Source organism: Curcuma longa, chromosome 3 (assembly GCF_044706935.1).
Source record: "Curcuma longa cultivar G26 ecotype Majalengka, Jawa Barat chromosome 3, ITB_CL_G26_1.1, whole genome shotgun sequence".
Classification (NCBI taxonomy): domain Eukaryota; kingdom Viridiplantae; phylum Streptophyta; class Magnoliopsida; order Zingiberales; family Zingiberaceae; genus Curcuma; species Curcuma longa.
The window spans coordinates 10,623,187-10,898,560 of NC_133863.1; the positions used below are offsets into that span (position 1 = coordinate 10,623,187).

The 275,374-nt window shown below is 37.3% G+C and overlaps 38 protein-coding genes, 2 long non-coding RNA genes, 2 other non-coding genes and 4 pseudogenes across 54 annotated transcripts in view; 19 read left to right on the forward strand and 27 right to left on the reverse strand.

The window, feature by feature from the left end:
• LOC141824276 (putative thiamine biosynthetic bifunctional enzyme, chloroplastic) overlaps positions 1-1,510 on the reverse strand; it is a 6,213-nt gene extending 4,703 nt beyond the window's left edge. Inside the window, exons 1-3 of the mRNA XM_074711535.1 lie at positions 1,451-1,510; positions 1,105-1,356; positions 1-24 (exon numbers count right to left, since the gene is read on the reverse strand). The exon at positions 1-24 is cut by the window's left edge and continues 51 nt beyond it. Coding sequence (XP_074567636.1) covers positions 1-24; positions 1,105-1,356; positions 1,451-1,489 — 315 coding nt within the window. The 5' untranslated portion in view covers positions 1,490-1,510. The remainder of the gene's footprint in view (positions 25-1,104; positions 1,357-1,450) is intronic.
• A 480-nt stretch (positions 1,511-1,990) lies between these two features.
• LOC141825515 (uncharacterized) lies at positions 1,991-9,681 on the forward strand. Of its 2 annotated transcripts, none has more exons than XM_074712896.1 (6): positions 1,991-2,221; positions 5,102-5,440; positions 5,904-6,425; positions 6,802-7,014; positions 9,135-9,314; positions 9,447-9,681. In XM_074712896.1, exons 2-6 carry the CDS (start codon positions 5,102-5,104, stop codon positions 9,546-9,548), a joined length of 1,356 nt encoding a protein of 451 aa, XP_074568997.1. In that variant the 5' UTR covers positions 1,991-2,221; the 3' UTR covers positions 9,549-9,681. The 2 variants fall into 2 exon arrangements, with proteins under 2 accessions (XP_074568997.1, XP_074568999.1); XM_074712898.1 differs by having other exon boundaries at positions 9,139-9,314; positions 9,447-9,532.
• Positions 9,682-11,777: 2,096 nt separating this feature from the next.
• Positions 11,778-16,003, reverse strand: LOC141824584 (protein FAR1-RELATED SEQUENCE 11). The gene is made up of 4 exons (XM_074711892.1): positions 15,538-16,003; positions 13,308-14,319; positions 12,802-13,245; positions 11,778-12,587 (listed from the first exon to the last, which is right to left on the reverse strand). Exons 2-4 carry the CDS (start codon positions 14,262-14,264, stop codon positions 11,967-11,969), a joined length of 2,022 nt encoding a protein of 673 aa, XP_074567993.1. The 5' UTR covers positions 14,265-14,319; positions 15,538-16,003; the 3' UTR covers positions 11,778-11,966.
• A 2,255-nt stretch (positions 16,004-18,258) lies between these two features.
• On the reverse strand, positions 18,259-19,065 carry LOC141825602 (ethylene-responsive transcription factor ERF022-like). The gene has a single exon (XM_074712986.1). It carries the CDS (start codon positions 19,063-19,065, stop codon positions 18,577-18,579), a length of 489 nt encoding a protein of 162 aa, XP_074569087.1. The 3' UTR covers positions 18,259-18,576.
• Positions 19,066-27,146: 8,081 nt separating this feature from the next.
• Positions 27,147-32,418, reverse strand: LOC141824656 (peptidyl-prolyl cis-trans isomerase FKBP42-like). Its single transcript, XM_074711981.1, has 7 exons — positions 32,230-32,418; positions 31,603-31,788; positions 30,380-30,469; positions 29,092-29,276; positions 28,800-28,922; positions 28,560-28,712; positions 27,147-27,579 (listed from the first exon to the last, which is right to left on the reverse strand). Exons 1-7 carry the CDS (start codon positions 32,306-32,308, stop codon positions 27,253-27,255), a joined length of 1,143 nt encoding a protein of 380 aa, XP_074568082.1. The 5' UTR covers positions 32,309-32,418; the 3' UTR covers positions 27,147-27,252.
• A 432-nt stretch (positions 32,419-32,850) lies between these two features.
• On the forward strand, positions 32,851-37,326 carry LOC141825014 (uncharacterized). Of its 2 annotated transcripts, XM_074712376.1 has the most exons (4): positions 32,851-32,957; positions 33,836-33,918; positions 33,988-34,117; positions 37,137-37,326. In XM_074712376.1, exons 1-3 carry the CDS (start codon positions 32,882-32,884, stop codon positions 34,075-34,077), a joined length of 249 nt encoding a protein of 82 aa, XP_074568477.1. In that variant the 5' UTR covers positions 32,851-32,881; the 3' UTR covers positions 34,078-34,117; positions 37,137-37,326. The 2 variants fall into 2 exon arrangements, with proteins under 2 accessions (XP_074568477.1, XP_074568476.1); XM_074712375.1 differs by having other exon boundaries at positions 33,836-34,117.
• A 1,667-nt stretch (positions 37,327-38,993) lies between these two features.
• LOC141822704 (uncharacterized) lies at positions 38,994-44,859 on the forward strand. The gene is made up of 6 exons (XM_074710039.1): positions 38,994-39,242; positions 39,946-39,999; positions 42,657-42,730; positions 43,312-43,429; positions 43,535-43,593; positions 44,435-44,859. The coding sequence occupies exons 1-6, from the start codon at positions 39,096-39,098 to the stop codon at positions 44,511-44,513; spliced, it is 531 nt and encodes a 176-aa protein (XP_074566140.1). The 5' UTR covers positions 38,994-39,095; the 3' UTR covers positions 44,514-44,859.
• Positions 44,860-45,706: 847 nt separating this feature from the next.
• LOC141824571 (protein STICHEL-like) lies at positions 45,707-54,513 on the reverse strand. Its single transcript, XM_074711879.1, has 8 exons — positions 54,410-54,513; positions 51,516-53,618; positions 50,691-50,910; positions 49,267-49,480; positions 48,970-49,157; positions 46,886-47,597; positions 46,100-46,169; positions 45,707-46,008 (listed from the first exon to the last, which is right to left on the reverse strand). Exons 2-8 carry the CDS (start codon positions 53,478-53,480, stop codon positions 45,913-45,915), a joined length of 3,465 nt encoding a protein of 1,154 aa, XP_074567980.1. The 5' UTR covers positions 53,481-53,618; positions 54,410-54,513; the 3' UTR covers positions 45,707-45,912.
• Positions 54,514-56,222: 1,709 nt separating this feature from the next.
• LOC141822726 (uncharacterized) lies at positions 56,223-57,320 on the reverse strand. The gene is made up of 4 exons (XM_074710060.1): positions 57,247-57,320; positions 56,903-57,155; positions 56,464-56,769; positions 56,223-56,342 (listed from the first exon to the last, which is right to left on the reverse strand). Exons 1-4 carry the CDS (start codon positions 57,318-57,320, stop codon positions 56,223-56,225), a joined length of 753 nt encoding a protein of 250 aa, XP_074566161.1.
• Positions 57,321-63,387: 6,067 nt separating this feature from the next.
• LOC141823950 (MLO-like protein 1) lies at positions 63,388-68,306 on the forward strand. The gene is made up of 14 exons (XM_074711159.1): positions 63,388-63,568; positions 63,645-63,702; positions 63,784-64,007; positions 64,722-64,838; positions 64,940-64,991; positions 65,115-65,206; positions 65,640-65,714; positions 65,798-65,886; positions 65,990-66,039; positions 66,653-66,693; positions 66,826-67,035; positions 67,703-67,770; positions 67,859-67,919; positions 68,001-68,306. The coding sequence occupies exons 1-14, from the start codon at positions 63,440-63,442 to the stop codon at positions 68,196-68,198; spliced, it is 1,464 nt and encodes a 487-aa protein (XP_074567260.1). The 5' UTR covers positions 63,388-63,439; the 3' UTR covers positions 68,199-68,306.
• Positions 68,307-71,481: 3,175 nt separating this feature from the next.
• LOC141825473 (momilactone A synthase-like) lies at positions 71,482-72,642 on the forward strand. Its single transcript, XM_074712857.1, has 2 exons — positions 71,482-71,623; positions 71,701-72,642. Exons 1-2 carry the CDS (start codon positions 71,565-71,567, stop codon positions 72,482-72,484), a joined length of 843 nt encoding a protein of 280 aa, XP_074568958.1. The 5' UTR covers positions 71,482-71,564; the 3' UTR covers positions 72,485-72,642.
• Positions 72,643-73,786: 1,144 nt separating this feature from the next.
• Positions 73,787-80,151, reverse strand: LOC141824892 (OVARIAN TUMOR DOMAIN-containing deubiquitinating enzyme 6-like). Of its 2 annotated transcripts, none has more exons than XM_074712227.1 (9): positions 80,000-80,151; positions 78,852-79,830; positions 76,997-77,158; positions 76,294-76,371; positions 75,647-75,725; positions 75,422-75,567; positions 75,074-75,139; positions 74,276-74,450; positions 73,787-74,192 (listed from the first exon to the last, which is right to left on the reverse strand). In XM_074712227.1, the coding sequence occupies exons 2-9, from the start codon at positions 79,491-79,493 to the stop codon at positions 73,948-73,950; spliced, it is 1,593 nt and encodes a 530-aa protein (XP_074568328.1). In that variant the 5' UTR covers positions 79,494-79,830; positions 80,000-80,151; the 3' UTR covers positions 73,787-73,947. The 2 variants fall into 2 exon arrangements, with proteins under 2 accessions (XP_074568328.1, XP_074568329.1); XM_074712228.1 differs by having other exon boundaries at positions 78,852-79,889.
• Positions 80,152-82,978: 2,827 nt separating this feature from the next.
• On the forward strand, positions 82,979-86,170 carry LOC141823946 (rho GTPase-activating protein 1-like). Its single transcript, XM_074711156.1, has 5 exons — positions 82,979-83,643; positions 84,700-84,820; positions 84,897-85,016; positions 85,269-85,499; positions 85,580-86,170. The coding sequence occupies exons 1-5, from the start codon at positions 83,165-83,167 to the stop codon at positions 86,117-86,119; spliced, it is 1,491 nt and encodes a 496-aa protein (XP_074567257.1). The 5' UTR covers positions 82,979-83,164; the 3' UTR covers positions 86,120-86,170.
• A 488-nt stretch (positions 86,171-86,658) lies between these two features.
• On the forward strand, positions 86,659-88,866 carry LOC141823949 (small ribosomal subunit protein eS25-like). The gene is made up of 4 exons (XM_074711158.1): positions 86,659-86,733; positions 86,839-86,913; positions 87,005-87,139; positions 88,565-88,866. The coding sequence occupies exons 1-4, from the start codon at positions 86,731-86,733 to the stop codon at positions 88,676-88,678; spliced, it is 327 nt and encodes a 108-aa protein (XP_074567259.1). The 5' UTR covers positions 86,659-86,730; the 3' UTR covers positions 88,679-88,866.
• Positions 88,867-88,937: 71 nt separating this feature from the next.
• On the reverse strand, positions 88,938-90,391 carry LOC141823947 (uncharacterized). The gene has a single exon (XM_074711157.1). The coding sequence runs from the start codon at positions 90,389-90,391 to the stop codon at positions 89,054-89,056; it is 1,338 nt and encodes a 445-aa protein (XP_074567258.1). The 3' UTR covers positions 88,938-89,053.
• Positions 90,392-94,772: 4,381 nt separating this feature from the next.
• On the forward strand, positions 94,773-95,424 carry LOC141825224 (uncharacterized). Its single transcript, XM_074712610.1, has one exon. It carries the CDS (start codon positions 94,807-94,809, stop codon positions 95,248-95,250), a length of 444 nt encoding a protein of 147 aa, XP_074568711.1. The 5' UTR covers positions 94,773-94,806; the 3' UTR covers positions 95,251-95,424.
• Positions 95,425-97,416: 1,992 nt separating this feature from the next.
• LOC141823219 (polyadenylate-binding protein-interacting protein 12-like) lies at positions 97,417-102,863 on the forward strand. Its single transcript, XM_074710484.1, has 10 exons — positions 97,417-98,095; positions 98,173-98,280; positions 100,397-100,441; positions 100,512-100,584; positions 100,668-100,780; positions 100,856-100,915; positions 101,007-101,054; positions 101,184-101,252; positions 102,475-102,536; positions 102,624-102,863. The coding sequence occupies exons 1-10, from the start codon at positions 97,670-97,672 to the stop codon at positions 102,706-102,708; spliced, it is 1,089 nt and encodes a 362-aa protein (XP_074566585.1). The 5' UTR covers positions 97,417-97,669; the 3' UTR covers positions 102,709-102,863.
• Positions 102,864-104,741: 1,878 nt separating this feature from the next.
• Positions 104,742-105,137, reverse strand: LOC141822860 (uncharacterized). The gene has a single exon (XM_074710168.1). It carries the CDS (start codon positions 105,111-105,113, stop codon positions 104,808-104,810), a length of 306 nt encoding a protein of 101 aa, XP_074566269.1. The 5' UTR covers positions 105,114-105,137; the 3' UTR covers positions 104,742-104,807.
• Positions 105,138-105,732: 595 nt separating this feature from the next.
• Positions 105,733-111,428, reverse strand: LOC141823369 (bZIP transcription factor 29-like). The gene is made up of 4 exons (XM_074710646.1): positions 110,253-111,428; positions 110,020-110,152; positions 109,855-109,939; positions 105,733-106,271 (listed from the first exon to the last, which is right to left on the reverse strand). Exons 1-4 carry the CDS (start codon positions 111,281-111,283, stop codon positions 106,027-106,029), a joined length of 1,494 nt encoding a protein of 497 aa, XP_074566747.1. The 5' UTR covers positions 111,284-111,428; the 3' UTR covers positions 105,733-106,026.
• Positions 111,429-112,411: 983 nt separating this feature from the next.
• LOC141823370 (UDP-galactose/UDP-glucose transporter 4-like) lies at positions 112,412-114,545 on the reverse strand. Its single transcript, XM_074710647.1, has 7 exons — positions 114,420-114,545; positions 114,187-114,215; positions 113,904-114,105; positions 113,343-113,585; positions 113,148-113,249; positions 112,709-112,816; positions 112,412-112,636 (listed from the first exon to the last, which is right to left on the reverse strand). The coding sequence occupies exons 1-7, from the start codon at positions 114,543-114,545 to the stop codon at positions 112,412-112,414; spliced, it is 1,035 nt and encodes a 344-aa protein (XP_074566748.1).
• A 1,236-nt stretch (positions 114,546-115,781) lies between these two features.
• Positions 115,782-118,571, reverse strand: LOC141823371 (large ribosomal subunit protein eL24-like). The gene is made up of 5 exons (XM_074710648.1): positions 118,539-118,571; positions 117,521-117,596; positions 117,147-117,248; positions 116,931-117,079; positions 115,782-116,066 (listed from the first exon to the last, which is right to left on the reverse strand). Exons 1-5 carry the CDS (start codon positions 118,547-118,549, stop codon positions 115,913-115,915), a joined length of 492 nt encoding a protein of 163 aa, XP_074566749.1. The 5' UTR covers positions 118,550-118,571; the 3' UTR covers positions 115,782-115,912.
• A 2,437-nt stretch (positions 118,572-121,008) lies between these two features.
• Positions 121,009-121,593, reverse strand: LOC141823671 (uncharacterized; annotated as a pseudogene).
• Positions 121,594-122,837: 1,244 nt separating this feature from the next.
• Positions 122,838-129,515, forward strand: LOC141823368 (rab GTPase-activating protein 22-like). The gene is made up of 5 exons (XM_074710645.1): positions 122,838-123,322; positions 124,660-124,795; positions 124,915-124,964; positions 127,745-127,798; positions 128,015-129,515. Exons 1-5 carry the CDS (start codon positions 123,198-123,200, stop codon positions 129,264-129,266), a joined length of 1,617 nt encoding a protein of 538 aa, XP_074566746.1. The 5' UTR covers positions 122,838-123,197; the 3' UTR covers positions 129,267-129,515.
• Positions 129,516-132,490: 2,975 nt separating this feature from the next.
• On the reverse strand, positions 132,491-134,411 carry LOC141823372 (cytochrome P450 78A9-like). The gene is made up of 2 exons (XM_074710649.1): positions 133,382-134,411; positions 132,491-133,304 (listed from the first exon to the last, which is right to left on the reverse strand). The coding sequence occupies exons 1-2, from the start codon at positions 134,378-134,380 to the stop codon at positions 132,678-132,680; spliced, it is 1,626 nt and encodes a 541-aa protein (XP_074566750.1). The 5' UTR covers positions 134,381-134,411; the 3' UTR covers positions 132,491-132,677.
• A 3,698-nt stretch (positions 134,412-138,109) lies between these two features.
• Positions 138,110-138,910, forward strand: LOC141823377 (auxin-responsive protein SAUR32-like). Its single transcript, XM_074710653.1, has one exon. The coding sequence runs from the start codon at positions 138,380-138,382 to the stop codon at positions 138,749-138,751; it is 372 nt and encodes a 123-aa protein (XP_074566754.1). The 5' UTR covers positions 138,110-138,379; the 3' UTR covers positions 138,752-138,910.
• A 3,386-nt stretch (positions 138,911-142,296) lies between these two features.
• LOC141823378 (kinesin-like protein KIN-7J) lies at positions 142,297-146,224 on the reverse strand. Its single transcript, XM_074710655.1, has 13 exons — positions 146,041-146,224; positions 145,839-145,928; positions 145,663-145,763; positions 145,459-145,572; positions 145,303-145,384; positions 145,138-145,205; positions 144,982-145,047; positions 144,776-144,903; positions 144,351-144,684; positions 144,155-144,256; positions 143,253-144,074; positions 142,847-143,175; positions 142,297-142,765 (listed from the first exon to the last, which is right to left on the reverse strand). The coding sequence occupies exons 1-13, from the start codon at positions 146,216-146,218 to the stop codon at positions 142,453-142,455; spliced, it is 2,727 nt and encodes a 908-aa protein (XP_074566756.1). The 5' UTR covers positions 146,219-146,224; the 3' UTR covers positions 142,297-142,452.
• Positions 146,225-146,957: 733 nt separating this feature from the next.
• TRNAK-CUU (transfer RNA lysine (anticodon CUU)) lies at positions 146,958-147,030 on the forward strand. The gene has a single exon. It is a non-coding gene; the product is annotated as a tRNA-Lys (tRNA).
• Positions 147,031-148,845: 1,815 nt separating this feature from the next.
• LOC141823373 (uncharacterized) lies at positions 148,846-150,071 on the reverse strand (annotated as a pseudogene).
• Positions 150,072-151,384: 1,313 nt separating this feature from the next.
• On the reverse strand, positions 151,385-156,276 carry LOC141823374 (peptidyl-prolyl cis-trans isomerase CYP40-like). 4 transcript variants are annotated; one of them, XM_074710651.1, is made up of 10 exons: positions 155,980-156,276; positions 153,860-154,360; positions 153,563-153,650; positions 153,419-153,471; positions 152,648-152,752; positions 152,176-152,251; positions 152,057-152,094; positions 151,893-151,976; positions 151,717-151,762; positions 151,385-151,628 (listed from the first exon to the last, which is right to left on the reverse strand). In XM_074710651.1, exons 1-8 carry the CDS (start codon positions 156,223-156,225, stop codon positions 151,893-151,895), a joined length of 1,191 nt encoding a protein of 396 aa, XP_074566752.1. In that variant the 5' UTR covers positions 156,226-156,276; the 3' UTR covers positions 151,385-151,628; positions 151,717-151,762. The 4 variants fall into 4 exon arrangements, 3 of the variants coding, with proteins under 3 accessions (XP_074566752.1, XP_074566753.1, XP_074566751.1); XR_012601404.1 differs by lacking the exon at positions 151,717-151,762 and having other exon boundaries at positions 152,053-152,094; XM_074710652.1 differs by lacking the exon at positions 151,717-151,762 and having other exon boundaries at positions 151,385-151,624.
• Positions 156,277-159,289: 3,013 nt separating this feature from the next.
• Positions 159,290-161,111, reverse strand: LOC141823379 (uncharacterized). The gene is made up of 3 exons (XR_012601405.1): positions 161,065-161,111; positions 159,425-159,482; positions 159,290-159,315 (listed from the first exon to the last, which is right to left on the reverse strand). It is a non-coding gene; the product is annotated as an uncharacterized LOC141823379 (long non-coding RNA).
• Positions 161,112-161,540: 429 nt separating this feature from the next.
• On the reverse strand, positions 161,541-162,777 carry LOC141823376 (AT-hook motif nuclear-localized protein 28-like; annotated as a pseudogene).
• Positions 162,778-165,742: 2,965 nt separating this feature from the next.
• Positions 165,743-167,098, reverse strand: LOC141822769 (uncharacterized). Its single transcript, XM_074710098.1, has 5 exons — positions 166,705-167,098; positions 166,546-166,603; positions 166,393-166,476; positions 166,169-166,310; positions 165,743-166,061 (listed from the first exon to the last, which is right to left on the reverse strand). The coding sequence occupies exons 1-5, from the start codon at positions 167,087-167,089 to the stop codon at positions 165,768-165,770; spliced, it is 963 nt and encodes a 320-aa protein (XP_074566199.1). The 5' UTR covers positions 167,090-167,098; the 3' UTR covers positions 165,743-165,767.
• Positions 167,099-168,404: 1,306 nt separating this feature from the next.
• LOC141824097 (enolase 1, chloroplastic) lies at positions 168,405-172,986 on the forward strand. The gene is made up of 7 exons (XM_074711332.1): positions 168,405-168,888; positions 169,054-169,361; positions 169,443-169,597; positions 169,677-169,994; positions 171,160-171,306; positions 171,412-171,462; positions 172,680-172,986. Exons 1-7 carry the CDS (start codon positions 168,452-168,454, stop codon positions 172,746-172,748), a joined length of 1,485 nt encoding a protein of 494 aa, XP_074567433.1. The 5' UTR covers positions 168,405-168,451; the 3' UTR covers positions 172,749-172,986.
• Positions 172,987-173,586: 600 nt separating this feature from the next.
• LOC141822676 (uncharacterized) lies at positions 173,587-182,091 on the reverse strand. 3 transcript variants are annotated; one of them, XR_012601347.1, is made up of 4 exons: positions 182,021-182,091; positions 180,904-181,004; positions 175,232-175,303; positions 173,587-173,627 (listed from the first exon to the last, which is right to left on the reverse strand). It is a non-coding gene; the product is annotated as an uncharacterized LOC141822676 (long non-coding RNA). The 3 variants fall into 3 exon arrangements; XR_012601346.1 differs by having other exon boundaries at positions 173,592-173,630; XR_012601345.1 differs by lacking the exon at positions 173,587-173,627 and adding an exon at positions 173,727-173,961.
• Positions 182,092-184,169: 2,078 nt separating this feature from the next.
• Positions 184,170-189,229, reverse strand: LOC141823317 (putative alpha,alpha-trehalose-phosphate synthase [UDP-forming] 7). Its single transcript, XM_074710586.1, has 3 exons — positions 187,099-189,229; positions 186,078-186,351; positions 184,170-185,824 (listed from the first exon to the last, which is right to left on the reverse strand). The coding sequence occupies exons 1-3, from the start codon at positions 189,111-189,113 to the stop codon at positions 185,483-185,485; spliced, it is 2,631 nt and encodes an 876-aa protein (XP_074566687.1). The 5' UTR covers positions 189,114-189,229; the 3' UTR covers positions 184,170-185,482.
• A 3,527-nt stretch (positions 189,230-192,756) lies between these two features.
• On the forward strand, positions 192,757-193,844 carry LOC141824974 (cyclic phosphodiesterase-like). The gene is made up of 3 exons (XM_074712326.1): positions 192,757-193,173; positions 193,266-193,320; positions 193,404-193,844. Exons 1-3 carry the CDS (start codon positions 192,874-192,876, stop codon positions 193,613-193,615), a joined length of 567 nt encoding a protein of 188 aa, XP_074568427.1. The 5' UTR covers positions 192,757-192,873; the 3' UTR covers positions 193,616-193,844.
• Positions 193,845-197,010: 3,166 nt separating this feature from the next.
• Positions 197,011-198,826, forward strand: LOC141824973 (VQ motif-containing protein 4-like). The gene is made up of 2 exons (XM_074712325.1): positions 197,011-197,968; positions 198,435-198,826. Exon 1 carries the CDS (start codon positions 197,021-197,023, stop codon positions 197,942-197,944), a length of 924 nt encoding a protein of 307 aa, XP_074568426.1. The 5' UTR covers positions 197,011-197,020; the 3' UTR covers positions 197,945-197,968; positions 198,435-198,826.
• A 3,703-nt stretch (positions 198,827-202,529) lies between these two features.
• Positions 202,530-214,086, forward strand: LOC141824643 (vesicle-fusing ATPase). The gene is made up of 21 exons (XM_074711966.1): positions 202,530-202,793; positions 202,981-203,076; positions 203,171-203,255; positions 203,344-203,394; positions 207,581-207,751; positions 207,880-208,034; positions 208,128-208,236; positions 208,356-208,455; positions 208,535-208,590; positions 209,503-209,568; positions 209,642-209,724; positions 209,849-209,982; positions 210,746-210,956; positions 211,930-212,061; positions 212,141-212,201; positions 212,283-212,342; positions 212,568-212,626; positions 212,809-212,896; positions 213,070-213,192; positions 213,489-213,554; positions 213,668-214,086. The coding sequence occupies exons 1-21, from the start codon at positions 202,606-202,608 to the stop codon at positions 213,815-213,817; spliced, it is 2,244 nt and encodes a 747-aa protein (XP_074568067.1). The 5' UTR covers positions 202,530-202,605; the 3' UTR covers positions 213,818-214,086.
• A 4,740-nt stretch (positions 214,087-218,826) lies between these two features.
• On the reverse strand, positions 218,827-220,041 carry LOC141824234 (putative serine acetyltransferase 1). Its single transcript, XM_074711482.1, has one exon. It carries the CDS (start codon positions 220,010-220,012, stop codon positions 219,068-219,070), a length of 945 nt encoding a protein of 314 aa, XP_074567583.1. The 5' UTR covers positions 220,013-220,041; the 3' UTR covers positions 218,827-219,067.
• A 263-nt stretch (positions 220,042-220,304) lies between these two features.
• Positions 220,305-227,216, reverse strand: LOC141823251 (UDP-glucose 4-epimerase GEPI48-like; annotated as a pseudogene).
• A 1,775-nt stretch (positions 227,217-228,991) lies between these two features.
• LOC141823995 (beta-1,4-xylosyltransferase IRX9-like) lies at positions 228,992-233,980 on the forward strand. Its single transcript, XM_074711210.1, has 3 exons — positions 228,992-229,734; positions 231,147-231,405; positions 233,695-233,980. Exons 1-3 carry the CDS (start codon positions 229,013-229,015, stop codon positions 233,842-233,844), a joined length of 1,131 nt encoding a protein of 376 aa, XP_074567311.1. The 5' UTR covers positions 228,992-229,012; the 3' UTR covers positions 233,845-233,980.
• An 840-nt stretch (positions 233,981-234,820) lies between these two features.
• On the forward strand, positions 234,821-243,559 carry LOC141824793 (uncharacterized). The gene is made up of 7 exons (XM_074712125.1): positions 234,821-235,029; positions 240,651-240,774; positions 240,884-241,537; positions 241,612-241,991; positions 242,722-242,820; positions 242,896-243,036; positions 243,142-243,559. Exons 2-7 carry the CDS (start codon positions 240,711-240,713, stop codon positions 243,277-243,279), a joined length of 1,476 nt encoding a protein of 491 aa, XP_074568226.1. The 5' UTR covers positions 234,821-235,029; positions 240,651-240,710; the 3' UTR covers positions 243,280-243,559.
• Positions 243,560-244,130: 571 nt separating this feature from the next.
• On the reverse strand, positions 244,131-250,938 carry LOC141824281 (DEAD-box ATP-dependent RNA helicase 18-like). The gene is made up of 11 exons (XM_074711539.1): positions 250,665-250,938; positions 249,850-250,086; positions 247,766-248,023; positions 247,189-247,268; positions 246,955-247,060; positions 246,766-246,879; positions 246,112-246,210; positions 245,906-245,995; positions 245,236-245,342; positions 245,024-245,167; positions 244,131-244,765 (listed from the first exon to the last, which is right to left on the reverse strand). The coding sequence occupies exons 1-11, from the start codon at positions 250,935-250,937 to the stop codon at positions 244,324-244,326; spliced, it is 1,950 nt and encodes a 649-aa protein (XP_074567640.1). The 5' UTR covers position 250,938; the 3' UTR covers positions 244,131-244,323.
• A 136-nt stretch (positions 250,939-251,074) lies between these two features.
• On the forward strand, positions 251,075-251,146 carry TRNAP-AGG (transfer RNA proline (anticodon AGG)). Its single transcript has one exon. It is a non-coding gene; the product is annotated as a tRNA-Pro (tRNA).
• A 144-nt stretch (positions 251,147-251,290) lies between these two features.
• Positions 251,291-259,418, reverse strand: LOC141824444 (putative potassium transporter 8). 4 transcript variants are annotated; one of them, XM_074711736.1, is made up of 12 exons: positions 259,324-259,418; positions 259,193-259,265; positions 258,862-258,965; positions 258,681-258,779; positions 258,263-258,497; positions 257,936-258,181; positions 257,380-257,433; positions 256,278-256,538; positions 254,424-254,476; positions 254,216-254,342; positions 253,843-254,097; positions 251,291-252,509 (listed from the first exon to the last, which is right to left on the reverse strand). In XM_074711736.1, exons 4-12 carry the CDS (start codon positions 258,717-258,719, stop codon positions 251,434-251,436), a joined length of 2,346 nt encoding a protein of 781 aa, XP_074567837.1. In that variant the 5' UTR covers positions 258,720-258,779; positions 258,862-258,965; positions 259,193-259,265; positions 259,324-259,418; the 3' UTR covers positions 251,291-251,433. The 4 variants fall into 4 exon arrangements, with proteins under 4 accessions (XP_074567837.1, XP_074567839.1, XP_074567836.1 ...); XM_074711738.1 differs by lacking the exon at positions 259,193-259,265 and having other exon boundaries at positions 259,320-259,411; XM_074711735.1 differs by lacking the exon at positions 259,324-259,418 and having other exon boundaries at positions 259,193-259,304.
• Positions 259,419-262,804: 3,386 nt separating this feature from the next.
• The window catches only part of LOC141824442 (B3 domain-containing protein Os07g0679700-like), a 15,065-nt gene continuing 2,495 nt past the window's right edge, over positions 262,805-275,374 (reverse strand). The window contains exons 5-13 of one of the 2 annotated variants that reach the window (XM_074711732.1): positions 272,937-273,646; positions 272,726-272,822; positions 272,284-272,458; positions 269,718-269,794; positions 269,146-269,547; positions 267,220-267,269; positions 266,610-266,723; positions 265,166-265,233; positions 262,805-263,933 (exon numbers count right to left, since the gene is read on the reverse strand). In XM_074711732.1, the coding sequence (XP_074567833.1) occupies positions 263,152-263,933; positions 265,166-265,233; positions 266,610-266,723; positions 267,220-267,269; positions 269,146-269,547; positions 269,718-269,794; positions 272,284-272,458; positions 272,726-272,822; positions 272,937-273,646 (2,475 nt within the window). In that variant the 3' untranslated portion in view covers positions 262,805-263,151. The other variant, XM_074711733.1, reaches the window with a different exon arrangement.

Here is a 275,374-nt window from a genome sequence, read left to right on the forward strand (position 1 = left end):
CTCCTCAGGTATGGGATGGACACCCTAGTTAATGACATAGCCAATAAGGTTCTTGAGCAGAGGTGAATAATTGATATGCAACTAATGAAGCACAAGAGTTATACAAAATCACAATCGTTGATAATAATATAAAACTTATAGGAACATGCAAAGTTTATAGGAGAAGAAAAAAGTTTCCAGAATTAACCCAACAAAATTCATGTCAATCTTATCAAGATTTGATATTTATCTAGCTCCATGCATAGAGACGTACATTTCTTTTAAAAAAAATGAAACTCGCAACTCATTGCAAGAATAGCAACAATGAACAAATCCCAACTATTTTGGGTGGAACCTATTTACTGTCATCAAGCCATGTTTGTAGCAACTATTTGGGGTTGGCTAGATGGATCTTAGCTTTATGTAAGGGTATATCACTAGAATAACAACCTAGTCTTACAAAAAATATGATCAAGATCCATTATATACGACCATGGGGTTTTAGACATTTTTTACCATTAATCGGATAGTCCTAGCATAAACTTCCTTTTTCATCGTAGCTTGGCTCTGGCTTTGGTAGTTTTGAGGTGGAATTGATTTAAATGTGCAAATATCGATACAAGATACAAAGCAATTGCTTCAAAGTTTGGCTAAAACCCTTAAAATTAGGATTTTATTTATTCATCATAAGGGATGATCAAAGAAGCAAATTAACAAGAGGAAATTGGTCCACTAGCGCTATGCCACACTATAGCAGAACTATCAGCCATTAATCAATTGCCAAAAATCTAATACCTAATGGGGACAAAATTGAAGGGGTGGAAATAAGAAAGCAAGTGGCTCAACTGAGGAAAAACAGGAGCTATAATATCTAATTTCCATTCATTTCTGTTGTTTACTTGGAGAAAATAGTAAATTTTCAACGTATTAGAAACACAAACTTCTTTTCCCACTAATTTCGCCTGATTTGAACAGGAAAAGAATTAGATTGAATTAAATTTCCTCCGCATCTCATCTTCGTTCCTTCCAACTAAACTAAATTGGAAAAATTGAGCAATTCGTTCCTATCCATTTCTTTTCCCTCCTATTTCCGTCCAAGTAAACACACTCACTAAAATCTCAGACCTGAACGCCGACGGTGTTCTGCGCTGTGACGGCGGTGACGACTGACGAACAGTAGGCGCCGAGCGCCCCGCAGGCCTTGATGTCTGCCTGGATCCCGGCTCCAGCACCAGAATCGGATCCGGCGACGGTGAGCACGTGGGGCATTCTCCGCCCGCCTCCGCTGCACAAGGCGGACATCGCCGCCGTGATCGGTCCGCTAGCACCCCCACGAGAAATTCGCGCGCCGATTCCTGGGGACGACCGCGTATAATTCTGGAGAATGGAGAACAGATTGGGTCAGTGGCGAAGGCTCGTTCGACTGCTATCTGAACAAGCGTAGAGCGAAAGAAAAATAGACGACGGCGACCGGTGAAGAGGGCCAGGCGATGAAAGCGGCGGAGGCCATGCGAGAGATTTGGGGGCTCCAAATTTGTTTTATGGCTGCACACTCTAATGTAGGCTTTAAATTAAATTTAATGTTTGGATGGACTCGCGTGGTTTATTTAGATTAGTAAACTTTCATGAGCTTATTTAAACATCTCCCCGTCCTCTGTCTGCCCACATACGTAACCGCCATCACCCACGAGCCTTCTCCCCTCTACTTCCCGATGCCGCCACCCTGACCTCCGCAAGCGGGCGACGCCCATCAGGGCCGCCGGTAACCGGAGACCCTCTCTCTCTCCGGTGCAGCCTTTGCCCTCTTTTTCTCTCTTCTGTGCCGTGCCGTTCCCCTCCGGAGCGGCATTGCACCGCGAGCTGCCCGAGCCAACGGAGGAACCGTTATTTCCCTCCGGGAACCCTAGTCTTTTGTTACTACTTTCTCTCTCTCTCTCGCGTCTGTTCCTCACTCCGAGCCACCTCCTCTCGAGCGGGTGGGATCCCGACTCCTAACAGCCGTGTGGCCGCGCTGTTCCGGTGAGAAGATTTTCTTCTATCTCGCAGCAGCGTCTTTCCCTCTGAGTCTAGTGCTGTTCCTCGTTCCAGCGGCAATCCTCTCCACTGGCGGGCACCTGACTCCTCCTTGCCAGCGCCGTAGGCGAAGCCCCTTTTCCTACTCCCATTTCCAGATTTGGAACTGATCCGTAGGCCTTTTGGATCGGAGAGCAACCGATCACAAGTTGCTTGGTGTAAGGATCCGGTGAGCATTTTCCTTCCTTGTATTGGTGATCTGATTGGTTCAATGTTTCTGCATCATCGTAATCTCATCTATTGCTTTCTTGTTACGAAAAGTATTAGGTTGGGTCCCTCACTTTTATTTCTATTTTAGGCTCGAAATGGTGAGATTATTGATGTTGGCTTTGTTAAATTGGGTATTTAGGGATTGGATGTTATTGTACATCTATGCCCTCCTTGGTTAAGGAAATTATGGGGTGAGAATGTATATCACTTTTATTTATATTTTAGCATTGAAATGGCGATATTATTGATGTTGGCTTTGTTTTAAATTGAAAATTCAGGCGTTGGCTGTTAATATAGTGTGTTGTCTCTTTAAATTGGTTGCATTATGGTTGATGGATCAAGATTGGATCTATGGGGCTAGAGTATTAGTTGATCTCTGACTTTAGTGGTGTTAATATGTTTAGTAGTATTTTAAGCCTTTCTAAGTTGCTCTTATATTTAATTTTTAAGAGATTCTGACGTTGTAGACTTTTGGTTCTTTTTTCAGAATTGAGGTGGGTAAAATTTGCTTAATATCTTATTAATAGATTTTTGTGCATGAATTAGAAGTGTGAAAGAGTGTGTGTGTGTGTGTGTGTATTGGGAAAAAATGCTGCTATGGATGGTTTTAGAAGGGATTAAAATGATGTTAATTTAATGAAATGAATCATAAATGAATCAAATTGTTGGGTTTATAACTATCGGATGAAATAAATATATCTTTCCATGCTTGATTAACGTGGATGCTTTCTTATGAGAATTAACTAGGGGAAAATTTTAAATTATTACAAGATGATCTAGGTCTCTGTGCTATTACTTATCTTTTTAAATTGCTTCATGCCAATGCTTATATACTTCCCTTATGCTATAAATCCCTATATGGTGGCCATCTAATAACATAGTTTTATATTAGCGCAATGCTAACAAGTGGTGACATAGTTTAGTCCTTCAAGAATCAAGCTAACCATTCCTTAAATGTGAAATTGCTATATGATGTGTAAATCCAAAAGTGGAATAACAGCTATTGTGAAATCCTAAAGTGAATCGAATGGATACAATAGATGACTATTATAAAGGGTGAAATAAATGCTAAAAAAATGAATATACCAAACCTAAAAGTAAAAAACTTCTTTTGAGGTTTAGGCAATGATCATTCTTTCATTAACTATATGGATGATATATATATATATATATATTGAAGACTAAAAAAACTATGGTAGTGAATAAAAACCAAAAAGTAGTTAAGAATAAAAAAAGGGAAGGATTAAAAAATAAACAGGGAAAAAGCGAGAAGCAGTTAGATTTATAAAACTGAGGGTAGTGAATCAAACAAAGGTGATTTGACAAATTTTTAAAAAAGAAGATAGAATTATGTAATTTAAAAAAGAGAGATGACAGAAAAGGATTAAATGTGATAGATCCAAAGTTTTTGTTTTTTATAATCTTCTTCTCTAATTTTTCTTCCTTTGTTTCACGTTGATGTATGTTTATATTATACCTTTTCATCTTTTATTGGTCTTGTCTGCATGATTATGATTATGATGAGATTTATTATTGTTTGTCTCTAATTATTCACAACTATGGTCTAACGTGATTTCCTGTATTGGGATATGTATTTCCTAGTACTTTAAATTTGGATTTATAAAAAAGTCCAAAGTCTCTAAAATTGCAATAAATAAAGGGCAGTCCGGTGCATAAAGCTCCCACCAATGCGGGGTTCCAGAGAAGGGTTTATTGTTGTACGCAGCCTTACTCTAAAATTGTAATAGTGAATAATAATTTCACTTGCTTTTCTCTGTGAGAATTTCTTTTGTGTGCGGTTCATTCCTGTGCTACATCAAATATTGGACTTTATACAACTTTCTTTGATATTAATTCCTCATCTCAATAATTGAGATAGATGCTGAATCCTAATGCATATCTTTCACTTCATAACCTTTGCAAATTGGTGATCTTTGCTAACTTCAGATCTTGTATTGTCTTCAAAATTAAGGGGATTTTAACTGAAGGGGTGCTTAGTAAAAAAATCAAGTCTTTTGAAGATTGTCACTGCCTCCATTTTTAAAGATATCTCTCTTTAGGATTGTCACATACCTTAGTCTAGAGTATCGTATTGTTGAAGTTTCTTTGTTTCTACTTTAATCATCGTCATGTTCCTCACATGTTTAGTTTTTTTTTTTTGTGAAATTTTTTATTTATGCAACATACTAGATATAGATAATATCTAGTTATTTGAGTTACCAAGAGTTAATAGTTATATATGTATGGATTTGGGCACACATGAGGTGTTGTTTTATAGCTGTTTGTATTTATCCTATACGTGTAACAGTCCACTTCTAGGAATAACAATATAATTTTCTCTCTGCCAACTAAATGAATAATGGAATCAAGTTAAGATTAAGTTGTGGGAACGTGTGCTTCCAGAGTTGATGCAGTTGGAGAAAACTTAAGTGTAAAATAATATTTTATATCAATGTTGAATAAGTAATCAAGGCGTGAGTTTACTAGCCCATTCAGCATTGCTGTTTATAGAGAAGATCATGTTCTCTTCTCTCAAGGAACGTTGGAGATTGGTGGATCCCTTGTAATGGCCTGCGAAATACTGCTCACCTATGGATGGTCCTGTGTGTATGGCATTGCCTCAAGGTTATTACACTCAGCAGCATTTGCATTAATTCAACAGTTATCTAGGATACCTTATGATGCACTGAGGCTGTTCAAAAGATTGACTTGGATGTAAATATTTCATTGTCAGTAAGTGAGGATTTGGAAGCAAGCATGCCTCACTTATGCTTAAAAATATGTTATATAATGATGAAGCCTTATTGTTTACCTGGTGACGAATCTCTTCCCTTTTCAGATGGATTGTAGTGATCATGCTGAATATATTCCTGGATACTATGTGAAGCCAGGGCAAGAAATCCCTTCAGGGTTAGACAGTCTTTCTCAGCCAAAGGTGGCTTTGTCATCCCATCTTCAGCTTACTGGGCCTGTAGAACAACTGAGCAGAACTGGATCTCCTGGCACAATAACAACCAGGATTGGGTCTTCAGTATCCTTATTGAGTTCTAAAGGTCCAAAAACTACAAAAGGAAATAGCAGAGGTGATTTAGCAGATTCTGTGAACATATTGAATCTGAAACCAAATTCTTCTTCCCGATGTAACTTTCCTGGTGAAGTTAACAGACATGTTCACAAGGTATAAATTGTGTTTCTACAGTTTTACAAGCTTAATTTTTGGTTCCTGTCACTCATCATTATGCTTCCGTATTTGCTTGTAGTGCTTCACATAACACCATGTTGAGTAGTATGCAAGGCAAACAGTTGATTTTTTGCCCGCAGAGCTAAACAATTGAATAAGTGGCTACATTAAAATTTAGAATATTGCATGTATCTTCTGTGTCTTTGATGTGACAACCAGTTTATCTAATAGTATTCTTGTTGACGTACATATTGGGCGCATTCATCTATTAGTACAGACGACTATTCAGCATATCCCAGTTTAATAAGTAAAGGTTGTACATTAGTTGACATTTGGTTTTTCAAATCAAGATTGTTTATACAGTTTGGCTTTCGTGTCTTATGCATTTTTGCCTTCTAATCAAAGCTCTTAGTAATTTCAATCTCTTCTTTGAAGCTAAAACACTACATACTTGTCTCAGGCTCAAAATCTGACTTCTCGTTCTCCGTCCATAGCCACTCGAGGTCATTATAACTCACAAACAACCACTTCAATTTCTCATGAGCGACAGGTTGGGCTTCTTGATAAACAAAATCATACTGAACCAAGAGGGACCAAAGAGACTGTCTTTGGCTATCAAAAGTTTGGAAGGAGTAGTAATTATAGATCATACAGAAACACTCGAGATTCAAGTGAGAATGTTTGGGGTCCACGGGCTAACAGAGACACATACAAGAGGTCTTTTGGCTCAACAGATGGAAAATTGTATTCAAATCAGCTTGTGTGCAGAAATAAATATAATAAGCCAGATTTTCAGTGTAAACATGAAGAGGCCAAATTCTTCATGATAAAGTCATTTAACGAAGATGATATTCACAAAAGCATCAAATATAATGTGTGGGCAAGTACTCCACTAGGTAATGAAAAGTTGGATGCTGCATTTTGGGATGCACAGGTATTAGTGGAGAATGGTTCGAAGTGCCCGATTTTCCTGTTCTTCTCAGTGAGTAACTAGACAAATATTTTTTTTTAACATTGAACATTTAGATTCTGTAATGTTTTTCAACTAAAAACAAATTCTCTTCATACATCTTCTTTTAAGCCTTAGGTTCTATTATTAATCCTGTCATAATTATTTTTCTATATTGTTTGAATAATTTTGCTTCTGCAACCACATTTCCATTACCTGATTTCTGTCTTGATTCTTTTTCTATATGAATTGCATATAACTTGTCCCAGAATTATCTTTTTCATTAATGAGACCCCATTTCTTCTTTTTAGTTTAAACAAAGCTTATAGGGTGCAGGTAAAGCTTATCCATATTGCTTTTATGATTCTCTGATTGAGTACTTATGGTTCATTCTTGTCATTGATTACAGGTTAATTCCAGTGGCCAGTTTGTTGGGTTGGCTGAGATGCTTGGACCTGTTGATTTTAACAAGAACATGGATTTCTGGCAGCAGGAAAAATGGAACGGATTTTTCCCACTCAAATGGCACATTGTAAAAGACATACCAAACCGAATGTTTCAGAATATTACACTTGAAAACAATGGAAACAATCCTGTAGTTTTTAGCAAGGACACTCAGGAGGTATTACTTTCCCCAAATTTTATAAACTTGAAAATAAGTGTCCTTGTTTTGAAAACCTTTCAGATATGAGAAGCATCTGATTAATTAAACAACTTAATGTAGAAGTGCAAGTAGAAACTTTTTAATACTTGTATAAACTGTACCATTGGAATTTACCATTTCTAATTTACAGTCCCCATTTGGAACAAGTTATTTAGGTTGAGAAGGTTAAAGAGAACGTTAATTGCAAAATGAATTATTATATGTATTTAAGATGCTAATGGTAATCTGCGCAAGTGGTTTTGGTTATTAGAGATTTCCTCAAGAGAACCCTTTTTAAGTTAGTGAGGGCAAAATAGAAATGTTATATTGTATTGTATTTATAAAGAGATAATTGTTGCACTATTTGTATAATATAAAAGATTGGTCATAACATTTGATTACTAAATACTCACGTGAAACTAAATTCATTACACATAACTGTTAGCTCTAATAATTCCAACACATTCCTTGGAGTTGGAGCATAATATTGAATGTCCAACTTGTCACATAAAATAAAAGCTATTGCAAAAGTAATAAATAACTGGTAAAAATGCTCGACTTAGATGAAAACTGAAATATTGTTGTAGTGGTTGAGAAACTCAAATGATCTTCAATGAGAAAATTGACAGTTGGACATTTTGAACATACAAGTTGATCAGCTCTTCAAATAAGTGAAACAATCTTCTCCCTTAGCTCATTGTAACTGAAGACTAAGATTTTGAAGTTTAAGAATGTAAAAGATCATGCATATGGAATAACAAAAAAGACAAACTAAAGATGCAAATTGATGGTGAAGTTTGAACATTCAACTTGAGGTGAAGAGGAAAAGATTTTCCTTGTTACTGCAACTTTCCTTTTTTATCCAGATGTGCCTCTGCCTTTTTGGATTTTGTACTTCTCTCAAAATTGCCCCTTCTTTTATTTCTTTAAGTAGGAATATGCTCCATTTGAGCTGGAGAATTTCTTCCTTTTCATTGCTAAATCTGATCCAACTGAAGGCAGTGAAGAACCATCTCTGAATTCAAATTTTTTAGATCAATCAAAGTTGGCAAACATTGTCTTTTGCTCATCCTTGCCTTCAATCAAAGAGTTGATCATGTTTGAGTGGGTGAAACCATAGAAGATGATGAAAATATATATTATAAGGATGGTGGAGACTAGAGTAATTACAGAACTGGTGACGGTGCAGAAGGTGGTTTGGATATTGCAAAAGAACAAACTTAAGTGAATCTGGATGATGTTTGACCACGGAGGATGATTAAGAGAGAGGTAGACCATGACAGATCCGATAATTGAAGTGGACATGTTGAGGCAGAGGATGCAGGCATTAGAGTAGGCATGGAATGCCTTGTCAACATCATTGCACAATTGAGATCAAAAGAACAATATGCATTGGTTTAGGTTCTTCATTCATGATGCAGGTTCTGAAGTAGCATATATTTTATGTTGGTGGCTGAGTTGACAACACGAATAGGAGCAGAAGTCGCTCTCAATGTTGAATGGGAGAGGATAGGTGAGGCTGAGGAAGAAGAAGAAATATGATCAACCTCACCTGTTGATATTCTACAGGAGTGGTGGATATCCAGTAGATTATTGAAGAATACCTTAGAGAACACTTGCTCTGATATCCAGTAGTCAGTAGATTGTATTTATTTATTTATTAATAGAAAAGCAATATTATATTGCACGGGAGTCAGGCATGACATCTGATTACTAGTCACTAACGTCAATTGTGAGACTAAACCTATATCATATGATAACCCCAAGAAACTTACATTGCAGCCTATGCTATAAACATACACTTATTGTGACATAAACCCATTACTGACCTGAACATTTGTTTGATTTGCCCCAGTATCAGTTTTAAATCTCCCTCGACATGCTCAAACTCATTCAAAGATAATCATAATCTCTTTCACGACAGGTTGTGTTCTGCCTCCTCATCAATCTATAAATTCTCAGTTTCAGATTTATATGCTAATGGTTTGGGGAACATTTTATGATTCTTGACATTCAAAATTTCTTTGCTACAGGCTTTCTTTATGTTAGAAATATCAAGATATTTCTACATGACCTTTTTTGCACATTGGTTCGTGTAGATAGGACTTCCACAAGGTCTCCAAATGCTGCAAATTTTCAAAGACTACAGTCCAAGAACCATGCTGCTTGATGATTTTGAGTTCTATGAACAGAGAGAGAAGTCACTGCAGGCTATTAGGAGACGACGATCTGCAAGGATGAATTCTGATAGAGAGTTTTATGACAATAGCAATCATGTGGTACCTTTTTCATCCTTTGCCCATCTCGCTGAATTTTTCACCAGTGTTTCTAATTTTCTGATTGAGAAATTTGGTTGATCTTCTTTATTAATTAATTTTCTTTGTGATTTTTTGGCCAATTTTTTCACGCAGAAGCACTTGGAAGAGGCAGTCAGTAATCTGAATGTGACTGGGAAGTCCAGAAACAGGTTTGATCTTCCCTCTCCGTCCAACAGCAGAAGATTTGGTTCATAATAACACGTCCATTTACTTCTGCGCTACTTGTTGCTTCAAGACAAACTGTAGCTCCTTCGTTATCTTATTTTATATCACAAACTGTAGTTTCTCGGTCGATCTTTTCTTATGTTTATCGACATTGATACTCATTGCTTCGATATCAAGGAGAAATATGAGAAATTGGAACTTCATGTCAAAGATATCTTTTCCTTTGGGGTTCTCTTTTAACCAGCCATCATTCTTTCACTTGATCAAAGTCCCCAAACTCCGACGAAAGGTTTATTTTTTTTAAGAATAAATTGGTCAATCTTTTGTCGTCTGTTGTAACGTTAATTCATTCCTGTTAAGTGGATTTTCTCACTTGCCAATTTGACCAGATGACTTCATATTCTATACTGTACTTTTTGAAGTTTGTTGAACTTGTATATTCATATTTTTCCCAAAAGGTAATGATTTTTCTTAAAACCTTAATGTTTTATTGAGTAGTTTTTGCATTCGAATTAACATAGTTAATTTTGTTTTCTAGTCCAATGTTGCAAATGATTATTGTTGGCTTCATTAGTAATCGTCCATGTGTGGTAAGTACTCAGGAATTGAATAATGAGAAATGCATTTTATGTTTTACCACCGCATCAAGACTCTGATGGGAGGCATATATGATGCATTTACATTAAAATTTTGTGGCAATTTGCTAACAAATGATGTCTTAGTTGGCCCCACATAACTTACAATAAATAATATACTAAACTTATATTTTATCATTCATAGTCCTAATTAAATTATTATGTCATATTATGTTTAATTATAACACAATCCTAACTAATTATTGTAACGTATTTCAGTATAAAAAAATTTCATGCCAATATCGTATCAATATTTCAGTATATTAAATTTTTGATATGACATAAATTTTATATCATTTATATCAAAATTTTGATATCTGTACGGTATATATGATATACTGATACTATCTCATACTAATATTAAAAAATTATACGATATAATACTGTATCAAAATGTTTGATATACCGATAATATCGATATATTTCGGGGGTAAGTATGATATATTGGATGAGATTGATAAACATATATAATTATTTTTAAGAAGATAATACGAATGAAAGCCATATAAATTCTCTTATATATTTTAAAAAATACTATATGAATTATAAATTTAAAATATTAAATATTTTTTTAAAAAATAAAATTTATTAAAAATAATTATTTTTGTTAACCATTAAACAGTGTATAAATGCAGTTAATTATATCTTCAAATCATATAATAATTTTAATCAAAACTTATTATGTTGAATCATGAAATAATAATTTTAACCAATATTATCATATGATTTTTTTTGAATCGTTTGACTAGTTTGAAATTATAATTTGATCATAATGATCTTTTATAGTGTATTTATATATTCAAATTCAAATTTTAAATAAAAATATGTATGTGAAAGTTTTGATCAAAATTGATATGGTTAGATAATCTTACTCTTTAAGAACGTTGTGGGAGATTAATGAGAAATTATTAAATTTAAAAATTACTAAAATTTAAAAAAATATAAACTTATCTAGTCTATCAAGATAGGTTTGATCTACTGAATTCAAGACTATCGAATTAGAAAAACTGAGCTAATAGAGAAAATTGAATTGTTGAGTGCCAAATGGCCAAATTGCTAAGTGACTGTATGTCAGAGCTATTAAGTGCCGAGTGCACTCCATAATCATTTAGTGCCAAGTGGCTGAATTACTAAGTGGTTGAGTGTCGAAGTTACTGAGTGCCGAGTGCACTCCATAATACATGCTTGTTTCTTGAAGTTCTAAAAACAAACCATCTCCCTTAGCAATGGTGAAAATCATCTTACTAATGGATGTATGATCTTTTAGACAGGTTATTCAAATTAAATCTAATTAATCTTCTAACATTATTAGAAATGAACTGGAAACAAAATAAAATAACATTATTAGAAATGTATTATTTAGTATTGCCTTGATGCATTTACTTTTAGGTGTTTGATTACACAATAGCATTCAAATGTATAATGCCTGGGTTACCAAGGATATCTACTAAGCTTACCTATTCCAAATTAAGCTCTAGTGCAATACAAGACATAATATACATGAAAGGACCAATCAATTTGGCACATTCTTCTTAAGATTCAACCATACCATTATTTGGTAACAGGTCCATTTATTCCTCCAATTTATCCACCCTTTCAACTTATCCATCTAGCTTACTCGAAGAAAATATTGAAACCAGATCAGTAAGAAGAATTGCAATCTTCGAAATGTACAAAATTTTGGAAAACACACAAGTTATGTTCCACTGTGTAGGAATATAGATTGCAGGTGCTTCTCGTGCACTCATCTCACTAGACAAAATGGAACCTCTACGAGTTAGCTATTTAGAAGTACTATGCACTAGCAAAATTATCAACCCCTATGGCTGCAGTTTCTTGAAGCACTAAATGAAACTGATAAGTCCTTTATGCGAGATAAGAGAACTGATATCTCTCTGGATGCGAAATCCATCCTCTCTTTGGACTTTGCTGCTTCAGATACCAGAGTTGAGACCATAGACTGCAGTGCTTGCACCTGTTCAGCCTGCTCATTTGAACTGGAACCAATTCCTTGCACCAGGTTTGAAGGCACAAAATTAACACGGTGCCAACGGATGAGTAAATAGCGCTCGGGGATCCGAAAGAAGTTTAGCGTTGACAGAACTCGGAGAGCATGTCTGCAGAGAATTCCTGAAAATTCAAATGAGTTGCAATTGCAAGAAAGAAGCTCTTCATGTGGGATCCACAGCACTTTCCGTCCACCGTCCATCTTTGTGTGGTGTCTAACAAGAAAAACACCTTCTCCCACGGGAAAGGAGGCATAATGTGCAGCCAAGACAAGCTCATCTTGAAGCTTACTGAAAGCAAATGGGGTGAGGACTGAGGCTGCATGAGCTTCCATTGGAGTACCTGTTTTGAGACAGATATTCTGCAAGTTCTGTTGCATGATCTGTTGCTCCCCCATTTGATCTCTGAAGTCAACAGCTACTGCAACCTGAATAGAAACAATATCATTTTTTTATAAAACATAATAAATAAATGATCCTACTGGGTTGGGCTCAGTGATTTTAATGGAACAAATATTCTTCTTCACACAAAATGTCATCAGAAATAACTAAGCTTGCCGCGTTCTTCATGCAAAATTCAAAACAAGCATTCTAAAAATGCAACATATCAAACAAGATAAAAGAGCATGTACAGAGTCATACTTGTTCAACAAAATGAGCAAGACGTGACTGTGCACTCAAAAACCTCTGAATGAATGCATTTACTGACTTTGATGTGGTTTTTAAAGTCAATCCTGCAAGGAAATGACTTCTGAGGTATGGCAATGCCCATTGTGTTCGGAGAGTAAACAAGTTTGCAATATGTCTATTGCTATGAAGCCCAAAGGAGTTAACCATCTCCCTCCATCCATGCTCAAAATCATCTTGTCTTTCCAAGTTATATAGTCGATAGAATTCAACCTTCCACTCATTATACCGCTCTCCAAGAACTGAATTGAACCATGATGGGAACTTTGCCATAATTAGCCACACACAAAGTGCATGTTTTGTTTCTGGCATCTCAACAGATATTGCTTCTCTAAGACACGTACTCTGGTCAGTCAAAATTGTTTGTGGAGCTTTACCATTCATGAAGTTTAGAAACACCTGTTCCAAACAATAGTGTTAACATCATGAAGAGCAACAAAATCAAGATTTTGAGCTAGTACCTTTAATGCCCAAGTGAAGGATTGAACATTCTCCTCCTGTAAAAGCACACAACCAAAGAAGCAGGGCATTCCATAGTTGTTCATGCCAACCCAAATTCCAAGTGGCAAATCAAAAGCAGCCAACCGATGAGTTGTGTCAAATACAACAGCATCACCGAAAATCTCATATGACTGAACTGACGAAGCATATGACCAAGCTATCCCAGTAAGCATGTTATTTTGATCAAGTGTGAAATCATACTTAAAATTGGGTTCTTTCTCCTTGATACTCTTGCACATTCTAAGGAGGTCAATTCCCTCCTCATCCTGACTTACCTTTCTGAAAGATTGAATGAGGTTCCTCACATCCTTTTCCGTAAATGGCAGATACCCTGGCTCAACATGCTTTTCCAGTTCCATAAGTCTCATCATTTGCTGCACGGATATGCCACTTTTTGCAAACATCTGGATGCGCAATTTATCAGCATCAGAAATAGTCCGATAGGCAGGGAGAAATCGGACTTGATTAGGTTCTAACAGCTCATGGTTGTGGTGATCTGCAAAGCCTGTGACTCTCCACTCAGAAACACCCATGTCTATGTTTCTGCTTATTCGCATATATGCTTGGCATCCACATCGAGAGGACTTACGGTTCCTTTGTGGTTTAGCATCACTAGTTACCTTAACAGGAGTATTGCCAGCACGGTGACATACAAAATAGCGCCTTGTAAGTCCCTTCCCAATGCCATCTTTCCCTTCTGTCCGATGACGACGAATAGAGAAACCACATCGCTTCGCAAACTTACTGTAAAATTCATATGCAGTATCATGATTCTCAAACTTTTGACCAATATAAGGAATGGCATCATTAGAAGGTTCCAATGAAAGTCTTGTGTCATCTTGAGACTCTCCAGTGCTGCTTGTGTCGTCCAGACACAAGGACCTTCGTTCTGATGGATCATTATAATCATTTAACATGGCTTTAGATTCTTCATTAATGTTTTAGCATCAGAAGAATTAATTAGACATTACCCTGCATGATAAAAAATAAAAACCACCATATAAAACCTGATAGATCAAGGAAATGCAAATGCATAAGGTTTGGCATGTCAGTTAAAATATCACAAGCTAACAAACCAGAAGACTGATTGAGGTAAGATATTCCATAATAACAGAAGAAATTAGCAGCAAATACTAGCAAAAAAGATGAAAATAATTCCCATGACATAATCATTACCGGGGTGTTTGAACTTTGATTTTTAAAAAAAAAACTATATCATCATATTTACATTAGGCACCACCAGGTGATTTATGATGCTGATCCACAAGGAATAAAATGTTCATAGATGAGAATTTTGTACGAAGATATATAAACTTAGGTTAAAGCTAAAAAAAGCTCTAGTGAGCATATTCTATCTAGAATCTAGATTTGTCACCACCAGGTTGCCGCTTTGATGTTGACTCACTTAAGAACTCTTGTTCATGCTTATTCCAAAAGAAATAAGCCACTGGTCTTCAACTGCAAGCTCCAAGTGGACAATACAGTTTGCCTAATATACTTCTCTAACAAAGACCAAGAACGCTTCTTGTCATTCACCAGCTTAGTGTGCTTATCTAATAGTTTTTTACTGTAGTACAATTAACCATTTCTTTTTCATTTGCTATTTTTCATCAAAGATATATATTAGCAAAGTAAAGACAAAAGAGAACCAGGGGAAAATTCACTGCGTAATATACAAGAGAAATGTGTGCTAGATTTCAAGGATTATTGTGCAATTATATAAAGATTCTTCCTCTCAATAAACCACTAACAAAGCAATCCTTTTTCTTAAAAATGTGTGTTATTGTGCAATAGCATGCCACAAATGTTATTGTTCTCTAATGGAAGCTGTAAAAGCTGTACACCTCACTTCTCATAGCAAATCATTCACAACTTTTACATCTGCAGATACCTCTTCCATCCACCACAATTGCCTCTTCCACTTTTTGTAACTCCTACCAGATTTCTAGCTCACTAACAGTTCGAAATATATTATGATTGTACCATCCCCCCGTTTATCATGCCTAGAGTTATTTGAAACCAATTTGTTAATCAACTAGCCAAATTATCTCGGGTATAGGCAACAAAGAGTTTGATTAATTCTTAAATTCCCACCAGATCAGCCATAACAAGGCCTGTCATCGAGGAGAATGCACACATCCTGGAACTTTTTACAACGGATACCACTCAAACAATGCTAAAGGATCCTACCTGCATCAGATTAGAGAAGAGGAGGAATTCGTCAGAACCGGGAGGAGATCGGTCGCCAAAACCCGAACTCACACTCATCGCCTCGCACCCATCTTCCCCCGTTCTCTGCGCCGGAATTATAAAGAACAGAGGACCAAATCTGGCCGAACGAACTGTAGCCGCTCGCCGCGAACATCGTCACGACGAGACGGTAAAGAGTAGGAAAGGAACGGAGCTTTGCAAAACAGTACCGTTCCCCAGAAATCTGTCAACGTAGGCAACCGTCGAGGAAGAGGAAAGGGATCTCCCCGCCCAGATCCAGCCGCGGGGAAGAGGGCTCCGTCACTACAGTATCTCCAGAGGCATTTTCACCGACAGCCGCCGCAATGACGCGAGGGAAAGGGAGGCGAGTCGTAGGGATCGAGGAGGAAGATGCCGTTGAAATGGAAGGAGAAGTGGAAATAGAAAACCGCGAGCGACGAGAGAGACGGAGACTGGCTGGAAGTGGAACTCCGGTAGGGGTTCTTTTTTCATTGAATCGGAGCTGAAGCTTATTGGATCCGAACCCAAGTACCAACCAGTCCGCGTCCAACTGGCCCATGGGCTGGTCTGGGTTAGTTGGGCCAGTTTAATCAAAGTGTATATGGTTCATTCCATGAGTCAAATGTCCAATCCAATGTGAGCATGTGACTCGACCGTTTCAATGTGATTTAGCATCAGAAATAGCAAATGCAATTTGACATGATACAAAACACAATTTGGCATAAAATTGTAGAGGCAAAAAATTAAAAGATTTTTTTTTTTGATTTATACAATGGGCGCTCCTCTATTAAACTTTATTAAAAAATAGTATTGATAATCTAATTTTTAAAATATTCTCTCAGTACAAAGTCCATTTTAAAATAGTTTTTAACTCAATTTTAGCTAAAAATAGGTGATGCATTATTTTAATAATTAAAAAATGTTTTAAGGATATGAATAGACAAATATGCCCTTTTAATTTTCTGTCCATTTTAAAAGATAAAATCTTTTATTTTATGATATTTTATTGAACCACAAGTTCAAGATTTCTCATTTCACGTACTTGTAACTTTGTCATGCCCAACTCAAGTAGTGTATTCTCCAAATTCTCCTTTTTCTTTTCTTGAAATACTCCTTCCAATCAAGAGAGTCTTAGAAATTCATTCATGGTGTTAGTTGGTGAGTATCATTGTCCCAAGGTAATAAGTTTGACAAATTTTATTAAGCCTTTGCAAATTAAAAAATTCATTACTCTCAATTTATATTATCGAATTATCTAAGGACATGGATATATTAAAAAGGTTTTAATTTGAAATGATTTGGAGTTCTTTAAATCCATCATAAATTTAAGATAAAACTAATTGATAGATCTATATCATTAAAAAATTTAAAATATTTGATATTTTTTGAATTAAGGGAGTTTTAGGAACTTATTGGATCTAGGGGTGTCAATTTGGATGGGTTAGATCAAGTCATGTCAGAATAAAAATATTATTAAAAAATCTCAATCCAAATTTAATTCGAAAATCCTAAACTCGAACTCAAACCCGAACCCATATAATCCGACCAACATGAATAATCCAAAAAAACTCCGTTTCTTACTATTTTCCTCAATAATTATTCACTTTTATTTTAACATGTTATAAAATATTCTTAATTTTTAAAATAAAATTTAATTTAATTAAAAAAATTTAAATCTTAAATTCAAATCAATTCGGATCAATCCAAATCCGAATCCGAACTCAATTCAACCTAAAACCTCCAACTCGAACCAAATCTGAAAACTCTTCACGAAATTCTAATTTTTAGATCGACTCAGGTTAGGTTGGTGGATCAGATTCATTTTGACACCCCTATATATTTTATGTCTTGATAAATTTTATCAAATTTTTATAAATTTAAAATTTTATTGTTTTAAGCATAAATTATAATTTAGATGCATGAGGCATAAATAAATTAAGGAGGCATATTAATTTTAATTTAAAATGATTTTTAAAATTTTAGATCTATTAATTAATTTGGAATGAAAATGATTGACGACGTCAAGGAGGGGGCATTTCATCAGTAACAAACTGTGTCATTTAAATATTATAATAGTTACGTAAGTGAGCACGATGTTGAGTAAAATATCGATTTTAATTATATTTTATATGTGAAAGTTAAATTGAATAATATAATTGTTGTTATTATTGTTAGTTATCATTTATTTGGCATTGATACGATGTAATTTGCTTGTCCCACGCGGCCACCCCCATGCTGCGTTTACCCCCCCCCCCCCCCCCCCCCCCCCCCTCCCCCCCCAAAACTCGACTCGCTCGATCGGTGACCGTTGCCAGCATCCTTCTCTGCTTCACCCGCAATAAGATCCAAAATTGAAGATGCCGAAATCTTTCACTTAAAAGCTTGCGGACCTACAATGACCGAGTGCAGCTGTGCCTGTTTGCTCCATACATCCTCCATTTCTTCTTTTCCCACCACTTGGGGACCTTCGAGCTAGTGTTGCGTCAACGTCACAGAAAGTTGAAACTTGATCCTACGATACAGTCACCGGATCCCCTCCCCTCCCCTTTTCTTCTTCTTCCTCTCCTTCTTCAACAATGGAAAGGAAAAAAAAAATTGCTTGTATGACACTGAAACCAGCAGCTGATTCTCAGTTCGACAAATTAATTTTCAATGAATGTTGTCAAATTAAAATTCCTTTTGCATTGGGAGTACACATTAATTCATTCTGTTACTGGACAATTAATACACACTTCACTTGTTAGCATACATCAAGAGATTAATTAAACAGATCGAACTTTTACATACTTGGATTAAGAGAGGAGATTAATGGAGGTGACTGAATTGATCAGATGACTGTGAGAACCGAAGTTGGAGTCCTCTCTCTCTCACTCATTTATGTCTCTCTGCAACGCAAAAACTGCAGATCCTGCAATGCCATCAAACCAATAGGAAGAACTCTGTGTGACTGTGTTCAGTTTGCCGGCCACCTGAAGCAATGGTGGCGAGCACGCACATTTGCGGGCACGTACCGCCTGCTTAAAGGAATATTGGATCCCACAGAGAGGCGTGGTGCTCCCAGTACTCCTCCGCCTCGCCGACGACCTCCCCGCCCCACGCCGGCGGGCTGAGCAGGAGCGCCTCCGCCAGCTCCGCCCACATCTTGGGCGAGTCCAGCCCGAGCTCGTCGTTGCCCAGGTGCTCCATCGCCGGCGGCGGGCAGGCCGTCTTGCACCGGAGCCGCGCGGCCGCCTCGAGCGCCGCCGAGCGGATGTCCTTGGGATCGGAGCTCCGGGGGAGCGGCAGCTGGTCGGCCGAATCGGGGAAGTTGAGCTGCGCCTCGCACCCCTTGAGGCGGAGCGCCGCCACGTCGTGCGCCACCGCCGCCATCTCCGCCGACTCGAAGCTCCCCAGCCAGATCCTCGTCTTCTTCCCGGGCTCCCGGATCTCCGACACCCACTTCCCCCACTTCCTCTTCCTCACCCCGCGGTAGTGCGCCACCGCCGCCTCCGCCCTCATCCCCTCCATCGACCAGCAGCAGCAGTAGCTGTTCGTCAAAATGCCTCAATGGTCGATGCGTTCTTGTTCCAACACTCTTCCTTAATTAACTATATATAGGCAAGGCAACCGAAAGAGGTCGATTGTGAGGTTGGTTCCGCGAACTGCATCTTCTCTTGCATGGATTCAAATACTTGTACTATAAAGTAAAATATAAAAACAAGATGTGAATAGTGTTGAATCTATGCGCACGTAAGGGGACAAGATCAGGCTAAATGATTGCATGAGATGATATGGAAATGTGTGGTTTTTAATGCATGCAATGCATCAGGACTCAGGAGAGGAGAAAACGATGTGTTTGCTACGGATAAGGTCTCTTGTCACATACTATTAATTAATCAAATAATTAAATAACTAATAAGAGAGGGGGCTATTAATTTTAGGAGGTACGTGGAGACAGCTGGAATTATTTTGTTTTATTTATTTCTGATGTGCTTCACTGGCTTCCAGTTCAGTTCGATGGAGAAAGGGAGAGAGAGACAGAGAGAGAGATAGGAAATACGTTTGTCGTATATATGCGAGAGTTTGTAGTAATACTCACGTAGCAGTTGACACGGCACAGGGAAGGGATGGCGCGTGGACCCCGCCGCCGCGGCAAAATGGGGCACGAGCGCGGTTGACCGTAGCACGGTGGTGGTGGGCTGAGTGTCCGTACGAGACGGTGTGGGGGGCGCGTCCGCATCTGAAAATATTGGACCCCGACTCACGTGACGTGACTCCGGCGATCCCAAACTGAAGGCTCTCGATCTGCATGGTACTTAAATTATATAAACATGTGATATATAAATATTATTATAATTATTTTACCAATTATATTATATCATGAAAATGTCAAAATAAATGGTATAACCCGCTATAATAATATATAACATCATCATCACATATATTGCTAGCTCGATCTCTCCCTTTGGTTTTGTCATCGACTGTTGTGCCTTCGATGCCAATCACCAGTAAGATTGATCTCTGCATGAAGGTCTTACAAATTAGATTAATCTTTTAGTTTATTATTTGTTCTTTGTAGTTTGAGCTAACATTGCAGGAAAAGCGCACACAAAAAATTTAGTAATTCTACTGTATCCGTGTTGAGTTCTGTTTTATCTTCTAGTAGGATATATGTTTTCTTATCCTACATTATGTAGTAAAAGGTGAAATAAAAATAAACTAAGTTTCAAGAATTAATTTTAAGTCCAACTTAACTCAATTATCTTGTTAAATAATCTTGAACAATGCAAAACTTGATTCACTTTGATATAGGACCGGTGAGGGAGAGTGAATAGTATTTATCGTTTTTGTTTGTTCATTCTTTCTATCACGTATATTTGTAACGGAATTAGTAAATAAGATAAGGACATATGGATTTACTTGGTTCATAACCCCCAGGATTAGTATGTTCAAGACCTATGCACGGGAAGGTGCTTCGTCCACTAATGGTCTCATTTCCAGACTTTTATCCGGAGACGAAGAAATCCGTCTTACAGTTCAATCAATAATAGAAATTAAAGTACAAACAAGTAAGACTAAAATAGCAAATCCTCGTGTAGCCGATCTGGAAGCCCTTGAGCGTTGCGCACTCCTTCTGGAACTTCTCTGATTACACGAGTCTGACTTCGTTCACGTTCAGTAGCATCACAGGATAAAGAATTAGGAGTATTAATCTCTTCCTTGGGTGCACCTTGAGTCTCTTATAAAGACCTTACTGGGCGCCTGGATTTTTATCTGGGTGTCTGCATCTTATCCGATCTCTTCGGTCTTTATCGGGGCCGATTCTTCTTGATCCGGACACTTGGACCATCTAAGGGCGCTTGGACCGTCCGAGCGCCGGACTAACATTCGGGCGTCTGGATTCAATCAACTTGGGTTTGACCTGAGTTAACCTCAGGTTTGATTCGGCTGCTTCTGTTTGTTCCTCTTATGCTTTTTCATCTTGCTTCCAGCTCCTGGTCCCTGCAAGATCAAAATACAAACAAAAGGCAACCTAAGCCTACCTATAGTTTGTCTGACCTACTAGGCTTACCTAAGCCTTACCCTGTATGTTTAACCTACTGGCTTACCCATGCCTAACTTTCCGTTAGGACTAGTCACTTTCATAGGTAGACTTCTCACCTGCCAAATATTTGATCACCCTTAACCTGTTTGGACTTTTTCTTACCCAATCTTCAGTTAAGACTTCCTTGTCTAATCTTTCAGATCATGACTTCTTTATCCAATCCTCTAAACCAGGTCTTCCTTGTCCAATTTTCCAGATCAGAAGTTCCTCTGTCTAACCTTCAGCTAAGACTTTCCCTGCCTAACCTCAACTAGGACTTTTCCTTATTCAATCTAACCAATTATAACTTCTGTCTAGTCTTCTAGTCAACCTTGATTTAACTAGACGTCATTGGCATTCAAATATTAAGTCCTATTTGAATCAATCCTTGGTCAAAACAGACTAGACCTAGATGTATTATCAAATATTAAAATTCTAAGAACAGACTAGTACTTCTTGTACCAATATTAGATTCACTTACAACTTTACTTCTCACCAATGTGCTACCACTCGTCTATAGTTTGGTTTTAGACCAATCCAAACTCGTTGACTTATATCAAATCTAATTAAGTAGAGATTTTCTTTGTCATTATCTTAGATGTTCATTTTTTTAAATATTTGGATGAATAAACGAAGAGGTATTTGTGGTAAACAATCCCCTTTATGAATGTTTATGCTTTGAGATAATGTTTAGGCGTGTAAAACTCAAGTATTCAAAGATTTTTTTAAAAAAAAAATCTAACAATATTTTCTAATTTTAAATCTCATCTTTGGTAGAAGGTCACCCTGTAAACTTTACAGCTGTTGAAGCTGTCATAGGAGACCTTCCTTTATATGTATTTTGGAACCACTTTTATCCATTGCAATCAACATTACATATATATAGTTCTGCCAAAAGTTAAGATAATTTTCTCTCCTTTTTTTGTAGCAAAGCAAACTTAAAAATCCACTTCTTGCAATGAAACACACTTTCACATCAAAATATTTCTGGATGGCACTTTGGGTTTCAGGTGTATTGTCACTCTCAAAATTTATTTGTATTGTATAGAGATAGAAAATTAATTATTGTGGGGAGTGGTTTTCCTTTACTTCAATTTTTTATATATAAAAAAATACTCAAAAGAAACAATTGATTATTTTCCACAAGTCAATACCTTAGATCACAAGCGCGTACAAAAATGAAGCTAACAAAGGTGGAGCTTGAAAGTGTTCATAGAAAATTCGATGACAAATTCATGGTCTTTGGTGAACAAGCTCATCCTCTGTGAACTTGGGCATGAGTATTTCTAATAAGAGTGATCAACGTTAAGGATCAAAGTCGGGGTGGTATCGTTTGATATGCAAACAATTGATTGCTTCAATTAGAGCATAAACTCTTTGATCAACTAAAAATTTTAGTCTAAGATTACGATGACTATGGATGTAGCAAGGGCTAATTGACATTGTTGGCATTGCTACCATTTTTTGACTCTCTATATAAAAAATATGCTAACTATATATTATAACAATGGAAAACAAGGCCACATCACGATCTAAATTCAAGTAGAGTTTGCTATTACATAAAGAGTTAAGAATATAAGTTAAGCACAAGAGTATTAGTCATTCATTAATCATTTCTGTTTTCCTTGTTGATTCTTTATCCTTTTTTGGTATTTAATTGATTTTGGTAGCCTTGTTGATTCTTTATCCTTTTTTGGTATTTAATTGACTTTAACCTATCAAGATTTCTTCTGTCCAACATCTAGTCATCTGTGACTTGTTGGGAGTTCCCGTTGTCTAACATCCTACTAACCATGACCTGTCAAGACTTCTATCATCACTAAGTGTCCGGTCCTCCATGAACCACTTGAATTTTCTATCTTGTGTCAAGTATCCGGTCTACCTTAATTCACTTGAACTTTTCTCTTACCAACTTCTCGTTGTACTTTCGATCAACAAATATCTGATCCACCTTGACCCACTGGGACTTTTCTCTTGCTAACTTTCGATCACCAAGTGTCTGGTCAATCTTGACTCACTTGGACTTGCCTTTTGCCAACTTTCTGTTGGATTTTTTATTACTAAGTGTCAAGTCAACCTTGATCCACTTGGATTTTTCTCTTGCTAATTAATTTTTTATTGGATTTTCTATCACCAAGTGTTAAATCAACATTGATCCACTAGGACTTTTCTCTTGTCAACTTCCTGTTGACCTTTAGATGACCAAGTGTCTGATCAACCTTAATTCACTTGGACTTTCCTCTTGCCATAAATATCGAATCACCCTTAATCTACTTGATATCAAACTAACATATTGATCAAATATCAAAATCTAATTCAAACTTGATCAACCTTAATCTAAGGTCGATTGCACAAACACTCAAGACTAAAATATCAGAATTATTTTTTTTAAGTCTAGAAATCCTTACTAATTTCAAATCCTCTACTTCTTGCCTAAGAATCATTGAACATTTCTACCATACCTATCACCATTTCCAATTGCTTACACTTGTATGCCGTTTTATCATCCGGTTACCACGAATCATAACCTCATATCTCAATGGAATACTCCTCTCAACTAACCAAAACTAACATCAACATTCTATGTTGGTTGAACCATCTACATACACTACCCAACTTTCTTTTCATTCAAATTTCTCCATCAATACTATTATTCTATATATAGAGTGTGTCGACAAGCCTTAGATGCATAAATATACAATCTAAAGTAATAGAAAATCTAACAAGTAAAACAAATTTACTCGAGAACAGATATTTATATTGTCATATGTAAGACCTAGCTATTATATTTTTAGCCCCCTTAAATTACTAATAATTAAGGTTGGCCAAGTGGATGGGACAAGCATTTCAATGTGAATTTGTTTGTGTGTGTGTGTGTGTGTGTGAGAGAAAAGGAATTGAGAGAGAGAGAGAGAGAGAGAAAAGGAATTGATGATGATGGTTTTTGGAAGATCCTCCACAACAAGGGCTCTATCACAAAGATTGATTGATTGATTTGAGAGAGAAAAAGTTGTGGAGTCCATTGTGAAGGAGGAAATTAATGTTGTCCGGATGAGATGTCTATTGTTAACAGTGAAGACATAGGAGCCGCACCAAGAACGGAAAGGACAGAGGCATCCCAATTATTTAGATGAATGAGTGAATGAATGAATCATTAGCAAAGCAAGCACTCCATGCAAACCAAAAGTACTACTACGTCTATTAATGCTTTCGTCCCCATTTGTTGAGTCGATGCATTCGATGTCGACGGGATGCTTGTGGAAAGTTGGGTATTGTAATCCGATCGATAGATATTCAACACTTGGATAACTGTTCAATAGTCAAAATCAAAAGGTTCATATTTATTATTGAAATACTAAATTAAAGTTTTTTGAACTTATTCTTAGGAGTGTAATTGTGTTTTTATTTTTTAAGGTTTATTATTAACATATTTTTAGAAAAAAAAAAATTACCCTTCTAATGGTCAAAATTAAGGCAACATGCATGAAAACATCATAACCATTCATTATGCTTTTTTTAGTTTTTTATGTGAACCGTTAAAAAGATTATTAAGATATTTTTGAAGAATTTGGAAGATCATATTTATAGTGAAGCGTGTGTCCTCGACCAAATCACAAACCATGATATTTCTATAAATAGATATTGAACTTAAAATGTGTAATCTGTTAATAAATTAATTGTTGAATTTAAATCGTATTCTATTAAAGAGACAGAATGCAAATTAACCGCCAATAAATAAAATACAAGGAATTAAGAAAAATAGTGTTGCTCTCGCTATAGTTGTCAGAGTCCACAAATGAATTCAGAAAAGAAAAACATTTTGATGGGGATTGGATGCCAAGTATCACGTAAGTCCAAGGAGATCCAACAAAATCATAATCATTTGGATAAACAATGTAATCATTGTCAAGATATGACATCTCGTTGTAACATAATATATTATTAAAGGCGTTCAATCTCAATGGTAGCGTCTCTAATTTGGTGTCTAGCTAGTTTTATAATTAATTAATCATCACACAATGTAATAACATAATTCAACATGTCGGCCAGCTCAGTACAAATGACACCAGCACTCCTAACTCATATCGGTCAGTCAAAGGTCAGCACCTTTTGTATGGGCCGGGTGACTCATTTGAAGAATGTGTATACTCACAAATATATTCATCGATAAATTGAACATTGAACTGGTTTTTATTTATTTATTTATTTATTATTGATTATTTATTGATAAATAAAAATGACTTTATCAATTATGTATTTCCAAATTTAACTAATGACTTCTAAACTCCAGCCGCATTTATATATTTCTGAAATTGCATAAACAAGTATATGCATAAATAAATAAATAAATAGCCATCAAATTCAATATAGGAAAAAAATAATTAATTCTTCTACATACTACTAATTTGAGATCTTCCAGATGGACAAGCGTCCTGAGAAAAAGAATACGCTATTGTACCCACCTGTCTCATCAAAATGACTGGTCACTAGCTGTCCGATCCAATTCTATATATATATATAATCAATTTTAATAATAACAAAAAAAAATTACATGTCCTTCGAGAGACAGCTGTTAGAAATTCCAACACCACAGGATCAAATTTGGCACGAGACATTCTCTTGACTCTCAAATAGTTATGGATGTTTATTTGAAACAACCGAAAATTAATCTAAAATATTTTCAAAAAGAAAAAGAAAAAAAAAGAATAGGGAAGGAATGAAGAAGCTTCCTGGCGGGCGATCGATACAAAACAAACCTCACGTCAATCTCGCCTTTTTTAAGCACGATGGCAACAGCTGCCCGTGTGACGTTTTAGTTCCCTTTGTTGACCCGTCGATAGACGCAGAACCACACATCAATATACACGCCGGTCCTTCTCGCCTCGACTGCACGATGCAATCAGACAGTAATGAGCCTGTGAGTCGATGGAGCTCGGGGATGGGGGAAATTAATGGGAGGATCTGTGAAACAGGGCAACGATTATGCATGAATAGGCCTGACTGACTGACTGACACGAGTACGGCCAAATTAATTTAAAAAAAGGTTACCCCGGGGTCCCCTGCCTTTCCTGCAGGCGTTCAGGGGGAGAGTATCAGGCCTTTTGAGGCGTGTCCTTGCAAGTACTGTTTGACACTTGAGGAAAATGCTAAGATGCGGCCAGTGATCTGTGGCACTGACAGGGCACTGTGGTCTGTGGCAGAGCAGCGGCAGCTCGCTTGACAGTGATAGCTTCTGCGTCGTTGCTTGCGCTGCCAGTGTTTGTGTTAATGTCCATCCTACTCCATTTATGTAAGGACGATAACTGATTAACGATAATTTAAGTTGTATTGCCGTAGTTTATTTATGCACGGTGTTCTGTGGAGAAACAAGCACGATGACATTCTAAACTGCTTCACCTTTGATACAGAGCAATTACAAGCTCAAAGAGCCTGTCAAATCTCAGATAGAACCCCACGGGATCAATTCAACGTTGAATAAATCAACTCGATCTCATGTTTAACCATTAGTTCTAAATGGACTCTAATCCATCAAAAACTCTTATAATGAAGCTTTCGACTAGAAATTTTTATTGTTTAAATCTGGACCTAAGCATTCTTAGATATCTAAGGCGACAGACAAAAACGAAAAGACAAATCTTATACAATTTCTAATAAAAAGATAACAATCTTCCAAATCTATTCCACTACACTAGCTGACAAGGGAAAGGTTGAATTGATGATGGATCACAATCCACTTGGCGCACTGAATGAGCAAGAACGATGAAATTCAATTTCAACTTATAACGAAGATTTAGAAATTGTTAAATTTGGACCGAATTTTTGGATTTGCATTGGTTCAGAGAGTCATCTTCTTTCTCATGTACGCCTTATCAAGGGATTTCCAAGCACAAATTTAGGTACAGCTTCAGATATAGGATTTGACATAGGATTCAGACACAAGATTTGGTGCGGGCTCAGATACTAACCCATTCTTGTGAAGCATGAAAGCTTTATAATGAGATGATATATAATTACTTGAAACAAATTGACTCCCCAAAACCATAAATATTTCGTTATTTTTTTTCCATTGTCTGCAGGAACAATTGTTCAGAAGTACAGTGGAACACAACATTAACGATATTGAACAGTTTTTAGTCTTCCTTGCGCCTTCGGAAGTTAAGTAAGTTACAAATAAGAGCAACAAGCCATTGCCAAAATAAGACCAGCCGATTTGAGCTCTTTGGTTTGGGTTCAGGTCTGGGGCCAAAGATCCCTTTGTAGATCTCTTTCTGCTTTTGATAAATAGCTTTGTCATGTTCATGTAGCAAATGAAGCTCTCGGATGATAGCCTTGTCCTGCGGGGCATGTTTCCTTGCCTTCTCGAGGTCCTCCTTTGCTGCATCAGTCTGACCAAGTTCTGCCCTGGCCTTTCCTCGTCTAAATAGAGCTTTCACGTTGTTCTCATCTTCTGACAACACCTGAAGAATATAAAGGTAGAAAATCACTATTTCCATTTCTAGAATGTCAGAAAATCACGAAAGTAACCAGCAGAAGTGGTTCAATGGAACGACCATGTAAGCTAGAGCATAATAGAGTGAGGTTGTATTGCTGAAGACATTTCCTTTTTTTTCCATCAAAAATGTATTTCTACAAACTTTTCTGTTTACTAATGGTTTAATGTAATATATCAACTGTCCTACAGGAAATTGTGTTGAACTAGCTAGCTTGAAGTCTGTTGCAAGGCAGGAAACCTGAACGGGCAGGATATTTTTTTCTTTTTTTATTTACCTGTAATATTTCATACTCTCACCAAAAATATCACTTTTTTCCTTGAAAATTAGAGTGCATTAAGTGCAAGCCTTAGCTGCTTGTGCTTTGCTCTTTATTTGCTCAGTAAATGCAATTGTAAAATTGTGACTTCTATGTGCTGATGTTTCTATGGATGCCTGGTGTATCTTCCTTTACACTAACCTATGAAAGTTTTTAAGCCCGCCAGATAATCATCTATCAGTTTAAACATTATATCACAGCAAAACAGTTTCGACTCTATGAGCATCATACAATGCTTACAATTAGCAAGCTTAATTCCATGTTAATGTAACTGCTATCCATATTTTGTTACAAACGACAACCTAATATGTCTCTGAGTTCAATAAAGTCATACAAAAAATTCATACCTCAAAAAAGAAAACTAAAAAAAGTGCTAGGCTCAGATCCATCAAGAATTATGGAGCCCAGTACTTTGATCAATAAGTGTATGGATCTTGATGATTTATTTCTTTTGTACATATAACTGTTTATATGATCTGGGAGATTATGGAATCAAGAAGAAAACTTCTCGATTAAATTTAGAAAGGAATGCTTAAGTAGATAATGCACACAAAAAATACAAAATTGAACAGCCAACATCTTAAGGGCAAAAGCAGAAAAATACTGGAAAAGTTATGAATGTACTCACAATGGTGCAGTGACCAATAGCTTCCTGGTAACGTTTAAGTTTGATTAGGCACACGGCCATGTTTAGATGGCATGGATTCTTTACAGCCAAGGCCATGTCCCTATACTTTCCAAACAGTTGGAACATAAAATCATCTCCCATGTAAGCTATTGCCTGACAAGCAGCGCAAGCTACATATAAGTCTAATGAAGAAACTAAATGCAATTAACAAGGATTGATTTTAAAAGTAACAGAACTGACCATTTCATATTGTTGCATGGCTTCCTCAAGCTTTTCTTCCTTGAAGTAATCATTCCCTTCCACCTTCCTTCTTTCAGCAGCTTCAATCCTCTCTTCCACTGTCATGTCACTTCGGGCTTTTCCCTGCAGAATAGAATTTATACACCAAAGCATTAAGATGAGGCGATTATATCAACTGAGTTATGAAGTTAATTAAGAATTTTGGAGATACTAACTATTCAATTTCAAATACTAATGTGAGGTGATTTAGTATGGCATACAAAAAAAAAAGAAAAAAAGAAAGCTAACTCACTTCTTTTGCCTCATCAAAGCCAATAAGTTCGACCTCATAGATAAGGTCTGCCATAGGAGGTACATTTGGGAATGAAAAACTTCCCTCTTTGCCGTAGCCCAGTTCCCAACCTACATGCAGTAGTGCCCGTTCTCCGCTCTTCATGCTAGCAATACCAATGGCCAAACCAGCCATTTCTTTCTTTTCTGTGTATCATAAGTCAAGAACGCTCAATGGACAAACAAACTACCATATTTCTGTAGGAAATAGGTTTACTGGTTAATAATAGAATATAATCAAAATTAGATTTCATAGATGTGTGCCTCATAATCATTATTTGTGTTGGAACAAAAGATCCATGGAACTAAATACAGCATAATAACCTTAAAAACCATAAAAACAACAGATGCCAATGATATTTTGTTTGTCCCACTCAATGCTTGATAGCAATGGGCACAATACTGTCTTGGAATTTATTTTGCTAAGATCCATACATGACAATAACACCTTGCTTTGTGGCTAGACAACAATTGTATGACAGAACACACTATATTCAAGCATTTACATTTTGGTCTTCGCCAAATGCAATTTCTTTTGCTGGTGACCCATTTTTTTATTTTTTAAAATAGTATCTGATTTTGGAGTTCAATTTCATTAAACAATGAAATAACATTCTTTTGCTGCATGTATGTGAATAGTTTTTCATTATTTGAGAGGAAATGAAGTGAAATCACATTCTCAAATGTATTGATAAAATATTAAAAACCATAAACCATTAAAAAATCAAATAATAATGGAAGCGTTAAATAGTATATTACATATATATATTAGGCACCTTATATAACAAATAGTAAAATAATAAGTATTTATATTGAAACATATAATATAATATAATAAAGACAATGATATTTATATTATATATAACACAAAGAAAAATAAAAATGGTAGAAAATATAAATACTTCTTAATAAAAAGCATAATAATAAATACAATAAAATTGTAAAATAACTTAAACAATAATATTAAGAAGTACATTTAATAACAAAATGGTATTAAGAACCAATATATGATGAAAATACTTGAAGAAATAAACTAATATAAAAAATATGATGAGTTTTTGGTTTGCATTTTTTATCCACACAGGCAAGCAAACACTAGACTATTTTTCATTTAGGAATAGTCACATACAGGAAAATGAACTACTTTCCTTGGATATGTTTTCCTTTAATATTCTACATGAAATAAAGAGCTTAAAGAATATCTTACTTTCAATGACTAGAATCCTATAAGGACTAAACATGAGGAGTACCTTTTCCCAATATGATTTCTGTAGGCCTCTGCTCTTGCCATGTATCTTCAAACTTGTGGGAAGTGCTTTTAGCCCATGCTTTATAATGAACTGCACAATGAGAAGTCATCAATGAACTAAATGTCTGGGCCATACGTCTTCAGAAGTCAAACCAGCCATAAAATAAAGAAGTGATTGCAATAAACAAGAAACACTAGCAAAGTACTTTGTGAGAGAATTTAAGGCATAATGGCATTTAGATATAGGTTGTGAAGCATAGGATAGATAACATGTACATGAACAATACTCTCTATGTGCCTGCTTGAATCGCATAAAGACTACAAAGTTACTAAGATTCTCACTTATTGTCTGCTGGAATCACATAAAAGCTACTAACTAAGATTTTAAAATATGTCTGATATTAGATTCCCTAAATGATTTCTAGGGTTGCCCATCCTCACAGCAAGCCAAAGACTAAAAAAGAATGAAGTATCACTAAATTCTGATGGTAATTCTAGTTTCGACTGTAAGTACTGATAACAAAACTTTTACACTTGAGCCAATGCACCATAACTTAATTTGTGCTTCATAATAGCACCTGAGCACCATAGGTAGTATTTCATGCTCAGAGAAATGATGTGGTTCAAACTTAGGGAGATTTTAAACTTTCAAATAGGAAGTTTAAGACTTTACAAGTTTCTAAGAAGTGTTTCACATAAAAGCTACTAACTAAGATTTTAAAATATGTCTGATATTAGATTCCCTAAATGATTTCTAGGGTTGTCCATCCTCACAGCAAGCCAAAGACCAAAAATGAATGAAGTATCACTAAATTCTGATGGTAATTCTAGTTTCGACTGTAAGTCCTGATAACAAAACTTTTACACTTGAGCCAATGCACCATAACTTAATTTGTGCTTCATAATAGCACCTGAGCACCATAGTAGTATGCTCAGAGAAATGATGTGGTTCAAACTTAGGGAGATTTTAAACTTTCAAATAGGAAGTTTAAGACTTTACAAGTTTCTAAGAAGTGTTAATTTTTATTTTTAAGTAAGACAAAAAATAATCATATGATATTGAATATTGAAAAATAATTTTTTGTTATTCTAAGGTAATTGAATATTGAAATTTGTATACATGCATATAATCATATGATATTGCTTTTGAAATTTTGATTATGATGAAAAAGTTTGCTTCATCGCAGACATAAACCTAGAGACAAAATCACAATTCACACATACAGAAGCAAGTCGAGAGCTTTGGTGGCTTTGCACCATGGCCTTCCTTAATTATTTGTTTCTTGACATTCTCTTGAAGGATATCCATCTCTGATTCAACTTTTGGAATATCAATATCATCTTGCAAAGGTTCGTTATGCACAAATGCTGCAGCTTCGGTGACAACGTCATTATCATCAACATCAGAGCCTACCAAATAATAAAACATCGCAAAAAATTAGTAGATGAAAAAGAGAATCCAAACGGGTTGAAAAAAAAAACTCTCTACGATTTCAGATAGACTGATAGGAATATCAAGTAACAATGCTATAGGTATGATCAGTCTACGACTCAATTGGCTTGCAGCTGATAATCGATAAAAGGATCGAGCTTTTCTAATGCGCAATCAAAATGATAGAAATAACACAAATAGTGTCTCGCCAGCTACCTATGACTTCTCGATCCACCTTACCCTCTCGCAGTGCTAATTTCCCCCCATTTATCTCGAAAAAGGTTTTCTCATTCAACACAAACTCCTCTCTTGATGTAAACCAATAGTAAGAACAAGTTCACAGAGCCGCGACCCACCCTAAATGCCTACAAGTAGCTCGAGAAACACAACATGTTCAAACCGAGAGAAAGAGGAATTACCCGGAGACGTCGGCGCTCCCCGGTCGACGACGGCAGGAGACTCTGGCGGCGGAGGAAAGGCGGGGGTGGAAGAAGCCATCTGGCTGGCGGAGGCCGGGGATCTGGAGGTGAAGGAGCGGCGAATGTGGAACAAGTGCGGAGACTCAGAGATCGAGGGGAAATTAAAGGAATGGAATATTCACTTCCAGAAGCTTCTTTTCACTTCAGATCGACTTAAATTGTGGTTGGACGAACGAAGGGAAGTCGAATTTTACGTTGATTTATATATATTTTTATGTTGATTTTTATATAATTTATGTTTTTTTATTATTTTATGTTGATTTTTTATATTTTAAAAATTTTAGGTCGAACATATGGATCGTGTATATCGTGAGATGCAATTTGAAGGGCTCGACGATATGATATTTTAAAATTCATACAGCGTATATACAAATAATTAGTAGATTTATTTGTTTGATGAGACGAGATATTTGATATTATATATTTTTTTAAAAAAAAAGCAATTTGAATTGGGCTGAAAGCCCACAATTCCTTGTTAGTAGCCGGCCCAACTCTTTTTACCATTGACCCATGTAATATTTGACTTGGGATAGCTCCATTTTATTCTAACAAAGAGCAGCACGCAGCGATTGTGTCAGGGAGGGGCAGAGAGATGGCTGGAGACGGAAGCGGGAGATCTACGCGACTACTGCTCTTCCTTCTCTCCGTCTCTCTGAATCTAATTGCGGGTACAATTCTTCGCAACACTCAAATATTTTCTTCTTTTGCTACTTGTAAACCCGTTATTTTAGTGCAAGATGTGATCCTTTTGTGCTATTCACCATTGTGCTGGTTTCCCTCGATTTCGTTCGCCCTAGATCTGACCGGTGATCGGTTTGTGGCATTCAGTTGATTTTGGTTCGGACGAAGCTCGATTTATGGTTCTTGATCTCGGTGTGTTTTGTGCCAGGTTGATGGAATAAAAACGAGATCTTTTAGGTAGAACTGGATCTGTTTCTCTAACTTAGAATTTTTTTGGAATTTCAAGTTTCCGTTCATGGTTCATAGGTTATCTTCGTTACTAAGGTTAGCAGTGAGGTTTTTCGTTTGATCCCTCGAGGGCTGAAAGATTACTTCGGTTAATTGTTCTTGGTTAGGCAAATCTATGACAATTATCTTTTTCTATAAGATCCGAGCGTATGGAGGTAGAAACTTCTTGACGGCTGCTTTGTATTCAGATTGGGAAAATTTCTCCTTTTTAATAATGAAAGAAAAATCTGGTGTAGGAGATTATTGTTGACTTTCTAATTCCTGAATGTCGAGAACTTCTCTTTGTTGGATTAAGTATTTTCATAATTTCATTTGGTGATGATATTTTAGCTTGTATGTCATGAACTTCGGTAAACAAAGTTTCAAAATTAGGTGAAAAATCTGGAAACTTTATTTTGTTATTTCATACCTAGAGACTTTATTGAGTTATTTGATATTTGGAAACTTTACTGAGTTATTTCATTTGTCACACTTGATTGTCTTCTTCATGACTTCTTTTTGATAAGTGAGTTTCAAGTATGTATAATTTATCTCATCGCAATGTTTTTCATTCTGAATAGTAGTTTGTTCTTCTTAGGTTTATCTGAGAATCCATCACCTTCTAAGGATTCAACAACAGCTAGCAATCACTCTAGTTCTGGTCACAAAACTGGGCTCAAGGTTCTCCTTGCATGCATTGGAGTGGCTATTCTTTTACTACTGTCCTTTTTCTTATTCAAGATGTGGCAGAAGAGAAAGAGAGAGGAGCAACATGCTCGCTTGTTGAAGCTGTTTGAAGAGGATAATGAGCTTGAAGTTGAACTTGGTCTTCGGGATTGAAATTTTGTTTCAGCATGACAGTGTCACTCTTCTTTCTGAGGTAATACTGGAAATTCATGTTTTCAAAAATCTTAACTTGTGAGGATAGTACCAGTCTTACTATCTTTATTTATTGATAACATCTCTGGTATTTAAGATGTTAAAAACAATTCTCATGAAGCATACAAACTGTGCTAGCTTATATGCAATTTTTTCTGACAACCCTTGTTGCAGAGGATATAAATTGAATAAGAAATTAGTCTCTAGTTTTGTACAATGTTGGTACTGCAGAGATTAATGAATTGGGTCTGTGATGATGCTCTCTGTCGAAGAATGCAAGATAAGGATGCTTCAGTTTGAAGAGAAATAAATAAGGCATACAGAGTGTCATCTCAACAGATGCCATAATCCATTTTTAGATTTTCTATGCAACATTGTAGAGGTCTTTGCATTTTGCTTTTTCTCTCTCTTAAGCCATAAGCATTAATATTTTGCATAAAGCGAACTTGAATTTCTACACTCATCCAACACGCTAATGGATATTTTTCAATTTTACATGTTAGAGGTGCAAGATCCTCAAGTATAGTATCAATAGAAGGAAAATGTACACAACTCTTAGAATCAAGTGGTAGAAGTTAAAAGATGAAAATAAAATATATTTAAGGAGATGATAGGAGTACAAGTATTAGAAGAAATACACAACGACTCAAATACAACATAGGATAAGATAACATTAAAGTTGAAAATAATAACCAAGAGTGTACTTGGTGAGTCAAAAGGGTATCCACCACCGAGTAAAGAATTTTAGCGGTGGAACGAAAAAGTATAAGAGAAAGTGAAGGGAAAACGAACGGTCTATAAATTATTATACACTTGTAAGAATGAGGAAAACTTTAAAAAGTATACAGTAATCAAAAAAGAGGCCAAAAAAGCGGTGAGTGAAGCCAAGAATGAAACTTTAGAATGCGTCTATCGACAATTAGATACAAAAGAAGGGAAAAGAGACATCTATAGAAAAGCTAAAGCGAGAGAGAGGAAAATGAGAAATCTTATCCAAATAAAATGCATTAAAGATGAATGTAATATGATACTAGTAAATGATGAGGAAATAAAAAGTATGAACAAGGTATTTTCATCAATTTTTTAATGAAAATTTAGGTGATCAACTTAACTTAAGTAATTTTAGGTCAAAGAAGTATAGAAATTTAAATTTTTATCATAAAATTCAAACTTCAAAAGTAGAAGAGGTTTTAAATTGGTGTAAAATAAAAAAGTAGTTGCTCCGGATGATATCTCGATAGAGGTATAGAAGTACCTAGGGAAGTAAGGTATTGAATGATTTACGAGGTTATTTAACCTGATATTGAAAATGAAAAAAATGTTTAATCAATGGAGGGTAAGTACTCTAGTCCCCTTATATAGAAACAAAGAAGACGTACAAAATTGTACGAATTATAAAGATATTAAATTAATGAGTCATAGCATAAAATTTTAGAAAAGAGTAATAGAAAAAAGACTAAGGAAGACGACCATGGTGATTGAAAATTAATTTCAATTCATGTTTAGAAGATCGATAATAAAAATTATATATCTTCTTAAGCAACTAATGAAAAGTATCGGGAACACAAGCAAGACTTATGATATTCATCGACTTAGAAAAAAATTTTGACAAAGTCCCAAGAAAAATTATGTAGAGAATTTAATAAAAGAAAGGTATTAACATATAGTATATTGAAATAATTAAGGATATGAGTAATCTCACTTTGTCACCCTGTGCTAATTTTATCAAGTACTATACTGTGCCATTATTTGGTACACTTTGGCAAGCGTAAGATAAATTCAAGTAACATCAGTTTTTTTTAATCTTATTCTTCAAAATTTTAATTCAAATTTTTTTGTTTCTCTTTTCTTATTTTTAAATTAAACAAATAGAAATTTAAAAAGTAGTAAAATGGATTCTTTTGTGAGTGAGAGGGCTGAGAACAACTTATCCGCTACAATAACTTAGAACAACTCTACACAACTTGCGAACATCCTAGTGAAGCAGCTTCTTCAAGCTCCACAATGACTGCAAGGGATCATGATGACTCATGAAACAATTTTGCAAAGATCACACAACTTGTGACACAGCTTTGCTTGCATTAACTGCTTGTGGACAACTCCATGAGGACCACACAAGCTCAACAAGTATTGTCTTCAAGTCACAAATAATTCTGCAAGGCTGAAGAACCAAACTTCTGTCAACTAAGGAAGAAACCATAAAATAGCTCCAAAACTGTAGTTGTCTCTTCTTATTATTCCTTTTTTCCTTTTTTTTCTTCATCCTCTTCCTCCACTTGTGATTTTCCACCAGCATAATGTGTTGGCACTCCAACGTGATGCCAAAACTAAACGCACTCCAACGTGATTCCAAAACCATTTAGTTTTGGCATCAAAACCCTGGTTTATAACGCTGAAGAACCTAAAAAACTTCTGTTAAGGAAGAAACCATAAAAAGCTCCAAAATGTATTTATTACTATCCTCTTCCTTCACTTGCTTCCACCTCAATCAAATATTACGTGTTCCAAAACCATTTAGTTTTGCTGCCCTGGTTTATAACGTGATTCAAAACCATGTATTTAACTATTTTATAGGCTCCTCAATCAATATTAGGTTACAATGCCGGTTGTTTTCGGAGATGAGGATGTTAAGATGGATGTGTGGACCGAAGATCCTTTCCTGGCCAGTTTGTGCTGGAGATATATGGCAGAATGGACAAAGTGTGCGTTCATTATGAGAAAAGGTGTCAATTGGATCATGTGCCAAGGAATGCATCAAAGTTTATCATTTTTTACTGCTTATCTTCTTGGTAACATGTTTTTGTGTTGACTAGTAGATGTATTAGTTATTACTGAGCATTGACATGCTTTCTCTGAGGACTGTAACAAAATGAAAATTTGTTTATTTCCTTTGTAATGAATGCAAGGCTTAGAGCACATGAGATTTTCAATTTTCATTGTATCTATCACGTTCCTTACATCATTTCTGGAATGGTAGTTAAATCTCAGAAGGTATATTCATGCTCTGTCTTGCATTGCAGGCTAGATGAGAGTCTGGGCACCCGAAGATTCTAAAAATGTAAGACAGCTGTACCTTGATCGAAGACTGTAATTAGTGTATTCTATCAAAAGGAGTTTGTGGTTAGTGTAACAGACTCATATTTCTGTTTCCTCGCTGAAGTAAAGGATTTGGGTAGTGTACAAATCATTTATCAATTATTTTTTCCTTCACATATTCTATCATCATTTGCCACTCTGCAGAAAATGTGAAACAGATTTCTTAGCATTTCCAGTAGAGTTTTTCTTTGTTAAAGCAACATTCAAGTAGAGCCACCTATTCATTTTCACTGGTAGCAGTTTTAAGACTTTTGGACAATGCATGCAGCTATTACAAGAACTTATCACGACTCTTTTGGACTACCAGAGAAACGTATCACTAGCAAAATCTATCCCAAGTGTGTCACGTCTACTGGACTTTCAATTGCAGTTTAGAAGCCAAGCACATCGAGTTCTATGAACATGTTAGGAAAGTCTGGTTGCATCTGTTCCACTTATCTAAGAATATCATTTTATGTCGTGTGGCCGTGGAATAGAATCGTTGAGAATTAGAATATCTAGTTTCCAAATTCATTTTGTTATTATTACGGCTGGAAAAGTTTTTTTTTTTCAGAATCGGCTTATGCAGAAATGGTTACTCTTTAAGTCTTAAACTAAGCATAACATGCAGCTTAGCAAGAAAATGGACTGCAACTTTCAATGAAAGTGGCCACTGCTCTGAGGATTCAGCTGGTGATTTAGAGATGCTGATGCAGGTACGTTCATTCTGGTTATGGTTTAGTTGATCGATAATACCAGATGGTGGTTTGTGATGGATTTGAAATCATATAGTCATAAAGGAACCCAGGTCACTTTCGAATCTCTGACAGCCAACCTGCTAAGCAAGCAAACCATGCAACAGTCAGTGGATTTTTTACACTAGAGGGTGGATACAATGAGAGAAAATAAGGATTGGCAATGGAGAAGAATCGACTGTAGAAAAGGAAAAAAAGAAAGAAAGAAGACGAGGAGGAATTTGTTGTGGCCTGGTTGTGAACTTCTAGCTAGATAGGCAGCGAGCGCGACTCTCAGCCATACTGCGAGCATAACCAGGGTGCGACAGTGAGCTCACCATGAGCAATTGGAGTTGTTGGTGGCTCTATGAGCTCGCTCGAGAGTTTGACTTACGAGAAGAGAAAAAAAATCATTCTGTTCAATTATTGGCGGACAAAAACTAGTTAAAAATTGACTTGTAAATGGAATTAGAATCTACCCTTTTAAAACTCCCCCACTCTTTCAGAGAGAAGTAGTTATCTCAAAAGTTACCTTTCAAAAACTATTAAAAATGAATTTATTTTAATTTATCAACTTGTTCGCATGCTTATATGCAAACCTAACTCAGTTCCACTAGATAAAACAATACTTGTTAACGTGCAATGTCTGTTTATTAAATCCATTGGGAAAATCCTTACAGACAGTGAAATCAATGTGCTAGTCTAATGACTAGAGAGAAAAGAAAGGGATAAATTAAAAAAAAAGAATTTAATCAGACAGTAAGAAAAGAAAGAAAAGATAAATGTCCACTTTATCTAGATTTAATTGTAAAGGTGAATTTTTACATTCATATATTTATAACTTACAATTATATATTTCACAAAATTTCAAACGAGATATTTTTTTCTTATAACAGGATTTTTTTATCTTATAAGACAAGATATTTTTTAACCAACCAAATTAAATTCTTAATTTATATTAAAAAATTAATTAAATTAAATTTATACATTTTAGAATTATTTGGCTCGATTACTTTATTATATAAATTGGAATAGTATAGCTCGGCTCGACCTGTGTAGTCACGTGCACAAGTGACGATCCCCACAAAGCATCGGTGGGCTTCAATTTTTACCTACTGAAGAAGAAGAGGAAGAAGAAGGGGAAAAGGATCCGAAGCGGAAGCAGCAGCCATGATGATGGAGACGATGAATAGAGCTCTCGAAAAAGCGAAGATGCTTGTTGGAGTGGAGCCCGACGAGGAATCCCTAGCCCAAGAAACACAGTCCTCTTCCTTCTTCGACGATTTCGATCGCAACTGCACCCTCTCAACCAAGCAGGTTCCTTCATAACGCCCCTTTATCGGTAGAGAAATTCTTCAGTATCTCCATGGAAGTTCACTTTTTGGTGAAGTTCTTAGGGTTTTATCATCACTGTTAATCTTTCATCAAAAGATTCGGTTTCTGTGATCATTTCTGGATCCCGTTCGGAATCGCACAGATCTAACTTCTATCAAGGTTGAAACTCTTTGGCTTCCTTTGTTATGATGCAATTGGGAGTTTTACAACTAAAAATTATTGTTTTCTATGGATGTAGATATTCACAGTTTTGGCGACTTAGAATTACCTAGTAGGTCACTAGGTCATTCTCATTGCTTTAGTTTATCGTAAAAGTGCATTGGGAAATGCTTCACAGATCATAAATGCATTTTTTTTACTTGCTGTTCTTTTAAGTCTATCTTTATACAGACAGATCGTGATAATCCTCTTTTTAAAATTTCCAATTTAAATTAGACCTTCAAATTTACTTACATTTTCTGGATATTCGTTGTATCTAGTTGTAGGGAGCTGCCAACAGCTTGTCAGAAAATATTTTAGGTGTTATTTTTCTGTCAGATCGCATCCTTTCTTAGTTGTTGAGATGTTTTTTCATTTGGATTTTAAAAACGTTGATAATGATAGTTGGATTACCTCACTTGAATTTGCATCTAAAGGTTTTATGATAGGCACAACGACTGATATTTGACTATTTCTCATTGCTCAGAGATTATATGGTTTTGCTATTTGCTTGGCCTCTGGTCTAGCATGTACAATCATGGTAAGCAACTAGTCTTTCTTCTTTTTTTTCATACTCATATTTGCCTCTCATTTGTTGTTTCGATCAATGTCTTTCTGAAAAGGTCTGGGATAATATGCTACTTGCTTGCTGCTTGAAAGGTTGAGATTATGTTAATTATATAATGCCTTGTGATTCTTAAAATATTTTTTGGATTATACTATTTGAGCTTTTCTGTCTTGCTCGTCATCAGCTAATCATATTTACTAGACTACTATGCATTTTCACTGTGTGCATCCTTATGCTATTTTTGGAGAGAGTGATAGACAGAAGCACGTCACATTTTCACTTAGAAAGTAGAAGGAAATGCTCAAGACTGACCATGAACAAATTTCACATTAATCTACATATCAACTAGGCAAAATCATGGAATAGAAAAGTCAATTAGATCTAGAAGTGAATGTAAAGTCTATTAGATAAAACCCAATAATCAATGGACAAGGGCTATTCAAATCTGGATGTAGTGCTGTTCCTTTCTGGTAGATGAAGATAGGAAGAAGGATAGACTAGCAAAATAAGGTCTCACATTTCTAATCTTTTGTCTCTCACAAAGTACACTCGAATTCAGGATAATCCATGTTATAACTCTTCGTGAATGGGAAACAAGGTTTTACATGCTTATATATGGACCAGGGGCATGGATGTAAGATTTTCGCACCTAACGCAATGCAAACCAACATAAGAAACTAAGGCTTTTGGATGTCTTGGAAGACTGAGCTGACTGTAGGTCCAGCTGATCAGATGGCTGGCCGACCAGTCGATCATGCTCTATATAAGGTTCTTTAGTTTGACTTTTGGTTTGTCATCACTCTCGTTGATTCCTTTCGACCATAATTACAATTTCTATATAATAAAATGATGATTTGCCATATGAAAACATGTATGACAAATTGATGGCATCAACAAACACCAATCTTAAATGCATATTGTAAGAAATACAGCTAAAACAATATCAAGCTGCATTCATGCAATTCCATGTGTGTGTTTGTGAGAGAGATAACTAATGTGTGTTTGTGAGAGAGATAACTAATCGACTCCATGTGCATTTCAATTCTAACTATCAAGTGGTTTACATTTCTACTTGTCTTACCAAACTAGGGTGTGCAGCCCTTTTTGATTGAGACTTCTGAATTTGACTTGGTCCTGGATCCCTACAAGGGAGCACTTTGATAATATTTTCTCTTATGGACTAGCAACTGTTAACTAAGTTTTGTGATCTCTTTTCTTCTTCAAACCATTCTTCTACCATGTTACATAATGATATATTATGATAGCTTCAATTATGAGAATAAATAATATTTGTCAAAAGCATAAAATCCTCTTTTCAATGGCGCATATTGTGGAAAAATAAACAAATTTTATTCGCAAACAGCAGTGAATCATTTAATCACTTTGAGAGAAAACTCCATGGAATAATTTGCATAGATAAGCTTCATGGGGCAATTTTTGTTTCTAAGTGATACCCTAGGTCAGCAGGTCATACCTTTGTGGCCCCACTTTGTACTACTGAATAGGGAGATGCCGAATACACCAGCATGTGTTCTAAGACCTCGGACTAGGTCGACACGTCGACACTTTTGGAATTCAGCAAGTGAATACCAACCGTGACAAGGATGCTTAGTTTCCTGAGCTCCCCATTTCGAGCTCGCCTATGTGAACTCCCCAAGCTCTCTGATCTCTCCCCTCTGAGCTTAAGCCACATCCGTGGCCTGTCTACAAGTCTTCTCAAGACAACTACTACAGCTCGCGTAGTTTTTGGCCACAAGTAGACATAGTCCACAATCGCCACATGGTCCCCACGATCATCAATGGCCAGTAATGGCCAAGCCATTGACATCAATGGAGGTGACTATAATTAATGGTCAGCTAACTGGGATTAATGGTTGAATGGTTTCCTAGAGATCGTGGTCATGATCTCTGCAAGTAACTCCCAATCTCATACATATAAATACCAAGGTTTGTTGGTATTTAGCTGGGTCTCTTCTAACTTTCCAATAGATATACTCTCGTCACTATACCTCTAGTGACTTAAACATAGAGGGGCTCTGCTAGACAACTCTAGTGTATTTTAACGTGTGTCTAGTGTTCACAGGTCAAGTCATGCCAAGTAGGTCGGGCAGGCCAAATCACACCTTCACCTTAGCATCCAGCTCATTGGCAAATTTTTGTAGCATCAATAATAATTACCAAGAATTTGAACATGCAAAAAATTCACTTAATGAAAAAATCACCATGAAATTATATTATTAATTCGTTAACATCAATTAATCAATTGTCTTTTGAGTGCATACTCAATTCTTATTTGAAAAAATCTTCTTTATTGGAAGAAGATATATAAACAAATTCAAAAGGTGCAAAATCAATGTAGGCAAAGCCGCCAAGGCTTGCAGAAGCCATGATTATGTTATCTCAATTGCAAGTGGTAACTTAGTGAATATCAATAACTCTGCATGCTATATGTGTACGTGCTATGTCTTATTGCATATTAATCTAGTAAAAATTTTAATTCTTCTGATATACTGATAACATCTCTCAACATGTTACAATTTTTTGTCTTTCTATACAGACTTTTTGATTTATATCTTTTTCATTTATGATTTTGTCTTGGCTCATTTTCAATTCTCTTAATATTTTGGCAGTCAATGCTTGTTTTTTTCAACCCAATCAAATTTGGCATAACATTCACCTTTGGGAATTGCCTTGCAATTGGAAGGTTTGCGCACATGCCCTGAAATTAAGATATGATTCTACTATTCTTATGTATAGTCATGTACATTGGTTTGTTGTCATATCAAAGAAATTTCTTATCTCATAGCCTTAGCCTTTGTCTGAATGAATGAGAACCATGACCTTTATGCACCAATACTGAATGATATTCCTTATAAATGGATTTCCATAGTACAGTAGAAGAAGCATTTTCTAGGATTAAAGCCTTATCAACACTAACAAGCCATTTTATCTACACTTCTTGATTTTTCTTGATGATTAGGAGAAGGCCTTATATTTTATTTGCCATTTGAACTCTTCTTCTACAATTTATATGAGTGTATCATATGGCTACATTATAGAATTTCATGAGTAAATTTCTCTAATAATGTGGAATTGGGCATTGCTTCTGATTGCTTTGTAAGATAAAATTACTACGTTCTACATTTGTTAAATTTTCTCTGGATCAATTTGCTTGAGTTTGTTTGACCATTTGCCTTTTTTATTAAGTATGACCGTGATTCTTTTTTATTTTTTTAAATAAATTTCTTAAGCTTTTCTGAAATCAAATCCACTTTCATATGGCAGCACAGCATTTCTTATAGGCCCCAAACGACAGATTGACATGATGCTTGATCCTGTCCGTATATATGCAACTTCCATATACATAGCAAGTATGATAATAGCATTGTTTTGTGCTTTTTATGTGAGTATACTTCAACTCGTTTGTGGATCAAACTACTACTATTTTGCCTGTTTTAACATGCAAATATTTGCCCTGCTTATATTCCATTGTTAATAACAAAAACAGGTCCACAATAAGCTGTTAACACTTCTCGCCATTATACTAGAGTTTGGTGCTCTCATCTGGTAAGTTAGCTGAATATAGTCTTAGTAATTGTCCAACTACTTTGTTATCTGCTTGTTCAAATCTGCAAACATATATTGGATACATACATTCTTTGGTGTCTCTTCTGACACGAAATCAGTCAAATCTTTGTTACTAACCTAACAACATTTTAAATGGAAATGCTCATCTGTGATTGTGCTAACGTAGGCATTGAATGATTTTGCTTATATGAACAAACTTTGACTGAAATTCTATGATCTATGAACCGACAAACTATACTCAAATTTTGGGGAAATTTCCCTTACTATAATAAAAATATCTAGGCATCTTTATTATCTTGTTATTAATCTCTAAAAGCCTATAAGCAAGCTAAACTTTAGCACAATAATATCTCTACTTTATACTTCACTCTTAATTTACTTTCTGGAACTAGATTAACCTAACTCTTAAATTGACCAAGCTACACTCGCAACAAAGGTTAGCTCATTTTGAGTATTTACTCAGTGGCAAATCTCATCAAACAAGTTTGGTTATGATGCTTGGGCTGGGAAGACATGTCATGCTAAAATGATAATATTGGATGATCATTTGGAGATCAGATGGACGCCTTTGCCAATTAACTCCTAATGTTTGCCTTCTTTGTATTATAAAATGTTTAGCTATTCTTTTTCTATAACTAGCTTCTTACATTTACATCATAGTTTTGTTGATTGCTCAAGTGTTACTATAGCACACAGTTTTAATGCATAAACAGTCATAAATGCAATGTTATGTGTTCAATCCCTGTTTATTGATTAGTCCCAATTATATGCAAATCTTGGGCTTTTCCCTCTTAGCTCCTGTATTTGTTCCATCTTCCAGGTACAGCCTTAGTTATATTCCTTTTGCAAGATCAGCTGTTTCAAAAGTTATGGTTGCCTGTTTCGATACTGAGTTCTGAGTGATGGATCTGTCTCCTTCAAAAGAAAGTTCATTGATTTTTTGGTGGTGAATGTCTTTCTCATGTGTTGCTGATTGCTGACCGGATGACTAACTGGTGAACATTTAACGTGGACAAAAAATTCGTGATGCTAGTTCTTTCTGCAGTCAGCTGTTGTATATTTTCCAGTTTATTCTTCTACTTTTAGTGATCCACATTAGCACAAGGCGTTGTCTTTGTGGTTTGATTCAAAACAGATGCGTATAAATCTATTTGTCAGATGCTGTGGCTGGAACTTGGATGCTGGTTATATGCTGTATATCACACTTGAATATCAGAGTTGTAGCTCCTATGTGAATTCTGACAACCCTAGTGCCATAATTTGCAAAAGTTCAAGAATTTGAACTAATATGAAATTCTAAAACCAACTTGGATCGAGCGTTCCGAACGCTTCTTTAGAATCTCTGTTCATCAAAGACTTGACAGAATGATTGGGACTTCTGCTTCTGAAGTCCAGCAGTTTTTTTTTTATTTTTTTAATAATCTAAGTCTCTCAGTTTCATCTAATTAATCTTGAAAACAGATGATCTTTCCGCCTAATTCATCTATCGAATTAATCCCCAATAAGCAACTCAAGTTATAGCCCACCAAGCAATGCTACAGAGAGAGATGAGTTACTGCATGTAAGTGAACAAAAATGAGGATGCAAATCTCATCTACTAGTAAAATAGCTATCCATATTCAATTAATTGATTTCAGTAATCAATTTTCAGCACAAGAAACCATCACTATGGAAACCAAAGCTACTCTTTACTAGCCATTCAATCGCAGAGTAAACATCTGCCTCAGGCTCGATCAAGTTGTGTATAGCAAAGCTTTCAAAGATGGACGCTTTTATAGCCCAAGCTAGTGGCAGGAAGTTTTGATCTACATCCATGTGAATCAGTGAAGTGTAATTTTCATCAGTAACAGAAAGTTCAGATTTGTTTAGTGCAGAAACGGCAGAACTTGCAAATCCTATCAACTTAGCTAAGTTTCAGTGCTCAGTTTCCCTCTGTAAAATAAACTTGACCTAAGGAGATAAGACAATGTATAGTAATTACGGTTCTCATAAAAGGTAATTAAGTCAATTCTATCAATCATAAGCATTTGCTTTGGCAAGTTTTCATCTAACATCAGAGATTGATAATGTTTTATTTAAATCCAGTGCTCAGTAATCACAGATCCTAGAAGACTGTCTTATGATTCTTGTGTTTGCTACTAAATATACCATCTGTCATGAATTGACTAGATGAAATCAAGTTGTGAATAGACAGAAATCTAGATTATGTTCTCTTCAGCAAAAACATGAACATATAGCTCATATAAGGCACAACAAAACCTAGGAGTTGTGTGACACAACCACGGATGTCTCGAGAAATTACTTGAGACAGAAGGAATTCAGTTTGGCACGCTGCCCTAACAATGAAAGTTGGCCACCAGTCTTTTTTGATCCAACTAGAACTCCTTGTTTTACCTGAGAAGCACAAGAAGTTGGCCAAGCTTGATATATGAATCTAAAATCAGAGAAGTATGAAAGAGTTGTAGCTGCTAGTCATAATTCATACCATTCGCCCATTGCTTTTTCTGGTTCTCCAACAGAGGAGCCCGTTGCATCCGGGTCCTGGTTCGTAACCCCTGAAACACAATTAAGGAATTTAAGAGCTGCCACTAAGGGGCATTGAAGCATTAATCTGATTGATTATGTGAACTAAATCAGAGTGAGAAAGTAAGGGATACAGTTGATCATAATACAAAGTTATTCCAGCATCAGACGAGTTTTAGAGTAATATAGCATATAACTTAAATGTTTTTTCAAATCTAACATGATGTTCACAATTTATATTCAAATCTAATATTCATCAGTTTCCGTCCATTCACCATTAGAACATGATGTGGCATTCACATTACAATTGCTGCGATCACCCTCTCTCTAGTGACGTGCAGTTGTGCCGCCATCTTTCTCACTGCCCTGACCATGCTATCCACATCAGCATTTTATTGAGTCAGTATAATACCATTGGATGTCATGTCAGCACTTCAATGATGGATAAGCAGAAAACAAGCAGGTGCTAAATTCTAACATGAATTGTAGACGATATGCAAGACTTGAAAAAAAAAAAAAAAGATTACTAGATGTTGTGTTATATTAATCTATTAACCCTAATAGAGAAAGGTGCTGAATGAATGTTTGAGATCGAATAGTTATATTCAACAGTAACAAACTATATTTTAGGAGCAAGGAACAGCAGAGAAGTGACAGTGTGCAAACTGTCTTTTAGAAAGGAACAGCAGATGAGTGACTTAATAAGATTGCAACAGCTTCCTCAGATCCACACAGGAGATTAACTTACTGGTTTTCTTTGTGCAATAGACTTGGAGAAACGGCATACTGATTGGCAGCTCCAGCTTGTTCCTTGTGGTTGTCCTCAGCGTCACAGATTTTTAAACAATTGATTTCATGATGTAGTTCATCTATCCTACTTTTTGATGCTGCATCCAGTGCTATAAGGGACTGGATATTATCCTGACAAATGGCACCATTTTGTGGGAGTATCTGGTTCTTCTCCGGCTTTGAGTGACATATGAATTCAGGTGAATAGTTCTCTGCAGCTTGAATCCAAACACTCTCTAACCTTTGCTCATCCGAGGTTGCTTTCTGACACTGATGTGTCGATTCACCTTTTACTTCTGCCAAAGGCATGGGAATACTAGGTACTTGGCCATCTGCTATTCCTTCAGGTTTTTCTGCTGCTTGCAGCTTGTCAGAGTGATTGACCCTGTTCATTGGAAGATTGGATGTTCTTTTAAGCTTGTCTTTCTCGGAAAGTCCAGCTACAGTAGGTAATTCTACTTTATTGCTGCCTTCTCTTTGCATCAAATTGCCTGCGGAAGATTCTGAAGAAGCTTTTGTTCCTTCAACATTATTTTTTGGTAGAAGACTCAACCTGACCTCCACATTTTGTTTCAAGACCATCTCAAATGAGTTTGTGATGCTGCTTAAAAACCTCTCTGCTCTGGTCTTTATCTTATCATCCTCAAATGTAATTAGAACAATCAAGGTTCCTGAAAATGGGGCAAATTTGAAAAGAAAAGACTGTCAAGAAGCTAACTTCGAGTTGGAATAATAGCAGCCACTTATCTTTTCTGCAATATGACAGATAGCTTATCATCCTATTAAGCAAAATTGGTTTAAGTGCACCAATACTATCCATGGTTTGAAATCTCAAATTGTGCCTAGTGACATAGTCAAATTACCAAAACTCAATATTAATTGGCACAAGTAATCTCTCGTGCCTCGGGATGTTGCGACACACATCAAAATGGATTTAAGTAATATTTGTTATTGTTTTGTAACTTGTATTTGCACAAATGGTGTGAAAACTATATCATTCCAAATGTGATGGAAAGTCCAACATGGAATGCTATTTTAAACTTGGTCTTAGTTATATAGTTATATTCTCTTCCAAATGCTGAGGTTTCAAGATGAAGGATGAGCTCACGACTTGGTTGTGAACAAAGAATAAGTTCGCTTATCAAAGGTTTCAGAATGAAGGATGAACTTACAGCTCTCCTATAAATGAAGAATGAGCTTGAATGAAAGATCCTCTCACATTTTGAAGGTTGCGGGGGTTTTTCACACGTTGGTTGGCAGGTGAAGTGAAAATTTTTACTCGTGCCAATCACCACAGAATGAGATTCAAATGTTGGTTAGTATTCACCATGAACTATTAGTATTCACCAAGGAAAGAAAGGTTTGCCCCACTAAAGGAAAAGTATTTTCATAATAGTTATTTGAATTTGAGACTACATAATCGCCACTAAAATCAAAATGACGTACAATGGCAAGGATAAAGAGAGGAGAACTTGAGGAAAAACAAATTAACTTTGTTAAAATTCTAAAAATGTCATAACAATGCCATCTAATAATGTAGATTTATGCTTTACTAACAAAAAAAATAAAGGAATTAAATATAGTTATGGGAATCATGGAGCCCCCTGAATGGACAAAAAATTCCACGTCCACAATGATTAAAAAAAACACTAGAGCTTGAGACTAGATATTGTTATAAATGTATATTTAAGAAACATTTTACCAAGGTAAAAACATGACAAAGTACATATTTTTGAGTTCAGAATAGACAAACTACTAGTTCCTTAGTTTTTTCCTAAATGAATGGGGAGAAACAAATATACATATACAATACCTATTATCTACATGTAATACAGTGCATGCTAAAAGTACTAATCATCCTGAGACCTGTATTTGGACCGCTGACATATGCAGCATATATCAACTAACCACAAATGATAACTTTATTGTAACACAATGCGGCAATATGCTATATCAAGAAAGAGTGCATAAGAAAATGAACTACAAGTTTAATCAGGTCAGCTAATTTACAAGCTAATCTTTGCATAGGATAAGATGGCTTACCTTCATTATCAGTAATTGATATCAGCCTTCCATTGCCATATAGCAATTGCTTCAAGGTATTTGAATGACATTGATCAATGCACCTTCTCCAGGTCACATCTAGCTCATCTAAGCTTGCATGTGCACATAACTTCACACATGTTGCCTCATTTGCTGGACGAGCATCAATTATTGCATCACCAAGAGATCTGTTTCCAGAGAAAGAAACACTTGTCACTGCCATTCCATATTCCCTAAAACTTAGAAGGCATACAAAACAAATAATATTTGATTCCTTCAAGATGTATAGATAAATACCTGCCCTGACAGAATCTGGTGTTATAAACCATGTCAGTGTTCTGTTTGTTGTTGTTGTTGCTAGATTGAGTGTTTTCTAAACACTGACTCTCACCAAGACGAAGCAGAGCTGCTGTGAACCATGTTGAGCGCTCACTAGAACAACGGAGTTGCCTTTCAGCATCAGAAAGAATTTTCAAAGCCTGTTTTAATCTGTCTAACTCAGCTTCAGTTACTGCAGATGAAAAGTTAAATAAAAAAACATCAGCATCAGACCTTGATGTCATCCATAAAAATTGGAGAGAAAATAAACATGGATAACAGAACTTCATTGGCATGGCATGTTAATTCATGAGGAAGAGTGTATCCCCATTCCCCTCCTTTTTCAACAAAAATAAAGAATTTCATCAACACAAATAACCAAACATCCAAGGGCATCTATTTGTTTCTGGACTATAATTTACCTCTTATGTAGAGTTCTTAAAAATAAATAAGCAAAATGTATTAAGAAGCAGAGATAATAATTCGTATTATGCATAAACAAAATTATAATTAACAATATCACAATAATCAGTAAAGTCAAACTTCAATTAATAAGTTATTTGGAGAAGCCTCCAATCAAAAATCTGACAAATTGAATTATTGCCACTATGAGAAGCACAAGACACAAAGCCATCAAGTTCTCTGAATTTTATGGACTGCCTTGGTACACCAATTCAACTGTTACACCTCAGAAAAGTGATTCGAAATAAACAATTACAAGTAAACAACATATTTTCTTGAAAATTGAGTGTCCAAAGAAAGTTCTTTGATTTGCATCATAAATTATAGTTGATTAAGGTTACTATGTCTGGATTGGTTAGATAATTCAATGTTATTGGACTAATTTCATTTCTTTACTATTGTTTGAATTAATAGTTAACTGAGTGTCAAAGCTAATTGATTAGTTTTACATGGGATGTTCTATTATTTGTTCTTTATATGTCAAGTGTCAATAATTCTCCTTCTATTAGAACACTTTTCTCTCTCGCATCTTGGTGTCATAGCAAGCAAGAAATTCGCTCTTGGCTTAAGTATGATAATCTATTAGAACTTTCCATTATTAGATTCTACACTAAATAGTTAATGAATATCAAAAATGAAAGCCTGTTACGTGCCTGTATTCACAGATCAGGGAGAAGGATAATATTTTAACCTTCCTTTCTATACATTCAATTATCTGTCATCAGGTTCAATAGTATGAATTACCTGCCTCAGGTACACCTGAACCTCTGCATTACAATAGTTTGACAATGAAAAAAAGACCGATGCTTTTGACACTTAACAATTAATAGATAAAAATTCTCTGTTGTACTTATGCAGCAACCAAAATAGAAATTATTAGTTAACAATTTTATGAAAAAGATCAACCTGAGCAAAACAATGGAAAGATGGACAATACTCACAACTATGCTTCCCAAGAGCTGTGTCATGAATCTGCAAATTCTTTAATTCATAGGTACCAGCAATTATGTCCATTATAAGACCAGCCAGTTGAGACATCAAAGCAATCGGATCAATACCAGAATCCAGCAATTCTCTAGACCTTTTAACAGTTTCAGCATTGTCGGATGACATAGCTATCTCCAGGAGATCAAGCAACTTATCATCAGAAACAACTCCAACCTGGAAATTCCCAAATAAGAAAAAGCTAGTGAATAAAAGAAACCTGTCCTTATACAAGTAAATATTGCTTGGACTATCTGGTTTCTTTCTAATATCAAACATGATATCAATCTAATTCTTAAAAGAAATGGAGAAAAGTGTTAGGAAAACAACTTGAGCAAAAAAAGTATTTGATTGCACGAGAATTTACACTTCCTTCTTTAAATGTTTCATGCAAAGTTATGATCAATATATAATCAGATTATTAAATATTGTCAGACTATGATTATGACTACTCTTGAAACTTTGATCATCTATGGAAATTTCAGATGCTTATACACGGCTTTAGGTTTGTTTACATCTCAAAAAATGTTAGTATCAAACTCAAAGTTTTCAGGATGGAAAAATAATAAAGCTGCATCTAGATCATTGATAATCTTATCTACATAAATTTTGTCATCGCCCATCACCTAACTTCATTAGAAAATAGCGATAACATGTCAATTTTGAAAGAGCAAGTCAAATATTTAACTGTCAAACAAGTACACGACCAGCAAGCTGTTATTTACATCCTGCATATCTAGCATTGGTTCTAGAGAATATAGAGAAACTAGAAGCAAACTCACAAAATCATTTACAAGAGTAGTTGTTATTGTTTTGCCCAGCAAGCTCAGTTGATCTAGCATTGATTCTGCATCTCTTGGTGAACCGTCTGAATTCAAAGCAATTAAATTTATAGCCTCTAGTTCAACATCAAGATGCTCTTGTTCAGAAATGTATCTTAATCTGCAAGTAATGTCAACATCTTTGACCTTAGAGAAGCTGTATTTTTGACAACGCGTTATAATTGAGTGAGGCAAATTCATCATATCGATTGTGCAAAATATGAAGACAACACGAGGCAAAGGTTCTTCAAGATACTTCGTAAACGATGACCAAATCTTTTGAGATATCATGTGGCAATCATCAATAACAAAGATCTTATATCGAGAAGTTGGTTTAGACAATGAGAGATGTTTCAACAAATATCTAAGTCTATCCAACTTTTTCTTACTCGTGGCATTCACTTCATGCATGGTTGTTCTGCTTCTGCTGGAAAAAGCAGTGCATTCCCAACATAACCAACATGGTTTCTTGTCCTCATTAGACAAACAATTCAAGGCTGCTGAAAATATTCTTGCAACAGAAGTTTTTCCTGTTCCACGAGGACCCTGAAACAGATAGGCAGGAGCTATTCTCCCCCACAAGATGGCATTGCTAAGAGAGTGAACAACAATGTTTTGGCCTATAATTTCGTCAAAGGATCTTGGCTGGTACTTATGGATTATACCTCTTTTGTCCTCAAGCTCCAAGTCAGATTCTCCAAGTCTGGCTACTTCCAATGTATCTTGGCTTTTACAACTAGACCATCTCGTTCCATTTAATCGGCTTACTGCCTCTAAATCAAGTTCTCCAAGGTTAGTTGACAACTCATCACTGGCTGTATCTAAGCAGGAACTTCCGCCATTACAGCTATTAGTCAACAAAGGCAAACCTTGAGAAAATTTAGAGGTATGCTTTGGCTTAGAATGACCAGAGGTTCTCTTCCTTCCGCAAAGAATGTTACTGCCTTTCCTTTTTATCGTGTCTGACAGTGAAGGAGAATTAAGGCCTCCAATTCCTCTATATTTAGTTCTTTTTGACCAGTAGCAACTCATTCCACAACCTTGATCATTAGGTAAATTTGTATGGTCCAATTCGTCCCCCTCACTAGAAGCTGCTGTACCATCACATGAATCAACAACACTGGGGTTATGAGCCCCAAATTTGTAGTAAGAGTTAGTTGATGCAGAAGTACAAGATGGTGATTCTTGTTTTTGCATCATTCTGAAGATTTTGGAGGAATATGACAAATTGCTAAATCCAGAATCACTTAGTAAAGGTGAAGCTGAGAGGGAACACTGAACTTTCCATTGGGATTGTTGATGCTTCGACTGTGGTAAATCTTCAGCATTGCAGTTTTCAGTATCATCGGATTGTTCAGCAGAGTTAACAAATGCCAAAGGGTTAGATTTCATATCAAGTAACACTGAGATTGGTCCTTGATTATCCATGCCTTTTCTTGCTTTGGAACTTTTTCTTGAAATTCTATCAGTTTTCCTGTATAAAGTATCTAAATTTGTGCCAGTGACTTTATGCATACTTCCAGGACATTCAGGATATGCATTGCTATTAGAATCCAGAAAATGATGATTTCTTAGATTGTCTTCAGAAGATTCCCTGACTGATAGCTGTTTATCTTCAACTGATTTTGTCCCATTATCAATAGATCTGGTAGATCGGTGCTTCCAATTATAAAGATATATCTTATTGCTCTTTGCTTCACCTTTGTTAAGTATTTCATGTGATACACCGTCACTGGTTTTTCCTGCTAAATCACCTATTATTTGATTTTTGGAGTGTATATTGGAGATAGCAATTAGGGCTTTAGAACTGCCTGGGGACCTCCAAGAAGAACATGTTTCAGGGTCACGTAAAAACCGAGCCTTTTGAAGAACAGTAAGCTCCTTCTTCAAATGAAGTTCACTTGGGCCAACACAGGTTTCCACCATTTTTGCACTACAATTAGTTTTCCTACCAAAAAGTACCCACTCTTGTAATCTAGGGAAGAAAGCTAATGCAAAGGGTAGTCATGAAGTCAAACAATTTTCTCCACCATGTATCAGCAAAGGTAGAGAATGTGGAACCATCTGCATTCAACCAAAAAGGATAATTGAAGTGAGATACATTTTTGAATATCATCATATTAGCCATCATCATCACAAATCATGTTAGTCCCAACTATTTGAGAAGGGGCACATGGATTTATCCATCCATTGGACACATATAATTCATTAGATGTGACTAAGTGTATGAAACAAACTGCCAAATAACCTCTTTCAGAAAAGAAATCAAACTGATCAGTAGAAAATAATCAACTTAATGTACCAAACTAACAGATCTTAAGATTGTTATTCCCAAGTCAAATAAAGATCAAGAGGGAGTCATATCCAACAGAATTGTACTATTCTCATTTACATGGCGTTTCTGAACTCATAAGTGCACTTCTAGAAAATATTATTAAAAGGGGAGGCCCATTGCATGAGGCACCCAACAATTTAGCCCTGGATGAAGAGAAATCATTTGTCAAGTAAAATCTAGTTGTAAAGGAACAACATTTCCATGAAACCTAAGCAAGGATTAAGGAGACGCCCATTGGTAGAACATACAGGAGCGATTAAAATAAAAAAAAAGTTTAATTTTATAGATCAAACTAAATTTATAAAACCGTTACCAAACGGAAGAACAAATCAAGATATGAAAACGACACCAGGAACCAAAAATCGCCAAGAAAACAAGTTGTCAATAAATAGTTACAGTAACTATCTCAAACGCCTTCTACAACACCAACGACGAAGATCCCTTGACTATAAATCCAAAAAAAAACACATTTTTGTTTTACTGAAAAAACAAGAACTTTACAAGTCAGAAGGACACATACCTCGAAGTCCCAAATCAATGGCAGAATAGAAGAGAATAGGGGATCTCAGCAATGCGATGAAGTGCCGGGGAGCTTTGAATCCAACCCAGTTCTAGCAAGAGAGTGGTCAATCCCGAATGTGGCGTCGCATTTGCTCCATTTTTTTAGGGTTTGAGCTGGCGGACGTCACGGCCTTCCGACAGACCGAAATTATAAAAAAAAACATTTCCCCCCAAATTCGCCGAGATTCCAAATTTCGGCGATGATGGCGGCAGTGGCCATGTGTCGGCCGAACTGGTGGCGCCAACTGCCAAACTGGCCATCTCTCCGTCCCCTTTCTCTTTATTACTTCCTTGTGCATCATTAACTACATTTTCTTATTATTTCTAACTGTACACTGGGTCATAGCCTTGTAATTATTTCTTTTTTTGGAAAAAAAACTAATAGAGTTAACAAGATTGGCCCACGTTGCTGTCATGTGGCAAGTTGTTGTATGGTGTCAAATAATAATAATAAAATTTTCTTCTTGTTAAAATTATGACTGTATATTTAACATTTATGGTGGCAATAATATATATATATATATATGATATTTAGTTTTTTAGTTTATTTAGAAATATTTTATTTAAATATTTTCTACAAGGTTATATTTCTTGTGCACGAATATAATCAACATCTATATGATTTTAAATTTTTATATAAACAAATTTAACTAAAATTTTTAAGAATAAAATCATCTAACCTGATGAATTTTATAATAATTGATTAACTAATATATGCAGCAAAAAATTAAACAATGAAAAAATATTATAAATATCAACATCCTTAAAAATAAAATAATGATTTACATTATTATAAATATAAACTAAATATATTATCAAATCCTATATCAACATCACATTGTAATGCAAAATATAACCTTATAATAAGTGGGCATTATAATACATAAATGGAGTTACAATTAATGTAAAGAGGTGTTATAACACTCATGCACATGTCAACATTCAATTCTTTGAATGTAGTCGATGAGCGTAAATGTTATGAAATTACAAGAATGTAATTAAAAATATATCTATTTGTTTTTAATATACAATAAGAATAAAGATAAAATAAATAGATAGTGAGATCCACAAATAACGAATGTTAATATTAGTGTTTGTTGATAAAAAAAATGTGTTAATATAATGAGTATATATGTAGCATGTTGATCCTATACTTTTTGAAGGCGTGATATATATTTAATGTTCAAATTAATACGAATGGCCAATTATTATATCATAATTAATTTATTAATGAAATAAATTATTTAAATTAAGAGTGATTTTTTTGTTGTAATTAATTTATTTTCGAAAAGGCAAACAACGTCAGATATGAGCTGGCAAATTAAAGTAAAATTAATGTAGAATTGTGTTATGCCAACCTAAATTAATAAAGCATAAAACCTTACTTTTGGTAAACAAAAAAAGAAAGAAACTTAAAGAGTCTCACACACCAAATTTGAATTTTACAAGGTAAACGACCAATTAATAGAAGGGAACTAGAATTTTAAAATAAAATAGTACGTGTTAATTAAAATAATCCATTTGATTTTTTATTTAGTTGCATTAATGAATGATAAGGTCAAGTGAAATCGCTTATTTTAGATATGGAATAGAATGACTCAATATTGTATTCTTTTATTTGATGAATACGATAAATGAAATGATCTATTTAATATTTAATTGATACGTATAAAAGGAGAAAAGTCGAAGAAACACGAAGGTAGAGTTTGATCTGAAGATCCATGAATAGGAATAGCTTTGTTTATTGTTTATAGTATTATTGTAATGTACATTCACATCCCTTTGGCCGTTGGGCAAGACTGTGCCAACTTCTTCAGGTTCTCTATGATCATAACCAGTTTGGTGTTCAGCCTGTTCACGAAGCACTTGGGCAACCAACCCGCAGGATCCAACTGGAAAAACAAATGGGAAGAAAATTAAATACAAAATAAAAACGATATGCATGCAATTAAAAAGGGAATGAGATGCATGCTCTCGACTCAAGAAATTTGTAAGATGGATGGATGCATGAACCTGAACAACGTAGGTGACCATGCAAGAGTCATCTTCAAGCTTCTCGACCACCCACCCAGACTGAAGCAGCAGCCCTCGAATGGAGTTACTGTTCTTGGGCTGCAGTCCTGCGGCGATCTCCTTGGGCAGAGAAGCCACGGCGACCACCAAAGTTCCGTCGTCCAGAGTCTCTCGACGCTCGTAGACAATGAATTCTCTCTTCTTGAACAGCGGCTTCGATGCGTCGCCGAACCGCAATCCGATGATGCTGAGGTTGTCGGCGAGATCCCTGATGTGTTTTGCTTCCACCAGATCTGGATCCCATTGCTGCTTCGCAATTAATTTTATTTTTATTTTAAGCTGTTAATTTTATCAGAACTAGATCTGTAATCTATACCAGGATTTGCCAACTGAAAACTGGCTGCAAAAAGGAAGAAAAATTACCGACCGACCGACCGACCTTAGCGGCGTCGATGGCGTTGGCGACGACGATGAACTGCTCCGGCGAGACCGACTGGAGGAGCCACCGGCTCCGGAAGACGTGAAGCGAGCTGGACCGACGCTTGGATATCTCCACCCCGTTCTCGAACGTCAAAACCTTCCACCCGTCGCCGCATGCGGCGCGGCTCGTCTCGGAAGCCGACAGCAGCTCCTGGATGCACCGCTCGCTCGCGTACGTCACGTATCTCCGCAGCGAGTCCTCGCTCACGGACCTGAATATCATATCGACCGCTGCCAAATGATGAAAAATCCAAATAACTTTTTTACGATGAATATATATATTGATAAGCTAGCTAGCGTTACCAGGATCGAGAGCAAGAAGAAGAAGAATAAGAAGAAGAAGAAGTGGAAGTGATTTGGGAGGCAGCGTTGGTCATCATATATCGTGTTAATTTAGATACTGGAAAGAGAGGGCAAGGAGGAGGGAGGTTTTAAAGAGGAGGAGACGGAGTGGCCGGAGAACATGTGGAGTGGCAGAGGAAGAAGGTATGGATGATTGAACGTGCACGTGAACGCAGGCATTGGAGATGGATTCTTTTCTTTTCTTTGCTTTTCTTTTCTTTTGTTTAAAGCAGGGGAAGACGGAGCACATGGACTAGTGTTGGTGGTGGTGGCCGGAGATCATCATGGGAAGAGCAGGGGAAAAGCATGCACTTGCCGTTCTGTGGATTGCTACCACTGTGCCATTGCTTCAAAGGGAACCAAATAAAGGGGTATGTGTGGCTTGTGGAACGAAACATGCATGGAGGAAGAAGATAATAAGGTGGATGGAGCGTACTGGAGAAGGCAAACAAAAGTATGAATGGACCACCATACACACTAATACTCGTATATATTGTCATTTTAATCATTGAAATATCATCAATATTTTTTTATATAGGAAGTTATTAAGGTGCACATTGATGACCTTTTAGTGATTAAAATGATAATATATTTGAGATTAATCACTATTGCATTCATAACACTCCTAAAATTCATATCAAGTCTTTACTTTTTAATTTTAACCATTAGAAAACTATATATCTAGATATATAGTCTTTGATCAAAAAGGCTGTTATGGGCGTAAGGGAGCGGATCATGGTTAGTCGAGTCTAAGAGCAACCTATCAGTCTGGCCTTGAGTCTCACAAAGCCAAGCCGGATCACCGAGACGAGCTCAGAGCAACGCATGGGGAGACGGGCTCAGAGCAACGCAGGGAGCGGGCCGGATCGAATCCTCGACCCTACGGTCCCGAGTCGAGTCTTGTAAGTCAAGTCAGGGAAATCGGATTCGGACTTGATGGAATGCCTCTACCGCGACTTCAAGCTCTATCCCCAAGGCTCTCCTCTCTCAAAATCCACCGAATCAACCCCCCATCCTCATTCGAAGTCATATCAAGTCTCCCCCTTCTCAAACACCCGCCGAATCCCTCGGGTCGGCACGGGAACCTGGCCGACTCATAAGGAAGTAGGCTCCTTCAGGACGGCGCAGCTTTATACGGGCATCTCCTCCCAAGACGCCCCGGATATTCTAGCACTTCTATTCCGAGCTGAGTCTTGCGGACCGAATTGAAAGAATCGGATGAGATCCAATGAACGACAGTACTTCGCTAAGGGCATCGTGGCCGGATCAAGGCTCGTCCTCTCGAATGCTCGGTATCAAATCCCCGCGCCGTATCCGGCAAACCGATAGTAAAACCGAGCCGAATCGTCAAGTCGGTCTCAAAACGTCACGGCTGCCGGATCTAGCTGGACCCTCGGCTACCCCTGTTCTGAACCGAGACGACCCATTCGGGTGTAAAGCGCGTCGGTTTTACCCCGCGGCCCCAACCTTAGGGCAGACTTTTCTCTTTTTCCCCAAAGACCACTCCCCCATCATGCGGTTGTGAATATCTCCCTGCCCCCTCTGCACCTCATCATGACTGCTTCGGTAGACGTGCGTGACATGACCTCCCTTAAATACAAGATCACGATGGGACATATGCGCTGAATATACCATGCCTCCTGACACATTCATAACGGTGATGGGACTTCCGTCACGTCTGCGATACGACGTAACACTCTCAATGTATATAAAAGGTTAGCTCTACGCGCGGGGAGAGGTATGTCATCACACAAACTCTCTCTTTTCGCTCTCAATCTCCTATTTTCTCCACCAGCTAACTTAAGCATCGGAGTGGTCGCGCCGGGGAAACCCCTGGCCTTCCTACTCACGTTTCTTGTGCTCACAGGATCTAGAAGCTCCCTACCTTCTCCCTCGCCCAAGCTCGCCCAAGTGAGGTGCTGAAGCAGCTGCGCACCCAGAAGCGGATCTAAACAGGAACAAAGGCAATATAAATTAATTTTGGCTAGAATGCCATGATAAATTCATAGAGGTTGAAATGACATTAATATAAAATCATATTGTATTTAGGTCTCCTAAATGATTAATGGTCAAAATGATAAAATAAGATGACCATTAAATTAAATTAGTGATTCTCTTCCTTCTTCCTTGATAATTCTGACTATTGAAAAAGTATTAATTTTTTTTTTTAATTTATAGAGTCATGGTATATATGCCCTTTGAAAATTTTGATAATAATAGTTAAGTCTATTTGTTAAAGTAAAATACTAAATTATATTATAGGTTCTATTAAATTTAAAAAATAATAATTTAGATATGTGCATAAATTCACTTTAAAATTTATAAGCAAATAAAGAGATTCTTTGGCACCATCAATCAAATATTCACACACATACTAAGAATACTCAAATAATTTAGATTTGTGATGTTCAGTTGTCTATCAAGATCTCTTTGCACTTTCAATTTATTTTGATGGTAGATAAAAATTTTATATATCTTTTTATTTTCTAACTAGGATGGTTTGATCTAGAGAAGTGAGTCAAATCATTTTCACCCCCACCATTCGACTAGTCCACCGGAAACTCAATTGGTCGAGGGTTGAAACAGAACATGCAGTGTCCTCTCTCCACAAGTGGGTGACCTAGCATGCCACCTCAGAGAGACCACACATGTTGGGGCCCACGCCCTTTCAATGGCACCATGTTGTGTGTTTGGCCCATCCCCAGTACTAATCTTCTAGTGCATTGTCATATCTGACTGCTACAGCTTTGTTGGGTTCATGTCTCCCTTTCTAGGCTGTCGACTCGAAGCCTAACGAGCTCATTGGGCACGCAATGGCTGAATCAGGATCAGCAAAAGCTTAACCGCGACAGAGAAAGCTCAACTTGGAAACAAGCACATGCATTTCTTCTTCATCAGTAAATGGACAAGGGAACAAAGGAAACAATACACCTAAAAGCTTCGATAAAGGTAGCAGTGGTTATGATAACAAAAGCTTTAAACATGTGGTCGACCCAATGTTACAGAAGAGCAAGTATATACATCCAGACTGCCTGCAGTGTTTAGTATGAAGTTCATGCAGGATAACATTAAAAAAAAAAGGAAGAGAGGCTTGTAGTGGATGAGATTATATATCCATTGTTTGGATGGATGAAGCCCCATAAGTGAGAAGAACTAACAGCTTCAATAATCTTTTGTATTTTGAGTGAGTTTTATATTGGAGACAGAGGCACAGAGCATCCCGTCAGTATTTATAATTTGCCCAAGCTGTCCGTGTCAGGATAGCAAGAACGATCCATCGACGTTGTAATTCAATAAGATGCAAGTTGAGATTTGTGGTCAAACATGACCTTTCTTTGCTTGGAAGTTGGAAGTGCAAGTAGTAGGCAAAGTTTGGGCTGAGGAAGAAGAAGAATAAGAAGTTGTTGTTCCCTTGCAATCATGGACACAGGCAGGCATGGACAGTCTTCAAGTCTGGACTCTGAAATGGATGACAGAGGGGATGAGCATGATTGCAGCTAGTAGCCAATGCAGGGTCCAAGGCTGGGATTTGAACATTGTGAATTTATTATATATATATATATATATATAAGAATATATTCCTTATCAAGCATATTCTGATATAGTGAGATAGACCTAATGTTATGATTATCTCTTATGTCATATTAGCTTCTTCTAAATCTCTCATATCAGAATTATTAGACAAGATGGATTAAGTTTTGTTAATTTTTTGTTTCTCCAAGACTGAAAGCCTTTGTGCTGGAAAATCTTTACTTTCTGGAGTTAATGAATTAGGGTTACAGAAATTGTAGTCTTGCAACGCTTTAATGTTTCAAGATTGAACAATTGAAATCAGAAACAGAAACAGATAAAGATGAACAGCTGATGGTTTGAGCATTCGGAATCATCCATACACACCTTGACAAAGAAGAGAGAATGAAAAATAAAAAAATAAATGAATTGAATAAAATGATAAAGGAAAAATTAAACTGATTCCTAAAGAATGGCATTTCTTGAAATGTTCTTGGGTTGTGGATTATGTTGGGCCATAACAGGCCTTGCAACCATGCATTTGTTCCAAATCTGCAAAAATTCATCTATATATTGTTTTCTACCGTATACATATTTTTTGAATTATAGATAATGCGATGATCATCATCCTCTAAAATTACTCCATTATAAAAGGTAAATTCGCTACCTCAACGGCTCTTTTAAACCAACTTCATGGATAGGAAGGGAGGTTAATTCAGGTACACGAAGGAGCGTCGTTAAGTAGTCAAAAAAAAAATTGATAGGACCTCTCTAAGCCTAAGCCCATTGAGAAAAAATGTAGTGCCGTCATACACATGCCTCTTGAGAATCATTGATGCTTTTGACCTCCCAAGGTATTCAGACGTTAAGAGTAGCGGCATTAGAGAAATTAATGATCATTTGAGGCAATGTCATCATCTCTTGATTTATAGAAAACTAACCTTTCGCTTGCTATGGCACTTGTTTCTTTCCTAGCATTTCACTTTCATTCTTGTCCTTTCGCTTATCCATATCATGTATGAATAAAAACAGTGACAAGACTAGACAAGTATTTTGCTCGAAAAGTCAAAAGTTGTTTTCGCATGATGATGGTGTAGCTCACCAACTGGTCAAATTTGAGGGTTTCAAATGGCAAGAGGCTCTTCTTTATCATAGAAACTAGTTCATCTATTTTGTTTCTTATCTAAAAAACTATATACATAGCTATATATAATAATTATTATTTTTTGTTTCCTTGTCAAAGATGTCTACCAAATCCCTTTAATTAATAATCTTGATTATGATGCATTTGGTTTGGAATAACATATATAATACAATGGAGAATGACAATATATAATCCATTCACTTAGAATGGCCTAGCTAGTGTATAGGTTGGGCAGATAATTTAATATAATCCAATCAAGAAACGATAATTGCAAATTTTAATTATTGAGTCATCATTTAATATTTAAATAAAAAATAAAACAAGAGCATAGCGGATTAATTTAATTAATTAAACGAGTTCATCGAATTAGATAGTTAAGTCAATTAATTGAGTTGGATCCAATTTAGTTGATCAAAACTAATGGATGACAGTCAAATTCATATATAAAATTAAATAGATCAGATGAATTAATCAATTATTGAATGGATCAATCAAATTAAATTGACTAAACGAATTAAATGAATTGAAATGTCAAACAGTCAAAGTAAAACTAAGTATTAAATGAACTAACAGGTGCAAATATAAAATAAATTGCTTTATTGGTTACACTATTCTATTCTTAATTATTATCTCTTCCATTTCATTCCACTATTTTTAGATAGTTCTAGAAATAAGCATAAATATTAATATTAAGATGAACATGATAAAAAAAACATAATTTAATGATATATTTACTATAATATAAAATGAGTTCAAATTCAACGTTTAAATAAATATTTGATTAACACAATAAATCATGCAATTACCATTTGAGAGTTTAAATAATATTTAATATTTGTTTAATATTTGAAATGTATTTAAATAATCAAGAAACACAAATTAAATATATTAAAAATATTATTCTATTAACTTAATTAATACTATTATAATAAAAGTGTTTATTTAATTATATCAGATACTTGGATCATAAAATTATTCTAAATTTTATATACAAACGATGTGGAACATCCTTCCCACGACCTGTTGGATCATCATTTTGTTAAATTTTATATTAAACTGCTGCACAGAAGTTTCGGAAGCAACTCTGCTATATCCTCTGCTCGATGGACTAATAGATATAGCACTATCCTCGAAGAAACTGATCAGGAAAGACACACCATGCACCTTGCAAGATCCGGAATTGACACTGGGCCATGCATTCACACGCCAACGTAGACCAAATCCGTCGTGCAGAAACAAACAATGCCATTCAAAGGAGTCCACAGGAGTTTTTCATCCTCGTCAAATGTCAATGTTCCTACGCTACTGTTCTGTTTTTGGTTTCTCTTTACTAACTCCGTCAAGGACAACGCTCCTCCCCATTGGAGCTCCTCTGTTTTCAGCTTCCGCGCTTGACCAGGGTCTTTACAGTGCTCCATCGCGTTCCGATTCATCCCCCCTTGCATATATGTTCAACATGAGATAGAGAGAGAGAGAGAGAGGGAGGGAGGAGGGGCAGCAATGGCAGAAGATGGTGGCGAGTCGGAGATAACGTTGGAGCACACTCCCACATGGATTGTCACTCTCGTCTGCACCGTTATTGTCTTCATCTCCTTCGTCTTCGAGCGCCTCCTCCATCGCCTCGGCAAGGTGCAACTTTGAGCCCCTTCTTTGCTCATCCTACGCGCCGGAAGGCGAGCACGCTGATAAAAATCTGATCTTGCAGGTCCTCAAGAGGAAGAACCAGAAACCCTTGTTCGACGCCCTCCAGAAAATCAAAGAAGGTCGGTTATGTTCCTTCCCTTCCGCCAGATTTTATACTGTGCTTCGACGCAATTCCGATAGGGAAGGGTTTTTTTTTGCAGAGTTGATGCTGTTGGGGTTCATCTCGCTGCTGCTGGTGGTGCTCCAGGGGTCAATCCAGCGGATATGCATCTCTGAGAAACTCACACGCCATTTTCGTCCCTGCAAGGGGGAGGCTACTGCAACTTCGACTGCCCACTACGTTGTTAGTTCCTCGGGCGGGATTGTCGGGGGTGCTCGTCGGCTGTTGTCCGGCGGAGGAGATTCGACTTACTGTCGGAATAAGGTGAAGGTCTCTCTTCCAAAGTTTCTTTAAATTTGTAGAAATACTTAGATAAAAGTGAACTAATTCAGATGCAAAAAATTATTGACTAATCAGCAAATCATCTCTGGATGAGGAGATTCTTAACAGTAGTTGTTCATCATTTAGAAGTTGGTCATATGGGGAAAAATGTAATGTTGAATTAACAAGAGAAATGTTGACAGTGAGTAATTAGAATAAAAAAAATGGTTCCTCTCCTCTGGTCTTAGTTGTTGAGATCATTTATGTTGCATGTGGAAGATATTCTAATTGCATTTATCCTATAATTTATTACTTTACTTGCATGTTTATTCTTCTTTTCAGAAATCCAAACCCCTCTTGAACCAATTATGGATTTCCTTTGATGTATTGCGAGGTGATGATGATTAATATCTCTACCTTTCATCTTTATATTATCTTTGTTCACCTCTGTCAACTGATCATATTAGAAGTAATAGAGCACAAGTTCCTCTAGTATTTCTATAGGGCTTTCCTGTAGTTTGCCAGTGTATCCTGCTTGGTGTAATACTCTACTTCGATCTTAATGCACCACGGTAAACCGCACTTAGTTGTGTGAGGTTTTTTTTAAAGAAGTTGTTTTTCCTGTGTGCAAAAAGGGAAGAAAACAAACACTTCTTTAGGATTATTCTTTGAATGCATTACTGAAACATTATTTCTTTCACATTGTTCTCTGTTCAGGGAAAAGTTCCATTACTATCAATCGAGGCAATCCATCAGCTGCATATTTTTATCTTTGTTTTGGCTGTCAGTCATGTAGTACTCAGCCTTATCACTGTTGTTCTAGGAATTGCACAGGTAAAGGCTGATATCGGTTTTAAATTTGTCTCTTGTTTCTTACTTTTCTTCTCAAATACTTATTTTATCCTTAAGAACTCAGATCCGTTTTGATATTTTAGATGCGCACATGGAGAAACTGGGAGGATGCAGCACAGAATTCTGAAGGGAATGGTATGAATAGTGCTCGGGAAGGATTGTTTTTTTTCCTTTTACATTCAATGAACTTTTTTTTTCTGCACATGCAAAATGAAAAAAAAAATTGCTTATCAACATCGATTATTTGGTTATGTGCAGTTCCCCTAAAGATCAGTCATGTGCAACAATTTGAATTCATTAGAAAGCGTTTCAAGGGCTTTGGAAAGGATTCATTCATATCAAGTTGGTTGGTAAGTATGATCTTACTGGCCAGTAAGGAAAACATATTAGGTCTCGTAAGCATTGATTATCATCAAATTAGATTTCTGCTGAGAAGTAAATTTCCCGGGTTTTAACATCATGAATGCTTGGCAATTAGAAATGTTTGATCCTTTAAAAAAGAATACAACAATAACTAGCACATGTACCATAAACTCTAAGAATACTGATAAAAACCAAGAACAAGATTGAAAAATTTTCAATTTTATTATTCATATTATTGGGTAAGATCCTTTATCATTTTACTTATTTTGGCAAAAGCCAAACATACAAGTTTCTATTGAACTGGGAAAATATTGGAGTATGCATTATCTGCTTCTACGAAGAAGGTTTATACTGTTATATATGTTTGAGACAGAATCCAAACACTTCCCTAACTTCTAATTAAAAATGTGCTTATTTCAGCATTCTTTTTTTAAGCAATTCTATGGATCTGTCACCAAAACCGACTATACCACAATGCGATTAGGATTTATCATGGTAAGAAAAGTATCTTTACAGGTCAAAACACATTTCTTTTCTGTGCCTATGTCTTTCTTAAATCTAAATCTCACTTATTGCAGACTCACTGTAAGGGAAATCCTAAATTCAACTTCTACAATTATATGATACGAGTCCTTGAATCTGATTTTAAAAAGGTGGTTGGTATAAGGTATTTACCAATGGAACAAGTGTGCTTGCTTGTTTGGACATTGAAGTCTTAAAGATCACTTCACTTTATTGGACTAAATCATCATTCTCTCTTTGTTATGCAGTTGGTACTTATGGATTTTTGTCATGATATTCTTATTATTGGATATTGCCGGTAAGTTGGACTTAATCTAGATATTTCAAAAACTTTTTCATAGAAAATAAGATGAACCTCTGCGCCTAAATCTGTGATCTTACAGAGGAGATGACAAACAGAAAAGCAGACTGAAAGAGAATTTTATTAATGTAGAACTTGTTAAAACAATAACCCTAAACTCCTTTCAGAGGGTGTACATCCCAAACCTAACTAGAAACACAAACAAAGTGGGTCAAGTCTAAATTAGAAAGTAAAATTGGAATCATATTAAGAACCATTATATTTGCATTCATCATCTCTAAAGTTTAATAAATTTAGGAACGATACAAAATAAATTTTACAATCTTATTGGATTTTCGTTCCAAGTATGAAATGGCATTTGACAACTTGTTATTTTTGTGAAGTTTCAACAAGCAATTGAATCAATAATATTATTCATCTGACTTCTGTTTTAGGATCCATTTGAAATGGAACAAAAGATTATAGCCTTCTTAAAGCTTCCCTTAGAAAAAATGTAAATCCATTAAACCTTTATCAATTCAGATAGAATAATAAACTGTTCTTCAGCATGTACAGCACTTCTCTAGTTGCATGTTAATATTCAGTCTTATATTGCTCATTTTGTTTTCAGGTTGGAACGCATATTTTTGGATATCATTTATACCTCTAATTGTAAGTATACAGTCAGAGCACACCCTCAATGCTTTTGTATCTTATCATTCATCTACAATTTAGATTGATTGTCTAACTGACATTTTGGGAAGAAATCACTAAAATATTGGCTATGTCTTGGTCTTGTTACAGCTTCTACTTGCTGTTGGTACCAAATTAGAACATATTATTACTCAGTTGGCTCATGAAGTTGCTGAGAAACATTCTGCGATAGAAGGTGACTTGGTAGTTACTCCTTCGGACCATCTCTTCTGGTTTCACAGACCAAGAATTGTCATATTCTTGATTCACTTTATCCTATTTCAAAATGCCTTTGAGGTTTCATTTTTCTTCTGGATTTTGGTAAGCAACACAAGTCAATAATTATACATTACGAGTTCAGGTTCAATTTGCTCAGGCTTATGATTCAATATTGTTGATGCAATTTTATTTTCATTCTTATGCACAGAATAAGAAACAGTTGTTCTCTTAGTATGTAATTTGATTTCCCCCCTTCCCTAAACCCTGTCTAAAAGCAAATCGTTGCATCATGGCTTCAGATTTCAATCCGGCTGGTATGATCAATATTGTAGTAGAATCAACTCATTCCTACACGCATTAGGGGTAGGTGGTTAGCCGACCTTGCTAATCTACATTTAGGTCTGAGCCCACCCCTCTGGTTATGACATCTTTACAACAAAATCAGTAGATGAATCATTTTCATTCTTAATTTAAATCAAATGTCAATGAGCTATGAGTCTCCAAATAGTTTGATCGATAAGTTAAGAGGTGTCTAAGATAGGTTAAGTTAGAAAAGCTTTTTTTGACGAAGTAGGAGCCTTTACTTTATACCCGAAAGTTGTCATGCAACCTATCTCTTCTTGGCACAAGTGACTAAGTGAGGAAGCTCAATTCACTATGTTTGCACACATCAACATCACAAATTTCTCACTAGGCATTAGATATTGCTATGCTAGTTAGCCATATTGTTTGACTGATAAAGTTACTAACAATTCTTTTGGTTATTCAGACAACATATGGTTTCGATTCATGCATCATGGGGAAAATAGGCTTTATAATTCCCCGAATCGTGATCAGGTAGATCTATAGTTCATAGAAACAATGACATCTTATCACACTCTTTATCTTATTGATTACTTCTAATTGATTTCCTGCTACTCTCCAGTGTGTTGATCCAGCTTCTCTGCGGCTATAGCACCCTTCCGCTCTACGCCATTGTTACTCAGGTGCGCTTTAACCTCATCTCCTTCATGCTCCTCTATTGCGAAACCCAGTCACTCAACATCAAACTTTCTTTCAAAATTCAGATGGGAAACTCATTCAACAAAGCCATATTCAACGAGAATGTGCAAGTAGGTATTCTCGGTTGGGCTCGAGGAGCAAAGAAGAACAAGAAAGGTACGGTAGTCGACGGAAACAATAAATCTGAAAACTCTGAAGCTATTCTGTTACAGAATGTAGTCGTCCATGATAGTGCTACAGGAAATGAGATTTCTGAAGTATAGATAGGTTTTTGCTTAGTCTACTAAGAGACATACTGGTCGAAATTAATTCTTATTGTTCAATAGATGAGTTCATAGGAAACATAATAAAAATTGCCATCCTGATCCAAAGCAATTTGGGAAGAACAGATATTGCATGCTAAAGTGTAATATTTTGCCACAAAACTATGGTTATGTAGCACATACTATAGCACAGTGGCCAAATGCAAGGTAAAAACAAAGGAAGAAAAACAAAGTAAAAGTGCAACATGATTAATTAAGCAAATTATAGAATTCAGTGTTTAGGCCAGTTGGTGAAAGGCACTTTTCAAGTCGAGTGTCGCGCAAAAGTAGAAACAGCCAAAGAACTACAGCAGAAGTGAGCCCGGAGTCGATTAAAGTCCTCACTGTCAGTACTGTCCTCATTAGTGATATCCACTGATCTCATAAGACTGCCTTGTATCTTTGGGATCGATGAAGTTAATTAAGAGGGCGATGGACCAGAGACGACGTAAGTTAATTAGTGTTAATTATAAGGCAAGGAAGCTGCTAATTAAACGTGTTTCATGCTTACATTGAGCTGCTGTAGCTAGCAGGGTTTCTGCAAATCGTTGATCTCTCATATATTGTTTAACTCATTGAGAACAAATCCTTAATCTCTAGAACGAGCTTTTCTATTAGAATTCCACCGTTAGAATCTAATTCAAGCATTAAAGGGGCATTACTGGATCCCTCCCGTGTCTTCTAATTTGTGTTAATCCATATGGATTCGAGGAGTCATATGCGCTTTCGAATTTACTTAGTAGATGGTTTATATATGGAGTCAAACCGTTCACCTTCAAAATTAATTCAAGATTAATCAGATAGCTGAACATATGCATAAAAATAAATAAATATTAGACATATGTAAAGAATTCAAGCAAGATGACCAGATTAAAAAGGAAAATAAAAAAAAGAAGAACAATAAAACCACACGATTTTATAGTGCATTAGAAAAGCCATCAGGTCACAATAAATTTGAAGCAGTAAAACCATTATATAAATTCAATGTTCAATTCTTATACTAATTTAATTATCAGCTAGCTCTAGAGCTGATATGTATACACAAATTGATACTCTTTCGCTGTCATTTGCCATCCTTAACATCTACACAAATTTTCTAAATATTTTTGCTCCAATAAGAAGATGGTACCGTGATAAACGTGTGTGTTAAGCCATTTAAAATTTTTCTTCTAGAGTTTAGCTAGGGATTGGACTATAAAATTTTTCTTCTAGAGTTTAGCTAGGGATTGGACTATAGTATTAAGCATATAAAAATTTTCAAATTGAAAAAAAATTTAGTTGTTCACGGGGTGTGCCGGATTATTATCCTGCACTTCTTATCCAACACATCCCGTGAACAACTAATTTTTTTTATTTAATACTATAAATTAACCCCTAGCTAAAAGTTAAAAAAATAAATCTTAAACGACTTAATCATAAATTTAAAAAATAAATAAATAATAAAAAAAGTCACTATTTATATTTTGAGCATCCGGAATTCTTTTAAGTACCTTGAATATTCTATTACAGATGAATCATATATATATATATATATATATATATATATATATATATATACCTCATATTATCTTCCACCTTTTATCCTACACAGCTCATGAGCTTTTAATACTATAATTTAATCTCTAAATTCTAAATGACTTAATCGTAAATTTAAAAAATTAATAAAAATAATTTAAAAAATGAGCAACTCACATGCGTGCAGTATATTTTATTATATATATATATATATATACATATATATATAACAAATATTAATGTCTTTAATTTCTTACTTTTAACTCCGGTCTCGTTCGTGTTTTTAATTTCCTGAGAAGTTACGCATAGATCGTTCCGCCATTAATCACCGACCTTTCGGCGCCCGTAATTAATCTCAAGGTCCAAGCATTTTAAATTACGCCATTGACAAATGTATATATCTTGTTAAGACAATCTAATCTGCCTTGTAAGATTGGGCATTGACGACCAAGCTAATTAATTAAGAGGGCGATGGAATTGAACAGATGTGACGTTAGTAATTATATATTAATCACGTGCCGACAAAGCTGTTAAACGTGTGTCATATGCTGTCTGCCACTACATTGAGCCGGTGGTTGACGCATAGATTGTTTAACTTATTGATCGCATGCATGCATGCATGTTTTTCCATTATAAATGTGTCATAAACGTGCTTGTACGAACTGTTTCAGGTCTGTTGCCAAGGTAAATTTCTTTTCCCCCCCTGACACCCCACCCCCTCCCTTCTTCTCTCTCTCTCCCATGTAAATGACAGCATTACCCTTTCTTCTTTGTTTTTAATATATATATATATATGTATTTAATTTATATATATATATATATAACTAAATAAAAATTAAATTATATATATATATAATTTAATTTTTATTTAGTTTTATTTTTAAATTAATTTTATTTATTATTTTTTCATTAATACTTATATATATTTTTATTTTATTTAATTTTTATTTAGTTTTATTTTTAAATTAATTTTATTTATTATTTTTTAAATTTTATTTAATTTTTTTTAGTTTTATTTTTAAATTAATTTTGTTTATTTTTTTTAATTTTATTTAATTTTTTAAATTAACACTCATTTCCGTTTAAATTACCACCTTCAACCCCTTAACACATGTCAAAACCTTCCCTCCTCTTAAATTACCCACCCTTCAACTCTTGACACATGTCAAAACCTCTCCTCCCCTTAAATTACCCACCCTTCAAATCTTGACACATGTCAGAACCTCCCCTCACCTTAAATTACTCACCCTTCAACTCTTGACACATGTTAAAACCTCCCCTCCTCTTAAATTACCCATCATTCAACTCTTGACACATGTCAGAATCCCCTTAAATTACCCACCCTTAAATTACCCACCCTTAAATTACCCAAACTCTTGACACATGTCAGAACCTCCCACCTAAAAATAAAGTATTGATAACAAATAATTAATAAAATTGATTAAAAATAAAACTAAATAAAAATTAAAAAAAATATTGTATCGATGAAAAAAACAATAAATTAAATTAATTAAAAAAATAAAATTAAATAAAATAAAAAATATATAAGTATGAAAGTTATTTTTAAATAAAATTAATTTAAAAAACAAAACTAAATGAAAATTTAAAAAATTAAAAAAATAAAAAAGAAAAGGGGTAGAAGTGTCATTTGATAAGGAAAGAGAAGGAGGTGGGAGGGGGGCTGTCAAATCGGGGAGGGGGGAAAAGCAGCTCTCGTTGCCAAGTTATAAACCACAAGTAGTACTGATCGATCGTCGTTGTGTTTGAGAGAGGAGGAAGGTAGATAGCGAATTATCGATCGTCTTCACTCAAATGGCGACTGACGGCCGCAACGGTACTAATGCAGTCCCAGCTGCTTCTCCTTCTCGGAGGTAATTTTCCAACAAAAAATTATATTTTAAAATTTGATGAAAAAAAAAGGGTCTAAAATCGCATAGAGTACGTGTAGATTGGAAGGCAAGGTAGCTTTCATTACCGGCGGCGCAGCCGGTTCCGGCGAGGCGACCGCACGGCTCTTCGTTCTCCACGGCGCGAAGGTGGTGATCGGCGACGTGCGCGACGAGCTCGGCCGAGCAGTGGCGTCCAGCATTGGCGGCGAGGACGTGATCACGTACGTGCACTGCGACGTGTCCAAGGAGGCAGACGTGGAGCGCGCCGTCGACCTGGCGGTGAGCAGGTACGGCCGCCTCGACGTCGTTTTCAACAACGCCGCCGTGCTCGACGTCTGCCGCGGCTTCGCCGTCGCGGAGGCCGACGACTTCGACCGCGTGATGGCGGTCAACGCTGGGGGCGTCTTCCTGGGCACCAAGCACGGCGCGCGCGCCATGATGGCGGCGGGCGTGCGGGGGAGCATCATCAACAACGGGAGCGTGGCGACGGTGGTGGCCGGCGTGGCGTCGCACGCCTACGTGGCGTCGAAGCACGCGGTGCTGGGGCTGACGCGGAGCGCGGCGGCGGAGCTCGGCCAGCACGGCATCCGCGTCAACTGCGTGTCGCCCTTCGCGTACGCCACGTCGTTGGCCTGCGACTTCATTCAAATGGGCCAGAAACAGATCGAGGAGTTCATCGGCGGAGTCGGCAACCTCAAGGGAGCGGTGCTGAGGGCGGATGACGTGGCGCGCACCGCCGTCTACCTGGCCAGCGACGAGTCTTGCTACGTCAGCGGACAGAACATCATCATCGACGGCGGCTTTACCGCCGTCAGCCACGCCTTTGGCCTCTTCAAGAACTGAGCGATCACTTGGATCCAGCTGGATTTACCTTAAATTAGTAAAAATAATGTCGGTCTGCGCGGATCGGATTTTATAGGTTCGGATATTTATAATCGGTACCTGAAAAAAATATTCGATCACTACCTTTTATAATCAGGTACTGATAAATCTGGCACTGAGTAATATCGGATATCCAATGTCTCTTCTATAAATTCTATAAAATGTGAAATTTGATATCTCAATGGCTTTAAAATTTTGCTATATGTGTGTGTATATATATATATATATATATATTATAAAAATCTATTTACATATACTTTTAATCTGCACGCAGTCGTTTAGTTTTCATATGATTACGAGTTGTCTATTTGAATTTCTTTAAAAGAAGCAGAATTTATATAGTTCTGATTGAGTTAGTTTATTTCATTGCTTTATCAGTAGCTTAGTAGAGTCCTACTGGACCACCACCTCAGTCAGGTTGTATTCTTCGTTCTAGAGAATGAATATGAATTGTGTTGAGAAGAAAGCTACGGCTCAAGATGTTGTGCAAAAGTCGAGGTTGAGAATGTCGTTGCTATTGTTGCTTTAGAGGAAAAGAATGCACCTTCCATAATCTAGTAGATGGATTCAACTTGTTCAATGCATGTTTGCTTCAGGGAAGAAGTATTTATCACATTTGATGTAGTTAGTCTATAAGTTTGAGAGATGATTCAAAGGTTAAGGTATTATGTGTTGACTCAGTGAATCGATATCTACAAGAGGAGCACAACTAGGGACGGAGCCGGAGGATGGCAACGGCCGTCCCCTCCCAAAATTTTAATATAAGAGAGGTAGAAGTATAGAAATGAGGGATGAAGGAGAGAGCGGAGAGCGACGATAAAATCACCTCCCCTTCAACATAAATACATATCTTTCATCCTTTAATATGAAATTTCTAGTGGCATGCCTAAAGACATAAATGCCCTATGTCCGAAATAGATAGATCAACATACCAGGATGACCACTAAAACATGACATGGTGGATAGTGTACCATTAGATGGTAAAAGAGCGAATCTACTAATTATCCATGAGCTGAAAAATCTAAAGGATCTTCCTCTGGTCGATGAGCTTCAATGAAACGAAGAGTTAGGGACGTGAACTGAGGGATTTAGCTTGTGTAGTGTTGGAGGAGATCGAGAGGAACGTGACCAATTTATCTTAGAATACTTGAATGGTATAACTTTATCTTCGACTTACGTGGGAATTTACCCTAGAAAATCCATAAACTCATGCTGCTAAATTACATTAAAAGGAATAATTACCTTAAGCAAAGTTCATGCATGCATCTAAAGTCTCCTTAAGCAAATTATTGGATTGATTCTGGCTGCCACTAAAACACTTGAAACGTAGAGGCGTATCTCGTCCATATTTCTGTTTTGTAGTATATAAAAATACTTACCATGTCCATTTGACTCCCAACTAGAAAATCCCAGTTTCAACTTGCTCACTCTGCTGCTTTCCCTTTGTGCCCGTTCCTCCTCTCCCCAACGGAAGCACCACTATTTCCCATCTCCAGCAGGTAGCAGATCATCGAATCCACATCGTCGCCAAAGATGCTATATGCTTCCATCGCCTGCATATATCCGAAGCCCATTGACAGGACCATCTGCATGCTGCTGGTGAGGATAATCTCTGGCAGCAGTGCCTTCTCATCCTCTCCCTCTAATATAGATTGCGATGACCCTGTTTCTGCAAAACGATCATAGTCTTTCCTTCATCTATAGACGAAAAAAGGACTGCGAGGAATGGTTGCTAGAAATCAAGGGGCATACTTGCCACAGAAGATGATGGTTCTGCACTGGATGTGGAAGACTCTATAGAGAAAGGATACTGTTTCAACTTCTCCTTAGCCAAATACTCGGCCCGTGAAGCCTCCATCACCATCCTCTCAATTTCCTTCTCTGTTAGTTCCAGATCAGAGTAGAAACGCCCCTCAGCTAAAAGTGCCTGAAAGAATATGAGCCTGAGTCTAACAAAGTGCAAAAAATGACTTAAATGGATTTAGTTAACAGATTGTTACCAAGATTTGAGGCGTTTAGTTAGGTGATTCAGCAGCTATAGTTATGCATTAAATATCAAGATTTATGACATTAAATTGACTAGTCAAAGGAATTAAATTACATCTAGTGTGAAAAGGCTTCCTACCAAATGTATCTAGCTTGTCATTAAAACAACTTAGCATTTTCAAATACTAAATTTCCACACTAACAAGTATACGGAGAGAACAGTTTGATATGCATGAATTAAGTGTCTGGGATGCTTTCTCAGCACTTAACGTTGTATTCATTACAATAACTAAAAGGTGTTTACACAAACTTTATTTAAGCCCAAAAAAAGGATTCTGCCCTTGACCCACTAACACCAACTAGACAACAAGTGGGAATTCATGTCATCAAAACATTCAAGTATTATTATGGCTCTTATGATTCACAATACTTGACCTAATTTGTGATTTACAAGACAGAACAGCTAATGAAAAATAACCATAATTAAGTTCAATAGATGATAATCAAAGAATCTAGAACATTACACAATGGAAATCTCTGCCCCAGAAATTAAACTGTACTTACATTATCAAGTTGCTGGTCTTGCTGTGCTTTAATGGCAATCTTCACCTGGTCCTTATCTATGTTTCTCTACAAAGAAAGGAGATCAATTAGGGGAAGAATGTAATAGAAACAAATCCAGTTAGTTGGTCACTATTAGACATGATGCCACTGACATATTATCTAGATGCAAGTACAGTGAGAAACTAGCAGCAATAGTCCAAAATAATTTAAAAGGACATTACAGCTGAACATGGAGTAAAGTATAACCTTTTACTCCTCACTTATCATAATGAATGCAAAACTGTGAGGCTTACAGACTTCAGAGAATAAATTGTTATGAAACTGCAGACGATCGCAAAAAGAACTTACCCCTCGAAGAGTACTGAATCCAAGACCTGCACCCACTGTCATCCTACGTGGATCAACCAGTGAGTTATAATGGTTTCCATGATGGTAACTTAACCGAATTGGAGGGACATCAGTGACATAGCTCCCTTGAAAGATGTTAATAGGTTCTGCACATAAAACATAGGAATTACAAAAAATTTACTGTCAATCGGAACATTGTAAAACTATCAACAAATGAGGACATACCAGTGCTATAGGAGTATATATGTATAGGACGGTTGTACATTTCTGCAAATGCCTGAATCTCAATGTTGTTTCCATAGACCTAAAGCAAGCAAGGAATAATATACATTTATACCATTAGAAAATAATTTGTATGGCCCAAAGACTCATTAAAGTTGAATCAAATTACTAGTGATATATCATATAAAAAGAGAAGATGAGTAAAGAAGCTAATCTAAATTTCTTCATAACCAGAGCCCATTTGAACATGACTTTCGTGATCATTGGGTACTATTATAGGGTATAATTGGATAACCAACAAAATATTAACTAAAAAACCTCATAATATGTGAAATAACTTCTGCATCATTTTACTGGTGTAACTTGTGAAGCACTGAAGTTTAGCTCTAAATATAGATGCATAGATAAAGCCTGCAGACAGCTAAAGCCCAAAAGGCATAAAATCATGTATATCACAGGATACATGGTTGATTTGTTTTACAGAAAACATGACAAATTGCATTGCAGCATTTACACCAAATGCTAAAACATAATATGGGCTACAAGCTTGCAACAAATAGCAAGGGATTGACATTGCTATAATGGTAAGAGTAAAAATAAAGAAAATCATGCAAGCAATGATCAAAATGGTGAGAGGGTGCACAAAATACCTTGTCTCTCCTTTTCCTCTTGCAGTATGAAGTGAAACCTTCAATTACAAACTGAGAAAAATGATCCCGTTCCTTTTCCTGACAAAAAAATGGAGGCATTATAAGGAGTCTAGGCTAGCACCACTAAAAGAACCCATTTTTTGACAATATAGTTTATGTTTCAGATGCTATTTGTGTGAATAAAATACTCCTCCGTTATATGCTTCAGTTTCAAAGTGTTAAACTTGTAATTGTTTAAGAAATGGATTGCTTCCTACAAAGTCCAACACCTCGATTCATAAAGTATCGAGAGCCATAATTCAGTAATATAAATTTTTCCTTTCGGCCTAAAGGGCACACGATGATCACAAAAGATACTTCAAGAACCACTCATTCAGTCATTCATTTTTTAATCCTAATAACTATGTCTTTATCAATATCCCATAATTATTGAATAATAGATATCATATATTTAAACTCTGACTTATAGAAAATTTATTTTTCATCAATCCTGACTATTTATGTGATTATTTATTTTTTTTCTCATATCAATTGTAGTAAATTATTTGTTCCTTCATTCTGCATCATATTGTATAACTAGATATCGTGTACAAGTTATGCATATAGCAATCAGTTGTATAGCATCAGTGATCAAAAAATGCAGCAATGCTACTATTCAAAAAAATGATCTTTTGGTTTTTTTGGCTAGAATCATGATGCATACCATGTAATCAACACACATTTGCCTTGCCATATCATACGCTTCAGCATCACCATAAACTTGGTCTGCAACTGCCCGGAAAAGGCAATTCCCATCCTCCAACATTTTTTTCACTTCAAAACCTTTTGTCCGTCGCATCTCAAGATAAAACAGTCTTTCTCTCTCCTGAAGAGAAAAATGATTCAGCACTTAACGTCAAACATGGGAGGGTCTAAAAAGAAAAACATCATAGTTGATACAATGAAGAAATCACTAATATTAATATTCACTGAATGAAACAAGAGAAGATATCAGTTTGTATAAATAAAAAAAATACAATCCTTAGTTATTGGGCTGGCAAAGAGCCTAATTCTCTAAAGAAGTATTTATAAACTATCAAATTGATGCAATATATACAGTGAACATATCTACATTCCATAGTGCAACATGTAAATAGAAAATTATACCAGAAATGGCTATCTATTATGGTGTTCTTAAGTTATTGAATTCAAGAACTTTTGCACACAAGTGAAGATACAAATTCAAATATGGATTCTAATTAGATTTACATGCGATGAAGGTTCACATAACAGTTTTTGAGAATGAATTGAAAATTCATTATAACTCACTGTTAGATAAGTTGTTGCTTAATAACTTTCAAGGAAAAAACATCACTACTAATTAAGGGGAATCCCCAACAGAAAAACAGGTACTATACAATCGTTATGAGCAGCAGAAAGAACAAGAGCAATTAAGCCATCAAGCTTAACAAATCTCAGAGTAAGCAATAGTAAAATTTATCTTCTTTATATAGGCAAACAACTATCTCAGGTAATTTGCTACATACAGAAATATTATACCCAGTCGCAGTTTGCCATCTTACCATTCAAGTTCAACAGGATTATGACAGAAACAATAGAGAAAGAAAGTAATGATGACAGGACACAATTTACCATTTGAGTTAAATAAAATTGCCAAGACAACGAAGAAAAGAATATTTTTACTTCTTATATTAATTTAAACACTTCATGTTTTTCTTCTCACATAATATCTATAATTGCCTAAAGAAAAAAATAGTAAATTTAATAATCATATTTGGAGATAGACGGCAAGGTCCACATAGCCAACCTAAAATAGTATTTTAGCATAAAGATTATTCTAATAGAATAATATATCCTTGCCTTTCCCAGTCATTTTTTTTATGTCGTATTTCATTTTTTTAATAAGATAAGGATGCTTGAAGCTAGAAAAAGGTCAAACTCACAGCTTAAAATCAAGTAGTTAAGAAAATAAAAATGATTGAAGGCATATAATCTCATAGAAATATAAGATGAGATGAAATTTAGTATCTCTTGCTCAATCTTTAAAGTAAACTAAATGACCAACACTTATTTAAGATGCATTTGTAGGAAATTTGCAAGCATGGTCATTATTTTCCTCTTCACCTAGACAGAGGTAACAGAAAAATATCTCTCTTATTGGCAAATAAATTCCAATTGAGATGAATTCTACCAATTTTCAACAATTGATATATGTCACAAGTTAGATTTCATAAACATAAGCATAAGCCATATGTCTAGAACATTGTTCTAGCTACCTGAATTGTTCCAAACAATATATGAATGCACAATGAACTCAACGAAAAACACTTTATACTTGGTAATTTAACATGAACCTAATCTATGTTGAAGGTATAAAAATATTAGTGAAGAAAGATTTATATTAACATGGACAAAAACTATCATTATCAAGGAATGGATATGGATGAAGCAGCATAGAAAGATAAACTTTTAATTGCCAAAACAGTATTGCAATAAGGTTTCTTGAGAAGAAATAAAAAAGATGTGTCAAGACATTTTTGTTTCAGAATGGATCATACCACATCACCATATGAGGTTGCATAGCCAGGGCCTTGCTCATCTGCACTGTTGTAACCATCCCCTTCACCATATGACATAGGGGAAGAAGGCCGAGAGTTTGATGGTGAGCGTGCTCCAACAACTGGCCAAGGTGTTTGCCTTCTTGAAGAACCAATCCTCACAGAGTTTGACGATCCTAATCCCATTCTCCTGGCGCTCTGATTAGTCAAAAAAGGCTTCAATGGTGGGGCTGGAGGTGGCGGAGGGTAGGAAGCACCTGTAGCAATCTGTGGTGAACCAATTACCAATGAAACTATGCCTGATCGAAGAGCATCTTCTTGACCCAGATGATGCTCACTAGCTTCTCCCCTTGGAGAAGAAGAATCCAGAACATCATTAGTTGAAGACTTGTTTTCTTCAACATATACATTAGCCCCACCCTCAACATTAATTACTTGAGAAGATTCATCTTGCTTCGAGATTTTATCCTCAACGCTCTCCAAATGATCTCCAGAATCTTCTATTGCATTTTGGTCTTCAATAATCTGTTTTTCTGGGTCATCCCTAGACGTGGAGGAAACCTGAGAAGACGGTGGTGTTGAATTTGATGGAGGCCGATTAGAATTTGAGGAAGAACCACGCTGAACGAAGATTCTAGTCATTTTATCTATACAAAGTATCTCGTCAGCTGCTCCTAACTTCCGTCAAACCCTTTCGTACTTGCTCAAAGATCCACTGTCCAAATGATCCCTTTATCGCGTGTTCTGACCTTAGCAGAACCGATCGCGAAACCCCACCCAATTGATTCGTCTTGTCCCAGCACGGTTTCCCCCACGCTGTTAACCAATCTCTGAGTTCCTCTGACAATTCTCATGAGACCAGATTCCTCCGTCTTCTTGCCACAAAGTTCGCCTAGAAAAACGCCCTTACCGGAAGCCTAACCCGCTCGATCAAAGAACCCTCCCTCCCCCCAACAAATCCAGCGGCCCCTCAAGTTCCCTGCCAAAACCCATCTACCATAATCAATTGCTCGAGATGCCAAATTTCCACAGAAAACACTGCAAGCATCAAAATCCTAAGCAAGCAAGATGCATGGAAAGAACATGCACGGAAAACCCTAAAAAAGCTCTGAGAATCCGCCAAAAAAAAGCGACGAAAAGCAACGAACCTGAACAACGATAACGCTTGCCTTGGCCACTTCCGCGAGAATCCCTGATCTCTACGATCGGCCAAGGGAAAAGGATCCGTGGAGGCGCGGTGACTGCTATGGCAGCGAACGAGCCTTCGGAAAAAAGATTCCAATCGCGCGATGGATGGGAAGGGAAATGGGGGAGGGCTCGCGGCTGCCTGTGTTCACCATCTTATATGGCGATGGAGCGACACCGGACCGCAATCGAACTTAAGTTACCCTTTTACCCCCTCATTTTCCTATCAATAATACTTGGTATTTTTGGTAAATACCTAAAATGTTAGGAACAAAATCGTCATTGTGCATTATATTTTTGTTTACCCAAAGTGCCCACGCCAATAGCGGTGAGAAAATGGTGGTGGTGACGTGGATCCGAGTCGGTTTACACTTTGGGCCGAGACGAATTCGGTTCCAGATAAGCGCGTGGCGCTCCGTGATTCGCCGAGCTTGTATCGGCTGTTTTAACTCGGCCAGCAAAACCAATATTGGATAGTTTCGAATTCCGAGATAATATTTTTATTTTACCGAAATATTTTTTTTTAATTATCTTTTCCATTTGACTCTCTATAATTCCGAGTCTGGACTTCACACGTATAACCTTCATTCCTGAGGCAGCGGAGATAATGCAGTCAAACGGATTAATTCGACAGGATAGATTAATCGATTAAAAGTTTTTATCGGAGTATAAAAAAATTTCAATCCAATTTAACTCAAAAAAATTTCGAATTAATCCCTACAATACTAAAAAATCTCACTTCTCTTTTCATTAGAAATAAAAAATATCCCAATAAATTTTTTATGAGTCTTATTCATTTTTTTTAAAAATCATCATCAAATTATAAAATAATTTTATTTTTGTTAATGAGATAAAATTTAATTGTTGTTGCTTGATTAATAGTTAAATGATACACTTTTTAATTAACTAAATCATTTTTATTCTATCGATATCATTTTAGTCGATCAAAATTATTCTACATCTTCTACGAATTTATTTATAGTCAATTAAAAAATTCATTTGATCTAGAGTTTTTTTAAAAAAATAAAATCTTTAGCATAGGTCGTACGACTGGTTTGCTAGGCTAAAAAGTTGCATGGGTCGCTCAGCCCAATTGAATCTCCCAACCATCTTTGATTGATTATTGATAGAAAAAAATAATGGTCATTACTTTTTTTAAAAAATATATTTATTCTGTTTAAAAATTATTCAGATTTCTTTATTGAATAAACAAATAATCACTACTCACAATTTTCCATTGTATCAAATATTAAAAAAATTTTAAAAAATATTTTCCTGAAAAAGTGAGTTTTGATATTCTGCGTGACTCGTGCTGTGCGACACAGTGGATCCATCGTCGTTGCCCGCCGCGCCGTCTGGCCACCGCCGACCCAAGCACGATCGACGCGCCACTCATTGGCACGTCGTTCGGTGTCGGATTCCGACCGGATTGTAATCGAAATCCGGTACAATTTGGCCGGAACGTGATCTGCAGTGGCACGCGTGCATTTCCTGCCAAATCGCGATCGGATTCCAGCCAAATCGCGATCGGATTCCGGTCAAATCGCGGTCGAATTTCGGTCAAATCACGGTCAAAGATCGGTCGAGGAAGGATCGACGTCGCATAGCGGTCCTTCCTCGGTCGGTATCCGATCGCAATTTGATCGGAATCCGACTGTGATTTGGTTGAAACGCAGCGGGCAGTAGCGCACGCGGTCTTCGGTCGCAATTTGATCGGAATCCGACTGTGATTTAGTTGGAAACGCAGCGGGTGCGTGCCATTTCCGACCACATCGCGATTGGATTCCGGCGACAATCCGATCGAAATCCGATGTCGGGCGACGCGCCGATGAGTAGCACGTCGATCATGGTCGGGTCAGCGGTCGGCGTTGGTCGGACGACACGGCGAGGGCGGCCGGTAGCAACGGGGGTCGGGGCAGAACATTGTACATTCCCATATTTGAATGGTTAGATTTGCCACGTGATCGCATGATAGACGGTGGATCGGGTGGCGCTCACAGGCGCACACACGAAATATCAAAATCCCTGAAAAAGTATCCTTTCCCGCCTTGTAACATTTGAATTTGAATGTTGCAGCGTGACCATGATGCCTTTTCTTCTCTGTGTTTAGGTTGCAACGGCTCTTTCTTTCTCTTATTCTGGTCAGCAGAGGAGAGGGCCAAGGACTGGAGGATCCCAACTCCTGCCTTATGTCTTGTCCTCCCTCTTCTTTTACTTTGTTGGATCACGAAGCTACTTTGGTAGAGCAAATAACATTTGCATTTCTCCACTTTATTCATTTGTTTTGCTTTTATACCCACCTCCTCCACCTCGATCAAGAACTACTATTCAATGACTAAATTGTCATAAATCAGTTTCTTAGATGAATAAAATATCAATATTCGCTAAAGGGTTTATTGTCCATCATGCAATGCATTGTGAGGAGCAACACTGCACCGTGAGGAACCTTAATGAGCCAGGAGAGGAAACAACACTGTGAACTGGCTTCTGCTGGTGCCTTAATTCTTCGTTCCACTCGCAGCAAATCCTCTTTGAAACAGAATTAGTGTGGCAAACAAAAATGGCACCTGTATCTCCCTAGTTCACAATCACAAACGGTAGGCCTAAGTAGGATAGAGATGGCTGCTAGTCAAATCGACATAATTAAATGCTTCATTCAATTTCAAAGTCAAAAGACGTAGGACATCAACTCCTTTGCCTTTATGGTCCCTTTATCCAACTCACTCCGTATACTTCTAATTCTTCTTCTTCTTCTTCTTCTTCTTCATCATCATCATCATCTTCTTCTTCAGAATCCTCAAGGACGAAATCGAGAGAGACAGCCAAGAAAGGAAGGAGGAGTCTTCGAGGAACTGTTTGGATTTCCTCGCCGCACCACTTCCCTTCCTTCAATCCAACTGCAACTCCATCCCTCTCTGCAAGCTGGAACAGTGGAGTAGAAATCGCCATGTCCTAAAAATCTGATCTTTTTCGTCCCTGCTTTGAAAAATTTAATCTTTGTGGCACCCGTATTGTCAAAAAACAATCTTTAGTTCTGCTCCTTTTTTTCTGGCTGTTATCCGTCAATTATTACTTGGCCCGCACCAACGCTTCTCAATTTTGCTTGCCGCTTCCGGTAATACTAAGCCATGGCGGAAGTACTCCTGTCCCCTTCCCACTTCCCTTCTTCTCCAAGGCGTCCCCTTTCTTGTGATCCGAATGATGGCTCCAGCGGCCTTTTAAGGCCTTGCAGTGGGATCGAAGAGTGCGAGGAAGAGGAGGAACGACGCAGCAGTGGCGGCGGCTGCGTGATAGAGAGGAAAAGGGGGAGGAGGAAGAGTTGTGGAGGAGGAGGAGGGACAGAGGGAGAGGGGGATGGGGAGGAGGAGGACGAGCAGCAGCAGCAGCAACAGTTGTCGGTGTTGGCGTTGTTCTTGACGGTGTTCCGGAAGTCGCTGCTTGGTTGCAAAACGGAGGGCGCCGGCGGCGAGGACTTCAACTCCATGCAGATTGGGTGGCCCACCGAAGTGCGCCACATTGCCCACGTCACTTTCGACCGCTTCCATGGATTCCTCGGCCTCCCCGTCGAGTTCGAGCCTGAGGTTCCTCGCAGAGCCCCAAGCGCAAGGTCTGAATTTTTTTCTCCATTTTTTACTGAGATTCTTCCTGTCGCTTGTTCCAAAAATTCAACTTTTAGGCAATTTTTTTTTGGGGTTCTCTTCTGAAGAAACGACCAACTAATTCATATAACGATCAACAATGTCACAACAATCAGCACTTGAAACAAAGAAACTGAGTGGGGGAAGGATTTAGGAATTATTGAAAATTCTAATAACTTGAAACAATGCAACTGAAATGAAATATCTGTTTTTTCTTGGGGAAGCATGTTCTTCAAAGATCAGATTTCAGCAGAAGCTTTTCATATCTACTGCCAAGTTGCTGCACAAGATTTAAATACATAACCATCAGTTTCACTTCCCCCTTTGATAGGTCCATACTGGGTTATGGTATTTCTTTTTGTAAACTTTCTTTTTTCAAGATTCTGATCTGTTTGACAGATCAAATCTTTAAATGCAAAGCTTTTTAAGTAAACTTTTGGCGTCGCTTGTTATGAGTACTTTCTATTGGTACTTAAGGTGTTAGTTCATCACCTGATGTTCATCAGAAATTTCTGGTCTTTATCAAATGCCCATTAAAAAACTTGTCTTTCACAGTATGAACTGCATATGATTGACTTCCAACCATTTAGGAAATAGAGAGATCTACATGATTATACGCTTCAATTTAATGCGAGCATAGGTCATCAAGATCTTATATACCACAAATGATTGGCAAATTATCTGATTCTATCAAAACTTAACCAAAGTATTACCACAAAAGGAAAAGAAAGACTTAACCAAAGCAGTCAGCATTAATCAGTTCTTGCCTTCATAGTCAGAATTTGGCAAAACAATCAGACCAGTTTTCTTTGAATTATAACCAATTGCATATGTCCATGTTTGTTCTTACCCTAATGACTGCTTTACAAAACTTGCAACGTTCAAAAGCTTAGTGTAAGGTCCAGAATGGATTAGGGTGTTGATGCAACTACGAGTTTTGCAGTAACATTGGATATTTCAATCAATTACTTTTCTGTTCTACATCCCATTCTACATGGTAATTCATTATTGGAATTCTACTGCAGTGCGACTGTCTTTGGTGTTTCCACAGAATCTATGCAATGCTCATATGATGCTAGAGGCAATAGTGTTCCAACCATCCTTTTACTGATGCAAAGGCGTCTTTATGAGCAAGGCGGCCTTCGGGTATATCTACTGAATTGAAATGCAATTTTTTGTAACAATTTAAGATTCAGATGTGATTTTAATAGAAATGAAACAGGCTGAAGGAATCTTCAGAATTAATGCTGAGAACAGTCAAGAGGAATATGTCAGGGACCAGCTAAATAATGGAGTAGTTCCAGAGAGTGTTGATGTTCACTGTTTGGCAGGTTTAATAAAGGTGTCACCTAAACCTCATCCCTATTGAATCCCTTCCATGTTTCTATACGTTTCATCTTCATCGTTCTCCGATCTATCTTTTCTACTTACTGACATTGATGCTTGCTTATCCATTTTCGAGCTTTGATCTGAAAGGTTGTCCATATATATATATATATATATATATAACATTCAATTTCGAAGAACATGTTGGTCCCTGAGAATTTGGTGGTCTCATCTGATACCAGGTTTTCTTTCTTCAACCCTTCTGCAGGCCTGGTTTAGAGAGCTTCCTACTGGGTTGCTGGACTCACTATCATCTGAGCAGGTGATGCAATGCCAAACTGAGGAAGACTGTGCCCGACTTGTGAGTTTGCTGCCACAGACAGAGGCTGCTCTATTGGATTGGGCTATCAATTTGATGGTCGACGTGGTTCAGGAAGAACAAATAAACAAGATGAATGCACGCAACATTGCCACAGTTTTTGCTCCAAACATGACTCAGGTAATCGATGGCGGTTCTTCTCTGCTTATATTAGAATCATCGATGTTTCTGTAGTATCAAACTTATGTTCTCGATTCCAGATGGCCGATCCTTTGACTGCACTGATGCATGCAGTACAAGTGATGAACTTCCTGAGGATGCTAATCTTGAAGACACTGAAAGAGAGACAAGATCCAACTTTGGATGATGCTTCTCTTTCAAATGCAGATCCATCTGATGAGAATGGTCATACAGGCCCTAAGCTCCATCTCGAGTCTTACAGTAAAGAAGCAACTGAACATACGATCGATGATGCAGCATTCGACACTCCTCGAGTGTCTGAAGATAAAATAACAGAAGATGAGGCAACTGAGGGGATGGCATCGAATGCATCATCTATGTTCAGTCTGAATACGACAACCCTTGATGGTTCATGCTGTGAACAAGAATCATCTGCCAATGGATCTGGCACTGTTCATGCAAATTCGCATGGAAAGAAGGCCAACCGAATCCACAGCCACAGTCACAGGAAAGGAAGAAAGGCAAGAGCTTCCTGGCCGACCGAGAAGTCGAAGGGGACAAGTGCCATTGTCGTGAGTCGCATGAATTCCAAGGTGGAGCGTATAGAGGCATGGAGGTGAAACAGTGGCCGTTTTGCTCGTCTAATATGCATGTAATTTGTGTGTGGATTTGCTATGTGTGCATTATTGGTTAATGTATTTTCTGAATTCACAACCATGATGTCTGATTTTATATCATTATGATGTTATAAGAAATAGTCCATAAAAAATATAATAAAAATATTTAGAATAAATAAATTTTATGTAATTCTTTCAAACATATTAAACTCACACTTATTTGAGAAGAGATCATGACACAAAATAAATTTAAAAGAAAAACGGTTGAATAAATATGTATAAAATATATTGAATAATTTAACAAAGAAATATAAGATAAAATTATAATTTTGCCCTTTCAGTTGAGGAGAAAAGAATATTGTGCTTTCTGTTTCATAAATTATAGGAGTAAAATGTAAAGCTTAAATTATGGGAGATAAAATAAAAAATAGATTAAAGGAGGGGCCAAGTGAAACTTTCTCATCAATTGCTGGGTCTGGGCTTGGGCCTTGCAGCCCAAATAGGTTCTGAAACCCTAATACTCACCTTTTTAATCCCACTCGCCGAGCAACACGCTCGCGGCCTCCTCCTCTACCTCTGCACGCTGATCAACCTCTTCGTCTGGATCGAGAGCAATGGTAAGCGTAAATCGATCTTATCTTCTCGAGTTTAATGCTTCTTATTCTTCCTCGATGCTTCTGGTATTTCGACTTGCTTACGTACCATTTTCATGCACTAAACAGGCGCCGAAGAAGGAAAAAGCCCCGCCTCCGTCTTCGAAGCCGGCCAAATCTGGTGGAGGCAAACAAAAGAAGAAGGTGTGAATCCCTTTTTTATTGCACAAGTTTGAACTTTTCCAATTTTTTTCATCTTTAGTGGTGTATAAGTGGGTTGGGACTTGGATTGCAGAAGTGGAGCAAGGGAAAGCAGAAGGAGAAGGTGAACAATGCGGTTCTCTTTGACCAAGCGAGCTACGATAAGATGCTCTCCGAAGTTCCCAAATACAAGCAGATCACCCCTTCGGTGCTGTCTGAGAGATTGCGGGTAAGAAAGCCTGACTTATTCATTTGTTATTGTCCATACTATTCAGGGATATAATTCGGATCAGAATTCTGTAACACTTTTGCTCAAACTGATTTATTGTTGCTGGGTCTGTTACTGAAAGCTTATCCTTTTGATATGCGATTGTGGCCATACCTTGACCAATCTGTTATTTACAAAAGGGACAAGAGTTTATTCATTATATTTTGTTTGTTTGATTATAGTCTTTCAAACTGATTAGGAGAGAGCAAAAGAGTTACCTAGTTGAGTTGTTATTTAGTTTTTCGTTATGCATCATTTCAATCCAGAGTCTTCCTCCTGCTGGCTCGAAACCTATAGTTTGTGTAGTACCTCCTAATGAGTTTCTTTATTTGTTTTGGGTAATATTGGTGCTTTGGTAAAATCGATTTGTTTGGCAAAAAGCAAGCGATTCCTGTCATACTTTATTACTCTATTCCATATCATTTCATGTTGCTATAACTAATTCATGTAAAAATATATAAGATTAGTTAACTTGGAGCAAGGTTAGTCAATTCAAGATCTAACATGTATGATATAAAAAGTTGGTATAGATTTGTTTTAAAAGAACTATTCTTTTTCTAAGTGGGTTTCAATTGTATTCACTGTTATGTGAGATGTGTGGTCTTCATATTTGCATCACGCTGTGCCACTTGCAAGTTATGCCACTTAATTTTATTGTGATGGGGTCTTTTTGAATATCATCAGCCCTGAAAACATGGAACTATTCATCGGTAACATGATATTGTGCTGCAACCGTTGGTCGATCTTTCCTTTGTCAAAGCAATTGTACTTTTTATGATTGTCAGTCCAGTGCTTTCTTTTGCTTATGTGTTTCAGTTATTTGATTCCCTAAATTTCAAATTAATATTATACTGATGCCTGCATATTGATAATTATTGATATACATTCTTAAAATATTTGACCAATTGTTCTAAATTAGAGTTTGGTAGTTTATTCAAGTTCTTACCTGCCATTCTACTAGTTTGTGATAATCTGTGAGATTTCTTGTTGCAGCTGCTGTATGATCATCTTTGCCTACTTATTGTCTTAGATTAATATTGGTAAATTTTTGTTTTTGCCTGTACAGATTTTCTTCGTCATAGTTGGTTACTGTTATTTGCTCTCCATACACTTCCAATGTCTAAAATAACTGATTGTTTGTAAGTCAAACGAAATTTGTATGGATTGTTATTGATTTTGCAGGCATTCATATGATAGTCAGGTATATCTTCTAGATTGAGGGCTTTATAGGCTTGTAGCTCATGTTAACTCCTTGGAAGGCAAGGCTACAGAGTTGATTTTCTGTTAATGACTACTTGAAAGTTTACTCACAGCGATATAGTGCTTGCGTTTAGTTTCTTTTTTCAAAAGAAGATTTGAACTGAGATAGTTCTTATTTGTCTTCAGATTAATGGTTCGCTTGCAAGGAGGGCAATAAAGGATCTGATGGCAAGGGGAGCTATCAGGATGGTATCTGCTCACTCAAGCCAACAAATCTACACTAGAGCCACCAACACTTGACAACTCTCTCGTTTTAGTTCACTAGGAACTGAAACATGTTTTCGGTTATCGTCAGATTATTTTTTCATCATCGCATGTTGCTGCTGTTCTGGAGTGAAACTCTTATTTGATGCATTGTCTTCCAAATCAGGCTGCTGCTTACTGAACAGGTTGAAGCCAAATTTCCTTGATCTTTTGTTTTGCTGGCATTATTCTGTCTGAAGTATTTTAATACTTCCAAAACAATTTAGTTAATCGTCTGATACAATACATACTGCTCAAGGGTGGATGGTAATCAACCCCTTGAAAATTACAATTTCCATCTTCAAACAAGGATAAACAAAAATCATACAAACTAATTACACAATAAAAAAGTTGCTGAGTGTTGGATGATACTCAGCAACAAATGGGGCAGTGGATGAGACCATTTTCGTTGCACACTTGACATTTCACCGTCTTCTTCTGCTCTTCATCCAGCACCTTGCAGCTGCCGCTGCAGTCCCTGCACATGACGAACCTCACCCCTGAGCAGGCCTCGCACACCGTTGTCACCCTCGGAAGTTCCTCCAGCAACAGCCCCAGCTTCCCCTCCTCCTCCAACTTCAGCACCTCCTCCGCGCCGCCGACGAGCCTTCCCTTCACGAAAACCATCGGAATGCTTACTTCTTTCGCTCCCATCAGCGATCGCACCTCCTCTCTGTACCCCGAGTCCATCGAAATGTCCCGCTCCATGAACTGGACGCGGTGAGATTCGAGCGCGGACCTGACGGCGTTGCAGTGCTCGAACGTCTTCCTGATACCCCGCAGCGTCGTCGAGTAGAAGACCACCGTGTTCTTGCCTCCCGGCGGACACATTTCGTCGAAAGATTGAAGCAAGAGAGCGGAATTGCGGGCGTTTTGGGTTCTAGGAATTAAAGTTACCTTCTTTTTTATCCTTTCTCCTTCCTGCAGATGCTCCCTCTCCAGAGAAGCGAGGAATTCGGGGTCGAAGACAGGACTAAGGCTTCTCCTCGAAGCAGAACCGATGGAATCTCTCGCCGATGCCGGCGGTGTGAGGTTTCTCTTCTTCCCTGGACTTGGCGCCGGAATCCACTTTGTGTTGTCCAGAGAAGCGAGGAACTCGGGGTCGAAGACGGGACTAAGGCTCCTCCTCGGAGCAGAACCGACGGAATCTCTCGCCGATGCCGGCGGCGTCAGATTTCTCTTCTTCCCCGGAGTCGGCGCCGGAATCCGCTTTGTGTTGTACGAAGGACTGAAGGGCCTCAGGATCCGATTCAAGTCAAAATCCCACCTTTTTGACTCCTGCAACCGCGCCGCCGCCGACGCGTTCTCCTTCCCCGTCAATCTCCTCTTTTGCTTCGCCACTGAAGCCTGCGGAGTCGAAAGGTGAGATTTTTCTTGCCTCTTAAGCGGGGTCCAAAATGGCGTCTCGTCGGCGAGGTCCTCCATGAGTTCCCGTGCGTCGATAATCTCCATCGGCTCTTCCTTTGCGACGACTTTGTTAAGGAAGGAAACGTCAAGAGGAGGAGGTCGCAGGCATTCCCTCTTGATGACCTCCCATTCCTCTGCTTCCTGGCCGGCTTCATCTCGTTCGAGATTTAACGCGCCGTAAGTGGTGGAGGTGAGCGAGACGACGTGGTTGGAGAAGTCGGAATTGGAATTGAAGCCTTCGGGGAAGAAGATTCCGCCGTCGAGATCGTCGGCAGAGAGCGGCTTGGAAGCAATGCAACCCATGATCAGTAACTTCCTTCTCGTTGAGTGGAGTTTTTGTACCTCCCAAAAGTAACGGCTACTCGCCATTAGTTTTTCCCTTTTTATTTTAATCAAAATCCTTCCAACGGTCGAAAAGAAATAATACACACACATATTTTTACTCATCTAATATTAGAATAAATAACTTGGATGAATAACTATTATTACCTCAAATCTATGGAAAGACATTGTTATCCATTTAATATTAGATTAGAAGCAATATTTTAGAGATTTTTGGAAGCAACAAAACCATTTGATTAAGTTAATATAATTGGAAAATCAAGTCGAGGCAAAATCCAAGTCTAGTTTTTCGACTAGTTTTCGTAACTATGATCTCGATCATTAGAATAGACCTCAATTTGGAAGCCTATAGAAACTATGGGGTTATTGAAGGTGAAAAAGAATAACCAAGGAGAACTCATTGCTTCTCAAAGACTAGGACAAAGAAGAGAAGTCCTAATCTTAGAGCTAAAGCTAATTTGGCTATTTTCGTTTTTGATAATGACAATAAGATAGTGGAACTTTGTCTAGTTTCCTTTCCTCGCAATGATTCAGTAAGTTAATTGTACAAAACAACTCATTTCCAACAAGTTTCAGCTGCCTTTGATGCATGAAGTGTTAAGGTTGGCTAAACATCTAAGATAATCAAAGATCTATGTAAAGAAATCACAAAGTTATTTAGGTGTAGAGGTTTGATTTGATCTTCTTATTTGCACGGGGATTACTTTAAGCAATCTTAAAATAATAAGGTGACGTAGTTGATTCATCCAAGTATCGATTAATTTAATGTGATGCATTATGACTTGTACGGATACAAATTCCTTGAGACTTACCTCTTGGAATTTGATAATGTCACTAAGAAAAAAGTTAAGTATAAGGTATAATAAAATCTAATGACGTTGTTTAAATTAGGTTTTATACTAAAAAATCTAAACTGGAAATCTCAAGTAATTAAGATATTCTTCAACTTAAAAAAAACATCCGATGAGTTTTGATTTATTAATTCTATGTGTGAGTTATCCTCATAGCATTATAGTACTTGAACTCTTGTATTGTGTTTGATACTTCACCTTCCCAAGTTAACATTAATATTCATATGATAACCCCCATCATCTTTCCCTAGATCTCGTAGATGACTTGAACTACAGCAAGCTCCATTATATTAATTATGTGATTGCCTAGGGTGGGTTAGGTGATCTATAGGGAGGTTCATAAACTTCTTTTCCTTAAACACCACTGTGGATCTCCTTAATTTAAGGGGGTGTTTGGTTGGGGGTAATCTATGATTACCTTGGTTATCTGTCCAAGGTTATCGTTGATAACCTTGTTTGGTTCAAGTTATGATCGATTCCCAAATAATATAATATTACCGCCACATCAGCAAATGGTTTATAAACCGGTTATGTAATTACCTTGGCAGCCTAAGATTTTCTACGATTCCGGAGGTTAACGAAATTTTTTCCATGATTACCCTCCGATTTTAAAATTGAATTAATTAAAATGTACTACGAAATCTAATTAAAATCGAATTAATTAATTCAATAAATTTTAATTTAAATATTTATAAATTAAAAAATAATTTATTTTAAAATTTAAAAAATAAAATTAATGAATTATATTTATTAATTTAATAAATTATTTTATTAAAATAATTATTTTAATGAATTATTTTATTAAAAATATATATATATTTTTTAAAAATTTAAAATATAAAATTAACAAATTATATTTATTAATTTAATAAATTATTTTATTAAAATAATTTTTTAATAAATTATTTTATTAAAATAAAATTATCATATTATATTTATTAATTTAACAAATTATTTTATTAAAATAATTATATTTTTAATAAATTTTTTTATTAATAAATTATTTTATTAAAATAAATATAAATTTATTTTAAATTTAAAAATATAAAATTAAGGAATTATATTTATTAATTTAATGGATTATTTTATTAAAATAATTATTTTAATAAATTATTTTATTAAAATATATAAATTTATTTTAAATTTTAAAAATAAAATTAACAAATTATATTTATTATTTTAATGTTTTTTATTAAAATAATTATTTTTAATGAATTATTTTATTAAAATAAAATTATCAAATTATATTTATTAATTTAATGAATTATATTAAAATATAATTGAATGAAGGGTAATATAGTAAATATAAAATTGGTTATGTTTTATTCCCTCCAAATAAATAAAGTAAACCAAACAACATTAGGTTATGTTTTATGCCCCATAACCTTGGTTATGTGATTACCATCTAGTAATCACATAACCAAGGTTATACATCATAACTTGAACCAAACGCACCCTAAATGTTTTAAAGTGAGCAGTTCATCACTCCTATGCTTTTCTATTTAAAAAAAAAAGGGGAACTCTCTGCTAAAGTCAAAATTCTCATGCTGATGAACATTAGCACTAAGCCTAGAGGCTTGCAAATGAGCCGCGTCTACGCAACACTCCAAAGAAATCTATATGAATCAGCCATAAAGTTGGAAGTTAATGGTTTGTTCAGTGCGTGAAGCAGCTAGCAGGCCGAAAAGAAAAAAGGTGCATGCCACAGCACTGTTCATAGTTTATTCAACGTGTAATAACTTACATGCTTGCCGTTGATGCTCCATAATAATATCGTTCTTCGACTGCGACCTCCGAGTTTGCCCAGTCCTGTAGGCGGTGCCGCCCCACTTCAATCCCACATCATGATAATAAATCTAAACGCTACGTTAGGAGTTGGGAGATGAAAAGTAATTTACTGTTTATATAGAGCTAGGTGATTAAAGCTAAGAGATCGAAGTTGAATATTGCGTCCAACAGACGTCAGTATGTAATCATCAGAATATATTTATGTATAATGAATAGATATCTCACTTGTGATCGACAGGGAAAGACTTCAATTTGTAGCTAGGGTGACAAAGGTTGGTGGAGCTGTAGTGATCACCACGGTGATATATACAGATGATGAGGATCGGATATATGATGAACTTTGCAGTACTGCATGCCTCAAGGAAACTCGTAAGGAGATCAAAACAAACTGATCAGAATGTAAAAGTTGATGGCAGCCAAACTGTACATACAGATGATTGATGTGTCTTTGTACGTTTGTTTTGAGATATTTTGCTGCTGCTTGCGTGATTGCTAATGCACGCATTAATGTCGATGAGTTCCCTTCAAAATAATTGGAAGACGGATCGGATCGGATCTCCGTCTGTTGTATGCATTTGGTTCTATGCACAGTTTTCCACAAGGAGAGATCATGCGATAATGATCATGGCGTGGCTGCTGGTGACTGATGGTGCTTTAAAATATTGTAAGTCCTTTTCTGGCTCCACTAGCGTGAGCTTCTCTGCCATGCGTGTTGAATTGTGTGCTGACAACACAACCCCACCACCCACTGAGACTCAGACTGAAACTACTGAGAGCCCTACAATTGCAAATTCACCATGCGGATATACATGTCATGAGGTGAATGAAACTCCTTGTCATTTTCTAGCTAGGAAGAATTGAGCTCCCTCTCGATCCTGGAAATTGAGATTTTCCCTTTCCGAAAGGAAACTGAAGGAATGATGAACTAGCTCCTGCAAATTAATGCATGGTGGCAAAAACCAAATTGCTCAGAGTCAGAAGGCAACACGAGAAAGATTGGAATTAAAGTGCATGCGCATCTTGATTGCGTATCAGAAATCCTTTGCGTGCGTGGAAAGACTTTTCCATATCATCGGGCAATAATTTAAATGCAATTCTATATATACAGGTGCAGCATAGCCTAATCAAATACATTGCCAAGTTACAAACAGCTAGCTGTTTGATCTGATCACGAGTTACTTACTTAGATTTGAAGAAGCTAAGTTTTGTTTAAGGTACAAAGGTTTAGATACATTAATAATGATTATAGTACTAGCTAGAGAGGAATAGTATTGGAGATAAATGGCACAAGATGTTTATTTTGGTATGCAAAACATGTTCATGAAATGCTTACTTCAGAAATGGAATGAACAAGTCTGAAAGTTAAACTTTGTGATTGACTAGTAACCCCTAGTGCCTTTGGTCAATCCACTAGCCAGCCATGCATTTCAGTGGCCCCTCCCACTCCAACAATCCAAACCACTAAACTAATGGTGGCAATATTTTGATCTCATTTTTCACCTTTCTCATTGGTCTGGCTTTTTAAGTGGAAGAAAGCTTGGCCTACAAATTCTCTTTTGACTGTAGAATCTCAGGTCACAAGAAACAAAAGTTTAAGGGTGGGGTCGAGCGAAGCACTTTGTCCAGGGCATGCATGTAAATTCTGGCCAAGAGAAGGTCATTTGGCTTAACTCCCCTTTTTAAATACTGAGATCTCCCTCCTCCTTCCTACCTTAGCAATTAGGCCTCCCATTCAATATGGGGAATTGCATAGTTGTTGAGAAGGAGGAGGTGATCAAGATAATGAGGATGGATGGGCAGATCATTCAGTACCAATCACCATTGAAGGTCCAGCAGGTGCTGAATGAGTTCCCCGGACACGCAGTCTCCGACGCACTTCCGGCGATCACATACTTGGATCCGGCCGCATCCATGAGGCATGGACAGCTCTACTATCTCCTACCACCTGAGAAACAAATCACAGAGGCCGATGGTGCAGTCGGGGTGGTCAGAATCAAGTTGGTTATTACCAAACAACAGCTCAAGGACATGCTAAGCAAGGGAGGAATCGCCTCCCATGACATGCTATCTCTTCTCCGAAGAGAACAAAGCAGCAAACATGGTGCTTCGTGTGACAAGGAGAGATCTATAGAGTGGAGGCCTACTTTACAAAGCATACCAGAAGGCAGTGATTTCTGCTAGCTAGGCATAGAGAATAGAGATGTATCTATATATCTGAATGATCATATGTACGTTTGCTAAGTTACAGTGACACATATACACATCCATGTAATCATAGGGGCTCTCTTTCTCTTCTCTTAAGAAGAGAAGAGCAAGATAGCCCATGGACACATGACCTACAATGAATTCTGTTAATCTCCAAGGTGTCCAGATGAAGTGAAATGTAGCGCTTTACTTCGATTTTCTGCAAGTTAGGAACGTGATCAAACAACCTAGATAGTTAACCACTCAACAGTTGATGAAGTAGTGGATAATCATTCACTTCCACCAGTTAAGTTGGCATGATGATGATCAAGTTGGCTAGTGAATTGACATCTACATCAGACCTAACTTAAGCCAGAAATATTTAAAGAATCTAACATCATTAGTCGTTACGCTAGTGCTTCAGATATGATCCAGTATTCTGGTAAGACTTGTTGTGCAGTGACTGGGATTCCAAGTTTTGTTCAGTGGAGCACTATAAGACGCATGAAAGATACGGCATGCCTGTTTCTACTGGTTGTTGTGCAAGATAATTAACCATACAAAAGAAGTTCCTAACAGTGGCAAGGCTAAAGGCCAAACTCTAACATATTTTGCAACTTATATTGACAAATTTACTAGGTTTATTCTTCTTCACTTTGCCAAAATACATTAAAGATTAGCCCTCTATATCGAGTATTTGTGCTTATTTACTTCCCTCAAAAATCAAAATCATCTGTTTGATAGGTATTCCTTTCAGCTTCTGTTCCTGTTTCATCAGCAAGTGTAAATGGTGGATTGATAAGGAGTTTTGGAGAAAAAGACTAAAAATTCCGTTTCACAATTTTGGGACCTCCCTTCTCGCCTATAAGTAGATCTCCACTTCTTTGGCTCGAATCGATCATCTTCAGCTCTTCTCCTCTTCTATCTAAAGAATTCTAAGGCTTTGAAAATTTGCCATGGCTCATAATTTGGTGTGCTCCTTTATTGTATCGTGAACAATTAGTACAAGGAATATACAGTACTCTACTATAATTAAGATTAAACACAATACACAGGTAACAAGTTGCTTAATTTTTCTTTTCACAGAGTTATCGGCATGCATAAATAGCCGTATCTAGTGCATAACATAACTATGATGCTTTCTAACCGCTAGGACATTAATTTTGTGACTGTGATGAGCTAGCCATTGAACTCAAAGCCATTCATGAAGCTAAGCACATGCATCCAAGAAATTAAGTGGGGTTTTATGCTCGAGTGATGCTACTTGTCACAACATATTCCCGTCACAAATTTGTGATGAGAATCTGGACCGTTCAATCACAATCACCTATTCAATCACAATCATCCATTCAATCTACGATCAGGATTTAATCTTAATTTTAAAATCCAACGGTGCAAATTTCCGTCACAACATTTGTGACGGGATTTCTATTGTGACAAGTAGTTTTTTTCTTTCTGCTCAGCTTTTCGAACATACATAAAATCCACATTCAATCTAATTGGGAGTAAAATTTGTCTGTTAGGACTTTGCGTAGAAATAATTATTGAGAGGGATAGATAGACCATAAACAAGACTTAGTCGATTGGAGGAGGTTTAAGCTTAATTAGTTGATTGGGAAGTAGAAGAAAGGTGCTTTTTTATTTTTTTTTAATTCTTAGCTTTACATTTCATTTTTTTTTTGTTTTTATATCAAAAAAATCTCCTCAACTCAGTTTTAAACGCATCAAAAGTGGTCCCCACCTTTCCCTCCGTCTGCATGCATGGGCCCCGCTTTCCCGCCTCTATGGGTCCCGCTCGCCATCCGTCCGTCAGTGGGCAGCAGGATGCATGCCAGCATCATTAATTCATCTGAGAAAAAGTGAAGCTCTACGCTGACCAGTAACGTAAACTACCCGACTTTCACCCCCTCGGAAGTGCCGGGTCCCATCGGCAGCCTTGGTCATCCCCACCCACCGTCCGATCGACGGACCTACCCCGATTCGAATTGGAGCCGAAGCCCAAGCGTCGCGTCGCAGGTAGACGTGACAAAGTCGGTTCTCGTCCGTCCGATCAAGAGGTTTACGAAATACGAGGTAAATCCTACCGTTCGTCGGCATGCTAAAATCGCAAAAAAAAAAAAAAAAAAAAAAGGGGTACGAGACTGGTAGTGGTGGCAGCGGACAGCGAAGAGGCGAGAAGGAAAAGGGTAAGGAGGAGGCGGTGAGACGGTGACCATCCCGCTCCTCCTCTGCTGCCACTAACCAAAACGGTTTCCCCTTCTCCCGCATCGCCACTCCGCATTCCGGTGAGCTTACCCTTCATGTCACCAGCTTCTTCCTCTCCTCTCTATATATAGAGCTGGCCGTACCTGCAGCGTAAGCGGCGAAGTAGTTGGGCAAAAAGAGGCTTCTCTCGTAGGCCTCGTGAGTCGGGATCATGGACATCGTTGATAGATTGAACGGCGTCGATCTGACGATGGCAGGAAGATCGCCGGACTTCCGCAGGCCCATGGATCTGGCGGCTTCCTCCTCCGCTGGTTTCTCCAACCTCCGTCCCATCTACGACCACCCCTCCCCGGGCTCCTTCCTTGCGAAGTCGCCGCCTCTCGCGCAGCCACCTGCCAAAGACGGGCTTTCCGATTCCGCGCCTGCAGGGTCGGAGAGTGAAGGGTTTAAGCAGGAGATGCGGGATTTGGCGGAGCTGCTCTCGAAGCTGAACCCGATGGCGGAGGAGTTCGTACCACCGTCCCTTGGTGGGATGGCAAGCGGGTCCGTTGCTGCTGGGGGAGGGTTTTTTGGGAATCAGTTTGTGGTTAGTGATGGGGTGGCCAATGGCGTCTCTGTTGGGAATAGTGGGAGACGGGTAAGGGTTTCTTCTTTTGTTTGGATTCCTTTCTTTGATTGCCTTACCTACGCGTTTGGGTGGTTTATGCCAAGAAGAAGAACGGATATGACCAGGAGAAACGTCGAATGAATAGCCGGACGAGTTTGGCGCAGCGAGAGGAAGTGATCAGGAGGACCGTGTATGTATCCGAAATTGATCATCAGGTATCAAAGATTTTCCACAACCTGAAAATAATTTGTTTGTGTTTTTGTTTTTTGCTTGCTCAGAAACTTTTTCTACCATCTGAGTATGTTATTGGAGTTTAATTCCTCTGAGCTGTAACTGTCGCTGTATATTATTGCATTGTCCTTTTATGTTTCCCCTGCCCCCTATAGGGGTTGTTGAAACTGTGACATTTTTTTTGTGGGATAGTGGCATGTTGAAATTATATCTAGGAAATTCCAAGAATGCTAAAATCCAGAAGTGTGTGTGCATATATGTTATCTATAACCATACTTTTTGATTGAGAGCTGAGAATGTTGTTACGTTGGTTGAGTAGTAGACTTTAGGCAATCATCAAAATTTAATCTTTCAGGAAAGCAAGATAAGCTTGAACCATGTTTAACGTCTGAATTCAACAATTCTTGAGCACTGGTCTGGAACCTCTCCCAACTTCAAAGAGAGAAGGGGTTTTCTAGGTAGTTTTGCCTTTTTATGGTAGTGATGAATATCGAGATGCTAAAGTATATAATATTATTTTTGTTGGAAATTTATTTGATTTACAATGCTTTTTTGTTCGACAAACTTTTGGTTTTTTCCCCATGGATTATGTATGCAGTTGCCTGATCTGTCTAATTATTTTTTCGGCATAAAATAAGTGATATTTAAATTTTTTCAAGTTAAACAATTTGCCGTTAACTGTGGAAATTTACAAATAACTGTCTCATGTGTCTTCATGAACACTTGAATGCCAAATTTTTAATAGTCAGAAGCAAGATATTTTTTTCTTTTCCTTTTTTATTATGTTGTTTCAATTACTCAAGTACGTTAGTTGTTCTTACTATGTTGTGATCTGGGAGTTGGGACTTGGGGGAGAGGAAGTGTAATGATTGGTGCTAGGTGGCAAACACAAGTGGCAGAGGCAATTGTAGGTACTGGAGTATGATTGTGCATAGCGATTCTTGGAAATGATATGGGAGTATGGAAATTTAAGTGTTATTGATAACCTCTCTTCCACCTTCAAGGGTCTTGAAAAGAAATCTTTTTCTGCACTGGTGCAATGATATGGGAGGAACACAATGTACCAGGTAGTGTTGTTTTTGTTTTTTTACCTGGGGCTTGTTTTGTTCAAATAATTGAACATGTAGAGAGTTGTACCATTTACTATTTTATTGGAAGTCTACTTTGGTATCTGATCTGGATGGCATCCTACCTCATTGGAAATTGCTGGCCCTTGGTTGTCATGTTAAAGGAGTGCACTTTCAAGAAAATATAAAATTGGATAGCATAATCTTTGTTGTTTCTACTTCACTGTGTATTTTGCTGGAATTACATGCTGCTTTAATATTGGAAATAGCTATTTTCTCTCAAGCCTATCTTGCAAGATGGAAATACATATCACATTTCAAAATTTAAATAACCTTACATGCCTTCAACTCTTGTATGCCATGATTCATTTCATACCTCTATTTAAGATGTATCAAGAAGAGTGCAGTAACTAACAGTGAGCCAAATATTAATGATTCTCCAAATATCCATGTACCTTTGTCAATAATTATATTTTTATAAGCTCCAGCAGATGCCGATGATGAAGTCCATGAACTTTATCATACAAAACTTTGTATGTCAGATACATCTAGTATTATTGCATGCTTGAACCTGGTTAGTGGGTAGTTGGGTACTAGAAAAATCTTGTGCTTTTCTCTCCCACAAAATAATCCTGATACTGTATCACTTGTATGATCACTCTTTGTAAATAGTAATTGTCTTTTGTACTAATGAAATTATCTGTGGAAATGCCATGAGCATTTACATGAAATTGCCAGCAGTTATGTTGTAAGGCTTATCTGAAATGTACTTTGCTTGTTTATTTATATTATAGCTTATGGTATTCTTTTATTGGTAGGTAAATAACAATTTAGTAGACAGAGTCTAATTTTAAAACATGAAGGCGCAATGTAAAAATAATTGGAAAGCGAGTATTATTTTGTAGTAATAGTAGTGACAACTATTTTGAGTTTGATGCACTTAAGAGAATAATTGATCAATTGCAAGATGAGGGGAGTCTAATCTTTCTCAATTCTCATAATCTAGCTGCATTAACTTTTTCCTGTTTTCTAGGTCACAGAAGAACAGCTTGCAATACTTTTTATCCATTGTGGGCAGGTGCATTGCTTTTGTTTCTTGTCTCTCAGTGCTTATTGCTTTTTGATTAGTAATCCATGAGCTGCTGCAGGTTGTTGACTGTCGCATGTGTGGGGATCCAAATTCTGTCCTTCGTTTTGCTTTTATAGAGTTCACTGATGAGGGTATACTGTTTCTATTGTTCTTTCTTGAATATAGTGTCTTTCTGAGCATAATGGATCAATGCTTTGGGTTAATTTCAAAACAGAGGGTGCCCGAGCTGCTTTAGATCTGTCAGGAACAATGTTAGGTTATTATCCAGTACGGGTGCTGCCTTCGAAAACTGCAATTGCACCAGTTAATCCAACATTTTTGCCGAGGGTAGGATAATTTTTAAATCGGAAGATTTATCATTCAGCCGAATATTTTTTCTTTACTTCGATTGTTTTTGTTCAGTCAAATGATGAACGTGAGATGTGCTCAAGGACTGTCTACTGCACAAATATTGACAAAAAGGTGGAATATAATTAATTATGTAACTCTTAGTTTTCAGTATTTTGATTTCTACCTTTGACTGCATTGTTTGCTTATGACATCTTTTCTTTAGATTTCTCAAGCAGATCTTAAACTCTTCTTTGAATCTATCTGTGGAGAGGTTGGTTGGCTACTCTTTGCGTCGTCTTTCAACTCTATCATTTCCTTTTTCTATGTACTATCGGATGCCATGCTGATTTTTCAGAAATAAATGATATCACTTTTTAAGCAATTTAATAATATGGTACAGGTGTACCGGCTCAGATTACTTGGCGATTATCATCATTCAACGAGGATTGCTTTTGTTGAATTTGTGATGGTTTGACTCTTCCTGTACTAATATAGAATAAATTGTCATGTTATTTTAACTCTTTTCCTGCTATTTCTATAATGAATATTCTGAATGATGATACTGCTCCCAGAATGAATTTTCATGGTAAAATATGCATGTGCATATCCAATAATCATGTAATGTTTAGCTTAGCCACCTAAATTCCTGCATTCTTAGTTGTTACTCGTATACTTATGTATATCTGATACACAAGCCTTACATGATGTCATATAATAACAAAGTTAACTCGATTATCTCTATTTCTCCCCTCTTAAATTCAAGAATATATATCAACAAAACCCAGCTCGTCACTCACAGACATAAATGGGGTTCCACTGAGGGACCTGATAAAATAATATTAACAATCTCTTCTTTGGAAGAAGTGAACAATATGTCTATTTTTTTCTGGATATGGCGTCTGTTGAAGTCGCTGTGAACTTCAATATGTTTAGTGTTCTTCATGAATGCTTTGTTTGGACACTGAACTTCATGCCATATAAACAATTGCTTGAGTTTTTCACAATGCATTCCTTTAGTATTAAGGGTATAAATATATAGTTAGTCCTTTATGTAATGGCTTGAGTTTTGAGCCAAGTAGTTAGCTAAACAACTTGAATACAACAGTTGAGTAGGATATCTAGTGTTCAAATCTTGGACATGTCAAAAAATATGATCTCATCAACTCACATGTTCCATTTGGACAAATTAAGTGAAGGATGTATGCCCCCACTTGAAGGGGGAGTATCACTACTTTATATTCTGCTTCAACAACTTTGTGTATATTATTGTAAGACAAAACTTTCATTAGATGCCCTTTAATGCAGTGTAAAATCATCATTTTCCCAATGTCCTTTCTTAAACTTCTACATGAATCAAGGAGATACCGCACGTAGTAATTGCGTGGTAGATAAGTATTCAAACTTTTGTAATATTTGCAAACTACTGCCTATTTAAAAAAATATTGCCAAAATATAATACTAAAATTATTATTTAGATGGCATTGGATTGCATGAGCATCACATGATTTGTTTTGGTGCACTTGAGGCCAATATTGGTGGTGGTTTTGATAAATTCTTCAAATGTATAACAACTTCATTTGAGGTCGCATACTGCTTTAAATTTGCACATGTTTGATATTTGTAGCTTTTTACAATTTGAATTCCATAACTTTCAAATGAAACCCTCTTAACTTGGAATCCTCTCATCTCAGGCTGAGAGTGCAACTTCAGCACTGAACTGTAGTGGTGTGGTTCTGGGATCCTTGCCCATAAGGTATGATCTTATGAGTGTCTCTTACACCTTAATTTCTCTCAATGTTCGCACAATGCAACCTGAAACTAAACTCATCCGTTTTCGCAGGGTAAGCCCCTCGAAGACACCTGTGCGTCCCCGTGCGCCTCGCACATCCATGCGGTTGAATCTTGGAGTTCTGGGAGATGCATAACTGCAGTCAGTTAGTATATATACACATGCCATATTTATCTTTTGGTTAATTTGAGAACAATTAGTATTAGGAATTATAATGCACAGAGGTGGGTACTAGGCTTTGACCTTTATATATGATCACTAACAGAAACTAACTATGATCTATTACTTCCATTTAAATTGGATGCTCATCATTTAGATCTATCTATCTTTTGCATTTTTTAGTGCAAATTCCTTCTCTTTCTGAGGAAAGGAACATGAAGGATCTTGTAGGAAAATGACATAGTATAGTGTCGGGTGAGACATTGCCCTTCTTCGGGTTTGTGACAGGAGTAACTTGAGTTAGCGTCGATCGGATTGGATGAGTTAGCCAGACCAGATGGTCTAGTTGATTCGATCGAACTAGATGTGTTAGTTGAGCTGGATGAGCTTGTTGGCTATGTGAACCAATTGGTCCCATTGAACTAGATGATCTAGTATGTCCTGGAATCAGTATAGGCTAGCTAGGTGGTCAATCATTGGGCGATTGATTTGATCAGCTTGTTTAACGTATTTTTTATTCATCAAGTAAAAACAGTAGATTTTGATGGTGTATTTTATAGATAAAAAAATAGTGATTGATTTTAGACTACATTCATTATAAAAACTCAAACTTTGTTAATTCATAACTCTACCGCTAATAACTCAACAACTCATCTTAATTTTATATTTTCTTGAAACAAACTCCTTGAATGAAGTTAAAAACTCATATCTCTTGTCCACAAGGAATCTGCCCCCCACAAATCTACTTGATATCTACCAAAAATCTCTTTGATGGGTTAATTGATAATTTTTAAAAGTAAATATTAAGTGTTAACTTCATCAAATTATGTCCCTAATACTTCATTTATTCTTTCTCTTGTTTCCTACATCTTTTTTGTTAAAAAAAACCATTTTATTGTTTATGTTCAAGAGATTTAATTGTCTTTAAAAATATGATATTTGTTTGAATGACAATTTCATAATACCAATTGTTTGGGCAAAGGATGTCTTTCGATGTGGCACATATGATTACTCGAGGCAAGAGTCATACGAATTGTCAACCCTAACCTGTTGATGCGAAGACTTTTACATTATTGAGGACGGATTGCAAGATCAATTTCGCATCTAATCACGTGAAGACTCCTCTTACAACTACATAATTAATCACATGATTCGAGAAATTCACCTTGACCTTGACCTAACCAATATTGATTAAGCTTCTAATTCAAATCACCATTGCTCTTCCAATTTTAATTTAATTAACTATTAGTTCTCACAGTTATATCTACAAGCGATGACACATGGAAGTAATTAACTACATCCATCAATCCCTTTCACAGGTAGCTATTTACTTGATTGAACAATAAAAATGATTAAACTAAACCCAATATCTTTACATGATCATAATCATATTATTTATTTATTTGCTATTTAATTATTTTTAAAGATCCAAAAGTAAGTAACTATCTATCCAAACCTTCCTTGGATAATCCAAATAGATGATACACATTCTACTGGCCAGCTCTATCTTGGGAATGTCACAAGTGAGGAAAAGATTTTACTTTGCTTCTTCATTAATTTATCATATATTATCATGAAATTATTCCATTTGTTTCTCAAATTGGCCCTACGAGTTTAAAATATTTGGAGAGGATCTCTGATTTTATTAATTAGGATGGATAGGCCGACCGTCCATTAAATAAATTTAAAAATGAGATGACTTTTGACATAACGTTTTACAAATGTTGCGTGAATAAATAGTCTTCGGGACATGATTGAATTGGTGACCACGGAATAGATTTATTGAAGTGGACAGTGATCGAATTTTGATAATATCCTATGGATTATGGGACCCTCGTATGAGGTTGCTCGAGGGTGAATTTCATTTTTGTTGAAGTTAATAATGTGAGAAGTAAAATATCATATGTATCTCATTCTTTTTTTAAAAAACTCTGAAATTTTGTAAAACTTTTCCAATTATCCCTTATGCAAATTTCAAGTTCTACCACAATTATCAAAGAAATCAAAAGAAACATTTCAAAAGAAGATTTAGAAGATGAAGATTATATTGCAGCAACAGCTTAATTAATTTTCTGATCATTTTTCCAAGCCGTCGGGGTCAGGGAGGACGGAGTCCAGTCGGCCGGCGTCGGAGAAGAGGAGGCTGAACCGCCGGCGGCAGGAGGAGGCGGAGAGGGAGAGGCACACGAAGAGCGGCGTTCCGGCCATGATTAGGCCGACCGGCACCATCCACAGCTGCGAGTTGCCGGGGTGGAACACCACGCCCCACCACGCCAAGAGACCAACGCCGGCGAGGCCAGTCAGCGCCAAGCACGCATTGGACACCGCCGGCAACGCCCGATCCTCCTCCGCGGCAGAATCATTCGGGGGATCTCCGGGCATATTCCGGTGGCCGGAGGGATTGGTCGTGGCCTGAGTTTGAGAGGAGGGTGCGCAGATGAATTATTTATAGCGGTGATTTGGGAAAATAATTTTTTAGGTTTATTACTTTTAAATTGGAAATTAAAATATTCGGAAGTAATTTAAGATTTCACATCGATTTAAGATTTAGCGGAAAAGATATGAATGCATATTATAGTTTTTGTGATATAAATTATAATTAATTCAATATGAAAATTCTATTGGAAGAAGTTGCAACTCCATATGGAAAATATATTTTAAATAATATCAATCAATCAAAAAGCAAGTTGTTAGAGAAAAATAAAACGATCGATATCTTAACAAATTTTAATACAAACATGACTAATCTTTCATGGAAGAATAATTGTGTTCATTCATGAAGAAAGTTAAAACTTGAATACCATTTGAGGGGACATTTTAAAGTAGCTAGAATGGCAATAGTGAACTCCAAACAATTACCCAACTCAATCCTGCTCAATCCAAAATTTAATTAACATAAAGAAAACATTAAAAATAATAAATAAATAAATAAAAAATATAGATATTTAAAAGATTATAGAAACGTTTTACTTTATTTATATAAAATTCATGCAGTGTCAATTATATACAGTACAGTTGCTTTGCTAGGGAAAACAATACCATGTTAATAATGTTATAGAATAACAAACCTACAGCATAACATATCATGTGCCAAGCCAAGCACATTTTTATAGAAACCATCCAAAAGAATAGAGAAGAATCATAGTCAAACTGTTGTAAAGTTTATTTATTGATCCATACTTGAGTGTGATCATGTATTATTTCGCTTCGAATATCATAGATATTGGAACCCCCCGAGTAGACGAAACAACCGGTACCTTTTCCTCGATCGAGCCATCAAAGCCTTGATTGACGGCTAGCATTTGCTGGATTCTAGCTTGGCTGCAAAGTTGGTTTGATTTTGTTGTGCCACTGGCAATTGATATGCAGAAACCTGTGGAGTTTGTGGCTTTTGTTGCTGTTGTTGCTGTGACTGCAAATGAAACATTTGAGGACTCAATTGCATTTGTCGGTTCATGTTTTTCGCGGGCAGAGTTTCGCTGATCTCTCCGGTGGCAAGTTTTAGACGCTGGACTTCAGCACTCAGTGCCTCGTTCAGGACTGGATGATACATGGCGATCACGAGGAAGGGATTAGTTGGATAGCAAGATAATAAGAAAGCATAGATAGTAAGAGAGATCAAAACACCAATATTAGATTGAGAATTGTGTTAGGTCTAGACAACAAACCTTAAAATTTATCCAAAACTTCTCTGATAAGTTGGATCCGAAAAAACAACAATTAGCAATTAGAACTAATCAGCGATCAGCAAACAAAATCAAAGTTGTTTATTCGCATATACCAAATCAAATTTTCTGGGCTAGTGTTCATATTGAATTCATCAAATAGAGAACATGTAGAAGGAACTCACACCATGATACATCAATTTTTGGTTCCATGATGTTCATCTGACAATTTAGTTCAGTATTTTACTTGAATATTTAAACAAAACACAGTCTAAGAAGAAGCTTTAGAAATCAAATGATAGACTAAAATAATATCGAAATTCAAGTTTGATATTACTACAAAAAGGCAGGAATAGAGTAGTACAAATCCTCCTACAAATAACTCCCTAATCATTCAACTTTTAGATAAATTTGCCAGACAAATAAAATGGAAGATCCTGAACTGATGTTATAACTTGGACTTGTAATTGCAGACTCGCTAGTAATTTTCAGTCAAAGAACAGCCGAACTTAAGTAGAGGACAGAATACAATTACTAAAGTACATATAAGTCTCCAAATTAAAGGTGAATTGCCTAAAACAGATTACTTTTTGACCAAAGCCTAAGACATTGATTTGTCAGTTAGCTTATAGAGAAACTACTGTCTGAGAAGGATAAAACAAATTTAAAGGAAAAGAATAATAAAAAGGGCAGGAAAGATACATTGAAACTTGATCATGCCATGAATCTCAAGAGTGGGAAAAGGAAAACAAAATGGCAATAATTTTTTTCAGAAAAAAATTAAAGAATTTTAGAAAATCATGAAGTCTATGAAGTAAATCATGTATTTCAACCAAAGCAACCATCTATCTATTCTCACGTCCCCAAGTTTGGACAGTCATTCAATCTTAACATCTGTTAAGCTTCTTTGAAGCTCCTAGGATGATCTATGTAAATATAGGTCATGACCCTTTCTTCGACCTTGAGAAATTTGTGTTGACACAGCTAAATCAGCAGGAAAAGAACCAGCCCAACATTCTAATCTAATGGCATACCATTAAATGACCAAGAGCAAACAAATAAATAATATAAAATAAAATGGGAAATCGTATATCACATGTGCACACTTAGTTAATCTGAACCTACTGAGGTGAAAAGAAAAGCTTAAAACTTTAAGTTGGATATATATCCTCAACAATAAAGTTGTTCCACCCTACTGTAAAAATATATAGATTTTGCTATTGAAAAGAATAAAAACTCAAATAACTCAACAAAGTATAAATCAGGAACCATTCTGCATTAACCAACTCAAGCCAAACTCGAGAAATCCAAAGAAACCAATGAGGCCAAACTTGGTAAGACTTGTGTCCCAAAAAAATTAACTGGAAAGTGGACACAAGCAAATCCAATCTACTAAATCATGCATCCAACAAAGATAAATTGACTGAATAATGAAAAAAGTAGTAATGATATAAGAGGCAAGGTATTTGTTTTCTAAGTAGCATAGCAAATTGGCAATGCACATTTATTTTCTCAACGAATTCTATAGCATGAAGGAAACAAAAAAGAGCAGCCCCATATCGCGATGCAAAAATTATCACAAAGTATATCTACCACAATGGCATAGATGAATCTATTACAGAGAACTTGTTGGCAACCACACAGAAACATGGGTTTGAACTACTAGAAAAATGAATACTACTTATAAGCAACTTCATAGGAAGAAATAGCAATTAAATTGTTAAATATTTCATTTCAAAACTAAAATTGGAGCAAATTTTGAGTCAGCAGTCAGCAAAGGATAATAGAAAAAAGAAAAAATAGAAGAAAAAAAATGTGAATATACAAGCACACTGAACAGATTGTTCTCATCAGAGAAAAGCGCATAAGCTATAATCCATACTGCAATAGTCCACTATAATCTATACCATGACAGCTAAAACAAGAAACCAATGTAGGTTGTTTCAAGATATCTAGAAACTAATTTGTTCAGAACCAAGTCATTAGTGCTCAAAATCAAAACATTCACCTATTTTGTTCTCAAATATCAACCTTACTGCAAATGAGTTTCCAAATTATTGCTTATGGCTACAGCAGCATGTGAGCATCAATAGTCTGGAGGGATAATTCTTGCGACTATGATTAAGAAGATAGGTAACTTATTTCGTAGAATTTTGAGAATCTTTACCCATAAAATGGAACGAATATGTTTAGAAATGTGACGAACAGACTGCAATACCCAAAAAAGACGACTAAATTGTATAGTTATTACTCCATCATCTAACTTCTAGTTCTTATTCATGTCAAAACATGGACGAGATATCCAAATGATAAGCAGATAAAACTCAAGAGAAGACCATCATTGAGCATTTCCTCTCCAAGTGAAATCAAGGGGACTAGATTGCATAGTTATTTCTCCATCTAACTTCTAGGTTCTTACTCATGTAAAACATGGATCAGATATCCAATAATAAGCAGATAAAACTCAAGACAAGACCATCATTGAGCATTTCTCTCCAAGTGAACTCACTCATGAAGAGGGAAAAAAATGATAATGAACATGGTGGGAGTTGATGTTGATATGGCAACAGAAGAACCATACTCACGTACTGAAGCAATTAAAAAAAATACACAGGTCTCAGCACCTAAAATGCATGTTAATCATATTTTGTTGTATAGTAAGCAGCAGTTTAGATAATGACTCACCCCACATGACGCAGAGAATAAGTACCTAATCACTCTCGAGGAATACATGATGGGAAAACTATTGGTAAATTTCTGTGTCCGTACTTGATGATGGTATTAAAATACTTAATGGGTTCAAGCCAATAAAAACTGAAATGTGAATTACCGCCAAATGCAGAAACCATTTTGTAGCAGCTAAAATATCAGACTTACATTATTGGGTGACATAGATAATGACACATTCTATTGTACAGAGTACAGACCACAGAAACTTGCATTACTAGACAGTACCCATCAGTCCATCTCATCCCAACCAGAAACAAATATATTCCAGAGAGCGGATGTGTCTTGTGAGTACTATGCAGATGGCATATGCCAGCTTTGGACTTTGTGTCAATGAAATCACCATCAGCACATGCAAATTTGAGATTTTTTTTTTTTGCAGATTTTATTGAAAAGATTCTCTTAGAATGCTTAGAATTTTAAGATTATAGGTTAATTGAGTGTCATAAGTGTTCCGGAAGCAAAAAAATCTCAATTTATAATTATAGAATGACTGTATAATTTGCCATTAAGGAGGAAAACAACAAGAGAAAAACAAACTTTAATGTGCCGATAATGCACATGATTTCATTCAATAGGAAACATAGATGAAAGTGATATCTCAACCACTACATGAGCCTCTAATTCTACGTTGATGGAAAGGTTTTTTTCCTGATAATTTTGTCTTTCCTCATGATTTACTTTTTCATGGAATGAAATGTTGAAGTAAAATAGTTTGACATAAAAGTTACCATTTTTCAGATGTGCTTGTTGCTCCATGGCTTGAAGACGTAATTTCAACTCATTGTTTTGACTTGCAAGTCCAGCCGAGTCCCTCTGCAAGCAGATGGTACTACTACCCATCAAGCATTTTAAAACATATACAGATGTTTATCAAGAAGTACTAGAAACCAAACCTGTAGTATGATCGATTGTGCTGATAACTTAGTAGCCTCGTTTTGCAAGATGTGCACCTTATGCTCCAATTCTGAAATATAATGCATTTTCCGCTCCTTCGAGCGAGCAGCTGAAAGGCGATTGGCCAAAATTCTGAAATCCAAAGCATAGAAGTTGGTAAAAATTCTGAAAACCAGCAAATGAGTTTAGATAGTTAACCTCAAAACTTGAACTTTGAACTCTACAAAAGCACCTCTTCACTTTTTTAGGATCTGCTAACGCAATCTCTGCAAGCTTCTCATCTGCCATAATCTTCTTCATCTCAATGCTGCTAAACTCGCCATTACCGAACTCCAAATTGAACGGGTTGATTGTCTTGTCCATCGAGCCGCCGCGTGAGAGTTCTCCCATCTGATTTCCAGACGAGGGTGGAAACTTGGGCGACTCATCCCCAAAATGTAGCTTCCCCATGCAACTGTCCATGGAGAAACTCCTTCGATGCCGCAAACTAATTGGCGTCAGATCCCCTGCGGCGCTTCTCTTGTTCCCTTCCTTCCTCTCCCTGCTGCAACCTCCATCACCGCAGCTCTCGTTGACGCTGCTCTCCGCCTCATTCTCACTGCTGTCAGCCCCGCTCGTCCTCGTTCCGCTCATCCTGCTGCACTCCACCAGATCCTCGTGCTTCTCCTCCGTTGCGGAAGAGTTCAACGTGTTCAAACTGTCCATGTAAGCAATGATCAAATCGTCCACAGCTACTATTTCGGGCTTGCAGCGATCGACTGCGCGGACTACATCGGCGACGCCGTTGTCTACTAGCTTCGGGGAGGGCATGGGCCGCGGCGCCGGAGGCGAAGGTAGCGGGAGGGCGAAGGCTATATCACTGTGAGAGCGGCGGTGCGCGCTGCGAGGGGGCAGGCCATCACGCAGTGCCGGGGAACGAGAAGCAGGCGTACGGTCGTCGATCAGCATGGTGTCCACCATCAAGGACCGAGGCGGAGGAGTACGGGTAGCGAGGTGGGGCAATGAATCAAAGCCAAGGGGTTGGGAAAGAGACCGTGAGTGGAATGGGAGAGCCACCGTTGAGGAGGAGGTCGGAGAAGGAGGGATCGGCGGAATGCCTGGCCTTTTGGAGGAGTCGACGGCTTCGAGGCTGAAGCTGGGAGCCAAGTGGCGGAACTGCTGAGTGAAATTGGGTCGATCCAATGGACTGGGAGGAAGAGATGACGATGTAACGGCGGAGGAATGGTGGAGGAGTTGCGTCAATTCGGTGCGGTTCTCCTCCATGTCTCCTTCTTTTAACCGTTCTCGCGGTTTCTTTTGCCGTCGGAGGAGGAAGAGAAGGAGGAAGGAATATATACAATGGTGGTAGAAGGAGAATCCGACAAGAGGACGGCCAGCGGGCGGCGGAGCAGAAGCCGAGTCCACGACGGAAGAGCCAAAGTGAGAGAGGGAAGAAGACAAAGGAAAGAGGCGAGGGCGCAGTTCAACTTTTATCGCCGTCGCTATGATCGCTGCGTGACTCGTGTCACACTCTCGCTTTCTCCCGTGCGCGAAGCCGAGCGCAATCTTCAACGACACGGTCCGGGTAAATCAAGTGGGACCCACCAAGAAACCGCAATGACCAGCGCCGCCCGCTGCTTCCCGCTGGTGAAAAACCCAGTATCCTGATCTCAACTAAGCAGCGAATCCGTGGCCACGATCCCCTCCTCTGCGCGCGCCTTTTGTTCCGTGCGGAGAAGCTCAGCGGGGCAACGCCTGCGTGTGCCGCTTCTTAAAGAAACATTAAAACATACCCCACTCGACTCACCCACCCCGCGTACACTCACGGGTCCCACATTTATAACACAGGTACAAACGGGAGTAAGAGTTAATCCAGTTGTTACCGCAGGCGCCACTTACGGCCCGTGCAAAATAAACCCGGTCCGACCGGTGAAAAGTATTTCCTTTCATTTATTTATTGTGATTACTACTATCTATTAACTAATAAATGCAATATTAGGAATGGTTTTGATCATAACGATTCATTCCTTTTAATTTTCATTGAGATTTTCTATTTATTATGTATTTTCCCCCCCACAAATATAGCAAATATGTGGATTTCCAATTTCAGCATTTGAATTTTCTGTGTGTGTCTATTTCAGATCTTTACTATATATATATGTGTGTGTAAAAGAATAATAATAATTCAAATCTTTGTATTTGCATTGCTGAATTGCCATTAGTGCAAATCTTAATATTCCAAATTATTTCATCGTCTACAATAATTGCAATGTTAATCTCAACTATTTTGAGTTAGTTGACGAAGGTGTTGAATTGAAAGAAACATCTTATGCAATGCTTCAAACTAATGAAATCTTCATATTGGTCGACACTAAGTACATATAAGCAACATTTTGTGCCTACCTTCACAGTTCACACTAGCGAACTCACTTCATCATCTTTCACAGCATCCTCCAGCGGGTACTGCTGCTGCTTCTGTTTCTGTTTCGATGAAACCGGCTCTTTGTATTCAGGAATCAGCTTCAAAAGGATTCCCATGGAGATCAACAGAAGTCCGGTAGAATGCTGCTCTGTCAAAGGTTTTGTGAACATTATGTAAGACAGCAGAAGTGTGACAGCCTTTCTTGCTGTGGTCACCTAAGAAACACATCACGCGATTAAGTTTTTGCCAGTATCGAATAGGAGTAGCTGCTGAGTGATCAGACATACCAAGGCAGTTGTTGCTGCACCAAATATCGCGACAAGTGACAACACCGATACTTGACCAATGAAGGTTGCCATGGCTTCAAAGACTAACACCGCATAAACATACAGATGCTGCACTCAGAGATGGGGATACAAAACAATTGCAATTCAAATGACAGATTCTTTTCAAGTAATTTGAAGTAGAAAAGAAGAGAACACATTGAAGGAAGCTTAATCCAGCTTGACTGCAGACATTATGTTTTTTTCGTGTTCAGCTGAATGATCCTTTCAACTTTGGATTCCTGTTTTTTAGAGCTTACTAATTTGGATAATTTGGAAAATACAGAACTCCATCAAAGAACCAACTAGATGAACTAAGCTTTCACATTCACAATGCAACTGCACATGATTTAATCGAACTAATAGAAAAAAGGATTCAAATTGTGGATGCTGAACACCTCACCTTATTGCAAGAGTTCCAGGCCTTGAAGAGTTCCCCAGTTAAAAGCATCGGCAGAATCAGTAATGGTAGTCCAACCACAGTTGAGCAGAAGAGCATCTCCATCTATCACATATTTGACAGAAACCAATTCAGGTCAGAAAGGCGAAATTATACCTCATTAATGCGGGATACAAGAGCATAGAACATGCGAGTCACCTGAGTGGTTTCTGGATTCATGGTAAATATAGCCTCCTGCAAGTTGCCCACAAATGAGTCCATCACAAGGGCAGTGCTGACCATCACCACTCCTATCACACTAAAGTTGGGAGAGGTCTGGGCATCAGCCAAGGTGAAGAGGATGAGGCCCGCAACAAGAAGCACTGCTGAGATGTATTCGTGCGCTGGATATTTGCGTCTAAGACCTGGAATGAAGGCGCCCATTACCATAACCGGCAACACCTGAGACACACCACAAGACTTGCTCATAGAACAACCGATCATACCTTCAGTTTCACAATGAATACATCTTCTACTCCAACAAGTTATCTTATGTTAATGAACAAGAAAAGCAATGTTGTTTTCAAACTAATTTAAATATGGACTTCAATGCAAACCATATGTTTTCAAACTCTAATAGTATCGGATACAGGTAGTTGACATAAATCAAATTTCAATGGCATCAACAAATCAAACATTCAGACCACTAAACAGACAAACACTACAATTGCATCAAATCAGAAGGATAATCAAACAGCCGAAAGAAGTATGAAGACAGACCTTGGTAGATTTAAACATCAGCTGTGCTGGGTAATTCAAGAAGGCCAGGGACCCTTTGGTTAATCCATGCGAGCCCATAAGAACAGTGGACAGCTTAACATAAGTCTTCCATGGATTCACCATCTGAGTGGTGGTGAAGCCCTGCAGGTGTATTAGGGCAAGATACACAAATCCTTGCACAAACGTGAAGTACCAACCGTAGCTGCAAGTAAATAGTAGGAAATAAATTTAAGAAATTTAATCAAGATCGGGAGGAAACTGAAATGACAACTGAGAACGATACCTGAATTGCAATCGATTGTAAACATATTCCTGGAACAAAAAAGAAGGAAGAAATGGATGCAAAATTTAGTACAAATTTGGTCGGATGAGGTAAGCAATTTCAATAAGACCAGATTAGATTGACGAAAAAAGAATCGAAGTAGCTGAATAAGAATCGCATTAGACAGAGAAGAGATAACATGTAGTACAAAAAACCTTGGACAACGCCCGATTCATGAAAAGGAATCAAAGTACCTCACAAACGCCATTAACAAGGTACCCGAAGAAGAAACCAGAAGAACACATAAGTAACTGCTGCCACTTCGGCCTCCCGGTCAATGAGATCCCAAACAAAGACATAGCTTGTTCTTCTCCCTTCATCTCTCTCCCGAAGACTTGGAGAATAGAGCAGCAAATGGCAGTACCAGCACTTCCTGCCTTCAAGAACACCAAAAAGATATCAAAAACATGAAGGAAGAGAAGATTCGCACCGCTTTTCCACCGTAAAGAACCGGCGATCCAATCCGAACGGCGTTCTTCTTCCCTCCTCGCCTCTCCTCTGTTCTGTTCTATGCTTTTAAGGAAAGAGAGAAAGCTTTCGGTTCATGGAAAATAACCAAAAAAGGAAAATAGCAAAAGCAAAAAATGAGCACAATATTTGTTATTCACGAACGGCTTCGATCGGATCAGTCATGGGATCGACGGCTGCATGAAAACACCGATTCGTCGTTTCTCGCTGGAATCTGGACCGTCCACGTCGCGGTCGACGGACGGCCTTTACTGCGACATATCGTAACGCTTCCCCCGTAACGGAGGCATGTCTCGCACGGGAGATTAGACACGTGTGTAGAGGCTCAGCATTTGTCACGTGAAGAAATAAACCCTCTTTACCACCCCTGGTATTGTTTCCTTGGGTCCCGTGTTTTGGTCCAGTAATGCAGAGGTATGAATGGCGGCGATTTCGTAAATTTGCCGCGGTAATGCTGCAGATTCGCCGGTATCGGAAATTGAAATTTGTTTAATTAATGTACAATTAATTTGGGTTCATTAAATGGATATTGGAGATGTCATTAAGGCCAAGCGATGTGATTTGTGCACTAACCGAGATCAAGACATTAATTACCGAGATTTGGGTGATTGTAAAAAAAAAAGAAGTATAGGATTTTATTTCATTTTTATTAACTAGCTAAATTCTCTAATTTTTAACGGCGGCAATGAGCTTATAGCATGCTTACAAGCAAGTTGTGAGCTAAGCAGTCAACGGGCAAATTCACGTGCTCGCGGCCAAACCAACGGGCAAGTCCACGTGCTCGCGGCCCAAGAGTCAACGGCATTATAAGTACAGTCAACGTGATTGGCAAGTCCACGTGCTCGCGGTCAGGTCATGAGGTCAACACAAGACAATAAGCGAGCATGCCAGGCGGCGCACGAGAGGTCGTTGGGAGGAGGGTGCGATCAGTGCTCAAAAGAAGGGTGCTTGAGTAGAAGAAAGAGATACACCCACCTTCGTAAAAGCATGTCGAGGGCTCTCTTTGAATCAAAGGGGGCACTATAACTTGCAAACCAGAAGTCATGCAAACAAAGATTGAACTTTGAAACTTCAAGCCTTGAATACGACAATCCAAAAATCAAACTTTAAGCTCAATCAGCGTGCTTAATAGTGAAAAAATTATGCAATAATGTTGCAATAGCGCAATCTATTAAACTAAATTGGAAAAATGATGGACAATTCGATAATCTAGTAGGAATCAACGTTTTCCTCCACCACCTCCAAGCTTCGGTCCTTTCGAAGCTTGACCTTTTGGTGCACTTCTCGTCTGAGTCTTCTGTGTCTTTGCAGCCAATTCAGCCTTCTTTGCATTCTTCTCATCTTTAGTTTTCTTGATTCGCTCTTTGATTTCACTGCAAAATTTTGAGAGAACCAGAAGCACAGAGAAGTTATTTGCCAATCAAACAGACAACGAAAACCACCTATTGAGCAAATAATATATCGCATACACAGCATATAGTTTTAACAGTTGTATAAAAGAAAAAACCTTTGAAAGTTCTAAAATCTACAACATTAGATCAAGCTAATTACTGTACAACTATGCTGAAGTTGACTAAAACTTACTCAAAAAGCTGAATGCAATAATACAGATCACATATTTATCCATAAATCAAATTTCATTAGTTTGCTAATTATAGTACATTCATACAGTTAAACTCTCACATGGAACAAAAATTTTCTTATATTTCAAATGTAACAATATCGGACAGTAACTAGTTGTTAGTAAAACATCGGACTAAAATATGACATGTGAAAAATCTTAACATCCAGTCTCTGATTTCTACATATAGAATGCTTTTAAAAAACTAGCTAATTGACTTTAAATCATAGTTGTCAAAATGACACTGTGTTAGGTGTTACCAACTTCATACTTCTTTGAATGTGTTCCTTAGTAACATTATGCCAATTCACTTATTTTTAGGGTATCCAAGAAAGCTAATGTCAGTCTGTCCAGCCATGTCATGGCAGAAATAGTGCCACAGAACCAGAACAAAGATGTATCTAGGTATGGTTTTGAGGCAGTAGGGTGAAAGTGAAGCAACACTTCGATAATTTACACCAGTTAGTTTAGGCCTCTGCATCAGATAAGCATGAAATTGAACAAAGCTACTATGGCATGAACATGAATTAAAACCGTGCAGTTAAGATTTCTGACAGTAAGAAATGAATAGCCAACAAGAACTTGGTAGAAGAAGATAGTGATAAGGTCTGCATACCGCAATGCAGCTTCCCTTGCAGCATTTCGTACCTCTGGCTTCTCAGACCTCTTCTTCTGAATTACCTCTAGAGTAGCACCAACAATCGACCTAGAATAAGGCTTTTTAGTGGTCCGGCGCTTCTTCTTCACAGCTTCAGCATGAATATCCTAAAACGTAGAAATAAGTGATCAGTTTCTTAGGAGCATCATACTACCATAAAATATACTAAATCACCTTCTTATGCTGCTTTCGGTACATTGCTGTCCAGCAGAGCTTTGCAGGCTTAAGTCGGTTGTGAAAGTACCTCTTGCATTTTGAATTGGAAAAAAGAAAGACCTGCAGTAACAAGTAGATATATGTTGAGAAAAAAATTTGATTATCCTTCACGTGGGAGCTAATTAATAATTTTAAATTCAGCTTTAACAGCCATACTTGAGCAGTTGGAATTTTTTCATATTGAATTCAAGCAATAAACACAGCCTAACTGTTGGGCAAGGAAGTTGATAATCAAATGAAGATTTATCCATTTAAAATGTTGCACAGGAGACTAATATTATGTGGCATGGACAATGATGAACAACTACGTAATGATCATACAAGTGGTTCACCTGAGAATCTGAACGCACAAAACGAATACCCTTTCCAGGATATATCTTGGCACCACTGAAGCGGCAGAGCTCAGTTCTGTGAACAAATCAGCAGAAAAAACCATGAGTACATCAACAAGTTTCACATAATAGGTACAACCAGATGCTACATCTTATGAAGGCACAAACAAGAAACATAAACACAGTAGAAAATGCTGGATATCATCTGTTGTAAGGTGTAATTAGATCACTAAAATTAATGAGCAATCCTTCTCTAACATAACAATTTTTTCCAAGTACCTTTTGAAAGTGTTCAGGAATTGAAAATCTTAAAGTACCTCAATTCTGGAAAATTACAGGGACCTAAATGAACAGAAGTATCATGAGCAAAAAGTAAGAGGAACATATTTTCTCTTATCCGTGCAAAAAATTGTTCTTCTATTTCATTCTTTTTAGATCGGTTAATGTACTGCTTCTTTGCTTACAATTCAATCACTGTATGCGTCTTCCATTGGGATTCAGAGGGAAATTAACATGATATAGCAATTCCTAACTCTAATACATGTTCCAACATACAAGTATCTGCCTCAAATTCCAACTATCAACACAACTAAAATGTAAAAACAGTCAAAGGAAGAAGTTTTAAACTTTCATGAACTCTTCCTTGTCATCAAAATAATACATTTTGTTAAACATCACGAATTACGAGGGAAGAAGTGCTATCCTTTCGTGTTAGAGCGTCGTTCATTTCCTCACGCATACATGCAAGTCAGAGGCTCTATAATTTTTTATACTCGAAATCCCGCTACAACAATGAAAAGCCAATGCCAACCCTTCTTACATTAATCAAATCAACCAACACGACCTCAAAATGCTACCAAAAAAACGGTTGCATCTCAAAGATCTAATAAAATTCTTCCGGAACAATAAAAAAATTGAAATACTTTTGACGACCCCCATAAACCAGATCACGCTAGTTCAGAAAAAAGAGAAACCATCTACTGGAATCGGAAAGAGAACAGAGAAGAAAGGATCGTACTTGAGAACCATGGCTGTCGCGGCTCTGCTGCCCCCTGCTCACAAGACGAAAACCCTAATGAGACCTATTTAGTATTTATACGAACCTTAAGACGAGGGAGAGTAGATGAGTTTTAGCACCTTCTATCGTCCTAAATTTACTAGAATACCATTGTGGGCCTTGGGCCGTTGGAAGGCTTGCTGGCCCAATTCTATGATTCAAAATAAGGATTTTAGAGTATTTTCTACTAATTCTCTAACAAATATAAATTAAAATAAAAAATTTATATATATATAACATTTTAAATCTATATAATAATATTACTAAGTGGAGTTGGTATATATTAATATACATCGATCGAATTAGTACAATTTGTAAAGAATTTTGAAGAATCTATCGAATTACTAAAGATAATGTTGCAAATCAGGTTAAATAAAATCATAGAAGTGTCATAATAGAATCATTAAATCAGTTTTACATAATTAATCTCAAACAATACAAGTTTCCATCTCTAATGATGATGCAAGAGTTCTTCAATGGCATCTCCAATCTGTTGGGCGTAACAGCTTGAGGAGGAGGTGGGCGAGGATTGCGAAGGCAATCCGTAAGCCTTTGAACGACATCAGCAACCGACTGAAAGCGAAAGAAAATGAGAGCAATTTGTCCAACGACTCCACCCGTGAGTGTTAGTATCGAAAGAGGCTCCATCGTAAATGCAATGAAAAATGTATTGTAGGCAACCAATCTTGTGTGATTGTAAAGAGGACACACAAGTGTTTCTTTTAAGTGTTCATAAAAGGCTAAAAGAGGAAAGAAGAAGCTAATTTTAAGCAATTATGTAAGAAACAACATTGTTTTGTTAGGTTGTTTAGTTAGATATCAACTAAACATGTAAGAAAATAGGAGTTAGTTAAGGTAATTTTCCCATTCTTTGAGTTTATTTATAATTAATTATCACATCACTTTTCTATAAAATCACCGTTTATACTTTTTAATTTACCTCATAAAAAAATTTTATATCTCCAAGTTTAATCGGGAAAAAAAAGTCTATACACGTTTGTCCATGGAAGCTTTGTCATCCAATTCAAATAAAGAAATAAATATTGTAAGCATGATTTTAACCAATTGTATATAATAATAATAATAATTTTTACATTGCCCTGTACAAATAGGCTCACGCACGTGTTTCTTCACCCAACGTGAAACACTCATGATATGCCAGGTGGGTCCCAGGAACTGGTGGGTGCTTCAACTCGGTTCCGTGTGGGTACGTGGATGCGAACGTGTGAAGTGGGTATCAATAGGATTTTTTCCGTGCACGTTCATATTGGTTGAAATTTCAAACCAAAGTCAAATCCGAGGACCCGGCCCGCGCATTCTTCGCCGAACTCAGCGTTCTGGCCGCCGCCGCCGGTCCAGCACGGCGGAGGGTCTAACGCCTCCACGGGGATCCCGATCGCTACCCCACCCCAGCCCGGCTGCTGCGGCGGCTGCGGAAGCACCGGCGCCGGCTGCGGCCGCAGGAGACGGTTGATGTCGTGGCCGACGAGCCGCACGGCCACGTGGACGACCCCGCGGCCGCGGCCCCCGTGGCGGGGGTGCCGGAGGGTGTAGCTGAGGCGGCGTATTGCCGAAGGGTGCCTGAGGCCGTCGAGGACGTCGGCGGGCGGGATCCGGCACCATCCGAGCCTGGCGGCGCCGCCGAGCGGCCGCTTGCAGAGGACGACAAGGCAGACGCTGACATCGTCGTCGTCGTCGGCGCCACGGGTTGAGACGAGGAAGGAAGGGTCGAGGGGGAGGCGCAGGAGGTCACCCCAGGTGGGGTCGCTGCCGTCGGCGAGGCGCGTGGTGTGGAGGGGCGTGGGGAGGCGGTCGCAGTCGACGGCGCCTGCACCGGAGAAGGCGGCGACGAAGGGGCGGAGTCGGAAGCCAAAAACAGAAGAAGAGCCGTTGAGGTCCTCGGCAGAGATGACGGTGACCTCCATGGCCAGGTCTGCTCCCTTCATTGTTCCTCTGTTATCTGTCCCTTGTGTTGATAGATAGATAGATAGATAGATAGATATAGAGAGAGAGAGGGAGAGGAAAAGGAAAAGGAAAGGGAAAGGAAGGGAAGGGTTCGCTGGTGTGGAAATTTGGAGGAAAAAAAGGGCGCGTTGAGTTGTAGCGAGAGTGAGAAGAAAGTGGGGGTGAAAGTGACAGCGGATAAATATTAACTGTTCTGTTTATCTTGAAGGAAAAACAAAACAAAACAACTAAGAAGAAGAAGGAGGAAACGAAACAATTAAGTAGTTAAATTGGTCCAATCAATCAATTTTGATAAAAAAAATAATTTAGTTCTGTTGATATTTTTTATATATTTATTTATCTTTTATTTTTTTCATTAATATTTATTTTTATTTTATAAAAATCTATTTATTTGTAAATATTTAAGATTATTGCAATAATTATACAATTGAGTCAGTTAATTTGAGCGCCAAAGCGGTCAACCGCTCTACCGGCGGCCAACGGGCCAACCCACGGCGATCCCAATTGCCACCCCTCGCCACTCCGCCTCCTCCACCAATGGGCAGCCAACGGCCGGCGACGACAGCCGGCGTTGGTCAATCTCCCGGCCGACGAGCTGGACCGCAAGTTGGATGACCCCATGTGCCCGGCCGCCGCCGCAGCGAGGATTGCGGAGGGCGAAGCTGAGGCGGCGCAGCGCCGAAGGCGGCCGGAGACCGTAGAGGACGTCTTCGGGAGTGATCGGGCACCACCCAAGCCTGGCGAGGCTCCGAGCGGGTGCTTCGATAGAACGACAAGGTGGACCCCTGTTTCTGCGCTGCCGTCGCAAGAGGCGAATATTGTCCCCCCAACTAGGATTCTCGGCGCCGCGCTCGACGACGCGTGTGTAATGCAGGGGCGAGGCGAGTCAAAGGCCGTCGAGAGTGCCTTCGTCGATGGCGGAGGAATTTTAGATGGCGACGAAGGGGCGGAGGCGGCGGCCACAGTGGAGGAGAGAAGGCAAGGGGCTCCCGAGGCCTTCGCCTGAGAGGGCAGTGATCTCCATCGAGAGCTCCGCTTCGTGATCCTTCATCGAGGCTACGCCGCCGGAGTTGTGCAGCATTTTATATATATATATATATATATAGTTATAATTATTTATGCTCCTTCCGATCGGAGCAATTTTACTTAATTATAACAAACGCACCAAGTCAAACGCGAAGAGTTGACTTAACAGAATCCGGAGTGTTTGGTCGACGAGATTGGCAGTTGGGTGGAAGCGAGGTGGAAGTTGGGCAGGTAAAGTCCCTGCTGGTTCCCGCCAATTTCCGGTGGAGAATTTGTACACAAGATTTTAAAAAAAAAAAGAATATTTCTAGTTTGACCAAAAAGAATTTTCCTTTCTTCTTTTTTTTTTCTTGAAAATTGATGGCTCTTGAAATTTGAAAAGGAAAGGGTTGACCTGTTCCTTGAACAGGATTCCACGTTTTCCCCATTAGAAAGAATCAACGAGTTAGTTGGTCAACTTTTAATGCTCATCAAGTTTGAATTGATATGAGTTATTTTAATATTGGCAATATATTAGAACACATGCATTATAAAAAAAAATTTGATCTTTTTTTTATTTTTTCCATTTTGTAAAAAGAGAACGATTTAATTTATCTTTCATCAAAAACTTTGTTATTAAAGACCATTCAATTCATTTATCTCTTCTTCCATGTGTGCATTAACACATGCTACTTAAAACCATTGCATAGTGTCTACACTCAAACAATTATTACTCTACCCATAAATTTAATAAGATAAGGAGGCGGCTTGGTTTATCCAATAAAAGTCAATAGGGGGAAGTTTGCTTCTAGCCCCTTAAATTTAAACATTTTATTTTTTAATTAGAAGACAAAAAGAAGAAAGAAAAATACTAAAATGAAGAGGGGACAAAAGAAGGTTCATTTAATTATTTTATTTTTTAGCAATATTAATCAAAATTATTATACACGTATCAATTTTAATTAAAACTATTATAATGATATTGAAATAATTTTAATTAAGTTAAAAATAGTTTGATATAACAAAATTTTAAGTAGAGCAAAGAAATGAAATGAATATTTTAAATTTCTATTGTTGAATAGGTATAAATTGTATTCTGAATTTATTAAATTAAAAGAATATAATTTTTTTTAAAATTTTTATCATAATTTTAAATAAAAATGGGGATGTTTTTATAAATAATGTATTATTTAATTTAGCAATAAATGGTTTTGGTGGCCTTTTGCCTTTTTGCAACGAACAGTGCTAATAAAACACGTCCTCAGGTCATCAATCGATCACGCGTGCTGCCATTAACCGCGTCGACTCAATCAAATCCTTCTCCGATCGCTTTCCTCAATTCAGATACTCGGGCGCCGGATCGGGATCTGTCATCGGCCAGCGAGGAAGGAGGCGGCAGAGCGTCCGATCGGCTTCGGCAGCTTTGTCTCCTTCCGTCTTTTGTCCGGCGGCCGGATGTCGGAGTCTAGTCGAGCGTGACGGCCTCGGCCGGCCTCACTCGCCGACTTTTTGTTTTTCTTTTCAAGTAGGTGCGACGAGATGAACGAAGGATAGCAAGAAAAAAAAAAACGGGGGGAAAAAATCTCGTCTTTGGATTCATCGGCAGTTGGGGGCTAGAAGGGAAAGTAACTAGAAGGGGGTAGCAAGTAGATGAAAGGCTTGAGGCAATCGCCATCGTCCTCTTCGGTTCCGTCTTCCTCGTCGCCTCCCTTGGCGTCGTCCTGGATCCATCTGCGGTCACTTCTCATCGTTGCTTCCGCCACTATTCCTGACCGGTGAGTTTTTCAAATCCTTAGGGGTTTTCCTTCTCCTTACAGTACACATGGAGAAAAGGTCTTTGCTTTTGAGTTCCTAGCTAAATTAGGTAAGAATTTCCTTTACTTGTTCCACACTTTACGTCCCACTGCGCAAGAGAATCAGTAAAAGGAGATCTCTTTTAGGTTTTTAATTCTTAATGTCATTAATTAAAGCATAAAGGGGAAGGAATTCACTAGTTGCTGATTCAATCTCTTATTTTTGTGGCTTCGTTTCTCAGTGGTATATCTATCTTTTTTTTTAAAGAACGTCTTTTGGTTTTCGATTATATTCTATCTTCGGCGTTTTCTACCCCTCATGATTTTAGCTTTCTTCTATTTTGTTGGGAAGTTTCTTAGTTCTGATCTAAAGCTCGTTAATTTGATATGAAGGTTCCGTATGATCATTAGTTCCTCCCCCTTTCGTTAAATGAAAATTTTCTTGCTCTCGAAGAACATCAAGTGTATATATGATTGGTCTATCTTGAAAATTCTTGCCCCCAAATGGTCCTAGATCTGCATTTGTCACGATACATCTTATGGGGAACACGTGTTGTGGCTATGCTGATATCTCTTGTTTCATTACATGGTGCTCGGTAGTTGGGGACCCAGAATGTCCATGAAGAGAAAATTTTTGTGTAGGATTTCAAGGTGCAGAATGAGTTTCTCATTCTCTCTTTATTTTATAACCTATTTATTTTTGAACCTGGCATGCATCATATGAAGGTTCGGAGATTAGTAAATCTGAGCTAGATAAAATCCTTTTAGTTTAATTAAAACTACGACATAGCTTTCAAGTCTGTTAATGATTAATCTACTAGTTGTGGACATTATATTGCAGAATCAAGATTTTAATGATTCTGTGTCTGTAAAATTTGTTGCTCTCTTGATATTACTATATCTCAAGACTCAAGCCATTTCTTTATTTGCTAGTTGAGTGATCTCTTCATTGGAGGCTACCTTCTAACAATTTGATATCTGCTACTTCCTATTAACAATTAAAAAGCTACTCTTTATCTACTTTTTATCATGTTTTCGCCATTAAATGTGGACCTTCAAACTATAAGAAATGTTATAATAGATTTTGAATGGTTCATCTGTATTGTATATACAGTATTACTCATATACAGTATTAATCAGCCTGGCATAGCCAATACTCTTATATTCACAGAAGAAGATTTTTCATCATTTTCCTGTTATCTAGTTTTGTCTTGTAATATGGATCATTCTCTATCTCTGTTTCTTCGACCTTACTTTGGTTGTTTTGCCATACATAATATATTTCCTTCATTGCTTATTCCATTGTCAATTACATGCAGAGGTAGCTTGAGATCACCATGGTCTAGGAGGAAAAGAAAACATGCACTTTCTTATCGGCATTGGCACCGACTATTGTCACCAGAAGGAAAGTTTCATGATGGAGGAATCAAATTTATTAAAAAAGTTAGAAGTGGAGTAAGTTTTATGTCTTAAATGCCATAGATTTTAATTTAGTATCTAAATGCAGCATACTCTTTTTTAATTAATTATTTAAATATTATGCCTATATCTAATTATCATCCTTCTGTTGCTAGGGAGTTGACCCATCAATCAGGGCTGAAGTATGGCCTTTTCTCCTTGGAGTGTAAGTCTCCGTCATCTTTCTCAAATTTTTAGTTATTAAGTGTTCTTATGAAACTTTTACTAATTAGCCCATAGCTTCTTGAAATGAGTCAACAGTTTGCTTCACCTGAAATAGTTTAAATGGATTGTTATCAGTCCATATTTGAAACCACTGATTGTGCCAATTGGAGCTTGTTTGTAAAGAGTACTCTAGACCTCCTTAGATTCATTTCCTTGCATTATATATGTAACAAATTTTACATATCAATAAACAATTAAACTAATTATCCTAACTCTGATACAATCAATAACTTTATATAATTTTTTTTCCACATGAATCTAAGCAACACATAACATATACATGACATATATCCACATGCATGTTAAGTAACCAACACATTCAATATAAAAGAAAAATGGTCAAAAATCAGAAGGATGCTCTAAATTTATAGAATCATCAATGTGCTGTTCCCTTTTAATTTTTCATCAAAAGGATGCCCGAGGTAGCAAAATCCAGAGGTTTTTAATTGTGTCACCTCCTTCGCCTTGAGCAAGTCAATGTCAAGCACCCAAACCAGCACCCCGAGACACCTCTCTGGCCATTATGCTTTGCTCATTATCATAGGCAACAACTAGCAGAACTCGATGCTTGCACTTGCGCCATATCATTGCCCGCCTCTATAAGCTTATAAAGGCTGCCATCAACCCTTGCTCCACCTTGTACCACTTGATCTCCTTCATGTTACTAATGCTCTACAACATGCCATTGAACAATCGAACTAGCTCGTTGGTATTTAACTTATCGTTGCAAATGTTGTGGAGCGTCAACACACCACCATGAATCGAGACTGACCACACATTGTCAATTTTTCCCTCAACATCCTTAGCAAGTGCACCTAAGGCTATGGACCGCAAGAAAGGGGGCAAGGGTGAATTCGAGGCGGAGGAAGGGGTTACAGGGTGGGAATGTGAGAGTATACATCGACAGTGAGAGGATGTAGGACATCCTAGTAGGGATGACGAGCAGATGATAGAAGGGGTAATTTGAGAATAAAGACACTCTTTTGATGAAAAATCAAAAAGGAGCCCTCTTTGATGATTATATAAATTTGGGGAACCCCTTTGATTTTTGCCCAAAATAATTTACACGTTACTTAAGCAATATAGATAATGTGCTTCTTGTTTGTGTATTTGGTGAAACTATTTTAATCAAATTAATATTGTTAACATATAAATATAAATTGGTCACGTTTTTCACAATTTGTGCTTTTGGTATAAGTGGTTAGCGAATCAATCTTAATATTGTTAACATATAAATACAAATTGGTCAAAGTTCTTGGAGTTTGAGCTTTTGGTATAAGTGGTTAGCCAATCAATCTTAACATGGTATCAGAGAACAAAAATCTAATCAACTAATGTGTCTCAACTCATATGTTCAGAGGTCGGGGCCAATCTAGTAAAGTACCCTACCCATACATGGAGGGGGAGTGCCATCCACACATGAAGGGAAAGTTATACCATATAAGTATATATCGGTTCCTGGCTTAACAATGCTAGATTTGGGATAAATGGTTCGCCAATCAATCTTAACAAATATTAACTTGAACATGGATTGAAATTTAACAAGCTAGGACTGGTGTTCTAATAAGTGAATGCAATGGGGTACCTCACAGCTCTATGTGACTGCATAAGCAGTTTATGCAGCTCTAAAATAATACAGATCTACATGTAAAATTTCAATTCTTATCTTTCTTGCTTTGTAGACAGTTGGAAATCCATCAAGATAACATTTTAATAACAGACAAGTGCTTTAAAGTGTTATGGAGTCATACAATGCAATGAATCTTGGACACAAAGCTATGTTATATCTGATGTAAACCTTGGTTGCTAGTCAATAGTTCACCATAAATCTCTGGTGACCACATTAACTGACTTTTGATGCTCCTTAGTTCACCTGAATAAAAAGAGATATTAGTTAATCAAAAAATTCGAGAGGAACAACTGAGGACTAATTCACTTTCTGAATAGCTTGTCTTTGTCTGCACTTAGTGTCGCTCTCTTGCTATCCTTGATGGGCCTTTCAGCTGTTTATGAGAGGGTAGCCTCTGAGTGATTGGACATCGCATCCCTTCCTCTAGCATTAATTGTCATCATTGGATATCTAGTATGAATACCAGAACCAACATGGCATGAAAACCAATAAACAATCTGGTGCTCTGATTGAATTGAACTGGAACCCATACTGTGTCTAAAGTGGGCACTGAATGAGGGGATAGTTCCTCTCCTCTGATCAGTCAGACCACTTCAAGGGTAGAGGCAGAACAGCAGACATTATTAGGAGATAATACATTTATCCTTTAAATTCTAAAATTTTCAGTTCATCTTTGTGGATAGTAAGCACTTTTGGTGGGCAAACATAAAGACATCAAGTTCTTTGTTTTTGAATACTAGGGATGACCTGGCCTAGATCAAATTTAGGTTGCTTTAATGCCACAAACACAATCCTACAGATTTGATGTGATCATCTGATGTGGGGGTAGCAACCATGCGGCTTCCAGGAATTGACTCTGATATATCCAGATTGACCTTAATATGAACTGTAACTATTCGTATACCTCTTTGATGCACCTAAGATAGTTAGACACCTATAATATTTGGCAAAAGGTGGTGTATCGGCCTGTGTTCACACATGCCAACTACAATCATGTTTATTCTTTCCAAGTATCATAATTTTTTTTTTCAATTTCTCACTTTTTTGCATATATATGTACATGTAATGTATATAATTTTGCCCTTATGCAGTTATGATCTCAATAGTTCACACGCTGAACGAACCGTCACCAGAATCCAGATAAGGTAACAACACTAGATTTTTAATGTTGTAATGTTAATTCATGCCCTGTTCATTGATTGATTCATCTTTGATAACATTACAATGCTGTTCTCATTGTTAAGCTCAATGTTGAATGTATTTTCACTGATCTGCTTTAATTCCTAGTTTCTGCTTTAATCCCTAGTTGCTCATTAGGAGATTCACCATCTTAGTATTCTAATGATTTTCCCCCTTAACAGGAAAAAATATGAAAGTTTAAGGAGAAAATGCCACCAACTTCTGAGTCAGTGTCATAAGGAAAATAGGTTAGACACAATAGATGAAGGCAGTAACTCAGTAAGTTCTTGCTTCAATGAGGACTATGAGTTTCATGATTCTCAAGATGATACAAGTGCCAGAACTTCCTGCACTGTTGCAGAAGGGAACTTATACAACTTTAAAGTCGATCAATCAGTTCACAGTGGTGGCGATGAATTCAGCTTGTGTAACTTTGAGGAGATAGAAGATGAGACTGAGATTGCTCATTTGGATAACTATCCTTGGGGCACTGAATCTTCTACATCTGAATCATCTGACGAAGATGAAACTGAAAGCTTGCTCGGATCATCAATCTCAGACATGCTTGTGCAACATGATCCCAAGTTAACAAGAATTCCTTCAACTCGAGGCAATTTTTCACAATATAACCGAACATCTGAAGATTTTGCAACATGGCAGCGTATAATCCGACTAGATGCGATCCGAGCCAACTCAGACTGGGTGGTTTACTCTCCCAATCTAGCTTCTGTCACTAAAGAGAAGGCACTCCAATCTGCAATATCCATCGGCCTCAAAAATTACGACCAGTTGGACCCATGCATGATTTACCATGCTGCTCGTATGGTTGCGGTTCTTGAAGCTTATGCAGTCTATGATCCAGAGATAGGCTACTGCCAAGGAATGAGTGACCTTCTAACGCCCATCCTTGCCGTTATGGAAGAAGATCACGAAGCTTTCTGGTGTTTCGTGGGTTTCATGAGGAAGGCCCGACACAATTTCAGGCTCGACGAGGTCGGGATCCAGAGACAGCTGAGCACAGTTTCAAAGATCATCAAGTGCAAGGACTTGCACCTGTACAAACACTTGGAAAAACTGCAGGCGCAGGATTGCTTCTTCGTGTACAGAATGGTGCTGGTGCTGTTGCGAAGGGAGCTGACCTTCGAGCAGACACTGAGCATGTGGGAGGTGATGTGGGCGGACCAGGCAGCGATACGGTCCGGGATCGGGAAGTCTGCACGGGAGAGGATGAGGCTGCGGGCGCCCCCCACCGACGACCTGCTTCTCTACGCCGTCGCCGCCTGCGTGCTGCAGCGGCGCAAACTGATCATCGAGAGATACAACAGCATGGATGAGATAGTGACGGAGTGCAATAGCATGGCGGGCACCCTAGATGTTTGGAGGCTGTTGGATGACGCCCATGATCTGGTCATGAGCCTGCACCAGAAGATTTGATCTCACGGTGCTTGCTTTCACCGCCATCGATCTGTTGCTTCCGTCCACGTTCTTCCCCACTTAAACAAAACAAAACAAACTCATCATCTATTCTCCAGCCCATAGTGCAGGAGATTTCACTGTGCCATTGCTGCAACAATCAACCAATTCACATAAAGGAACTAATTCAATTCTGATTCTCCACTTGTTTGTGTACTTGCTTACTCCCTGATTGAATTGCAGTTGAGTGTAGTAAACAGTTATGATCAAGTTACCATAGGTGTCAGCTTAGTCGGATTGTTACGACTCAGGTTCGTGCCGCGACATCGGCTGTAGGCATAAAGCTCTATCCTTTGGTTCATAGATTTCATAATTGAGTTTGCTGTACATCAATGCATTGATCTCGATGAATATGATTCAAACTCGAGACTAATTAAGACCAGACATTTTAATATCTTCTTTACAGAAGGGAGGAGGAAGTGTAAACATCATCAAAGCAACAAGAGTTGGCAAATGTTATGTCAACTCATACAAACATGCCATGTTAATTTATCTTTTTAGGAATAAAAAAAAAATCTAAGGTTTTGACTTTTGTTTTTACCAATCTAGGAAAATTTAGATACTCCTCTTGCTGAGTCAGCAGGCAAGACATTGAGGAAGATCTATTCAGATACTGACCGAGATATTCAAATCTATCTGGAGAATCTAATCAATATCAACTCTCTGTTTTTTTTTTTGATGATTTATTCGTTCTCGGAGATATTCATCAAGGTTGGAAATATCAGAAGCATACTATTTTTGTTTATGATCGAAGAAGTAACCGATAGATCTATCTAACTTAGACGAAGCTATCAGATATAAACATCCATGTGAAGGGCAAGAATCTTATCTTTTAATAATAAAAGGTGCATGGTGCCACAAAAGATAACGATGGCTCCAATAAGGAAAACTTGGCGGTTGTTTAGGGAAACGTAAGATAGAATATCTCTGTTAGTCGCCACAACTAAGTGGCCTAGGTTTTTAGGAATTCTACCATCACTCAAATTTTCATTGTAGTATCTAAATTGATGGGAGAATCTACTAAAGTAGCTCTCACTCAACATCCTCGTGCCGCTCCCTTTAGGGTTTGTTCATCCACTTTAATTGCACATGATGCAGATATGATCGAATTGGTTGGTGTTAGATTTTTGGATAAATGGCTTTCAAGTTACGTCCTTATAATTTATACACCATTTGGACCACTCGAGAAATGGATATCTTTATTTTATTATTATTATTTTTAAAATTAAAAATAAAATATTAATTGCTTAGATATGATATGACGCTGTCTCACCTCCTTGGAATTGCACCTAAAGATGCTTGAAAGAAGCTTGATCGATGAATAGAACTATCACGAGAGGGACTTGCATGGAGTTTTCATGTATGAGTTGAATTTAACGAATAGTATTGAAGTCCATTATTAACTAAGACGATGGCAAAAAAAGATATTTATGCATACTTACGAGTTCATAGGATTCATCTGAAACAAGCTACTGAATGTCAAACTCACGATGACCTTTGGAATCGACAACCACTGACCGGATGCATTGCCACTTGAGTTGAGCTATCTATCACAATGGCAAAATTAAAGTGAGTTATTCCACCATTATTGTGCAAGTGGGTTGTTTGACTCTAGTAATGGAGGAGATAAATCACAAGATGTGACAAAGATATCTAAGTGCCGACTCAAAACTTAAACATAACATTTTTTTAAAAAAAATCTAGTGATCAAAGGGAGAGTGATAGATAGATCATCTCTTATCTTGACCAAGGTCAATAGTTTTGACTGAATTTGTTCCAATTCTTTCCAACTTTTTCACTTAAATCATTTGAAATCACCATCAATTTATTTGTTTATTTTAAGTGTGATCCAAGGTAGATGGCATTTGGTGTTTTTTACTAATTAATTCATGATGACTGATGGTGTCTATCGACCTCCACGTGCTCGGGCCCCTCTTCGGCCTTCCGATCGTCGAGCCACAATTGTGTTTGTCGATTGACCGATCAAGACTCGAGGTTCTACAAATCAACATGCATCAACGATGCCGATGTAAGCAGGAGAGGGTAGTCAGAATTCAAAATTACCTAGGGATGGAACTGAAAAAAAATATATAAAAATCATTAATTATTTTATTAAAAATGTGTGGTTGGAGCCCACCCTAACTCAAGGGTGACTCCGTCTTTGGACATGACTTTAATTTCCGATGGTTAAATTAATACTAGACTGAAAGTGTAGGCTCTTACCTCTTAGGTGTGTGAGAAAGAAAAAGAAGAAGGTGAGTAACTCGAGAGAGAAGAGTAGCCTCTGTACGCAAGAAGAAAATCATACATGTAACTATCATAGTTAGGCCCTATATAGCCGATGGAAAGAAATATCTGTGTGGTGATCTGATGTGCTAGCCTAGCCACACAATCTATCGTACGTGCCACATCGTCCACCACGCGAGCAAAATGTCAAGAATCGATTGGTCGGGCGACGAGAAGTCGAGCACCAGTGGAGACAGTAGGATAGTTGTACCTAATTGGCATGGTTGGGACCGGTTGGGAACAATAGATGGGTGGTTCTAGCAATAGAGTTCGGTGGTTGTGGTTGTTAAAAATTATTGAAGGTTGAGGTTGAAGAAAACCAACTCAACAAGAGAATTTCCACTAGAAGAGCTTCTATATACGAGCACTACACAAGGGAGAAAAGGAGGTGGCTTCCAGTCAGATTATCTCCGGATACATCAATCATATATATATATATTTTAATTTTTTTATTATTTTATAATATAGATATCTCATTCTTATAATTTACTAATCTTAGAGGTGATCGATCCAATTCTATAAATTCATCGACCATCAGAATAAATCGAGGAATCACTTATTTATTTTAGTATGTGTTTTGATTAGTTTGGAGTTTCAATTATTATTTATAAATTACATATCTAATGTAATATGAGAACACAGTGTAATTCAAACTAACAAAAAGCCTTTCATGCATACTTTTAAAAATTATATAAATATAATTATTTTTATGAAATTATTTATCCATATTATAACCTTACTATCTATATATATTAATATTTCTTTTGATAAATGAGCAAATAAATAATGATTTATAAGATATATATATATATATATATATATATTAAACGAGAAACATTTTAAAATAAAATTAAAATATTATAGAACATTTTGACATTAATATAAATTTAGGATAGAAATATCGTAAACCAGCAATATTATATTCATATCACAATTTACATGCAGTGCAACTTTAAACAAGTCCACGCGGCACACCTAAAAAACACAATAAGACAAACATATGGAATTAATAGAAAGCCGCTAGCTCTTCGTAGTGCAAACCAACTATACAAATACTACAAAAGACAACATCATCTCCCTCTTCTTTTAAGTCGCCGCCCATTTCCGCCGCCCCCGGAGACTCACCTTCAGCGGCGCCGCCATCTCGCACGACAGCCGGAGCACCTCCGACAGGTCGATCTCTTCGCCCTCCGGCGGCCGCCACTCGAACTCGTGAGCCAGCGCCGCCACCCACAGTTCCACCGTCGCCATGGCCAGCCCCTTCCCGGGGCAGCTCCGCCGTCCGGACCCGAACGGCGCCAGCCGCAGGTCCGAACCGGTCACCGGGAATTCGGTCCCCTCGAACCGGAGCGGGTCGAACACGAGTGGGTCGGGCCAGTGGGCCGGGTCGCGCGCGATGGCCCACATGTTCACCATCGCGGTGGTCCCCGCGGGGATCAAGTAGCGGCCCCCGGCAACCCGCACGTCCGACGTGGCTATGCGGGCCCACGAGAGAAGCGGGCCTGGCGGGTGCACCCGCAGCGTCTCCTTGATCACCGCCTGAAGGTACGGCAGCGGCCGCCTCGGCCCGCTTCCCGTCACCGCCCCGTCGCTCCCCACCGCCTCGTCCAGTTCGGCGTGGAGCCTCGACTGCACGTCTCCGTGCTTAGCCAACCTCGCCAATACCCACTCTATCAGCACCGCTACGGTGTCCGCACCTCGAAATATCATCTCCTGCAATTAAATATAATTTTTTAAAAATTAAAATTCTAATAAAATGTTTTGGGCAATTGAAACTCCGGAAAGCTTACCCACAGGACGGCCACCATGTCGTCGTCGGAGAGCCGATCGGCGCCTTGCAGGGACAGCAGAACGTCCACGAAGTCTCGCGGTGGCGCGTCGCGGTCGCCCGAGTCGCGTTCGACTCGGTGCTCGTCGACGATCCGGGTCACGAACCGGTCGACTCGGCGGGCAAGCCGAGCGCACCTCGAGCGGACTCGCTGGAGGTCGAGTCCAGCGATCGCCGGCAGGTGGTCGGACCAGTTGAGCTTCCCCAGAATCTCGTATCCTTCCTCCACCATGCTCTTCAGCTCCCTCCACTCCTCGGTCTCCTGTACCAGCTCGTACCTTCGCCCGAATACGAACCACATCACGTGGCTGAGAGACGCTCGCTTGACGACCTCCCGAATCTGAACAGGGTTCGCGTCGGCCTTGAGCCGGTAGAGGGCGCGGACCATCTGGTCCGCGATCTCTGTGCGGCCGGTGGCGAAAGCGGAGACCTGGCGGGGGCAGAAGAGGTGGCCGGCTGCGATGCGGCGGAGGCCGCTCCAGTAGGCTCCGTAGGGGGCGAATCCGATGGCGCGGTGGAACATGAGGCCGTAGGCCGACTCCTTGGCCGGCCGGTCCCCGAAGTCCGACCCGTTGAGGATCTCACGTGCCACGTCTGGGTCGCACGTGACCACCGCGCGGGTGTCGCCGAGGCTGAGCGCCATGAGGCGGCGGCCGCCGGGGACGGAAGCGGCAGCAGCGGCAAGGTTCCGGTGGGCGAGGCCGGACATGAGGAACATGCTGCCGACGACGGGGAGGCCACGGGGGCCCGGCGGTACGTCGTCGCGCGCGGGGAACCACGGCCGGTGACCGAGCTGCCACCAGTGGCGGCCCCAGGCGGGGCCGCCGGGGAAGGCCCAGTGGAGGAGCAGAGTGGTAAGCGAAATAGCCGAGGCGAGGAGCAGGAGCGAGAGGAGGTCGAGGCCGCCGCATTTGGCGGCGAGGTATAGAATCCAGCCGCAATCTGCTTCGTATCCTCCCATGATCTACGAGCCAAAGTAAATTAAACGCGATCGATGGTCGGAATTGAGAGGAGGAGGAGGGGGAGGGAAGACCTTATATAGACTGTCAAACCGGCTGTAAGATTAATGCGTCACATCATCTATTGAAGATTTTACAGAATCTATCGTGGCGTACGAATTTACCGCGAGTAATAAGGTGGCCGCCGCCAAAAGCAACGATCCGGAAAGGGATGGTCCAGGGGCAAGGCCGTGCAGGGGTACACCACGTGGAATGCTGTCCGGAGGCGCACGTGAAATCCACGAAGACGGCGAGCATACCCATGTGATATGTGGTTTGACTCATATGTATACGGCGTTGACTTCTTGTATTCGGGTCTGACCGTGGTGGTGGTGGTTTCCAGCACGAGTACCAATGTCAAACCCTGTCCCAAATAACATCTTTGATATTTACAATTTATTTATTTTTAATTAACATTAAGTATTTAATTTATGCTGATTAAATTTATGTCGATTACTTGTGAGATAATCAATCCAATTCCACGACCGCCATCAGAATAACATCTTTGAGATCTATATGTTTCTTAGATTAGCTCTTACATGGATCCGGACATGATATTTATAATGTCATGCCTTCGCCTTCTAACGTTAGTTTGACAATCACATGGCACATATATTATATTATTACAAAAGAAATTGTGTCCGCTATATATGATGTCTTTCAAAGCCCATACCAAATGTGTTTTTTCTTGGCCCATACATTTTGATCCTTTTCAATTTGGATTATTTCTTTTAAAGTTCATTTTAGGTTAGAATTTTTTAGCATAGAACAATATTAATCGGTCTAGTTAGTTGAAGAGAATCAATGTGATGTGAAATTATCTTAGTTATGAGCAAAATAATTGAACAAATTTACTTCAAATGATGAATAGAAAAGTAGGAAAATAACTATTATCTTCGATGTCACAAAGAGGGCTGAAAGGGAATGTATACAATAGGATCGATATAGAAATCTATGACTTTTATGATACTCACATCACATCCTAAACTGCCTAATAAAATTATTTTTTGTGCATAAACATCTTGATACACCGGCTTGTGATTCAATAAGAGGGGAATTTGAAATGGAGTGATATATCAAAACACATTAAATTTGTCATTAGCTTAATTAGTCTCATTAAGAGGCTACAATTGATATGATGCATCCTTCTTTCAAAAGATTCGGCATGTGAAAATCAACTCAAATTTCTCTATGCTAACATGTGTAAATGTTTGAATAGTATCATCCACCAACTTAGTGTTGTCTCCCTTCTTTTAGGGTTTGGAATTTCCCTCACATGGTGCTAGCTATTCACTAGTAGAGGACATGGGAATATTATGAGATTTGATGAAATCATTTTATTATTATTATTATTATTATTATTATTTTCAAATGGAAGTCGATTGGAGACTAAAATATTTGCGAAAAGTAGTTGTTCATAATGGATATAAAAGTAAAATAAATCAATAATTCACTCTCTTTGGGAAAAGGCAATAGTCGATCCATGAGCACTATCTTGTCTTTTAAGTGCTCCATCCATTGGCATGATAATGTTTGATGTTGTGGACTTTCCTTTTGAGAAAAACAAATAAACATCATGGAGGAAAAAGAGCCCTAGCTAAAACCCTACTCTATGTCAAACCTAAGTCAATTCTTCTAGTTCGAGTCTTTTTCGATTCTTCTCCGGGTCATATTTTTATAAATTATCTAATCCATAAAAATTTCTGTTTTTTTTAACAAGAAAATTAAATATTTTCACAACCTATCATAACTACTGAGAAAGAAAGAAAATGACAACACAAATATCCATAATGAAAGGAAATGAAATGAAAATGAAATGAGAGATACCCTTGTGGTTTAGATTCCTTAGCCATTGGAGAAGGGAAACCCTAAAAGATTACAACTCTTGCTATTACATCACACTACATGTGTGGGTCCAATTTTAAGAACTTTCTAGAGCTACATAATAATCATTTAACTTAACCAATTTAATTAAATGCATTATTCATGTTATTAAGAAAAAAATCAAACATACAAATATATAATACGTATTATAAAAAAATAAAAAATATATATACTCATTGATTTTAATATTTATAAATATAAAAAATTATTGTAATACAAGTACACAATAAAGGAAAAAGAGAAAAGAACAATTTAATGTGTTATGGAATAATACTATATAACGTGAGAATGAAAGTGAAATAAAAATTGAATGAATTGATCCTCGCGCCGTAAATGAGATATTTCTCGAATTCAAAACTGATAGAGAAAAGAAGAAAATGAGCCTCTAACCATGATGCGTGAAATGATTTGAAAGAGCTCGGGACATAGTTGAGTTAGTTACGATGAAGTAAGAATTGTTGAAATGGACAAAGATCGAATCTCGATGAAGATGAGGCAATCCCTTCTCCGTCATAATCAACTGCAGCTTCTCGATTTAACTATTTACAGATGATCGTGAGATCGATTATGTGGGATCGTTGGCAGGGGCGGAGGCCGGATTTCCATGAGAGAGAGGGGCGGCCACATTTTAAATATTTAACAATAAAATATTAACGGAGGGGGGGGGGGGGGGGGGGGGGGACAAACTTAATGAAAATAAAAAAGTTGGCGGGGGGCCGTGGCCCCTACATGCCTCCCTCATGGCTCCGCCCTGATCGTGAATGGTAAATTTCATTTTTTACTAAAGTGAAATGATTTGAAAGAAATTTAGACTAACGTAGTAGTTTGATCTTTAATTGGAGTATGTTGGATGTTTAATTTGGAAAAAAAATTATATTGAAGCATCCAAGATTGAAGTATTTGATTGGCGGTTCCAACAATTTTACAGTGGTGGAAAAAATTATAAACGTTGACCTGCCAATGTAGTCTTGTGGCACTTCTAAATTTACATTGATAAAAAAAATTTATAAAATCAGAACGATCATTTTTAAAATTAATTTATTTTAAAAATTAAACATCTGAGTTATAAAAAAAATGAACAGATAATCTCGGGTCAATTTCGAAGACAATCTCGGACCGGTCCGGGCAACTACTGTCTGATTTGAGATACTGGGGATTCGTCATCCATGACATCACCATGCACGTGTCGCACACGCCTGCTGCACTCGCACCTCTACAATTTCATTTGATCTAATTTCTATAAATTCAAAATTGAGGATATTTCAAATTTAGAAGAATAAAAAAATTACCCAAATTTAGTAGGAGATATTTCTGCTCCGAATAATTCTAAAAAGGCTATATATTCATTTATTCACAATAATCGCTATAAATTAAATAAATATTTACAATTAAATTGGATCAATGGACTCGAGTGACTACAACTCACAGGAAGGCCAAAAGGACATGTTTTTCAAACATTATTAAAATTATATATATATATATATATATATATATATTTCCATTTTTAATATTCAAAATACTTCTCTTTTTCTGATCAGTTTAACTACCTTGGGATTAATAAATAGATAATTTTTATCCCGACAAATGTAGTGTAATGATAAAACACTAAAAAGGAATAATAAAAGGATCAAAATGTAAATTTTAAAATTTACTTTTGAATATATATAAATTATATTTTAAATTTATCTGATAAATAAACTAGAAAAAATTATTTACTACTGAACCGGCCAAACAGATAGTATTATGTAAATATTGACTATAAATATGCCTTCGCCGGGAACTCCCCTCTCTCCCCTGTTTTAGTATTAAAAAAAGGCTGCGTTCTTTTAATGTTGCCGCAGAACCAACTGTTCCAACTCATCTTCTCTTCTTCTTCTTCTTCTTCTCCTCCTTCTCCTCCTCCGCCTCGATCATGTCGAATCTTCCCAAATCTCTCCGCGATGCTTCCTTGAATCTCTCCCACCTCGCCGTCTTCAGCTCCGACCCCTGGCCCTTCAGTTCCTCCAATTAATCATTTCCTTATTCCTCGCTCTGAGATCTCCCTGCTCTGCTTTCAATCAGTTCAGCAATTCGACGGCATGCCGGGGATCCACATGCAGATGCTGCACCGGGTGGCGAACGGCGGCAGCGGGGGGAGGAGGGGCGGCGCATCGGCTCCTCCGCCGCCCAAGGGGTGGATGGCGGTCAGGGTGGGGAGCGAGGGGGAGGAGCAGCAGCGGTTCGTGGTGCCGGTGGGGTACCTGAACCATCCTCTGTTCCTGGCGCTCCTCCGCGCGGCCGAGGAGGAGTACGGCTTCCACCACTCCGGCGCCATCACCCTCCCCTGCCACGTCGAGCACTTCCGCCGTGTCCAGGGCATCATCGACCGCGACACCTCCGGCTCCGGCTCCGCCGACCGCCACCACCCCCACCACCATCACCACCACTTCCATCTCTGTTTCAGAGCCTAAAACTTCCTTGCATGCAACAACAACAAGAAGAAGAGGAAGAAGGCTTAATTAATTATATGTAGGATTTTAATTATAAAAAATAGTTGAGATTTAGTTTTCTTTTTAATGTTTTGTTTCATCTCGTAAGAAAAGGATGGACAACTTGTTCTTTCTTTATTATATTAATTAGCTTTCAATCTTAAAATTAATGAATTATTAAAAAGAAAGTCAAAGTGGAGAATAAATTGGGTGCCAAGAAAGAAGTAAAGCTTCATCACATGCCATTCATTTATGCAATATTCCATAAACTTGCTCCATCAAATTAAAGCTAAAGATAATTAGGAAGGGAGAGATAAAACTTATGAAAATGAGCTATAGCAAGTATCTTTGTTTAGTTATGTACATGAAGGGTGTCTTCATATAAATTTTATTCGAGGGGCTTTTTTGTAGAAGTTAGTTAATAACTAATCCATGGTAACCTTTAGTTTTGTGAGAGGTCATTAATCAAACTATATTGGTCATCTTATGTCATTATGCAAAATAAGAGTTGTTCATTGAAAACAATATAAAATATTTTAGAATAAATTTGTGCCAAAACTAATATAAACAACAAATGATTAATGTTCATTAATTATCCAAACTGTTTACTATTCCTCATACATCAAAACACCTCTCGAGTCACTCTCGTAGGGCTCACACTCGACCACTAAAAAAGTCAGATCTTTTTTTGCTCTTGTGTTCCTGATCACCATAATACATATACACAAATAATAATAATAATAATAATACCCATCACAAAGGATCTATTGGAAGTGTATTGTCTAAATTGATTTTTTATAAGACTTGTAATCTAGAAAGATCGATGAGTCATCAAGATGAACAAGGGCTGATCAACAACTAAATGACTAGTTTAATTAATGTTTATTGGCTTTATATGTTTAGTTAATATTTGGATTAGGGTTCCATGTCATATTGTTAGACTCATGACTTTGTCTTGTTCAAGTGCCACTGACACTTTGCCAAATCTTAGGCTATATATACATATATAATCAACATTCATTTAAAATATATAAAATAAAATAAAATTGTACTCTCTATGATTAGTTAGATCAGGACAAACCAATAATAGTATTCATTAATTTAAAGTTGATTTCATGAGGATTTCAGGCACTAAGACTGAATAAGTAATTATTTATTGGGGGTAGATGTGCTTTGTTAATTCCATTAGTGAGATTCTAAGTCATCGTTAGCCTCTTGTTTAATTTTGTCTTATTTGAGAGCTAAAGTCATTTTGCCAAATCTTAGTGGGTATGATGACAGGTAACCAACCTACATTTTTTAAGTTTAATTGTACAAGTTAATTAGTGGTTGGTGGTTTTTGTAGGATTTTTTATTAATTATCTGGATTGAGTTAGGATTAGGGTTGTAAATAAATAAAGTCAAACTAAGCTTTGTCTTGTTAAAGGTTGTTAATTTGATAAGATAAGAGAGTTAAGTGTAGTTTAAAATGAATCAAGTAGAAATAATTATTCAAATTTTGCTTTTTTTATAGTTTAAGCTTAGTTTGAGTTTGGCTTAAATTTAATTCATTTAAATATTAACAAGCACTTAATTTGTGTTTGTTAATTTTTAAAACTTTTATATTTTAAATCTTATTTGGTTGGTGAGTGAGTTTGGTATTATAAATATTTTTTATTTATTACAAGATTTTCTTTTTTTTTATTTACAAATTTGATAAGAACTTTACTGATAAATATAATTTACAAACTTTAATTATGGATATTATTCATGAATAATTCATAATTTCTATTCATAAATATTAATGGGTCAAATATAGGATGTAAACTCGTATGTGTAGAACTCATTAACCCTTTAGCATTGATGGGTAGCTAATGGGGTTGAGCCCGATATATAGATGGGTGTGATCTCTCTCCATAGGAGAAAAAATGAATGACTTTCTTACTTTTCCCATCTAATCGAGATTATGGAGTTGTTACCCTCGTACCTACAGAAGATCACACCCTATGGCTAGTTGGTGTTTTAATTTTCAAATTCTTCCAACCACAACGAAGACAAGGATGTCTCTGGATTCATGTACAATTTTGTATTTTATGCTTTCGCTTGAGTTCTTCACATATTTGTTATAGATCTCTGACAAGATATTATGTTGGATCATTTGAATTATTCTGTTGATTCATATGTCGCGATCATAAGGAGAGGGACATATGAATTCCCATCAACTTTACCATGATAAATTTTCTACATAGAACCAATTCACATTCACATCATGAAAAATGATTGAAATAATTATAAAGAAGAAAAGCAAGAGAAAAATCAGAAACACTTGGTCCCCATCCCTTTTGTTCATATTTCAACATCGATCGGCCATCTTTGTCTCCTTCCTCCTAAATTCTCCCCCATCAAAACTCTACGAGGTGACGGCTCAACTCAACAAAATCATGGGCAAAGGAATACGTACGTTTACTCTTGCATCAACACCTAACCACACGTATACACATATCACACACGGCACATAACTCTCCCTCCTCGTCGACAGAAGTAAACACTAATCGAAGGTGCCAGAGATAAACTCGATCAAACTGGTCAGAAGGTGCCAGAGATAAACTCTATAGTTGGCCTGCATGCATTGGCAACGTACGTGGACTCGTTACTGCTGGCCGACTCATGCATGCATGTATAAGTCCACGTACACAGGTCTACAGCTTTCTGCGTACTGCACCTATAGATTTTGTCTAAATTTGGCAGCAAAATGCATAGGTTTTGACTAATTGCAGGCAGCGGTTCTATGCGTTAGTCTAAGCTCCATGGAGTAGGTCAGGTCAGACTTTGCTTCTCGATGCTTTGTATTGAGTTTCATGAACAAATTTTTGGTGCAAATCTTATAAGATGCATCAATTATTGCATTTGTTTTCATGTTAAATTTAATTATAAATAATTTTGTTGTATAGGATTTGTGAAGAAATAAATGTTAAATTCAAATCTTAACTTGCGGAGGCCTTGTAAGTTAAAGATTTTAAATTTAATAAAAATAAAATATATAAAATTTAATAACTATATATAATAAGATATTTATTAAGATAAAAGATAATGAATTTTACCTATAATTTAAAATTTTATATGTAGTAGTTGATAGATATAGTTTACATTAAGATAGATGTAAGACTCAATGCAAGTAGGGGGGATTGGTAAGCAACTTTGTTGGCACAGATAACCAACAGTATTAGGATTCATTGCAAAGAGGGATCGAGGGTTGTTCATGTAGGAGATCGCGGCGAGTGGCTTAATCTTAGGGGACCATATTAGGACATGAGGTAATGCCTTAAAGGCAAGATTGAGACTTGCCACAGGATGAATTGACTGGTTGTTGGAGAAGAGCAAACAAGTGAAACAATAAAGACAATTTCGATCGAAAAGTACATTTTCGATCGAAATATTTTACCCGAATCAATTGGACCCATAGATTTTGTAGGAGCTTGAGGGCCTCAAAGCCAGGAGATAGCTGAAATTGAACTGTCTAATGACCTAATTTCAACAAGGCACATCGATTACTGACAAAAGCTACAAGGCCCACTCTTTTGCTAGCATTAGCATGTGGCAATACAAGAACAAGAAAAAACTTGCTCCTCTTTTGGTTCGTTACAAACTCATTGTTGGCGCATTACATCAATCTTTTTTCAGAACAATATTGACACAATATTTGATCAAGACAACCATTGCATCCAGCTGAAGGATCTTTTGTTAGTCTGCTGTACTGTGAAATTGAGCCCAAACATCTCTTTCATGCTCTCTTGTCCTTGCTCCACAAATCCGATAAGCTTTGCAACGAGTGATGCACTCTCCTTTACGTGTTCGATGTCAGTTTCAGTCCACACGAGCTGTGATAGTTGTATTCTCCTCTTCTTGGAGTTCGAGCTTATTCCCCACTTAGCATAAAGGCTCTCCCTTTCTTGAGGAGAGAATACCTTCCCCATCAGCTTGCATAGCCTATTCCTCTCCTGACGAAGATATCTCATGCTGATAAAAAATCGATAAGAATATTATAAGTATATCAGAGCATTTGAAAATATTAGCAAAAGAGACTAGTCGTAGACATACCTTGAAGAAAGGTTTATTGGGCGGCCATCTTCAGCTACTATGCCACTAGCGTTTCCATGGGAAAAAATGTTCTTGAGAAGGGACAACCTTCTGCATTCTACTTCCATGTAAAAGGAATCAGTTGTGTCGCTTTTGAAGAGCAGGAAGAAGCAACTTCTGTGCACCAAGGAGACATGGCATGTGTGCCAAAGCTGGATGATCTCCTTTTGCTTTCTATGGAACTCCAATTGCCATTGCGAAGGAGACTCCGGGGAAAATGGAATTGCCTCGAGTCCATCCTTTTGTTTCTCCTCACTTCCAATGGTTTCCAATTGGTGCTGTTGAGTTTCCTGAATTATATCATAAATAAGCTGTAGAAATTATTGAATTACAACTTTCCTACTCGATTTTCTGACAAGATGCATACCTGATCAGCAAAGAGTGGTTGTTCATTATTGCCTTCAGCGACATTCTTCACTTCTGAAGAAGTGTTAGTAGCATTCGTATCAATCTCCTTTTGAATGATTTCGACATCTGCAGTCTTAGCCATGTTACCGAGATGCACTTTTTCGGAAGCCTTAGATTCTTCTATCAGATCAGAAAATGTATTGAGTCTGCATCGAACACCCTTCGGCATTCCAGAAATCCCCTTTGACAAATAGTTTGGTGCTGTCTCCTGGTCTTGTTCAGCATCTTCGAACAAAGAGAAGACTGAATCGTTCATCAAACTTGCCATGCAACTATTACTTCTAGTTCGTTTCGATTCTCGGGAGTTTATGACTTTTTTCACAGGATCCGATTGGGAAAATTCATCAGTTCCCAGATTGTGGAAATTCTCACCTCTCCTATTTACAGAATCTATACATCCTGCATATTGTGGTGCAAAATTTTCGAGTGCGTCCTCAGTCGGTGGAACCAAGCCCTCACTTTCAGCATTCAGAGGATTAAACTCATTAGCTCTTCCATCGCTCAAGGCATGTATCTCGACGCATCGAACTTCCTTGCAGTGCTCTTCAGAATCTTCTTCGATGATACCCTCTTTGGTCTGGTGCAGGGTAAGTTCATTTAAGGAAGGATTGCTAATTGTTCTACTAGGTGGAAGTTGATCATCCAAAGGCTCATGGTAACTGAACTTATTGACTTGTGCGATATTGGGGTTTTGGTAGTCAATGCCAGAGAGACCAGAGATTGAAAGTGCATCGTCGCTGTTACTGCATGCATGCAAATATGATGCCTGAGTGGATTCTTCCTAAGAAAAGGAAAAGAATCAAGGATTAGAAAATCACGAGCAAACTCATAGATTGTATTCTTTGGCACAGGGAATATTACCCATTGTCTTGAATGTTCCTCCACTACAGCTTGAAGCAGATCATTAAGCCGAGATTGAGCAAAGTCTCTTTGCAGCATCAGTTCCTTGATCTCGCATTCCATCTAAATGAACAAGTCGATGAAAGGGTGCTTTCTGTTGATTCTAATAAATGAAATGAAAATTCAGCATGATGAAAAAGAAGATCACATAGATAACCTTCTTGATCTGAGCATCTTTATCCTGAAGGACATCAGAATGATCGTCGCAGGTACTAAATCCTGCATGTCTTAGTTCCTTCTCCAACCTAGAAATCTCTCTCTGCAGGTGCTTCATATATGCCTTATCGGACATCACCACATTGACTTTTGCGTTGGTGACTACTTGCTTGGCACAGCTTGCAAACAAAAGGGTGTTCCTGGATTGCTCGATGTGGCTCCTTGCAGGGCTCATTGTGCAGATTATGGCAGTTCTTGCATTGCCGCCTAAGTAAGGTTGCAGTATGCGCGTCAACTTGGAATCTCTGAATGGAATGTGACCACTTCTCCCAGTACTGTTCATTTTTACAAAAAGAATGAGATCAAAACTGATGCAACAAAAAGAAAAACAATAAAACACAAATTGCTTAAACTTAATTTAGTAACCTTAGTTTGCGAATGACAGTTCCAAGTGTAAGCAAGCTTCGGTTGATGTGGCAACCTTCTTTTATCCGATTGCTCGCAGATGACACTTGAGACCCTGCCCGTTCACTTCCTGCTAAATCTACAAAATTCTACCCAAACCAAAATCCTAAACCTCACGTTGGCTCAATCTTCATTGAAAACAGAACTAATAAGAGTGAGCATAATACCACAGAAGCTAAAAGGGTACTTGAGCTGTCTTTACTCTTAAATTCACGAGCAGTGCTTTGAACTGTCTGTGATCACAAAAACAAAACTAATTATCATCAATTTCCATTGAGTTGGGAAAAGTTTGATCAGTTAACTAAGTGATCAAAGGGGCAAACCAATCTCAGTATCTGATGAGATCGAGAGCTCATCTCGTTCAGACTTGTCTCTCCAACTTGCCTTTGCGCTTAAAAAACACAAAGATTCAGAAGTATAATTATGTTTTTATGCTTTAATATCAAGAAAACGACAAATCTTAGGCATTTCTCTGTAACTAATTATACCTGCACAAATTGCAAGAAGATCATTGAGATGCCATTGGTCTCTCAGTGTTTCCTCTGTAAGTTTATCTACAACAGTTCCTCTCTGCATGTACATGATTGTCATTCAATTGCATACAATAAATAGTAGGAAAAATAGTTAGATAAATCATTCTCTACCTCTGGATCATCAAGAAGTCTAAGAGGAAGACTGTCTGCACTCAGGAGATCTCTCACTGATTCATTGTATATCTCTATTGCCGAGAATTTCAATACGAATTCTCGATCCCCATGCTATACAAAAAAAAAAAAAAAAAACATAAAATCAATCAATGAATGAACAATATTGTTACAAAGTTGAAGAAAATTCCCAATGTTTTGCACCCTTCTGATGTAATCGTAGATGTCTTCTACAGCATGAGCAGTTATTCCACACATTGTGTAAGTTTTGCCACTGCTTGTTTGTCCATACGCGAATATACTTGCTGCAGATGAAAATGTCAGATAAAAAGGAAGAAAACTATAACTTTCCATGAGTAAACTTGCACACTTGTTCTAACCATTGATTCCATGGAGAACTGAAAGAGCTACTTCCTTGGCACCTTCATCATACACTTGCCTCGTGTCACATTCGCATCCAAACACTCTATCTAAGAATGTGTGTGTGTGTGTTTTTCGAAAAAGAAAGGTAAGAAACAATCTAAAACAAAGTATTGAAGGGAAAAGAAGAAGCTTGTCTCGGTATCAATGGCGAAGACTGACCAAATGTGTAAGACGAGGGATACAGCGATCTCTCGGGGAGGTTGGGTTTGAAGACGACGGATGTACCGTCGACGCAATCCCAATCCGCGGGGTCGTTCTTCTCGATCTCCTTGGCGTTGATCGGTCTCAGCCTGACGGAAACCAGGAACTTCTCCTCCGCCATTTCCTCGCTCCCCATCTCGCAATCCTTCCGTCAATCGATCGCCGAAAACTACCGAGTAAAAGCGAAAGGAGAACAAAAAAAAAATCTCTTTTTTAGTGCTTTGATCTGAAAAAAAAACGAATTTTACAGAGAATCAAAACCTGCGCGATTGGATTCACCAAAGAAAGTGGCATTGGAAGAAGATGAGGAAGAAATGGTTCATTTTTCCTTCCTTCTCCTTCTCCTTCTACTTCTTCTCCTCCGAAGAAGAGAGATTTGAAAGGATAATCCGATATTTATTGGTGATTATTAATAGCTTAATCTTTTTTTAACCCTTTTTGGATTTTTTTTAGGAGATTATAAATGAGGAGTTGGGATTGACGGTTACGTGTAACTGTGGATGTGTGAATGAAATAAATGGAGAAAGAAAAAGTTAGAAAACAAAAGGAAAAAGTAGTCTCATAACCTTCCATTTTATTTAGGTGAAGTGTCATTTCACTTTCAAATTTTTATGTGGTATTTAAAAATGCTTAAAGAGTTTCTACTAGACCCCAAAAAATACTTCAGATATTTTAAGTTTATATTATTTTGCATTTAGTTAAATTGGCGGTATTAAATATTAAAATTCCGAATTAAAGTTTGTGTTGTTAAAATGTGTTCTATAAGATAATAGAGTCGACTCAAATTGAATTTTAAGTGAATTAAATTATCAAAACAATTATTTAAATTTGAATTAATTATTTTATTAAACAAAAGAGTGGTGGAAACTTAACAAGCCCGTCTAGCTCAGTTGGTAGAGCGCAAGGCTCTTAACCTTGTGGTCGTGGGTTCGAGCCCCACGGTGGGCGCCTTTTTTTTTTTCCTTCACAGGAACGCCATGCCCTCTTGCGAATTCATTCTTTCCCGCCTTTATGTCAGCTTCCTTCCGGCGCGTCTGAGTGAAAATGGCGGTCTCCAAGTTCTCCAGACGTTCAACGACCTGCAGAAAGCTTCAGTATCAGTTCAAATACAAGAAGGAACCTGAATTGATGCTCGATCTAGCGGATTAATTCCATGCAACATGTAAAAGATGAAGAGAAATTTGACAGAAAGAAGCTCCATGAACTTGAACACAAACAGAAATCAGAAATCAGAAATGTAATAGAATGTGAGAGACGTTAGTTGCCAGTCCAGGAACTTCAGAGCTTCTTAAAGTTGCCATGGTAAGGAACATAGGCTTATATTGATATGTGTTCTGAACATCTTTCTTTCGTCATTTTACCAAAGGGCGCACATAAGTTTCCGAAAATTTCTTGTCCGATAAACTTATTGAAACTGATCCACTTTTTTGGCTACCAATATGTTCAATAATCTTCCAAATAGCACCAAAAACAGATTAGTCCAAGTTTCTTGATTACTTGTACTGATTTTGATGGTTCACTTATGGATTTAGTGGTAGGAGACTTTAGCCTGGACAATCACAAGCAATTTTGGAGTCTAGATCCAGCTGGAGTCTGACTCCCCACGCAACATTCTTGTCGATTCTTCTCGAGGTTCACTACCACAAAGTTACATGCTGATTGATGGCTACTGATGGCTCCCAGAGCATGGCCTGGCCCTAATTAGCTTGGTCCAGTCTTGATCATAGCCAGCCAGCCAGGACAGTGCCATCTCGAGGTGGAACAGTTGAAGACCAGCCCAGGTGAAGTGCAGGCTCTTTGTGGTCAGGATGAAGGTGTAACGCCAGACAGGTTGAGCCCACACACCTCTCCTTCCACTGCAGCATTGTAAACCACCATTTTTGCGGTGAGTGACCTTGTGCAGAATCGAAATGTTATTCGAAGTAGTTCGGTGTCGCGTAGGAGCTGTCGAGAAGGAAGAGGAAGGAGCCACGATGATGAATTGAGCTTTGAAGTATAGTAGCAGAAGAAGAAGAAGAAGCAGTCCTGGAGAGCTTAGCATGAAACCTCATGTTATTGAAGTAGTAGTATTAGATGAACTAAAGACACTCATCTTCTCCATGCTTGATCTAGATTTACAACAATAAATGATGCATGATCTGTAAAGGATATCCTTTTCTTCTGCAAAGGTGGATCCGTCAGTAGTGGCCCCACACGATCGGGTTCACGATGAAAAGGTAAATCGAGAAAGTATAGTTCTTCTCCAGGAGGGTATTGCTTGGCTTCGTCAGGATTCGAACTGCAAGTCTGCTGCGTCATAACCAACTGATGCATGACCTGTAAAAGATATCCTTAAAGCTAAGGTGGGTGGGATTTGGCTTGCTTCATTTCCTCCTATGGCCTATAATTTGAGGGGGTACATGGAGACTACGGAAGAATATTAATGCGAGTGACTTGGACCATTTGGTGGAAGTACCTGTCGATGTGACTATGATCATAGAATTAATCTTCGTGTCATTTTATAGATTTGAATTTTTAAATTGCTGATAAATTAATATTAAGAATTGGGAAGAAAGAATACAACAGTTCAAATTTTACATATTTATTTTGTTGGTAAATTTAATGTACACGTACATTTTTTATCTTCTTTCTGCGGCCCCCCCGTACCGTTTCATACACAGAGCGATTCGAACGTTAAGCCATTAACCAGAATTGGTTCGAATTCAAACTTTTTTTTTTTTTTTTTAAAATTTGTTTATTTTGGATCTGGTTAACGTACGCCGGTCATGGTCGGGCCACGGCTTCCGCGAACTTCTCCGCCTTGAGGGCGATTTCCGGTGGCAGCTTCACCTGCGACCTCTCTCCCCGCCGCCAATGTCGCCGGAAGTCGAACGCCAACGCGTCCGAGACCTCGTCGGGGGTCCAGCCGGCGGAGCAGCGATCGGCCTTCACCAGCAGGGCGTCGAGCGCGGCCTCGGAGTCGATCGCCGCCTCCCATGGCTCATCGTCGCCGTCGAACATTCCGGAAGCGGGAACGCGGACGATCTCGTTGACGTCGGAATCGTCCCAGCCGGCGGACCGGAGCACGGATCCGACGGTGTTCAGGTATCCGTCGACCCAGATCGGGAGTCGGCTCGGCGACTGGATCTTGACGAATTGCTCCGGATCTAGTTGGGTTGGTGACGCTGATCCGCAGGAGGAGGAGGAGGAAGAGAAGGAGGAGGTGGAGAACGAGGATTTGCGGCGGCGACGGCGGCTGCAGTGGTTGGAGGCGGCGTCACTCCAGAACTCGATCCAGCGGGGTGTGTTTCCAGTAACGGCGTCAAGGCTCCGTCGTGCGGGAGGCGGCTGAAGGGGCAGATTTAGGGGAACCGGAGAAGCGGTGTACAAGGCGGGTTCCCGCTGGAAGAAATCGGCGAGGTGAAGGCCGCAGCGGAAGACTCTGTGCTCGTCGACGTAGAAGATGGGATTGCCGGCGAGGCAGGGGAAACAGGGAAGGTAGCACCGATCGAAGAGGGGGATGAGGACAGGGGTGCGGCGGAGTTCGGCGCGCGCGAGGCAGATGGCCCGGTCGGGGAAGGCCGGGCGGCGACCCCAGGAGCGTGGCCACAGAGCACCGCGGGCGACCTGGAGGGAGACACCTGCCAGAGGAAGGTCGAGGGCGGCGCGGAGGAGGCGATGGGAGGAGCGCCAGTCGGGGAAGCCGGGAGCTGAGGGGAGGCCGAAGCTGACCAGCGAGCGGAGGTCCGGGGGAAGGAGAAACCTAGGCCACCCTCGATACCAGCGATCTCGGCTTCGGAGAGGCCGGCGTCGACAGGGACAGAGGCGGCGCGGAGGCGGGCTAGGATCGATTCAGCGAGGGGGCGGAAGGACAGGAGGCCGCTGCGGTGGGAGTAGGAAACGGACAAGGAAGGGGACGCGGGACCGGCGCAGGCCCGGGCGGAGAGGCGGCGTAGGCCAGCAGAGTGGGAAGTGGCGAGGCAGGCCATCCGGCGATCGACGTCGACCATGGCGATGTATAAATTGAACGCATAGAAGAGGAGCCAGATGCGGCCGCTTTATATATATATATGCGGGAACAGAGGCAGCTGCTGTGGACCCACCAACAACACTGTGAGTCCTGATCCTTCTTTTAAACTAATACTTTAACTAAAAAATTATAATTTAAAAATAAGAAAAAAAATTATTTGGACCTCGAAATTTACTTAAACTTTTAATTAAAATAATAAAACTATTAATATTCTAATAAATTGGGAGTACAAGAAACTTCTCGGTCCTCCTCCATTACGATGCATAGTAGCTTCGTAATAATAAAAAAAATATAATTAATACATCTAATAATTTTGGACAGCTTTCAGCAGATCATATTTCCATAATTTATATGCAGTTCCTGTGTTTTATCATTTATGTGCCATGTTCACTGTTCTCAAACCTCACCAGCCAGTCCATTGTTTTTTGTTCACCAACAAGATTATAAAAATACGATTTGCAATAATTTCCATGAATTTTATCAGAGTTCTTCATGTGAAAGACCCTAATTTGAACTAGTTTGTGAATTCAAGTTCAATTTTATCAAAAGAAGTTCTATTGGAGGTGTTATTATTATTTTGATTTTGTTTACCACTTTACTATATGATTATATATAGACCCAAAATGCTAAAAATGGCCCGTTAAATTTTATGGAATACTAAAAATGCCCCCACATGAAGTTGGAATGCCAAGAATTATCCAAAATGCCATTGCATTGAAGTGATTGGCAATTGATGAGGAACATCAGTCGCACTGTGTGTGGGCCGGCCCAAACCCCACCTTGCCACGTGACATCACGTGTGCTCATCCATCCAGCAACTAAGCCCGGCCCATCTTTTCGTCTCGTCCAATAAAAAAAACTATAATTATTGTCATTCTTTAATAATAATCATTTTTTCCCTTTTTTTCTGTCGGCTTATATTATTCAAAAGGAATTATCAATTCCAATGCAATTTATGTTCACCTATTGACTAAACTCTCCCACCTGATTGGACCCACCGATCCTATCTTGTTTGATTTAACAAAATCCAGGATAGAAGAATTCTTATGAGATGGAATTTGATCACCTCTAAGATTAATTAGTTTGAACTGAACTTTTATTTAGAAATATTATTTAAAATTTTAATTAGTTTGAACGAACTGAACTTTTATTTTTAAAATTTATATTAAAATTTTAATTATTTATGAAATTTATATTATTTTTATTTTTAATATATTATAAATAACAAAATCATATCCTTCTATACAAATGGAGTGGATATTAAGGATATAACTATAAACTGAGGGCATTCAATCAAGGAACAATGCATTAGATACTGCATCAAATTCATCAAAAAAGAAAAACTTTGAGGAAGTGAATCAAAGTAATTAAGATTGATGGCAAACAGTTTGTAGATAGAATTTATCAAAATGTGTTGATTTTTCAGTAAAAATACCTCATAAATGTTCAGTTGCATCTCTAATGTTGTAAGGAAAATAAATGGCTCCATCAAAATTTCTCATCCTTCTCCCTTCGGCCCCAACGTATATACGCCTGCCTGCAGCAGCAATGAAGGTACAAAAAATGTAAAAATAAAAACAAAAACAAAAACTAATACCTGAAATCTCTTAAACTAATCAAAATACCGTGTATTTACAAAAACAGAGCTCAAACTTTTGAGCGATCCATATACTTCAGAAAGAAAAAGAACATGTTATTAGAGGTGAACTGGGAAGCTTTTTCCTATGAACTCTCAATCAATTCAAATGAAAAAATAATAATAATGCAAGATGAGTTGCTAGAAAAAAAAATGATGATTAACCTAGTTATCATTGCCATTGCACTTGGCAGAGGGTTGGAACATTCTCGAGTAAGCCCGCCGCTCCTTGTCTCGTCGATCAGCAATCTATATATAACTTAGGGAGTGAGATGAAGATCCAGTTGTGAAGTTGTGCAAAAAGGTTCTACAGATTGGCATTTACTTGCCTTCTTCTTTGCGGCGGCGAGCTCTTTCTTAATACCTCCTAAGAATTTGAAGAAAATTTGAATCAAAATCTTTCTAATTCAAACAGGTGAATGCTTGTACAATCAAAAGTATCGGGTACCATCATTAGGCTCTAATTCAAGTGCTCTAAGGAAGCTCTCCACCGCAGCATCCACATCATTAAGTGCACTGTGAGCCTAACAGAGTTCCATAGGAGCAGTCATTGATTAATAAGTAAATATGTTAATTATATCTACACATAGAGAACAAACACTAAAAAATAAAAATGGAGAATCAATTTCGCCAACTTCTTTGAATTAAATAATAGGGATTTTCAGCTAGCACTCTGTCATAAAGCAGTAGTGGCTTGTTGATTATAATGAGTCAATACTGATTTGCAGTACCTAGAAAGGTTGGAGGAAATTTAATTATACTAGAAACAAGAAAATGATAGTTTAAATAGGAATGTTACCGTACCAATAGATCCATAATAACAGAGGATGTTGTTCAACAAACAAATAGATCCATGAATGATTGGCGAAACAAATTGAAAAATTCACGCTCATTGGATCATCAAAAAGAATAAGACTAACCTGACCTTGCCGAAAATAAGCTTTCGCATTTGCCTCTTTTTCACGTATTGCAAAATCAGCATCTAACAAAGCACCTTCCAAGTCTAGTAGCTTTAACTTGCAAGCCTAATAAACAAAATTATTGAGCATGGTGCTGCAAAAAATATTATAGTAACTGATGGTTTATGAGAAATTACAGAATTAGCAATTATTTAGAAATTGTCATCTATCTAATTCAAGAGAACCCTTATAAAGAGAAACAATTGGCCACTAAAAAGATCAGGAAAAAAAATCATCAAGTAAAAAAGTCTGTGATTACCAAGTGTAATCAGTCTATTGTATTTTTATAAATAAAAGTGGTTAGACAAATCCAGAGCAGTACTAAGAGTTTAACACATTCAAATAATTTAGACCTCACAGCTAAACTACTTCATTCAGGTGGGAATAGTTTGCACCATGGAAATCAGAATACGAGACTATGTAAGAGTATACTGGTCTTTCATGTTTGCATAACTAAGATACAACTGATGCCAAAAATTACCCCAAACAGTGAGGACATCTAAATATTAAAGTTAAAAAGAAAATGATCATAAATGTAAATGCTAATTTAGCCATCAATAACTTGCAGTAATTTCCAGTTCTCCAAACAGAACAAGATGATAAATTAGTCCTAACAAATCGTGGTCAGATTAAAAAAATCATTAACAATCACTCTCTTGACTAATTCTAGTTTGTGCGTTCAAATTATTTTATAGTATAATGAGAGAAGATGGACACAGATGCAAAACTTACAGAACTATTTGTCAGTATAATTGACTTTGTCTTGCGCAACAACAAACTCTTTGCTGCAAAATAGAATCTCAAGAATATTTAAATGCAAATTAAGAAAGGCCAAGTTCAATAGCACAAAAAGAACTCCAGGTAGCAGTTGCATGCCTTCATCAATCTCCTCTTTTTCCCAGCATACATCCAAGTAGCGCAAAGATTTTCTGTACTTTCTAAGAGCCATCTTATAGTCTTTTTTCTGCATGGAGTACAATTTCATAAATCTGAATCACATAAATGACAAACAGAGAGATTTAAGAAAATACACGTCCTATAGAATATAAGGTGGATGCTCAGATGGACAAGACCGACATACTATATTATTCAGTTGCTTACATAATCATTGAAAAAAAAATGAAACAATGAAAGCAGTAGCAAAGCATGGCCAGAATATGAAACAAATTTCACCTTGAAGTTATCATTTCCAAATGTTTTGGCAGATTCCACAGCATTCATCCACCAGGAAACCTCATTTGGCTTTTCGTCCAAGTCATTTGGCCAGTCAGGATACAAGTCACCGTCCTTAAAGAAGTTTGGCACACCATCATCAGCCCCTTCAGGAAGTTCTCCACAATCAGCGATCACTACATCAATAGTGGGACAATCAGCCTCACCAACAGGAGTATGCTCAATTGAACGAACAACTCCCATGCCTTTAAGAACTTTCCCAAACACAACATGTTTTCCATCTAGATGAGATGTTCTAGTAGTAGTGATAAAGAACTGGGATCCATTTGTGTTAGGACCAGAATTTGCCATTGAAAGCATTCCTTTTCTTTCATGTTTTACAACAAAATTCTCATCCTCAAATTTTAAACCATAGATGGATTCTCCCCCAGTTCCATCACCAGCGGATATATCTCCCCCTTGTATCATGAAACCTTTGATGACACGATGAAAACATGAGCCCTGAAACAAACAATTACAATGTAGTCCAACTAAAGAATTTAAAAAAATGTCAGAAATAATGTTATTTTCAATCTGGTCTTTCACCTGTGATTCCTTCTGTTTAAAATGACAATGACAGAGAGAAGATTCATACATGAACCTCACATAAGGAACAGAAAGATACCCTTGTGTCAAGAAATTTATATCGAGAGAAATCACGTCAAGGCAAACTGCCAATTCTAAATTGAAAATTGAAGCATTAGGAGCATTATGAATGCAGTGCCTAATTCAATCCATCAACGACACAAGTGCGTTGTGCGCAAAATAAGTCAAAATTGTCCACATAAGAAATGGAGATCAATAATTAATATGCCAACTACAAAAGTATCTAGTCTTGGAGCACGGTGAGTAGACTTGATAGAACAAAGCAAGACAAGCGACAGTGCTAATCATAACCTTCAATTTAAGGCACATAATTACTGTGGAACAAAAAAACTCGCTCATTAAAGCAAATGAACTTTAATTTCATGCCAAAACTTCAGTAAGACAAGTGGCTCATATAGTCATATTCAAGCTTAAGTATACAACTGTATCACAGAAATAAATAACACCATGGAACAACCTGAACAAAATCTCATGTCAACTAAAAAGTATCCACAGATATTAACTGGCGCAAAATATTGGAACATTGAAAAACTTGTATTCATATATCAACTGGAAGATATAGATAACTGAAAATATGATTTTCCCCCGTAAATTTTATGTACAAATGAAAATCAAACTCCTTCCACTAGAACCTTATGTTTCTTACACAGATCTGCATCAATCAAAGTAATGTGTAATCCACAACCCTGTAATCATTTGTTAAACAGACCATTATTCAGTGAGCACAACAATTTTAATTTAGCTCATTAAAGCAAGAATATACTGATCCCTTGGCAGTTGACTCACTACTTAATTTTCATATTTTTATAAGAATCCTCACTGAAAAGGAGTCCATGGTATGCAAGAAAAAAAATGAAAGCATCTCATTGAACTTTATCATTACTAAGATAGTTATAGCAAATTGGGTAAGCATATACCTCATAGAAGACAGAAGACAGAAAACGTATAAATGTGAACTTAGATTATTGAGAAAGATAATTCTACCATATTAGATAAATTATATATCATAGCAGACATGACAAAGAAAACACATACAGAGTTTCTATTTTTCAGAAATATTGCAAATGTCTAATATTTAATATCCCTTCGAGTTCACTAGTATATGGTCCTCAACAATGTGCTCCCCAAGAAATTTTCCTCCTTTAGGCATCCGTAGTTTCTTTCCTGAAACTCATCAGAAACTCCAGGAGAAATATGGAAGTGAAAAAGAAATCCAAAAGGATAACAAAGAAAAGACAGAAGATGATTTCATGGCGTCTGAATATTCCAGTACTCCCCACAGGCTCCACTGACGAAACCACAGCAGTACCACTACAAATCCTACGAAAAGACGACAATACCCTGGTCCCGACCGAGTAACCGCCACAAAGCCCACGCCTCTCGCCCGTGATTCCGCAACATCTCAAGGGCAAAAGAATCAACGACGGAGGACATGGAAACAAATGGGAGTGAGATTAAGAAAAAGAGGGAGCAACCTTGAAGTGGAGCGGAACGTCTGCGGCGGGCCCGACGCCCTTCTCCCCGGTGCACAGCGCCCTAAAGTTCTCCGCCGTCCGCGGCACCACGTCGGCGAATAGCTCCACCACGATCCTCCCCTCCACCTCGCCGCCGATGCTGATGTCCAAGTAGCAGCGCGGGTTTGAAATCGCCCCCGTCTCCGCCTCCGCCTCCGCCTCCGCCTTCGCCACTGCGGTTCGAGCGTTCGCTTCGCCCCGCTCCATCTCGATCGGAGAAGAAACCCTAAATCTTCGGGAGTCGCCTTCGTCGTCGCGGCGACCGCCTGCTTGATTTGATTCAAATAAGAGAAGAAAGAAGGCTTGCTATTGGCAATAAATAGCGCACACATCACAAGTGGATAATAATATTAATGAGCCACACTAATAATAATCAAATTGTAACAGCAGCAATAAAGAACAATCGATTATTATAAAAAATATTTAAAAATATCTTTTATTTTCATTTAGAACGGTAGACGGACCGATTGATAGACTGGTCCGTCAAGAATCAATCATCTGACCAGTCAAGAAATTTCAATCCAATTTAATTTAAGATAATTATGAATTAGATAAACAATCAATCAAAAATTTATATATATATATATATATAATCTCTATAATTCAATAAATTTCATCATTTCATAAACAAATATTTTTTTAACAAATCTTATAAAATTCTTAATTTTTTATTTCACACTTATACGTATTATCCAAAGTAATTATCATAAAAATTCATAATTTTTAATTTAAAAAATATATATCATCATAAATTCATAATTTATAATCTAATTTTAAAATTGCTTTTTCCTTCTCAATTCATGGACCAACTTAAGTTCGTCATGAACTGATTCCTTTGGATCCGCATCCCACGTGGATGATCTATTTAGATCAATTTTTAAATAAATTAATAAAATTTTATTTTAATTTATTTAAATTGTTTGATAGTCAATCTAACGGGCTCAACTATTCTATTTTTATTATTAGTTAAAAAGGACATTTATTTTTAAAATATATTAAAAGATTCTTCATCCTATTCTTAGAATAAAAATATTTTTATCCTAGAGAGTGTGCAGTAATTTTAATCATATTTAATAAAATATAAAATAATTTTAAATTCATCAAAATTATTATATAAAATATGTTTTAAATTTGATTAAAATTATTTTAATATTATGACCATAGCTGTTATAAAACTTCGGCGGCTATAATTGTTTGAAACAATTTTACTTATACTGATTATAGCAATTATGATAATATTTTTAATAAAAATAGTCTTTTATATATTTTTATTCGATTTTTGTTAAAAATAATAATAAATTATAATTGTAAAGATTTTTTATAGAATTGTCAAAGTTATAATTTTAAGAGATTTAATTTTCCAAAAAACTATTTTGTAGTGCGGCGGCGGCGGATTTAATTTGATTGGAATAAAAAAAAAATTATCATTGAACACCATTTTTGGGGAGTATCAAGAAAATGCCTTTGATTTTTCATTTTGTACTGAAATTTAAAGAAACTCTTTCTTTACCATTTTAATTCAATTTTTTTGTCTCAAATTTGCTGAAATTAGCAAATGACAACATGTTTCCTACAAATTGTATATGTGAATTTTTACCCTTTTCTTTCTTTATTATTTTTAATTCAATTTTTTTGTCTCAAATTTGCTGAAATTAGCACCTGACAACAGGGTTTTACAAATTGTATATGTGAATTCACGTGGCTACTTTTTTAATGCTCTTATTTATTGTATTAGGTGCAGAAAAAGAAAGAAAAAGGAGGAGAAAATATTTCCGAGAACAAAAAAAAACTTTTTGCCCAATTTGAATGGATAAAAAAATAATCTTTGATTGAATTCGTAAATCTATCTACTTATTAGGTAAATAAAAATAAATAAATAATTCATTTTTTTTTCATAATTTTTATTTTTGTCCTCCCAAATCACGAAGATAACACTCCAACTGAGTAAAGAATATATTTAACTTTTTATCACATTGATTCCCTCCATATTCAATTATTGTGCATCTCTGTACCAACTTCTTCATTAAATTTTTATGCATTAATGAACAGCAAAAAAAGTTGAGCAGTGAGCCATTGATTGATTCCTGTGATCAAGAAATGGAACAAGTTAATTGAATTATAAGCTTGGCTTCATGACATCATGCATTTGTTTTATATCAGAGAAATACTATTGAAATTCAATATAGAAATGCAGGTTGGATTCAAGTTAATATTGTTCCATCCGAGTATATAAATAGCACAATAGCTTATTGTAGAATAGATGATGACTAAGTTATGAATTTCTAACCCATTAAGTGTTTCAAAGCCTAGGAGACAATCATTCTCAGAGAGTTATTTCGGCATTTGAGAAATGCTGGAGGTGAGATTTTCCACTAATCTTCATTTCATTGGTATTAGGAGAGAAGTCTAGACACAAAGATTCGTCTAATTTTTATTATACTTTTGCTTTCATATTATAAAGACAGATCCTCTCAGTGGATTTAAAGCTTATTCCGAACTACATTAAATTAGTTGCATCTTTTTTTATATATCTGTGTTGTCCTACCAAACGAGATAAAAATTCTACCTAACTTATGATGGAGACTATTCTTCATCTAGAAACACTGGATTTGGATCTAAGTCATGTTCCAATTTCTTCTAATTGTACTAGAGGCACTTGTGATCATAACAAAAGAACAATGGTGCACTGCTACGGAAGCCAAAAGAGGTAACAAATCCATGTCGTTTTTGGTATCATAATGTGCCACTTTTCCATTTTTTTCAGTGATGAATCTTAGTGGCCAAGAAAGATACAGCCATAAAAGGTACACGCTAAGTAATCAAGAGATAGATCAAAGTGAATGCAATGGATAGGATGACTACCTGCTAACAGTGTCTATGCTGGACTTCAAAGCTAAATCTTTGTGCTTAACCATGCACTTTTCCTGATAGACACCAAAGATCCTCAACGCGGTATATGAGTATGGAGACCTGGAGAGTAAATTGAATGAGCAAATCACCCTCATTCACTAGGTAATAGGAAATTTGAGAAAAAAATTGAAGAGTAGATAATTATAGATACTTTGAATCAGCATCATCTTTTATTCTAATAAGATCCTGAATTGCCCCCACAATGACTGTGCCTACCGCTAATATATTCTCAACCTACTAAATCAAAACATATTTCAGCTCAGAAGGAGCCACACAGTTTATGGGCAACCCAACTACAATAACAATGTTAGTCAGTTTTATAAATTCACCTGCCTCGAGAGAGCGCACAGCAAAACTCAAGTGCTGCACTAGTTTCTGAACCCCATGCTGCAAGCAACATATAATGGATTAGAGAATTCCTCAAATAATTGATAAAGCTGTTTGAAATGTTCTGGAAACAGTTTTATGCATATGAATGATCAACTAAATCATTTACCTGAAAGGGAGGAACTAAATTTGCCGCATTTCTTACTGTGAAGGGCAAACTCTTGAGTCTGCACAAGCAATTACCATGAATGTGCAGGAAACTATCGGTTGATAACTTATGCTAAAAATTAGAATAAATTCCCAGAGGTAATAAAAGTTTAGCCCTATAACAATATCCAAAATAGGTATACTACTTTGAGTGGCTTGTGAAAGTAGAAAAAACATACCGCCATTCATGTATGTGAGAATTGGGATGAAAGTAAATAATAGAACGAAAAAATCATACCGTGATGAAAACATTGTCAAAACATAATTGTGGTTGTCATAGAACCTTGGATGACTGCCTATCAGCTTTTTTGGTAATTAGTGAGCTTCTCCCCATTCATTTCTTAATGTCATTAGTTGTACAAACCAAATAACTAGCTTGAGAAACTAAGTCTGCTTAAATTTCTAACTACATGAAATTTTGCTGTTTGAAACTCTTGAATCCAAATTTCAATTCTTCAAATGGTTCTGACAGAATGAATCTTTTGTTGCCTTTATGTTATCTAGTAAATCTGAGGGGCTTTTAGAAGCTTCCGTTATAGAAAAACATGTCTCACTGTAAATAAGTTGTCTCCCATGTCATGATTCATTAAAATGTGAAAAAATGAGCAAGTATCTGATAGAGCATCCAAACTTCAAATGAATTAGGAATGCTTAAATGGTTGAACCTTATCAAGTGTCTATTTTCATAATGCACTTTTTTTTCACAATATGAGATCATTTTTATCAGAATAATCACTATACAACACTTTTTCCATTTGTTATCATATTCATTATATCGTCAGTGCATATACGGGACTAAGAGTAACAAAGTTATTGAACTAAATAAGGAGATGCAAACACGTTATGAACAATTTGAGATGCTGCCATCACAATTCCAAAATGTTTGGAGAAACTTAACAAGTGATCAAATGACCTCATATTCAGATTAAGGATGTAATTCGACTTTTTTGAGGGGACTAAAAGGACTATCTAAAATTACTATATCCTCACTTGCAAATAACTGAAATTTATGAAAGCAAAGAATAAACATATCATAGTAAATAGTACATACTCAAACAAAGGGCAAATAGAAACTGAACAATCAAGACATTAGATAAACTTAAAATACAAAACCAGAACCCAGGAGTGAATAGTTAATTTGATTGTCATGTGTTGAGTCCAAAAGCATATAATCAAAAATGTGGAAGGCATCTTTACATAAGAACTGTAATCAGCGCAGGAACCAGCCTCAATACCACCTCTGCAAATTAGAGTCAGATTCAACAATCAAACAGCAAGACCAACAACTGAGAGCTTCAAAAATGTGTCTCAAGCTCACCACGATATAGTAACAAGTTCGACCTAAACAGGACTAAACGCAAATAAACAATCTACCAAATCACAAAATGAGACACTTTCAGAGAAGGCCCGATTCCCAACGAAAGCTTTACGATTCTAATTCTCATTATCCAAATCCATGTGATAGTGGCAAAATAAGAAAGTACAAAAGCTCAGAACTGCGAGACTCGGATCTGAAGAGGAACCCACACAAAATTTCAAACAAAAGAAATAATGAACTACCAAACATAAGAAATAGCAGAAAAACGAGCCAAAATGGCACACCTTTACCACTCCAGATCGCTTCCGGGACTTAGAGAATCGAGAGGAAGCCTTGGAAGCCGAAGGTTCCAAGTCGCGAAGCCGACGGAATCCCGAATCAATGAATCTATGACCGGATCAGATCTAGGGTATGGTGAGGGTAGCGATCGCCTGAAGAAGAGCAAGAAGAACAAATGCAAGTAGAAGAAGAAGCGCCGTCGCCGCGGTGGCGGAGAGAGACTAGAGAAACCATCGGCAACGGCGATGGATGTTTCAAAACTCGTACGCCGCGACGCATAAATTAAACTATGCCACTGGGCAAAAATTGAAAGTAAAAAAACGCCCTTATTTTTATTTTGATAAAAAACATACCTTTTTTCAAAAAAAAAATTAAAAGAGCAGCACTTCATCATATTTTTTTTATTTCAAAAATATTTTTATATTTTAAAAACTATATTCCTTTTCATAATGCTTAGAAAATTCTAGACTAGTTAAAAATATGCTTCAAATAATCAACTCAAATATTTTAATTGGCAATAAAGCTTGGTAATACACATAAAGCATATCTATCATGTAATTATTGAAAATTTCTAAAAGGTGTTTTTATTCTAAAATTACAAGGGCAATTTGAAAATAACCTAATTTCTTGCGGCAGAATGAAAATTTCTCTAATTTAAAGCTAGTAAGGCGGAGGCAGCGGTGGCCGGGAGGCAGGCGGCCAAACGACGTCTGGCGACATGTGACCACCGTAGATGGACCACCGGTGTTCGTTTTGATGCTTGTTCTCCTCCGCTTCGTCGCTTCCTCCGGAAACGGAGACGGACACCGAGACGTCGTCCTCCGCCGGCAGCCGGTGGAATGTAGGGTTCGCGAACCCCGCCGTTACGACCACCACCGTCCCCGCAGCAGTCAGCGGCCCGGCCACCGTCCCGCCCATCACATGCCCCCCGGGGCTGCCATGGACACCGACACCGTCGTCCCGGTGGATGCCAGCGCCGCCATCGCCGGTGGCAAGACCGTCGCGGACATCGACAGGATCTCGAACCGGCCGCGGAACGCCACCGCCGCAGCCGGCGGTGGCTGCCTTAGCGCCACGTTTACGACGGCGCCGGAGGCTCCGAGCACGCATACCCCGATGCCTCGCCGGCGCGCGAAGCGCTCCAGCGAGTCAACCACGTCCCCGCCGCCTGGGATCTCGAGAAGGTGGCATCCCATGCCGGATACCGCCGCCGCATCCGAAGGCGGCTGCAGCGTCTCCTCCGCAAAATAATCTGGTTTGGGCTTATTCTTGGATCCCGGAGGGCGTCCACGCCGGCGCTTGGCCACCTCCATCGTCTCCCCGTCCCCTGCATCCAGTATCCTTTTCTCTCCCGCCCCGTCCTGCTCTCCTTCCAGCTTGTAATGCTTCCTAATCTCTCCCCCGGTGCTGCGGGAGCTGTCTTCGGAGACGGAATATTCCGCCGGTCTCTCGTACTGATTACCATGCTGCAGCTGTTGGATGTGGAACCGCAGCATGGCCTCAGCGCCCTGCTTGCTGCTCTGCATCATCTTCTTCTCTAAGAAATTACCGAAGAACATGTTTGATCAGATCGAATCCCAAAAGAAGGAGTCTCTCTCTCTATATATACTCCGATATCCGTCGGGGATTCAATTTGGAACAGTCATTGCTTTGACGGCAAGGAAGAAAAAAGCTGGCGCGCGCGTTCGCACCGCCTTCTCGCCTGTCTACTCCTCTCGTTGTCCCTGTCCTTAGTGAACAGCAGTTGCTTAGTCGCATACGCTTCGCTGCGAGGTGTGAAGTTGGAGCACGTGCAGACGCGACAATATTCAACATCGGCAGCGCTAGGACGACGACGACGTGAGAAGGCAACGGAGGGCAGGAGTAGCGTAACGGGCGATGGAAATGAGCGTTGATTGGTCAAAACTGTGGGCCCAGGCGCCGCCAATCATGGCCGTGTTCGTTCGGGTGTCGGCCCAGTTGTTAAAAGCAGGGCCCACGGAGTTTGACCCCCACGGCGAGTTTAATTTGGTTTGGAGACCGGCGGATGCTGATTGCAGCGAGACGGTCTTCGTGTCGCAATTTGATTGGCTGGGAGACATCGCCTTGGTGGACGATGGGGACGTGTCATCTCCACTTGGAATGTTAGTGGATTTGACTTTGAGTGGGACTGACCGGATCAGATTCAATATGATTAAATATAATTAATATAAATATTAATTTAAATTTGATTTTAAAAATTTGATATTATATTAGTGGAATGTTTTCCATTTTTTTTTTAAATTATGTGTGTTCAATATAATACATATAGAACCCAAAGAGTTTGTGATTTGATATGGTCGTGTTGCATTGATGATGCATACGGTGATAGAGGCATAGAATTGTTAAAGACCTGAAAATAAATATCTTTAGATAAAATATAAAAGTATAAAAGCAAGGAGTCTTTGCTCATAAGAAGTGGAGAACTAAAGGGAAAAAATTATTGGTCAAGTTCAATCTCGATCTTTATGTTGTTGAGATCTTTGAACAGATGAGTGGAGTGCTCATTTGATTAAAAATTCTTTATTTGAAAAATAAAAAACGCTTCTATTTGAATTTCAATGGATTGGTTAGATTTTAGTCAATTAGATAGATTATACAATCTATTATAAATTTAGTCAACTATTAAAAAATTAGTCATTCTAGACTTCTACTTGTTAGAGACTGTTTCATATAATCTTGCACTTTTGCTCGATAGATATAAAAATAAGTGTGCAAATATTCAAGCATGCCCTTCGTCGCTGGCCGCAAGCTAACAACAGCGAGCTTGCAACAACTGTCTAGCTCTTCTATCCTGCGTCCACAAAGGACGAAGTGAAATCCAATATAAAACATTTGTAAAAATAAATATATTTTTCCAAAGAGTTTATAAGTACCTTTGTGAGGGTTATACTCATCTAAAAAATATTTCGAAGAGATCGGATCTGACGACTGCTGACATTATGCACAGATAAGGAGCATCTAGGGGACCACATCTGATAACTTCGCAATTGCTCTCTCTTTGTTAAAAAATTATAGATTATGATAATTACTTTGAATAATCCCAATTGTACTTGTACTAAAAGAGCAGTTGACTTGTTCAGAGAAAGAATAAGTCAACCATAGCTTACATGTTCTGTTTAAACTAGGATCGACGAGTAACTCGTACATATACAGAAGGATATCATATATCGTGCATAATTATTTTAAAACCCTATAATAATTTTAAAATAAATTACTGGACAAAATATATTTAAAAGGTAAATAGTGAAAATAAATATAAAAGTCATAAGAAACTCATTATGCGCATAAAAGTCAACAGACCATTTATTCTCGAGTGTCCTTTTTGCTGGTGGCTGTTGACTTTTGGTCGAACTTTTGGCAGCCTCAGGACCAATTTGTATATAATTTTCAAATGTTATTTTGTACTTAAATTACAATCAAAGGTTAGATCTTGTATGAACAAAACCTGCCTCCGGGACAACGATGTAACGGTAGGACATCCGAATATAATAATATGACAAGAGAGAGAACATTAATGAAATCGATCCCTAGCTATGACATATTTACAGGAATTTTTCTTCAGATGGGGAACATGTTGATTTACCGTTTGAGAATGAGAACATAGAGAAGATAAATTGCACTTTAATTTTACATTTCAAAATGGAAATTTTAAAAACGTATTTACATATCAAGAATTATAACCCAAAGAATAAGGATCCGTAAATATTTTTTTAAAATAAATATTATAGCATTAAATCTAAAAAAAATTATTTATAAAAAATATAAAATTATTTATAATACAATAAAAAATTCCTTATTTTCATTAATATAAACTATCCAATTTAAGTCTTTTAAAAAAAATCAAAACTGTCCGATTTATAATTAAAATTACTTCATATTGAATTAATTTAATAATTGATTAATTTTAGTTAAATTTATTTAATATTATAATAATTTTTAGCAGTATAAAGTTATGTTAAAATCGTCAGCATTTACAGTTATTTATGGTTTCTTAATTTAGACTATTCAACCTTGTAATGAACTTACTCCAATGGTTCAAGAAGGGGAGCCCACCCAATCAAATGGACCTTCAATTACTTCTACAGATGATTGTGAGATCGATTGTGTAGGATTATTAGGATGATATATTTCACTTTTTGTTAAAAATAAAATATAGAAGAAAATAAAGAACAAGTCACTCAATCTAATAGACCTTCAATGAACAAAACATTAATGAACAAATTTAAATAATTTATTAAATTAAATAAATAAACTTGAAAATATATATATATATATATATATATATATATATATATATATATATATTTCATTAACGTTCATGAACAACAACGTTCATAAATGATTTTTGTGTGTAATATCTTAAATTATATTAATTAAAATTTTTTTTATTAACATGCTAAATAAATAATTTTTTTAAACTTATAAAAAAGAAATCAAATTAAAATTAAACAATCATTTTAATGATTTAATTTATTTTAAACTCGATTTAATTTGACTTAATTATTTTATCAAATAAATTTAAACACTATAAATTTTGATTTAACTTGACTCATTAATTTACATCCCTTTCATGTATTGATTTAACCAAATCGAGCAAACTGATTAATCCGACCAATATTCTATGCGAAAGAGTTGACATTAATCAATCATAATTAAGCCCAATCGATGATACATAGATTTGTATTGATCAATCCTCCTCGTAGGGTAACGGAATGCCTCCCCTCTCTCCAAACCTTACACACTCATGGAATCGGAAGCAATGGACAAGATGATCGTTGGCTAATCCAGCGGCTTGCATGAAGGAGTAGATAATGACCGGGCCCACCAATCGAAACCCTCTCCTAACTAGATCTTTGCTCATCGCTTCAGATTTCGGCGTCCGCAACGGCACACTCCGACAGTACTTGTATTTGTTCACCATCGGCTTGTGCTTCACTTGGCTCCAAACGTACTCGCAAAAGGATCCAAATTCCTCAGCCACCTTCATAATAATAATAAATAAATAAATAAAACTCAAATCAATAATCAAAATATCATAAATAGTTTACGACTTGACGATGATAGATGACGATGATAACGAAGAATCACCTTTTGGATGCACTTAGCATTATCTACTATGCATCGCACTCTACACTCAGCCAGCATGAGCTCCTTGTCGAAGGTTATGTCCATGATGTCTTTCTCCTCCATCTTCGCAACTAAATGATGATCGAATTCCAAAAACACTTTCCTAAAAGAAAGTGAAAATAAATAAATAAATAAATTTAGATTGGAGCAATATACATTTTAAAAACATTGATTCATATACCAACCTGTATAGCTCTCTTCTCCTCAATATCTCAGTCCAATTGTGATCGATCAGCATTCCACACAATGCGAGAAGCTCAAAGAGTCGACTACAAAAGAATCGATCAACAAAATTGATTTTGATTTTTCATTTTTCTTTAAAAAAAAATGATGTTTACTTGTCATTGTAGATAGGCACCCCCCAATACTCGTCGTGGAACGAAATATACGCTTCATCTACGATACAAAAAATATGGTAAGATCACAAACTTACGATAGAATAAGATCTATATAGTCGATCCCACCTTAAATAATAAGTTAAAGTAAATGCATCTCACCACTAAATTCGGTAATCCAATTGCACCTCTTCCCGCTTCCTAACTGATCATGCTCCACCCTGAGAATTCCACTAGCTGGATCTTCTCCGGCGAGAGACCTCAAGTCATCCACTCCGAACCCTGCCTCAGTGTCCTCCCAGGACCCGAAAAGCTTCCGCAACGACACTGAATTCTTAGGGTCCCAACTCGAGAAGGAGCTATTGAGGGATGAAGCATTTGAATTCTGAGATAGGGAGAGGGATGAGAGACTGAGGAATGAGCAGCTTTTCTTGATGCTGAGTGGGTAAACTCTTTGCAAGTGGCGCGATAGCGCGCTCTTCGCTTGCGACGATCGCCTTTCGACTTCTTGAGAGCTAGGAATTCTCTCCACCACCTGCCTCCCCATGGCTGCTGCAGGGACAATAATTCGAGTGTGAGATCTTTGAATGCACTCGGAGTGTCTGAAATAAGTGTTGGGGATGATTTGGTGGCATGTCTTAGGGTCGTGTGGTAGGACATGAGTTTCATGGTAGATCAATGAAAGCTTCCTTGGCTCTACAAAAGGCAATGAAGAGGAGTTGCTTCACTTAATTAGCTACTTTTTTATACTTTTGATTCTTGTTCATGACAAACATGTTTAATTAATATTTAACAAACCAATGTACAAAACATTCCCAAGTTATTGGTTTAGGCATATTGATGATTCTAATTCTTCTCTTTGACAAAGTTTAGTCGCTCTTATGAACTCATATCCGGTCCATCTAAGTAGGTTTGTTCGACCGCTTTAAATTTTGGTAGAACACTAACTTAGTCGAATGCTAAGAAATTCGGAGGGATCATGATTTGCTTGAGTAGGTTTAGGGTTACCATACTTAACTTATACTTCAGGGCCATTCATGGTTGGCATGTTGCCAATTTGATGGGGATTTTCCATCTCTTCGTTTTTATTTTATTTTTGAAACTATTTCCGTTGAAATTAATGGTGAGCTTTTTACATCATTAATGATAGTAATAATCTTTTTGATGATTTATTATGATTTTGATTGTAATTAACTACCTCTTTGTCACCTTTAATTTGCATTCAAATATTTGAAATGTATCAATCCAAATGGGTCATGGGCGGATTGTTATGACATAGCGACCACATAGTGTGCCAAAGTTAACAAGACCAATCATAACCTTGTTCAATAATAATAATAATAATAGTTTTTTTTGTTTATTATTTACTTCATCAAATAATATTAATAATAATAATAATAATAATAATAATAATAATAATAATAATAATAATAGGAGGGGATTTAGTCTTATATATATATATATATATATTTATTTATTGGGCCGAAGCCTGCCCATGAAAACCATGAACCGATTGAAATTGAACCGCTTCGGTCCGTTTCCCATCGAAACAGTCGTCGTTTCCCGCTTTTCACTTCTTTTTCCAACAAACCGAACGCCACGGCGTTGGGTGAGCACATGCGACGAGCAGCCGCCCTCGGACTATTTAGGTTTTGGATCCCCTCCATGAATTTTAAATATGACATATTTGAGGCAAACTCTACGGTTATATTGTAGATGTCTCTTCCATCTGACGGTCATTAGTGGAAACTAATTTGTTTTATATTATTCCAATTGGAGTGGATCGTCAACTGTTGACGGACCCCTCGAAGTCGATGATCCGAACGCGCTGCTATAAATTTCCATCGTCTCTTCTCGACCTCCGTCTAGCCGCCGGCGATCGGGAAGTCAAGAGCTCGAATCCTAGAAAATGGCTCTTGCCCAGTCCAACCTCCTCCTCGCGCCCACCTCCTTCGCTTTCGCCCTCTCTTCCTCCCGATCCCGATCCCCAGACCTCTCCTTCCCCTCCTCCTGGCACCGCACCCGGCGCAGCCTCGCGATCCGGGCCTCCGCTGTCGCTGCGCCCACCTCGACCCCCTCTGTGGCCGCCCAGAAGTCTTCCGTCCGGTCGGTCAAGGCCCGCCAGATCGTCGACAGCAGGGGTAATCCCACAGTCGAGGTCGACCTCGTCACGGGCGACGGCGCCCTCTTCAGATCCGCTGTACCGAGCGGCGCATCTACCGGCATCTACGAGGCTCTCGAGCTAAGAGACGGCGACAAGAAGGTTTATGGCGGCAAGGGTGTGCTCAATGCGGTCAGGAACATCAATGAAATTCTCGGCCCCAAGCTCATCGGCGTCGATGTCAGGTTCGTCTACTCGCAAATAAAAACAGTTTATCAAAGATTTGCACCAAAGATTTGCAGCAGACTAATGACCCTTTCCAACTTGTTTTTTTTTTTGAAACCGGATTATCTTAACTATCCGCGCGTGTGTCTGTAGTTCTGATACGTATTAATCGTTGATCTTGACAGGAGTCAAGCGGATGTGGATTCAATTATGCTCGAGATGGATGGAACGCCTAATAAATCAAAGTTGGGAGCCAACGCTATCCTTGGAGTTTCGCTTAGTGTTTGTCGGGCTGGTGCGGGAGCAAAAGGAGTGCCATTGTACAAGCATATCCAGGAACTATCAGGAACGAAGGAGCTTGTTATGCCAGTTCCTGCCTTTAATGTGATCAATGGAGGTAGCCACGCAGGAAATAATCTAGCGATGCAAGAGTTCATGATATTGCCCGTAGGCGCAGCTTCATTCGCTGAGGCTCTCTGTATGGGTAGTGAAGGTAATACATTTCTTCTTCTTATGGTGCATATACTTGTTATGTTACCTTAGAACTGATTGTGTCATATAACTGTTACGGCAGTATATCACGTCCTTAAGGGTATTATCAAGGCAAAATACGGTCAAGATGCATGCAATGTTGGAGATGAAGGTGGCTTTGCTCCAAATGTTCAAGACAATAGGGAAGGATTGGTCCTACTTATGGATGCTATTGATAAGGCTGGTTATACTGGAAAGGTAGTGGCATTGTATTTTTTTTCTATCATGTATAACCTTTTCATTAATGTTTTACTTAACTATTCTTGTCTTTGTGCAGATCAAAATTGGTATGGATGTGGCTGCTTCTGAGTTTTTCACAAAGGATGGAAGATATGATCTAGACTTTAAGAACCAGCCAAATGATGGAAGTTATGTCTATGCTGCTCAAAGCCTTTGCGATATATACAAAGATTTCGTCAAAGATTTCCCTATTGTTTCAATTGAAGATCCCTTTGACCAGGATGATTGGTCCTCATGGGCATCACTTGTGTCTTCAGTTGATATCCAGCTTGTTGGCGATGATTTGTTGGTCACAAATCCAAAGAGGATTGCTGAGGCTATTGAAAAGAAGGCCTGCAACGCTTTGTTACTAAAGGTTAGATGCTATATTGATTGAATAGTATATATGAAAGTTTAGGGTAGTTCATAGGGTAATTTGACCACAGTATGCTTAGTGCTATTTAGAGAAGAAGAATATTTAGGGATATGTGTTTTCCACCTGAGGTTTTCATGCTTGTTATTCTCCATGTAACTGACATCAAATTGAAAGGTGTGAGCAATTGTGGGCATGTTTTGGTTGAGGTCACAAACAATTGCTCTGTGCACAAGGGTAATTTGACCTGTGTACAAGGGCTTCACAAACAATCATGCATAGGTCAATTGCAGTTACTTTGCAGAGCAACTGTGCATGGGGTTGCAAGCATGCAGATATCGGTGACAGACACATCTAGTTTATTGCTAAGTAGCAGGGTGCAAGTTGAACTTAAGTAGAGATGGCAGTGTGAAGTGGACAGGAAGACTGGAGAACTTGATGCCATAACTACGCCACTTCCTTGGCAGTAGCTGAATAAAAACATGTAGGAGACTTTACCTCTAGTCAGGAGTGTTTCCTTGATCACTAACCTCTATATGTGACAGAACCACACACTAAAAGTTCCCTTCTGTATAATTGGAAGCTTCCAAGCATAGTAAACTCTACAAAACAACCATGACGTTTCAAGTCAAAGGGACAACTTATGCTATAGTTTGTTGGGTTCCTATTTGATCACAACCATGTAATGTTCAGGACAAGATAGTCTGGTAAATCCCTTCATGTAGAAAACACCACACTGTAATATTTGAAAATGGGAAACAACGTCTCCATATTGATCTTATACAAGCTTTTAGGGCACGCTCTGGTAATGACATATTTACACAATGAATTAACTTCTTACTGCCCAAGACACTGTGTTCTCAAATCATTTCCATATTACAGCTTTATTCAATTTCTGCTTCAGTTAGATTATTGTTTTTCAATTAAGTCAAATCCTTTCATTAGATATACTGTGAGCCCAGTTGGCGTCTCGATGTTGTATTCATTTAGAATAAGTGCTGTTATTGTACAAACTACTCAAACAAGACTATTATGGCTGCTTAAGCTATCGATTTAATGGAGGAATCATGGATTTTACTCAGTATCCTTATGATGCCTAGTAAGAACGTGTTATTCTTAATATTACAAGATTTGGATTTGAAATTGATGTTTTTTGTGACTATTGTAGGTTAACCAGATTGGCACTGTTACTGAATCCATTAAAGCTGCTTTGGATTCGAAAGCTGCTGGGTGGGGTGTAATGGTTAGCCACCGAAGTGGTGAGACAGAAGACAATTTTATTGCTGATCTATCTGTGGGGCTGGCTAGTGGACAGGCATGATCTCTCGAATTGCATGCTAGTTATCGAGTTAATATATGAATATTATTTTGCATTTTTTTTGCTGAATCTGGACCTAATTTTAGTTTAACTGATTAACAGATAAAAACAGGGGCTCCATGCCGCAGTGAGCGTCTAGCCAAATATAATCAGGTATCAAATAGCTGTCTACCATTTCTCCGAACATATCTTGGCTATCACCTTCCAAATATTTCTCTAGTCTAGAGTTGGCTCTATGCTCTTAAGATTGATTCTGCTGATTGAATTCATTTTACAGTCCAAGCTTACAATTGGTAAATCTCAAAAACAATTTTTTCTTCTTAGTTCAATTTTTTCAGACAACCAAATATTCAAATATTGATATTTTAGACCTTCTGTAGTTGTATACCATTGACTCTCTGGTGACATTGAAATGAATTTCGCCTATTGATAGATTATTCTAGGAGTTTCCCCCCTCATTCCACGTTGTAGAGAACTGATGATGGGTTCATGAGCTTTGACTAACCAAGAAATGAAGATGATGCCTACAACTTTAACACCGGGATGATTTACAATACTGGAAACATTAGAATCGCATACCCACGAGTAAGTTTATTGAACCTGGTTTTAGTTGTCAACCGTGTTAGACTTGACTGATGTTTGCTAGTGGTTCTAGATGAAAAATGAAGCATTTGGGCGTCTAATGTTGCTCAGTTCAAGTGGATCAGCGTCCAATATAGTGGTCATATGTTGCAAATACTGGACGAAGCTAGTTGCATTTCATCGTGGATATTGCATTTGAGGGGTGGATCGATCATCCAATTTTTCTAGGTCGAAAGTGAACTAATTGGAACTTGTGATGGATGGTTTACTTGGATAATGTGGATTTTCCAATTACTTACTAAAATACTAGATGAGAAGTAGAAGGAAATTGATTGGGATAGAAGTACTATATGAAAACTGGTATAGTTCGCTTCAAATGGATGTGAGGATGAGGTCACTAGGAACCAAGCCTATTCTCTGAGAACACATTTGGGAAGTTACCATGGACATATCCAATCGAGTAACCCCATGAGATGTGATCAAGTTGATATTAATTTAAATCTAATATATCCTGAAACATGGTCCCTTTATGGACCATGGACCACATACCATTCGTGTTTTTCATCGAGAGATACATATATTTTTTGCATTGTTGCATTGTGGTTATATATATATATATATATATATATATATATATATATATATATATATGGTTACGGCACCCTGAACCACAGAAGAAAAGTTATTGTGTCCAAGAAACCAGGTTAACATGGCTTGAAGTACTTGGATCATCATCTATTCAATGTTCATTCCAATATGCCTAACTCTGACAATGTTTTGGTTCCCAGCTCCTGCGCATCGAAGAAGAGCTTGGGGATGTCCGGTACGCTGGCGAATCGTTCAGATCTCCATTATGAGGACCTATTCCAGCAGAGATAATCGAGGCCACTAGGAGTTGGAATTCAAGTCTAGAAATCCCCAAGGCTTTTACATACATGAGCACCTTCAATACTCTCGTAAGGTGTGGTGTTCTACAGCTCCAGTTTCATGGGTGTGATTTCTTCTTCAGAAAAATAATAGATTACGACACTGTATTCTTATACTTCAGTAACTAGTTTTATTTCCTGAATAGATTCGAATGATGGCTGCTTTTCATGCAATTTTTTCCTTTTTCTTTTTCTCTCTATAATATTTCATACGATAGATGCTCTTTGAAAGAAAATGTCTAAATCCTCTAATGGCATTACAAAGGAAGATATTGAGCACGGATTCTTATGAACAAGGTTTTAAATAGCATTTGAAGTTGAGGCCTCAGTCCTCAACCAGAGGACTTATCGCAAAACAAACAAATATGCTGCAGAATCCTAACAGTTACAGCGGCTTAGAAGTTTCATTGCGAAAGCCTAGGTCTCATGGTAGTTAACGAAAGCTTCATTCAAAAATTTGACCCTGGTGATAATTAGCATACACCTTACCGTCGTCGTGGCTCAAAAAACAGAAAAGCTCCATCGCGATTGTTCACAGAAGCTCCGACGACGAAGCCTGGCTCTCGGTTTGCATCTAATTAAACCATGCAAAATTATGATAAATATATATATTAAATAAAAAAGATTAGAGAAGATTTATTAATAATAAAATAAAAATTATTTATATATAAATAATAATTAAAAATTTAATTTTTTAAATTATTAAATTTATTTTTTTATTATATTATCATTTATATTTAAATAAATCTTTACCACCTCTAAAAATAAAGCATGCCGGCAACATATCTGAGCATTACCACAGCTAGTTGTCTTCTAAAGAACAAATGAGCATGAAATGATCAACTAATTAAAAGTTGATGAAATAAATATACTCCATTTGTACAGAATGGTAAAGAGATGGTTGAACAATAATCAAATTGAAAACTAAATTATAGTTCCTCAAAATTATCATAAGAATACAGCATATGCATATTTTAGCTGGTATCGATCGGTCCTCGAATATTGTTACAAACACAATATCAAATAGTAGATTAGTAGCTACCCAAATTTGTAAAGCTTAACCGTCGAGACACTGAAATGAGGATGTAGGACTTGATAGGCTTGAAGTTTTACTCAAGCAGCCAAATTCTATTAGAGCGTGCAACTGCATCCATTTTAAACCCAGTTGACAAAGAACAAGATCGACAAGAAAATTGATGGATTCACTTAAAAATGATGATCTAAAGAGTGGAGCTAGCAAGAAAATAGATCGAATGACAATCACACATGTATGGGAGATTTGTAAATGCTTTGACAATGGCATCAAAGACTACAATCACACATCCATTGAAACAATTCAAGTATATGTAAATGCAATACCATTCGATTTACACCGAATCCAAAAAGGATTCAAAAACTCAAAGAGAGCTAATTGATAAACATATCCATAAGCTTTTAGGTGTCCCTAGACCTCATCTCATATCCTTCTTCTATTATGAATATGGAAATAAAACCTAGGCTAACCCTCAGGAAAACTTCGCTCTTGATCTTGCAAACTTGTATTCATAGATTTTTTTTCCTTCGAAAGAATTACTGCACGGCCCATTGTTCACTAAAATTTATCAACATGGATATATATATATATATAATAACAAAGATTGACATTGAAAGAAAAGGTAAAAAAGGACTTAACGCCATTAACGAACATGATAAATAGGCAAGAAGCATCGATTCCTGGGTCAACCATCATGATAAATAGGAAAGAAATATATGCAATCAGTAATTAACTTAAACAAAACAAATTAGTCATTAAATCTGAAATATATGTGATCAGTAATTAACTTAAGCAGTACATCACTAACTACTAATGGATCTTCTAGTTCTAAAATAATGATCCACCATTCATGCGAGACAGAGAATGTGATGGTTATATAATATTTGTTTGTGATATACCATGACCTGAATTTTCAACACAAAAGGGAACAAATTGTTTCATTATGTAAGCAAAATAGTCCTTTGTGTACCTAACAAATTAAATTTAGCTAATCATCTCAAGTGATGACTTGTATGCCTTACCTACTCGATCAGTGTACTCTAAAAAACCAAGGGTAGACTATTAGGAAGAACAAACATAGATAAGATGCTACACAAGTGGGCGGTTATTTTTTAATTAAAAGCACATATATAGAGGATCTAAAATTTTCAGGAAAACATCATAAATCTAATCAATATTTTGAGGGAAAAAATATATAATGTTCTAAATATACTTGATCGACAAAAGAAAGGAAGACGTATCCAAATACTGACAACAGATACATAAATGACAGTAGGATGGACATCCAAAGAACAATGTGGCTATGAAATTGATCCGATCAGATATAATTGGGAACACATAGAATAATAATAACAGGAAATGAAGTTTTAAAATGCATAACCTGATTAAAGACTTGCTCAGAAAGAATTTGTTGACATTGACAACTCGCCTGATAAATTTGCCACCAATTGTCCTTTGTGAACAAAAAAAAATACATAAGGATTCATCTCAACTGTACTTTTTCACATATATAAAATAGATGTACTACAGGTACCTTCTCTGCTAATAAAACATGAATAGTACGTGAGCTACACAAAAGTTGGAAATAGTGTCGGAGCAGAAAAGGAGTTAGTACTATGTTTCCTATTTCATAGATGAACTCCACTAGTGGCCTTGGAGCATCATCTCTATGGTTAAGAGAACATTTAAGAAGACCATAATGACAAGCACTTTCTATCAAAAATATTGAAACCTTTTCAATTCTTCATCCAAGTTAATTTGCATTCACTGGTCACAGTACACAGGTAGTCCATACTTTAGTTAATAAACTTGGGTGCTCACTTTCCTCTTACGAGCAAAAATTTAAGCTTGGATTAACAAAAAAATATTGTATGCCAAAACTGTGCTAAGAAGGGTATCATACATACTCCTGATCAACTTTATGTTTTCCATTAATTGTAGGGATGATGCAGCAATCAAGCATGTTTTTGTTGACTTGCACAGAGCTCTCTTGGACTATATTCTATCTATTACTCCAACACCTCTATTGCCATTTGTTTACTGATTTTGTTGGAGGGGCTGACTGTCCAGAGATTGCATGGTTAGACATGGCAACAGGTCAACTAACTGCATTTTGGTACTATCTGAACCAAACTACATCTGCTACCAAAACCAGTTAAATAACCACTTGTGATTATAAATGGTACTCAACCACATGGAAGAAAACCTAAACTAAACCCGAAGCATAATTAGGTGTTCCAACCAGACCTAAATTGGTCAAATACCCACAGACACCTGATTAGTAGGTAGTGTGTCATCCCTATCTTGCTGATACAAACACTGTTCATAGAGCATCTGTTCTCATGTTATTTCCAGCAGTTTCATGCAAAAGTTTCATATTTAACTAATTATCCACGTTACAATAAAACACATGAGAGAATTTACACTCCGTTCTCAGTCCATCACATAAGGAAAAGTTAAATCAAGAATTTAGAGGTGCCAATTTAGAGGATCGTGGAGCATAATCAAATTAAAAATTTAGGTAATCACCACTTGATTAAATTTAACCAATCGGATCAAGGTTATAATAAATTTAGTGAAAAAAGGTAATTTAAGATACCTGACTCTAAACTTCTATATAATAGCAGATTTTGACGTAGTGAATCATCTTCTTGTTGGAAATTATAACCAAAATAATTTATTTGGTTTGTATAATTTAGAATATGACCTAAGATGAAATCTTGAAACAACATTGTTGTCCTTAAGTTGCTTTGAATAGGACAAAGCTTTAATCTAGTTAGCTACCAAGTCCTTGTTGCCTCAGAGAAGAAATTGCCTAAGCCTTATGAGAATACTTAAGTCCATTGATGCAAAGCAACGACAGGATGCACGAGGATTGTCTTAACTTTGAGTTATAGCTTCAGAAAAGATGATGTAAACAATAACCATTTTACCGTGAAAAGAAGGTAGATCTTTGTTATACATGCAGAGTGTAGTAGTGTACATGGACGGATCCAAAAATTAAAATTGAGGGGCTTGAATTAGAGTTGATGGAAATACTTGTTTTCACCGTGACATTTTGCTCTCCTTTTCTTTCTCACTCCACTAACATTAACAGAACTGACTACCTTCTGTCATCTCCGAAGGCAACATTCAACATCTATTACTATCGAATATCGGTCTTACTGTCTCGATATATTTTAAATTATTATTCAACATCTGTTACTATCGAATAAACTAGATGGCCCAACCTAACAAAAATCCCTCATTCAACGAAACAAGGTAGGTGTTTCATTGATATATGGATTGCTTGACAATCAAACTCTTACTCGACCAATACCAGAGTAAATGGCAGCATTTGATGCCATGAACAGTGGGAATAATAGTAGCATTATTTACTATTGTTGGCTAGTTAAAGAGAGGGGGAAAATATCACGAACATGGTGTTGAAATACTAGCCTTGCTGATGAAAAACTAAGAATAGTTGGCTGCGGAAGAACAATTTTACTATTATTAGGTGGCTGAATTTACTAAAAAGAAATTAAAGAAAAATAAACCTAATTGGTGTTTACTGGACTTAGGGTGAAAGACAAAGATTGGATAAATAAAAATTGTAATTCAGTATCTTCACTTTGTATTCGATGATTCAATTTATCTACTTAAAAAATCTAATACTTGTAATTTCTCTCATACATGGCTCCCAATAATAATTTAAAAAAATTGCCCTGGGCTATAGCCCAAGATAACTCGTAAGTTACTTTGTCTCTGGTATTGTGGAATGATGCTTATCTGGTAAAACGGTTAATAGTGAAGGTAGAGTATGATCCTTGTAGAGTATCATTAGTAACAATATCTACAAGTTGAGATAAAATAACATGACCAAATAAAAGAATTAATTCATTTGTCCCAAATGGAGACTAAAATCATTAGTCTATAACTTCTCATATGAGACTAAACTGGGTGTCACAAACCCCCTACCTAAAACTTGGCATCCTTGTCAAAGCACAAGTTAAATTACCACTCTAACACTATAAGTGCATTTAAATTTAACATGTATCTCAGCTTGCAAGTGTAACTATAACTTAGACATCAACTATATATATTGAAAAGAGAAAATTAACTCATTAACTTGCCCAAAATATTTATTTGCAATAATTCTGACATCTAAGCCTTAACAACCCCTAGTTATTCCATGATTTTTCATATGCTTATCACCTTCATATAATATAATCAACTAAATGTAAGACAAACTAATGACATTTTTTTATTGAAAGGTATTCTCACAATTTTATTCATAATATTAGAAAATAAAAATACATAACAATGACATTTTATTGATTGGTGATTATTAAATAATATGATATAATTACATTCTAGAAATGTATAACAATTATAAAATACCAGTTATATCAATACTCTCCCATCTTTGATATAAATTAACTGACCTTTCTCTTTCCCCTTATTATTCATGAAAAACCAATAAAATTTCAAATAACAAATTATCTAGCATTCCACGTAGATTCAAACCAATAATATGATAGAATTAAAATAGTTATTTTTTTGTACCCTGCCCACATAGTTTAGATTCTTGATTTTTTTATCAATCTCTAATTTTGATCTTCCTCCCCAATTTGACATTATGATGATGGTATCCCTGGAAATTTTGTTAAGATCCAATTCTACAAATATGATGCATAGTTGAAATAGAGGAAAACATAAGATATTCTTTGTGATCATAAAGGACTTACAAGAAAGAAAATTTTATAAAACAACGATAGACCTACTATATTATATAAAGTTGAATGTTGGACTATGACTCAAGCACATGAGTAGAATATGAGAATTACATATATGAGGATGTTAAGGTAAATGTGCGGATATACAAGTATCGTAGGATAAGAAATGAAAATATTAGAGAGAAAGTCGGGGTTACACCTATTAAAGAAAAACTCTGAGAGACACATTTAAGATGGTACGGACACGTACTTAAACAACCAATAAATACCCTAATTAGGCAATGTGAAACTATGATAAATATGCAAATCAAACAAGGAAGAGAAAGATTAAAAAAACTTAGTTAGTAATAATAAAATAAGATAAAATTTATTTAAATATAAATGATAATATAATAAGGGATAGAGTCCAATGATATAGAAAGATCATATAATCGATCCTACCTAATGGGATAAAACTTGATTGTTATTATTGTATCCAATTCTAAATGCTAACAAATACCAAGACTTTGAATATATACCAGCTGATATAATGAAATTGTCACTTGAATTTATATTATACACAAATTTTGTGGCAATGGTACTTAAAAAATACCATTTGAACTCATTAAATACCAAGTAATGTTTGTTTCACATTTCTAATTTACACAAAATAAAAGTGTGACAACTAAAAGTAAACAAGCAACACCATTTTGTTTAAAAGAGACAGCAAGGATAAAAGCTGAAGTTGGTTAAATAAGAAAATGGACTGAAAGCTGAAGTTGAGGCTAGCAAGGATAAAAGAGACACTAATCATTATTCAAGGGTTGATGATATATAAACCAGTGCCAACATTGATTTCTGTGCATCATTAGCCACAATAACACTACTAGATACTTATACATCAATTTTAATGTTTTTATATATAGATACATGTGTGAGTGTGATCATAAACCAAGGGGTGATGATATATAAACCAATGTAAAAATGAGTTCATGTACATCATGTGTGTTATCATATCCTTGATATTCATTAGAATTGAACGAAATGAAGCCCTCTCCTACCCAAAATACATGATAGCTCTATATGTTGCTATTTATCAATTAACTTATCATTCACATGCGGGTCTTTAGTCCTTTTTGTTTCCAGATTATGTTAAATATTATAGCCTTGCGCATGAGGAAAAGAAATAAAAATCAATTTATGTATCTACTCAGCAGATTGGTTTATGTTATGCAAACTGGAATAATTAGAGATAGGATAACTGAATAGAAAAGATGGAAAGTACTCCCAGCATGACGGCACATGAAAAAGGTAACTAATTACTAGGAATTGAATAATAGAAAAGCTGTGATACTCTTTTTAGTGAAGTTGTTGATTTGTTTTAAGCTCTTCAATAATGCTGTTCAGTTACTAACTTGGTTTTTTTCCTCTTCCTTATTCGGATTCATTTTTGTGTTCTTGATTGAAGTTAGAGTTATATATAGCCTTCTGGAAATGTCACGAAGCTTAAACAAACATCACAAGGATTCATAATAATAATAAAGCAATAATTAGAGAAGGAATAACTGATTCTGGTTAACATGAATATGGGAGAAGATTTTAATTATCTTCAACATCAGATAAATTTATAGCTGCATTCCTACTAACAAAGCAAAACCAAATTAACTTATCACTAAAGAAGTTAAGACAACAACATAAAATTAACAATGATTTTATCATTGTCTCATTCTACTATTTCCAATATACCCATGAACAATATCCCCCCACTCAGTAAGGCATATACGACTAACTAAATAAATCCGGCAATGATTTTTCAAGATATACATCCCCCTCTAACCTCTTCGAATGTCTTTCTATAATGGTGTTAACATTAACAGAATTTTTTTTGTTGAAAAAAAAAATTACTACCTATATGGACCTCATTGTATGTATAATTGGCATTACTGTTCTATAATTATCTCCATATACCTTCCATCTTACTATAACCATAGAAGCAATTTTCTTATCTAATAAATCATCATTGTACTGGACTTCCGTGAAGCTCATATTACTGTCTTCCCCACAGCATGAGAGGGACTCAAGCCAATGGTCCTCTAAAGACCACTTGCAGTTTGATTAATTAACGAATATTTCTACTTTAATTCGGCTCCATATTCAGGTCCGAAACACAGTTCTTGGATCTTCCATATAAACCATTCAAAGAGACTCTACCTAGTTAGCTCACTTTTTCCATCATAAGGATCTTGTTATATACACATACATTCTCGTCAAAAAGCCACAAATTCCAACCTTAACGTCAAACCTGGAGGATCTAGTAAAATACAACAAACGGTATCACGACATAAAAACAAGTAGTTACCTCAAGCGATAGAAGCTTTCCACCAAACTTGTACTGGGAGAATGAACGCAGCCCTAGCTGCCGTGCACTTGCTTTCGCCAGTTACTTCTCACTCAACTTGACTGAAGAACCCATCAATTTTAGTAAAGATAACCGGGCTATAATCAAGAAAAAGCATCGAATCCAGTAACAAAGCACTGGAAACAAACAGGAAAAAAACATTTTGATGGAAGATAACTGAACAAAAATCAAGAAATAACATCAGACCCAGGCAACAAAGCACTGGAAATAAACAAGAAATGTGATTTTGATGGAAAGAGAAAGACGATGAAAGAGGGAAAATCGCTAATACACTTTTAGTGAACATGAGAGGAAACCTAAGAAGTCCGGAGAAGGAAAGAAGAAGAAAGCCTGAGGAAATAATTAAGAGAAAGAAAGAGGGAGAAGAAAACTTATACAAATCAATAGTGACATCCGGACAATGTACAGAAGGAAGATACAGAGAGATGATTAAGATAGGTAAGCGTACCTCCCGTCTTCGTCTCAAAAGTCACGTACTCTTCCAACTCCAATCCATCAGAAATATTCAGTTTTTCATTTTTATTCTTCAGTTTAACTCGTCGAGATTACTATTTCGTACGAAGTTTTGTTTTAAAAAGGGAAGAAAATGGCACAAATTTATCCACTGACCCTTTTATGTACCTCGGAAACCCACCCAGAGACCTGCCTCCTCTTCAGATCAACGTGGCCGACATGAGATAAGCACATCCGCACGCATGTCCTTCGCATCGAGATGATGCCCTGCGCCCTGCTCTTTCCCACTCCTCCCCGCTGCTTCATCTCTCCGACGACAAGTGGGGAAACAAAGACGCATCTTTGATTCGTTTCCGCCGCCCGCACAGGGAGACGGAGATGACAGAGAGAGGAGTGAGCACGCCACAGCGACGGCACCGCCGCAGATGCCCTCCCCGCCGTGTGCTCACTCTCTTCTGTCAACCCGAATCTCGCCCCCGGCCGACTGCCTCGATCCCCAACAACAAACACGACCACAACAGATCGAATCAAATACCACAAACGATGACAAACGATAAGCACAGAGAAGGAGTACAGGAAGAAGAGGAAGGGAAGAATCCATGACCGTGAGAGAGAAATCCACCGCCTCGTAGTGGCTGCTTCGGATTCTAGGGCAAAGCTAAGCGCAGTCTCTCCGCATCCTCTTATCGGCAAGCGAATAATTTTTAACATAAATAAATAAACTTAATTTCGGAAAAATAATATAAATAATTATTATTCTTATTCTTATTGTTCGTTATAATTCCGTGGAACAAGACGACGACGACGAGAGAATAGAAAAGAAGAAAAAACATAATTTAAAAAATAAAATAAATAGGAGGATTCCTGACGCTGTCGACCGTCCGTTGGCCGTGATTCTCACGGTGTACGTCCCCGAGCCGTACGATCAGGGTGCCCCGCATTCGAACTGGCGACGCGCGCCACCCACCACCGCTGTCTACCCGCTTGTCTGTCTCGAAGCTCTACGGCCGGGTCCCGCTGTTTGTGAGGTTGAGGCGGGTGGGGCGCCGGTTCCAGATGGCGGGCGCGATTTACCAGTGTACCTCGCGTTGTGATTGCAGTCGTTGATTATCTCGTATAAAATATTATTCATTTATCTCATAAATGATAATATGCGTTGTTGAATACCCAAAAGGCACATTTTATTTTTAAATTTACTGAAAGAAATATTTGCTTTCACACTGTATTCCTTAAGGTATAATTTAGAATATTTTATTAGTGATACAAGAATCTCTAATATTTTATTTTATTACAAAAAATATTTGATGATAATTTACAGGGATAAAATAGCTATTCTGATATTAGAGAAAGAGAAGTAAAAATAAATAAATAAATAAAGCGTATTTTAACATTAATAAAACTTGAAGAGCATTTTAAACAACTGTTAATCAAAATTTTGATTTTAAATACATATTAATTGTGGACGAACAATGTCTTTCCTATGAATATTTATATAGAAATATTTTTTATGTAATATTCTAAATTATGAAGTCAAATAATTGAAAGTAGATGAAGTATGTGAAACACATTTAGTCAGATTTAAATGGCTTGATTTTGAGAGTTGCCCCTATTAATTTGTTAAACTGATCATTTTGCCTAATTGTTGGAAGGGCAATGTGTTGATTACACTTCTAAATTAATAATAATAATAATAATGTGTTGGTAGAAAATATTTAACAAAAAAAAACACATTGTAGAAATTAATGCACTTAATGATCATATAAATATTCAAGGAGAAAAATTAAAAGAGCTTTATTTTTCATAAAAACGGGGTTTCTCCTTATGTTTTTTTTAAAAAGGGAGTGTCTCTATTCCATATTAAATATAAAACTATTTCATTTCAAGCAAAAAAGAAGGTTAAATCCTTCTCGAAAATAGATATAATTATTTACCATTAAATTAAATGTAAAATATTTTAAAATACCATATTTTGCATATTAAACAATATATGTCAAGCTTTTAATGACCATATCATGTAGGTAACATTTTCTTTCCCTTGATTTCCCCTTATGGCCTCCCTCTTCATATGATCCATTGACATCTAATTTCCCATAGCTTCTGACATCATGTGATTTACCTTTCTATAGATGACTGTGAGATCGTTCACGTAAAATATCCAAAATGAACGTACGACTTTTTGCCACATTGACATCCGACTTCTCACATCCAACAATTGCTTGTTGGGTGGCTATAGCGACCTACTAACTCATGCCCTGCACCCAATACCCATCCCCTACTCGACACGCCTCATGTTGGATCAATGCCCTCCACCACCCCTTCCCTAGCCACCTCCGAATCTAGCTCAAAGCAACCACCAAAAGGCGCATCGTCCAGTCCGCGAAAAAAAAAAGCGATCGTGTGGCATTATTTCTGAAAGTTGACCAGCCCAGCATGCATATTTTTGCCCCTCCAAGTCAAGATCACCACACAACAGGGCTTCAGCATCACAAGTTGATTTCTTTTGTTTAGTTGAGTGGACAAGGTACCAAACTGACCCACTTGAAGATTAAGTGGATACATCCTGAACTGTAAAGAGCTTTAAAAATAGACACCTTACCTTTCAGTCTCATGAGAAGAAGAGAATAAAATTTTGCTTGATTATCTAATAATATTATTTTAATGACAAAAACATTTAAAAGTTAAGAATATGCACGCAATTCACAACCCAAAGCCGCTAATTAAATACAAAAAGACAAACGAACACAAAATCAATAGAATATAAAAAACAAGGATTTGAACAGATATAATAAACCTTGCGACAAGAATAGATATACATTAATGCTGCTTACAAGACATGATTAAGATAATTCAAGAAGTTTAGCTAGCAACATTACACTGCCTTATCTGACTGATTTAGAAGAAGGAGAAGATGAAAGTGGCCTTGGTTTTCACAAAATAGGTAGTGCGAATGCTTCAGGGTTGGTTGAGTATCTTCTAACACCATGAAGACTTCTTTGAGCAAGAAAAGGACAAAGTTGATTTATTTAGAAAGCACTAAGAATTGCTATTAGAAAGAGGAAAAGTATAACTTGTGCTGTCCTGCTCTTACCTCTTAAAAAAACAAATTCCAATACCAGAACTAACCTTTTAATTGAAGTCCATAAGGACCAATCATAAGTGGAATATGTTGAATGGAAGGTGAATTGGATGCTATAATTGAAGTGTGTCTTCTTGTGCTAAAACATCTGCAACAATAGGATGTGAAGCAAAGAAAGAGCTTTCCATTTCCTGACTCGAACAATGAGTTAGCAAGTGGTCCTCCCCTGCCAGTGCCAACTCCTATTCAAGACTCAGAGATCATTGGTAGTCTGGTTTGATTTTGATTTCCCAAGAAAGCCAAACAATTTCTCTCATCGTCATTGAAGGCATTGCGACCAAAGAAACTTGGGCCAAGCATCACTAAGAAAAAGAAATGCAAGCAATTCTTTGTAGTGGCCACAATAGAAGAAATCAAAATGGTACAATCAGTTCAGTTGTAATATTTCAACAGGCTGCCCAGTGTCAATTGTTTCTGCAGAGCAATTGCAATAAACTTTGTTAAACTCCATTTTCCTTGTTAAATTTCAGCAACTGGGACAATAATTAACCAGTAATGAAGTGATAGCAGCTCGGGTATATTACTCGAATTGAATGAAATTTCACTCTTTTAGTTGCACAATCTATATATGCTTGGTAATATTCAGCTGGTTGACACGATGAAATCATGGATCTTCTTGTATCACAAGAGTACGATGTCAAAAAATGGTACTACTAGTAAATTTCTTCTTCCTAAACTGGTTCCCAATCATCAATTCAATGGCCTAACACCTCTCGGGAGAGAAAAGACTGCTACCATTGTGAGTATATATAGATCATTATAAATGCTTCTTCCTTGCTGAATCCCAGGACATGAACAGAGAAACGTCTTCTACACAATCTGATCAGATATACACAAGCACTCAGATCTACAGATCTATCTTGGAGTCAGCAGCCATAGGAAAATTTTGGCAAATTCCAAAGCAATTCAAGAGCAATCAGGATCATACTATCACTGTGAATTATCAATGTAGATCTGAGCGGATGGGGCTGGTTCAATTATCTCCTCAACAGAAACAAATGGCAGAGAGGCATCAGCAAGTGCTGAAAGTGTGTTTAAGACATCATTTGTGTCGTCCAAGTAATACCGTGCCTTGCTTGGTTTTTGGCCAACAGTGCAACCGAATATTGCCTTATTTGAAGCTACCATGTTCTTAGCTACAATGCCAGCAATGCCTTCAAACATGTCCTCATCAGACCTGTCATCACCAATACACAGCACCAAATCAGCTGGTCTTCCCTTTGCAGTCATTGATGACAGAGCTTTCTCTGCTACCAGGCCTTTGCTAACTCCCTGAAAAAGCAACAGTAACACAATGAAATGTAGTAAAGCTAACAGCACAAGATTTTGCAAAATTGATAAGTCGGATAGTAATTTGCAATGGCAGATAACAGTAGGAATATTACCATGAATCCCTAGGATTGAAAAGTGGTTATAAGAGAATTATAGTTACCAAGGATAGATGGAGCATTTCAGAGTAAATGACCCAACATAGAGGATGTTTGAGATTCGTGACATGCAACTAGTACAACAGGAAAAAGCATACCTGAGGTTTCACTTCAACAATAAACTTGCCACTCTTCACAGTGACTGGCTCATTTGCAAGTACACTCTCTAGATGATCAAGCATCTCCTTCGCTTGGGCGGACCCAAAGTCAGGATCTGCATCCTTATGGTGCCAAACTAAAGCACTTTCTTTGGGTTCAATAGAAGATCCATCAGTAGACTCCGTATACAGTTTCATCACTGGTTCAGCAATCTGCATCCATGCAAAATCAGTGGTCTGGCTATGGGTTTCCCATTCTTCATCCCGAGTCCACCTGCATATTTTGAGATGACACGAGCATATTAACAATACTACATGACTGTATTTTTCTTCCACTTATTAAATGGCATACATACAACCAATGTAGAGCATCAGAAACCATGTTTTTTGAAATTACGAGATATTTTCTGTAGCATATACTGGAAACGAATAGATTCCTCTGGGTAGTTACTGGTGGTTATGAATGTTTCAACTATGTAACACAACATTCGAAGACATCAAATAATTGTTCATTACTTTGTTAGAGAACTTAAATGTAGCTCAGCTTCAAATCGATGGGTGTGATGTTTGAATTATAAAGCATGGCTTGTTGTACCATGTATCTCAACTATCATGAACTAACAAGTGTTTCTACGCATGTCTTATATACTTAGCATAGAACTTTCTCTCCATTGTTTGTGCTCATAAAGTACCATGTTGCATGTAACTCTTTCTTTTCATGCCAACACTACCTTTTCCTCTCTTCTCAAGTGTCATATTTGCAATGATCTCTCTTCAAATGCACTGTATAAATAGCAGATAACTCTATGTACTTCATGGTGAATGATCCATTATCATAAACACCATGAATAACGAAAGAAATAACCAAATTTATTAGGCTATTTATGCAGTCATACGGCCAATGATGTAATTCCGACATTTGTTAGGTCAGTCTTTCAAATGGAATGTTCTTAAACACTTTTAAAAAGTTAAGAATAACAATAATTGGAATGTTAAATAGCATAAGAGAAGAAGAGAGTACCTAATGAAGTATCCATGTTCAGCTGCAATTCCAAGTTTCTCACATGGTGAAAACCAATCATCTAGACTCTGCCGACCTCTTCCACTGACAATAAAAACAATATTGTTTTTATCTGCACAAAGGGTATTGACTATCCTAATAACTTCTCGGTTAGGCTTTTTGTTAATGGATGTTAGTGGCACTAATGTTCCATCATAATCCAACAAGATAGCCCTACTCTTAGCATTTGTATAAGCTGAGACCAATAGTTCAGCATCAAGCTTTCTAAACTTGGGATCCATTGCAACAACCCTGAATCCAAAACCGAGACCTATTCCCCAACAGCTCCTCCTGAAATGGTCCTTGCAGGTTCTCTCCAAGTCTTGCATGAAGCTCTTTGACCAATAAGCAACATCGTGAGTGTTAACATAGCGGTAGTGTTTCTCATGCCGCAATTGCTTCTCCCCGTCAGAAAGAGAGATAGCCTCATTCATCGCTTCCCCTGTGGTCTCTATATTCCATGGATTGACTCGAATCGCACCACTAAGAGACGGAGAGCAACCAATGAATTCTGAGACCACCAGCATGCTTTTCTTTGGGAAATTTGCCACTGAATCTATGGAGTCAAATATCCCTTGTCTGCAAACAATGTATTCATAGGGAGTTAAGTTCATTCCGTCCCTAACTGCAGTGACTACCACGCACTCAGCAATAGTATAGTAAGCGATCTTCTCGATGGCCGACATGGGACGCTCAATGAGAACCACTGGGCTGTACCCTTCGTGACCGAAGGTCGTATTGATCCTTTGACAGCTCTCCTCAATCTCGTCCTGCAACTCCTTCAGATCCTTTCCTTGTGCCCTTGCCGGATTGACAATTTGAACAAGGACTGCTCTACCCTGCCACTTGGGGTGAAGCTTTAGCATGTGTTCAAAAGCAAGCAGCTTGAGGTTGATCCCTTTGAATATGTCCATGTCGTCAACGCCGAGGAGGACAGTTTTTCCGTCAAACTGCTGGCGAAGTTCGTTGACCCGCCATTCCCTGTCGGGGAGGCGGAGCATGGACTGGAGCTGGCCCATGTGGATGCCGACGGGCAAGATCTTGATCCCGATGGTACGGCCGAAGTAGTCGAGGCCGATGTAACCGCGTTTGGACTGGTACTCAATGCCCAGCATGCGGCTGCAGCAGGAGAGGAAGTGGCGGGCGTAGTCAAAGGTGTGAAAGCCGATGAGGTCGCAGTTGAGGAGAGCCTTGAGGATCTCCTCGCGGAAGGGGAGGGTGCGGTAGATCTCCGAGGAAGGGAAGGGAACGTGGAGGAAGAAGCCCATCCGGAGGCGGTTGAAGAGGCGGCGGAGAAAAGTGGGGAGGGCCATGAGGTGGTAGTCGTGGATCCACACGTAGTCCTCCTCCGGATTGATCACCTCGATCACTTTCTCGGAGAAGAGCTTGTTAGCGAGGACGTAGGCCTCCCAGAGGGAGCGATCGTAGCGGCCGCCGCGGGAGGAGGAGGCGGCGGAAAAAGGGAGCAGGTAGTGGAAGAGCTGCCATAGGCGGCGCTTGCAGAACCCATGGTAGAAGCGGTCGTGGAGATCCGGGGGTAAGAAGGCCGGCACACATTTGAACCGCTCAAGCAGCGTCTGGGCGACGTCGTCCTGCTCGTGAGCTTCGACGTCGACGCAAAGGGAGCCAACGTAGAGCACCTCCATGTCTTCCGGGAGCCCGTCCTTGAGCTGGAGGAGCAGAGAATCCTCGTCCCAGGCGAAGATCCAGCCGCGTCCGTCCAACCGGCGGCGGGCGAGCACAGGGAGCTGGTTGGCGACGATGATGATCCGCTCCTGCACCTGCGAGGACTGCACGTCGGAGGCCACGCTGCTCGCCCGCTCCTCGTCCTCCTGCAGCTCCACAAGCGTTCCCGGCACCGTCATCACCCGCGGCATCCGCCGCAACCCTCGCCCCCCTCCGCTTCCGCCCAGACTCAGCGCCCCAAAGTTCCCCGCGGCCAGATCGAGAAGGTTAGTATACGATCTGGACATCATCTTGCCCTTCCACCGCTTCTTTCCCTCCGCGGAGCTCAGATCAGGAGCGAGAAGCCCTAGAACCGAGTGAAGGAGGAATCAAAGGCCGCCATGGATGCCCATCATGGTCGATGGGATTGGATAAAGAGAGGGAAGAGATTGGGTCAAAAAGGCGAAACGAGAGAAAATATTTTATATAGGGAAACTTTTATTTTACCCCTCAGTCCTACTACATTTACAAAATAATATTATCTTTCAATATGGCATTTTGCAAAATTGAAATTTTATAATATCTTTTTTTAATAGTTTTTAAGGGCATTTTCACCCACAACTTTGTTAAACTTATAGAGCATCTCCAACGCGCGCGTTAATAAATACTTTTTTATTTTCACCCACAAACTTTGTTAAACAAAGTTTTAGTTATAATCACATTAGAAATAACATAAAAGTACCCATACTAATTAAAATTTATTTTATGTAATTAGCCACCAGAAATATAGCTTGAGAAAACAAGCACTCTAAAATTTAAATTTTTTATTTAAAAAAAGAAAAAGAAAAAGAAAATTCTTCTATGGGTAGTTTATAGTTTGGTGATGAGTTGATATCGTATTTATAATTTAAATCATGTGCTGAAAATGTTAAGTGACTCGAGAGTAGGCCCAAGGTTTATTGGACCAGTGTATATAGGTTGTTACTGTGTAAAGGATCGGTGAAGTTGAGGATAATATATTTTTTCATCGTTGTCAATTATAATTTTTCAATTTATTTATTTATAGATGATCGTGAAATCAATTATATGAAGTCGCTCGATAGCACATTTCATCTTTTACTGAAATTAATATTTAAAAAATGAATTTACCTTTAAGACTATATACGATGCGATAATAAGAGATTTGGAGAGTTTAAAAAATTAAGATTGATCTGTATTTTTTAATTTATTTAATAATAAATAATTTTTTTTATAGAATCAAATCAATTATTTATAAATTTATTAAATTATGAAAATTAAATATCTAAATTAAAAAAAAGATAAATTTGAATCCACTAAAGTAGTTATGAATGGAAATCCATTCGTTAATTATTTATATTAATCCAAGGAAGGAAGGGGCATAGTCGTTTTTTTAATAATATATGAAAAAGGTCTTTATTTAAAAAAATAAAAATAAATGATCAAGAAAAGACAACGATTAGAGAATAGAAAAGTCATTTTCTGCTTTATAAAAAAGAAGAAGACAATTTAGCCCTTTTATTTCTTTCACCTTTTTTCTTGCTTGTCATTTTTATCTTCAAGTATTCAATATTTTTTATTTTTACACACGCAACAATTTGAATTTAAATTTTTATAGAAGTGACAATTTTTTTATATTGCTAAATATTTATCTTTTCTAGTTTAGATATAGTTTTTATTATACAATTATATCTACGATTAACAAATAATATAAAATTTTGTTTTATTTTTTTATTTGCCTAATGTGAAAAATATGAAATAGTAGAAAAGGTGGTGTTTTAAAATGGTCAACCAGATGAAAAACTTTTTATTTGGAATCATTTTATTTCGCCCCTTGGAGTTTATTCTCCTTCTAAAATGTGTCTTAAAGTTTTAAAAATCATCAAAACACTACCCAAACATTAAGATCATTATTCATTAGGCATCTCAAAATGGATTGAGTCATGGAGTTTATGAACAAGAGTTAGATAATTGAGACAGACAGAGTTTTGTGGTCCATGGGTCGAGTTAGGGACAACATAACATGTGATCGAGTCAAGATCAACTCGTGTATTTTTCTCCCCTCTTTCCTCCTTATATTCTTATCTATAACATTCTAACACACGAATGGGTGACTCGGTCTCCTAAACCTAATGAATTAATGATGTTAGATTAAGGACTAAATGACAATAGTTTCAAGTCATGCATGTGTTTTTGACTTATGCTTGAGTACATGCTATGCTATGTATATTTAAAAATCGATCTCTAAGATATTTATTTTATTTAAAATTAAATTGTTTTTATTAGATAAAGAATGTGCCTTTATGAAGAAGAAAAAACTTCAATCTTAAGATTGGAATTTGTTGGAGATTTTTCAATGCCCAACTAGTAACCAATATAATCTTCCTCAGCCCATCACAATCCTTTAAAAGTTAGATGAATAGGGTTGTGGATGTGATTGGTCTTGTTTTGGATAAGATTGTGACTCATGCCTTTGGAGAGCATATGTTTTTTCTTTTTATATCATATAAATATTTCATGGATGGGAAATAAATGAGAGTTTTTGTGGTGTTTGTAGTGAGATGAAGAGGACAAAAATGAAGTTAGGGTTAGGGGTTAGGGTTGTTGGTGCTCAACCAAGGGGGAATTGCCACCTATTTGTTGGAATTTTCTCTCTCCATTCAGACAGCATGGCATGGTTTTAATTTTCTCAACATGCTAGAAATTAAAGCTTTTTTATATGATTTTTTAAAGAAATGCTTGGAACTAAATTGTTATAAACTCACTGTTTAGTTGGATAGGGGATATGTGGATTTGCATGAATTTGTATGGACTTTGTTTGGTGCATGAGTTAAATTTATATATCTGTTTGATTTGGTTTAAATTAGAGTTACAAAGGCGTGAAATGGAGTCAAACTTTGTGTTATTTAAATTTATTTAATGAAGTAATCGAGTCAAGCCACAGTGAATCTAAAATGAACTAAGTGATTGTAATGGATATTCAAGTTTGACTTAATTTCTTTTTTATAAATTTGAGTTTAGTACAAATTTGTCTTAAATTTGATTCATTTAGAGGTTATTAACCCCTTAATTCAAACATATTTGATTGTTTACATTTTTATATTTTTAAGTTTATTTGATTAATTAGTAAGTTTAATATTATAAATTTATTTATTGGTCTAAAAAGATTGTTATTTACTTACAAGTTTGATAAAAATTTTGTTGATGAATATGATTCATAAATATTATTTGTGAATATTATTCATTAACATGGTTCTCAAATAATTCATAATATTTATTCATGAATATATATATATATACTAAAGTTGAACACCAAACTTATGAGTAGGGTTGTAAATGAATAAATGTTTATGAACAAGTTTTGTGTTTAGTTTGATAAGAACTTTATTTATATTTATTTAATATACATAATAAATTAAATAGATAAATATTTAAACATCTTATTAAATTTAATTAATAAATTTAAATACATATGTATTTAGTTTATTAATATTAATGAATAGAGATTACGAACGGTTCATAAATAATATTATTATTCATGAATAAAATTTATAAATCATATTTGTTAATAAATACTCTTCTCAACATAATAAATAAACTCTCAAAATAAACAAACTTATAATATCAAATTTACTAACCGAAATTTAAATTATAAAAGTTATAATTAAGAGTTCGATTAACAATTATTTCAAAGTCCTAATTCATTTTAGACTCAACTGGAGACTCAATTGCCCTATTTATTTGAATAATATAAAATTATTCTAATATGGAAAGAATAATATTTTTGAAAGAAAATATACGATAAGATATTATTTTGATATTTAAAAAAAAGTATGTTATTGACAAAAAAAAAACAACAAGGGAGCCTTATAGACGTTACCCGCATACGTTAATTGTGCACGTGGGCCTGGACCTGCGTCCTTCTCGGCCCGTTTCCAGGCCGAACGATTTTGCTTGCGTACACTCGCGGCGAGCAGACTCCACCTTGCCTTTCCTCCACCGCCGCATCGCCAGCTTCCTCCGCCTCATCCCCTACTCCCCGTCGGCACCCTGATGGCCGAAGCCCCAACAGAGGCGGCGAAGGAGGTGTACTCCGTGTGGGCTCTTCCGCCGGATGACGTGCGGGACCGGATCAAGCGCATCATGGCTGCCCTCCGCTCCGAGTTCGGTGGCCCTGCGTTCGAGCCCCACATCACCGTCGTCGGCGCCATCTCCCTCACCCCCGAAGACGCCCTCCTCCGGTTCCGATCCGCCTGCGCCGCTCTCTCCCGCTACCCTGTCCGTGTCTACGCCGCCGGCCGCGGCACCTTCTTCTACCAGTGCGTCTTCCTCCTCGTCGATCCTACCCCCGAGGCTCGTCCTTACTATCCAAATCCCTCAATTTTTCCTTCAGATGCTACCTCAAAACCCTAGCTTGATTCCTTCTTTTGCTTGCTATTGACAAGGTGGTCGAGACCAAATCCCACGCCTGCATCCACTTCAGATACGAGAATTCAACGCGTAAGCCTACCAATAAAAAACTCACTCAAAATTTGCTCTCTTCCTGGAGATTGTTCGACTTCTGATTGCCCTTTGGATCGCAGCGTATATGCCGCACTTGAGTCTCTTGTACGCGGATCTGCCGGACGAGGTGAAGGAGAAGGCTCGGCAGAGGGTTGAGGTGCTGGACAAGGAGATCACCGGCATCAACTTCGAGGTCGAAGCGCTCGCTCTCTACAGGACGGACACGGAAGATAAGAGCTTGGAATCGTGGGAGCCAGTGGAGGTCTACCAGCTGCCCCCAAATTCCAAGTAAACTCCCTCGTTCCATTTCACTAATAAACGAGTTCTTAGCATGCTTAAAATCTGCTCGACCAATGGTCACAATGAACTGCAATAAGCTTTTGGATAGTTTCTGCAATGCTTGTACCCAACATGCCTTTTTGTTGCTGAATTTCTAAATCTGTTCAGCGATAACAATGCTATAAAATTGCAAACCATAAATCTGTTTGGGTCACAATAAATGAACAAATCAACAGTATGTATCCGGTTTGTCGATTTCCTGATGTCACAAAGAGTTCAAAAGAAAGTTCATGACCCTCAGTAATCTCATCCATCACCTGTAGATGAATGGCAAACTAACGAGAGGAATGGTAAAGCATCTTAAACATTAGATTGTCATACAAGGTAACAAGGGAGTGAGAAGCTCAAGGATGAAGAGGGAAAGGTTAGGAAGTTCAATAAAACCAAGTGCAAATTTTGAATTGTAGTAGGTGTTGTGACCAAATGAAAAGTGAGAAACTGATTCCCATCAAGAATGTGCGTCCAAAATATCATTCAAAGCACATGTGGATAAGCTATGACCATTTATGTTTGCCGATAACCTTGAGAGTTTGTAAGGAAGTTTATGACCTTGAAAAATCTTATCCAGCCCCCTAAGAGAAACAGTAAGTGTTGAGAGGGAAAAAGAGCACCTAAAGGCTAAAGACATGAAATGTATGGAAACAGTTGGAAGGAGGAGAAAATAAGAACACAAGTAAACAGGATACTGAAAAACCAATTGAATTAGATTGAATGACCTCCTCAAAACGTTCAACTCAGGAAAAATCTTCTTATTCTTTTATTGTTCAATTAGAGAGCAAAATGTATAGGTGGTATTTAAAAGCACCTCATAATAGAGAAGCTAAAATTCTGACAGATCAACAATCTGTTTGCCTTTTTCTTGCATTTAAGGATAGAGAACACCTTAGATGACTAAATCAGCAGTAAAAGGTTGTCATTTGAGAAGTGAAAGCCCAATCCATAATCTACAATCATATTTGCTAAATAAAATTTCTTCAATATAAATATAATGGTGAGAAATAAAATAAAAATATTGATTCAAAACCTTCAATTGTTAGTCATATGAGTATATGACTGGCTGTGTGTGACAATTGTTGGCCAAGAAGACCAATAAAAAAGTAATCACCTAAAATATTTGTTTACAGATAACTGTCTTCTAGGAAATTATTGGATTAAGTCCTAACTTCTAAGCATCCTCAGCCATTCAGTAATCATCCATCTTCATATCAACTACATAAGACAACACAAAATTGCCTGAAACGATAGAACAAATATGAACATTCTTCGAATCTCCTGCCCTCATGCTTAACTGTTCTCTGCACTGTTTCTGGGGCTAAGTTTTGCTGCTTGACTATGAACTTAATTTCCAGGTATATATGTACACTAGTCATGACCTACTTTTGAATCTCATAAAGTCTGAATCAGTGCTCCAAATTGATGTTTTGAAAGTCAAATAAGTGTTTTGAAAGTTTGCTATGACCATTGACTGGGTCACTGAGCAACTTAATTGTAAGTGCCTGCCAAACAGACCACTAATGAAGACTTTCATATCCAATCTTGTTAATGCTTGATAGGATTAGCCATTGTTGCATCTTAAGTTTAGAATAATAAAGTAATAATAACATTAATCATGCCATATCACTTTGCTTGTTTTGCCCTATAAATATATCACTTATAATTATTTAAGACGCAGTGGCGGAGCGTGACCAAATTTAGGGACTGGGCTGCCAGTCAAACAAAAACAAAATACAGTCGAATATCAAGTTCAAATACAAAATACGAGTTTTACAAATCGGCTCTTCGAGATTTCATATTTTTAAAACAAGTAATAATGTCATCATAGCTGAATTTCCTTGCAATCTCCTTCTCAACATTCACCAACAAAGCATTCCTCAAAAAATCATCTTCAATCTTGTTCCGTAATCTTGTTTTTACAATCTTCAAAGCCGAGAAGACACGCTCAGCACTTGCAGTAGATACTGGCAATGTAATGAGTAGATGAAGACTGAGAGTGGTGGCTTCAGGCTTGGTGCTGCAGTCGGCACTCCGCGCGCAAGGCCAAGGATGGGGGGTCTGGAAGCAGATTTCTCAATGGGCTTAGGCTTAGAGAGGTGAGAGACTAGGGCTTCAATTTTTTTTTTGAAGATGGACTGGGCTACAGCCCAGTCCAGCCATAACGACGCTCCGTCGTTGTTAAGACGTGAGACGTCCAAAAACACATAGGTGTTATGGGGCCTGAGGCATACGACGCAAGGTGAGAAACACAAATTACTGAAATAAGGTGCTCTGGATATAATTTTTTATAATTTAAACATATATAAAGGGTTTCTATCAAAATATTTTATTAATAAAATTATAATCCATAAAATATTAACCAATAATATAAATATAAAACTTACTAGTAAGTAAATATGTTAGGTGCATAATTCAAATAAAAAAGTTTAAATATCTAAATCATTAAAATCTTCATCATCACTATCATCACTACCGCTAGATATTTCAGATTTGTATAGTTGAATCTTCATCGGTTTTTCAAGACTTCTTCCTCCTCTTCAACCATGACTTATTTAGTGGGCTCAGACTCATAGGTAATCATGCTTTGTGCCACATTCAACAATAGTTTCAAGATAATATAATTTTGATGAAAAGAGCTCTAAAGTAGAGTAGAGTGTTTTAGATTTAAAAAAAAATAAATGTGATGTATTTTTTAAAGTGAGGCACTCTTTAATTTTCTGTCATTCGGATAAATTGTAACAGATAACTAAAAAATTATATAATGTATATATACTGTACGAAAAACCCAGATAATGGACAAAAGTTTTATAGACAATTTCAAGATCTATCATCTCTTCTTGTCTCCTATGCTACGCTGTCTAGAAGCAACCTTACCGTTGCGAGAAAGGCGACTCATCCTCGTCCGCCTTCTCCGCCTCCTGCTCATAATGTATATATATTACCAAGGAAAGTTTCCTCCTTTAAAATTTTTAAAAAAATAAGAAGCGCGGTCGAAACAAGCATCCTCCTCTGGCCCCAGATAATGGACAAAAGCATTGCCATCTGTTTCTTGTCTCCTATGTGTGGCGAATTGAGGTAAGATTTGAAAAGCCATAAACTGAGAGGGGAAAACAGGTCACTCTTGAATTGATTCCTGAAACAGTTATCGCAATGTAGTTGCTCTATACCAAGCGTGTATGTCTCCTCGATTCATTTTTCAAATCGAACCGGTTGAACCGACTGAACTAATCTTGCTCTATATTGAATTAAAAAAAAAAAAATCAAAAATGATGGGAAAAAAAAATCAATCTTGCATCGACCAAACTGCCATAATGCATCATGATTCAGACAAATTCAACATCTGCATCATCTCTCCTTGTCTCCCATGTGTTACAAAATCCAAACCAAATGGAATCGATTCCCTTGGAGCCAAAAACACGACACTAGATCAACTTCAAAGTCCACGTCCCAACGAACACGATCATCTCATGCCTTCTTCCACACAGCCAGAGGAAGAAGGAGACACCAAGCTCCCTCCTTCCTCCTCTTCCTCTCCTGCTTCTTCCGCTTCTCCAACCCTAAAAATTGGATTTTTATCCCATCAATGGAGAAGGAGAAGACCCAGTCCCCGAACTCCTCCGCCAGCGGCAGCAGTAGCAATGGAGTGGCGGCGGCGGCGGCGGGGGTTCCGGCTTTGATCATTCCCAAACCGGTGCCAAAGTCGGTGGATGTCAACGCTTTCGCCATCACCTTTATCCAGGCCGACGCCGGGTCCTTCAAGCAGGTCGTCCAGATGCTCACCGGCTCCTCCGAAACCGCCGCCAAGCACCACAACCACCACCGCTTGGCGCCTCCTCCGTCGCCCGCAAAGAACGGGGCCTCAGTTGCAGCCAAGGCGACGGGGCCGAATAAGCCGGCGTTCAAGCTCTACGAGCGCCGCGGGAGCCTCAAGAATCTGAAAATGATAAGCCCGACGATCCCCAGCTTCGCGGGGGCTAACTGTAGTTCCCCCCTCGGCGCCGCGTTCTCCCCGCGGAGGCAGCCGGAGATCCTCTCCCCAAGCGTGCTCGACCAGCCGTCGTTGACCCTCAGCCCCGTCACGCCGTTGATCCCGGATCCGTTCAACCGGTCGCCGCAGCCGAATCCGCCACCGGCGGCCGCAATGTCGGCTGAGGAGCGGGCCATCGCCGAGAAGGGATTCTACCTGCACCCTTCGCCGAGGGACGCTGTGCCACCGATGCTGCTGTCGCTCTTCCCGGTGACATCGCCGACGGCACTCGCTGCTTCCGCCGCCTCCTCTTCTTCCTGAGAGATTCATGCTCCCCACTTCGTGGTATGAGAATCAATCAATGATTGAATTGTACAATTTCTTTCTGCAACTTCCTTCTTGCCATCTCCCTATCGCGCAATCTACAACCTAATCGATCAAATATGAGATGGATAATTCCTGCAAGAGTTCACTACCTTTTCCTCCAAAAAATTTCTCATTTTTATCCCATCCAATACTTGTCAATTGTTTAATTTTCTTGTAAATTTCCATGAGATTTCCTCGCAGTTTTATTGTTGTTGACAGCACAGAAGACGAATCTGGTTCACAATTCCACTTTCTCCTAAATAGCTGCTTTCTTCCATTGACAACCTGTGACCTGCTTTCTTCTTCTTCTTCTTCTTCTTTTCATTTGGCAAGCATGCCTAACCTTTGTGAACTGTGCAAACTCCTCAAAGTGGAGAATAACCTACAGGGATCACGAAGTCACACATTAAAGCTGCCATTGACAATCTTCCTTGTCTATTTGCAGCTGAAGTGAGTCCTGTGAGACAACTAAAAATGGAAGAATTGATAGCCAAACAACTTCTGAAATTTCTGAGAATATGCAGTTGCTTTAGCAGCAGATGTAGAAAAAATTGGCACCCTCCTTAATTGATTGGATACGAGTACAAAGAAACCTGGCAATCTTTTGGCCAAAGTTTCACGCAAAGCTGACAGATTTCACTGTCGCTAATGCATTACTTGTTTTTTTTTAATCGATTAATCTCAGTAAATTTAGAGTGTAACTTTGCCCACCATACTCATGAGGGCAAAACACGAGAAGCTTACTTTGAGAGTTAATATGTATCTGATTATTATGGAAGAAAAGTGTCAATATGGTTTTATGTCAAATATGAAATGGACGAATTGTTATCCTCCTTATGAAGAGTGTGCTGAATAAAGGAAAAGGAGAAGGGACAGGAACAGAGCTGTGAAGGGGCTACTCGGTTTCTTAAGAGATGTAATTCCTATCGAGCAATATTGCATGTGTTGTTTGCGTTGTCAAGGTGATGATGATGCTTTTGTTGAGTGCTCAAAAAGGGAGGAGACCAGATGAACTGCAAAGGAGTTACTTAGTTTTATCTATTATTTTCGTTCAAAAGGAAAGACTTTTAAAGAGTGCTCGAAAAGGAAAGAGTGAGGACAAGGTTGAACCTAGTCTTGGTTTCTTATTCAACATCTTCCCTGACCAATTTTTTATTTTTATTTTTTGAACTATTAATTTTAAAAAAAAAATAGTTTTCTCTTTGTGCAAAAGGGTGTGTTATGGGTTAGTACGTTTATGTCACAAAAGTCAAGATCTGGTCCAATTGATAACGACATGATACAGGCAAGATCTGATCTTGTGGTCGACTGGTTTAGTTTGGTGTCCAATCCCACAGCTAGCTCAGCTCATCACCTAGCTCGGATCGACCCTCTCGTTAACTGCCCGAGCTTTCTCTTCTAATTCAGTGGTTGATCTCCGATTCAATCCTCTGGTCAACTGCCTGAGCTTTCTCCTCTAGTTCAGTGGCCGATCTCCGACTCAATCCCCTAGTCAATCAATTCCGTGACCTACTCGGTGCCTCACTTGCTTACCGAACCATCATCAGACTAACACGCAAGACAATGAAATATACAACAGTAGATCACTTGCTCCCCTAAAACAACATGGTCCTGGATCGTATAGGCATGGATGATAATACACTTAACTACTACAGTGATATGATATTCTTCTTACCTTCGATGTAAGACACACTCTAATTGTTGATGAGATATTTCCTTTGATAATTTCATATAATGATTTCACTTTTTGCGGACGCAGGTATGTATACACAATCAACACTCTCATTCTCTAACATTTCTGGTTCTTATTCTTCTCCATCTCTAGTTTGCAGTCTGATTTGAACGTCGGAGCGGTTAAACTAAGGCATCTCCTAACCTCCGTTCTCACCCTCTTTCTCTTTGTAGCTCGATAGGAGCTCCATTGTTTGCGGATTTTGCGTGACTTCACTATTATTAGTCGGTGACTCATCCGTAGTGATCGCAAGCAGGAATAAAGTGGATAATACAAATTTAATGAAAATAATTTTAAGTTTGACAAATGTTAATTCAATCATCCATTTTTAGGTCCTTAATTTTCTCACCACACTCATGCAATTAATGGCTTCCCAGAAGAAATCTTGGACTTTTAGGTTGGCATATTAATTGCTAGTTTCATGAATATTAGCTATTTAAAAAATATAATTAATTATATTTAATTGTTGTATGTATCCATATTAAAATATGATTATATATATTAAATTTTATTCTCAATCACCATTAATTCACCTAGTTAACATCATTTATGACACAACACTAATTTTTTTTTAACATTAGCATAACTAACTAAAAAGGTAAATTGGACTTGTACACTTATATATATATATATAGAGAACTGATATGCCGCGCGACGAGAAATCCTGCGACCCCGTACGCGACCGCCCGACCCTCCGGCGTTCATCGCCATCGTTCTTCGCCGTCCGGTCACCGCCGGCCACCATCCCGGGCTCGTTGGAAGCGCAACTCGACGGTGCACACATCGGCACCGGATTCCGGCCGGATTGGGCCGGAATTCCGGCCGAAATCGCCGCCAGACACTGGCGGCCGATTTCGCCGGAATTCGGCCGGATTCCGACCGAATCGGGGCCGGACTCCGGCACCCGCCGGACCGCCGGTGAGTTGCGGTTCCAACGGGTCCGGTCCGGCGGCAATCGGTGGTCGGACAGCGATGAACGGACGGCGAGAAGCGGCGAACGTCCGAGGAGAAACACTGTGCAATCGCGAGAAATGAACGGCTGAGATGGGATCGCGCACGAGCGCGCAGCGGGCGGTTGCGCAGGATATCAAACTCGTATATATATATATATATATATATATATATATATATATAGAGAAGTGATCTACTGCGCGAATCCCCGTCCGCGAACCGTGCGCGACACCCGACCCACGCCCACTGCCGCCGCTGCCGTTCCGCCGTCCGGCCACCTCCGGCGACCGGACCGGGCCCGATCGACGCACCACTCGCCGGCGCATCGACCGGCGTCGGTCCGGCGGCCTCCGGTGACCGGACGGCCGCGAATTCGGCCGGAATCCGCAGCTCTGCCACCCACAGCCACTGCCGCCGCGATTTCATCGCCGTCCGGCCATCTCCGGCCGCCGGACCAGGCCCGATCGACGCGCCACTCGTCGGCGCGTCGACCGGCGTCGGTCCGGCGGCCGGAGATGGCCGGACGGCGGCGAATTTGGCCGGAAACCGGACAACTGGCGCCGTTTCCGGCCGATTCCGGCCGGAATCCGGCCAAATTCCGCCGGCGCCGGGCGGTCTCCCCGGCCGGTCTCCGGCTGGAATTCGACCGGATTCCGCCGCCGCGATTTGGCCGGAACAGCGCCTGTCACTGTGGTCTCGGTTTCCGGCCGTCGCCGCCGTCCGGCCATCTCCGGCCGCCGGACCGACGCAGGTCGACGCGCCGGCCAGTGGCGCGTGATCGGACGGCGACGAACGGCGACGATGAATGAAGGGAGGTGGGCTGTAGGAGAAGGTGCGGACGGGATCGCGTAGGGAAGGTGCGCGGCTGATCAATATTTATATATATATATACAGAATTTCTGTCCTGCGGTCCAATTCGTCCGCTCCTGCTGACGTGGATTCCTTTTCTCGCTTCGTCCGCTTCTCCGTCGCCACGCAGCAAGAAAAAGCCCGCCTTTCTCAAATATTTCTCTCTCGTTCCCGCTCGCTGCCGATTCCCAAATCCGCCGGCGCTCCACGCGTTCCCAAACTCGCCCTAAACCTTCGCCGCCGCCTTCGGACCATCGTCGCGCCTGGAAGATCGCCGCACCCGAACCTCTTCTCGCGATTCCGCTTCCCCTTCACACTCTTCTTCCTCACTTCTCCTTCTGCTCGCTGCGCTCTCTTCTCCCCTCTGCTTGCCACGCACTCTTCTCCCCGCCCCGCCCTCTGCTCGTTGCCAGCCACACACTCTTCTCCCTCTGTTCACCGCCGCGACCTTTGGGTTTCGAAATGGGCCAACTGGGCCGGATAAAGCCTGGGTCCAGTTGGCACTACCTGTGGGCACTACCTGTCACTTAAGCCCTCCCTAATTTTTTAAAATCAATAAAACAATAAAAAATAAAACATCTAAAAATATATATAAACATTTGTTTGGAAAAATAAATATTTTACATTTTATAAACTATATTACTTTTTTATTTTTAAATATCTGAATCAGGGTTGGCCCTATTCTAACTCGGGTCAGTCAGTCAAGATTGCAACTGGTTTAATCCGATTGGCATCCCTATTTTATATGATTTTAGTGCTATCTCAATGAGCCATCCACGTGGATATGTTTAATGGAAGTTCATAAGAATTATAATTTCTCAAATTTAATCTTAAGTTTTTTTTTTAAAATAAAATTAATTTATATTTCCTTATATATATATATATATGTATTTGATTTTAAAAAATATTTTAACTATTTAATTTTTTTATTTGATATATAATTTTGGGTCTGAGATAAAATATTGGGTCAAAAGCAATTTATTCCCATTCCTTCGTTTCTCTTCCGAACGAAGGCATCTCCCATCTCCATTTCTCCCTCTCCTTCGTCTCCCTCGAACAACCCTAGCTCACCTTTGGATCTCTCATGGCCGGAAGGTTCGGATTCGGCTCCTCGGCGGCTGCAGACCTTCTGACCGTAGTGAACACGCCGAACCAAGATCTCGCATTGACCAATTTTGCATATTGCTCCCCGACGGATCTGAACAGGTTCGCCTCACCTGGATCGAGGGATGTCTTCGTCCTCGTAGGCGATTCCGTCGTTCTAACCCTACGATATCCTTCCATTTACTTCTCATTGCATCTTTCATCGCTGGATTTTCCGTTCGACAGTGTTTGACACTAATTAATTCAATTTAGTTGTTTCTAAACAACGTTGATTTTCTCTATTACATTTCTTTGGTTGGTATACTCTTATATTTCACAAGAGGAACACTTTTTGATAGCCTTAACGTAGAAATACTGCTCATCAGAACATTTCTATCAATCATATAGCTCTCAATGCAATCCAACGTCGGCATACAAGAGTTTCCTCTGGTGATCAAGTCTCAGTTAGCAAGTACGCACTCTTGATCTTATCTTCCAATATTTTTCGGAAAGTTTCATTGATTGTTCTGCTACTATGCCGTCTTAATCGCCCATATGTTTTTCAGATTTATTCCTCCGGATAACTTTGATCTGGTATTGCTTAGAGTTGATCTGGATTTTGTTAAAGGAAAAGCTAATAGAACCGAGCAAGTATGATTCCCATTTATTATGGTGTTAATTATACTTCTTGTTTGACTACTTATTTTGTAATCTATATACATATTTTTCCATGTTGTAGTTGGATGCTGCAATTCTTGCTCAACAACTTCATAAAAAGTTCATTAACCAGGTAGAATATCTCACCAGCCTCTGGACTTCGCCTATTTTACTACAAATAATCCCAAGTGATCTTTTTTTTTTTATGATTATTATTTTTTGCACGAATTACTGAATTTTAACCATCATTTTATTTAGATGACAATAAAGTTTTCCCATTGCAGAATATTAAGTTAATTGATTCTACAAAATGATTGTCTTATGTAAATTTGTTTCCAGTTTCTAGAAATTAAATTAAATCATTCTTCATACTGATTGTGTCTTCTCAACTTTTTAGATAATTATCTGTTCAGGAGCATAATGGGATATGTTAATATCAATATTTAGGAATTTGTATGTGCAATCAAAGGACTTACTGATGGTTTTAAATGTTACCAAGTTCAATTTTAGATGTTATGCTATATGTTTTGATTACATGATGAACACTATCAGGTATGTGAAACATTCTTCTATGTTCAATCTTTCATCTTGGCTAATTCTTTTTGTCAATTGGTTATTCTCGCCTAGGGTAAAAGGATGCAGGGTATTAGTTTCATGACCTGAGTCAATTTATTTTGGGAACTATATACGACCTGAGTCATCTTACTTTGGGAACTATGTAAATACTCTTGTTGCACGACCTGCCATTTTTTAGTACTATATAATGCAAATGTTAGATTACTACTGTATTAAGTCTGAAAAATGTTCTGCAAGTCATACTTTCTTAACCTACCCATTGCCCAATGTTAATTTGAGTCCTGTTCAGATCAGGCACAGCTGGATCTTCTTAGAATTGGTCTGAACATACTTGTTACAATATAGCGTGTCTATATTTGACTATATTTGTAATAACTCTCTTTGTCTATTTAGTACCCAATATCTTACTTTTGGTTGTATATTTGATATCTTCTTGTGGAATTTGTAATAAATTTTATGGCAAATTCCCAAAAGGCACACTTCAAGTTTGGTTTTGCCCAAAAGGCACACCCAAGTTAAAGAACTCTCAAAAGGTGCACTTGATTCCGATTTTACCCATCATCCAACTGCTTACTTTATTTGCGGTTTCCCAATGCATCCGAACCACATTTTAATTAAAAATTCGTTCATTGATTCGGATGACAACGTTGAGCCCTGTGTTTACCTTACCTCTTCTTGTTTTACACACATCCTATACCATCATAAAACACCGGCCTGATTTCAATAGAGTAAAAATACCGGTGGGAAGAGTAATCGAATAAACCGTAAAAGGTGATCTAAATTTCGACGTCGCCTAAACTTTGAAGACTGGCTGCTCTACGAAGAAGGTTTCAGCATAGTAACTCGCTTAACATTTTTTCATCGATTCTCTTCAAGATTTTCTCATGTATGTTTCTGGTTAATTTGTTTATTTATATCAATTACAATAGAAAAGTTTGTTTTAGGGTTTTCCTCCTCCATTTCTATGTAGATAGGTTTTTATAAACTAAATACAATCATCCGATTATAATGTGGTTAGTTTTTTATATGAGATATTAAATGGTTAGCAAATGGAAAAAATATATTATATATTTAGAGGTTTAAGTTTCTACAACTTATTAATAGTGTTTTTTACAATTTGGTGCTGAAATTTCAAAACCTGGAAGATGCACAGTAGTTTGAAACCCTAACACAATGGTGTTGAACATTATATTCCAACACCATTTCGGTTCTGAACTTTTTAAGTTCTAACACCATTCTGATGCTAAACTTTTTATTGTGGTGTTGATGATTTAAATTCAATATCCTATTAGTTCTGTGTCAATTTACACCATATTTATCCACACTTATCTCTTCCATTACATGTCAAAATCCATTGATGGATTAGCCATTTCATATTGGCAAAATTTCATGACAATATTTTAAAAATCCAAATACCCTAGATCAAAAATCATTGATGGACTTAGGGAGCTTTGATCAGATCCATTCCAAGTGATATATGTTTCTGAAGTGCCCAGTTGTCTATAGTCTTTATGTGCCTAGGTTTTTGATGGTTTTTAAAAGTTTATGATTCAAGGCAATTAGTGCATACATATAACGTATCTAAATTAACTTTATGAGATGTCAGAATCAGACATGGACACCATAAATACCTGCTACATACTCATTTCTTCTATTAAATGTAAACTTTTTAGAAATCTAAATCCCTTAAGTCCATCAATGGGTTTTGGTCAAAATTATTAGACCATGAATTTGGTGAATTTCTTGTATGCCCAAAAAAATAACAAAAAGGGACTATTTAATGATCGTTATGTGTCGATTATGTAAACGAACAGATCTACGATTCTTTCCTTTCATCGTTGGAGTGCCAAAAAATTCATTAAAGTGACCTAAAACACTTGTCCATTGGAGTTTTTGGCCAACATCAACTGATGTCTATAATTTAAAAAAATATAAATTATTAATATGAAAAAAATAAATGTCTAGATGCACAAACAATAGTTGTAAATTTCGACATTAATATAACACTATATCTCCGTCTTTAGCAACATTGATGATGGTTTTTCAAAAACAATACCATGTTGGTCTAAGTTCTCTGTTTTTTAAAATTCGGTGGTGCTGGTTTTAGAACAACAACACTACTACTGGTTTTTGATATTAAGAACTACCTTGTTTTGATTACATGAGAATTGCTCTTTAAGGTGGTGTTGTACTTTGAAATCCAGCACCAAAGTGGTGATGGTTATTGAACATCAACATCAGAGTGGTGTTGTTTTTTTAAATCCAACACCATAGTAATGATGATTTTTTTGAAATACCACTTACCCTCTAAACTCTAACAAGTCAGGTCGCGTGCAACTACGGAACCTTAAACCTTGTAGAATATCAAAGAATGCAAGTTAATGTGAAAGACAAACCCTAAACATGTGCAATAGATGGGGAATACATTAGAAACAAAATAGATACCTTTGGAGATGATCGAGATCGAGAGGTTGAAAGGCCTTCTAGCGTTATTGTGAAATAGGAGTACAATTTACAATATGAGAGGAGGGAGATGAGTAGTGTTGGCGTCGACAAACAGGATGATAAAGCAACACTAAATCCTAAATTCGAATGGGAGAGGGAAAGTTTATCAGTAGGTGAGCTTTGACGAAAACCCTGACTCACTTGCCGCGAGCTGAAGAGCTGTAGGGTTTCAACTTCTATGATTTCAGGTGATGAGAGAAACAAATTGTTTTGACCGAGCAAAGACAAGATATTTGTTTTCGCCACACAGAGATGTGAAGGTTATGTGAATCCGAACCAACGAACGAATTTTTAATTAAAATGTGACTCGAATGCATTGAGAAACCACGAATGAAGTAAATGGTTGGAAGAGAGGTAAAATCGGAATCAAGTGCATCGTTTGGGAATTCTTAAACTTGGGTGTCTTTTGGGCAAAACCAAAGTTGAAATGCACCCTTTGGGAACTTTCCATAAATTTTATTCTAAGAAAAAGCCATTAGAAGTTAGAACATTGTATTCAAGAAAATTTCAACTTTAGGTAGCAGTTGAATGTGTCAGCTTTAGTGAATGTCATATTACTCTAAAAAAGGAATCTCTCATTTCATATTAGAATTTACTTAATACAAGAGGCTATTCAAAATTGGTAATTGTTGATACTGAAATCTTTTGTCTTTCAGTTTCTTTTACTTCTCTTCTAGAAATGTGTAGATATTTGCTCCAATAATATACCTTGAGATGTTATTTTAGGCCTTTCAGGTCAACACTTGCTAGGTAGCTTTAGTGACCAAGTTTACTAGATGAACTTTCTTCACATGGATTATCTAGATTAAATGGGAATTCTAGTTTTACTCTCTGAATCTCCCCAACAGTTGTTTCACTTTGTTAACAGATGCTTTATAAGTTCATGGTGATGCCACTTGCTAAAGTTGCTGATCTCATGAAATGTCACCGCAATTTACTTATGAAACTACTGATGTTGTTAGATCTACGATATCATAATTCAATACATCCTCTTTTTTTTTTCCTTAAAAATGTGGGATGTGGTGCTACTAGCAGAGTTCCATTATGCTAAATAAAGTTACCTGATTTGAGCGACCAATTTTCAAGCCTTTTAATTGCAACTTGCAGAGAAAAATATCCCAATAAATAGTAGGCTTTTCACTTTTGCACAAATCTGTTCCTTTCTCTTGATGCCTCAAGTTTTTCTTGTTTTCTTTATGTATTTTTAACTAGGAGCTATTAACAAATTTGTTATACAGGTTATGACAACTGGGCAAAAGGTATCATTTGAATTTTGTGGAACAAATTATATTTTTACAGTTAATCAAGCCCTTCTAGAAGGCCAAGTTGATGCCAAAGGCTTAGACAGAGGAATAATATCTACTGAGACCTATTTTGTGTTTGAAGCTTCTCCAAATTCTGGCATTAAGGTTCAGTTGTTCACACCTTCAAAGATTTTTTAGTAATTCTTTTAGAGGAATTAACAGTTACTTTTTTTACTCTAACTAAGATCAAAATTGGTCAAATTGAGTATTTGATGATTTGTGTTTTTACATAGATCATTAATCAGCGTGAAGCTGCTAGCAGTAAAATATTCCGTCACAAGGAGTTTAACCTTGAGAAGCTGGGAATTGGAGGACTAAATACTGAATTTGTAGAAATTTTTCGACGAGCATTTGCTTCTCGAGTTTTTCCTGCCCATGTCGTTAATAAGTAATTTCAATTTTACTATTAATTAAGCTCTTGAATTAGTTGTGAAAAAAATTCATGAATCTGGAATTTCTTCCTTACTGCTATGATATGCAGATTGGGTATCAAGCATGTTAAAGGGATGTTGCTCTATGGCCCCCCTGGTACTGGCAAAACACTTATGGCTCGTCAGATAGGGAAACTATTGAATGGAATGGAGCCAAAGGTTTGGCTTTGTCATTCAACATGTTACTCTTGTTTACCTACCCATCTGAGAAAGATAATAACTAGTCTGATTAATGCATGTTAACTTAAGAGAGAAACTTTTTTTTTTTTGAACTTTAGATCGTCAATGGTCCAGAAGTCCTGAGCAAATATGTTGGAGAAACAGAGAAAAATGTTAGAGACTTGTTTGCTGATGCTGAGAATGACCAGAGGACTAAAGGTAGCAAATTTTGATTATTTCTATGCTACATGATTTTGTTTTGTATCTTTTAAACATTCATATATTTGGTTATGTCCAGGTGATGCGAGCGACTTACATGTTATCATATTTGATGAAATTGATGCTATTTGTAAGGTACACTCTTATAGTTGATTTCTTTTTAGGAAAAAAGAAAAAAGAAAAAGAAATTTTATGATAATTTTTGAAGCATGACATCTGACATAAACAAATTTTGGCTTCATAGGCTACAAATGCTTCCACACATTATTTTCTTAGTCATCTTTGAAGTATTTTGCCTGAATTTATCACATATACTATTTGGTTCTACTGTTTAATTACTTGAAGTTTTTATGATTTTTTTTATTTTTCTTTTCAATTCTTATGGCCATTTCTAACTTATTGGCGTTAGATTCTTAGGTGAGTATAGATTATTATTATTATATTTTTTTATTTCTCCAGCAATCTGAAATTTAGTTCATGGTTCCATGCACTTCTGTCTGATTATGCCCGTGATTTAGACTGATATTTTACTGTTTATTATTATGTTTTTGTTGCCAACTGGATCTGATGATTAATGGAACGTCATTTATTTAGTCAATGGTGTTGGAACCAGAATATTTTTTATTGGTTCAATATTGCACTATGGAAAATATATAACAAGTTCTATAGTTTTTATTGGTCCGTTAATACATGGCATCAATTATTTATATATATATGAAGTCAGAATATATTTTTTATTTCCTTCTAGGGGCAAACTATTAAGTTGTTAAATACTTGTGGAGTCAATTGAGCCCACATCTTCCAATGCTCCTCTGTCCCTGATTATAGTCAGTCTAAAGAATTAAAACAAGTTTTGGTTCTCTGTACTTCTCCTTGCTTCAATGGGGTGTAAACTTAAACGGATTCCTTGTTCTAAGTTTCCAAGAGAATATATCACATAACTGTGGTTGAATCAAATGATAACCTTGCATATATGTGAACATTTTCCCAATTAGTTTCTTCTCATAGTAGATATTGTTGCTAATATTTCCCAAATTATAATTGCAGTCAAGAGGTTCTACTAGGGATGGTACTGGAGTTCATGATGGCATTGTCAACCAGCTTCTTACAAAGGTGATTCTTTTAATCTTACATGTCTTCCTTGCAGCCCAGGACTGAATACTAACCAAATGTATTCACATTCTAGATAGATGGTGTTGAGTCTTTGAACAATGTATTGCTTATTGGAATGACCAATCGGAAGGATTTATTGGATGAAGCTCTACTAAGGTTCATTTCTTAAATTATAATTACTTGTTTTATTGCCTCTACTTAATTCTGCCACTTATGCTCAGAGTATTTTACATTGATTGTTCTATTTTATATTTAGTATATGATGTAATCTTTCTCCTAGGCCTGGGCGATTAGAGGTTCATGTTGAAATCAGCCTCCCTGATGAGAATGGCCGTTTACAAATTCTTCAGATACATACTAATAAAATGAAAGAAAATTCTTTCCTTGCTGCTGATGTAAGCCTTCAAGAGCTTGGTATGTCCTTATTCTTTTCAGGCGTTATTTGGTTTATGCTACTGAACTGGTCAATACCTAGTGCATATTGCTTCTTCGAACATTCTTAGACATATCTGACCACCTAAAATCTGCCTGATTATATGAAGGCCCATATATACCTATACTAAATCATTTAAATACCTCTTAAAGGGTTTGCATTTTCAACATTATCTGGATGCTTTTAGAAAACTTCGCGGCACAGTAGCATCTTTATTTGCCTAAATAGTTAGACAAAGATGACAATTCTATGTGTTCCTTGTTTCTTCTTTTGGAGATCAGTTGCTGTTGCCTTAAATGTGATATCTGTTAGAGAATGTCAGCATCCTTGTGGTGTTGGTTGAGTATTTTGCTTATTGAAGGAGTGAAATTGTTTTCTGACAACTCGATAAGAGAACCTGCCAATGTTTTTTAAATCTCATTGTTCAAACAATGGAAGCTTGAGATTTCACAGGCTATATTTTGTTGCTGACTGAAGTCTTTATTTTTAGTAACTTTTGTTCTTTTAGCAGTTGCCTTCAGATTCGGTTCTTTATATTCAATTGGAGGCAAACTTTTCTTCATGCTTTCTTTAGTTTTGGATACTCAAAGATTGCAGTTTTTGTTCTTTCTTGGTCTGTTCATCATGGAGGGTAGTCCAGTTTGATTTTTGGTTGCATGCATTTTCAGATCATTTGGAGGTGTAAATGACAGACTCGCTAAGCTGTATATTTTCTTACATGTAGTTTTTATGTACTTACTGCAGCTGCACGCACTAAAAATTATAGTGGGGCTGAACTGGAAGGTGTTGTTAAAAGTGCTGTCTCATATGCCTTGAATCGACAAATAAGCTTGGATGATTTGACCAAACCCCTGGATGAGGAGAGCATAAAAGTCACTATGGATGATTTTTTGAATGCCCTTCATGAGATTGTACCAGCTTTTGGTGCATCAACGGATGATCTTGAGCGATGCAGGTATCTTCAAGTTCGACATTGCATTCTGTTAAAACTGATTCCACATCCTTGAAAGCAATTCTACTTGAGGATATTCAGGACCTACGTACTCTGGTGCTCTGATTATCTCTTAAGAGTTCATAGAGAATATATCCAAAGAATTATTTTTTCTTCAAGTACAGATTCTGAATGAAGAATTTGTAGGTATTTGAAAACAAGGCAGTGAACGTCAGGAATATATATAATTTATATAGCTAATTGCTTGTTTACTGGGTGGATGAATAGGAGGGAAGAGAGAAGGTTGAGGGGGAGGGAAAGGAACACATTTTGCACATGAAGACATGGTCACTCGTGTGCATTTTTTGTTCCTTTTCATCCTCTCTCCTATTTCTTATTTTCATCCATCCAAATAAGCAAGGTACACGTCTTTGAATGTAACGCAATTGTGCTAACCACTTTACTTTTATGTTAAAAGATTTATTTCCTAACTGAGGTGTGTAGGTAAAGGATATAGTTCTCTGGATCAGTGATTGTGAAACGTCTTCATGGTTCCTTTTCCTTATTTTCAAAACCTGCAAAGTTCCAAGTAATCACTTTGCTATGGTTAAGAAGATATGTTTTTGATTGTTAGTCTACATTTGTTTCCAAGGAAATATAAAATGTGAAAACCAATGGCAATACAGCAGGGTCATTTTTATGATGAACAGTTCCTAATGTGCACCTTTTGCTAGTCCTGGGGAAGTAGGTGATGCTTACATTAGGTTGGTAAAATGCTTTTTTCTATCGGTATTTAAGCCGTTGCCAGTTTGTTCCTGCATAAACAAAATTGGAAACCAACTGGAGCTTACCTTTTTGTTGAAGCATTTCTTGCACTTTTAATACAGAAAACCTCCAAAATGAGGCAATCATGTAGCATACTTATCTGCTAGATACTAATTGGAACTGTTAATGTTGCATAATTTGGCATTATCTTCAATGTGCAAATGGCTTTCAGGCTTAATGAGATTGTCGATTGTGGTGAGAGGCACAAATACATCCAAGCGAGAGCCATGCTTCTTGTGGAGGAAATCAAAGTTGGTCTGGGTAGCCCACTTGTCAAATGCCTTCTGGAAGGTCCAAGTGGCAGGTAAGTTTACATCGAGCTTTCTAATTGACTAATCTGACTGTTTTGCTGATTCAATCTGCTATTTATTCTTTTATGTCAGTGGCAAAACTGCAATGGCAGCTACAATTGGGTTAGAGAGTGATTTCCCATTTGTCAAGATTGTAAGTTCTGATATTATTGATGAAGGAAAAATGATTACCTTAGTGCCATCATGTTAAATGAATCAATCTTCTCATTATTAGATATCGGCAGAAACCATGATTGGTCTCAGTGAAGCAAGCAAATGTGCACAAATTGTCAAGGTGAGTTGGATGCTAGAACAATTTTTGTAAAAGTTCTCAATTTATTGAATTTTAAATGAGACAATATTTGAACTATTTATCCTGCTAGTTTTGTCCATTCTTTTAATAATATCCGATTTTTGTTTAGAATCTTTTGAACTTTCTATCTACTTTTTTCCTGTCATCTAAGCTTGTCCTTCAGTTGTGTTTTGCCCCATTACTGTAACCAAGTATTGCTTAATACAGGTTTTCGAGGATGCTTACAAATCTCTACGAAGCATCATAATTCTTGATGATATTGAGAGGTAACTTCTGTTCTACTATAATTTTCTCGTCAATTGACTTGTATTCCACGTGAACAAATTGAACCACATCCTTTGTAGCCAAAATTCAATGTGGCTCTTTGTCAATAAGGAACGCCTGTTGGCCTTGTTCTTGTTATCTTGTGGCTTGACATCACACGGCTTGCAATGTTTCCATGTTTCAGGCTGTTAGAGTTTGTACCTATTGGACCACGTTTTTCAACTTTAATTTTACAGACATTGTTGCTCCTCCTTAAACGGCTTCCTCCAAAGGTTTTCTTCTTTCACTAAATTCCTAGAACTGTTCAAGTGTTCTTTGAAAAAAAACAAAATAAAAAGGGCACAATGAAATCTATTCTGTTCGGTTCCATGCACAAGCTACTAAATTGAAATTTCATGCTGAATGCACAGATAACTGATAGTTTTTCCGGTGTTGTATTCCACAGGGTAAGCGCTTGTTGGTAATCGGAACAACGAGTGTGATGGGTTTCTTAGAGTCTGTTGTTATATCTGATGCATTCTCAGTTTCATATCATGTTCCGGAATTGAACAAGGAAGATGTTAAGAAGGTAAACGGCGTGCATCTCTGTTTCTTGTTTTGGAGTATCGAGCTTAAGAATCATAAAATATGGGTCAAGGATATATTTTGCACCTTGTGAAGCTATTTGTTTATTGAACAACCAATTATATTACTATTCTCTAGAGTTTTATGGTTTTGGTTCATCAGTCCTTTTTGTTGGAAAAGGTGATGTTCTAATAAAAACATTCAGTATGACAGATGATTTAGAATCATATGAAATGATATAGATTTTCGAATGAGCCATCGGGAGTATGCTTTTTGATCTTACTGTCAGCATGTCTGCAGGTTCTGAAACAGCTCAAGGTATTCCGTGAAGGTGACCTTGACTATGCTGCTGAAGCAGTAAATGAAGTAAGTTTTTCATCCTGAAAGAAGTGAAACTTTCTTGAGATTCGTTAAACCTTGAATTCTCTTGACTACTCCAAATGGATGAAAGAAGGTGATGTCTGTGTGTCTGGTTGCAGATACCAATCAAGAAGCTATATATGCTTGTGGAGATGGCTTCAGTAGGTGCAGACGGAAAAAGTGCAGAAGCAATTTATTCCGGGCAAGAGAAGATTGATCTTAACCATTTCTTCGATATACTGCGTGACATATCACCTAACCGTTACTAATTCGTGCAAGAACCATTTTTTTTCCCTTCCTTTTGACTCAGGTTATTCTATTTACCTTTGAGTTACATTTTTTTCTATATTTCTCGCATTTCATTACTCCAAAGAACAACAGAACATGTCTACTTTTTTTTCCCCTCTCTTTTTAATTTGTGCCAAGAAGAGCTTTGTCAGGTCTAGTCATACACGTTTGTTTCTGCCCGTGTGACATTGTATATCTAGGATGGTTTCTCTTAGTGACAATGTTAAATCAAGTTGAAGTTTGTGTTTTAGGGGTTCCTGTTGCGAAGTCGATATCTATTTTGTCTCAGAGTGTGAATGGTGTCTGAGTGTGCAAGTAGTGTCTGAATGAATCATTCGATATGTTCACATCATCCTTTTTGAGCGAAAAAGAAGGGTAAAAAAGCTCTACCCATATGTCAAACAAATAGTTTATGCCTATCATCAAAATAGTTGTGGAAAAGAATGATTCCTTCTTGTTTTAATTTGTTTATTTTGATGAGAAAAAAAAAACACGCCATTTTGCTTTGTCCCTCATTGCCCATTAGCTTATCCACACAATGTTTGTTGTGATTGCTTGGTTGGTGTTTTGGCCAATTGCCCATCCATTTCCATCTCCATAGTGAATTATTTTTTTCTTTTTTGTAATTTAGATATTGAGTTCTTCGAATTGATTAATTTTGGAGGTGATTGATTGACTTCACGAAAGTATTTCATCAGTAATCAAGATGAAGCGCGAATGGTACGTCGCTCCACAATTAATGTTTCAAGATTATTTTTTCATTGAAAGAAATTAATCTACGTCATAGTGAATCGATCCATACATATTTGATTAATTATAAAAATATCTTATCGTTGGACCATAGTTTCAGGGGTCATAATGAATTATTCTCGTTAAATTTAAGGGTGTGTTTGATTTAAGTTATCATAATCAAGTTATAGGATATAAAATATAATCTAAATATTATTTGGTTCAATTTATTTATTTATTACTTTTGATTCAATTTATAAAATATAATCAATTTAATATTTATTTTATTATATTTGATTCAATTTATTTTTAGAATAAATTAAATTAAAATAAATTAATAATCAATAAATATAATTTATTAATTTTATTTTAATAAAATAATTCATTAAAATAATTATTTTAATAAAATAATTCATTAATTTTATTTTTTAAAAATTAAAAAAAAATATTTTTTAATAAAATAATTAGTTAAAATAATTATTTTAATAAAATAATTTATTAAATTAATAAATATAATTTATTAATTTTATTTTTTAAAATTTAAAATAAATTATCTGATAAGTATTTAAATTAAAATTTATTTAATTAATTAACTTAATTTTATAGTATATTTCAATTAACTCAGTTTTAAAATCGGAGGGTAATCATGAAGAAAATTTTCGTTGACCTCCGGAATCACAAAAAATCTTAGGCTGCAAAGGTATCATATTCTTAAATTATAATTCATTTGCTGAATAACCTTCGATAGATAACTAAGATTATCAATGATAATCCTCAATTAAATACCTCTAAAAGGTGTTTGAAGTTTGTTGATTATTTTACAAAAAAGAGAGAGAGACAGGGAAAAGAAAGGAAAAGGAAAACTCTCATAATTTGTGTTCAACATAATGCTCTTTATATAAAATCAAAGTTTGTTTTATGTCTATTGAATTGTAAATCAGTTTATGATTTGCAAATCAATGTCACTTTTCAACTGCAAGTTGATTTATAAATATTTTAAAATTGACAAAATTATTTTTAATTCAATTTTTTTTTAAAAAGTCACTTTGCAAGGAAAAAATCTCAGTCTTTAGATCAGTTTTGAGCACCCCCATTTTGTTGTGTTGTTTATGAATTCGTCCGCGTAATTATTATATACACATTAACGGTTCGTTTTGAGAGCCGTGCCAGAGTCGTTATTTAATCGCTACAAGATATTCCATTTCAAAGATCGACGCCCACAAAGATTACAATTGCCCACTAGCCACTCGACAATTCAAACTTGGCTCATTCTGCCTACTTGCATCATCACAGTCAACGAGGAAAAGAAAAATAAAAATAAAAAGGAAAATATTTATTGCCACTATAAATATCTCCATCACATCATGTTTTTTAAAATCCTAACCAATTTTAAAGAACCATTATATATATATTTTTTCCAGAACTTTGATATAAAATATTATTTATCAAATTATTTAATGAGATAATTGCATATATAAATTAATTTCCATATTATTTTTTTAATAATCCAAATATATAAGTTTCGTCCAACTAATTTTGAAAGTCTACGGGTTTGATCATTGTGTTCCAGTACACGTTTGATCTACCTATGGAACGGATAAAGCTCGAGACAAAGACGCGAGAGGTGAATAGCAACTCAATTCCTTCCTCCACACCTTTTGTCTCCCTCTTTGGATTTCCATTTGATTCCTTCGTCTCCTTCTTCAATTGGCGTGTGCATTGCACGATAGAGATCCAAACCCCTACTCCTATAAATAGCTCCTCATCCTCCCAGACACTTCCCCAAGAACACACACAAGAATTCCTCCAATAAATAGATCCCTCCATCATCACCATGTCGACCTGCGGCGATTGCAGTTGCACTGACAAGTCCCAGTGCGTGTAAGTAATCTCCTAATAACTTACTACATATGTTATCGAACTCTATATGCAAGACTGTATCACAAGTAATTATATATATCGCACTCATGCAGGAAGAAGGGAACCAGCTATACGGTTGATATCGTCGTCGAGACTGAGAAGAGGTATATGTCACTTATCGCTCTCCTCTAAGCGTTCGTTTGGTTTTTTAGAGAGAAACCTTTACAATTAAAGCAAGTATTAATTGTTCCTTTATCTAGTAGCTAGCTGAACTAAAGGAAAAACTATCTATCTTTAAAATTAGTTGGACGATTTGAACACTTGAATTATCAAATTTCTCAAATGATCTTGAGAGAGGCCTATTGGATGTAATGGAAGGGCAACTTGATCCATGCTTGCTCCTGCTTGAAGGAGCTCATGGGCGAGGGCAACTATGTCGTTAACTCCTCCTTTAAATGCCTAAAAATCTAAAATTTTCTTCTACAAAAGAAGGTAAATTAATTGATCTGGTGGTGTTTGATTTGGTCCAGCAGCTACATGAACGAAGTGGTGGACGGTGCAGCGGCCGGTGAGGAGAACGAGCCGTGCCAGTGCGGCCCTGCCTGTGCTTGTGTTGACTGCCAGTGCGGCAGCGTCATATGATCGAACACCTTCCGCGCCGCCTATGGAATTAGTATTATGAAGAAATAAGGAAAAAATGTTGTGGTTTGTGTGTGGCTTTCTATGAAGCAAAGCAGTGTGTTAATTGTGTGCTAAGAGGAGATTGTGGTTACCATCAGCATAATCTACCTCTGTAATAATTAATTAACTATATATATATAGTTTGTTTAAATATAAATGATGTGTTATGCACTCTTTTTTTCTTCTTTTCGAATACAAGAACAAATCAGCAATGAAGGAGATTATAGTCCTCTTAGTAGTCGGATAATCAGGCTATTTTGACCTCGGTCATTATTTAGTGAAGAACACAGATTTTACAATAATATTTTTCTTTGTATATTTTTTTATTACTTTAAATATGTGTGATTATTTAGTTTATAATTTTTATGTGTGATCCATCTAAACATCGAAAATAAAGGATCACCTAAGGTGGCGGATCCACCTTTTTGCAGAAGAAAATAAAGGATCATAAAAAAGGTTGAAGCAATCTTAAATGGATGTATTCAAAATTATGCTTGCTCTCACTTTAGGGAAGTTTTTCTTCAACAATGAAGTAAAACTAACAGCGATGCAAGTATCAGATACGAAATGTAAGTATTGTCATTGGCAATTTATCAGCATCACTATTACTGCAAACATCAAACACATACATCTCTGCACATGAAGAATAGGTTTAGAATCTGAAAGAATGTTAGCAATTCTTAGACTTGATCGATAGTATTGAGAGAAGAAGATTGTAAACATACTTCTGCTTTCAACTCTTGCAGAAAAAAAATTCAGGCGAGCAGTTCAAAACAAGAAACTGTGTTCTTTAAAAACCAGGAAAAACAAGATTGAGAATTTGGAGGAAATATGAAGCAGAGGCTACAGGGTGTCAAATGAATGCTGCCTCAAAAGAAAGAATAGTATGTGTAACTAGAAAAAAAAATTTACCTGTTCATGATCAACCATCTTTTTTAGGATTCATGTATGATAATAAGGCAAGTGAAAGGCATATGTAGATGTTGCAAAAATATAATAATAAATCAAAATTTGCTATGGAATGATGAAGATCCATATCTAAAACAAACAAGTCAGAATTAATCAGTGGAACTACAAGAGTTTGCTATGGAATTGATAATAGAAGAGGATCAGTACCATGTGTTTCAGTTGCTATCCATATAAAGATTGAACATAAAGTCAGGATAATAATGGTCAAAAGGATTGAAGTAAAACAATTCTCAAAGAGAACCATCTGATGAGAAATGCAATGAAGAATATAACTAGGAGCAAACAAACCCAACAATCTAGTTTTCACCTTTGGAATGTTTTGCATCATCATAAACACTAAACTAGGACAAATATTTACTTCAAAACATGTTTTTGATACGCCAATTACATGTCTATTATTTCGATGATTTGTTCTTATCTATTGCCTCCCTTCTAGATAACTATCTCACCTCCAACTCTAATGTGAGTTCCAACTCTTATCAATCTGGATTTACACAATCATATCATAGCGAATGTCTACTTGACAACAAAAAGGAAATCAAATAGTCTAAACTAGCAAAATCAAATTTTGAAAAATGTATCACACCCAACCTACCGAAACATTAAAATTAGCACACAATGATGAAGAAAAGAAACAAAATGCAGATGATATATGGATATAATAGCTGCATTCTAAGCAACAAAGAACAAAAACACATTTGCTCTCTCAGGTCTCAAACATACTTCCAGTAAAGAGGTCAGTGTATGTTAATTGACCAAGCAAACACAAGAGCAAAGCATAGCATAATAAGAAGATACGACATAAAGGTATAATTGACCTAGAACAGGCCCTAACTCAGGGCACTCTCACAGGCCATAAGGGAAAGCAGCAGAAGAAAATGGAAAAGCATATGAGGGCTGGGAACAAGCACAGTATTCATATTCATCATGACAATGTAGCATAGAAGCTAATTTGAGAAAGAAAGGAAGGAAAGGGGGTAAAACCATGGATATCAAATAATGTAGTCCGACCACTCCCGGATGAAGGAAGTATGATCCATTGATTCACTTGGTAGGTCGTCGTGCCTCGAGGGTGTGTCCTTGCCCCCCACAAGGCGTGCAGGGTTCCCGACGGCGGTGGTCCTCGGCGGCACATCGATGAGCACCACGGACCCGGCCCCAATTTTGGCCCCCTCGCCTATGCGGATGTTGCCCAGGATGGTTGCGCCGGCGCCGATCAGGACTCCGTCGCCGATCTTAGGGTGTCGGTCTCCCACAGCCTTGCCGGTGCCCCCGAGGGTGACGTGATGGAGGATAGAGACGTTGTTGCCGATGACAGCGGTCTCGCCAACGACGACGCCGGTGGCGTGATCGAGGAGGATGCTCTTGCCGATGCGAGCGGCAGGGTGGATGTCGACGGCAAAGACGTCGGCGATGCGGGACTGGAGAGCGAGGGCGAGGGGGCGGCGGTTCTGGGTCCAGAGGAGGTGGGAGACGCGGTGGGCCTGGACTGCGAGGAAGCCCTTGTAGTTGAGGAGGCAGTGGGAGAAGGAGGCGCAGGCGGGGTCGCGCTGGCGGGCAGCTAGGAGGTCGGCGACGACGGCGGAGATGAGGGAGGGAGAGGAGGAGAAGGACTGGAGGAAGAGGTCGTATAGAAGAGTGGAGAGGAGCGTGGAGGAGCATAGCTTGTTGGCGAGGTGGAAGGCGAGGGATCGGGCGAGGGACGGGTGGGAGAGGACGGTGGCGTAGAGGAAGCTCGCCAGCGCCGGCTCTGACTCGGCATCGCGGTGGGCCTCCGCCTTGATCTGCCCCCACAGCCAAGACTCCTCGGCCTCCGACTCCGGAGGCGGGTACGTCGGCACCATCTCCGCCGCGGGCGCCCCGTTGTGGTTCATCTTCCCCGCTGCCGCCGTCGTCGCCGGCGCCGCCCCGTTGTGGTTCATCTGCCCCGCTGGCATCTCGATGTGGTTACTCTGCTCTCCCTCATGCCGCCCCAGTAAATTAATAGGAAAGATAAGGGCAAAATGGGAATTAGAAACCAAGAAAATATTACAAGTATTTGGGAAAAAAAGGAAGAAAAATACAAATTTGCTCCGATTTCAAATAATAATAAAGAAGGAAAGAAATAAAGAAATCACTCAAGAAATGTTACAAAATAATTTAAAAAAAATAAAAAATTATTTCTATTTGAAAAAAAACAATTCAAGACTGCTATTTCAATTCTTGTTAATGAACTAAAGTTTGTGAAATTCTGACAAATGAGGTTTGTGAAATCATTCTAACACAATCTTTTTCTGACTGGAGAAAAAATTGAGAATCACCCACAAAGTAGTTCTACATCATACAATGTAAGATATCAAATTGAGTTTTAGAGTCTAAGGCAAGTAAGTCAATGCCTTAGAACACTAGTACACACTAACTTGTATTTTCAAAGTAATTAGCTGTAATTATCTGATAACCAAGGATTCAATGATTCAATATGTAAATCCAACGCTAGTCAAGCACCACAGCATCATGTACATGAGATGATCAGATATAAAATACTTTGGGCCAATTAGATCATCTTTCTTTACTTTGAAATCCACCTCAAATGTCTGCTAAGGAATCTACTTCTGGTCGTCGATAGGCAAAGAATCAACTGCCATCTAGACATCGTGTTTACGAACCAAATTGAATCTCTTACGTAGGCAAAAAAGAATGAACCTTGAAGAGGGCCAAAACAAACACGAGGTGTGTCTCTATCTTTGATGCATGCCTATTCACAAAATAATCTAATTGAATAATGATAGCAGCAGGACATATGCCAAGTGTGTATGGGGTCATCAGTGAGTTATTTTGTTCGATCCGCTGGAGGTCGGAGGTCGTTCGGATGCGAAGTATGGCACTTTCCATTCCCATTAGCAGTCTCAGCGGGTGATCTGTATCCCCAAGGGTTCTTGCTAGCCCAGTTCCATTGATCTCGGCACATCTCTTCTATGCCATATTTCGCTCTGCATAAAGTAAGATCATCTGTCAATGGATCAAGACATTGGCCACATTGTAGAATTTCAAGACCGACATCATAGTAGTTCTTCAATCATAAGAATTATAACAACAAATAAGAAAAACCAGAATAAAGAAACAATCTTAAAGTAGAAGTTTCTACAACATACTTCCAGTGCAGCTCCTTCTCTGCTTTGGCAGTGGATGCATAAACAATTTCGGCATCACCAGGTCGCCTCCCAGCCATGACTAACGGAATTTTCTGTAGGGATTGGAGGTGAGAAACTATGGAAGATGAAGAGTGAAGACAATGCTACGATACTCAAAAGTAATGGACATAAGATAAAAGTGGCACCTTTCCAGAAGCCATCTCAAATGCTGCAACTATTTCTAAGACAGATGTCCCCCTACCAGTTGCTAGATTATATACTTCGCATCCTGCATGATATAAAAAATCTTCAATTGCGAAGCAAAAAAATCTTATCTGGTGATCACCGGCTCTTGTTTTCTAACCAGGTTATTTAAAAGCATGCAGGATTAGATAAAATGTACGTGCATGTGGGCATGTGGAAAAATGTATAGATTCGTATATATTGCAATTATATAAAATTATAATGTACATACACACCTAGGTGAGGGCCCTCAAAGAGTTTCTGCAGGGCTGCAATATGTCCATCTGCTAAATCGAGGACGTGGATATAATCACGGACCTGGAAAGATAAGATAGTTTGATGTCTATAAGAAGAAACGACGAATATAAAGGCAAATTATACAGATATTGGTGCACTATGGAAGTCAGGTAGCATACTATGCTGGTCATTTTATATCAATGACTATAGTAAAATACTAAAATCAATGCACTTTCTGATTATACTGCATCAACGTCATCATGTTATTTTAGTCCCAACTATTTGGAAATGATTACATGGATCGAGATCTGTTAAATTATTTTTCAATTACATTGACTAGAGAGTTTTCTTTTGCCACCCTTTGTCTCTTGCGTCTTCAACTCTAATTGATTATAATATATTGATCATTTTGAACATGTATATATTATCTTAAACCTATATTCTCTTATTTTATTATATATTGAATAGTTACATGTGAAATAGTAGTATTTTTAAACTCCACTTTTAGTAACCCATATCTATTCTGGTATCGTCATCTTTACTATATTCATTTATATATATATATATATATTGTTTCTTAATTAGTCAACACTCTAATCCTTGAAGTGATGTGGGTTGCACCATAGTAGGGATGTCAATTAGACCCGGACCCGATGGGGAATCCGTTCCCCGATCCCATTTTGACCAGGGAATTCCCGAATCCGAGAAAGCGGGGATAGGGATGGGGAATCCCCGAATCTCGGAAAGCGGGGATGGGTCAGGGATGGTATTCCAAAAATTCCCCGTCCCCATCCCCGAACCCGACTTTGATAATTTCATTCATTGAGATTCATTAATTTGATTATATCCTTATATCAAATGAAAAAATAAGTCATATTGATAATTACTTGTTTGAATGCTATAGTTTCATTATTTCTAAAACAAATAATATTTTTTTAATTAATAAAAAAGTAATAAATTTTAAAAAATACTTTTTAAATATGTCATGACGGGGATGGGGATGGGGATGAGTATGGGTATGGAGATACCCATGGAAATACCCGCGGAGAAAACCACCTCCGAAATCTGTGGGGATCTCCGAAACCCGCTGAATACCCGAAACCCAACGGGGACGGGGATGATATTTAAATTATGATACCCGACGGGGATGGGGACGGGATGGTATATGGGTTTGGGTTTCGGGGACGGGGATGGAGAAGACTTCCCCGCCAATCCCCGAACCCGTTGCCATCCCTACACCATAGTCTTGTAAATCTTCCTCTAAGCCTAAGGCAAACATGACAATCACACAAGATTCCAAAATATCTTCTCTATTTCAATGAACCACTTTATTGTATTCGTCATGTTATTTTAGTCCCAACTATTTGGAAATGATTACATGGACTTAGATCTGTTAAATTATTTTTCAATTACATTGACTAGAGAGTTTTCTTTTGTCACCCTTCGTCTCTTGCATCTTCAACTCTAATTGATTATAATATTGATCATTTTGAACATGTATATATTATCTTAAACCTATAATCTCTTATTTTATTATATATTGAATAGTTACATGTGAAATAGTAGTATTTTTAAACTCCACTTTTAGTAACCCATATCTATTCTGGTATCGTCATCTTTACTAATATTAACTTTTTATATATATTGTTTCTTAATTAGTCAACACTCTAATCCTTGAAGTGATGTGGGTTGCACCATAGTCTTGTAGATCTTCCTCTAAGCCTAAGGCAAACATGATAATCACACAAGATTCCAAAATATCTTCTCTATTTCAATGAACCACTTTATTGTATTAATGATATCTTCATAACATATTCTACTTCTCGAATAATAAATCCAACATATCTAATACTCTTACTTTATGTCTTAACCATTCACTCACTACATTTCATCTATCCATCAAAATCATAATAATGGAAAACAATTATTTTTTTTTTAACTTCCTCAAGATATAATCAGCATTAGGCATGTGCTTACACAGGCTATGTCAAAATCACTATGAAACGCTAGATTTATGTTTTTAAAAACAAGTCTATTGATGACTGTTCACCTTAAAAATTAATTCGCATGGTAAAGAAAAGTACCGGCGTTCCATCCTTGGTTGGATAGTCATTTCCAAATACTGTAAGAGCAGGTCTCCTTCCAACAGCAACTTGCTGTACATAGGGCATGAGGTTATTGGGAGTGCCACGAGGATCTTCACCAATGTATCCACTGGGATGAGCACCAACAGGATTGAAATACCTTAACAGAATTATATCCCACTCACTATCACCTTTACACATATCCCGACACATATCTTCAGTCATAAGCTGCAATAACATACAAAGGAAGAGTAGCTCAGACAGTATGTGCATTTAGGAGTGAAACACAGGAGCAAAGAGTAAAAAAAAAAAAAACCTTAGTTCGTCCATATGGGTTTATTGCGCATAAGGGATACTCTTCTGTGCATGGTACTTCTTTGGGTGACCCATAAACTGTGGCTGAAGACGAGAATACTAGCTGAAAACAGTAAGATATTAGTTGCTTGCATGTTTCAGCATTAAAAATAATCAAGGAAAGTGTTGCAGAATGATATATAAGATGAAGTACAGAGATAAAAGTAAAACAATCCGTAAGACCATAGTACATGAAAACTAAACTGGTGAATTCAAATTAGGAACACAAAATTTATTAATATCAACACAGATTTTTCAAACATATTGAACAAGTTGTCAAAGGTGGCTGTCAATACACTCAAATCATACACATAATTTTAGGCATCTGGCTTCTCTAAGTTATTACTCAAGTAACCATAGCATAACTGATTATTATCGAACAAAAACATCTACAAATAATCTGCTGCATAAGTTGGATAATTTTTCAATGTGTGCAATATTAACCTTTTGCATGTGTCGTTTGGTTATTCCTGATATTTATCATAGACTGACTTCTCAGACTGACAACTGCACAAGAATTCAAAAGTTTCTCATAGTTCCCATGCATATTTAGGGACAAATGATATCTTTCTCAGTGTCTGATGATAGCCTGAAGATATTTAAAAATTTTACTTTTGTGATTGTTTTTCCATTTGATCCAATTATACCATCACCTTTTTACTGTAGCAAAGTTACATTTTATAATTTATATATTCAATTCTTTTATTGTACTTAATAAATGGTAAGTACATGTCCAATGAGGAGCCAGAGAGTAACCCAACAATTGGGTTATTTATGCTGTGAGGATGTATAGTTTGACAGATGAACAGAACTTGAAAAACTTCTTTGTGACGATTTTGGGAAGATCTACCATCATGGGATAAAATTACTATGATATCAAATCTAAAATGAGCTATTCTACAAGGACAGAACTAAAAGATTTAGTCACTCAGTTGTGTCAACAAAATAATAAACATATTTCTGTGACATATATTAGTCAGTCTACCTTGAATCAGATATTCAGATGTAGCTATGACTTGGAAAAGGTCAACTTTGTTAAAGCATTTCAGGATGCCTATTAGCATTGAACAACTTTTACAAATATGCTTCAGGAATGTGACTGCTTCGAAGCATAAAGACCACAGTACCTTTTTGCATCCATAAGCAGCCATGACTTCAAAGAGAATTATTGTGCCAATGAGGTTGTTGTTGTAGTAAAGTAAAGGTTTTCTGACACTTTCGCCAACAGCCTTTATTCCAGCAAAGTGTATAACGGCATCAAACCTACAGAGAAAAATAAGATCATCAGATAATAAACAAATCAGAAACCTATAGAAGATAGGATAACATAACTAAAAAAAACTAAAAACCCTTGGATCCTAGCCATCAGCCCATCACCACTGGAAGAAAAGTTTAGTTGAATTTTTCCAAGAATAATGACCGGTTGGGCTACTTCATCTCATTATTCACATAAGGTCAAAGTATCTTACACCTAAACCTATTTCTAAAGAAAAAGAATGGCGACTCACCAATACTTAAAAAACTTACTTAGTTGAAGAAAAAACCTTTTCCAATGCTTCTCTGTCTCGAAGATCAATCTGCAAGCAAATGTCAAAACATGCCTTGTAAATCGAATTAGACTGCATATATTTAATTTGTTTTCATCCAATAAGGCTACTCTGCTCTTTGAAATAAGTACCAAGTACCAAGCAAGCTAGCTAAGTATAGTTCAACTTCAAATCTTAACTAAGAGAGAACTGCCAAACTAGTGAAATTACATTTACTGAAAGCAGGACTCCTCAATCAACAAAGTTATATGAAACAATATGTGCCTGGCATGCACAATAGTGAAGCTTTACCTTTTGGAACTCCATCAACTAGATTAACTAGGGATAACCAAAATGACAGACATTAAAATAGCTTCAAAATATTTAATAATATTGCACAAAGTACAACAATCAAAATATAGCATAAACAGTAAAGGAGATATTGCTTTGACATTATCAAGCAAATCTTTTTCCTGATCTTCTTAATCACATCCTAGGTGAGTATTACATCTTTACGAGTTGAATTTCTCAAAATTTTCTAACATTTTTTGGGAATTCTGTTAATGGACAAATCTATAATTTTTGCTATGATTAGTGTATGTTTCAGTGGCACTATTTCTAGGTTTTGTTCTTCGGAGACGAAACAAAGTATGTTAGGAACAAGCACATTACCTGGGACTTGGCCCAAGTATGTATCTAGGCATGTGATTTGCCATCTAGAACTTGACCTTTCACCTAATTTAATGAAACAAAACAAAGACTCCAAAAGGGTTTAAAACTCGCTTTTTGTCATCTAGATGCCTCCTAAATCGATGAAAGAAAGGTCAGTCTTTTAATTACTCCGAAATCTGAAGCTGCATTTAAGATCCATGATCTGGGAATTAGAGCTTGCAGTTCCAACAGTGAGACGGAAATGGTCTCATGGGGCAGCAGCCAGAATCGCTAACAAAACCCTAGATTTAGCGCCTTCAGATCTCGGCATTGCCCAATCTTAGAAGATAGAAATGAGATACAATTTAAAAGCACCAAAATAAATCAAGCGAAAGTGCCGGAACATACGGAAAACTCTGACGCAAAAATTGCAATATCGCCAACAGAAACAGCGTAAATGGGAGCCGGAACCAAAACGAAGAAATAATAATCAAATCTTTCCGCTAAAGTATCCATTTCGATTACAAAATCCCAACGAAAAACCATCTCAAGTTTGAAAGACATAGCCGAAGGCGGTCAACTACACCCCGTACCTGATGGAAGGAGAGATTCTTGCCGAACTCCCCGGCGAGCTCCCTGACCCGGTCGAGGGCGACTTCCGAGGAGTTGTCGAGGTTGTCCGCCACGACGGCGCGGTACCCGCCCTTGAGAAGCTGCAGCACGGTGTGGCTGCCGATGTACCCGGCGCCGCCCGTGACCAGGATGGTCCGCTGCGCGGCAGGCGGCGAGGGCATCGGATCAGCGGCGAGGAGCCGAGATCTGAACGGGCGAGACGTGCGGAGCGCGGAGAAGAAGAGAGGGAAGGGGGGAATGAATTGGCCATTGGGCAGGGAGGCAGGAAGGTATGTATACCAGTGGGTGATTCCTTACTGCCATGGTCTTCGACCGTGAGCTGTCGGCAAATATAACTTCCAGTAAATTATTCACTTTAGGAAATTTTACTTCGCCACGTAGGCAGCCGGACGAATCGCTGAGCATTTTTTTAGTAATTTGTCCATGCATCCAATAAATGACGCGGTAATTAGGGGAACAGGAATCCAAGATACTAAATATCTAGTTATTAATGTAATAATTAGAAGTTATTTAATTACCAATTAAATAGCAGTTATTTAATTGTTAATTAAATAATTAGTAGTTATTTATTTACCAATTAAATAATTAGTGGCTATTTAATTGCTAATTAAATAACCACTAATTATTTACTGCTAATTATTTTCATTTTTAATTAACAATCAATTTATTTATCTTGGTTGCAGAATTAAATTCTCTTTCTTATTAACAAAGATAAATAAATAATTGTTAATTTAATGCTAATTATTTAATTAATCAACAAAAATTATTCGTCTTCCTTGACCTTGAATAAGTAAAAAATGCCTAGGATTAACTAATTAATTATCAGTTGTTTAATCACTAATTAACTAATTGTATGTATTTAATTACAAATTAAATAATTGATGGTTATTTAATTACCAATTAAGTAATTAGCAGCTCATCTGAAACAAGCACAGCAGGAAGCGGAAGAGACCAAGAATGATAAATTCCAGTTTGCCTCATTGACTATTTCTGAGGGTAATCGATTCGGTCCCACGAAAATTTCCCATCGGTCACCATGATAAATCAGGAAGTTCACGCAGTAGCCAGCCCAGACGCCTAGCATCCTTTGATTGTGCTCCTTATTTGGAGGAAAAAATTTTACAAATACATCATAGCTGTGGATCAAACTGTAGATGCTTGGATGACAATCTGAATATCTTACCACGACACCATTGAAGCCAAGAAACAGCTTCAGGAAATGGCTGCATGAATATAATTGGAGTTGAAACTTGTGAAATCATCTAACGAAATTGCAGTTTTGAAGGTCAATCTCATTGACAAAGAGACTGAGCTGCAGAATATTCTGGAGGAGAAGGAGAAGGAGAAGGAGATGCTGAGGTCTGACATGTTGAAGAAAGAGGCAGAGAATCACAAAAATTAGGAAGCGACCATTGCTGAACTGGAGCTGGCAAAAGCTGCAGAGCATGATGATGCGTCGCTGAAGAATCTGGTCATAAGAACACTAGGAGGACTGCAAGGGTTGCTGAACAACTCGATGCAGCTCAGCTCAAGCTGTGAATTGTGAAATGGAAACTATGGTTCAATTGCTGGGAAGTTTGTGACCTCACCATTTTCCAACGAGCCGGAAGAAGAAGACGAAGAAGAAGAACACTGATGTTCTCAGGAAGATTGGTGGCCTTTGGAAGAAGAGCCGCCCCAAGTGACCATTGCATGCACTCGATGCCATACAAATCCAAATCTTCTAGTTTACGAGGTACTTTAACAGTTCTGCTCTTGCTACCAAAGTTTAATTAGTACTTTAAATGGAACAAGATCAGATTAATTATACAATTTATTATTTTAAATTATTATAATATAAAATAAATTAATTAAATTAAAACTATTTTGTTATTTATCCTACTAAATAATAATGGACCAATTGAGTTAAATGGATAATTAACTCCCAAATTAATAATTTTGAGGTTTTATTTCTGATTAAGACCTTAATTTATTCTATCTCAATAATTAGTCCCTGGGAATAAGGACACAAAAATTTAAAATCCTCGCATTTTTATTTATTTTTCTTCTTTATTATATGCATCTGGCCGACTACGTTCGCCGGTTCGTCCTCCTCGGAGATGGGCTCGATCGAGCGAACGAGGAAGAGGAATCCGCTCTGGAAGAAGGCGATCGCCCACTTCGCCCTCTGCTTCGTCATGGGCTTCTTCACCGGCTTCGCTCCGCCCAGCACCGCCACCATCTTCTCCGGCCGCGCCGCCACTATCTTCTCCGGCCACGCCGCCGAACGCCTCCCCAGCCGCAGCATAGGCATCCTCACCTCCGCCCCCTCCGACCTGGTGGAGCGCGTGGTCGGGGCGGACGCGTCCGCTAACCGGACGGTGGTCGGGGTCTCGAGATCCATCCCCACCGACACCATCGGCGCGGATAGCGGCGACGATCCGCCTCCGCCCTCGAAGGGGGCGGCGGAGCGAGAGGACGTGGCGCCGTCTCGGCGGCTTATTATCGTCGTGACGACTACCCAGTCCGAAGACCGGTTCCAAGAAGCGTTCTTGCGGCGATTGGCGTACACCCTTCGCCTGGTCCCGCCGCCACTGCTGTGGATCGTGGTCCAGGCTCACGCCGATGCTCCTGCCACGGGCGCGATGCTCCGGGATACCGGGGTCATGTACCGGCACCTGACCTTCAAGGAGAATTTCACGTACCAGGAGGCAGAGGTCCACCACCAGCGCAACGTCGCCCTGTGCCACGTTGAGGACCACCGGCTAACAGGGATAGTTCATTTTGCGGATGCATCCAATGTCTATGATCTCCAATTCTTCGATGAAATCAGAGAGATCGAGTATGCCCCTTTTCCCCTTCTTCGGCTTCTCTAATTTTATCTCGTTTATATTCACTAGAATCAATTACACAGTATGTTTACTAGAATCAACTATGAAAGTGAAGAATAGATCTTCCTACAGTATTTGACCATCACACACTGCCACAAATTGAGCGAATTTCACGATGATGTTCAAATCTCTCTTTTCGAAGACCTTCTTCCATTTCAAGTGTATGTGAGAATCAATCACTATATTCTAATTATTTTTTTCTTCTAATTTGTTCTTTTCCGCTCCTTGGTTTTGGATCTTATGAAAGTACTTAAAAGTTCAAGCATGAAGTTTTGAGGTGAGAAAATTTAGGGGATTAAATATAATTTAGTTGTTCTATTGTTCTTCAATTATTCCTTCTATGCTTTGTCTTCAAGGAAACTTCCTTTCACGAGCCTTGTTTACATCTATCTATTTCGTAATCAGCGTTAGTGCCAGCATGTTATCTTGGGAAGCATGCCCAAGTACCAGATGCCCACAATATGTTTAAAGTTGGGTCTGAGTAAGAAAGAGATATTTTGACTAATTAACAGCACACCTGATTCTGATTTTGCCTGTTCTCCATTGCAGTTTCTGAAATGTAGCCCTTCTTCCTTAAAGTTTGCCTTATCATCTTCAGAGGAAACACAGTGTGAAGATAGTGTACCATGTAGAGTTTCATAAGCCTTCTACTTTGTAATAAATTGATTCTTCAAAACTATCCTCTTCTTCCTGTTCCATATTTTCCGTTCATAAAATATTAAGCCTCTCTTATTTTCAGATGTTTCTTCTGCCGCTTCCCTTTTCTCCACTATATGATTTTTTGAGTCCAATCAATAGAGTTCAAGGTGTGGTTCAGTTTTACTGTAAACATCTCCAATAAGAATTGTAGATTACTTGCAACCTCTGACTTCTTTATATATATTCCTATTTCTTTCCACATTCAAGATGTTCTAATCTTAAACATACTTACCAAACTTTTATCTTAGAAATTCATATACTTTTATGCTGAAGATTTATATATGAAACAAAACAAGTTTCTATGGTTGTAGTTTCAAAAATTAATTTGTTCACGGTTTTGGAGTATTTGCAAATCCAACTAATTATGTTGTGATGGGCAATTAAATACCTTTCTTTGCTACTTTTGAAACTCTGCCATTGGATTTGGAAATCTAGTTATGCTGATTATCCTACAAATATTCATTGGAATTCCTCAAGGGAGTTGGTTCTGGAAGGTAAAAATTTGTCAAAAGTTTGCTGCTTCATTTTAGCTTGTTATTCTAAATGTTTACTCGCTCTATGATTCCTATTTATTATGTTAGTTGCCAAATTAAACTATTTGTTATTTTCCTCTAATTCTGTACTGTTTAATTTGTTTCTAATGCCTCACAAAACACAAGTTCAGGGGTTTTGGGACTTGGCCGGTAGCAATGGTGTCAGAAAACCGAATGAAAGTGGTGGTCGATGGTCCTATTTGCCATTCATCAAGGATTGAAGGTTGGATTTTAAAGGACTTGAGCAATGACAAAAGATTGTCATTGTCTAGTGCAGATGTGAGCACTAAACCTTCAAAGATAAACATATCTGGTTTTGCCTTCAACAGTTCAATTTTATGGGATCCAGAGAGATGGGGTCGCCCTACCTCATTGCCTGACACATCACAGGTTAGCTTTAATCATTTTCTGGTTAAAACAAGAAAACAACAGATTTGGGTACTACAACAAATTTGAATCCTTTACACAAATTGCTTATTTCTTATAACATTTGGTTAACTGTCATTTTATTTAGGATTATGGGGAGGTCATTATTCAGTTGTTTATGAGCTATATAAACAGATAAACTATGAACTTAGGAACACAAAGTCAACAATGGCATGAGTTTTTAGAGATTTTTAGCAACACAATATCAGTAGAAATCTTTTGTTTGAAAAATTCATGCTGTAAACATTTTTCTTACTGTTTATCCTTTTCACCCTGAATGTATGCTTCTATAAACAGGAAAAAAAAAAATTCATTCATGAACTTGTCAGTTGGTTTTCTGATGCAACAAGGAAACAAATAATGTAGAAAAGAAAATTGCTGATAAATTCCAGATTGGTGCATCCATGATAAGTGGAAATAAATTGAAAAAAAAATCAAGATTGATGCATCTGCAACGAATTAGAGGTTGAATTTTTATTATATGGCAATTAACATTTTTTATTTTGGTAATAAATAGGGAATGATTATAAAATATTTATAATCATATTTTCATATTAAGAGTAGTGTATTTTCTTTATTTAAAATATTTATTTTCATATTTATTGTTGAGTCAAGTTTATAAAAAGGAGTCTAGTGTCTTGTATTTTAGGTATCTTAGAATTAATATAATTTTCAATTTAACTTTTCTATGTGAGAGTTATTCCTCTATGTGAGGTTATTTTCTTTTCACTTCATCAACTTCGTTCCAAGTTCCTAGGTGGTTGTTCGTTTTTGGTGACGTGTTTATCATATTTTCGATCTTTGTGAATCAACTGGATAATATTTGCTATTGCATGCTTCAGCAATATTAGATTTTTTTGGCTATTCTGTGTGAATCAATATGTTAATCTTTGCTATTGCATGTTTTCATAATATTAGATTTTCCTGACTATTCTATGTGAATCAATGGGTTAATCCTTTGTTACTACATGCTTTCACAATATTAGTATTTTTCTGTGTGAATCAACAGGATCATCTTTGTTGTTATACGCTTCTGCTATATTATTTTCTATAGGTAGCAACTATACCCAATTCATTTACTCTTTATTGATTGTTCAACAATGAGTTTATTTATGACTGAGATCATGTTTCCAACTCTATGCTTTAACTTTAGCCCATTACTTTATACGTGTATAAGTTCCTTTGCGTTCTTGGCAGAATTCTAAAGGATGTCCCTGAGTTTCATTTTTTTTAGCGGGTGCCTTACACTTGTGTTTTGCCCATAAGATTGTTAAAAACCCTAAATGTCCTTTAAACCAATCAAAATTCAAGATCCATCTACCTGAAAAAATCCAACTGACCTAACTTGTTGAGTTACTTGGAGAATCATTCTATACTCTCATTTCTAATATTTGAGTTATAGAAGTCCATTTAAAAATTTTAATCAAAATTTCTAAATGATCAAATTTAAAAAATGTGTTACTTGTTGTGGTCTTTGAAGCCTCTACATTCATTCTAGGCTCTCATTTCTAAATGAAACCCAAAGAGTACCTTTGCCTTGTTTCTGGGAAGTAATGAATTTAGAAGACTCAACCAACTGTTGTACTAAAAACAACGATTAATTGCTTGAGTTGTCAATAACCTATCCACGGTTAGTCAGCAACCTTTTCTTAATTATCAGTCTGTGCAAGAACCTATTCCGATTATAATCCCATATCTGACCAAGTAAGACAATGTCTGACACAGGAGATGTCTGATCATAACTAGGACCTGGTTTTGCGCATTTGCTGGTGTCTCGTCCAATCAATCTCTCATATTGGCTACAGTGTTGCTAATAATCAGGAAATCAAAATTTCACACGCATCCCAGTTTCACTTTTCTCCAAATCACTCACCTCAATTTATCTCTTCCCTTTTTTTTTCATGTTACTATACTTAGTGTTTTGACTCAAAATACCTTGAAGCATACTCAAGTTTCATATCACAAGTACTTTTTTGAAATACAAATCTAGTCTTATTTTTATGATTTAGAATTTGTTTTGCTATTAAGGTTCATCTTTTAATCATTTGCAAACTAATGTGTGGTTAATGAAACTTGTGTTCCTGAAATTGGAAATTTGACAATGAAGAACTCCCAGGCACGCCCTCAAACAATAGGATGTAGCATTGACCCAATTGATTCTCTACACTCAGACAAATTGTCGAAAATATAGAATTAATAAATTTGAAAAATGTATAACTGACTGATTGATGTATATGGTGATGAAAATTTCAGGATTCAATCAAGTTTGTACATGAAGTGATCTTGGAAGACAAGAGCAAGGTAAAGGGCATTCCTGCTGACTGCTCCAGAATCATGGTGTGGCACCTCTACATGCCAAGAGTAATTCCTCTACCCTTTCACCATCAAAACAAAGGTAGATAAAATGAAATGCCCGAGATAATGGTTTGTGTATACGAGAGAAATATGCCGTTGTTAGTTCTGATTTTAGTTCCTTTTCTTTTGGGGAATGCTAATTAAGCTCCTCTCAACAATATTATTGATCATTATTCTTTGTCTATCGCTGGTGCTTTGACAATTAAGGGCATTGGTTTCAAATCCCTGCTACCAACTAAATATCAAGGCAAGTTTTGAGAATCTACTCTTTATTAAGTTGAAGAAACAAGACCAGGAAGTGATGTGATGAAGGGAATCCAATGCTTCTTGTCCTAATCTATTACTTATTAGATGATATTCATCAAATTTGTTATTCAAGAATTTGCTGCATTATTGTTCTTTTTTTTTTTTTTAACAATTAGCTTAGGGTACCAAATATGATTGGAAAAAGACATTCCTTATTTCCTTTCAATCCATGCAAGTACTTTATTTTCCATTCATGATTAATGTGAGGAAAATTATTTAAATACTAATGCTGTGTTTGGTCTGAAATGAGATATAATGGTCGATTATATGGATTCTTTTATATCATTCAGTTGTATCTTCTATTTATATCATTATTTATTACTAATTAAGTTTTTTTTTTATTTTTCTGAATAATAAAAAAGTGAAATAATTATTCCTAACCAGTGAGGTATATAAAGAATTGAGGCAAACACTGCTACATCTGGTCGGCTTATGTCTACTTGATAAGATTATTTTTTGTAAAAAAAACAAGTATTTAAATATATAATATTTTTTATTATCTCGAATAATATGGCCATTTAAACTTTAATAACTATTTTTTTTCCCATGCGGCAGAAAAAATAGATTGATTATTTCTTTAATTGGAATTCTCAAAAGACGGTTGATAGAGTTCAATCCGAGCCGAACCGGTTGAGCCAAAGCTCGGTTCGGCGGGGCGTGCAAAAAAGAGCAGCGCAAAAACAAAAACAAAAAAAAAAAAACAGCAAAAACAGAAAGGGCGAAACGAAAAAGATTCGTTGAACGATGCGGATCCGTTCCGTTCTCTCCTGCTCCCCTTCACATCTCTATATAAAGGCTGCGGCGAAGGGGAAAAGAGCAGCGTTGCCCGGTCGCCATTGATTTCCCCTACTTCCCTCTGCTCAGATCCCTCTCCTCCTGAACCCTATCGGAGACCTGAGAGCGCCGCAGCGGAGGGGTTTCGTCCAGGTATTCTCCAATCTCCCGTTTTCCTATTGATCATCTCATTTTGTTTTGCCTGCGTCTTTTATGCTGTGATCAACGCGATTGCGAGTCGTAGAATCCCTTTCGTAGGTACGAGCAATCTTGAGTTTAATATTATTTGCGTGTTCAATTTCTCTGAAAATGAAAAAAAAGTGATGGGAGATTTTCCTTTAAGAACAAAGCTAGGTTAAACTACTTGGAATATTGGGTTGGGGATCGATTGATACTTGTTTCTTATGTATAAGAATCAGCCTCAACTGGGTTCTTATATATATTCTAAAGTGTTAGCAGATTGCTTATTTTTGCAGGTTATGTAGTTGTGATTACATAATACCATTAGTCCAAACTATTGTGAGAAGATAATTAACTTCCTTTTGATCTTTGGGTATCGCTTCTCCCGCAAGTCACAAGATATTGCTGCTCATTTTCTTGTGTATGCGTTGCTGCATCACCTTCAATGGATTGCCTATGGTTGGTGTCAAATTATGGCTGTCTGATGGAAAACATAGTCGGAACCAGCCTAGTCTGTGTACCGACTATGTCCTGTAACATCACCTACAATCGATCACCTATGGTTGATGTCAAATTATGGCTGTCTGATGGAAAACATAGTTGGAACCAGCATAGCCTGTGTGCCAACAATGTACTGTAACCTACACTAGGGACTTGCAAGGGAAATAAGGCACAGTTGGCCTAAAAAAAAAAAGATGGAGTGACAGGAAGGGCAGGAGAAGTATATAACCTCCAAGTTGTGACCTTTTTTTTTACTCGGAGATGGTGATCCCACTGTGTACTTGCTCATGATGTTGAGACTGAGAGAGTGGCCTTACCTGAGTGCCACTCTACCATGTTGGATCATGCATGAGCAGGTTCTTTGAACAAGGTCGTGGTGCGGCTAATCAGCTTGCCTTAATCTGACTGGACTCTAGGTTTGAGTGGAAGAAACCAATGCATTGTTGCCACAGTTGCCTCATCTCCTTCTATTATCTTACTTATTTAAGCACTAATTGGCCATTTTATGTAGAGTGGAGCATCCCTCAATATGCTATGGTACTTCCTATGCCATGTAATTTTGAATAAATTTCTGCGGGACTAGTTCATTGGATTTAATTAGAATATGTTTCATGTTCTTCTCTTTGACTTGAATAAATAGTTTTGGTAACAAAATATGGTAAATTATAAATAATTGAAAGGGATTTAAGAGATATGAATATTAGTAGCACGGTTTATAGTATCGAGTTGTGTCGCTTGCCTATCAACATGCGAAACATGACTGCAAGGAAGCAAGAAGACAGGACTGAATAACGAAAACAGAGGAGAGAAGAGGGATGTGATAGTTGGGACAACCAAATTCTCTTGCGTCGTGATCCATTATAATTTTTTGATTTACTTCTTTAGGAAGAGGGAGATCGTATGAAGAGGGAGAGATGAAGAATTGGGATAGAAGGGAGGATAGGGGAGGAGCACTACTGGAGATGGGATATGGGCGGCGAGAGCACTAACACAATTAAACGACAACAAGGGCGGCGACAATCGACAATGTGAGGCGATGGGTGTATCGCTGTGGTAGGATTTCGTGCCGTGCTAAGAGAGGAGTTTAGACGGATTGGGTTGAAATTTATCAATCCAGTAAAGAGCATCCGCAATGTACGTGGCGTTATAATGCCATGGGCTCCACTGTCACGTGATAGTCGATCAGGTGATCGACTACCACACATGGTGATCAAATTTAAAATCACCTGATCGACTTTACACATGGTGGTCGACCAGCTGGTTATATTTCAGGTGAACTTACCAATTGTGAAAAAAAATAAATATTTTTAATAATACATGGCCCACCACTGTCACCGATTAACGCGTTCAGAACTCTAAACGCGTTAGGTTAGCCCACCCTGCCCCGCCTCTGCCATGGATTAACCCGTCCCATCATGGATTGATCCGTTTGACCGCTCTAGCGACTCCTGCGAGGCGTCCACTGTTAACGCGCGATTAACAGCGAAGGAATTGGGAAATAAAGACAACAGTAAGAGTGTAAAGAGAGAGGAAGAATAATTTCTATTAGTTGTGATGTCCTCCTAATAGATCCTAAATTGACTTCCATTCAGCCTATAATTAATTAAATATTAATTGATTTAATTTAGTATTATTTTTTTGAAAAATAATTTAATATATAAAAACTAAATAAGAAAATTTTAATATATAAATATTAGAGTTTGTCTACCTATAAAGACATGACATTTTAATTAAATTAAACTTTATTTAAATAAAAATTATTTATTTATTTTTACTATTTTAATTCATTTCATTGAAATGTGGAATATTTCAATAATTTTTTTTAGAAAAATCTCTATTCAATTAAAATTAAAAAATTTTAATTTCATAGAACAATCTTAAATTTATAGCTTTCAAATTATATATATATATCAAATTAAAATTAAATGACGTAATTTTTAATTATTATACTTAACTTTTTTTTAAGAAATAATATCATAATTAACATATATAAGAAGTAATAAAATTAAATCATTGACCACATGATTTTGTATCTAATATTTTAATCTCAATTTCATAAAGCTATATAAACATTGCCTTTAAATCTAAAAGTGTTACAATGTTACATAATTTAAAAGTAAAATTGCCCCAGCTTGCAATTTTACTTTTACATTAACAGGGAGTTTTTTTTAATATATTAAGTGAAAATCATATAAAACAAAAGAATTAAACAATTTACAAATAACTAAGATAAAAATTAAAATTTAATCTGACGACTAAAACAAAAATGATTAAACTAATTATTAATTATTAAGCAAATAATTAATTACAGTAAAAAGTTAATTGTTATAATTAATTGTCTTTCATAAAATATAAGTGGATGATACAATACCGGTATTATTTTTTCGGGTCAGCCTGAAACTCGAGTAAGCCTCGAAATTTTAAACCACCTTGATTAGTAGTGAAATAGTGTTGCAAAGGTGAGAAGAATTACTGCAGACCTATCAGCAAAACAAACGCTGATGCAAAACATAGAAGAGGTTCAGAGCAGTATCAATAGCTGCCCATCTATAAAACACTACAAACTGGTTGCAGGATGCGGTGAAGGAAGTCATCAACAAAGTACAAACTCAAAGGTGGCTCATATGGAAAAGGAAATAACATTCCTTGGCGCATTTGATGATTCTGGGGTAGGCAGGCTGGCCATTAATAATGCAAGCCATCCCACCTGAGAGCAGTATCAATAGCAGCTCATCTACAAAACACTACAATTTAGTAGCAGGGTACAGTGAACTAGTGAAGGAAATCATCAACAAACTCAAAGTTAGCTCATATTGGAAAGGACTATAAGGACTTTCCTGAAGTACAGTTGATGATACTGTGCCAGGCGAGCTGTCCATAAACAAAGCAATCTGTCCTACTGGCGCAGGAAATCCGACTGAGAAGCTGTAATATCCTGCAAGATAGTTTCGCACTTCATCGAACCCAAATAACAAAAGAGCAATAGCAGATGCACACCATGCTCTCCAAGCTTCAGTGTCTAGGCCAGTTGATCTTTGCTAGCCCAAAGTGTCAAAATGAGCAGCTATAACAACCTTGCTTGCGGCAGAGAAAGAATAAATGGAAGTATGATTCTACACTCTAGAGTCGGGAGATTGTATAATACATATGAGAGGTTGGATGTTGCCTTTTCTTGCTAAGCATGCCATATGATGCAAGCCAAATGAAGACCTTGTAAGTAAGAAAAGGACCATAAGAGTGTCAGGTGATCTCCACAGGACCATCCACATGGTCCTTGAAGGATAAAGTTGCGTAGTAGAATTGTACATAAGAGAAACCACCTGCTCCATCCACCTCCAGCAAGCTGAATCTGAGTGTTGCACAAGGGGTAAATTAAAGGCAATGTCATGCGTCACCTTAAGGTCGCTGAGAGGCACAGCACGAAGGAAAGACGAGTCAAATGCTGGGTCATCAAAACAGGCATCTCAAAAACAAGAATTGAACAAAGCAGCGAGCAGAATTTCAAGGACGAAACCTTGATGGTAAACGTCATGCCAAAAAAGGGACAGCAGAAAGGCAGGAGACAGTCTGGATAATGCTCAGGTGGCAGCATAAGTCTGTCGCACTTGCTACGCGCCTTCTAAGGGAATGACCAATGTCATCAGACAAACTACATGCATTGAGGAGTGTGCAAAATAAAGATGTCTGACAAGGACCCAAACTGACTGAACCTGGAATCAAGAGTCGCCACCATTTGCACAAGAAGGCCAGGTTTAGGGACCTGAGATAAACTATACCAAGGCCTCCATGCTCCGCAGGATGACAAGTAACACTAAGCTGCCAAGTTCTGGGTTTAGGAAAGGGAGGAGCTTTGATGCCAAAGGAAGTCGAAGTAGATGTAAGTTTTGGTACTGTGTTGTTGGCACGATTTTTCTATACCCTCTCTGGCGCCCCACCAATCCCACCGGGCTGATCACCTCCCTAAGCCTGGTAGTCTGTTAGGTCTCTTCTCTCACTCTCTTCCATCCAGTCTACTTCTTTCTCTCCCTCTGTCTGTTCTGCGATCTTGGCCCACCTCTCTGAGCTGAGAGTGACCCGCGTCACCACTAGCCATCTCTCCTTTCATTTTTTGCAGCCAGTGCCCCTACTTACTTACCACCGTCTAGTCCCCATAGTGCGGTCGTCGTGACTGACCATGACGGATCACCGGAGTACCCGTCGGTACAGGAAACACCACGGGAGGGGGTTATTTACTCTTGTGCCAATTCGATGCCGATGTGGTGTTGGAATGAAAATTTCAACGCTGCTTCAGGTGGCACACAAACCTTACAGTGGCTGTCAATAGAGAAAAGTTTACTGCCAATGGTTCAATAAGCATGCCACCCTTCCTTCCCTTGGCCTGTTCTAGTGATCTTTCTGAGTCTTTTGGATCCCTATCCAAATAGCTGATTTTCTGAATGTGTGACCTTATGTTTTTAAAACTTCAACAGTTGAATAATTCAGACAGCGAGCATGCCGATATGAATGTTGCTGTAATATTCATCATCTGGTCTCCTTTTACAAATTTGGTATTACATGGCAGACTTCACAGTTGATGTAAATCAAGACAGATATTTAACTATTGCTTTGATGTCTTTAACTTAAGCCTTGGTTCATGTATTTTTAGTGACTGAACGTGAACAGAATAAAAGTAGACTTAGATAAATGAGAATGCTGTGGCAACTTTAAATATAACTACTCAAGCTTCGCCAGCAGATACACTTGTAGCATTATTGGAATTGACGCTACCTAATGATGGTGATTAGTGTTTGGGCAATGTTAACATGTACAGATTGAACCTGTTCTATCGGGACACTTGACATATTCCTGAATTTGATCCAAAATCACCATTTTGACATGTCATTATTTATATCCTTCGGACAAGTATATCTGACCTTCAAACATAAGCTTTGTTTTTGTTTGTTTTCTCTTTTTCTTAAACAATCAGCTTCTAGTTATTCAAGATGCCGTTAGAATGTCCTTCATATGTAGTAATTAGTTTCTCTGTTTTTTCTATTCTTTTGGTCCAAAATAAGGGAAACATTCTTCTGTTTGCTAAAACATATTCTTGGCAGGTCACTTTGGCTTAAATCACACAGCATCTGCCGGCACACTCTCTTTGCAATAGATTCTAGATGCCTGAAATGGAGCATAATGAAGTCTGGAATCATCCACAAAATCATCCTCGCTTAGCCTCAGGTACCAATTAGAATTTTCTTCTTTTATTTTGCATTGACTGGGTTATAGCTATCTAATTATTAACATCAATAACATAGTCTGAAGCCTATTCTTTGTTCTTGCACATCAGTCATAGTCAACGCAGCTGCTTCTTCAACTACCTCAGACATTGCAGCTAGAGTTAATCGTCATTCTTCACATGGTTCAACGCCGGAAGTTCCAACCTGTTTTGTATCTAATCCCAGAACATCAAATAGTTCATATGTGAACATGTCTAATGGGGTTCCCACAAGCTTTCCTCCAACTCAAGTTCCACATTTGCACCCTCCTTATGTTCAACCTATCATTGGCAATCGATGCAGCAGTAACCATCCTCACTCGGACTACAAAATGGTTTCACGGAGACGAAAAAGAGAAACTAGTCCTCGGGCAGCTGGAGCTAATGTTGTTGGGTATCCCCAAGTTGGAACTTCTACCATCCCACCCTCTTACCTTGTTGGTATAGAGACAAATGTTCCTCCACGTTCTGAAAGTTGGCCGTTGAACACCATGGGCCTGCCTGCCTGCTACAGGAATGATAGCAGTCTTCCCGGGGAAGGATCACAAAGGAATGTGAGAAACCGGCACAGTGGAGAATTTCATCTGCAGTCCAATCCAACTTGGTTCTCAAGAGATAGGCTCTTTACTTCTTATACCCCTCGTAACACTTCAATCGTGAGAATGACACAACAAGGGAGCCATTTTTCTTCACCCACTATTTCTCAAGGATACCTTCCTACTCCAGGTAATCATATCATTGTATTTGCTGTTAGGCTTTATATTCCTTATTTTTCTTACTTTTTGGTTTGAAAATTGCAGATGCTACCTCTATTAATCCCAGGTTGAACCTGAACCAACTCACTGTTAGTGGCAATGTCGAAAATATGAGAACTGCAACTAACAGTGCTTATCATCCCCATCTCAATCAAAATACAAATCAAAGGGCTCCTCAATTCCCTAGCATTCCAAGAGTGGTGTCAACCCAAAGTTCCAGTGCCTACAATCCTACTTATATCTGTTCTAGCAGGAGAGCTGTTAGAGTGCCACCAGGAGTAGAAGCAGCTGCATCTTCCAGATATTCAAGGCCATTGCCTAACATAGGGTGGCCATGCCCTGGTGGAAATCAGAGTGCAGGTCTTCGTGGTAGATCCCATTCGATAATCCTCGGACATAATGCTTCCAATAGATGGTCCCCTGAGGTCTGTATTCTTAAAGATTTATAAAGTACTTCCTTTAGTAATTTCACATTTGTTATTACTTCATTCTGATGTTTTATAATTATTATTTTAGAAATCAATGCATCCGCATAGCATTTGTATATGCTCACTTGTTCACCCTCCAATTGCATATCATTTTCATCTTCATTTGGTTCACTAACTTCAAGTTTGTTTGTTTGCTCAAGCCAACTTTGTGAAACATGCTAGCCATAAGGAAGTAATTTTCTTTATATTTAATTTAATGCAAGAACTAAAAATGGGCAAAATGAGAAGAGATCCCTTGGCTAAAACTAATAAGGTCTAAGTATAAGAAAACAGTTTTTTGGTGGTTTCAAATAAAAAAGGGATTCACACTTGGACTAGGGCTGACATAATATTAATTGCAAAAACTTTGAGAGCTAATTGAAAATTCTCAAGCTACACTAAACTCACATCTTCCTTAACGAAGAGAGTCAGGATGACTATTATGGTTACAAGGTATTCAATTGTGGTTCTCTTATAAAATGTTGCATAGTTTACATTAATTGTTTTATTTTTTTTTGTTTACAATTTAAGCATCGCACAAGGTTACATCTTATTTACATGTCTTTTTAATTTGGATTGTTGTTAGTTATTGAAAATGTGTTGTATTATATTTGATATTTGTTAATGATTCTATATTCTGTTCAGTGGTGCTTATTCACACCTTGTACTTCTTAATTCATGTTTGCAGAGTGATTTAATGTCTGGATGGATGACATTCTCTAACTCCACAGACATACACGATGAGCACAGAGACATGAGAATGGATATTGAGGACATGAGTTATGAGGTAGTTACAATTTTTTTTCTTGCTCCAACAAGCACAACTTCTTATTTTCACTCACTTTTTAATTTAATTTTGTAGGAGCTACTTGCCTTGGCAGCAAGGATAGGAAATGTCAGTACAGGCTTGTCGAAGGAGGCTGTTAAGAGCTGCCTTGCGAATAGAGTTTATCATTCTTCTCAACAAATGGAAGATGATGAAGAAAAGTGTGCCATATGCCTGGTGAGCACCAATATCTCTAAGCATGTCTCTACCGCTAAGAAATTTATTTAATCTGTAATAAACTGCAACAAGGCATCACAGTTTATGCGCGAATCGTGTTTACAGGAGGAATACAAGGACAATGATAACCTGGGAAGGCTGGAGTGTGGGCATGACTTCCATGTTTGCTGCATCTCCAAGTGGTTAAGAATGAAGAACGTTTGCCCAATCTGCAGGGCGCCTGCTTCCAGTGATACTAAGTAGTCTCTTTTTCTTTCATTTTTTTCATCCGACATCTTATTGAATGGGTTCGTCTCCATCTCCATCTCCATCTCCATCTCCATCTCCATTGCTGGTTTCAAGTAAACAAACAGCATCCAAACCATGGCCAGCTCATGGAGTCGAGCAACAGCAAAGAGATGCATACACTTTGCCAAACCATCAATTTAATGCACAGCTTCTTTTGTAAATTTGTGTTCAAAGTCCATTTTCATTGCCAAATGAACTTGAAATTCTAATCCAACTTATTTGGTAGTTTGTAACTTGTGTGAAATAAAACAAATAATAATTATTGTAAGTGTTAATAAAAAATAATTTTCATTATTTCAATTGATCTTATGCTTTCTTGAATTTAGATGATTTAGATTATATTGGATGTTTTTATAACCTAAGACTAGTTAAAAAGTTTTGTATAAGCTAAATTTTTATTAATAAATAGACATTTCCAAGGGCTTGCCTTCACCGGTTTTGGCCCAATTTGAAAAAAAAAAAAAAAAAGTTATTTGATACTAATATAGACCTCTCTCTCCATTTATTTGATACTAATATATTTTCGAGGGATAAAGTTAAATCTATCTCAAAATATAATTAATTCAAGTTTTAGGAAAAATCCTCTGAATTTTACTCACTAAATAAAGTAAATATCGGTCCGTTATTATGATTATTTTGACATTTCTTTCTCACTTTCCATCTAATAACTATGCAATGATAAATTATTTAAAGAAACAATGAATAAATGAAATAAAATTTAAATTTTAAATAAAACATTTTTTTTTAAAGATTAACTTCGAATTCACCTTATAGGCAAATTAGTATCAGTCCAGCAAAATCCAAAAAGATTACCAAAAAAACAAAAAACTATGCATGAAAAAGTAAATCCATCTATCACACACGAAACAATGGTAGGACCTCAGATTTCGGAAACAATACGTTGAGCTCAAAATTTTGAGATGCAAAAAAGGATACAAAAACATGTTGCATATCTATGAATTGTAAGATTTTGGTTAAATTTTAAATAATGGAGGTGGATTACACCCTTCTAACTTTCTTCGACTTCGACCTCAGTATACTACCCTTTTTAGTATTGTTGTTGTTTGATCTGCCAGGCCTTCTAGCATTCGCTCTTTGCTTGGTTTTCATTCTACTACTTTTAGAAGCAGCACGAGCTTCAGCACCAGAAGGTTTCGAATCAATTTCAGAAGGGCTTTCTTCCTCAACTTCCCCAAAGCCCGTAAGCTTATCGAATTCATCATGGTCGATCAAACCCCGCTTTAGCTTCTTCAATAAACGGTACTCCTGATCCAACTCCTCCGCATCCTCTTTGGTCTGAATGGCGCGACGCTTTTTGCCTGTTTTCTTCTTCATAACAGTGGCAGCAGATTCCGGTTTCTTCTTCACTTGTTTTTGTTTAGGCTCTTCTTCTTGCTTGCTTTGCAAAATCTTCTGTCTTTGCTTCTCTCTGGCTTTACTCCTATTGATTGTATGCAAAACAAGCAATTGAATCATTCAAACGTAAGGTAATGTGTAATGCAGCCCTAAAAGAACAAAATATATTGTCAAATATGATTCATACAAATATATATAATTTGGATTAACACTAACAAGGTACAGGTGTAGATCCAAGTTCTTGATGTTAAATCATGTAATGAGGATGGAAAGTGCATAATGTTTTGGAGCCAGAATTTCATACTATAAGTATCACCAACTATAAAAAGAGGAAGTTGCTTACTTGTACTTGATCTGTGTCAAATCAATATCATGGATGGGCGAGAAACCCTCGATTGATAGAGAGTGATGCTTCACCTCTGGCATTGATGGGATCTGCAGCAAACCATATCCCATAGCCAGTTTCCCAATCTCTAGATCTTTCCACCTAAGGATGTGCCATCAAACACTTAGAGATGGTACAGGATCAAAGGAGAAAAAAGTGTAAAGGCGAACCTGAATATATAAGAACAGTGATGTTCTTTATATGCACGAATGTATGACACAAATGCTTTGATCCCCTTCTCCATCACATCACGGTCTTCTTTAGCTGCAGCTCTGATCTGTAACAGATGTAGATCATCTTTGAGATAATTGCCATTCCAGAAAAGATAGAAAAGCAGTGCTCCCACTAGTTAGCACAGGGTTCACAATAGGAAGTGTTGCATTTAGAAGATCACAGCTGAGCTCTTTTTTGAGGTCAACAGGTGGTCGTTGAAGTGAAAACGGGGAGTTACGAAAAGTAAAGATGATGTTGTTTCCATTTCTCATATTTCTGGTCTCACTAGGTAAAATGTGTACCTTCTATTTCTAGTTAGAAGTCAATGAAAAATAATTAATTCAACCTCAAACTAATGACCAACAAGAAAGATGGAAATTTATTTTTCACATTTCTTAAACAAAGATAAGTATAGAATGGAAGTTGCTAAGTGTAAGAAGCTCGCGATGGGGTTCAAAAATGACAAACTAATAGCCTAGTATAATTTCAAAGATGTTTGAGTACTAAAAAAATATCCATCATTCCTGCTAATCAAAAGCAAAACCAAGCAAGAAAGAAAGTATTATGTAATAAAAATCTTGGAATGGAAGATGGGAGCCTCTTTTTCCACTTCAAGGATGATCTTACCAGAGGAACAATGTCCAATTCAGTATCTAAGCATGTTCTCTCTTTAAGAGGGACTCTTCTCAGTTGCAGGAACTCTACATAATCATCCTCCTGAACACAGAATACAATATTAAGTCATGGGTAATGCGTGATCCACTAAAATGGAACTTCCCAAGGTAGATATGATTGTTATATAATTCTGTACACTTCTGAATGTTTAACCTAACCTTTGGTAAAAGGAAAGCAATCGCACTTCCTTGTCTACCTATACGAGCAGTCCGGCCGACCCTATGTATAAATACATTAGGATCCTGTGGTGGGTCATACTGCAAAAAAAAAAATTATCAAGAGTTAATAACAAACATATTTGAGCAAATAGGTAAAACCCCCTGTTTGGAAGATATAAAAAAGATGCATACTGAACAAAACAAAAATGGCAGCATTGTAACTCATCAATTTCAATTAACTATTATGTTTTCTAGCTGTGACAAGAATATGTACACAAAAGATATTGTAGAATTATCCATTGCACAAAACCATTTTAATAAAAGTTAGCTAAATAGGTCTACCACTCCTTACTAGGCTTGGTCTAACTATAAATATAATTTTCATAGGTGTACCAATGCTCAGAGTTAAAAGATGATCGGCAAATCTTCATTATGATAAACATTTATGCATGAATTAAGTTTTCTAAACAATTAGAACAAATCTTTCGTTGAAAGGTTAATATTTTAGAACAGTTGGCTATATCTTCAAATAAATTGTAAGAAAATCATGCATAGAAATTAAAGAATTTTGTAAAAGGAAGCATAAAATATCTAAATCAAAGTACCAAATCATTACTCCCAAAATTTCTACTTTCGCTAACTAAATAAACCTACCTGTAAAATCCAGTCAACACCTGGAATATCCAACCCCCTTGCCGCTACATCAGTGCATAGAAGGATACCATTTGAAAGATCTGTAAAAGATGCCAATGCTTTCTCCCTTGCTGTCTACAAAGATAATAGTGCAAAAGAAAAAGATTATATATCATAGCAGAATTTTTTAAGAACCCAGCCAGCAACTACCTGCTTCATTCTTCCATGAAGTGAAATTATTGGGCAACCTTTCAGTTCAGTAAGTTGAGGAAGAACAACACCCCAATAATCAACACAAGCACATGTCATGAAGTATCTGCAATCCATGAACTTCTAGTGAATACTGATGGGTCATACAAATTAACCATACATCATCAAGGAAACACATTATAATGCCAATGGAAACATCAGTAAATTATCACTAAAAATGAATATAAAGCTTACACTATCATCTTTTTTGACATGTTTCTTGCCAAGAAATCAACAAGGTAGGTAGACTTCTTCTGTGCTTCACATACCATGTACTGTAACATAAAAAAAGAGCATCGAGAAGTTTGATTTAATGAAAATAAAATTTACCTATAAATAATGTGAGAATATGTGCATCTAAATCAAATCAAGCGATTTCCTACCCTTTTTTTCAGAATTTGATTTTATTGATTTCTTGGGGAAAGGATTAGGAAAATAGGTACAATCCATTCCATGAATGATCAGTGATAGAATAGATCAATAGTTTTCCATGAAGAAATGCAAGGACAGCATCTCATCAGAGGAAAAAATAGTGCTCACTATACTTTACAACTGTAATAGGAAAGAAGAAATTGCACCATAAGGAATTCAACCTCGTTTTATTTAATAACTAGTAACACTACATGTCAGCGACTATATGCAGCAGCCAAACAATGAAAGCTAACCACCTAAGATCTCATACAATGACAATAACAACCAACTCTTTATCGCACAAAGTGGGGTACCTAAGATCTCATAAGCACACAAAATATAATAAAGACCATAATAATACCTCAATATGTAACCCTAAAGGTGTTTTTGATGAAGCTACTTCTTGTGTTGATGCTTCACCATGTGCTTTGACTTGCACTCGAACTTCAACCTTCACAGGATTTCTTAATCCTGCCTTTGAGAGCTCTTCAACAGCCTCTGTCTGTGTAGCAGAGAAAAGCCCAGTTCTTCGGAGCTTCGGTAAACGAGAAATTATATAAGTGAGTTGCTTTTGAAATCCCATTTCCAGAAGTCTATCTGCCTCATCTAGAATCAGTATCTGCTTTGTGAAAAATGCCAACAAACATGATCAAAGGAAAAGTAAATAGGTCTTTGCTTAAATGTAGCATTGCGATCAAATTCTGATAAAAACAATTAAGACAAAAAAATTCTCAGAATTTTGGTGCATCTATTGGAATCTTATTATACAAGAACAAAGACAACATTAGCAAACCTTGGTAAAATTGGCTTTAGTGAAGTTTTTGAAGATATCTAGTTGTGTATGTGTTTTTTTGGGAATATTTCAAAGTGCATTTCAACAAAAAGAAGATTTGTGGAGAAGTCCCCACCCTATCCAATTTACATCTACAGATAATACTTATTTTCACTTTTACTGGGTCTGCTATGGGCGTGTTTCTTATGGCAAAAAGACCTGCAGAAGGAAGAAGGGTTGAGGTAGGTAGAGAATCACCTTTCCATTTCTTTGGATGAAGCAACATGGAGAAATAAATAGAGAGAGAACTATTCATCTCTCTTTCTCTAAAACATTTCCACCCAAATTGGGAAGAATACATGAAAGCCAGTTGCAATCGGCTTCTTTTAATATATATGTATATATACACTGAAAATTTTGAATTTGCTTATATTATTAGACTTTTCATTATTATTATAAAAGGGCAGTCCAGTGCACGAAGCACAAAGCTCCCTCCAATGTAAAGTCCCGAAGAAGGGTCAGACCATATTGTATGTAGCATTATCATGTATTGCAAAAGGTTATTTCCGCGACTTGAATCCATGACCATATGGTCACAATGTTACACAACAACAACTTTATCGTTGTGCCATAGACTCACCTTCACTTTTCATTATTATCATAATTTAATTTTTTTTAAATAAAAAGGGATGTAATAATGATCCTATCCGTGTATGAATCCCTCTAAGGAAATGGCCGAACGAAATTTGATATGTTTCTTTCCCTTTAAGGAAACAATAGGATGGAATCACTCAATCATTTCTCTTATGCCCACTATCTCTCTCCTATTACTCTCCCCACTTTCTATACTCCATAGGAAACAGGGTATAAAAGAAACAATACTAAGGAGATCATTGAGAAATAGACATGGTGAACATGCATCTAATTGCCTGAGATGGTGAAAGCAACAAGATATGGCAGAGGATAAGCTTAGCCATATAATATAGCTGGTACACTGCATAGTAATAAAAAACAAAGCAACGATAAGATATTTTTATATATTTTGACATGTTATATGTAAAAAAACATATTACACATGGTTTATGTTCTCAAAAACTTGCACATGAGTTTCCTGTTATCTGAAGATGTCATGTGATGGAGGGGTGTTGTCAAACCAAAAGTAACACTACCCTATCACACTAAATTAATGCTTTTCCATTCTCCATCCCTCCAAGTAAACACAAAATCTGACAGAACAATCCTCTTATCTGGCTATTTTAACTCACCCCTGTACCCTCGAATTCAGTAACTTTATACCCTACATTATCTTATTGTCAGAATGGATGCCACATCCTACACAATCATTTATAGTAGAAGTTGCAAGTTCCCTTTAATCAGTTCCTTTCATGGTTGATGGTTACACTTTCCACCACATCTGGAAGTGATAACCATAACAGTCAGCCTGTTCCATCACACATCATACAGCTCATATTTGACTACGTTGCTTCGACTAAGATTTCACTTTAAAAGACACTTAAGATCAATATATGTATCTTCTAGAAAAGCTTCTAAAAGTAAAGTTGCATTGTAAGAAAAGATAAAATTTCAAAAGAATTTTTTTCTTTAGAACCAAAAGCACCGACATATAATAAAATCCAAAATAAAATAAATGACATAGGTTTCAGATAGAGTACCTCAAGGCTTCGGAAATCTAGTACATCCAAGCGCTCCATTACATCACACAGCTTCCCTGGAGTACCTACTAAGATGTTGGCGCCTTCAGTTTCAATTTTCTCTTTATCTGCCCTTATGTCTAGACCCCCAACAAGAAGAACAGACTTGACATTCTTAACTGTTGAGAAGAAAGGCTGTGCAACATGGTATATTTGTGATGACAGCTCCCTTGTTGGAGAAATGATCATCCCTAAAACCTGCAATACAAAAATGTGTTTAAACTCACTGTTGTAGAATATAATAATGTCGCAAACTAACAGAGAGAAAATACGTTTCCCATTCAAAAACTGAACTTATCACACAAAAAAAATTCCATGACTATCAACATCTACTGAAGATTGCCGATTATCACGAGAATTAGTAAGACTAGACATGCCTACAGTTTAGGCTATAAGAACTTCTGTTCTTTCCATCCCGCAAAAAAGAGAATGGAGCATGTGCACCATATTGGAAGCGAAGCATATCAATGAAATTCAAACAGAACAACTATAATGGTTAATTTGGTTAAAATTAAGAATTTGATGCTCATTAACCTGTAGGGGAAACTATTCTCAAAGCCTCTGTTTGGAAGCTGCAGTAGCATTCATGCGAGAATCAATACATTGCGACCATAAAAACAATCCAATTTACAACATGGACTAGGTAAGCAGGTATTCATATGTCCGTGCCATTTTAGAGAGAAGACACTACCAAGTTTACAGAAACGACTCCACTATCACAAAACAATTAGGTAACCTCTCACGAAAAATGCATAGAATAAGAGAGATGAAAGCACCTGATGAGGCTTAGGGGCAGAGGTGCATCGTCGTAGGATCTCGACTAAAGGTACAACGAAGGCGAGGGTTTTTCCGGACCCAGTTGCGGCGTCGACGGAAACGTCCTTGTGGCTGCAGAGCAAGGGGATGGTAGCGGCCTGAACCGGCGTGCAACAGTGAAATCCAGCGAGGGCCAGGGCCTCGAGGACGGGCACGGAGAGAGAAGGGTTCAGATCCGAGAAACGAGTAGTGGTAAGCGCCCGATTCGAAGGTTCATGCTCAACCTCCGCCATGGTGTCGCCGCCGCCGCCGCTCTTCGCACGAGCAGAGAGGGTTTTAGACGATGCTTCTCTCTTCGTTTGCGCTGCCAGGCGGTTAATTCCCAGATTTGTATAATAGAATTAAATTTAAAACAAGCCAAATTCAACAAGGGCATTTGGTCTAGTGGTATGATTCTCGCTTAGGGTGCGAGAGGTCCCGAGTTCAATTCTCGGAATGCCCCACCTCCTTCTGCTATTTGCTATTTATTTTTGTCCCTCCCTTTTTTATGTTTTAAAATGGAACTTCTGTTTTCAAAAGCCCCTCATTGACTTAGATAAAAAAAGTCAACTCATTGAAATCCAATAGAAGAACTAGAACTGCCATGGAATATATTTGACTTGTATGTACATGAAAGTTGCAGGACATACGCTGCAACAATAGTGCAAGCTAAGGATCCATCCATCAAACACATAAAATATTATTTGCACTGTTGGTGCTCCTCCTCAATCCCATCGACCTTCGACTAGATCACAGAACATAAACCATCCCAACCTCGAGAAGAGACGCAGGAGGCACACGCAGAGAGACATCCGGCCCTCGGCAATTCTTCTGCAAGAAGTTGTAAGCAACATTGATGGCCAACTTCTTCATGATGGGCGACCCCGACTTGGCTTGAACGTGAGAATGCCCCAGTATAAATGCACACCCGGATTCGCGGGCGGCCAGCAGGTCCTCCAGCTCCTCCATCTCCGCCTCGGACAAAGCTGAGTTGCTTCTCTCCTCCAGGAGGAACCTGACCTTCTTCCCTGCACTTGCGCGAGCCAACTCTATCGTGTTCCCCGCGCCGCCGCCGGAGTGCTCGGATGCATTGCTCGACTGTCGCAGGGTGGTGCTGTGGCCAGGATAGTGCATGCGCATATTGCTTCCGACGACAGTGAGCTGATCATTCTCCAAACTGTTTGCTGACTTGCTAGATGTTTCTGCACTGGATCGTGCTTTGAGCAGTATGAAGTCTGATAAACTTGCAATGAGCTCAGATTCAAAAGAGTCGACATCCTGGTGGACGTCACGGTATCCGTATCTTACGATACATCTGTAAGAACGATGACTCGGCGGTCCAACACGTCCGACAAGGAATCTCTCAGAAGACGGCACAAATGGAACGGGAACAGATTTGACGCAGACAAAGACCAGGATGTGATGGAATGCAGGGAGGTTGGTGACGAAGCGTGAGAAGTTAGCAGGCACTCCAGATATGATGTCGGTGAAAACAAGGCCAATGCCGGGAACACGGACGACGCCAAGCTTGTCGCCGAGGGCAAGGAACCAGTCCAAGGAGACCTTGTTGTGTAGGTCATACTCGTATTTCTTGATTGTGGCATAGTGCCAAACAAACATGACTGTCATGAGAAAGAGAGCGAGTAGAATGGGAAGCCAGGCACCCTCGAGGAACTTGATCAGTGAGGCAGAGAAATAGAGAATCTCAATGGAGCCAAAGAAGAGTAGAAATGTGAGAGCTAGCAATGGAGGCTTCTGCCAGCAAAGAATCATAACTAGGGAAGTGAGGCATGTGGTCACCAGCATAACGGTTATGACTGCCAATCCTGCATCATGAGCAAACAGAAAAAACACAAATCACAATCACAGAGATCTAGCAGAAACTCAAGTAGGATGATTACATAGTTAATTTACTGTATGTCTGTGCAAAGGTTTAAAAGAAATTCCATACCCAGTGAAAATGACTTGTATTTTTGCTTTTTAATGCATGATCATAGCCTACAAATTGTAGAATCTAAAAGCAATAAGAGGATCTCCAGATATAAGTGTATGGCAAAGGGATTAAAAAAACACAGCCATCCTAATTGCACAGAATGATTGAGTTGTCCAGACGCCATTAGAATGTGAATACCCTCAGAATATACATTTTAGGTACAGCTGATCCCACATGCAAGAAATTCAAGTGACAATGATGCGACAAATGCAATTACACCTCCAACATGCTGAAATTAGCTTGTTGAGCCAATATGCTTAGCAATATGATGTGAATACTCTCAAAGTATACATTTTATGTACAAATGACCATATGTGCAATTCCATCACTATTCTATGAGTTTCTCAGACACCATTAGGTTATGAATACAATCGAAATAAATATTATATAGTGTACGTGTAAATGATCTCTCATGCAAGATTTCATGTGAAAGTGATGTGACAAGTTGATTTTAAAAAAGCAGTTTGTTAACCATTCTGTGTCATTCTGCCCCCAAAAACCTGATTCTGAAATTAGTTTGTTGGGGCCAAAACAAGTTATCAAGGAACCATTACTATGTAATGTAAATATCCTCAAAATATAGATTTAAGATGCAATTGATCTCATATACAAGTTTACAAGTGAAAATCATGCAACAAGTAGATTTCAAGATCAGCTAGTAAACCATTTTTTGTGCAATTGGAAAGGTTGAATAGGAAAAAAAACCGAGGACATGTTCAGGTGAATTTGAAATACAAGTGCACGTTCCAATAAAAATTGAAACCTAGGGCATCTTTGATAATCCTAAAAAAATAGATTTTGTGCAACTGGAAGGGTAGAATGGGGGAAAAACTGAGAATGTGTTCTCATAAATTTGAAAAACAAGTGTGTTCCGATAAAAATTGAAAACCTAGGGCATATTTTTTGGTAAATTGCCATAAATTTACTGCATGTTGCCTTTTCAATTCATTGCCCTTGAGGATCAGTCATGATATTATAGACTACCAATCTTTTGATGCACAATCAAACAAATAAAGAACTCAGGGTTATATAAATACTTTGTTCAAGTATCATAGAATGCAAATCAACCCAGGCATTTGCAGACTAAATTTAATCCAATATCAGTCAAGAGAAGGAATTCTTGGGGTAAAAATATGGGGAGACAGAGAATATAATTATATGCATACCAGAAGCATTTCCCATGTGCTTTATGTCTCTAAATCCAACAGCAACAACAATACAGAGGATCATAAGCATCCAATTGATCTCTGGTATATAGATTTGTCCGTGAATTTTTTCAGATGTGTGAATTACTTTGACTCTTGGAAAGCATCCAAGGGATTGGCTCTGATTAATGATTGAAAATGTTCCACTAATAATTGCTTGGCTCCCAACTACTGAAGCTAGTATTGCTATCACCAGTACAGGCCATCTTATGCATTCTGCAGAAACAATCATAACTAAAATCTTATTCTCCATAAAATAAGAAAAATTCAGAACAGAAAATGAAGTTGCATAATCACAAGAAATCATCACTCAGCATGAATTCAGATTGTGAACCTGGAACTGATGCATAAAACCCAATTGGGTGGTGACTGGTGTAAGGGCTATGGTTCATTGACAAGAAAGCGGCTTGGCCCATGTATGCCAATATCAGTGAGGGATATACTAGGAAAGTAAAAGCAATCTACAACAATCAAATTAGGCATCAGTTTCATAGCTGAAAGATAAAGATTGAGATATCTAAAGGGATTTCAGACAAAAGAACCTGAATTGCAGTGTATGAGAAGTGGCCAAGATCTGCAAACATTGCCTCTGATCCTGTTATTAGCAATAATTTTAGTCAATGTGCTGGTAATGGTAGAACTTCCATAATGTTTATTGGAAAGCGGAACCAGTCTATATGACTGCATGTGAACCCAGATATGCAAATGCAATCATACATTGTTTTAGTTTTCAATTGGCTCACCTAGACCAACCTAGTTTACTAGTTCACTAATCTTGATATCTTAGGAAAAGGCTAGGCATAAATAAGTATGACCAATATGTTTAATGTCGAAGAATGTTATTCAATCGTTTAAAATAAAAAGTCATTACATGTGGATCAGACTTTGTTTAAGATTTTAGTTATAAAGACATTTCAAAGGCTTCTGTTAGTGAGATATACTAACCGCAAAGTCCTTGAAACTCTATTATACCTTACGGTGGAAACTAATTGATAACAACTTGATCCAAACAAAGCATATAGAGGAATATGATGATTACCGGGAACAAAAAAATTATACTTGGGGAAATCCTACAGTTTCTTTGAGTGGAAAAAGGAACGATAAAAGTCCACCATAATAATATATAAAAGAGGTGTATTTACAAAATAAAATATTTTCAGAATGACGTTAGAAGTGTCCTAGTCATTTCAAAGCGAGGATATAGTTAACCAATTGAAAAGTTCAATTGAATTGCATTATAAAATGCAATTGTTCCATTCTCCCAAAATGGACCGGATCCATCCAAACTTCAATGTCTCTTGCCTTGCTCAGTGCTAGTGCTTAACATATGTGAGTGTAAAGGTTCTAAAAGATTCAACCAATTGATACCAAATAGTTAGTGCCCCAGAAGAATTTTCAAAAAATAAGTGTGCAATTGTTTGCAAATCCTTAGTGATAGCTCCAGTAGAGATCATGGTGGTGACCCAATCAATTGCAGCCTTTGTTTCCAATGTCATGGAAGAAACTAGAGTTTTTGTTTCCTAAATGGCTGGCCAGTTTGACTTTGGCATGTTGATGCTAGTAAATTTCTTCCTTAAAAAAACTATCTAAGTGCTACAAGGAGTTCTTTCTTCATTTCCAGTCATATGCCAATAAATTTTGGCCATCGACAAGGGGGCTCCAATTATGTAATTTATTAAGAACGGCCTCATCTTTTGCTTGATCACGGCCTTGTTGTGTCCTCTGACCACTTTGGTAGATCATGTCATAGTTTCCTCTGTTTGGTGATTCAAGCCTTTTCACTAAATCTATGTCATCTCAACCTTGGAGTGAAGAGACTGTAGAGAAAGCAATTTTGAAATGAAAGGGTCCTTGAGGACAGCAACCTTGAGTATGTTGCAGAAGAGTCGTGATCCAATAAGGATGAGACAAAACCTTGAATCCTTTTCATATGTGCCACCATGTATTGTCTAATGATAAGTATTACAAATTCCAAATTTATTTGCTTTATTTTATTTTTTGTTTTTTGTGATAAGCGTACACAATTTATGGATTATCAAAAATTAATTAGGCTCCATTGATTCTGTGATAAATAATTTATTAATGGGCATCCAATATATATTTCATTCACGTATTAACATATACATTATGTCATGATTTGTGTGCATGTTGCTTGTATACCTTTTTAAAACCTAGAGAATAAGAAGAATGTAGCTTAAAATATTTTTCAGAATTTCTTACATTAGATTTTCTTAATTAATCCTAGGTGTTTCTTTCTTTTCTCTATTTTTGTGTATCTTTCCATTTTTTATTTCACAAGACCAACACTTAAATGCTTAATAGAATGAATGTATTAAAAAAATCAAAACATTTAAATAGTAGCTTATCTACAAAAGAACTACCATTTAGAAAATTACCTGTCATGCAAAGTAGAATGCCTCCCAAAGACATCCAACCACCTTTTTTGGTCTTCTTCAAGAACTTAAACATGTAATATGGGGAAAGTGCTTGATATACATGTGGGTTCCAGTGAAGAACATTGTATATTCCAAGCCCACTTAAACATAATAGCCAGGTCATAACAATTGGTGCGAAGAGGATTCCAACCCGATGAGTTCCAAAGTGTTGAAGTGCAAACAAACATAAAAATATGAAGCATGTTATAGGAACCACAGCATCTGCACTTGCACAAAGCACTGGAATCAAATTCTAATGCATAATGTATCCGATGTCTAACTACAAGATAAAAATTAAATGACAAATCAAATGAAGTCTTCGTGTTCCCATTAGCTTGGATTACTCTGGTTGTTAACTGATTTGTCACTAAAAACTCTTATCAGTAATGGTCTAAGAAACAAAAACTTGTTAAGAGTATGTTAGAAATAGAACTTGTTAGAAGAAACATTCACTAGAGATCTTAATTCAGGTTCATGACAATATCAATTACTAGTGCAGGTTTTATAGGTTTGAAATATTAGTTTCTAAATTTTCTGTGATTTCAGTCCATGTGGTATTTAGCAACAGTGCTACACTCAGATGAATACCTGGCAGAAAATAATGTTTTAGATAACTGTGATCATCCTAATATTATGATTAGACAACGACACCCATTATGTAAAATATGAACAGGAACAATAAAAGAAATAGCTAAACGAAACAATATTTTTTCCATAATCAAATGACTTTAACTTGTTACAGAAGGATAACTGCAGCCTGAAGCTAAGAGAGTTCTGTTCATGCATTCATTTAGCTTAGATTCAGTTACAAAAAGTCAGCACAGACAAAGCATGTCATACATGGGAACAGTGCGCTCAGTGCTAATGAACTTCCTGCATATCAGCAATCTGTTGATTGTTTCAACAAAAGGTACAGATAAATTGCAGCAAAACTCAATTCAGTTATTTGGATAATATTATTGCACACTGTCCCATCATCAAAAAAACTAGTGAAAGAAGATAGAGATAGAAATGGGCTTCTCTAGACTGAGAATATCTAACATGATTTGAATGGTAAGCTTACATTCATGGTGCTCCTTGGACATGGACAACTCAAGCCCTGAAACTGCAGAGAAAACTGGAGAAGAAATGGTACAATTAGCAAAATTGCAAGAGACTTTGCATAGCATGTGATAGTGAATAAAATGATTCTGTCTCAGAGACCCAAATTATTGCTTATTCAAGATGGATAAATAATAATTTGTATAATTATGTCATGTTTACAAAATGCATTTTGCATTCTGTTCTTTCATAGTGATGAATAATAACATAGAAGATAGGTCACATTTACTGATTAAGTGTTGTTTGTCATTTATTGATTAAGTAATTAAATAACACATCTATAAACTATTTGTACAGAAGACACACATGTATTTGCAGTTATTTTTTATGATTATATTACTATAGAGCCAGCGGGAATATTGCTACAAATAATAGTATTTAGAAACAAAGAGAAAAGCATTAGGATGCTATGCCAAAGATCCTAGTGGAGGATTAACATATGTAGAGGGGAATGTCCTCTCTTAACAACATATTGATTTATCCCTAGATTAAAGCAGGGATATATTGAATTACATTACCTGATATAGCAGGAGTTAGGATTCCATCTCCAATTACCATACAGGTACCAAGCATTACGACAATCAGGAGGGCAATATGAAGTCTTTTGTTCTTCTCGAGCCAAACTTTGATTCTTGATCTGTTTGCTGTATCCGGAGGGCACTCATATTTGTACGTAGAAAGTTCTTCATCTGCAACCTGTTTATTAGGCAAAAGGCTGACATTGGCATGTCGACAAATCAAAGAGTACAAAGCAAAAGTACCCCCTGCATAATGATGAAGCAGATAATTAATACATATCAAGTTCGGTAACATGAAAAGATATCTTAAAATTCACATAAACTTACCCTCGCCATTGTCATCGGCTCTAAGAACAATGAAGACATACTTAAAAAGGGGAACAAGTGTAAGAGTCCAGAATACAAAGGAGAGGACACCAAAAATTTCTTCATTTGTTTCTGAGTGTTTGATATCCTCTGCAAATGTACTTCTGAAGACATATAGGGGAGATATACTCAAATCTCCATAAACAACGCCCAAGCTCTGGAATGCTAAAACCAAAGTGGCTTTCCAAGAATTACCCTAAAAACAAAATAAATCTTTCAGCATGATAGTCAAAGTTCAAAGAGGAAACAGTGTAACATTTTTCACTAAAATTTGTCATGCCCACTTGTAAATTGCAGCCTAGTAAAGAACTAATAAGATCATAAGAAATATGAAAAATGATCACAAATAATGCAGCCTTATCAGATCACAAATCTAGACCTTCAGAGATTTTGGGAACCCTCCAGTCTCTGGATCCATTTCTCCACACAAAATGACTCCTTCACAAGCAATATCCTGTTGGTTTCACAGGGTCCTCAGCTGGGAAACAAGAAATTTTCAGAAGATTGTTTTGAAAGCCAAGACTTCCATCTATAAACCAATTGCTTATCCTCTCTTATACCTGAGCTTGAAGAAACAACTGAATAATATTGTCAATTCCCTGCAAAATTGGCACCTCAAGATTCCTCTGTTCTTAAACATAGGGCAGAGAAAATCCACTCTAACCTGCAATTTAATTAAAAGCAAAAAAAAAATAATGTGGATAGAAATGAAGATCATGAGAAGAATAAATCTATCAACACACAGTTCAAAGTGTGCTTTTGACATGCCCAACCTAGATTCTATCATCTCCACGGAAAGATTATCATCAAGCAAGTGGATTTACAGTTAAAAAAGGAAAGTATGGCCAAAAAGAGGACAACGAGTAAAAGACACTGGACCCATGATAATACCGCGAAGAACGGCGAAAGCACAGGGAGCGAAATGTTCGATCTACCGGGCACCCCAATCAAGCACGACCACCACCTAGAACTGGTAGCATTAATGAGCTAACTTAGAAACAAGAATTTCACTGCATACCTACTTTTTCCAACAACTAAATTCGTCTTAAAATACTACTTATAGAGCCAGTTTCATCCTCTTCACAGACGGCTCTCTGTCAAACTCGAACACGATGAAATTAAGAAATGTGCGTCGAACAAATGGGAAGATGCTTTTTTAACAACATTTTTTACTCGGAAACAATGCAATGAATGCGATAAACGAAGCACAAACCGCCATGTGGCTTGAAAGGATCGGACTGGAGAAGTCAGTGTGGGCCAAACCATGTGGAGCACTGCTGCCCAAGTGCTGATCTGAAAGCGATCTTTACCCGTCACGCTTACCACTCAGAAACCGACCAAACCCTAGTCCTCGAAATCATGAACTTTTCCCCCCTTTTCCTTGTGCTTTCCCCTCACTTTTGTCTTCATGCCTACCGCAACGCATACCGCAATGGCTACTACACTCCAGATCTCACAGATGGAGACTTTACCATTGCATCGACGAAAGCCAAGCTGGTATCTTTGAGCTTCATTCGAACCCCCATTATGATATCTAATGCAACAATTGAAAGTTCCAAATCAAAGCCTGAGTTCTATGGATCTCCTTGAAGTAAATGCAAATCATCCATTCCTCCAAGGCCAGAATTGCCCATTTGCCGTGGAATCAAATCGCACGTCAAGGACGAAGAAGACACCTACCAACCTCCAAAAAGACAGCCAGCTCCAACGCGCGTTAGCTCAAGCTTTGGAGCATCCATTGCCGTCTTGATAGCATGCTCATTTTTTAAATACCTCCTAAAATTTAACAAACTTTTAAATTACCTACTAAAGTTTGGTCAATATCAAAATACTCCTGAAGTTTCAGTTGTTATGAAAATATTTCAATAATAAAATTTTAGGAGAGTTTTAAAAAATATATTTAAAACATTAAAAGCATTTTAGATTTTATGGCTATTTTTTAAAATATCCATTCTTTAATATTAGTTACGCTAATTTTTAAAATATTATATGCATCATTTTGAAGGAGACTATGTAAAAATAAAAATAAACACATATGTATATCATCTAAAAATTATAAAATCATATATTTATCATTATAAAAAATCATATAGAAATTCTCTTGTATATAGATATATATATGGACATAAAATGGTATTTCTAATTTTAATATTTATAACATGAATTTTTTTATAATAGCATCTACAATGTAGAATATAATTTGATAGCACATATAATATAATTCGGTAGTAATTTTGATGTAGTACCTAAGAGCATGATACCATAATAAAAGATAAAGTATTTTTTTAAATAATTATGATTCAAAATTTACGTAGTTTATGCATACTATATTTAAACAACTATTGACGTTGGAAGTATCATGTCAGGAGTCTCACCTAGAACCTACTACTCTACTCGTGAGCTACAAGAAGAGTTGAACAATTAGTATCGAAATAATTAATAAAGGAGGAGGAGGAGGAGGAGAGGAAGAAAAAGAAGAGATAGATGAGAAAAAGAGAAGAAAGTCATGAAAAATTAAACGTTTAGCCTTTTTTTAATTTATCTACGTAACTTTTCGTTCAGATTTCGATCATCTGCCACCTTCAACAGTCAACACTAATGCTACCTTCTACGATATTAAAAAACAACAACAATAATAATAAAAATTGAAAGTACAACAACAACTCGACAACTTCAGACATCAAATTTAATATAAGTTGGATACTCCGAGTACCATTGATCAATTTTCAATTTTGATATGTATGTACACTTAATTTAGAGGAAAATACTGTGTTAAAGAATCCACGGTTCGAGTACTCGATTCGGGACTTGCACAACTCTACAGTGCCATGAGCATTTTCGAATTTACTTGATGGGTGAATTAGGAGGATCATCCATCTCCAAAACTAATCGGGTCTCCGGACATCTGAATTATAAAAAAATTATATGGATGTCATTGGACAGCTAAAAACTTTGACTCAAACAACACACACAGACCTCTTCTTCCTCTCCCTCCCTCCCTCCCTTCCTTCCTTCCCCGGATGAACTTCCCCCTGATCTCCATTTTTTATTCCTCCTCAATAATTGCCAACAAATCCCCAAAGTTGATGATTTGATTGCATCAGGTAATTTCAATGAATTATATATATTTCTCTGAAGGCTGTAGAAGTGTGTGTGGGCAGCAGACATTAGCAGGGAATCTGAGAGGATACTGGAGCTGCTCATGCTCCACTTAATTGGCAGATTTGGGATCTTTCACTTGGTCAAACACAAAGTGCGAATCTTCTTCTTCATCTTTTTAATACACTAATTAAGTTGTTTATATACAATATAAGATTTTTTAAAAAAAATTATTAAAACAATGTCCAATATATTTCAAAATTATTTTAAAATTATTATAACAGTTAATGTCAATAGCTATTACAGATCATTGATGGGCATAGAGGTAGGTCCAATAGCATTGTGGTCCATCAATTGGTATGAGTGTGATCTCAAGGAAGTAGGACCCTACCAATCCCCAATTCATCATGAGCTCAAACAAAGTTTAGATAAAGAACTCAAGGAGATAAGTTTTTCTTCTTATTATAATGATCATGCAATTAGTGCACTTTGGAATATGATTGGCACTCAAATTTCAAGATAATTAGTCAATGATGGTGGTTGTCGTTTCATTGCTTGCACAAAGATGCAAAGAATATTTATTGGTAATTGTGCACGCATGCTTGTGTACATGAACTCCTATTAAACTCTAACGTGAATCATGTGTGCATGAGTGTGCGTGTGTGAGAGAGAGATGTGCAATAATATATTACTAGATGATTTGATTCCATGGACGATATGAATGTGTTGTGGTGTTGCTTGTTAGATGCCAACAATATTTTTTAGTAGTTTAAGTTTTTTCAAAAGTTATTGGTTAGTTGAATTAGTTCGTAATCAATGATGGAATGTGCTAGTTGGGAGAATTAGATAAGTAGATGGTGATCTTAAAGATAATTTGATGAGTTGATTTGATTCTCTTTTATATTTATTTGTGTTTACTTAACACATAAGATGTTAAAAACTCTAAATGGAACACTTCATAGTTGATCTTGTTATGATATACTTGTATGTTTCTTATTTAATTGAATAGAAATATTACAAAATAAAATTATTTTAAATAATTAAGGGATTTTTAAAGAGATAATTTGTCTCCGCCTGTAATATTTGCTTTAATATATCCATTTTAAAATTTCTATTTTGAAAAATGAAATGATAAATATGAATCTATTAATTGCCTTCAGAAAATAACATTCATGATTTAAATATCAGCTGTAATTCATAAAAATAATATATAAACTTGCAATAATAACTGAAAAAAAAAATGCATCATTTGATCTTCTAAATGAATGTAAACTATCATAGAGTTTAACTTGCATTATGTACCTAGGTCACACCAATGTTTATTCTACCACAAATCTTTTCTACACCTTAAACAATCTAAATCACTAGATAGCTTGCATAATTATGAAAAAATTTAAGCACAGGTTTAGGTTGTGAATGTTCAAAGGGTACTCAACTCATTGAGAGTTTAGTGACTTGAAACCACTGGAACCATAGAACACAAACTTTAAACAGACCATCTTACATCAAACACAAAACCTTGCTTGAAGTAGGAACAACAGATCAAACCGGTGCCCGATATGCATAAAATACAACACTGTTAAAGGGAGAGAAAACTACTGATACATGTGCTCCAGACGATATACATATTGCCTCGAAAATTCTGAGATACGTGCTCGGGTGAAGAGAGTTACAACTTCACTGAACATCCAGAAGGGGACTGCATTCTTTTTGGAGAAGTCATCGGTTGTTGCAAACGCAAAGAAACATGTTCATGATGTATCACTCATATCTGCTTCTGCTTTAGCATCTACTTCATCGACCGCAGCACCTTGCTCTTTACTTGCAGATGTAAAATGGCTCTCATCTGTGGCTTTTCCTTCAGTTTCACCGACAGTTTCCGGAATTAATGGACTGGGACTCTCCTGGCTACCTTGGTCATTGAGCAAGCTTGCAAGTCCATTTTGATTTAGATACACCTCCAGAGGCCGTTGTGCATTCTGGAGAAGGCTCATCATGCTAAGTCGGGGATTCGTTGTCTGTGAGTCTTCGTTGCGCCCAGGGTCACAATTCAAGTCTATGCCGTCCTTGCTTGATTCAAGATTTTCAATGACGGCCCTGCTACCCACATGGCCAAATTCATTTTCCTGGTGAAGGTCTGGGTGCTGAGAGCCCTTTGAAGAGCTGCTGGTTCCTTCAGCTTCTTCCTTGTTGCTCCACGCAACCTTCTTATGGGTCTCAGCTTCCTCACGCTCTGATTGACGTTTCTTCTTCCGCATCATAAGAGTCTTGAAGCGGCGTTTCACAGTCATACAAACATTACATGTGCATGCGGGATCATGCTTTGGACCTTTGCCACTGGGAGGCTGGATGCAGACGATGCATGTGCAACCTGGACGGTGGCGTGGATGCTTAGTGGTAGTAGAATATGTGGTCATACTTTGGTTTCCTACATCCCCAACTGCTGCGACAGCGGAAAAGGCATCAAGGCTAGATGCTGCTAGCTCTGATGAAGCACGCTTCCAACTTGCACAGGTACTCTGCTGTCTAAGGTCTGCAAGTATACGATACAGTAAAGACAACAAATCAGAAGACGACAGTAAGGTATAGGTAAAAGGAGCTAATAGACAGCATAGGTTCTACACTGAATGTGTATGAAATGAACATATATTCAGTAGCAGCATCTATATATGTCGGTTTCATAAGCATTTCATTCTCTCTAACTGCAACTCCAAAAAGAAATTTGAAACAAAAGTATTTCCAAACTGGTCTCCAAGATGCTTACAGTTGCTGTAGTTTGCATTAAGCTCACCAGCAGAAAAGAAAAATGCATAAGATGAGGGCACATCATCAGCTCAGGTCGGTGGAACTAGCAAACATAACCATAATCCAGAAAGAACAAACAGAAGTTCTACAGAACAAAAGAATACAAATTAAACCTACACAAGGTGAGTCCAATGCATGTCCAGCCAAAGTAGAAAAGTGCCTTGTGATCTTTCCACCTTGAAATAGATAAAAGTGTATAGAGTCAACTTCCAAAAGATGCTAGTTACATGAACCTTTTTTGCTATAATATTTTTGTCGTTAACTTCCAAAAGTGTATAGAGTTGGTTGCTTTATCAAACTTATTTGATAGGGGTAAATGAACAGTTGATTAGGACACTCAAATCAACAGCCTTTTAATCAAAGTATTATTGTTTATCATTTTCCAATCAACAGTTCTCTTAATACTCTTTCCTCTTCAGTCTCTCCTCAAACTCTCTTATCTGCCTCCTCCCTCTTTTCGCTTCCAGTCTCCTTGAAGTGTAGGACTAGAAAGTGGAGAGTATGAGTTTTGGATGGGGAGAATGGATCGCCTAGAAAATAACTAGAAGAAAATCTTGAATAAATAACCACAGTGATGGATATAGATGAGTTAGAGGGGAAGAAAAGGGGAATAGAAATAATTATAAGAAGGTATTGAATAAATAGCTGCTGAATCCAAGAAGATTTTGCATCTCCTTCCAAATAAATACAAAGGAACATGACAGGCAATATAAATTTGTGCTATGTACTAAAATGAAAAGAGGGGCTATAGTTCCTATATGAAATGGTAATTAACACAGATAGACTGCAGAAACATCCATGACAAGTATCAATCGAAAGTAAATATTTCAGTGGGAATGAAAAAGTGACAAATAGAAAGTAGATATTTCAATAGAAATAAAAAACTGAGTAACTAGTTAACCTTCATTCAGCAACAGCAAAACATTATTTTGTAGTAATTTTCTAAAACAATATGCAAACCTTCATACTGCCTGAGAAGAAGTTGCATTTCTTTCTGGCTCAATTCATCAGGTGCAGAGCATGAAGACCTGCATGAGTGCCATCGAGTAGGACTCAGTAAAATAATGACCAATTATTGCTAATACCAAGGGACATGATGTATAGTTTTTTCAAAGCTGCAGATTATGTGAATGCAACTGACTCAACCTGCTGAGTTGAAAGAACTAACATATTAACCATGTTAGGTCCAACCACTAGCCTGCTATGCTTAAGCCCCACTTATAGTAATCTAAGTTGAATATCCATAAATTAGTTATTAGCTTACCATATGTCATGTGAAAACTAAATTAGCATGTCATGGTCTCCCCCATTCAAGATTTGAAAATCACATTAAGATCCTAACTCAAAACTCATAGCCCAATATCATCATTCCTAATTGACAACATGTGAGGTCCAATAGCCAGGCAATTCTTTCTAAATACCTCACCATGGCTAGGATTATACTTTGTTAGGCCTTAATCCAAAATTATAATAATATAAACACCTTTCATTAGTCCACAATTTTCAGGGTTGGGACTAATCTATGATGTTAATTATATTAAGGATATCCAATCCTCCATCATTGCCATCATATCACTGGACAAACCCGCACACTCATAGTCTCTCTAATATTAACCGATGAAGATAGGCAATGCATATTCATGACAAAGGGTGAGTAGATACAAAAAATTAAGGGGGACAAAGTAGCGTGGATGGCCAACAAAATGGGGACAATTGTAAAGCTCTAAGGAGGGTACTACAAGAGGGGCCGTGTGATTGTGGGGTTGGTTTCAGTAAAAAGGAGATGAAGGAGAAGGATGCGACATAGGGTTTAAATCAGTAGGGGGAACCAGATATGCCATGCAAGGAAATGGAAGAAACTTTTCAATTAGGAAATGATGGATGAGAGAATTGTGAGAATCTTTGTAGGGTTGTTGTTTCATGCATTGCAAAAGTGATGGACCCCGAATGAGATGAGGAAGCTAAGTTAAAGTTGATGATGAAAGCATTGACAAAATCATGCATGATGGGCATCCAAGTAGCTAGCAAAGGATGTCATGTGCCTGATTTTGGGAGGGGGATTACCAAGTCTGCTATAATGAGGATGCTGTAATATGTTGGTATAGGACTACATGGTTTGCTGCAGTGAGATGGATATAGTAGTGTATGTGGTGGAGAGGTTTGTGAGAATGATACAAGAGATTAGCATGGATGGTGCATGAGTGGGTTGTTTTGAACCATTACAAAAGGAAAGGATCAGGTGGGCTCTAATACCACTTGATGCAACCCCATGAGATAGCTCATTGAGGCACACAATGGTCTATTAAAAATATTGAGATACTAAACATCTTGATTACCAAATCAAAATGAGACATTACATAATAAAAGTAATAAATATCATCCAAGTTGAAAATCTGTCTCTTACCTTTTAAGGTCCCACACATTGTCAACACAACTCCATCGTGTATGAAGAAGAACATCTACAGGTATATGACGCCATTTGAAGCAATCATCGCATTGAACCCATTGATCTTGTTCTCTAAATGATATTTGGAAAAAAAAAAAATAAGCATAAAGATCCATTTTCTGTAATATTTTGATTTAAAGAAAAGTTGGATGATAGCAATAAAATAATTAATATTTCAACATAGTAAGAGCTTTCTCTAACATTATCAGAATAGTCAACTTATTCCAATTGTTTTATGATCAAATATTAATTTGTCTACTAATAAAAAAGTAGTTGAAATACTTGGAAAAAAAACATTGTAACTATATAAATTTGTTATAGTAGATCAGAACTACTTCGATGACTACTAAGCCTGTACTACCATTTACAAGATAACTCAGGTGAAGATGATCAGTACATAATCAATAGAGAAAATAAGTACGTAGGAGTTGAAAAAGATGATATGTTTCAACATTCTCTTGGTTGGTTATATTTATCAACCATGGTATAGAAGAGCCTGTTTAACTAATTTTACTAACTTTCGATCTAACAGATATCTTTCTCTCTTTCACAATACAAATAAGCTTACCCCGAAGGTCGAGCTGTAAAAATGGTTTTCTTGCCAAAAATTGGGGGTTCCTACAGCCAAACATGAAAGACGTTAGTGGAAGGAAAATTTTCAATATGGTAATGCCCTAGAAGCAATATAAGTTTGTCAGGATGGAAAACTATGCAGAAGAGTAAAACAGACTTTCATTACAACTTTTTAGGACCATCAGGGAATGAAACTGTGACCTAAAGAATTCTTAAGGCCAGTTTGAACATTTGCTTTTGTTCACGGAAGACCAATATAATACCATATAGATAAGATGCCAGCATGTTTGCTAATATTGGTACAAATAGCAAGATTGGACGTTAAATCTTGTACTATTTTTGATAGATTCCTGGTTGATTCTTTAGAGTTCATATGACTAGGGCTTCTTCCACAAGTTTCCAAAGGATTCCTGGGGATATCCATTTTCTCAACAAAATTCATTGAGCATGCATAGTCCATAGATTGAAATCTTGAGCCGTTTCGGACGAAACATGCGAAAAATCTCGTTCCGTCAACGGACCAACACCGGCACAAGCATGCCGATGCGCCGCAATGAGTCGGACAAGTCATGCGGGTCCGGCGACGAGTCCGGAAGTGTCGCGTAGGCCAAGACGCGTCACCCGAGCTCGACGACAGACCTCGACGCGTCGCCCAAGCTCGACAACGAACCCGAACCTGTTGCCCGGGCCTGGCAACGTGTCTAGACCCGTCGCTGGCTCGGGCGATGCGTCCTGGCCCACATGATGTATCGGACTTGCAAGGGTAAGAACAAGAACAGTGGTCAAAAGTTTTTTGGGTTTAATTACATAATCTTGTATTAATAATTTTAATCAACTACTGGTTATGATTGAAATAATTTAAATAGACTTAATTAAAGACTAATAAAATTACCTCATTAATTTAATATATATATATATATTTTTTAATTTTTTATTTTTATGTTTAAATATTTAGATTAAATTTTTTATTTTTAATTAATATATTTTATATTTAAAAAATTACGAATTATATCAACACGGCATGATACGATACCGAAACTATATCATTCCAATCCGGGACCGAAACCTCAACATGGCTCAAAATTTTAAACCATGGCCTAATCCTGATCCAACTTGAGTTCCAGATGGAAATGGGCCAATTTTGATAATCCACAAGGTCAATTGTTCTAGAGAAAATGAAAATAAATGGCAACAGCTAATGAAGAACTGCTGGAAACATAATTGCTGGCATCAGTTGTAGGGTGTACTTCTAACATAGTAAGGTAAAATCACTCATTGATATGGGAGAGCAACAACCACTTGCAAATTCACAATTGTGTATGTCTATAATCAACACAATTTTGACAAGCAACAAAAAAAAATACTACATAGAAACCAAGGATTCATACAAACAACAAAGAAGTAACTTCCCAGTTCTCTATACATATACAGTATATGCAAGGTTAGTTCATTTGGAATGGTATAGTTTCAGTAATATATTGTTCGAACACAAAATACAAAAAAAAAATGAATTCATATTGATGTATATCATAGCATGCCAAGGAGTGTCATTATGTTACGATATTCATCTAGTAACTAAGACAGATTACCTATGCTTTGTGTTGGCATGGTATGAAATTTCAAACGATAAGTGAGTATATGAAATATATCCCACATAAAAAATTTGCTACTTCAAAACATTTACTGGGGAGTGGATATCTAGAGAAACAATAATGTATGAGTTGTGTCCATGAAGAACAAAGATCTCCACCAAGTAGGAAAACAAGAAAACAAAACTAACTGATCTGGTACCAGGCTACATTTACATTGTCAATTTTGAATCAGAAGTGTATAGGGAAAATGGGAGAAATCATCCATGAACATTGCATATCGAATTGACACGCAGAAATATTAACCAAGCTTTTTGACAGATTGGACTTACTTCATATTCTTCAATTTCATGGTCCTCAATTGTGACGATGCTAGGTTTAGCACTTGGAGGTGGACGAAGCAATTCTTGAGCCTCTTCCCAAGTCATCTTGAGCTCCAGTGCATCTTCAGTGTCCATAAGCAACCTCTTAGATTTGGAACCAATGTTTCGGCTACTACTTTGCAAGGGCTGCCAGAGCAATCCTTCAATTGACCTTCCTCCTTTGTGCCAACTAACTTCCAAATCAGATTGATTCAGATGTTCTGGTTGAGATGTCAAATATGGATCTATAGCTCCCTTCATTGACTGAAGAAGTCCAGAATAGCCATTTGCTATGGACATGTTCTCATCAATGCCAGGGAACAGTGTTTCATTGCCAAATGTACCATTAGCAATTGCAGAAATCTGACAGTCCTGCTCCAATCAAGAAGCGTATAAAATGTAGTCAAACTGAGAAAAATGTTCAATATAGATCATGTTAACACTAACTCTCTAAAGTCCAAACCAATGACAAAAAGAGAAACTAAAACACATAACAGGAGAACATTATCACCAGGAATTAACAGCAAACACAAATTTCTTACCTGTAGTGGGATAGTGTTTGTTGCCTTCCGATAACCCATGACAAGTTTTCCTTCAGGATCTATTCGGCTAAAAGTCACTGCAATTTGATATTGAACGTAAGACAAATAAGTTTATTGAAATAGTGTTCATTGGCTGAAACATTTTCACAGCTTCATCTATGCGCCTGCAATTTCTAAATTTTGGGTCAATTAAGTAGCTGTAAATATCTTGCAAGAAACATCTTTAGTTATTGCACAATTTAGGCAAATTTCCCCTGAAAATTCAAATTCTGATCATACGTGTAAAGCAAAAATGGGCTAACATGGCGTAAGGACACCAAGTGGGTGAAGCCTTGGTTATTTGTAATTTTCAATATTCTACCCAATTATCTCCAAATGTCATAAGTTTAGTCACTTTCTGTTTTCTCATATCTGTCGATGCTAATTACACCAGATTTGTTTGACAGATTTAATTTATAGAATATGTTCTATTTTCATGATTATCATTTTTATTTTGGAAAAAAAATCATTTTCAAGAGTCGTCTCATGCTTGTTCTTATAAAATTCATGCTTCCTTTTGCACCTACATCATAACATTTCCTTCAACACCAACACATTCTAACGTACAAGCAAGAAGACACTGATAAATGTTTACAAGTAAAAAATAAAAGGAACAATTTAAGAAATTTTTAAATGTTTTTGTTTTCTTGATAGTCTTTGACATGGTAACCAAATAATTGGAAAGAAATCTGAATACCAGTGAGGGTGATGAAATCTTTTAATACAGAAATAGCATTTTACACCAAGAATAACCATGCTTAATTAAACATATTTTAGTAACTATTCTGTATTCGTAATTGCAACACATTAGTTTCTTTTAATTCAATATGTATTTAAGTTTACACTAGTATCAAAATAGAAAATTGATTGTTTGACTTACTACTATATCATTTTAGATTATGTCAGTACTATTCATACATTATATTTAGAAGTATAATTTATATTAACAATGGGAGTAATATTGATGATCTCGAAATAACTATTCTACAACATATGTGTTATATATAATTTTAATTTACCCTTTTAAGATATCTCTCATCAAATTTTGTTTGTATCTATTTATACATTGAGACTGCATCAATTCTTGTAATGCCTTTATTTGGTTTGTGTAATTTGTTGTTTACTCTATAAAATATTCATGTGAACGATTATTTTTTACAACGATGTTTACAGAAACTGAATAACATTCCTGGTAATTTGTTGTCATACTAAATATATCATCTTGCAATATTGTTGATAATTTTTTAATAGGATTGTTTCATGCAACCACCCTGGCAATGCAATATTAATTATTTAAATTTCGTGCCATGTAGATTGGCACGAGCAAAATTTATCATTTCGTCTACCGACCGACACTGTACCGCACCGCAAGATTGTCGCAACCTTGCAACCGGCCGACCGACATCATACTGGCACTACACCGCACTACAAGTTCGTCGCGGCCTCGCAATGGCCACACGAGGTCATGGAGGGTACAGTGACCCCGCAGTAACCTCCGCGGGGTCATGACACTCGTGGCTGTAGCCACTTACACGGCCACAATTTTTTTTTTAGAGTTTGAAATCTTTATTTTTTAAAATAAGTATTTCTTTTTCCCTATCAATTTTTCCCTTCTTAATTTTCTTCTCTTTTATCCATTAATTTTTTTTCTTCCTTATTAATTTTTTTTCCTCTTTCATTCACTATTTTTTTTCTCCATCAAAATTAAAAAAAAAAACCTCTTAAGGTAAATAGATAAAAAAAATAAAACTTCTTAACCTCTTTAAACAATGATTATCCTTTTCTCTTTGTTATCCATCCATGAGATAAACATAAAGAAAAAAAAGCTTTTCAAGCAAATAAGAAAGATATATATATAAATATAATATAATCTCTAATTTTATAAACTATATTACTACTAATGAACTAAATTATTTTATATATAAATTTAATTTAATTTTAAACTGATCAAAATAAATCTAAATTAAATATAGCTTAAACATACTCGATGAACTTCAATTAACATAAATAGACTTTTACTCAATAAACATCAAACATTTCACGAGATAATATCAAAACTTAAAGTCAACATTTAATATCTCAAATATAACACAATAATAAACATCTATAGCGATCAAATATTAATAAAAATATTTTTAATTAATACATTTAATATTAAAAAAATACCGAAAGTATATCGAAACAATACGATACCATACCGAAACCATATCATTCTGGTCATAAATCAAAACTCCAGCACGACTCGAAATTTTAAATCTTGTGGAAGATTACTAGAAAGTCTGTCAAGTTAATCTATCTACATGGTAATTCAAAAATTCAAATTTCCATGAACTAAATAACATCTCAGTTATTAAGGCATGCTTTACTTGAACTTTACTTGAAACTGCCTCCTAACAGAAAGAGCATCCCCTCCAAGGTCCTCAAATAAGTATCATTGTCAAACTTAACTTGAAAAACAATATTATCATTGTCTATACTCTATAGCCTTTAGACAGAGCAATATCTTAAAGTGTGTGCAAGAAATAACCTGTATCACCAGCTTGCAACTGAAGAGACTGAATGCAAGGAGTAACGCCCTCTAAAACATACATTCGGCTATTGTTATTTGGCCAAAATCTGAATTGAAAATGCCATTCTTTCCCCTTTGTATCTTGTATTGTTAATGGAACACCTTCCGGTTGAGAAATTGGAGGAAAATATGCCTAAGCAAAAATGCCACAAAGAAAATGTAAAAAAGGGAAGCATATTAAAACAATATGCACAAGTAAATATCTAGATAAACTGAGCTAACTGTATCCATACTGCCAAGAAAACAAACCAAACCAAACCAAAATAGACACATTATATGTGCAACTGTAAGATTCTCAACTGATCCTCTTAGCATCAGAAAATGCAGAGCACATTTTATTTAAGAGAAACAGTTAAAAGTAAATATATATCTATGCAAATCAAGCAAATCTGAATATTACCTCTGCACAAGCTTTTGGAAGAACTAAGCGCCCAATACGACCCGCATCACTAGCGCTCAAAACCTTCTCAAATAGTGGCACAATTGTAGAATTTGAACTTTCACAGGTCAAAGATTAAGGAGGGGAAAAGCAATATATTTGATATGCAAGAAACATGCATTTACAACAATTCATGAAAGAAGGAAAAAAATGATCATATAGTTAAGGATACTCTCCCGATATTTGTTGTAGTTCTTGGTCCGTGATTCTTGGCCAATAACGTGGAAGTAATTGGTTACGGCCCTCAGCAGGTGGCCTTGCAACTCGCATGTATGGAAGTGAGTTCTTAGATAAATCTGAGAATGCTTGATTACTTGTCCTAGGACACTTCACAACAAAGGAACGAGGCCTTTGCATTTGCTGAAAGGTAGTAGGTGCTTTTCTTTCATCCTTTCCTTCAGATATCGAGCATGCCATGGGAAGGGAAAGAAATGACCGTTCTGCAATATTAAAAACTTCTCTATCGCCAATTTGGCTTGTATTTCCCAAGCTTATGCTAATACATCCTTGGGATAATGATTCACATAAAGAATTATCTGTCATTAAAGCTTTCTCATCCCTTGGAGAGATTTGGGAGGAGGCTGATGGACCTTGGTATCTGTTTGGCAAACTTGCAATCACTACATCAGGTGAATGTTGCTCTGATTTGATTTGCACAAATGATCTGATTCCACAATCACTATGTTCTAGATCCAGTTTAGTCGTGCATTTCCCCTTTGAAAAAGTCCCACCATCAATTTTGAAATCAGCAGCATTGGCTGACATTTCACAGGCATGAGCTGTTACTGCTGAATCAGTATCTTCCTTAAAAGTCCTAGCTGAAAGAGCTAGTACCCTTTGATGGTTTTGAGACACAAAATTTTGAACTATTCCACTAGCCATCTGAAAGGAAAATATTCAGAATACTCCATGAAATGCTTCCTCAAAATATATGTTCATATAGTACAAAAATCAATTCAGAAGGTAACAGATGTTTCAAACCAAAAAAGGGGAAATAGATGCATGTAAAATTTTATGATTTCCACAGCACTAATTTGAAGTAGTGACCTGAAATGACACAGGTTGAATTCACAGGTGATAAAGAAGTCATTCAATTTGGGTGAAAACACACTTGACAATGTTGGGATATATAAATGGACACAAATATGTAGCAACCATCCTAGGGAAACACATATATGGATGTAACTTGACTAAGATATTTTTGAGCTGAGGGGCAAGGCTACAGTTGAAAATTTGGGTCTAATTGATTTGAATAGAGTTTGAGTTTATATTAAATATTTATATTTATTGTTCAATTAAATCAGATTAGACTCAGATCATGGTGCTAGCAGCTGAAGAAAAACAGTGAAAATGTTGAGCTTGAGCAATTGAAGGTGGTCAATTTGAGAACCTACCAGTATTCTGATGGGAAGTAGAATTATTGACTATTCCTTGAATTTAAGATTGTCATAGGACTTGCATTATGTTGCAGTATCATAGTGCATCCTTGTTTTCAGAGCTAGAATACTGATTCTATAGTAGATTTGGGTCTAATTGAAGTGTCTTTGTCTCTTTCAGTGAGCCAATTCTATCCATTTTAATCATTTGATTAAGTGTGATTTGTTGTTAGATTTACAGCTAGAGATTCAATATGTTGTTTCTATCAAGCTTGTCGTCATGTTCTTATGAGATCCTTTCTTGACTTGTGATTTGCATTATTGTGTTGAATCCAATGGGGGTTGAGTTAACACAATGATCAACCGTGTTGAGATCAATGGAGGTGATTTTGTGTTGTGGGAGCATTGTGGTCAACATTGTTTCTTTGTCAAGCTTAGATGTGAATGGATGCTAACTGGTACCCATGTTTGTGCAGTTATGTCTACATTTATAGGATCTGTTTACCCTCTTCTCCAAGTATTGTTTCTTTGCTATTATTAATGTACCTCTTTTTGTATTTTTATTCCTGTTGGATTTCTGAGTAGAAATTGCACAAAAATGGATCTTTAGATATATGACTGATAATTTGGGTGTTGAATTGTATATGCCTAACACTGATCAATTGATGAGTGGTAATTTAAGGTGGAGGGTGAAATTGATATAAAATTTTCTAATGAACTTGTATGTGAATTTGATTGTGCGTGATAAAGATTTGACATTTGCTTTGGATTGTTGATATGGCTTGTTAATAGGGTTCAAACTGTTTGGGTTAAATTTTTGTGAATTGTTCTTCTATTTATCTTTTTGTTGTTGTTGTATACTACTTTGTAGTACAGTTAAGAGTTGGTTGTGCATTGTGTCATGCCAACTGACCCATTTAGTGGGTGAGGGAGGGAGGTGGGGCAATCCAAGAAGAGTCTAGAAGAGAGGATGTGATAATAGTTCAGGTATCGCTCACAATTCAGTCAAGTCGCCATCAATTTTGCCCTTATTGTGATTTTGTATGTCATTGTTAGGTGTCAAATCTGGCTTCATTATCATTGATTTACTCCCCATATTGTATGACTAGTTAAGGCAAGGGGAATGGAATCTATAAATCGACAATGAGAAGAAAATCTTACCATGTGAAGACAATCAGCAACAGCCAAGGTGAATTCTTTACCTAACTATGGCTAAGAAGAACAAGTCACATAA

What these genes read in the sequence shown, in the direction of transcription:
- LOC141823374 (XM_074710652.1), bottom strand. Translation starts at nt 156,225, where the DNA reads ATGGAGCGGGGCGAAGCGAACGCTCGAACCGCAGTGGCGAAGGCGGAG. An exon ending in AAAAGAGGAGATTGATGAAG is followed by an intron (nt 153,472 to 153,562) that starts GCATGCAACTGC and finishes TCTATTTTGCAG; the next exon opens with CAAAGAGTTTGTTGTTGCGC. An exon ending in TGAATTAGAGCCTAATGATG is followed by an intron (nt 152,095 to 152,175) that starts GTACCCGATACT and finishes TCAAATTCTTAG; the next exon opens with GAGGTATTAAGAAAGAGCTC.
- LOC141823370 (XM_074710647.1), bottom strand. Translation starts at nt 114,545, where the DNA reads ATGAAGGGAGAAGAACAAGCTATGTCTTTGTTTGGGATCTCATTGACC. An exon ending in TACAATCGATTGCAATTCAG is followed by an intron (nt 114,106 to 114,186) that starts GTATCGTTCTCA and finishes ATTTACTTGCAG; the next exon opens with CTACGGTTGGTACTTCACGT. An exon ending in GTGCAGCAACAACTGCCTTG is followed by an intron (nt 112,637 to 112,708) that starts GTATGTCTGATC and finishes TGTGTTTCTTAG; the next exon opens with GTGACCACAGCAAGAAAGGC.
- LOC141824281 (XM_074711539.1), bottom strand. Translation starts at nt 250,937, where the DNA reads ATGGCGGAGGTTGAGCATGAACCTTCGAATCGGGCGCTTACCACTACT. An exon ending in CACTGTTCTTATATATTCAG is followed by an intron (nt 245,168 to 245,235) that starts GTTCGCCTTTAC and finishes GCACATCCTTAG; the next exon opens with GTGGAAAGATCTAGAGATTG. An exon ending in TTGACACAGATCAAGTACAA is followed by an intron (nt 244,766 to 245,023) that starts GTAAGCAACTTC and finishes TACAATCAATAG; the next exon opens with GAGTAAAGCCAGAGAGAAGC.
- LOC141824097 (XM_074711332.1), top strand. Translation starts at nt 168,452, where the DNA reads ATGGCTCTTGCCCAGTCCAACCTCCTCCTCGCGCCCACCTCCTTCGCT. An exon ending in CTCATCGGCGTCGATGTCAG is followed by an intron (nt 168,889 to 169,053) that starts GTTCGTCTACTC and finishes TGATCTTGACAG; the next exon opens with GAGTCAAGCGGATGTGGATT. An exon ending in TGGGGCTGGCTAGTGGACAG is followed by an intron (nt 171,307 to 171,411) that starts GCATGATCTCTC and finishes ACTGATTAACAG; the next exon opens with ATAAAAACAGGGGCTCCATG.
- LOC141823950 (XM_074711159.1), top strand. Translation starts at nt 63,440, where the DNA reads ATGGCAGAAGATGGTGGCGAGTCGGAGATAACGTTGGAGCACACTCCC. An exon ending in TTGTTCTAGGAATTGCACAG is followed by an intron (nt 64,839 to 64,939) that starts GTAAAGGCTGAT and finishes TTGATATTTTAG; the next exon opens with ATGCGCACATGGAGAAACTG. An exon ending in TGCGATTAGGATTTATCATG is followed by an intron (nt 65,715 to 65,797) that starts GTAAGAAAAGTA and finishes CACTTATTGCAG; the next exon opens with ACTCACTGTAAGGGAAATCC.
- LOC141823946 (XM_074711156.1), top strand. Translation starts at nt 83,165, where the DNA reads ATGGCGGAAGTACTCCTGTCCCCTTCCCACTTCCCTTCTTCTCCAAGG. An exon ending in CGCAGAGCCCCAAGCGCAAG is followed by an intron (nt 83,644 to 84,699) that starts GTCTGAATTTTT and finishes ATTCTACTGCAG; the next exon opens with TGCGACTGTCTTTGGTGTTT. An exon ending in ATGAGCAAGGCGGCCTTCGG is followed by an intron (nt 84,821 to 84,896) that starts GTATATCTACTG and finishes GAAATGAAACAG; the next exon opens with GCTGAAGGAATCTTCAGAAT.
- LOC141823995 (XM_074711210.1), top strand. Translation starts at nt 229,013, where the DNA reads ATGGGCTCGATCGAGCGAACGAGGAAGAGGAATCCGCTCTGGAAGAAG. An exon ending in GATGAAATCAGAGAGATCGA is followed by an intron (nt 229,735 to 231,146) that starts GTATGCCCCTTT and finishes ACACAAGTTCAG; the next exon opens with GGGTTTTGGGACTTGGCCGG. An exon ending in CATTGCCTGACACATCACAG is followed by an intron (nt 231,406 to 233,694) that starts GTTAGCTTTAAT and finishes TGAAAATTTCAG; the next exon opens with GATTCAATCAAGTTTGTACA.
- LOC141823317 (XM_074710586.1), bottom strand. Translation starts at nt 189,113, where the DNA reads ATGATGTCCAGATCGTATACTAACCTTCTCGATCTGGCCGCGGGGAAC. An exon ending in GAACATGGATACTTCATTAG is followed by an intron (nt 186,352 to 187,098) that starts GTACTCTCTTCT and finishes CAAAATATGCAG; the next exon opens with GTGGACTCGGGATGAAGAAT. An exon ending in TTGTTGAAGTGAAACCTCAG is followed by an intron (nt 185,825 to 186,077) that starts GTATGCTTTTTC and finishes TTGCTTTTTCAG; the next exon opens with GGAGTTAGCAAAGGCCTGGT.
- LOC141823378 (XM_074710655.1), bottom strand. Translation starts at nt 146,218, where the DNA reads ATGGGGAGCGAGGAAATGGCGGAGGAGAAGTTCCTGGTTTCCGTCAGG. An exon ending in TCTACGATTACATCAGAAGG is followed by an intron (nt 145,573 to 145,662) that starts GTGCAAAACATT and finishes TTTTTTGTATAG; the next exon opens with CATGGGGATCGAGAATTCGT. An exon ending in TCTTCTTGCAATTTGTGCAG is followed by an intron (nt 145,206 to 145,302) that starts GTATAATTAGTT and finishes GTGTTTTTTAAG; the next exon opens with CGCAAAGGCAAGTTGGAGAG.
- LOC141823377 (XM_074710653.1), top strand. Translation starts at nt 138,380, where the DNA reads ATGCCGGGGATCCACATGCAGATGCTGCACCGGGTGGCGAACGGCGGC.
- LOC141824656 (XM_074711981.1), bottom strand. Translation starts at nt 32,308, where the DNA reads ATGGCTTCTTCCACCCCCGCCTTTCCTCCGCCGCCAGAGTCTCCTGCC. An exon ending in AAAGCTCTCGACTTGCTTCT is followed by an intron (nt 30,470 to 31,602) that starts GTATGTGTGAAT and finishes CTCATTGTGCAG; the next exon opens with TTCATTATAAAGCATGGGCT. An exon ending in AGAAATCATATTGGGAAAAG is followed by an intron (nt 29,277 to 30,379) that starts GTACTCCTCATG and finishes TATGATACACAG; the next exon opens with AAAAGAAAGAAATGGCTGGT.
- LOC141823368 (XM_074710645.1), top strand. Translation starts at nt 123,198, where the DNA reads ATGAAAGGCTTGAGGCAATCGCCATCGTCCTCTTCGGTTCCGTCTTCC. An exon ending in TGGCCTTTTCTCCTTGGAGT is followed by an intron (nt 124,965 to 127,744) that starts GTAAGTCTCCGT and finishes GCCCTTATGCAG; the next exon opens with TTATGATCTCAATAGTTCAC. An exon ending in GTCACCAGAATCCAGATAAG is followed by an intron (nt 127,799 to 128,014) that starts GTAACAACACTA and finishes CCCCCTTAACAG; the next exon opens with GAAAAAATATGAAAGTTTAA.
- LOC141824892 (XM_074712227.1), bottom strand. Translation starts at nt 79,493, where the DNA reads ATGACTAGAATCTTCGTTCAGCGTGGTTCTTCCTCAAATTCTAATCGG. An exon ending in AGAGGAAAAGGAGAGACAAG is followed by an intron (nt 75,726 to 76,293) that starts GTATTTTGTGCA and finishes TGCTTGCTTTAG; the next exon opens with GTCTATGGAAACAACATTGA. An exon ending in GATTCAGTACTCTTCGAGGG is followed by an intron (nt 75,140 to 75,421) that starts GTAAGTTCTTTT and finishes CTTTCTTTGTAG; the next exon opens with AGAAACATAGATAAGGACCA.
- LOC141824571 (XM_074711879.1), bottom strand. Translation starts at nt 53,480, where the DNA reads ATGGTGGAAACCTGTGTTGGCCCAAGTGAACTTCATTTGAAGAAGGAG. An exon ending in CTACTCTTGTAAATGATTTT is followed by an intron (nt 50,911 to 51,515) that starts GTGAGTTTGCTT and finishes GGGAATTTCCAG; the next exon opens with GTTGGAGTTGTTTCTGATGA. An exon ending in ATCAATTACTGATAATGAAG is followed by an intron (nt 47,598 to 48,969) that starts GTAAGCCATCTT and finishes CCCCATTTTCAG; the next exon opens with GAACCTTGATTGTTCTAATT.
- LOC141824973 (XM_074712325.1), top strand. Translation starts at nt 197,021, where the DNA reads ATGTGTTACAAAATCCAAACCAAATGGAATCGATTCCCTTGGAGCCAA.
- LOC141823947 (XM_074711157.1), bottom strand. Translation starts at nt 90,391, where the DNA reads ATGGGTTGCATTGCTTCCAAGCCGCTCTCTGCCGACGATCTCGACGGC.
- LOC141824584 (XM_074711892.1), bottom strand. Translation starts at nt 14,264, where the DNA reads ATGTTAAATGATTATAATGATCCATCAGAACGAAGGTCCTTGTGTCTG. An exon ending in CCTTCACTTGGGCATTAAAG is followed by an intron (nt 13,246 to 13,307) that starts GTACTAGCTCAA and finishes TGTTTGGAACAG; the next exon opens with GTGTTTCTAAACTTCATGAA. An exon ending in TTGCTCATTTTGTTGAACAA is followed by an intron (nt 12,588 to 12,801) that starts GTATGACTCTGT and finishes GTTTCTATTCAG; the next exon opens with GTTGCAGTAGCTGTTGACTT.
- LOC141825473 (XM_074712857.1), top strand. Translation starts at nt 71,565, where the DNA reads ATGGCGACTGACGGCCGCAACGGTACTAATGCAGTCCCAGCTGCTTCT. An exon ending in GCTGCTTCTCCTTCTCGGAG is followed by an intron (nt 71,624 to 71,700) that starts GTAATTTTCCAA and finishes GAGTACGTGTAG; the next exon opens with ATTGGAAGGCAAGGTAGCTT.
- LOC141823949 (XM_074711158.1), top strand. An exon ending in GAGGCAAACAAAAGAAGAAG is followed by an intron (nt 86,914 to 87,004) that starts GTGTGAATCCCT and finishes CTTGGATTGCAG; the next exon opens with AAGTGGAGCAAGGGAAAGCA. An exon ending in TGCTGTCTGAGAGATTGCGG is followed by an intron (nt 87,140 to 88,564) that starts GTAAGAAAGCCT and finishes ATTTGTCTTCAG; the next exon opens with ATTAATGGTTCGCTTGCAAG.
- LOC141825014 (XM_074712375.1), top strand. Translation starts at nt 32,882, where the DNA reads ATGGCTGGAGACGGAAGCGGGAGATCTACGCGACTACTGCTCTTCCTT. An exon ending in CTCTCTGAATCTAATTGCGG is followed by an intron (nt 32,958 to 33,835) that starts GTACAATTCTTC and finishes TGTTCTTCTTAG; the next exon opens with GTTTATCTGAGAATCCATCA.
- LOC141823371 (XM_074710648.1), bottom strand. An exon ending in TTGTGCGTTCAGATTCTCAG is followed by an intron (nt 117,249 to 117,520) that starts GTGAACCACTTG and finishes TTGTTACTGCAG; the next exon opens with GTCTTTCTTTTTTCCAATTC. An exon ending in ACCGAAAGCAGCATAAGAAG is followed by an intron (nt 117,080 to 117,146) that starts GTGATTTAGTAT and finishes TCTACGTTTTAG; the next exon opens with GATATTCATGCTGAAGCTGT.
- LOC141823369 (XM_074710646.1), bottom strand. Translation starts at nt 111,283, where the DNA reads ATGGAGGAGAACCGCACCGAATTGACGCAACTCCTCCACCATTCCTCC. An exon ending in GATCCTAAAAAAGTGAAGAG is followed by an intron (nt 110,153 to 110,252) that starts GTGCTTTTGTAG and finishes TTTGGATTTCAG; the next exon opens with AATTTTGGCCAATCGCCTTT. An exon ending in CACAATCGATCATACTACAG is followed by an intron (nt 109,940 to 110,019) that starts GTTTGGTTTCTA and finishes ATCTGCTTGCAG; the next exon opens with AGGGACTCGGCTGGACTTGC.
- LOC141822769 (XM_074710098.1), bottom strand. Translation starts at nt 167,089, where the DNA reads ATGGGGAGGCAGGTGGTGGAGAGAATTCCTAGCTCTCAAGAAGTCGAA. An exon ending in TTGGATTACCGAATTTAGTG is followed by an intron (nt 166,604 to 166,704) that starts GTGAGATGCATT and finishes TTTGTATCGTAG; the next exon opens with ATGAAGCGTATATTTCGTTC. An exon ending in GTGCCTATCTACAATGACAA is followed by an intron (nt 166,477 to 166,545) that starts GTAAACATCATT and finishes ATTCTTTTGTAG; the next exon opens with TCGACTCTTTGAGCTTCTCG.
- LOC141824234 (XM_074711482.1), bottom strand. Translation starts at nt 220,012, where the DNA reads ATGCCAGCGGGGCAGATGAACCACAACGGGGCGGCGCCGGCGACGACG.
- LOC141825602 (XM_074712986.1), bottom strand. Translation starts at nt 19,065, where the DNA reads ATGGAGGGGATGAGGGCGGAGGCGGCGGTGGCGCACTACCGCGGGGTG.
- LOC141822726 (XM_074710060.1), bottom strand. Translation starts at nt 57,320, where the DNA reads ATGACCAACGCTGCCTCCCAAATCACTTCCACTTCTTCTTCTTCTTAT. An exon ending in TCTTCTTGCTCTCGATCCTG is followed by an intron (nt 57,156 to 57,246) that starts GTAACGCTAGCT and finishes TATGATATTCAG; the next exon opens with GTCCGTGAGCGAGGACTCGC. An exon ending in ACGCCATCGACGCCGCTAAG is followed by an intron (nt 56,770 to 56,902) that starts GTCGGTCGGTCG and finishes ATTGCGAAGCAG; the next exon opens with CAATGGGATCCAGATCTGGT.
- LOC141825224 (XM_074712610.1), top strand. Translation starts at nt 94,807, where the DNA reads ATGGGGAATTGCATAGTTGTTGAGAAGGAGGAGGTGATCAAGATAATG.
- LOC141824793 (XM_074712125.1), top strand. Translation starts at nt 240,711, where the DNA reads ATGCCTGAAATGGAGCATAATGAAGTCTGGAATCATCCACAAAATCAT. An exon ending in CCAATAGATGGTCCCCTGAG is followed by an intron (nt 241,992 to 242,721) that starts GTCTGTATTCTT and finishes TCATGTTTGCAG; the next exon opens with AGTGATTTAATGTCTGGATG. An exon ending in TTGAGGACATGAGTTATGAG is followed by an intron (nt 242,821 to 242,895) that starts GTAGTTACAATT and finishes TTAATTTTGTAG; the next exon opens with GAGCTACTTGCCTTGGCAGC.
- LOC141824444 (XM_074711736.1), bottom strand. Translation starts at nt 258,719, where the DNA reads ATGGATCCAGAGACTGGAGGGTTCCCAAAATCTCTGAAG. An exon ending in CCTAACTCCTGCTATATCAG is followed by an intron (nt 257,434 to 257,935) that starts GTAATGTAATTC and finishes TTTCTTCTCCAG; the next exon opens with TTTTCTCTGCAGTTTCAGGG. An exon ending in GTCCAAGGAGCACCATGAAT is followed by an intron (nt 256,539 to 257,379) that starts GTAAGCTTACCA and finishes GTGCAAGTGCAG; the next exon opens with ATGCTGTGGTTCCTATAACA.
- LOC141822860 (XM_074710168.1), bottom strand. Translation starts at nt 105,113, where the DNA reads ATGCCCGGAGATCCCCCGAATGATTCTGCCGCGGAGGAGGATCGGGCG.
- LOC141823372 (XM_074710649.1), bottom strand. Translation starts at nt 134,380, where the DNA reads ATGGGAGGATACGAAGCAGATTGCGGCTGGATTCTATACCTCGCCGCC. An exon ending in ACATGGTGGCCGTCCTGTGG is followed by an intron (nt 133,305 to 133,381) that starts GTAAGCTTTCCG and finishes ATTTAATTGCAG; the next exon opens with GAGATGATATTTCGAGGTGC.
- LOC141824643 (XM_074711966.1), top strand. Translation starts at nt 202,606, where the DNA reads ATGGCCGGAAGGTTCGGATTCGGCTCCTCGGCGGCTGCAGACCTTCTG. An exon ending in TTGGATGAAGCTCTACTAAG is followed by an intron (nt 209,725 to 209,848) that starts GTTCATTTCTTA and finishes TCTTTCTCCTAG; the next exon opens with GCCTGGGCGATTAGAGGTTC. An exon ending in TTAAACGGCTTCCTCCAAAG is followed by an intron (nt 212,897 to 213,069) that starts GTTTTCTTCTTT and finishes TGTATTCCACAG; the next exon opens with GGTAAGCGCTTGTTGGTAAT.
- LOC141825515 (XM_074712896.1), top strand. Translation starts at nt 5,102, where the DNA reads ATGGATTGTAGTGATCATGCTGAATATATTCCTGGATACTATGTGAAG. An exon ending in TTAACAGACATGTTCACAAG is followed by an intron (nt 5,441 to 5,903) that starts GTATAAATTGTG and finishes TACTTGTCTCAG; the next exon opens with GCTCAAAATCTGACTTCTCG. An exon ending in CGATTTTCCTGTTCTTCTCA is followed by an intron (nt 6,426 to 6,801) that starts GTGAGTAACTAG and finishes CATTGATTACAG; the next exon opens with GTTAATTCCAGTGGCCAGTT.
- LOC141822704 (XM_074710039.1), top strand. Translation starts at nt 39,096, where the DNA reads ATGATGATGGAGACGATGAATAGAGCTCTCGAAAAAGCGAAGATGCTT. An exon ending in AATTGCCTTGCAATTGGAAG is followed by an intron (nt 42,731 to 43,311) that starts GTTTGCGCACAT and finishes TTCATATGGCAG; the next exon opens with CACAGCATTTCTTATAGGCC. An exon ending in CATTGTTTTGTGCTTTTTAT is followed by an intron (nt 43,430 to 43,534) that starts GTGAGTATACTT and finishes TAACAAAAACAG; the next exon opens with GTCCACAATAAGCTGTTAAC.
- LOC141824974 (XM_074712326.1), top strand. Translation starts at nt 192,874, where the DNA reads ATGGCCGAAGCCCCAACAGAGGCGGCGAAGGAGGTGTACTCCGTGTGG. An exon ending in TCGTCGATCCTACCCCCGAG is followed by an intron (nt 193,174 to 193,265) that starts GCTCGTCCTTAC and finishes GCTATTGACAAG; the next exon opens with GTGGTCGAGACCAAATCCCA. An exon ending in CAGATACGAGAATTCAACGC is followed by an intron (nt 193,321 to 193,403) that starts GTAAGCCTACCA and finishes TTTGGATCGCAG; the next exon opens with CGTATATGCCGCACTTGAGT.
- LOC141823219 (XM_074710484.1), top strand. Translation starts at nt 97,670, where the DNA reads ATGGACATCGTTGATAGATTGAACGGCGTCGATCTGACGATGGCAGGA. An exon ending in ATCCAACATTTTTGCCGAGG is followed by an intron (nt 100,781 to 100,855) that starts GTAGGATAATTT and finishes GTTTTTGTTCAG; the next exon opens with TCAAATGATGAACGTGAGAT. An exon ending in TTGAATCTATCTGTGGAGAG is followed by an intron (nt 101,055 to 101,183) that starts GTTGGTTGGCTA and finishes AATATGGTACAG; the next exon opens with GTGTACCGGCTCAGATTACT.